The sequence below is a fragment of the Ascoidea rubescens genome (assembly GCF_001661345.1).
Source record: "Ascoidea rubescens DSM 1968 unplaced genomic scaffold ASCRUscaffold_9, whole genome shotgun sequence".
Classification (NCBI taxonomy): Eukaryota; Fungi; Ascomycota; class Saccharomycetes; order Ascoideales; family Ascoideaceae; genus Ascoidea; species Ascoidea rubescens.
In genome coordinates this window covers 1-281,662 of record NW_017962921.1, presented here as the reverse complement: position 1 = coordinate 281,662, position 281,662 = coordinate 1, and the positions used below count along the sequence as shown (strand labels likewise).

The 281,662-nt window shown below is 34.9% G+C and overlaps 75 protein-coding genes and 3 non-coding genes across 78 annotated transcripts; 44 read left to right on the top strand and 34 right to left on the bottom strand.

The window, feature by feature from the left end:
- Positions 1-3,148: 3,148 nt before the first annotated feature.
- Positions 3,149-3,467, top strand: ASCRUDRAFT_155995 (uncharacterized protein). The gene has a single exon (XM_020189354.1). It carries the CDS (start codon positions 3,187-3,189, stop codon positions 3,358-3,360), a length of 174 nt encoding a protein of 57 aa, XP_020046379.1. The 5' UTR covers positions 3,149-3,186; the 3' UTR covers positions 3,361-3,467.
- Positions 3,468-7,374: 3,907 nt separating this feature from the next.
- ASCRUDRAFT_8845 (uncharacterized protein) lies at positions 7,375-11,993 on the top strand (the record flags this gene model as incomplete). The annotated part of the gene is made up of 2 exons (XM_020195000.1): positions 7,375-7,557; positions 11,844-11,993. 2 exons carry the CDS (start codon positions 7,375-7,377, stop codon positions 11,991-11,993), a joined length of 333 nt encoding a protein of 110 aa, XP_020046378.1.
- Positions 11,994-31,673: 19,680 nt separating this feature from the next.
- ASCRUDRAFT_155934 (uncharacterized protein) lies at positions 31,674-32,033 on the top strand. Its single transcript, XM_020189353.1, has one exon. The coding sequence runs from the start codon at positions 31,805-31,807 to the stop codon at positions 31,988-31,990; it is 186 nt and encodes a 61-aa protein (XP_020046377.1). The 5' UTR covers positions 31,674-31,804; the 3' UTR covers positions 31,991-32,033.
- Positions 32,034-32,163: 130 nt separating this feature from the next.
- On the top strand, positions 32,164-32,487 carry ASCRUDRAFT_71120 (uncharacterized protein; the record flags this gene model as incomplete). The annotated part of the gene is made up of 1 exon (XM_020191888.1): positions 32,164-32,487. The coding sequence occupies one exon, from the start codon at positions 32,164-32,166 to the stop codon at positions 32,485-32,487; it is 324 nt and encodes a 107-aa protein (XP_020046376.1).
- Positions 32,488-33,737: 1,250 nt separating this feature from the next.
- ASCRUDRAFT_8842 (uncharacterized protein) lies at positions 33,738-34,100 on the top strand (the record flags this gene model as incomplete). Its single annotated transcript, XM_020194998.1, has 1 exon — positions 33,738-34,100. The coding sequence occupies one exon, from the start codon at positions 33,738-33,740 to the stop codon at positions 34,098-34,100; it is 363 nt and encodes a 120-aa protein (XP_020046375.1).
- A 1,355-nt stretch (positions 34,101-35,455) lies between these two features.
- ASCRUDRAFT_155923 (uncharacterized protein) lies at positions 35,456-36,000 on the top strand. Its single transcript, XM_020189352.1, has one exon. It carries the CDS (start codon positions 35,635-35,637, stop codon positions 35,929-35,931), a length of 297 nt encoding a protein of 98 aa, XP_020046374.1. The 5' UTR covers positions 35,456-35,634; the 3' UTR covers positions 35,932-36,000.
- Positions 36,001-39,293: 3,293 nt separating this feature from the next.
- ASCRUDRAFT_8841 (uncharacterized protein) lies at positions 39,294-68,864 on the bottom strand (the record flags this gene model as incomplete). Its single annotated transcript, XM_020194997.1, has 8 exons — positions 39,294-39,507; positions 47,681-47,836; positions 51,861-51,922; positions 52,504-52,754; positions 52,820-52,930; positions 54,328-54,490; positions 63,610-63,732; positions 68,706-68,864. The coding sequence occupies 8 exons, from the start codon at positions 68,862-68,864 to the stop codon at positions 39,294-39,296; spliced, it is 1,239 nt and encodes a 412-aa protein (XP_020046373.1).
- Positions 68,865-77,057: 8,193 nt separating this feature from the next.
- On the bottom strand, positions 77,058-86,436 carry ASCRUDRAFT_8840 (uncharacterized protein; the record flags this gene model as incomplete). The annotated part of the gene is made up of 2 exons (XM_020194996.1): positions 77,058-77,151; positions 86,285-86,436. 2 exons carry the CDS (start codon positions 86,434-86,436, stop codon positions 77,058-77,060), a joined length of 246 nt encoding a protein of 81 aa, XP_020046372.1.
- Positions 86,437-89,100: 2,664 nt separating this feature from the next.
- On the top strand, positions 89,101-89,400 carry ASCRUDRAFT_8839 (uncharacterized protein; the record flags this gene model as incomplete). Its single annotated transcript, XM_020194995.1, has 1 exon — positions 89,101-89,400. One exon carries the CDS (start codon positions 89,101-89,103, stop codon positions 89,398-89,400), a length of 300 nt encoding a protein of 99 aa, XP_020046371.1.
- Positions 89,401-98,093: 8,693 nt separating this feature from the next.
- ASCRUDRAFT_8838 (uncharacterized protein) lies at positions 98,094-103,812 on the top strand (the record flags this gene model as incomplete). The annotated part of the gene is made up of 4 exons (XM_020194993.1): positions 98,094-98,241; positions 98,925-99,149; positions 102,773-103,039; positions 103,571-103,812. 4 exons carry the CDS (start codon positions 98,094-98,096, stop codon positions 103,810-103,812), a joined length of 882 nt encoding a protein of 293 aa, XP_020046370.1.
- Positions 103,813-110,237: 6,425 nt separating this feature from the next.
- Positions 110,238-110,467, top strand: ASCRUDRAFT_76585 (uncharacterized protein; the record flags this gene model as incomplete). Its single annotated transcript, XM_020193531.1, has 1 exon — positions 110,238-110,467. A coding segment is annotated over one exon (178 nt), but the record flags the coding sequence as incomplete, so codon positions are not given.
- Positions 110,468-112,638: 2,171 nt separating this feature from the next.
- On the bottom strand, positions 112,639-113,952 carry ASCRUDRAFT_155848 (PLP-dependent transferase). The gene has a single exon (XM_020189351.1). It carries the CDS (start codon positions 113,874-113,876, stop codon positions 113,028-113,030), a length of 849 nt encoding a protein of 282 aa, XP_020046368.1. The 5' UTR covers positions 113,877-113,952; the 3' UTR covers positions 112,639-113,027.
- A 1,225-nt stretch (positions 113,953-115,177) lies between these two features.
- NEO1 (aminophospholipid-translocating P4-type ATPase NEO1) lies at positions 115,178-118,357 on the top strand (the record flags this gene model as incomplete). The annotated part of the gene is made up of 1 exon (XM_020190684.1): positions 115,178-118,357. The coding sequence occupies one exon, from the start codon at positions 115,178-115,180 to the stop codon at positions 118,355-118,357; it is 3,180 nt and encodes a 1,059-aa protein (XP_020046367.1).
- Positions 118,358-120,139: 1,782 nt separating this feature from the next.
- On the bottom strand, positions 120,140-122,245 carry ASCRUDRAFT_81530 (uncharacterized protein; the record flags this gene model as incomplete). The annotated part of the gene is made up of 1 exon (XM_020194630.1): positions 120,140-122,245. The coding sequence occupies one exon, from the start codon at positions 122,243-122,245 to the stop codon at positions 120,140-120,142; it is 2,106 nt and encodes a 701-aa protein (XP_020046366.1).
- A 13,073-nt stretch (positions 122,246-135,318) lies between these two features.
- Positions 135,319-136,640, top strand: CAB2 (phosphopantothenate--cysteine ligase CAB2; the record flags this gene model as incomplete). The annotated part of the gene is made up of 2 exons (XM_020191234.1): positions 135,319-136,266; positions 136,318-136,640. The coding sequence occupies 2 exons, from the start codon at positions 135,319-135,321 to the stop codon at positions 136,435-136,437; spliced, it is 1,068 nt and encodes a 355-aa protein (XP_020046365.1). The 3' UTR covers positions 136,438-136,640.
- A 432-nt stretch (positions 136,641-137,072) lies between these two features.
- On the bottom strand, positions 137,073-138,038 carry ASCRUDRAFT_21667 (ATP-NAD kinase; the record flags this gene model as incomplete). The annotated part of the gene is made up of 1 exon (XM_020189701.1): positions 137,073-138,038. A coding segment is annotated over one exon (966 nt), but the record flags the coding sequence as incomplete, so codon positions are not given.
- Positions 138,039-138,968: 930 nt separating this feature from the next.
- ICE2 (Ice2p) lies at positions 138,969-141,142 on the top strand (the record flags this gene model as incomplete). The annotated part of the gene is made up of 3 exons (XM_020191233.1): positions 138,969-140,076; positions 140,200-140,632; positions 140,756-141,142. The coding sequence occupies 3 exons, from the start codon at positions 138,969-138,971 to the stop codon at positions 140,910-140,912; spliced, it is 1,698 nt and encodes a 565-aa protein (XP_020046363.1). The 3' UTR covers positions 140,913-141,142.
- A 19-nt stretch (positions 141,143-141,161) lies between these two features.
- On the bottom strand, positions 141,162-141,719 carry ASCRUDRAFT_76580 (putative progesterone binding protein). The gene has a single exon (XM_020193530.1). The coding sequence runs from the start codon at positions 141,583-141,585 to the stop codon at positions 141,214-141,216; it is 372 nt and encodes a 123-aa protein (XP_020046362.1). The 5' UTR covers positions 141,586-141,719; the 3' UTR covers positions 141,162-141,213.
- Positions 141,720-142,434: 715 nt separating this feature from the next.
- On the top strand, positions 142,435-142,914 carry ASCRUDRAFT_76578 (uncharacterized protein). The gene has a single exon (XM_020193529.1). It carries the CDS (start codon positions 142,565-142,567, stop codon positions 142,811-142,813), a length of 249 nt encoding a protein of 82 aa, XP_020046361.1. The 5' UTR covers positions 142,435-142,564; the 3' UTR covers positions 142,814-142,914.
- Positions 142,915-143,986: 1,072 nt separating this feature from the next.
- ASCRUDRAFT_76577 (uncharacterized protein) lies at positions 143,987-144,235 on the bottom strand. The gene has a single exon (XM_020193528.1). It carries the CDS (start codon positions 144,177-144,179, stop codon positions 144,024-144,026), a length of 156 nt encoding a protein of 51 aa, XP_020046360.1. The 5' UTR covers positions 144,180-144,235; the 3' UTR covers positions 143,987-144,023.
- Positions 144,236-145,280: 1,045 nt separating this feature from the next.
- On the top strand, positions 145,281-145,620 carry ASCRUDRAFT_76576 (uncharacterized protein; the record flags this gene model as incomplete). The annotated part of the gene is made up of 1 exon (XM_020193527.1): positions 145,281-145,620. A coding segment is annotated over exon 1 (163 nt), but the record flags the coding sequence as incomplete, so codon positions are not given.
- Positions 145,621-147,925: 2,305 nt separating this feature from the next.
- Positions 147,926-148,026, top strand: ASCRUDRAFT_t118. Its single transcript has one exon. It is a non-coding gene; the product is annotated as a tRNA-Ser (tRNA).
- Positions 148,027-148,469: 443 nt separating this feature from the next.
- On the top strand, positions 148,470-149,870 carry AVT7 (Avt7p; the record flags this gene model as incomplete). The annotated part of the gene is made up of 2 exons (XM_020190687.1): positions 148,470-149,380; positions 149,519-149,870. The coding sequence occupies 2 exons, from the start codon at positions 148,470-148,472 to the stop codon at positions 149,868-149,870; spliced, it is 1,263 nt and encodes a 420-aa protein (XP_020046358.1).
- A 5,086-nt stretch (positions 149,871-154,956) lies between these two features.
- On the top strand, positions 154,957-156,621 carry ASCRUDRAFT_36274 (Pkinase-domain-containing protein; the record flags this gene model as incomplete). The annotated part of the gene is made up of 2 exons (XM_020190678.1): positions 154,957-156,040; positions 156,272-156,621. 2 exons carry the CDS (start codon positions 154,957-154,959, stop codon positions 156,619-156,621), a joined length of 1,434 nt encoding a protein of 477 aa, XP_020046357.1.
- A 3,058-nt stretch (positions 156,622-159,679) lies between these two features.
- Positions 159,680-161,785, top strand: KCS1 (inositol polyphosphate kinase KCS1; the record flags this gene model as incomplete). The annotated part of the gene is made up of 3 exons (XM_020189866.1): positions 159,680-159,868; positions 159,998-160,427; positions 160,923-161,785. Coding segments are annotated over 3 exons (1,482 nt in total), but the record flags the coding sequence as incomplete, so codon positions are not given.
- Positions 161,786-162,705: 920 nt separating this feature from the next.
- On the bottom strand, positions 162,706-163,284 carry ASCRUDRAFT_8825 (uncharacterized protein; the record flags this gene model as incomplete). The annotated part of the gene is made up of 2 exons (XM_020194990.1): positions 162,706-162,833; positions 163,137-163,284. 2 exons carry the CDS (start codon positions 163,282-163,284, stop codon positions 162,706-162,708), a joined length of 276 nt encoding a protein of 91 aa, XP_020046355.1.
- A 2,691-nt stretch (positions 163,285-165,975) lies between these two features.
- Positions 165,976-166,248, bottom strand: ASCRUDRAFT_76571 (uncharacterized protein). The gene has a single exon (XM_020193526.1). It carries the CDS (start codon positions 166,177-166,179, stop codon positions 166,024-166,026), a length of 156 nt encoding a protein of 51 aa, XP_020046354.1. The 5' UTR covers positions 166,180-166,248; the 3' UTR covers positions 165,976-166,023.
- Positions 166,249-166,331: 83 nt separating this feature from the next.
- Positions 166,332-167,421, bottom strand: RIP1 (ubiquinol--cytochrome-c reductase catalytic subunit RIP1). Its single transcript, XM_020193525.1, has one exon. The coding sequence runs from the start codon at positions 167,156-167,158 to the stop codon at positions 166,496-166,498; it is 663 nt and encodes a 220-aa protein (XP_020046353.1). The 5' UTR covers positions 167,159-167,421; the 3' UTR covers positions 166,332-166,495.
- A 385-nt stretch (positions 167,422-167,806) lies between these two features.
- On the top strand, positions 167,807-168,475 carry CDC8 (bifunctional thymidylate/uridylate kinase; the record flags this gene model as incomplete). Its single annotated transcript, XM_020194989.1, has 1 exon — positions 167,807-168,475. One exon carries the CDS (start codon positions 167,807-167,809, stop codon positions 168,473-168,475), a length of 669 nt encoding a protein of 222 aa, XP_020046352.1.
- A 46-nt stretch (positions 168,476-168,521) lies between these two features.
- On the bottom strand, positions 168,522-168,959 carry APS2 (Aps2p; the record flags this gene model as incomplete). Its single annotated transcript, XM_020190674.1, has 1 exon — positions 168,522-168,959. The coding sequence occupies one exon, from the start codon at positions 168,957-168,959 to the stop codon at positions 168,522-168,524; it is 438 nt and encodes a 145-aa protein (XP_020046351.1).
- A 293-nt stretch (positions 168,960-169,252) lies between these two features.
- PEX1 (AAA family ATPase peroxin 1) lies at positions 169,253-173,047 on the top strand (the record flags this gene model as incomplete). The annotated part of the gene is made up of 3 exons (XM_020190688.1): positions 169,253-170,185; positions 170,264-171,641; positions 171,870-173,047. 3 exons carry the CDS (start codon positions 169,253-169,255, stop codon positions 173,045-173,047), a joined length of 3,489 nt encoding a protein of 1,162 aa, XP_020046350.1.
- A 235-nt stretch (positions 173,048-173,282) lies between these two features.
- On the bottom strand, positions 173,283-174,701 carry SHY1 (cytochrome oxidase assembly protein SHY1; the record flags this gene model as incomplete). Its single annotated transcript, XM_020194629.1, has 2 exons — positions 173,283-174,294; positions 174,676-174,701. The coding sequence occupies 2 exons, from the start codon at positions 174,699-174,701 to the stop codon at positions 173,283-173,285; spliced, it is 1,038 nt and encodes a 345-aa protein (XP_020046349.1).
- Positions 174,702-176,162: 1,461 nt separating this feature from the next.
- On the top strand, positions 176,163-177,549 carry TSR3 (ribosome biogenesis protein TSR3). The gene has a single exon (XM_020189350.1). The coding sequence runs from the start codon at positions 176,627-176,629 to the stop codon at positions 177,467-177,469; it is 843 nt and encodes a 280-aa protein (XP_020046348.1). The 5' UTR covers positions 176,163-176,626; the 3' UTR covers positions 177,470-177,549.
- A 227-nt stretch (positions 177,550-177,776) lies between these two features.
- ZIM17 (Zim17p) lies at positions 177,777-178,175 on the top strand (the record flags this gene model as incomplete). The annotated part of the gene is made up of 1 exon (XM_020189766.1): positions 177,777-178,175. A coding segment is annotated over one exon (399 nt), but the record flags the coding sequence as incomplete, so codon positions are not given.
- Positions 178,176-178,356: 181 nt separating this feature from the next.
- RFA2 (Rfa2p) lies at positions 178,357-179,288 on the bottom strand (the record flags this gene model as incomplete). The annotated part of the gene is made up of 2 exons (XM_020194986.1): positions 178,357-179,171; positions 179,282-179,288. 2 exons carry the CDS (start codon positions 179,286-179,288, stop codon positions 178,357-178,359), a joined length of 822 nt encoding a protein of 273 aa, XP_020046346.1.
- Positions 179,289-180,442: 1,154 nt separating this feature from the next.
- ASCRUDRAFT_81515 (40S ribosomal protein uS14) lies at positions 180,443-180,613 on the top strand (the record flags this gene model as incomplete). The annotated part of the gene is made up of 1 exon (XM_020194628.1): positions 180,443-180,613. The coding sequence occupies one exon, from the start codon at positions 180,443-180,445 to the stop codon at positions 180,611-180,613; it is 171 nt and encodes a 56-aa protein (XP_020046345.1).
- Positions 180,614-181,493: 880 nt separating this feature from the next.
- Positions 181,494-182,136, top strand: ASCRUDRAFT_155623 (uncharacterized protein). The gene has a single exon (XM_020189349.1). It carries the CDS (start codon positions 181,525-181,527, stop codon positions 181,924-181,926), a length of 402 nt encoding a protein of 133 aa, XP_020046344.1. The 5' UTR covers positions 181,494-181,524; the 3' UTR covers positions 181,927-182,136.
- Positions 182,137-182,345: 209 nt separating this feature from the next.
- Positions 182,346-184,352, top strand: ASCRUDRAFT_8816 (acetyl-CoA synthetase isoform; the record flags this gene model as incomplete). The annotated part of the gene is made up of 1 exon (XM_020194985.1): positions 182,346-184,352. One exon carries the CDS (start codon positions 182,346-182,348, stop codon positions 184,350-184,352), a length of 2,007 nt encoding a protein of 668 aa, XP_020046343.1.
- Positions 184,353-185,517: 1,165 nt separating this feature from the next.
- Positions 185,518-187,975, top strand: DNL4 (DNA ligase (ATP) DNL4; the record flags this gene model as incomplete). The annotated part of the gene is made up of 2 exons (XM_020189623.1): positions 185,518-187,657; positions 187,755-187,975. Coding segments are annotated over 2 exons (2,361 nt in total), but the record flags the coding sequence as incomplete, so codon positions are not given.
- A 4,793-nt stretch (positions 187,976-192,768) lies between these two features.
- On the top strand, positions 192,769-194,130 carry ASCRUDRAFT_36568 (oleate delta-12 desaturase; the record flags this gene model as incomplete). Its single annotated transcript, XM_020190697.1, has 1 exon — positions 192,769-194,130. The coding sequence occupies one exon, from the start codon at positions 192,769-192,771 to the stop codon at positions 194,128-194,130; it is 1,362 nt and encodes a 453-aa protein (XP_020046341.1).
- Positions 194,131-194,661: 531 nt separating this feature from the next.
- Positions 194,662-197,205, top strand: ASCRUDRAFT_81511 (uncharacterized protein; the record flags this gene model as incomplete). Its single annotated transcript, XM_020194627.1, has 1 exon — positions 194,662-197,205. One exon carries the CDS (start codon positions 194,662-194,664, stop codon positions 197,203-197,205), a length of 2,544 nt encoding a protein of 847 aa, XP_020046340.1.
- Positions 196,962-198,271, bottom strand: PLP2 (Plp2p). Its single transcript, XM_020193524.1, has one exon. The coding sequence runs from the start codon at positions 198,199-198,201 to the stop codon at positions 197,404-197,406; it is 798 nt and encodes a 265-aa protein (XP_020046339.1). The 5' UTR covers positions 198,202-198,271; the 3' UTR covers positions 196,962-197,403.
- A 287-nt stretch (positions 198,272-198,558) lies between these two features.
- On the bottom strand, positions 198,559-199,764 carry SGT2 (Sgt2p; the record flags this gene model as incomplete). Its single annotated transcript, XM_020190696.1, has 2 exons — positions 198,559-198,701; positions 198,780-199,764. The coding sequence occupies 2 exons, from the start codon at positions 199,762-199,764 to the stop codon at positions 198,559-198,561; spliced, it is 1,128 nt and encodes a 375-aa protein (XP_020046338.1).
- Positions 199,765-200,099: 335 nt separating this feature from the next.
- Positions 200,100-205,008, top strand: ASCRUDRAFT_14201 (uncharacterized protein). Its single transcript, XM_020189182.1, has one exon. The coding sequence runs from the start codon at positions 200,177-200,179 to the stop codon at positions 204,929-204,931; it is 4,755 nt and encodes a 1,584-aa protein (XP_020046337.1). The 5' UTR covers positions 200,100-200,176; the 3' UTR covers positions 204,932-205,008.
- Positions 205,009-205,105: 97 nt separating this feature from the next.
- On the bottom strand, positions 205,106-205,202 carry ASCRUDRAFT_t108. The gene has a single exon. It is a non-coding gene; the product is annotated as a tRNA-Lys (tRNA).
- Positions 205,203-206,013: 811 nt separating this feature from the next.
- On the top strand, positions 206,014-206,085 carry ASCRUDRAFT_t119. Its single transcript has one exon. It is a non-coding gene; the product is annotated as a tRNA-Glu (tRNA).
- Positions 206,086-206,377: 292 nt separating this feature from the next.
- ASCRUDRAFT_71092 (amino acid permease) lies at positions 206,378-208,033 on the bottom strand (the record flags this gene model as incomplete). Its single annotated transcript, XM_020191886.1, has 1 exon — positions 206,378-208,033. One exon carries the CDS (start codon positions 208,031-208,033, stop codon positions 206,378-206,380), a length of 1,656 nt encoding a protein of 551 aa, XP_020046336.1.
- Positions 208,034-209,962: 1,929 nt separating this feature from the next.
- Positions 209,963-211,726, bottom strand: ASCRUDRAFT_8809 (inorganic phosphate transporter; the record flags this gene model as incomplete). Its single annotated transcript, XM_020194984.1, has 1 exon — positions 209,963-211,726. The coding sequence occupies one exon, from the start codon at positions 211,724-211,726 to the stop codon at positions 209,963-209,965; it is 1,764 nt and encodes a 587-aa protein (XP_020046335.1).
- A 769-nt stretch (positions 211,727-212,495) lies between these two features.
- Positions 212,496-212,778, top strand: ASCRUDRAFT_76557 (uncharacterized protein). The gene has a single exon (XM_020193522.1). It carries the CDS (start codon positions 212,552-212,554, stop codon positions 212,717-212,719), a length of 168 nt encoding a protein of 55 aa, XP_020046334.1. The 5' UTR covers positions 212,496-212,551; the 3' UTR covers positions 212,720-212,778.
- Positions 212,779-213,015: 237 nt separating this feature from the next.
- On the top strand, positions 213,016-214,400 carry ASCRUDRAFT_155519 (SGNH hydrolase). Its single transcript, XM_020189348.1, has one exon. The coding sequence runs from the start codon at positions 213,480-213,482 to the stop codon at positions 214,248-214,250; it is 771 nt and encodes a 256-aa protein (XP_020046333.1). The 5' UTR covers positions 213,016-213,479; the 3' UTR covers positions 214,251-214,400.
- Positions 214,401-214,804: 404 nt separating this feature from the next.
- Positions 214,805-215,664, bottom strand: ASCRUDRAFT_76555 (uncharacterized protein). The gene has a single exon (XM_020193521.1). It carries the CDS (start codon positions 215,439-215,441, stop codon positions 215,154-215,156), a length of 288 nt encoding a protein of 95 aa, XP_020046332.1. The 5' UTR covers positions 215,442-215,664; the 3' UTR covers positions 214,805-215,153.
- Positions 215,665-216,037: 373 nt separating this feature from the next.
- ASCRUDRAFT_23866 (SGNH hydrolase) lies at positions 216,038-216,781 on the top strand (the record flags this gene model as incomplete). Its single annotated transcript, XM_020189810.1, has 1 exon — positions 216,038-216,781. A coding segment is annotated over one exon (744 nt), but the record flags the coding sequence as incomplete, so codon positions are not given.
- A 51-nt stretch (positions 216,782-216,832) lies between these two features.
- INP54 (phosphoinositide 5-phosphatase INP54) lies at positions 216,833-218,612 on the bottom strand. The gene has a single exon (XM_020193520.1). The coding sequence runs from the start codon at positions 218,492-218,494 to the stop codon at positions 217,034-217,036; it is 1,461 nt and encodes a 486-aa protein (XP_020046330.1). The 5' UTR covers positions 218,495-218,612; the 3' UTR covers positions 216,833-217,033.
- A 220-nt stretch (positions 218,613-218,832) lies between these two features.
- On the bottom strand, positions 218,833-220,182 carry ASCRUDRAFT_76553 (uncharacterized protein). Its single transcript, XM_020193519.1, has one exon. It carries the CDS (start codon positions 219,729-219,731, stop codon positions 219,159-219,161), a length of 573 nt encoding a protein of 190 aa, XP_020046329.1. The 5' UTR covers positions 219,732-220,182; the 3' UTR covers positions 218,833-219,158.
- A 30-nt stretch (positions 220,183-220,212) lies between these two features.
- On the bottom strand, positions 220,213-221,262 carry TMA22 (Tma22p). The gene has a single exon (XM_020193518.1). The coding sequence runs from the start codon at positions 220,963-220,965 to the stop codon at positions 220,504-220,506; it is 462 nt and encodes a 153-aa protein (XP_020046328.1). The 5' UTR covers positions 220,966-221,262; the 3' UTR covers positions 220,213-220,503.
- Positions 221,263-221,362: 100 nt separating this feature from the next.
- PRP9 (SF3a splicing factor complex subunit PRP9) lies at positions 221,363-223,462 on the bottom strand. The gene has a single exon (XM_020193517.1). It carries the CDS (start codon positions 223,441-223,443, stop codon positions 221,665-221,667), a length of 1,779 nt encoding a protein of 592 aa, XP_020046327.1. The 5' UTR covers positions 223,444-223,462; the 3' UTR covers positions 221,363-221,664.
- Positions 223,463-223,594: 132 nt separating this feature from the next.
- On the top strand, positions 223,595-225,541 carry RIB2 (bifunctional DRAP deaminase/tRNA pseudouridine synthase RIB2). Its single transcript, XM_020193516.1, has one exon. The coding sequence runs from the start codon at positions 223,712-223,714 to the stop codon at positions 225,422-225,424; it is 1,713 nt and encodes a 570-aa protein (XP_020046326.1). The 5' UTR covers positions 223,595-223,711; the 3' UTR covers positions 225,425-225,541.
- Positions 225,542-226,561: 1,020 nt separating this feature from the next.
- CDC5 (polo kinase CDC5) lies at positions 226,562-228,616 on the top strand (the record flags this gene model as incomplete). The annotated part of the gene is made up of 1 exon (XM_020190691.1): positions 226,562-228,616. One exon carries the CDS (start codon positions 226,562-226,564, stop codon positions 228,614-228,616), a length of 2,055 nt encoding a protein of 684 aa, XP_020046325.1.
- Positions 228,617-230,604: 1,988 nt separating this feature from the next.
- Positions 230,605-230,943, bottom strand: ASCRUDRAFT_8801 (uncharacterized protein; the record flags this gene model as incomplete). Its single annotated transcript, XM_020194983.1, has 1 exon — positions 230,605-230,943. The coding sequence occupies one exon, from the start codon at positions 230,941-230,943 to the stop codon at positions 230,605-230,607; it is 339 nt and encodes a 112-aa protein (XP_020046324.1).
- Positions 230,944-232,961: 2,018 nt separating this feature from the next.
- REI1 (Rei1p) lies at positions 232,962-234,364 on the top strand. The gene has a single exon (XM_020193515.1). The coding sequence runs from the start codon at positions 232,966-232,968 to the stop codon at positions 234,328-234,330; it is 1,365 nt and encodes a 454-aa protein (XP_020046323.1). The 5' UTR covers positions 232,962-232,965; the 3' UTR covers positions 234,331-234,364.
- A 190-nt stretch (positions 234,365-234,554) lies between these two features.
- LAS21 (mannose-ethanolamine phosphotransferase LAS21) lies at positions 234,555-237,970 on the bottom strand (the record flags this gene model as incomplete). The annotated part of the gene is made up of 2 exons (XM_020194982.1): positions 234,555-237,589; positions 237,937-237,970. The coding sequence occupies 2 exons, from the start codon at positions 237,968-237,970 to the stop codon at positions 234,555-234,557; spliced, it is 3,069 nt and encodes a 1,022-aa protein (XP_020046322.1).
- A 7,293-nt stretch (positions 237,971-245,263) lies between these two features.
- ASCRUDRAFT_20991 (Phosphoadenosine phosphosulfate reductase) lies at positions 245,264-245,845 on the top strand (the record flags this gene model as incomplete). The annotated part of the gene is made up of 1 exon (XM_020189662.1): positions 245,264-245,845. A coding segment is annotated over one exon (582 nt), but the record flags the coding sequence as incomplete, so codon positions are not given.
- A 739-nt stretch (positions 245,846-246,584) lies between these two features.
- Positions 246,585-248,503, top strand: ERG13 (hydroxymethylglutaryl-CoA synthase). The gene has a single exon (XM_020193514.1). The coding sequence runs from the start codon at positions 246,848-246,850 to the stop codon at positions 248,225-248,227; it is 1,380 nt and encodes a 459-aa protein (XP_020046320.1). The 5' UTR covers positions 246,585-246,847; the 3' UTR covers positions 248,228-248,503.
- Positions 248,504-249,403: 900 nt separating this feature from the next.
- On the top strand, positions 249,404-251,041 carry ASCRUDRAFT_76546 (cytosine permease). Its single transcript, XM_020193513.1, has one exon. The coding sequence runs from the start codon at positions 249,500-249,502 to the stop codon at positions 251,015-251,017; it is 1,518 nt and encodes a 505-aa protein (XP_020046319.1). The 5' UTR covers positions 249,404-249,499; the 3' UTR covers positions 251,018-251,041.
- Positions 251,042-251,203: 162 nt separating this feature from the next.
- ASCRUDRAFT_76544 (uncharacterized protein) lies at positions 251,204-253,677 on the bottom strand. Its single transcript, XM_020193512.1, has one exon. It carries the CDS (start codon positions 253,586-253,588, stop codon positions 251,276-251,278), a length of 2,313 nt encoding a protein of 770 aa, XP_020046318.1. The 5' UTR covers positions 253,589-253,677; the 3' UTR covers positions 251,204-251,275.
- A 308-nt stretch (positions 253,678-253,985) lies between these two features.
- ASCRUDRAFT_155405 (Zn(II)2Cys6 transcription factor domain-containing protein) lies at positions 253,986-258,113 on the top strand. Its single transcript, XM_020189345.1, has one exon. It carries the CDS (start codon positions 254,173-254,175, stop codon positions 258,004-258,006), a length of 3,834 nt encoding a protein of 1,277 aa, XP_020046317.1. The 5' UTR covers positions 253,986-254,172; the 3' UTR covers positions 258,007-258,113.
- On the bottom strand, positions 257,828-259,847 carry CYS4 (cystathionine beta-synthase CYS4). The gene has a single exon (XM_020193511.1). The coding sequence runs from the start codon at positions 259,724-259,726 to the stop codon at positions 258,221-258,223; it is 1,506 nt and encodes a 501-aa protein (XP_020046316.1). The 5' UTR covers positions 259,727-259,847; the 3' UTR covers positions 257,828-258,220.
- Positions 259,848-261,586: 1,739 nt separating this feature from the next.
- Positions 261,587-263,566, top strand: ASCRUDRAFT_76541 (uncharacterized protein). Its single transcript, XM_020193510.1, has one exon. It carries the CDS (start codon positions 261,640-261,642, stop codon positions 263,407-263,409), a length of 1,770 nt encoding a protein of 589 aa, XP_020046315.1. The 5' UTR covers positions 261,587-261,639; the 3' UTR covers positions 263,410-263,566.
- Positions 263,567-264,015: 449 nt separating this feature from the next.
- ASCRUDRAFT_71071 (Zn(II)2Cys6 transcription factor domain-containing protein) lies at positions 264,016-266,970 on the bottom strand (the record flags this gene model as incomplete). Its single annotated transcript, XM_020191884.1, has 1 exon — positions 264,016-266,970. One exon carries the CDS (start codon positions 266,968-266,970, stop codon positions 264,016-264,018), a length of 2,955 nt encoding a protein of 984 aa, XP_020046314.1.
- Positions 266,971-267,218: 248 nt separating this feature from the next.
- BTS1 (farnesyltranstransferase) lies at positions 267,219-268,468 on the bottom strand. Its single transcript, XM_020189344.1, has one exon. The coding sequence runs from the start codon at positions 268,428-268,430 to the stop codon at positions 267,468-267,470; it is 963 nt and encodes a 320-aa protein (XP_020046313.1). The 5' UTR covers positions 268,431-268,468; the 3' UTR covers positions 267,219-267,467.
- A 152-nt stretch (positions 268,469-268,620) lies between these two features.
- Positions 268,621-269,259, top strand: DER1 (derlin; the record flags this gene model as incomplete). Its single annotated transcript, XM_020190679.1, has 1 exon — positions 268,621-269,259. The coding sequence occupies one exon, from the start codon at positions 268,621-268,623 to the stop codon at positions 269,257-269,259; it is 639 nt and encodes a 212-aa protein (XP_020046312.1).
- A 423-nt stretch (positions 269,260-269,682) lies between these two features.
- On the bottom strand, positions 269,683-271,584 carry SCT1 (bifunctional glycerol-3-phosphate/glycerone-phosphate O-acyltransferase SCT1; the record flags this gene model as incomplete). The annotated part of the gene is made up of 1 exon (XM_020189527.1): positions 269,683-271,584. A coding segment is annotated over one exon (1,902 nt), but the record flags the coding sequence as incomplete, so codon positions are not given.
- A 237-nt stretch (positions 271,585-271,821) lies between these two features.
- On the bottom strand, positions 271,822-273,798 carry ASCRUDRAFT_155380 (uncharacterized protein). Its single transcript, XM_020189343.1, has one exon. It carries the CDS (start codon positions 273,524-273,526, stop codon positions 271,919-271,921), a length of 1,608 nt encoding a protein of 535 aa, XP_020046310.1. The 5' UTR covers positions 273,527-273,798; the 3' UTR covers positions 271,822-271,918.
- Positions 273,759-275,009, bottom strand: CFD1 (iron-sulfur cluster assembly protein CFD1). The gene has a single exon (XM_020193509.1). It carries the CDS (start codon positions 274,980-274,982, stop codon positions 274,071-274,073), a length of 912 nt encoding a protein of 303 aa, XP_020046309.1. The 5' UTR covers positions 274,983-275,009; the 3' UTR covers positions 273,759-274,070.
- A 691-nt stretch (positions 275,010-275,700) lies between these two features.
- ASCRUDRAFT_76536 (L domain-like protein) lies at positions 275,701-277,548 on the top strand. The gene has a single exon (XM_020193508.1). It carries the CDS (start codon positions 276,048-276,050, stop codon positions 277,359-277,361), a length of 1,314 nt encoding a protein of 437 aa, XP_020046308.1. The 5' UTR covers positions 275,701-276,047; the 3' UTR covers positions 277,362-277,548.
- ASCRUDRAFT_76535 (uncharacterized protein) lies at positions 277,510-278,053 on the bottom strand. Its single transcript, XM_020193507.1, has one exon. It carries the CDS (start codon positions 277,878-277,880, stop codon positions 277,719-277,721), a length of 162 nt encoding a protein of 53 aa, XP_020046307.1. The 5' UTR covers positions 277,881-278,053; the 3' UTR covers positions 277,510-277,718.
- Positions 278,054-278,147: 94 nt separating this feature from the next.
- Positions 278,148-279,221, bottom strand: ASCRUDRAFT_36398 (phytanoyl-CoA dioxygenase family protein; the record flags this gene model as incomplete). Its single annotated transcript, XM_020190686.1, has 1 exon — positions 278,148-279,221. The coding sequence occupies one exon, from the start codon at positions 279,219-279,221 to the stop codon at positions 278,148-278,150; it is 1,074 nt and encodes a 357-aa protein (XP_020046306.1).
- An 836-nt stretch (positions 279,222-280,057) lies between these two features.
- Positions 280,058-281,578, top strand: ASCRUDRAFT_36264 (amino acid transporter; the record flags this gene model as incomplete). The annotated part of the gene is made up of 1 exon (XM_020190676.1): positions 280,058-281,578. One exon carries the CDS (start codon positions 280,058-280,060, stop codon positions 281,576-281,578), a length of 1,521 nt encoding a protein of 506 aa, XP_020046305.1.
- Between the last annotated feature and the right edge of the window lie 84 nt (positions 281,579-281,662).

Genomic DNA, 281,662 nt, shown 5'->3' with positions numbered 1-281,662 from the left:
CTACTTCATTTTTTCAATATATGTCTTTACCTTGATATAAATCACTGATTCGCCACAACGAATTATTAGCCGAATTGAGAATTCTCACTGCCAAGAATCAGTGACGCTAATTAGTGCTGCTAATTTAATTTTGTGTTTCGGTGTTGAATTTTGAAGACGCTCTGGTTAGTTTGTTGGTTGAACTCTTTATCAGAAAATTGTTATTCCTGGACTTCATGTGTGTTCAGTCAAAATTAAGATTGGATTGAATTCCATTTGGCATCCGCTTCTTGCTGGTGGATTGGTTCTGGTATTTTGGAAGAAGTCTATTGATTGAGTGGTATTTCAGTCATCGATTACGTTACCTCGAGAAGCATCATGATAGATTTAGTGTTAAAGCTGGTATCGTTATGACCAGCCCAATTATATCCAGTAAGTGGGGAAATAGATAATCCAATATGTGATATTATCAGAATGTCTTCAATAAATATATTGCAATCTAGTCAAGATTAACAATGCTGAACCAACGGCTGCCATTTCTTTTGCTGCGACAGTTTTGGATCTTGGCTATGCTCAACAGATTCTTAGTCATTTTACGGTGAGTGACTCAATTTCTTATCGTGTTGCAAAAGTTTTGGCCAATAGTGTTTGCAATGATGGATTTACTGGGTGCTCAAGTACAACTGCGTTAGTCTCTGTTAGTTGAAAGCCATTCAAGATGCCAGAACGAACCAAAGAACATGCTATCGTTGTGGCACAAAAAACCATTCTGCCAGTGAGTGGGTCGCAGGACGGCCAGACCCTGCAGGATTATTAGTTGCAGCCGATATCTTTGCTGCTGTCGCTCTTCTGGATGACTGCAAAGATGACAAAAAGCTGTTTGCTCAGTCTTTGAGATTAGCTAGTAACATTTTGTTGAACTCCAGATGGTTGTATTTCAACCGTGGTGCTTTCGAACATATCTGTCCGAACGCTGGTTGGTTTAGCCATTTATTCCTAATTCTTATTATTTTCTTGGAACTGGTGACACTATCGTTAATGCCAAGATTTTAAACGCGGCCATGCTTCTGAATTGTAAATCAACTCAAAGTCTCTTTTAAGTTCTCTAAGGTGCAAGCGTATTTCCAATCTCCTCTGCTAGAATCAACCAGTCCCCGTTCTCACTCGAACATCATTCAGGTGATTTGAATGGTGCTTTAACTAGTAACAGAGCAGCATCTTAATTATATGAATGTCTCGTTCCTCATCTGCTGTTGCGTTAATTACTCGAAATTGGCCTGAACAAATATGGTATCCAAGAGAAGAACTCGTAAGAGATTTATTCATGATTTAGGTCACTTCCGCTGCTGGTGGATAAAAATATCTGTCTTCACTGAAAGAACAAATGTGCCAAATTATGGTTAAGTCGTCTAGAAGACAGACCACGGCTGCTCGTGGGCTTTTCTTGTTAATCAATTGAGGCCCGTCACACTTGTTGCTGCTGATGTTAGCCGTTATTTTTATCTGATTGTTGATGATAACTGTAGATAGGCTGGTATTCCTCTGATTGTTACAGGAGGATTTGCTGTCGCCAGGTTGGTGTATTATATTCGATTTACTCAACGACTATTGTATAAAACCGCTCATGCTGTCCGATTTGACTCGTACTGTGAATCTAAGTGGATCAAAAAATTTTGTCAATCTCAGCAAATAAATCTAGATTTGTCAGTTTTCTATTACTCTTACCAATATCCCGTCGCTGGACGTTGGCAAAAATCATTTCTCACAAAGGCCAAGACAATGTTTATTAAAGGTAACGTTCGTGATTGCATGTGGAATGGTACTGTCATGGATTCAGAGGTTTTGCTGAACTTTACTCATTTCATGCATCGCACTCTGTTCACTACGCTATTAAACTAAATTTTGAATGAAAATCAACTTCATCTATGGTGAAGGTGTTTTGGAAGTGCTGCTTATTGCATGATTGGCAAACATATCAAACAAACCGAGTAAGGTGACAGAAATGTCATCTGGGCGTTTGTTGGGCACGATATGAGTAAGGAATGCAAACTAACTGTACAATCATCATGACAGCTGTGCTGATGTCCGTTCCTCTTGTTTCTTTGATAAAAATTAATTTCCGTTGAAAAATTATTGATAAGCTGCCATTGAACAATAAATTCCGTTTGAGATTGACGTTAGACCCACTGCTGCTGAAGTTATAGAACCGATTCTGTCCACTGGGGCTACTAAGAATGATATGGCAACCCCAACTGGTTCAGAGAATACATGAGAAAATAAATCCAGTGCGTTTGATGAATAAATTGATATCAGATCAAATGATCAACTGAACGAACGTCTCGATGACACTCAGTAGAATTGAGATTAATGGGATCAATCTGCGCTGCATGGTAGTCAACAATTCGATGCTAAGAGAGCCGCTGAATCTGAGTAGGAAAGGTTTGCTACTGAATGAAACGTCTGCCATGAGGATCTTCATGTCATTGAAAATGTAGCTAATTTTTCTAACGATGAATCAAGTGAGCCCACTAAAGGCAAGACTTCTCTGAAATGTTTGGCCGGTCTTTTTATTGCCGCTGCCAGTGTTAAACGAAATTCAGCAGACGCAATATGCAACACTGCTTGTCGATCAAAGCTGGAAGATATGACAGTATTACAGCCCTTCATGTTGTTGCAGCTTCAAAGTCATTCGAAGATCAGCAAATGAATGTCGAAACAAAATTTTTTCATGAAGATATCGACGCTCAATATTACAGCGCCCACCCTGGCTCACTTGAAAATCCTGTGGGTCTTTTGCAAATTTGGCAGCTACACAAATCAATTTATTTATGCAATCAGTTTATATTTGTAGCTACAAAACATTGTAAATGGTCTGCAGTCTCTTGGGCTTCAAGAAGTTTCTTTTGTGCTTGCAGTGTATTACCTTTCAAAACGTAACTGCCATTGCATTTTAGTGTTACATGTGGATGATCTTGCTACTTCCGCATCATCAGATTCAATGGAGAACGTACTCCTGTTATACGTCAGTCAGTTGTTGAAAGCAAAAGGGCTTGGAGAAATTCCGCGTATATGGCTTTTACTTCAAGTCACTCGAAGCAACAAAAGTATTTTGGAATCTACGGGGACCTGCGCGACACTGATGGTTCAATAAATCTGAATGGATGAGTTTCATTTGCATGCTACACTAATGTGAGCAACCCAAACAGGATGCTACTTAAAACAGATTACTTGGTGTTGCTTGTTCAAAAGTCATCACGTTCAGATCAATTGATGGATCGTCCTCTCTTGCTTCGAAATATTTACTGTACGATATGTATTTTCCTTCTATGGGATTTCTTCGATACCTTTGATGACCATAGAAGATCAATCAAAGTTGGATAAAGGAGTGTCGATATATTTGAACTCAAACTAATTTACTGTTCGATACAATGTTGCTACTACTGATGAACTAGCTGGATACCTAGACAATGGTTGAGCTGGAGACGTTGGTCATCAAACATCAGTTGGTGGGTGTATGATTTTCATCAGTCATAAAGCAGTTACTTGGATCTGAAGGCAGCAGGCTTCAGTGGCCATGCTGACTTGTGCAGCAGAATGCTTTTGACTCACCTAAACAGTCAAATAGTTGTGTTCTTGAAAGAAGTCCTTAACTACATTGGTAGAGATGTTGCAAATCCAATTACTTATTGTGCTATCATTTGTGCCATCGACTGGGCTGACCCCCTCTGCTACGACCGAAACACCAAGCACATTTCAATCAGGTATCAATTTATTCGAGGGTTGGGCACGATGAAATTTTCTCTAGCCAGAGTTGATACTAAGACGAAATTTTGCTGATATGTTGTTAAAACCGTTCAGTGCTCCACTGTTGACGTTCGCCAATTAATAGTCTCAATGAATCAATTGTGAATTGGTGCGCCTTTGTTGATTACCACGGTTTGGTATTCCATCATTATTATTATCGTTTGCTTTCTGGTTGAATATGCTGCAGAGTTGTTTTCTTCATTTGTTTGAGTCACTGTGGCAATTATACTTTTGCCACGGCCTGAGTTTGATTGTAGTATTGGGTGTTCCTTCTCATTTACAAAATGTTTATCTGCGTATTAAAAAGGACTTTCTTTTGAAGGTGATATGTATATTTTTTGCTTCTTTTTTATTATTTTAATTCTTTCGTTTTTTGATTTCATCTATAAGTCCATGAATGTAGCCCAAACACTTGTCCAGAACTATGAGTGTTGCCCATCAATTGATGAGGAACACTAATCAACCGGCTGGGAATCGCTCTTGAGACGGAAAGCAAACAAAGACCCCTGTGCTTATTGCTTGAATCGTTTAAACAGCTCTCGTTGTATATTGCACATCTCACAATTTGAAATCATAAATGTCTTTCAGCCCATGATGTTTTCTCTTAGAAGGGCGTCTATTTGATTCGAGCGTTATTACACTGCGCTCCTGAGCGGATTGCTGGAAACCATGTCTGGCACTCACACCTGGTAAGAGCTCAGCTAACGCGAGCGATCGCTTGCATGGTGTTAAATTGATTGAGATCATTGCCAGGATTGTCGGCTCTGAAGTTAATGTGGTTCTTGGGCTGTTGTGGGCCGCCCGACTGTTCACAATGGGTCCCTCGGTTTATGTGCCACGTCTTTTCCGAGGCGCTCAGTCATCGAATGCCGCTCATTATTGAAAGGCCCCGCCGTCCCTATCCTGCTATTTTTTTTTTAATCAAATTCTTTTCATTATAAAATATGGATTTGATAGAACTGGATAAGGATTGAATTGCGATTGTTTGCTGGCAAGAAACAGAGAAAGTAATTGATGCTGCTCACTTCACTATTTGCGTTTTGGTCTTGGATCACAAAGCTGTGGTGTTTGGTCCATTCGTTCCAGTCTTCATGAAGGAACGTCTTGCGATCGCTGGTCAAGTTGAATGAGACAATGTTAAGGATCCTTTGGATTTCATTTGCCGTACGTTTGTTACCGGCAGATTAGTTCATTCTTTTTTGCAAGAGGTGCGATTAAATAGGTGGAATGGCTGTCAAGTAATAGCCTGGTTGAAATGATTGTAGGGTTTGTTGGTGTAGAGGCTGCCATTATTCTGAACGGGGTCAATTTTCTGGCTAGTGGCAAAGTACGTTATTGATTTCCAAGGGAATACAATATGGATTTTAAGGAAATCAATTGCAATATTTTTGCAGTCCACAACGATGATCACGATGCCGCCTATCTCTGGGATGCTTCGGTTTCTGACACCAGCTATGCTGAAAAGGTTCATACTCAATTTACAGACCCTGACAATATTTCATTTTGTGATGCAACGAAATTGGCCACTCATCTGCAAATCAATTGATCTGCTGGTATCTCAAGCATAACTGCGTTAGTCTCTGTTGATAGTGAATCATGACATGAGTCAATACAGGAACTAATGACGTTCTATCGTTAGAACAAATATTTTCATTTGACTAATGGGTGATCGGCATCACGGCCAGTTCTTGCTGGATCATCAGATTTACCCGATGTTTCCGCTGCTGTCGTAGTTGGGACTCCTGCGAAATTGACCAGCCGCTGTTTGTTTGGTGGTTAAATACAAGTGGCAAGGTCATGATGAATTAGAAACAGCTCTATTTTGATTCTGGTATTTCGAAACAAATTTGAGCTTACGATGGCTGGTTGAACTACTTAGGTCTTCATTCGTGTCTAATTAGTAGCATTGGTGACGCTATCGTTGATGTCAATAGTATTGACACTGTGCCCCTTCTTAAAGGTGGATCAGTAGAATCGTTTCTTTAAGCTTGCGTGGTGCAACATTAATTTTAATCATGGCTGCTACTGGATAAAGTGCTTGCATTTCATTAACAAAAGGTTTTGAGTATTTGAATGGTGCATTACCTGTTGAGGGAAAACTTTTAAAAGTATTTTAATGTCTCGGTGACCCATCGGCTGCTGCTTTAATTACTGCAAATGGGCATCAACAATTAGGACATCCATGTGAGACAGCCGCAAATGATATATCCAACATTCTTTGAGTTTTGGCTGCTGCTGGTTCAAGATGTGACTTCTGTTTTAACGCATAATAGTGCAGAAATTATTGTCAAGTCTTGTATAAGTCATACCGCCGCTGCCCTTCGTCTGCTTGGTGATGCTATTGTTGGCCCAACGGCACTTGTTGCTGCTGATCTGACCGGCTATTTTCTCTCCTTTGTTGATAACTACTCGAAACATGATGCTGAAGTTGCAATTGCTGCATAATCATTTGCTGTTGCATAGTTGCAATATTAGGTGAAATTTATTCAACAATGATTGGATAACACAGTTGATACTGTCAGATCTGGTGTGTAGCTTGCACCTATGCTGCTCAACGGCTTTTGCAAAGCAGAAAAAATTAAACTTGGAATTTCGGAAAGTTATAGTTTCACCAAATTGGGGTGGTCGAATGTTGTCATAAACCAATTATTACGAACGCCACGTCAATGTCAATTAAAGCCAAAGCTCCTGAATATTTGTGGAATAAAGCTCTCATTTGTGCGGAGCTTTTGATCAGTTTGATTCCTACAAATTAAGGAGCCCTGGTGTCCACGTCCTTTCGGTTGATCTAAGTAAGAAATCTAGCTGCCGCTATGTTAAGTGTTGCTTGATGTGTGATTCTGGAATAATTCGCAAATACATCAGACACACCAAGATAGGTAATACAAGAGTCTTCTGGGGTTTCGTTCACGACAGCATGACTAGAATGCCCTACAAAGAATTCAATCCTCAAATCTTATTTGTTTTTACCGCTCATCTTGCCACGTTCATGAAACAAAGTTTCTCTTGTTTGATGCATCATTTGCTGCATTAAGCCAACAATTCCACTTGCTGTAAAAATTGCACTCTTTGCTGCTGGACTTATGAAACAAATCCGGCCGCCGCAGCCACTAAAAAAGAAAACACAATTGCAGTCGGACCAGATGATGTATCTAATATTTACTTCGATGACTATGATGAATATATTGACATCCGCACTGATGATCACAAAAGAGATGGTGTCGATGACAAAAATTGGATTGAAGGGAATCCGTTCAATGTACTGTTGATGCTGTTGAAGTTGCTAGAGCCACCACTGTTGCTCAATGTACCATGGACCAACAAGTGTAACCAACTAAGTTTGAGAAGTTGATCTTTATGACATTGAAGATGTATTTTAATGGTCTTCAAATGTATATGAGACACCTCCATTTAAACATATTTTTTGAAATATTTGGCCGCTGCTGTTATTGCCGCCGCTGCTGGTAAACGAAACACTTCTGAACCACTTTGAAACATTTTTTGTCAGTCAGTGCTTCAGATAATGGTTGATTTTCATTGATACCTGTTGGTTGAGCTCTCATCGAAGAAAAGCCCCTTTGGCTGTGGTACATGTTTACAACAACAACCCCATTAATTGGTGATTTTGCTAAGCCCAGAATAGATGCCAAAACGATTTCTGACCTCGAAGGTACTAATTTTTCTGCAAGGTCTACTCTACTAAACGGGTATGAAAATGTTAGTGTCCTCCTTGAAGTTGCAGCATCAAGGTCGTTTCGGATTCATCAAAAGGATGTGCGAACTGCATTTTTTTAAAGGCATATCGTCCGAAAAAGTTAATTAAAGCAGTTTGGGGCGTCTGTCAGTGCTTAATATTGCACGAAAGGCTGGACGTTACGCAACTGATTCTATCGACTCAAACAATCTGCTTTTCATATCTACTCAAGAAAGATAAGTGCTCCGCATTTGCTTGCATCATAAGGACCCTCAGCTGATCATGGAGTGCTTTAGCACTCCAGTTCAATAATCACTCCATGCTTCGCTGATTTGTGGATCTTTTTACTATTTGCGGATTATCAGTTCTAATGGTGAAGCTGCTAAAATCTTATCTCAGTTCACCCATCAAAATAAAAAGTCTTGGAAGTGTTCTGAGTCGTCTTTCGCCGTTTGAGATCGCTTTTAATATCGACTGCATATCGGTATCAATGGTGAGCTAGGTGAGAATTATTGTTCAACTGTTTAAAACGAGTGTGATTCATTCGCAGACAACACCAATGGTAATTAACCCCACAACGAGCTGCTTGAAACCGATGGTTCTGGGTCAGATGATGAAGATTTATCGGATTACGTATCAATTCTTGGAGCGCAGTTGTCAGCTGCAAATTGCTTACGCAAATAAATTGAATATGTGATTGAATCACTGCATCAATTTCACTGTTTGCCGAGGAAGATTTAACTCAATAGTGCTAATGGGTGTCAAGATTCTTGAACTCAAGTCCTTGATCGGTCAATTACAAAGTTGCAACTTCAATTGAACTAGCTCCATTCTCGAAAAGTGATTGGGCTGGTGATATTTGGGATGGAAGATCCGTTGGTCAATACGTGTTGCTCATCCAGTAAAAGCAAGTAAGATGGAGCTGCAGAGAGCAGGCGTGAATGGCCTCGCTGACATGTGACGCTAAATAAATTTTCATTTAATTAAGAGATGAAGAAAGCTCTGCTCCTAAAGCAGATCTTCATATATTCTGGTAGGAATTCTTGCTAAACCAATTATCAGCTGTGATAACAATTCGGCAGTCATCTTGGCTATCAATCTTATTCATAGTAGTAACTCCAACCATGTTTCAAACAACTATCAATCTACTCGGAGGTTGAGGAATGTTCCATTGGCATTGGAAGAGTTGACCCAATAGAAATTGATGCAGATATGTTGAATAAAGTACTCAGTGCTCCAGCTTCTACATATTATAATAAATTGCTTCAATGATTCAATTGTTGATGGTTGTTCATTTGTAGTTTATGTGGGATCGATTTTAACCAATTTGCAATTTTTGGCTCATCTCAAGCTAAATATCACTATGTATTGTCATAGCAATGTTTGACTGACGGTGATGACAGTTCCTGTTCGACGGTCAACGTATCCTTCTATTACTGGTCTGTATTGTTTCTTTACCAAGTGTTGATGTTGGTGTTATAGAACAATTTCAAGAACATTCGATGTGTTTAGTCGGCGCGTTTGAGCTTCTTCGTTGTTGTTCAAAGTTTGATTTTATTTCAGAGTCCTTGACTGTAGCCTGAAGCGCCGTTCTGCGATATTGGTGCTCAGCAGCAAACAAACAACCAAGCAAACTAACTAAGCGGGTAACTTGCTTGTCGCAGAATTCAAAAATTTCTCTTTGCCCCATTGCTAGAATGGATATAAAAGCGTTGGTAGACCAATGCTCATGGTTGTATTTCAAAAGCACCGAGTTCTCTCGGGGCATCTTGTTTCTTTTTAGACAGCTCTAATTAGAATACGAAGCCTCTCCACTGCGCCTGTTGGGCGGATTCCTGATGCTCATGTCTCACATTCATTCCTGTCAACAGCTCGGGGAAGGGGAACTGATTTTGTAGAGTCTCAAAGGTGTTAGTCATCATTAACTAAATTGTCGAAAGTGCTGTTTCTGGAATGGAGAGGCTGTTGTGAGTCTCCGGGTGATGAGAGGCGGTCCCTCAGTTCCTGTTGCCGGTCTGCTCCAGTTAGGCTTGGTGATATATTTCTTGCTTTATGCGAAAGGTCATTTTATCATAGCTGCTGTTTTTCGGATTTTGTTTTTCCTTAATGTGAGTTATGGACTTGATACAACACTACAGCGGGTTTAGAACCAAATAGCCACTGCTCGCTGAAAACATTGAGGAAAGTAATTGATGCAGCTCAGTTAATTATGAGGGGCTCGGTCTTGATGATGAAAACCGCTCCATTAGGATCGTTGATTCTACTCTTTTCAAACAATGAGTTATTATTGTTAATCATGTAGATTCGTGCAATCTTAAAGTTCCATTGAACTCCACTAGCCAAACAGTCGTAACAGGCTGATCAGTTTCTGCTCCATTGGAGGTCGTGGTATACAATGAGTGGTAAATCCCTCAAGTATTAGTTTGCTTGAAGAAGCTTTACGGAACTATTGGTGTTGAAACAGCTATTATTATGACCACGTCTCTCATTTCAGGAAAAGAGAAGATTCGCCTTTGAATATGAACAATGAAAAGCAACTTCTTAATTGATTTAGTTTGAATATTGTTCAAATTTATAATGCTGAGAAGTTGTTGGAATTCCTATGCTGCTTTCAAATGGGACACTACCAATGCTAGAACAGTTGTTACACATAGTACAGGCACTGACTAAAGAACATTTGCTGATTGAAAAGTCTTGTCTAATCAGCTTGAAAATGATGCATTTGCTGGTGGATGAGGTTTAGTTTTTTTAATTTTTTCGCTGAGGATTGACTGAAGAGCCCAAAAATTATAAATAATAACATCCGAACGTTGTCACAAATATTGTCATACGGCTAATGAATGTTAAGCAGCGCAGCCAGCTATTGTTGGATTATCAGATTCAGCTGATGCATCTGTGCTGTGGCTGCTCAGGATCCCCCCAATGTTAATCAGCGGCTTTTTCTTGTTTGTTGAAATTTGCTGGCAAGCCTATGCTGAATTCAAAGACATTCAATTTTGATTTTTGTGCTTCCAACATACTTGTGCGAGCCCTCATTCCATCCGCCACTTCACCTGTCATTCAAGTGAAGATACTGCAATCGCTGACACTTTGGACGATGTGGAACGTACTTTTATTGTAGTACTTCAAAATAGTGGATCATTCGAGACTGCTGTTTACGCTCCCATGGAGCTTATTCAGTTTAAATTCAACTACTACAAGATAAGATGATTGGTACTCCTTCAAAAATGAATGAGATTATGCCAATGATGTAGTAACTGGTAGGAGATCTCCTTCAGGATCATATGAATGTCTTGATCGGCCATTCTTTGCGGCGACGATTGCTACTTACTGCAATAAACGTATAGTTCATCTAGGTGCGTCTGGGCAGAGGATATTGGGAAAAGCAGCGGCATCTCTGCTGCTGCTGGTTGATAATGTGAGTCTTGTCACAATAGAGATGGGACTAAAATTGCTAATAAGATATCTACAATGCAGGCTACTGCGGCCGTTAGACGACACTATGATGATAGTGTTGGGTCAATGCCAGGATTCGCGAATGACGACAGTAGCTATGTTTCCACAATTGTTCATGATCAATGAAAATACGTCGTTGTCGTTTCAAATGCTATAGGATTACCAGCTGTTGCTAGGTTTGTATATCGGTATAAGTTCATTGAACATATATTGCAAATATCCATTGATACTATCGAATCAGTTATCCATTTTGCTTTCAGGCTGTTCAGATCTTTTTGTCAATCTGAAGGAACCAGAGATGAAATGTTTGTTGCTGATAAGTCTCATGAAAATGGGACCGCTGAACGTTGACAGCGAAGAACAGTGGCAGAGGCCGAGACAATGACTATCTATACCAATGATCTTCATTGCGTGTGCAATGAAGCTGTCATGAAGACAGTGTTGTTGATGAACTTGACTCTTACCGTAGACGGCGCTCCGCTGGCCGCTTCTTTTTACTTATTTTACGGAATAAAATATGATGCTGCCATCTGGAACGTGGTTGATCTGTTATTTCTCTCCTAATTTTTAATTAAATCAGGCACACCAAAAACGGTGAATCAAGTCTTCTCAATGAATTCTTACGTTAAAGAATCAGTAGAAGTGCCTGCAGAGTGTACATTGTTGGTGGGCGCTATCTGGTTGTCAGTTCTTCTCGCGGCTTTATGAAAAGAATTTTTTTTTTGCTGATGCTTCATATCATGGTTTTTCTCAACCATTCCGTCTGCCGTTTGAGTTAGAGCTGTGTTCTTAACCATATGGGGGGGGGGCGGAAATCACTTCGCTGCTGTCAACAACAATGAGCACGCCGCTGAAATGCTTTTGACAATGAATAAGAGATACCTTTAATGTATAACGTAATTGTATTGAGATAGGCTCTATTGATGGCGAAAAAGACATTGCGGATGACAATGATGTGCCTTCAAAGAATTCTATTCAAACTGCAGTTGATCCTGATCCAGATGCCGATGAAAACACCGGTGCTGAATCAGATGAAAACCAACTTGTTGAAAGCGGATGAATTTGTCAAAAAAATTTTGATGACGAAGGCAACGTAGTCAAATGGGTTGCAAATGATTCAAGTGACACCACTAGAGACAAGTTTCCACTGAGGATGTTGGCTGCAGCATTAATTGACACAACTAACGTTGGTGCAAATACTACGGTCCGCTTGTGTGCAGTTGTTTGTCAATTAGTCTATCAGACCACCGTTAATAACAATAATTACACTTTGGATCATGTTTCTTTTCGAAAGAGATTATTTCGTTGTCAATGAGTGTATACATTCTACTCTGCTCCAACTACTACTTTTCTAAAACCCTGAGTAGATTCTCAATTGTTTTGTCAGCTTGAAGGCAAAGGTGATACTGAAACATCCAATCCAGTAATTACGTAAGAAACTGTTTTCGTGGTGTTTGCTGTTCCAATATCAAACTCATTCAAACTTCGTTTCATGAATCGGCGAAGAGCGGTTTCTCATGGATATATGTTGTTAAATCTTTGATTGAACATTGTACAGAATTTGTTAATGATCAATAACTGGAAACGGTTGGAAGGTGGGCAAATCAATTTATTGACTCGAATAATCACTTCATTTTGGTGAATAACAAAGGAAAATGCTCTCCGATCATCAGGATTGCAACGACCGTGAGATGGGCTTGGTGTGCAATGTCTTTCACGAAACAGACAACGCTGGACAGTTTGAATTTATATGGATCGTTGTGCACTTGCCCGATCATCACATGCACTGGACAAGCTGCTCAAACTGTAATTTAGTACTGAGTTCCAAATAGAACAGCTCGCACTAATGTTTGGTGCATTTCTTGGAATTGATGTTGCTCATAGTAACGGAGGCACTGCAGTATCTGTGGAAACCTCCGTCTGACTGAAGGTTCAGAACCTTAGATTATATCGGCTTTATCTGCAGGCTAGTCAATGGCTATGTACTAGAAGAAGCTTCTAGCTGAATCAGATAGATCTGCGTTAAATGGTGAAGAGTCATCACTTTGGAGTTGAATTGTTAAATAGTTACTTTGCGGTGCAAACGATTTGCGATATTCCATTATTTTTTCTTTTAAGCTACTTAGTCCTTTTGATGGGACACGATGCAAAGACGTTCTAAGATCTGCTATCAAGGTGTTAACAATTTGACCTCAAATCTATTATCTGCCATTTGCAATGCTGCTTGCTCGGATGAACTAGCTATATTCCGCCACTGTGGTTGGTCTGGACACCTTCTTGATAGCAAATGAACTACGAGTGATGTGACTCTGACTAATCAAATCATGCTACTAGGACCTCAAAAAGGCAGACTTTAGTTCCACTGCTGACTGGTGAGGCTGAATACATTTCACTCACTGAAGCAGTGACAGTCGCTTTGTTTTTAAAGCCAGTCTCCAATTGGACTCAATCATACGTTGAATTTCACATTATTTCTTGTGACAATAATTTGGCATTCATCAATGCTAACCAACCGCCTAATCACCAGAACAACAGATATTTTTCAATGATGAATCAATTTAGAGGTGATTTGAGCAATGCTGGTTTCACTCCTAGACGAGTTGGTATTGAACCAATTTTGGTTACATGTTTTCTGAGGCTCGTCGCGCAATCGTGGTTTCATATCTCATTGAAAGTTTTTAACGGTTCTACTTTTGATGGTTGTCCTTTTGCTGCTTAAGGCTTGTTTAGCATTTATGATAATTATTCTTTGTATCGATTATTGATAATTATGCAACACTATTGATATACATTCGGTTGACTGACAGTGCCAGCATAATTTCAAGGAATAGTTCAACTTGATTGATTTACAGGTATTGGCTGTCATTTGCATGAAAATAGAATTGGGATATAAAAGCGGTTACATGTATAATCAATCTGGGTTTCCTTTGAGTGACTCTATTATTTATTGTTAAGTAGAGTTTAATGTTTTATACGCTTTGATGATTGTAGGAAAAGCAGTAGATAAGAAAACCTTGCTTTGGAAGACAACCAAATTAATAAAGTGGCCGGGAAAAGCTCTTGACACATATAGCAAATGATCTGGCCATGCCCCCTAACTTCAAAGTTTGGAGAAGCAATCCTGGTGCAACACCCAGGCCAGTATTTCCCAAACATCCACTGACATCACCTCAAGATCTTTCCTTTGAAAGCTGGGTTTGGAATCAAAACCCATTTCACTGCGCCGCCAGAAAAGCTTGGTAATCTATGTCTCACATTCGGACCAGGCAACTGCTCTGGTAACGCGAAAAGTCAATTGCATCTTCTCTGAAATAATCAACTGTATTTAGCTCATTGTTGGAAGGTTCATTATCGGGCTAAGGGGTGCTGTTGTCAGCCCTCTGGACGTCGAGATATCGGTTCTCGGCTCTCTCTCCATTCTGCTTCAGTGACGCACCTCAATCTATCTACACCATTATTAAAAGGCTGGCGATGTGTTCAAGGTACTTCATTAGGCAATCATCTGTTTGCATAATATTTTGTGCAAATTGGCTGCATCTTTTTATATAGATCAGTGTTAACTCACTGAGCGTCGCTGCAGGAGAACGAAGACATTCATTGGAACACCAAATTGTGACGTCCGGGAGGCTCAAAACATCACCCCCTTAACTGCCATCCGTAACTAAGAAGAACGGGTCATGGAGGATAAACTATTTAGAGGGTTTGAACCCAACTATCGAGATGGGTAAGCGGATACCAGAAGTCAGTGAGACACATGTTTTGGAGTGGTCTGCACACAGGAGCTTTGGACTGAGTTCGAATCCCTACTACGGCCTTCTAAGTAGAAACATTCTTTGGTTAAACAAGTGCATCCTCCTGGAATTCTGGCATCTCCTTCAAACCAGAAACCCTAATCTGGCCCCTCCATCGGTGGGCATAGGCAGTTGATTCCCTCGTGCGTCGAGTCAGTTTCCCGACCAGTTTATTTGCTCGCCTGGTCGGTTGCTCGCAAGCAGCCACTTTTGCAAACTGCTGTTCAGGCTACTTGCGCTGACTTCAAAATAAAATCAAATGCTGAACAGAATTCAACATCAAAAAATCCAAAACTATTCAAATCAGATTTATAGTGAACTACTTGTTATCCGAACATAATCATTTAGCAAATGGTAATGAAGACCAGTAGCACAAACAAATAGTATCAGAAAGAAAATTCTGTTAGGACACTCTTTTAAGCAGTTGCTCAACAACTCTCAAGCATCATCAACAAAGATGAACCACACAATGATAATCAGATAGAGCCAAGACGAAGTAAACAACAAACGCCGAGCTAAAAATAACTGCGTTTTTGGAGAAATTAACCGAGAAACCTAAACACAGGTTTCCTAAAGGCCATAGTGAACAAATCAGCAATATTACCTTTTGTGTCAACTCTGGTGAATTGAGGAGCAACGTTTCACAACCCTCTTATAATATGGCACCTCATTCAAATGTTCTTGGAGTTTTTTTGATTGGGAAGATGGATAGCAAAGAAGATTGCATAATTGTGATTTCAGTAGATGATTAATGTTTTTCTTTGGGGCCGAGATAATATAGGACTTTGATAAAGAACACTGTTTTGTTCGACTGCTTCTGTACGCAAATCTTATGCTGCTTCACATGGCAGCAAAGACCCTGGGTGCTTCATTTTTGGAAGACATGTCGCAGGTTTTGGACTACTGATAATCATATATCCCCCAGCACATTTCGATTGCGAAGGGCCCCAGCCGATTCATTGTCTAACTCTCCAACAATCCCCACTGAAGAGGAAGCTTTGTAAAGAACAGTCAATGGATTAGTGTCCAAATATGGTTGTTTCTTTTGGCACAACTCAGTCAATTCACGCAAGGTTGATCAAGGTGTCCACTGAGGGGCCGAACTGAAAGTGAACATCATTTGGTATCGAGTTTCCTGCGAAATGCAATCATGCATCAATTGATGTGCGAAGTGCTGACTCATCAAGATCCATCTCACAGTTATCTGTTTGATAAGTGATTTTGTAAAAGTTTATCAGCAATAGTGTAGCCAGCAGATTGGAGACATCTTTTATCAAACGATGATATATCAACCTGTCGTATGTTAAGAAGGACTAAACAATTTCTTCATAATTCGGAGCAACATCAAGCTCGAGTGATCAACCGCAATATGTTGAGAGTCATATGTTGTGAACAAAAAACAGAGGTATCAGATGTGCAACCTTACTATTGCATCAGATCATCCGGCAAAATTCAAATGGTTGTCATACGGTTCTAGCACTTAGTGCTGTTTGTTCGTTGAGAGATGTAGCACACATTGCTGAGCTGAGTTTAGTTGAAATCCAAAGGATGAATACCCATTCGGGCCTTCTTGTATGAGCCAACAAGAACCTGTTTGATTCCACAAATTGAATTGGTAACTTTTATTAAATTGGAGGATATTGAACATTAGCAAATCAATGGGAGTGTTTGATATGTTTTCTTGCCTCACTCACCGCACGACAAACTTCAGTTGTGAAAGCAATGTCACTTGCCGTGGTTGTGTGCCATCCTCAAACAGCAAGGGGGACTGTAACATTTTCGTATCTAATTACAGGAGAAAATTGCTTTGTATAGTTAATACCGGCAAACCCTGAAAGCTCTTGGGCAGCTTGTGTTGCTTCAGCAAACTCTCCAGTTAGTGCTGACTTCATGGCACATTCACACTGACAGCTAACAGGTCCTTTTCAAGTGGCAGTTTCACCCACAGATCAGCATTTATATCAAGCCTTGCCTAAAGCTGTGATTGACAAAGAATTCTCGACATTGAATCTGCGGAATTTGAGTTAGTAGTTGTAGCGGCAGCAAAACTAACGGCCAGGCATCTCAGCAAAGATCTCACTTCAGTGGCATCTCATGAATAATTTGATTAATATTGAACTGCATTTTCAATCTGATGAACAATTTGTTAACATGATTTTTTTGTTCGAGCAAGTTGGTCCACTTCAGCTTCAACACCAGTGTTACCATTCCCAACTTAATTAGCAGCTGCTTTGAATGAAAAAGATTTCTTCTAATTCAATTGGTTTTCTTTAACACAATTTGTCAGTTAATCATTTGAGCTGATGTCAACATATTTATCGTCATTATTGGAGTAACCCGGTGATGAAATTTCTGATACAAATTTAGTCGTGTTATTTTTGCCATTCCTGGCAAAAGACGGATTTCTCCAAGAATCCTACCGGTATTACATGACTGTCAAGAAGCAAATTGAGTTGTTGGAACACAGGCCGCAAATGGTGCATTCTCACTATTAAATTTTGATCCATCAAAACAATAAATGAAACTGAAATAAAGACACGTGTTATCACGCTAGTACTCCTGGTAGGCCTTGCTAGTCTTGCCGTACGCAACAAAATTAAAAAGCACACTTCAGTAACGTAACTTAGTTTGGCTGATATCTTTAAGAATCCTATAGTGGAATGCACATCCAAGGTATTTCAACACTTCAGCAATTGACTATCATGGATCATATAATTCCAAAACAGCAAACTGCAAGATGGCAGGCCAAGTAGGAGCAAAATTCATAAATGCACTGCACACTTGCAAACATGATTTCTCAACAATTGACGATTGTTGGGTTTATATAGCTTACGGTTGGCTGTTTTCTTTGTTGCATTTAGCCATTGTTCATTGAGCCAAATTTGATGGGTCTATATTGAAACGTACTCTTGATGTTTGACGTTTTCGGTTTGACAATAATTATTGAACAGCTTGGATGCACACTCATTATAAGATCCCAGAGTACAAACCATCTTTTCAAAGAATTGTTGTTGGGAAAGTTGAATATAAAATATCATCTTGGCAGCGTCCGATAATCCTAGAGAAATGGGAGCGGCAACGACAACGCTTCGGTAATCGTCATCAAGGGTGAAAAGACGACATCTGCTGGCAACACCTTCTTCAGGGATCCCCCCATGAGAATCAAAGAACCGTACAGCCAATGCAGCACTTGAGTGATTCGTAGACGACTTCTTAAATCATTAACTCGTTTTTCCTGGTTCAAATTGTTCCCATTTTGTTCCACCAGCAACGGAAATGCATCTGATAAGGGTTGAATCATGTTTGATTGGATGCCAAGGATGGCCCTTTGTAACAGCTAGGATGGAAATCGCATTTGCCCCATGGGGACCATGAAGACCATTTCAAAATGATCTATTGTGGAGAGGCTTCGCAGTGCCAACACCATTGACATCAAGGATAGAATCTCCAATAGCTGGAAGTTCTTGTGACTGAGAAGTTGCGTCGCCGAACCAATCAGCGTCAGCTGCCAAATGATGGGAAACACCGAATTCAAAATTAATCGTGTTGCAAATCAACATTAGGATGGGGGTTACTTGCAACGGCCATGGAAACAAAATGGTTCATATTTTGGGGGCATCCCCAACGGCTGCAGCAACAGCAGGATCGACTGGTGCTGGCAACCCAGCTGGAACTGGGCGTGCTACCAGACACTCACTAACCAAATGTCGGTTTCTGCCACAACGTTAGGATGCCCATTTTATCCCTTTTGGCTCTTTGAAGGGATCCATTGCAACAAAAACAGTCGCGGATGATTCTGAGGCACCATTCAGGCATCATCACCATAGATACTGGGAAAGACCGTTCCATTAGTAAAAGCACTTTGGTGAACGCTGCAATTTGATTAAGATGATTGAGAGCGTGAATGCTTTTGAACTGAGGAGCGGACTGAACCATTCCGGAATCGCAATCATCATTGTAGACAGTGAAGATGAAGCAATGAAATTCATCAAATTATTTTTTGTAATGGCGTTCGTTAAAATAAAGATTTACCACTTTAAAAGAAGATCGATAGCCGCTCATAATAGTAACTGCTTCATCACGAATAGTAGCGTAAAGCGTCTGCAACTTAGCTGACAGTTGGCGGCCGTACATCCTCCTTGCCAGCTGATTTCCTTATTCAATATGAACACATCTTCCATTAATTAACTAATGGCAAACGGGAGCTAAACCACCGAAAGCTTTGTGTGGCACATCATTATGAGCAAGAATGACTTCTGTATCCTTAAATGCATGAGCTAAAGAGCTAAATCATGCACCTATGAGATTTACTACTGAATCCCGCACAGCAGAAGTGGCAGTGTCCATAAGAATTTCTCATTCTTGCGAGCAATCATTTTCAATTTGGCTGACGACCTGTTTTAGCAAATCGTTAATGAAATATTATGGTAAAGAAGTGTAGAAATATGAAAACGAAGAAAGAGATCGGCCTCTCATTTAATGGGGACCCTGCTCAGATCAAGAAGGGTCACGAGGGCAGACGGGTGACAGACTTCCCATGACCAAAGCTAGATTTTTGGGAGCCTCTCAACCCAAAATATTCAGTAGAAAGTCAAGAGGAGATGCGCAGACGTCAATAATAGAGTAAATTAAGTAATTCATCCAGTTCTTCAAACTTTGAAAGACTAAGATTCATATTTTACATATCAGGAACGTGCATTTTCTTCTTTCTCTTTGAAATAAATTTGATCAAAGGATTACCTTCGTATAAATTGTAATCTGATTGAGATACGCAAACGGTTCGGTGATTAACAGGATCTTGAACAAAGTTGGTAATAGCATAGATTTCGCCGTAAGGACAGCTTTTTTAAACATTCTTATCAACCAATTTAAACACCGTCATTGAAAGCCAAATATGATTTAAATCCACTGTAAGGAAAGTAATCATCAGTTGGCAAATCTCTAATTTAACTGAGGCCGGCTATTTGCATTCCTTCTATCTGGTCTTACAACTGTTTGAAACATAAAGCGGTTTGATTTGATTTTCAATCTTTAACGTCTTCCAACACATTGCTGTCAGAATGCACCACAACTTCTGACATGGCTGCCATTTTATGAAAAAATTCTCTCTCGATATCACTCAAATATTTCATGAGGGAGTGGGAAACTTGCAATCATTGCCGATGAATCCGCCAGGTTATTTACTTCATAGCCAAGAAAAGACCGCAATATCACACCGTGATCATAATTCAACCAAAGACAGCCAATCCAACATTCATCCGCAAGTTAATCAGTCGCAGCATGTTTTTCTGAGAGATCGGTTTGACGATACAACATTTATGGGTTTATCAACATTGGTGTGCGCGGCTAATTGAACTCAATCGTTTTGAACTATTTATCCATCAACCTGATTTACATCTATCAGTACCCAGAAATACTATTGCAATTTGGTCAAAGATGATGACAGCTAAATTCATCCAAGTTGTGTCGAAGATGCTTCATTCTCGACAAAGAAAAAAAAAAATAAGTTAAACAAGCTGACCCCCGACGTTGAACAAGTGGCATTAATGGAATCCTAGACTGATATCATTAACATGCCGAGGTGCTTTAAGTTTGGTAAAAGTTGTTTGAGTTGCTTGGGAGTGCTCCAGTAAATCCGAAACAATTTGAGACCACCTTGCATCTATGAAATCCAAAACGAACATATTGTTGGAAAAATGAATTGATCACTTTATTTTTCAATCTTTTAGAGGATACTGAAAATTGGGAAGTTCACCAGCGTATTTGATTTCAATTTAATGACCAATGATACCATATGGAAAAGCCGATGTCACATTCATTTGAGGAACCCGGAGTGCATCTGAGGCAGCAAATGCAAGAAGATGTCTCACATATTCTTACAAATTTTCTGGACTCAGTTTGGTTCAGTAAGAAGAGTTGCATTAACCAAATTTCATTTTCTGCTGCTAGTGACGGATTTGAAATGTTAGTTGCTGCATGTTGTGCCACTCTGCATGGCACCCTCCGAACGCCGGCTCACTGGGCTTCCTACAGCAAGATCACCAACCAAATTCATAATGAGGTTCTAATCTATTGCCCTGTACTTCAAGTGCCAGGCAACGTTGAACACTTCGTAAGAACAGCTTGTTAAACGGAAGCAGTGGCAATATGGGTTGAACCAATATTCGTCCAAAGGAATCAGTTTTCAACGAACTCCATTGAACAATTTATCAACCATTCACGTAAGTGTCCAACGTCAGCAACATCATCCTCAGGAACTCTTTTGGGCCTAGATAGATGGATAATTGTTGAACATGCACCACCGCAAATATCTGCAATACCATCTAAATGAATTGTGCATGCACGATGTTCAGGATAATATATGTGTTTGTGATTGACAGCTTTTTGAACATCTTCATATGAACTGGTGTCATTAAGTCTGTTATTTTGATCGGCGATATCCAGTGATTTGAATTGTAGATCTTTTGCAGTATGAGTGCAGCATCTGAAGTGATGTTATTCCGGTCGCTGTAGGGGGATGAGATATATCTCCCTGAGATACTAGGAGCAGTCAGTGTATCTCAAGCCGCCTAATGAGGGTTTTGGATTAATCGAAGCAAGATGTGGATGCAGAAATAAAAGTTTAATGCGCTGAAAACGACATGAAAGCATGGCCGCCACACAACTGAGATGAAAATCGAACTCGTTGGAGGTCATACAACTGAAGTCGCCCGATGAGAACAATCATTTCGTTGGCGGCAAGAGATCAAAATACGGTTCTTTCAAGCCTCTCAGGAGTATGGTCACCAAATGCTAAATGATCTATGCGCAGATTGCTAGAATTCAAACAGGCATTCGGTTTCAGGGTACTTTCTTATGCAGTTCCTTCTCTCTTTTTCTAGCATGGAATCAGATGAGCAGGAGGAGATTCAATTCGCAAATGTTCGCTGAGATGAATCGAAAAAACAAATAGATTCTTCTGCCCTAACTCTTTTGGCTTCAGTCTATATTTTGAAGGCAGCCACGCTTGCTCCGTTGGATGAACTCTTTATCACCAAGAGGATATCAAAGCTGATGTTGTGGATTCACACAAACTAATGATTGATTGGAACACCCTTTGCCATTGGATAAGCACTGGCAGATAATTTCTTGTTGTATTCCACGACCTGTATTTGAAATGGATCGGAACCGCAGTCAACTGTCCATTTACTTGGCGCAGATTTCAGGAGCATTTGCCGTTCAAACTGGTTATATCAAGACCGGGTGACGATTGCAATTTCGAGCCCTATTTCGTCATCGAATGAAGCAGACTGTTTAAAACAATTAATTAATATTATGGCATTGTCTAAAAGTGCCACTCAGCTGGTGAAACGGCTGCTATTGACCAACTTGTGCTGCATTGCAATCAAGTAACGCAGAGAAGGTTGCCACTCAATCGAGTGACTCTCTAATTGGTCTTCTCACTTATAGAAAAGTGTTGCTTAACAATCGTTGGTGTGATGAACTTTTGAACGCCGCAGAACAACTGCATTCGCTTACGTTAGTAGAAAATCATTGAAAGATGCCGCAAACCAACGGAAGTCATGCAACGATTTTGACAACAAAAGGCATATGATGCTTCAGCGTTTGGCACGACAGCCAGCTTCTATGGGAGACTCAGTCTTAGCTGAAGTGTTTGATGCTGATCTTCAAGTGGATGACGCAGTAATAAATACAGAGATCAACGGTTCTTCTTTGAGAGAAGCTGATAACGACTTGGTGGCACCCCTTCCAAGTTGACTTGCCAAATAGAGTAATGTGCAACAATGTTGAGCATGTTGGATTTGATGCGCAGTCTATCATTGCGAATCAGATAGGGCGAAACACCGTAGGTGATGAGGACGTCCTATTTGTTTGAGTAGCAAATAAGTTTGACCACTAGAAGTTGATGCCATTGAGAACGTACTTCAGTTGTTTTGAACTGATCGCAGATTTACAATTAACAACCGAATTCTTTTTGCAAATTGGCCTGCGTCTCTTATAAGAGGAGTTGCAGATGGAATGGCTGCTCCAGAAGAATATGAAAAATCGAATTTAAATAAGATGTTCAAGAAAAAAGTGATAATCATAAAATCATTTTGAATCATGCTCGGCTTTGTAAAAGAGAGTACTGATAACTGTAGATGTCTTCCAAGAAATTGTTACATGTCGCGATCTTTGCACAGCGAAGGAGGTCGCTCGAGGATTTCAAAGTCGAGGAAATGGATGATAGTAACAAAACAGGTAAATCAGAAATCAAGTACGGATTTGCCACAACCCATTCTGATTCTGTCGCAATAGTGCAATTCGGGATTCATAAACTGAAATCGCACAGAATTATCTTTCATTGTGATACGGTCGCTGAAGTTTTCATGAAACGACGTCATTCAGTGTGCCATTGTGTAATACTCACTGAAAAGCTTGATATAGCACAAATCAATTGAGGCTCTCACACAACTTCCACTTCGGTGGTATAAGACACTCATCAATGCTCTTTAATTCTTTGCGCTTCGTTAATGCACCGCAGGGAGAAATCCGTTGTGGCTTTAGAACCCAAACACAGCGGCATGTCCTGAAGATATGTAAATCATCTTGGTATTTGCGAATTCTGACATGCAACGTTCAACGCTGGCATTCCATACCATTTATGATTGCACAAAATAATAGTCAAAAGCTAATCCTTGGTTAATTTCTTCCATTTCCTGCAGTTCTTAACGACAAAAGCTTCTTTCCGTTCATGGAGACTTTGATCAGCTGCTGCATTAAGGTTCTGAGATGAATTGGGCTGTTTGGCTGGCACATGAATTTTTTTGAATCTTTTCAACGTGCGACTTGAGACAGATGGATCTTCATTAGATCGTGATGATTGATCTGACTAGAAATGAATTTTTGGTACGTTGGATTTCATTCAAGCGGCTTTTGTGGAAATAAAGCGTTTGCTGTGAGGTTTCTCGGCTGACATCTCAGCGCACGGGGCTTGATCCTCCTGGCTGGTACTAAATAGATAGTGATGATTCTCACAATTCAAGCACTATTTTGCTTTAGGAATCTCCAACATCCGTTGAGTAGCTTTGAATCACTCGCGCTGTTTGGGGAGGTAGACTTGGCCGATCAAAGAATAGTAGGAGGATATATATCTCTAATAAGTTAAATGCCCGCATATTGGAACGCAAAAATGCAGGCATTAGTTGCTTTGCTGACTTGGACCGCAGAGATCACTTCATTAGAAAAGGTGCATTTTGAAGCTCCAATTCTCATTATAGCAGTCATATATTTTGGGACATAGTATGAACGTGGATTTTCAAATGTGTATCATTTCAGAGGTTAACTTCGAGAAGCATTCTATGATTTACAGAAACCGTTTTGATCATTCAATCGACAGTTATTTTCTATGGCAAATATATAACTTTTGCCTTTACTCTTGCCGCAGCGAATACAACATCTAGTGGTGACAAAAGATTGTCCAAGGCGCAAATTTCTGCTGTTCATGCATTTCAATTAATTGTTTAGATGATTCAATTTGTGTTTATTTTTTGGTTGTTGGCGCAGATATATTCATCTAATGTGATTATCGTTGTCGGTTTGTTTTGTTGTTGAACGTGCTGCCGTATTGTTTCACTGTCGTTAGAGGAGCTGTGAAGCTCATCACTCTTTTCGAGTTGTAATTTGATCGTAATATACGATCATGTTAAGCATGCTAAGTGCCATAAATGTTTTGACGCACTACTTGGTTTTAAAAACCATTTTCTTCGATTATTATTTTCTTTAATCAGCGACTAATGATTGGATTTCATTTCTTTTACGAACCGATGACCTCACCCTAAACTCGGCTTCAAAATATTAAGATGTTGCATTGATGAATTGGCGAGCTTACAAGCAAATATCTTGACGCATTTGAAACAGATTTTCTGAGGACATTTTGGTTGAATTGTTTGAGACTCTTTTCTAATCTAACGGAAAAACCAGTATTTGAAATTGCAAAATTCTTTCACCTTAAAGAGGTTTTCTTTGCAGAGCCGTCGTTTGATTACAATCCCTTTCCACTGCGCCCTTGGGCGGATCTCTGGCCTTTTTGGATGTGTCTCACAATTAGCCTCTGTTTTGCAAATATGAGCTGCCGTTCGCAGGAAGAGTTCAATGTTCCACCACATTCACTTGATGCATTGAGGTTTGATTACTGCAACCATGGGGCTATTAAAAACCGCCTACATCTCTACATTGCCTTTTCCGTTCCTGAGGAAGCTTCCTTGTCTCGGCCCGTGATTCGGGAGTGATGCCAATAGATCAAACGCCCAAATCATTCCATGTTCGTTTTTGATTTTTCTCTAATTATATGTGTGATATCCGATTTTGCTAGAACACTAAACGACACATGAATGAACATACTTGGGTTGCCTAGTACGTTTAGCAGTTATCGCATGATCTGCAAATGCAGGAAAGCACAACATAGCGACGGCAGGTGTTTTCCATAAAAAATTCGTAACTTGCAGTGAACAAAGATCCACGAATCGCAGAAAATCAATTACGATATGAATCGGGTAATCAGCGCAGCTATGCTTCGCACGTAGTGACCAATCATTTGCTCTTTTAAGGTTTTTCACACAGATGTTGCATTTCGATGTTCCAGGCGGGCAGCAGATTCGTTGTGATAAATTTGGCAAATAGCGGACATCCGATGCTTGATTCAATCTGCGTCGCTAAATCATTTAAACAACGCGAAGCAAACCAGTTGTAAGAACTCCCTGCGGGAGCTATGGTAGGCAACGAATGTTAAGAGATTTCGATTTGAAGATTCGTCCGGCCAGCTGCAAATGAACAGGAACAAATTGGGGCAAAATGAACCAATTGCGTCAGCAACAACAAGCGGTGAGCGTTCATCTTTTCAGGTATAAAAATTACCATTATCGTCAGGAGCATCAATTGTGCGCTGCCCATGAAGTACTTTGAGAAGCATATCAATGGCATCGGCGTTCTTCTTAGTGCATCACTACCTAATAATTGTGTTCCAGTTTTCTATTTGACCAAACTGGCATTTTAGACAGCTAGCAGCCAAAATGAGAGAATCGTGGCTACTGACGTATCATTAGTTTCTCCAAAATCGCCAATGCTGTTTCTTCATTTTCAAGTTATAGCGGCTGCAGAACGTATTGCAACAAGTCATTTATATGATAGTGAAGGTCTTTCGTCACTAGCACAAACGACTTTAGATAAAGACAATCATCTTGGAATGAATTCAATACCGGTTTCGCTGTACTGGAAAAAACGGATATGAGAATTTCAGTACAAGGAACTTGGAGAAAAATAAATAATCATCCACCAATTCGAAACATGTTACCAATTGTTGTAAGACAGCCTGAATCTGCATCGAGATCAATGATCGATCAGGTGGCAGCAATGCTCTGTTACGATCTATCTGAACAACATGAAAATATTTGGCGTTAGAAAAAGCTTGCCAGGAACCCTCAACGACAAGCGCAAAAGCTACTCGTCCAGGTTTTTATTATCTAGACAGGGGAGGACCGCGAATGCTTTTACTGGGACTCAGAAGCCTGGAAGTGCTGCCGGAGGTGGCAATCTCTCAGGTAGCTAATGATTTATCTGGTTACAACGACAACAAGATAATTGTTTCTCTTTCCGCTTTTTCGATGATTCCTCGGCGAAAGTCAGTAGCGCCAATGTTGCTATCCTGCCTAGAATAGCATTCTCACCTTGATACTTGGCCAAATCCGTTTCGTCAGCCAACGTAATTTTGTGAGACTCTCTAAATTGACTATGAGCTCCTTCAGTGTTGTTTGTGGTCGAAACTGAAGCAACATAGAAAAGGCGGGAACTCGTTTAGCATTCTAATTCTTCAGAATGAAGCAATATATCTGGTTAAGAAATTCATTAAAATCCTTTTTATTAGGTAATGCGGTTTGCCATTTAAGGAAGTAGGTGAGCTGGTCATAATAATAACAGTTGGAGCGCTAGAAGTACAATAATGGCTTTCCAAAATTGCTAATACTCATCGGCCATACTCTCCAATTCATAGCACATTTTTCAAGACAGCAGCAGCTAATCCGACGGAACCTACAGTAAGGCAAATCAAAGTTAATGCTGCATTATTGTTCTCGCAATTATCTTGTTCATCAAAACCACCAGTTCTTTTGCCAAACGCTTGAATCAACGAACCGAGCTGAGGGGGTTTCAAAATGAAGTCCAAACTCAAGATGAGAAAGTACCAGAAAATATTGGTTGCTTTGATTGTTGCGAGCAAAGATTTTCGATTTGGCTAGTAACCCGCTGTGGCTAATCCATGATAATAGATTAATGTCAAAATCAAAGATGCAAATTGAATGAGAAGGAAATCGCCAGCCGTATTCAATGGCAACTGTCTAGCAAGCAAGTCTCACCGGTAACGACCGGTTACAGATCCTAAGGCACCAAATGTGGATATCCGGGAGGCTCACTTGCTTTTAGAACATGACAGATCAAGCACAGTATTTTTGTTCATTTTCGTTTAATAATATATTTTGCCTTTTTCATTGGAACGAGGTCCAGTCGGAATTCTTCTAGATTTTCCCCCAGCCGGACCGTAGGCCTTGACCATCCTAAAAATTTATTTATGTCCATTGCATTTTTGCTTATCAACTCCTACGTTAAAGGAGAAAGGGTTCGTGTTTCGATGGAAACTGAGGGTAATACAGCCGCAAAAATCCGTATCACCGTGTAACTTAAGATCCACAGCAACAATAACAACTCCATTTTTAAAGTCTTGAGCCGTCACACTCAGTTATACCGGTTGGAAATTGAATCACCAAGCCCCATAGCTAATTGTAAAAGGATACATTAAAGCATGACATTCTTGCTGGTGAGCTATTGAAATGTTCCTCGTATGCTGTTCTATAAAATCCGTGTTAAAATAATTGGGTCAAAAACTACGAATGACGAAAAGACGTAGAACTGATCCGCAGGCTTCTTTATCATTAGCTGGGTCAAATCACGGACCGTCACGAAGCAGACCGGTGACATATTGCAAAGAACTGAATGATAACCTGAAGGAGGATCTCAACCTAACTTTATCAGAAATGGTAAATTTGACTTCATCAACTATTTATCGGATTTATAAACCTGTACGATGAAAAGTAGCTGACGATCATCATTTTCATTTTTTTGAATATTGAATAGATGAGGAAAATCAAAATGAAAATAAGAAAGAAGTCAGCACTTGGTACTTCTTGTGGAAAAATACTTCTGAGTTGCTAGTAGAGAGAAGAATTGAAGATCATCGGTCCAAAGTTAGGTCTGCCATTACTGTAGAAAGCGGATCTCGCATGGCAACGCGGCAAGTTGTGGGGAATTGCAAATTGGATCGTCACGTAATTGAACTGAGCTCGTTGCAGCCGTATACATTAATCCAATCATGAAAGATTAATGACCGTACAATTATTTAAACGATCGGATATGAGAGCAAGTCGATTGATTATAAGTTTGTTGATGCGCCATCACAATTTTGTGTCATCTCCCAGTAAAGTGCGGTGATCTTAACTTTGTAAAACAAGATGAAATAATATCAATGGTAAAGAAAAAGAACTGCGGTAGGTAGAATCCTGGTGACGATCTTGCCACTATCAGTGGTACGATTGGCCTCACTGGATGTTAGCTGTTTGACAGATATTACATTCAGTTAGATCTACGACGTAGGATATAGTTGAGTTACTTCAAACGCTTTTCAAACCTCTATTAAATGTAGAAATATCAAAATATACAAAATTACCAAATAGGAAACTAAGCGACACTATCGGAAATGAAGAAACAATTAAAATAGGAAAATAAAATAATGACCAACAAAATGATGAAAAAGAAGTTTGTTCTTGATAGGCAAATTGAACAAAATGTTTAAAACCAACATAATCAATCTTTTGTCCGATCAATAAAGAACATATTTTGCGGACTAGGTACGTTGAAGATTATAAATGTTTTGGCAAACATGAAAATAAAGAAAAAGAATGACGAAAGCGGCAATGCTATCGATCTTTTCAATTGGAACAGAAAAGAAAATTATATCAAGTCAGTGAATAAGCCTTTAACACATTTAATCAAACTTCTTGAAATCAGCTCCAGTGAAAGCGCAAGTTGTTTCGACTCCTGACAGCAAGTGCGCTAACTCCGTAATACAGCGTCATGTCAAAACAATTAAGGTTGGTAATCAACCATCAATTCAAGCGGCAAAGCTTCATTGACTCTCTTAGCAATACTGCTACAACTTGCGGGGATACAACCCCTATGGATAATATATACTCTATCTGCGTAATCTACCATTAAATTAGTTGTTGTTGCAGCAGTTTATTGAGTCACCACAGGCAAACCGGTGTGAGCCAGCACTTGCAATTGACGGAAATTGAGCGAGTTACTCAATCGCGGTCAATTCACCGCATTCGAGAGTTAAAACGACCTTCGAGGGCTATCGTTGTGAAGTTCTCATTATATTAAGCAACGTCCTTGAAATAAATTCTTTGTCCTCCGATTCAGGCAGCATAGATGTATCAATCAAATATATGAGAGAAAAATTGAAATCGCATTAGACTTTTGAATCTGAACGTACTTCATTAATTGTTATAAGTTGGTGTTTATAGATGCATTTGCAGTTTATTTCTAACTTATTGAAGTCGTTCTGTTCCCATATATGTTTTCTTATTATTTTTTATAACTAATAAGTTAATATATGGAAGTCAGTACATATAAAATTAAATAAATACATTATAAAGTCGAATGGGCACAAAATTGTGGGCGAAGAAAAAATATGGTCAGCCAAAGTTAGAATTCCATTTATGAATTGTGAAACATTTAAAGGAGGCGATATAGTCGCGTAAAAATTACATTGAGGTTGCGATATCAGCGGATTCATGAATCGTCCAAGACAATTTTGAAGGATTGTATTCTCTCGGAGATAATTGAAGTTCATGGCAGAGATGGGAATCCATTTGTTCATTTCACTACTTTTGTAAAGTGAGAAAATTATGTCGACTGTCAAACATCCCACTGGCCCTAATAGTGCCAATGGATATACTATTATCAGTCAAAATCTATCGTCAAAAACGTTATTGGTTGTATGGAGTGACGGATAATTTCGAGTTACATAATTAGAAAGTAAATTGATTGAAATGTTCCTGTCTCCATTTAGTTGCGGCACATCTTTGAACTGGCAAACAGCAGTTGAATCTAATTTGAAGGAACATCTGGAATTTTAGATGGATAGGCTGCTTGGTGATAATTTGCCTGCGATCTTCCCTTTGAAATTCATGCTGCTATGTCATATAATTTGGAACGACATTCGCGTTGCACTGAAATCATATTCAATAGTATTTTGCCTTACAGTTGAAATTTAAATCGGAATAATCTCAATTCTCTGAAACTCTAATGTACTTTCATTATCTGATATGGGATATACTTGTAATGTATTGGAATTAAACTAATTTTCGTTGTGGTTTTAATAGTTTTCTTCTATCAGGTCTTCTTTGGCTACCGGATAGAAACGATCCATCTTAATGATAACTGATCAGTGCTATTTATATCACATATTAGTAATAAAGTTGAGGGAAGAAAAGCCTGGAGAATATGTAACCAAAAATGGCTGGCAATAAAAACGCAATTTTCAATAAGGAGGAATTCAAGAAAAGAATCATATGAAATCTTCAGATCATAAAACTTTTCAATTGAATATCTGTAACCATAATATAACAAATCTCTAAGGTCAAGATCAAATCACTTTTACTAGAAATCTGTAAATTTTGAGTCAAGAATTTCAAATTCTTTAACAAAAAAAATAGAAAAATATTAATCATATATTAGTGAAAATAGTCAAGAAACTATTTATTTTTAAAGGCAGGACAGTGGAAATTTAGAAGATCAAAACTGCTTTGCACCTGTTAATTGAATAGGGAATATACAATAGTAAAAAATCGAAACTTGGAAGATAGTTAAATTTGATTTTTCTACTTGCAGCTAAATTGTAATTTAGATAATTTATTAACGAAATAAAATAAAATTAATTCTATGCTTTAAAATAAACTTGAAATGCTGCCGTATCAACTAACATGTTATAAATTGCAGCGACACAGGTTTTTGTCTCGATATAACTAATTTTCGTTTCCTTTCAGCAAATATAGTCTGAAATACACAGAACTAAAACTTCTTCATCATTAGATCGATTGTCAGTGGAAAGATAGAACAATAGTCTCAAACAGAATGGATTTCCGCAATATCGATTATCGAGTGCCACCGGTAGTTATACCACTTGTAATTAGTTATGAAAGATTATTTCCCTTATTATTACTTCAGTTAATGAAAGAATCTCAGCTGTCGTTGCTGGGAGCGCGCTCAACAGATTGATTTGCTAACAGCGATGAAAAATGGTTACCATTTAACATCGTGAAGGAGCCACTTTATCTACTATTGTGCAGTTGTCTCTTGCCTAATCACTTGCTTTAACAACCGTTAGGTGCAGAGGTATATTCAGAGAAGGATATATTTCATTTGCCTATTCTGATTGTCAAGAAGTCTGAAATCATTACGATTTGGTTAAATACCATTATAAGCAAATGGATAAGCAACTGGTCTCCTTTCCCAAACATATTCGAAGCCACAGAAAGCACCACTTTGATGATGCTTTGATGAATTCACCAGATATCTGATTAGGATGATGTGGCAAACCAAATACTATATGTTCCATTACTTGGCATCAATTAATATTTCTCAACAATTGAGTTGTATTTTCAATGATGAATAGCATCAGCCAGTGAGAGAGAGCAGCTTTACTAGCTAGAATGTTTTCCATTTACAATTACTGAACAAACCAATTCAACTTACCCAGAATACATCAGCTTGAGTTTTACAGGTAATAATTTCCAAGAATAATGACATAATTTTATTCGTCAGCGCTATAATTGTTGAAACTATCATTTGATAACTCCCTTCTGTTAAAGATACTCAATTTTTTGCTCGGTCAATTATCTAATCTTACTAAAAATTATTTAAGCTTCGAGCTCGAACGCTCTGCAGGAGTGTTAAAACAATGAAAGAATCATGTTATATGACGCTATAAATGAATATGTTCTGTTGGTTGAATGCCTGGAATTTCAAGAAAGCGTTTGTTAAATTTCATAATTTGCATTTTAAACGTTGGACACGTTATGCTTTTAGCATTGGTTCGTGTTTGTGCGCAGAAGTCCTAGAACATTCTTTGTTGATTCAAGTACTTTCTTCAACTATCGGAAGATTTTCAATATAAAAATGAGATTAAAGGGACCATGGATATACATTGTACCCACAATTGAATTAATGATTTCCATTTTTTAGTATTTCATTTCTTGCAATTTCAAATTTTATGAAATCCTGCAGTGTCTTCTTCAGAATGATAAAATAGCTTCCAAATTGATTATTGGGATCAGTAACTTTGCAAAAATGAATATGCGCAATCAATCAATGGTGATTCATAGCCTACCGATTGGTGATGCATGGGTGTTGTTTGAAAGATGGTTTGCCAAATCTATTATGTTCTTCAAGAAACCAGATCACAATAACTTGATGGGTTTCATTGCTGACACTGAAGTCATTCTTACTTCAAACGAATTGCCGGTATTATTGATCAACCAATCAAATGTGATTGTAAATCCAAATTTGTCTCAAATTTTGAAGGAGACAACGCTATTTGAGTACTCAATAAAGTTAATCGAAAATGTGGGATTTTCGGCAATTTTCAAAAGATTAACACCTTCAGAAGCATAATAAATCCGTAAATTATTGTATTAATAAAAAAAATATTAAAGCGTAGTTGCATGATATGGGTTTGGCTAGTCAGGATATTGAACTATTGCACCTTTTTCTGCTCTTCTTGAGTTGGAAGAAGATAACGCTGCAAAATATCTGACACACAATCGAATGTCTTGCAACGCATTTTTTGATAAAATGCAATGGAATTTTTATCAATCGAAGTCATATTCTGAGATATTAATTAACTAATAAAATGGAGCAGATGACGAATTTATGAATATTAACCAAACTGAGCATTGAGTTTGAAGGAACTAATATTGATCACTAAAGTGAAATCATTCATCAGCGACTGCTTTGGATATTACAGTTAAAGTTGCTGAAAGCTAAACGATTTCAGTGCTAATACATGATTCAAGTGAGTGTAGGATCTGAGTCCGTCAAAGCTGCTATTGGGCATGGGTTAACATCAAATTGAAAGTATTTAATGTAATTGAAGATCATTCTCTTTTTCGAAATGGTCTTGATGCAGGTAAAACAACTCATGCTGTAATCAGCGTTGATTTATAAACTGATCAAAAATTGGAAAAGTAATAGTGAAACGTGTCAGTGGTGGTGACATTTGTACCGCTGAAAAGACCGTTAGTGATTCTTGAATAAATTTTTGTAATGACTTGCCTATTGCATTTTGACCAATAATATTCATTAGTCTTGTCAAACTGACTGAAAATGGTTACAATGCTCTGATAAAACCAGCATATTCTCAATTTAAAATGACTGTGTGATTATTGCTGAGGGTGAGAAAAGACATCATTTATGATTGTTAACCGCAAAGGAATTGCCAAATGATTTGCGTCTCTACTCCGAATATAATTAGTCACAGATTCACATCAACCTAGGTTCAAGTTCGTTGATAAAAATGAATACCTTACCAAATATGGATACACTCGTAACAATATTAAATGAGCATTAAGCAAGTTTGAAAGTTGTTTATCGGTTCCAAGCGAATTACACATTTCAAATCCTCAGAAATGAAAGGAACTATTCATTCGGGAGTATATCTCTGCTGATTAAGCTAGCCTAATTGATAGTGCTATTCGTTAAAATGCCGCGGAACATGAATCTTTCTTACCTGTTGGACTGATTCTCTGGAGCAAACGATAGACAACTGACTCATTCATTCAATCAATATTTATACCGCAATCCGTATTAAGTATTACCAACAAATCGCTTTAATTATTATGAAATATATTAAATTCAATTCAAATATGTTTGAGCATCTCTTGAACGAAAAAGGTATGTTCCATGAATTCACTGCGCTCAATTCATCTTCTCAAAATAAAGATGCTGAAGAGTCTTTGAGACAAATCAGAACGAACATGAGACAACTATTAATTGAGTCTAGTATTCCAAGTCATTATGGGACATTAGCAATAATTCATTTGATCTATTTGCTCAGTTATTTGCCAAGCATAGATAAATCAGTAATTAAGTTATCTTCAATTGTTCTGTTTAACACTGGTCTTGAAATTGATTCCATTCACCAAAATTACAACAGAATCGCCACTTGGGACATGAGTTTACAGGAGCTGAACCAATTGTATGCTAATAGAAGCATCTGCTATTGTTAATTTTATGTTTTTCAATTGTTAAATTAAAGATATTTCACTGATACACTTAGTTTCTATCTTTGCTCGATTACAGTTAATCAATTTTTATATTTTAACTTTTTTTGGTTTTTCCCAATAGAAACTATATATTATCATATCATCAGTGGCTATTATTACTGTGAGTCCCCTGGGTATCTACAATCGGAAAGTCGGTATTTTTTGCTGGTGGGCTTCTTCAATGGCGTTTGATTTAACCCTAATCCATATGAAACGTCCTTGAAAGCTGTTCAACGAATTCAGATTTTATGAATTTCTTATCCCTCACTAATAATGATGCATTCGATACAGATCATTTAGCGCACAATAAGGAGTGCTTTCCTGCAAACGTCAGAAAAACAAAAAGAGTTTACTAACTTAAATATTTGGGCGTTGGTATTGATCTGCAAAATAGCTAGTTAAGTCCGTGGGTTCAAGTGTTCAACAAGGAGACTCGCTTTCAACAAGCAGCTGTCGATTTGCAGAACCTGAGAGTTGGATGAAACCGCATTTCAATACCTTGGATTCTGAGGTACTAATTCTTGCCCTATAGAAGAAGCTGCGAGACAATGGGTGGAGCAGCCGTCCAGCGCAAGTCAGCTTCGAAATTAATATTGAGTCCTTTGGTGTTCGACGAGCGGCTACTCCCACCAGGTCGGTTGTTTTTCATATCTCGTACAACGGATTGATTCAAAGCAAGACTCCAATGAATTTTTCATGAAATTTAACTTTGAATCTTTTCTATGTCCACAATGCGGATGAAGCTGGTGCGAATACTTGTGCAGATTCTGCCTTGGAATCTTCTTTGGCTCAGTTGCTTCTTCTTTAGTATAGCAACGTTGATTAAAATATTCCTTTTAGGGCAAAAATTGTGTTTAAGCATTTTGGTATTGATGCATAAGTTGGTGATTTAGGTTGATCAGCGTTAGTTTCACGTAATTATGAACAGTTGAGATTGCCAAAACGAAAAAGAAAGACATGATATCATTCTCCCAAAAGTGGGATTTGTGTTTCGAGTGATTGGCATCACATGCAATACCTGCTAGATCGTTCGGCGCACCCAGTCAGTTTGCTGATGGGGCTTTTGCGGATGCAGCCAGAGCGGATGAGTCATTGTATTTTAGGTGGCTTATAGTAACTCAGTAGCTGATTCTCAACTCTAAAAACCGTGTCTGCGATTGTAGTCCTTCTAAACGTATTGGTTATATAGCTGACCGGTTCCCCGACTTAACACTTCATTCACGTCAGGTTGCGGGAATTGGTAATATCTTCGTTGAGGTCAAATAATTTGTTATGTGAAGCTACCTACGGCAGGATAGTCGGAGTAAAATCTATATGCTCCCCATGTTGCAAATATTATTTCAACTTCTGCTGTTACAAAAATGTGGACCATGGATATATTCAAAAACAATTCTCTCGACGCAAGTCGTTCGATGCCGGACAACAGATGCATTCGCAGAATAGATGAAGATTTTGATTCCCCATCTGCCGTTGCGTTTTCTACAGCAATTTGGCATCAATGTGCCGGTCCTTTCAGTGGCTCTGTTGCAGGAAAAATTGCGAAACGGAACCCGTTTCTCCTTTTGGTGGAACAAAAAGTGAAGACTGTTTTAATGGAGAGACAACGAAATTTATTGTTAGCAGGTTCAAAAGCAGGATACGGCTGCTCCTAGTCATTTGTATGCCGATAGGGATGAGCCTGCTCCAGCTGCTGCCGTTTGTAGGATTCCTCATTCTATCATCATTGATGAACACAGGACAAGTCGTTGCTCGCACGATTGCTGCACGATCATCTGCTGCTGCCAGGTTGGAATAATATATGAAAGTCACCAACCGAATATTTGCTAAGACGGTTCATTCTGTCCGGGTTGATAACGAGTTTGCATCCAAAGTTTTCCATGATTTTGCTAATCAGGAAGAATCGCTGAAGAAATCTCAGTTGCAAATGTGAATATCAATGTTGTTTTACTGGCCGGTGGGCAAAAAATATCAATGCAACCTCCAAGAAGAGGAATTTGAAGCTAATGTTGCTGATCTCCTGCAAAATAATTGTTGAGCTGTCAAGAGGCTTTGCTGATTTTGAATTGCACCGAAGAAGCACCTATGATATGCTTCTCTTTGTAATACTATCATTGGAGCGAATCAACTATTGGTAAGTTGAGAAAGCTTGAATGCACTCTTTATGCCTTGAATTCCAGCAAATCGGCCGAACCAAGCATAGCGATGGAAATCCTTTTCGGGCTTTTGTTGGCTACAACATCTGTAGAAAGCCTGCCCTGCGTACCATTTTCATTAGACCTGTGCGCTGCTTAGTATATCTTGTTCTTTTGAGAAAACCAAACTTGCGTTTGAAGAGGAATGAATTGCTGCCATAATATCTCTAACTATATCTGTTGTTGAACTTACCAGTCTTACTGCGGTGCTATGGAAGGAAATCTGTCTGCGGCAATGTCAAGCCAAACGGAAAAGCAAACTCTTCTGATAATACATCAAAAGATGTCGTCAATCATGATAGTGAAGGTATGAACATCAATTCGCAAGCAGAAGATGTCAAAGTCCCAATGACAATAGAATCATAATAAAATATTCAGATGGTTCGGCACATCACTCCGATGAAGTTGCCGATTCGCACGCCAGTTTCGAATCGGATTTCGATGCGATTGTTGGACAAATGACTATTGGTCAAGCAGATCATGGAGTCAATTGCACAGCTGATTGACGGCTCAGAAATGATTGAATCGCTGTCATTGCGAGAGGATGCATTCGAAATATTTGTCTGCTGCCATTAAAACCGATATTTTTTCCGGACCACTTTCGCAGACCCAAAGTGTAATCTTCGTCATGAGTTGGAGCTCCAAGCGGTGCTGAATCCATTACGTCCGCTTTGGCTGATGATTGATATATGGCTTCCATGGTAGTGTAAAGAAGAGACAACGTATCTAGAAAGAAGATCGGGCCAATATAGTAAAACACATCGGTGAACCTGCGAACGACTGTTTTTGTTGGCCAAAACGATACCAAACGTATCTGGGAAAATTGGACTCAAGAATTTCCTCAATAGCGCAGTGAAGTGGCTTTCATTCCCATCCGCGGCCTTCTAGGTGAAAACATTTTCGGGTGAAGTTAATAGGAGATTTTGAAGACCTGCCAGGTGCGTTAAACAAGGAGAACCATTCTAACTTCGCAAGTGATCGGGCATGGGGAAATCTTCTTCCATGTGGGTCAAAAACGTCATGCGGCCCCCTGGCTACTACGTTGTTTTGGAACCGCCAGTTCTTCAAAACCGCTGGTGTGGCTGCAATGTTGTACTCCGAACTTTAATCAAAGACCCAATAAGCATCAACTAGTAACGACATCAAAAAATTTGCAATTCTTAAGCGAATCAACGAGCGTTATAACCGCAACTTCAAAATGTTGTGATGGAAAATGAAAAGGAGTAGTGCAATCAAGATCTAACCGATATAGAAATCATATAAAAACGGTCTCTTAAAAATGCATTCCAATACTTTAACACAAGAAGCGAAAATCAAACATACAATATTAATGTCATTAATTCAGAGGGAGGTAGACATCAAACAGATTTCTTGACATTTCAGTAATTGAGACAAGTTATAGAGATATAGCAGCTCTGGAGCTCTTAACGCTTTAGTGGACATATCGCCTACCTTAATCTCAGTATCATCTCTTGCATAGTTAAACGGAGCATTGCGCAGCCTTCCTATAACGGAAGATTTGATTGAGCTACGCTTGGTGATTATAAGACTAGCTGTATGGAAACGCAGGATTGAAGCTGAATTGCTATCGCATTGCATAGATGATTAATCAGGATTGCATCAATATATTTAAAAATCCTCATTCAAAATAAACCCTTGTTAAATGGTTTAGTGAATGAAATTTATTCAGGTACACAAATCAGCAACACAAATGAGCGGTGCTTTCCGGCTTTAAAATATCTGTCTGCCGATTGACGACAAACGCCTATCCACGCAATAATTTACGAACCCCATATCTTCGGTCCATACTCCCACCCAGTTTTGAAACAATTCAACTAATGAAACGCTTTTGTAATTAACAGATTTTGGATTGGCGTTTATATATGTTAACACAATTTGAGCAAAACTTAATTGAACTTCTTGTTGTTCAGCAAGATATCGTGTAACTAAACCCAGCAGCAAATCCTATATTAATCCCTGATTATCTTGCTGCAAAAGGCAACGACCAAACAATTGATTTCTAACGTGTTGATCCTTTGCCATGTAATTCTGAGCGATCTGTCTCAAGTACTACCTTCCAATGGCTTTTCTTCATTTGTGTAGGCTTCGAGTGAAACACTTCTAGTTTGATCTGTTGATCCATCAGTCTCTCCTAAGTCTTCTGACATACAGGATGAACTTCGTTACGTTTAGCAATATCTAGTCCCAGCAAACAAAGCCAAACTACTTCATGTTTTTGTGCTCTGAACAACGAACTGCGATATGAAGTGATCACCATGATTTGATCAGCATGTTCAGCTCATCTGAACATCCGGCAATAATATGAAAATCCACATCCAAATTTTGCATCTAGCCGTGTTTGATGTTTAAAAACCGAAACAAAATCTGTTCCGGTGAATGTCTTTGTAACCCGAGAATAGGAGATGATTGAGCTTCTTCTTGTACTGACATGGAACAACTTGTCTTGGTCCATAAATTCGTATGAGTACCCCTCAAATCAACAGAGGATCCTCAGCATAAGCAAATTGGTATTGCTGTTTGACGCAATCTATTGGCGTGGATTTCTCCATCAAGAACAGCAGTGGTGACTACAGCTTAATGATCCAAGAATGTCCTTGATGCAGCAACTGCGTGCAAAAGCCAAACGATTCTGTAGTTTATTACTGAACAAAAACATTTATCATATTAAACATCTTCAAGCTAAAAACCGATTCATGACCTAGATTTGATTTTTAAAATCAGCTTTTCCCGCCGACTTTATTGTAAACAGGCAGCGACGGCAAACAAGTTCTTGTCCACAGAAATGGTCATCCAACAGGCAATTATGGATATCAATCATCGCCTGCGACTTTCATTGGCAAACCAGATGGCTCATTCCGTCCGCCGGAATTGATTTAACATTGGTAGCAGCAAAATGGGAGGCAGCAAATTATGTCAAAAGAGACCTGCAACTACTGCCATTTTTTTAATCAATTGTGATCCATCTGGGCTCAGTTTCAATTTTATCAAGATCTCCTTGACGAATCATTTTAGCTCTTGCATGTTGGATCATATCAGATTCAACATCATTGATAGTTTTGGCAGCCTCATTATTGTCGTCAGTGGATAAGTCAGATTCCGTTGAATCCAAATGATTGATATCTACTACACGTTTCCCATTTATATCTGAGCAGATATCGCTGAGTCATCATTTTCGGTGGAGTTCTTCTTTGATGTATTGTCAGAAACACTTGCGGATGTAAAATATCCGTCATCGATATCCGTGATCACATTCCCCCTATGATGCCAGCAGCAACACATGTATTCTCAACGGCGGATGAAATTGCTAAACTAAAGAGCGGAAGTGTTGAATGGTTGAAAGAAGATGAAGTTTCTTAATACGAGAAGAAGAACGGACAACCACACCGCTGATAAAGTGGTTGTAATCTCTGAAAGGCTGTTTCTTCAACTCGAAGCCAACAAACACACTAAAGACAGATTCATCACTTATCATCGGCTTCTTGATTTATTTGCGAATTGTGGCATAAGCACCCTGTTTCAAGCACTTCAACATAGCAGCAGCTGATTGCTTTCCATCAAATATCTGAGAAGGATTGCTGAACGAAGTGCCATGCTTGGTGGAAATCAAATTCAAGTACACACTGCAATCATATTGGTTTCATTTCTCAGACAATCAGGAAGATTAGCATGAGGTTCAATTGTCCAGGCCTTTCAGTTGTTTGTACGTTAGCTGCGTTCAGGGACTCTGGAATGGCGACATGCCTAAAGAACTTTCGTTTTAAGATTGGCTGTTCGAGACTATTAAACATCTGTCAACAGCTTGTTATCATACCCGTTAACACATCTCATCTTATGAATTGCTTTATCAAATACTCCTTGATGAAATTTACCGTAGACTGGCAAGCTGCCAACAGCTAATGTTCAAGTTAAATCTGCTGCAAAAACGACATATATTAAGTAATCATGCTCTCCGGTATGATGATTACCATTCTCGTGAGCCGCATCAGCTCGTATTGGCCCAAAAATATTAACATGAAAAGGTCCAATAGTACTGGTGGCCTCTTTTGTAGAGCCGTAATTGATCACTTTGGTTCTTTTTTGTTTTGGGAACTCTCTCGTTCTAGATGACCAGCAGCGGAAATGACATCCATTGAGACTATTTCTTTGCAAGAGTCTCACCAAAGCGTCAATTGGGTTAAACCGAATATGTATTAATTAACGCCGCACCACGTTGCGCAACAAATTATTCATTTCATCCTGAGGCTGATTTCTATCCGTCAACGCACAATTGAAACTCGTGTAATCAATTTTGAATGACATCCGATTGCCTTCAACTGTTGTAGCACAAATTGAAATTTAATTTGGACTATGGGAATCATACAGAGCAAATTGTAATGATCCACCATTCAGAAGCATTACAGGAGATATTTCTTTCACATCAACGTTGGAGTCGCCAATATCTGCAATCCGAGCTCAAAGGACATTCAAGTCGCGGAACCAATATCCGTCTGTACAATAAAGTTGGACAGCAGCGGAATCAAAATATAGCTATTTGACATTGAACATCGGCTTGCCTGTTTCATTCGATGACGATGCTATCAGTGACTGATCAACTTTGGGGGCAGTTAAAGCAGAAAGTGCAGCAGGAGTATCCGCTGCAACAAAACACTCGCAGCAGCTGGCCTTTGTGCCAATCAATTATTATGGCGTTCTCCCTTTTTTGATATCGATGCAACGTCATTCTGATCTGTTTGTGTTTCTTCAATAGCTCCTAACCGGAAGAGAGTAACGGCCTTCAACCTGATTTTGCAGCAGATGCATCATCACCAAGATGATCAAAGAAAACTTTTGCATCCGTGACAATAATTTGGTTAAAGTTCTCAAATGGATGAAGACACTTTCCACGTAGGTGGTGTCCAGATCAGAAACACGATAAATGAAAGCGGAACCATGATCGGCATTGTAACTTGAAAATACCGCAATTAATCATTCGTTAAAAAACTTAATCAAATCCCTCTCAATCAATGATGTAGTTTGGCATTTTTTAGATGTACCAGACTTAGTCATACAGTCACCATCTTAAACGACAATAGTTCCACTGACTTCTTTCAAGGTTACTAATAGTTGACCGCGATACCACTCATGGCATACCCCCTCTTCCATTCAAGCAGCAATTGATAAGCCAGCAACCATCGAGTAAAAAATGCCATCTGAGAAAGTCTGAAAAGTGTCTCAATCACGAATTTCAGCAACTGATAACACCGTCATTCACCAGGCCTTGAACCAACGGACTAAACGGACGAGCGATAGAATTCGACACCAAAGCGACAATAGTGAAGTTGGCAGCGTCCATTGGTTTTTCCCATTCTAACCGGCAACCAAACGTCATTATTTGCATAAGCAGTTGCAACAGATCGACGACAATCTGGCATGACGCAGAAGTTGATAATCTGCAATCCGTTAAAAAACATCGGCAGGACCTTTGATAGGACACCAGGTTCAAATACAGTGGGTCTCGAGAGCAAGTCCAGTGACGGACACCGAAAGAGCAAATCGAGGCATGCGGCAGCCGCAGACAGTCTTCCTTCTGAAATGTGACATGATTTCACTCGATCTGAGTTCACAAAGACGTTTGAACGTTCTAGGGACTCTGCCCATTCCAAACTGGTTGGTCAAAGGTTTTTTTCAAATTGAATGTACTCGCTAAAGAGTAAAATATTTTCTATTTCATAACGATGAATGTAATAAACTCCGACTTGCTGCCGCAAAATCACTCTCACTTCTTGTTCATGACTTAATGTGACATTCGCTAGTTTTCAAGGTGATATTGATCCAGAGGGTCGATGAAACAAACCTCCGGATTCGTTATTGGTACTCATTATTTGAAGGCTTGGATGGTAGAGAAAACAAATTATGGTGAAATGCAGTATTTTCGTTGTTTGGGTAAGAGGATGCTTGCTGTTATCCACTTGTTTGCATTTCAAGCTGCTCTAGTTCAACAAGATGTGATTTATCACTGAATCAGCTGCACCAATGCAGGCCATGATTACAGGAGATAATCATACGATTGCGGCGTCATGAAATGGTCTGGTCAAGCCAGAAAAGTCAAACCTCCAATCTTAGTTCAAAACAGAAGCACTTTGAGTAACTCTGGGTCGTTTTTTTGGACATGTTATCGCTCAATGAAACGGCAGCTATTTGGTAATCACGCAGACCGGGGTCAACCAGATGGTGCAACTGTTTATAATTGATTAGTTTCATTTGTCCCTACACGATTGTTGAATAACACATACGCTGTCCAACTTGTCACTGAGAAATGTCAATAGGATGCTAATGACTTATCAGCTTGTAAATCATTTGCTGCATTCCCGTTATTTGCAGCAAATTGGTCAAACTATGATATTGGGTCTCCTTTTCGGTTACTCGTTCGATTGTTTTTGGGCACCATGCAAGATCCACCTATGTTGTGCAAAATGAAGTGTAACAAACTTGAGTTCAGATTCATTTACTGGTTTTTAGATCGTTGCTTCGTCAGTTGGAGTAATTGAATGTTCCTACTGTGAATGCGCTGGAGACATTGCTGATGGAAACTGAGTTTGTGGGTATATGCTCCTCTCTAAACAAAAGCCAATAGGTTTACTATTAAGGAACCACCACTCAGGGCCCATGCCGATTTGCAAAAACAAATTGATTCCACTTTCTGAAGGGGGGGAAAAGCACTCATCCTAATGCTGCTCTTCAAATATATCGCTACAAATGTGGAAACCCCAACTATCAATTCCGAACGGACTTTTGCTGTCAGCTGTGATATCGATCCTAAAAATCAAAAGATCTAGCAGCATATTTTATTCATGTATCACTTTACTAAAATCTCAGTTAATGTCGCTATCACTCTTGCAGCTATTGATACTGATAGTAACGTCTTCTGCTTGATACTACGGGGCCCAGTGCAGCACTGCTTAAGTTTCTTAATGTTTGCTTCAGTGATTCACTAATGATATTTGTGGTTCGATTGACTACTTCTCTTTACTTCTATTTGATCACAATTATTGGATTCATTTTATGATGATAATTGCTCGGAAATGCTATACTTGGGTTAGAAAGACCAGGGTGATACTACTTCCCCGAAACTTAAAATTTGACTTTTTCATTGAGATGATTCTCATTTACAAGATACTTACAATAATTATATATATATTGCCATATACTTTTGATTTCTTTATTCTTTGATTTTTGTTTTTAGTAAATTTTGTTCAGCGCTTGATTTGATGTACAATGACACGTTTGCAAACAGATCTCCGGTTCAGCGAAATGGGTGGCTGCTCAGGAACGGATAAGTGATGTGGCGCACCCGCCAGTTAGTCTTCTTGACGGAGTAGGTCAATTGGCTTGCAATCCCTCAGTCCTTTGCCAGTTAAAAGAGACTTACTAGTCAGCCCACTATTAGTATATCAAAAACACTTATGTTTGTTACCTCAAGATAGGTCTTTGTAAAATGCCGTTGTGGAAATTGGCACTCACACAAGTCAAAGCGTTAACAGATTACGCAATGTTTGTTTTGTACTCATAAATGGCAACAAATGGGCCGACCTGTCTGATCGGTTTTACAATCTCTAATATGTTCAACTGTATTTGGAGGATTGTCTGAGATGTGGTAACTGGGGGAGAAACAGCTGTTGCAAGCCCCTCTGGTGTGCTGATTGGCGCCGCCCCTATTGTACTTTACTACGTTTCCGTGACGCGATTCAATCCAACATAGTGTCGTATCAAAAACGAGGCCAACTCATTTCCATTCGTCTTTGCAATCACTTTTGTACTTTGATGTATTTTCATGGATTCGCACCAGCAGGTTGGCTCATGCCATTATCACTTTCATTTCAGATATAATTGTTGCATTAGCCGCACATTGCACTTACGATCGATGATTGGATATGTGCTGGAGTCATTAGCGAATGATCAGCAGTATATTAGTAGCTTCATTATTATGTCCTCGGTTTGAAGGACTAGATTTCGATGGATTAATTCGATTTGTTGCCCTAATTGAATTTGTAGTCATAGTCATTTATCAGTTCTTCTCTAAAATAGAACCAATTGCTTTTGATAAATGAAACGAAGAACGCTCCATTGGTGTTTTTTTAATAAATCGTATTCGTGTTATATTAATTTGAAGGCAACATTTGAACCCCAAATGCAGCATCCACTTCAGCATTCTTTATGTTGTTTGTCTAAGCATTCTTCAAGGTGATTTTTTGTAATAATTGATTGAAAATAATTGTGCAATACCACGTAACGTCTAAATGCAAAGCACCAATACTTATTTAGACCATTAGATTCAATGAGCTTCATTTTCATTTTCTTACTGATTTGGTTATTTAACAATTCAGCTCTTCCCATTTGAAAAGATCGGTGGTAAGACATGATTTGATTGATGTGACAGTGTTCTGGCCAAAACTTTAGAATTTTGTTGTATTGAGTTTAATCTTTGATTCGGCAAAGCTGGGCTATTTACTTGTGAATCTATGTGTGGTTTGAAAAAAAAGAATTACCCATTTAAACATTCAGTTAAGTATTAATAGAAACTAACATTGTGACCACGAATAATAGCATATTGATTTTCTTTTTCGATTTTCTTTGATGCGGAACATTCAGACCAACTGAATCACCTGAGATATATCCCCAACCATTACTTTTTTGAGCTGGGACATTTTGAATGATGGTTTTTGGTTTGCACAGAAGAATACCTTTGTAATTCTATTAACGAACATTTAATATCCATTTCAGTGTACACATTCTTAGTTTAGGGATGCATTGGACTGATGGATCAATATCAATTGCATTTCATCTAGCGAATCCATGATTGTATATTCCGCTAAATAGGACTATAAAAACTGAACAAGTAAGACGTATCGGCATTCTTTTTGATACAGAGCTGAGATATCTCACATCGGTCACCGATGCAGACGATGAAAATAAGTGGGGAAGATAATGCAGAGTCAGGGGCTCTTGAGAACCACCCTAAACCTAGTGACCGGTGATCTGACGATTGGCTTATTTTTGCCAAGCATTTTAGTAAAGCAGATTCAACGTTCATAGCTGGTCAATCTGTTACCAAGAATGAGCGCAAAACTTGGTTTCCGGAAGTTCGTTCACGGTCCCGTGAGATGATTTCAATCCCAGCCACAGGCGTTTAAATTAAAACAGTTTTGCCAGAAGTGGGTCTTTTTGAAATTATGAAGTGAGCGGAGCACTTGGAGGCCGCTGCGAACCCTCCAATCAATCATGATCAAACGAATCGGTGGCTCATTGGGTCGAAGATTTTTGCCATCCTTTTCCTTTGGTCGCTCGTCTGTTCGTTGGCGAACACCACATCACTGGGCCACTATCAAGGCCCGAATCTTGTAATCTTATCTAGATCTGAACACTGAATTTAAATAAGTCGATGAGCATATCATAATATAATCGAAAAAACCATTAACGGAATCTCATTAGAATTGGAACAGAAAGTTATTGTCGATGGTGAGATTCAATATTTCAATGAAACTGGTACTGATGAAACATCAATAGCTGAACAATTGGTCAAGCAATTGTTTGAAAATAAGGATGCAACCTTAACCAGGAGTCCAGAAAATCAATTGAAATCTAATAAAATAACTAAAACGAAAACATGACAGGATAAGCAAGCTTCAACTTATTCATTGAAGCAGTGTATTGAGATATTTTGATACTGCAGCCGTTATCACGTGAATCAACAATATCATCCACGTTAACATTGATATAAATTATTGCAAAAGCAAAAGAAATACAGCACAAGCGTTTTGCACGGCAATCCCAAATTGAAATACATTTTTAGTTTCCGTGATTGGTGGGATGAGAAGGAAAGATGAAGGCAGCTCTGTTACCACATATTTATTTTGAATTTGTTGATCAGTTCCAATATCTTTGGACTCCTGCATGAAGAATAGACGTTCTTCGACTGTTTCAGTGACTGCAGTGCTGCTCACCTTCCGAGGACTGCTTGGCCACTAAAGACTGCTTTTCTCAAGTTCAAGCAGCTGGCATTTCACTAGTATGAACTTAGAACAACCAAATGATAAGTGATCACTTCTGTGTTTAGCGCAATATCTGTTCAGCTACTCACATTACTCAACTAAACTATCAGCAACGCAATAATCAGATGAAAAGATTATGTTTAAATTGTTCAGCTCCTGCTGACACAACGACAATGGTTTTTGAATCGTCTTGCGTAAACCCGACTGAGTAGCGCAACATCAAATGCCATATCATACTTTCACTATTTTCCGGCCAAATGAAGCAATCCAACAATTGATCTCTGGAGTGGTGATATTTCAACATCTATCCCAATGCCATGTCTTTCAAGTTGCACCTCTCATTTCTTAATGATCGTTCGTGCCCTTCCGAGTGAAAGCCATTAATAATATACTTTTGAACTGACGATCCGGCATGATTCATCATAGGTTCTGAAATATTTTTGTTACAATGAACCCGATTAATTCCAATGAAAAGGCCTGAATTATATCCATGTTATTCATTTTATCCAATGATCAGAGATAAGATCCGACCATCTTCACTGTTTAATGCGATGGTGGAGTTGTATTAGGATTCTCGATATATAATCTGAGCATGGCTTGGTGTTAGCTTATAGTGAGATATAACGGACGAGCTTCCTCTAAAGTAGTTTTAAAGCCGAACAATTTGGAAGCGTCAATGAATTTGTTGTCCCAACATTGAAGAGGATATGTCAGCTCATAACGTGATTTGTGTGAGAACCAACCATTCTGAAAAGATATTAAATTAACAAATCCAGAGGCTTCATTCATCTAAAGGTTCTCATCGATATCACCAATGAAATTACCATTGTCACTTCCATTTGATGAACTTTGAAGGAATCTGATGCCGCAGATGCAAAATGGACACTAACCCTCTAATTGCAATTTGATGGAAAAAATATTGCAGTAGATTCTTTAACATTCAGTTCAGGGAACCCATCACTAACAAGTATGGGTTCGGCACAGTTACCAGTAGGCGGACACAATATTGTAAACACTCAACTACGGCCGACAACTCGTTCTGCAAGAGAAGATCAACCCGCAGGTACGTACTGATTCTGCACTGCCTGCGGCTTCGATTGGCAAGCAACTTTCAAAATTGTATCGGCAGAATGTGTTCTGCCGAAATACGCCAATGTTGCCCAAGCCAAACAATTAAAAAGAAGTTCCCAACGATGCCATCTTTTGAACGACCTATATACCATTATATTAGATTTTCAAATTGATGGAGTTCTGCTTGTCAATTCTATCTTGTTCAACAGGTGGGGCAAAATCAATTTGACACCCGGTGCTAGCGTCAGAAGCTTCATCAGTATCTTTTGCCGAAGCAACAGATGCCTCTATTTTTTGGTTGTTGTCATTGACTCCATTTGCATTTGCAACTTCTAAGTTGATGTTAAGGTACTCGTCATCTTCATTTAAGCAGGTTTGAATACAGTTTCTGAAGTAATTGGATCTATCTATTTCTAGTCATTGGTAGGAGACAAATTTCACCCTATATGACTTTATCGACGGGTCAAACGCCATCAGCAAAAAAATCTGGTTGTTTCTTGGCAAAAACCAATACATTTTTTGAAGATACTGGGCCTTATCAAAACGAAGGAAAAATCCTGATTTCAAGAAACCACTGATGATGGCTCTAGAATCCGCCGAAATTGGTACTCATTCTTTGGCTACAACGACACGTAAAAGACTAGTGGCACGCAATTTGATTTGCCAGACTTTTTTGGTTTCTTTGGAAACCAATACACTGAACCATCTTGAACTTAGCAGCAGTGGATTCTAATCTGTAAATTATTTCAAAGCCTGTAGGCAAAGAAGATCGATGATATCCTAAAATCCAATTCATCAAAATCACCGGTGACATCACCGGTTCAATCAATAAATGATTAGAAACTTTGTCCTCAGCCGCAATGGTGCGGGCTTTATCAACGATTCGGTTTTGCCAGCCATCAGCAACCGGTTCTTCAATTTTCTAGCAAAGAAAAGTCATTCCTAAATTTGATCCAATCAGAATGAGAGAGAACTTTGAACAGCTTGAATGCAATCGGTTTATCAATTCGCTCAGTATTAACGGCTTTATTCAATATCCGATGAGGAACCACTATATATGGTAGACCAACGACACAACACAAATCGTTGTGCAAAGAGTCAAGCAACAACAGGTCTTTGACCGCAATCATCATCACTGGTGAAGACACCCCCACATTCATGAATTTCAACACCTGCCGCAGACCTAGGAATTGCAACAACAAGAAGCGCAGCAGCGGCCCTGTGGGGTGCTCTTGAAAACCACTTACTAATATTTTTGGTCTTTCTTACTTTGGAGAGTTCCATCATTTGCAACCTCCAGCACGGGAGATCACATAGGTTTGTGTTATATTTCTTTTGACAGTTTGAGCTCGATGACCAGGACGATCATGCCAATTTGGTGAATTTTCGGCAAAAGCAGATTGGGTAGGGAAAAGATCATATACTTCTAAGCTTGCCTTCTCACAGGCCATTGCACCGTTGAAATACACACACTCACCTATGAAGAAAAAAGTGGTCTGTTGCATTGTAGCAACAGCGATTGATATGACCAATGCATCTTGGCGATAGTATTTAACATTTCATGATGATCCATTATTTAGAAGCATCAATGATGAAGTTCCGTGAAATCAACGATAGTTTCACAAATGGAGGGAGTTTGACCTGAAGCGTCGTTAAGTGGTTGAACCAATCTAGCTGAATCAGGTGATAGGATTCGATCGAGTCAGCCATAGCACTACTATGCTTGGAGGAATGCGAGTGAAATCAAATATTCATGCAGTTCAACATCATTTCGTTAGTTACTGTGATCGACCAAGCAAACAATGACGGATCAATTTTTGGGGCATTCATATCAGCCTTAGCAGAGGAAATATCGGCTGAAATTGTCTATCCAGCACGAGCAGGCCGTGTTGCCCGACCGTCCCAAACCAACTGTCGAGTATTACCTTAACAATGGGTTTTAACTCTTTCTTGATCTTTCCAGTTCAACGGTTCTTTCCTAACAAAGAAATGCCTTTAAAGCTAGGCTGGCTCAAAACGATCGACATCAAGCCCAATTGCAAAATTTTTTCCGAGAGTAACGATGATTCTTTCTTGGTCGGAAAATTCAGTACGAGTTGATGCTGCCCGTCAAGTATGTAAAGCGGAAGCGGCGTAGCGAATAGCGTCAGGATGATCTGCATTGGAGATTTCGAAAATATTGCACCAGTCATCAGCAACGAATTTTCTGCGTTCTTTGATGTTGAAATGTGTCCTTCACTACATAGCCAGATTTAGTGACCTGATCATAACGGCTGCAGCATGAGCAACAACGGCTTTATATATATATTTCAAGTTAGCTTATTCTTGACTGCTATACTATCTATTGTAAAACATCTTTTTCACTACAACAGAAGCACATCTCCCGGTGACCAAGTAAGAAAACTGCCATGGCATGGAAGCCTAATTTTGTGAAATTCACCATCATCCGCTAGCGTAGCACCTTCTTCTATGAATTCTTGAAATAGAACCGAAACTCAGCAGGTTTGACGTTCAACACCAGAGCCAACGTAGTAAAGCAACGCTAATGACTTATTTTCTTACCATCACCAATGATCAATCTCAAAGTGGATCAGAGCGTACTGCATCATATTCATGATAATTTTTGAAGTCAATAATGTACGTAAGAAAAAGAAATGTCGATGAGATCGGCTGCCCCATCTATAACCAACTGAGTTAGACCACCAAGCGTTGCTGAAGCTGACCGGTAATTAATACTGAGAGACCAATTGTTGAGATCTTGGATCTTCACCAACACCACCTGGGCAATGATTGCAAGTGTGATTCCGCATTGACAACTGAATCATTTGGTACATTATGTTCACACAACATCAATAATAGATTGAAGTTTCCCTATCTAGGAATTATCACTCAATCTATTCAATTGCTTGTCTGTTTCTTTCAAAGTGAGGAAGAAATCAATTTTCATCCAATTTGACACACTTGTGATACTTAATCTGGGGTTTCAAAAATCTCTTGGCTCGAGAAGATCTACAGTATCGAAGAATATCAGTCGCTTTTGTTGTCACATTTCGTCATCATTAGTGCCTCTGATCAAAATGATTGCACTTTGTTCTTCTGATAGTCGTTCACCATCGTTCAGAACATCAGCTGTTCCAACTTAGTCGCCACAGTTCTGAGCAGGAGATTCATTAAAACATAAATTAAGTTTCACACAATTTAATTCTGTTTGAATTTCGATGACACCTTTTAACTCACAGAACTCTCAACTTAGTATGCGGTCCTTGAAACAACAACTTTTTGTTATTTAAACGATTTATGCTGTAATGAGAACATTCTCCATAGGTGATACAATACCTTGGGATCGGATTATATTTTGTTCTTCAAACTCATTGATTATTTTAATTGAATTGGATGCGTGGCTGAACTATCATTTCTTTTCAGACTCTTCAGCGGTCATCAAAATGTCATTGATTGACAACAATGCGATTTATTGTGTAAGAACGGAAAAGTTGCCACCCACACCTTCATTGTAAAAGCGTTTTGCATCTGCTATATTGACCAACTTTAGAAATGCTACACAGGGAGTTACGATCGGATTCCTGCGTAAAGGACTGACACCACGTCAGTAATGTTTTGAGAATCGATGTGAAATACCCGAAGCTTTGATTAATTTACTATGTTTTAAGGAAAGCTACATTTTCAAACTTGCTTGGATACAAAATTGCTTGATTGCTTATAACAAAATCTCAATCTCATTGTTATGTTTGTATTGTCTAATTGCCTTGGATTGAAAATGGAATTTGGTTCCCTCTTCAACTTTACCAGTAAATCTTTTTGAAGTTCCAATGACTGATCAAGAGAAGTTAACCAAGAATAAAGTTTGATTTAGGTTCGGTAACAATTAATAACTAGGTTCTACGAGCTGCGCCAAACAAAATAGGGAAAAGAAACTCTTCAATAAATATCTTGAATCAATTGTCAAACGGTAAAGTGGTGTTGCGCTGAAATCCGAAACGCTAGTTTGCAATCTCTTCAATGAACTATGTATATCGCCTAGAGTGTAATCACCGATGGTTATGGTTTTCATTTAGGTTCAAGAACAATGACTGTGGTCCGTTGAAATTGAAGATGATTACCACGAGAGTTGCACACCCTTTCAATTTGTACCTGGTTTTCAATGTCCCACTATAGTTTACTCATTTTCACAGAGTTAGCAATAGCCACACAGCTTGTGTCGAAGAACGTTCCATCCTCATCGATAAAACCAATGATACGAATATCTGCCTATTTGGCAACGCTAACAATGTTTTTTTGGTGAGCTTGTAATACCATTGTCATCAGCTTATTCTTAAAAACCAAGATAACCAATTTTCTCTGATCTAAAGTTATCGTCTCCATTGACACTTTGGATTAATATCCATCTTTCTCACCCATCATTTAGTGGTTCTTCACTGAAATCAAAAAGAGTTGTTTCACTTGATGCAAGAACATTCTAGGGAAAGAAAAGATCATCGAAGGAGTTATCTTTCATCGAATCAGGTGTTGATCCATTTTGAATGACATCTTACAAGTCATCTCCACACTCCTCAGATTCAATGCTCTGAGATGCTTGACCTACTTGGGTGACTTGTGATTTCCAGAGAAAGCACGAGAACTGCCGCAGGTGATGCATTTACCTCCTGTTTAAAATGTATTTGTTTCTGAAAGCCATTCATTAAGTTAATTGACTCTAATGATTAAATTAACAATCCTACTGCCCTTGACTTATTAATGTCTCTGAATTGGTCATTATTTCATCAAAAAGGTGTTCGTTTGTTATCATCAATTGCGTTGCTAGCTTGACCATTGACTCAGAAATATTTTGCAACATCTTTGAATTCTAGCTGCGGAAGTGTAAATCAGAGAGCAATCAATCTACAGCCGGCATGATGAGCTGAAACACAGCTAGTTTGCCCTTTCAATATTTGTTGATTTAATGAAATAACTGATTCTTTTAACAAGATTGGATGAATCTACACTGCTTCTATTACACGAACATTGAAACATCTTTCACGCAATCTCAATGAGCATCACAGCTCCATTGTCTTCATCGGAATTCCTAATTTCTTTGAAATTCAAAGTAACTTTGATTAATTCTTTGGCATTGCCAGCAACTTGCTCTGCATTTCTATTGACATCCGCAGCGGAGATATATTCTAGTATTCTAGACTCGTCAGTATCAACACAATTGGTGAAGCTTTTGCTGAACCAGGTTTTAATGAACGGCTGTTTAGCAGCAGTTCCAAAAGTATGAGTCTTGATTGATGCAATTGAAGTGGTTATTTCTTTAAAGTCATTGGGTGGAGCGTCGAACGTTGAAGGAGATATAAAATCGTGGGAAGTGCGAAACCTAAATCCGTTAAAAATTGATGATTTGAATTGTGAGTCTTTTCAATAGGTTGCTGATCATGATAGTCAACAACTAACTTGCCTCGATCGTCGTTTTGATAATGCAATAATACTTTATAGTGTTAGCAGTTTATTAGAAGAGTTTTGAACAATTGAAAACTACCTTGTCAGTTTATTTCTTTAGTGGCGAGTAAGTTTGATGGATGAATTCAGCTTCAATCAGAGACGGAGTGTATCTTCAATTTGAAAGCAGTCCTTGAATATGATGTATTTGAACAAAAAGTGGTACTCTTTAACCAGTTCCTAATCGAACATCATTGCATAACTGTAGCCAATGTTGGATGAAGCTCAAGTCCAAAAATATAGTATGTTTTAGTAACCATGGGATGACGATTCGTAAAAACCTAGATAAACTGAATGAAATCCTAGAATACCTTCAAATATCAATGGATAACGAAAAGAACGCAATTTTGGTTAAAGATTTGATAAATATATCTATTGTTGACATCGTGCTTTGTGACAGATGTAGAAATTGATACCTTTGTCAGCTTGTAAATTTCGATGAATGTAAAAAATGATTGTATTGCGAAAGTATCCATTGCAGTTAAGTTTGTTTCTTTCAAACTTCACAAGTTGTATTTCAGGTTGTAATTTCTTCCTACAAAATGAAAACAATCTCATGATTCAACAAGATTATAGGAGGTAGTTGAATCTGCTAATTTGAAAAAATTTAACCGTAATCTTATGTTGAATCAGTATAGCGGAGTTCCAATTAATTATTGACATCCGGTGCTTCAAGGTAGTGATAGATAATATCGTCATGCCAGAATGGATTGCGAAAATGACGTTATGAGAAACGACAAAACAAGAATGATTTTCACCATATACGTTGATTAATGCCACTGTTGTCTTTATTTTGTCTATTAAGTTTTGAAAGGTTAATCCACCTTCGATAGGATCAGTCAATCAAACAAATTGAGTTTCAGCATTCAACAATGAAACACGTCATTGTTTCTTTGAGGGCGCTGAGAGCAAGATACTACTCAACATCGTGAAGAAGCCACTTTTATTTTTGGTTGTGAATTTATTATTTAGCCAATCCCCGTCATTAACAATAGATAGTTGAGGAATATTTCAAGAAAAATGGCGTTCACTGATGCATAGACTGATTCATCAGGAAGTGTAAATTCAGCAGGTTTCAACTCACTATTCCGATGATTGAAATGAATGGAAAGATGTGGTGTTTAACAATTGGATAGTATGACACTGAACGCACCTGATAGATAATGCTTCGATTCTCTACCTACTTGTCAAGCTAGAAGTGAAGTCGGATAAGAAAAGGCATATCAAACAGCATTAGCCGCAGATAGTAATGTATCATCAACTGATCTATATTTTCAATAATCATCAGCAGCACGAACTATTTATTGAAGATAACTTTCAAATTTCCTGGCTAAAGGAGCTTTTAATTCATGTAATATAACTTTTCTCCGCTCGAATTAACTTTACCCAATGTCATCTTCTGAAGAATTCTTGAATCAATGATTTGTCTGTTCATTAATAAACTGTTGGAATAAATTTGAATATCACTTGTATTGTATCGCAAGATTGCTCTTACGAATGCTATTTGTTCATCATTACGATGCTTTGTATTTTCAACAATTCTACTATCCTGAGCAAAAATGGTGATTTATCATCCGAAATTGTTCAAAAAGAAAGCATCCACCATATTATAAAACTTGATTTTGCTATCTTTAACCGTCTTTCAATATATTGTAGAAAATGAGTATGGCTTCCTTATCCATTCAATCCCTTGTTTGATCTCCAAACATTTCTTTTGATGATGATGTTCCAGCAGGAACATCTCGACAAGCTGGATAGTCAATTGGTCCGTGCAAGATTGCTCGCTACGCATCCATTTGGCTAATATTGCGGCTGCTAATGGCGGCCAATAAAAGCAATATTGATTGCGTTTCCTATTTTGTAAGTAGAGCGTAAATACCACCAATGCTATGGTCAAGCTCTTAATCAAAGCTATTTGCAACTAATTTTTATTTAATGTCTTCAGAACCGCTATTCTGTTTTGAACATCGAATTCACATTCTCGTTTGTTGTTGCAATTGCATGATAAGATATTCAGAACAAATCCAAAATAGATACAAATCACCGAAAAAGTGGTCTCCAGTCTTTTATATAAGAAGCTGCGTCAAATCTCAGTCGATCACTGTCTCAGACCGCGGACAGGCACTTGAAAATCGATTGTGGTGAATCGGTGGCTCTGAAGTCGGCCCAAAATACAATATCTACACTTCAGACGGTGGGAACAATGTAATCAAGCATTTGGCAAAACCTCGGAGCGACCGTTGGCCTTCAAGCAGCAGTTATCTGCTGCCAGTGCCCAACAAGGTGTCCGGTGATAGGGTTCAACGCCGCACTGGGGTGCGTTATCCGGCAGCCAATGTACTCTAATATAATAGCATTAAAATATATATAGGAAGGAAATACGCAGATAAGATCGGCGGCCCCTTTTATCCAAACTAGGGTAGCTGCAGAGCCTCACTGGAGAAGACCAGTGACAAGCAAACAGTAACCGAATGTGCCAACTCAAATTCTCACATGAGGATCAAATGACAGGCAGGAATTTCCAGAAAAAAACATTGACGGGTGACAGAAATCGATGTCTTTAAAACACTGACAAGTTTTCCAAAGTAGAAAACCCTTTCAAGTCCTGCATAAAAGCGCGCACTGGCAGTTCTTGTGCTTTAAACATCAGTACGTTTAGCCGGCCATCATGAATGGATGTTTGATCGCTAAAACTAATTCTGCTGTTTTACTGATTACTCTTACATCGATGTCCTTTAAGTAACAACACACGCAACTCCAGAGGAAATGGTAAGGAAATCAATGAATAGGCAAATCAAATGGCAAGTGAACTACGTTCTGATACAAAGTTATACATTTTGTAATTGAAGTAGAATACCATTGATACACAGAAGTCCAAACCGCGGTATAGATGAAATGATCACAGTCACTCAACCTTTTCAATGTCAACAGCTTTCTGCTGGGAACAAGATACTTGATTGACGAGAGATGTTAGACATTACCAAATCGGTCAAAAGAAAAAATGCAAAGTTATCAGCAATTCTATGAATGAAGCATGTTTGAGTTGAATGAACGCAGAATCACTAACCACATCAGACAAATTATCAGGACATAAATATCGGTGTGAACTCATGCAAGTGAAAAAGCAACATTGCGCATCGGTTATAGGATTTGATACATAATTGATATACGCCTAGAGTTTCAGCGTCTCGAGGGTTGGCTCTCAAAGCTGATAGCTCAATCCTATCAGAATATATAACTGGATTAAAATCATTTGCACTAATATATTTGAAATCCTGCGTTGAAAACACAGCTTCGTTGACTCCGTTGGTGAGTAAAACGACTTTTGTTTAACAAGTCAGCAAAGCCGTTGAAGCATAAATAATCTCGTTGGAGAAATCCGCCTTTCAAACAATGGAAACCATCATCTCTGCAACTGATTTGTTATCGCCAATGGATCCGGCCCCATGGTTTTCTGAGTGCGCAACTCACTCAAATGAGTTGCTGCATTGGAACAAACAAATGATCAGTGGAAGTATTGTTATCTTCTCGTTCTTTGAGGAGATCATAAATGGAATTTTCATCGTGCAGCAACATATGGCCTTTGTAGCCGGACAGCCAAAACAGAATTTGATCCATAACACGTTTTGACAAAAACGGCGGGACAATAATTAGTTTGAAGAATGATGATTCATTAGCATCATGCGCAGTGCCACCAGTTATAAGTAGCACATTGTATCAATTATCATGATTGATGTGGCCTGCAGATGAGACACAGCCATTTTCAAGTGTTGATCCTTTATTGGGAACCACGGCGCCATACGCTTGGAGATGCTTGTCAAGTTTTGAGGAGCTTCAAATTCAAGAGAACGACTCACATGAAATCAAGATTTGTTCATATTCAGCAATGACCTATGATATGGTTAGACCCGCTTGGAATCACCTATGATAATCGTACATTGATAAATCCATCCTCATATATGTCCAGTATGCAGAGCTGTTTGACCTTGCAAATGAACCCCAACTTGCTCAGCTCAAGCATCTTCAATCCGAACTGATTGGAAAGCATTGAGCCTCCTGTTTTAACAACAAAGCGAAGATCGCTAGAGGTTCTGAGATCATTTGAGTAGCTTCCACACCTTTAGACGATGCTCAGCATAAGCAACTGTAGGATGTTTCATCATGTACATTTTGGCGTCGAACATTCCATGAAGGATTGCAATTGTCACAGTAACTTGATAGCCTTGCATGACTTTGCTCGTGCAGCACCACTATGGTCTGTTACTATCTCATACCAAAAACCTTCACCAAATTTTTCAGGGGAATTTTTACCTTGATGCTCACGAACCGTCCAAATCACAACCTTCAAGTTAGCGATTTCTGCGGTTGGTGTGACTTCATTGTAATCAACCAACATCAGCCGACAGCACATCTTTCAGGGCGCCGAGTAACGGTCAGGTAAGTTGGGTTCTCAAGCATTGCCTGAGACGCTGATTGACTAGCAACTTTTCAGATTGTGTCTCCAGAATTCAGATTAACAGTAGCAGCGGCAATAGGAACAGTTGCTGAATATATTCTAGACCTGTTTATACTTGCACTTCTTGAATCATTTCATAACCAATTTGGAACGCTTTCACTGGCATCATATTACATTTCAGGAATACTATTTGTTGCAGGAAGTTGGTCTATAACCGACTTAGCACCATTGTTAACGTGAATCACTTAAAGTTCATCGGCGGTAGATGCAACAAATTCCTTTAAACCAAAATCACTGTCGCAGAAACCCTCGTTTGTTGATAATCTAAACTGATGACAATATACCTATCATTCGAATTGGAGTTACTATTTTATGTATCAACCGAAAAAATTGCAATTGAGTTATATCTGTCATGGGCTGCTGTGGACTGAATCTCCGCCCCCTAACTCCTGCAGTGATGAGTGACACTCCAACTGCAGAAGTAATGTTTGGAGTAGTAGCAGCAAATGGGCAATCTTTATAGAGAGTGGCTTTCATCAAAAAGTAAAAACAACCGCCATGGAAAGTCAGAAATTAAGATTTAGCAGTGTGGAGTTCTTTCTCCGCATGTCGAAGCATATATACGTACGGAGGATATTTTTATCGGCAGGCTTGGTTTGCCTGATTTTGTTTGCGGATCTTTGCATAAACATAATGCCCAAATTCTTTCAGCAACCCACCACATGATTTCATTCAATAAAGTGATTCAAAACGATTAGGGAACAAATCGCCTTGTTTAGATAGAAGAAAATTGATCACGAGGACTGGTTATCACAGCTGCATTTCACTGATATTGAGGAACTATTGCTTTAATCATCTGTGTTGCGGAGAGTCTCCACTATGTTCTCCGCGACTGTTCAGCCACCCAATCTTGATGAGACTCATGAAAAGCTGACAGTTCTTGTTTAGCTCGTTTTGATGCGTAACATATTGTGAGCAGCTGGGATGCTCACCTGTAATTACATCAGTGAGCCTAGACTGCTTTATTCATTATTCATCGACTAAATTCAATCTACATTGCCATTCTTGCAGCAGAAAATGTTTGAGTAGCAGATAGAGCACCGACCACTTATGCGTAGAGACCATAAAAAATAGCGGGAATATAACGATTCTAATCAAAAACAAAATTTGTCAATGGTCCATCATCTCTAACAAGAAATGGACCTACTGCGAGTGCAAATTTTTTGGTGAACGACTTGCTAATAAATTTGGTTGAATTATTTTTCTCACAAGATGAAAATCTTGAAGCAGCAGCGGCTGAAATGCCACAGCTATTGGCTGCCCATTAAGGTGACCAGGTCACTTACTTTTCGCAAGTGCCCAAATACATTATCAAATCTAAAGATTGATATGAAAGGCTTTAAGGAGTTGAACTACAATATTTCAAGGGATTCAATGAGTATCATTTAGCCGCCAATTTCAACGGAGATACTGACTCGAACACTACCTACGGCAAAGATGTTCTTACTTAATTTACAGACACCCAAATAATTACTTTTGCGAATGCAGCAGTATGGGCCAACCATTTTGGTGATCGAGAGTCTGCTGGCAAGTGTGTGTCGCTTCGTCCATTTCGTTTGGTAATTATCATTCATGAAGCAAAAACAGCACGAGACGACACGTGATTGATTTCATAAGAGAAAACCTTAGAAGAGTAAGTGCTTGCCACTACTGCAGGATCTACTGGATTGTTTTCTGCGGACGATGCTTTCGCAGGGGTGGTTGATCTGGATGCCCCCAATGTTGAGCAGCCGCTGTGTTTTGGTAGCCGAATGAAACTGCCAAGGTTGCGGAGTCATCCCAACTTTTGTATTATAGTCTGGTAATACTCATCTTATCCGTTCTCACGCTGATTGCTTCATAGACATATCTACTCCCGAAATGAGATTTCTGCGGCGCTGACTCATTCGTTGATGTCAATGCAGCAGCAACTCTGATCCTTCCGGGTAGTAGATAGTTAGAGCATGTTCCATTCGTCTTCCTGGTGCAAATGAATTTTCAATGTCAGCTGGCACAAATAAGGAGCCCGCATTTAATCCAAGGATGATTTACGTTATATGAATAGTGATTTAGCTGGGTTTGCAGCGGATTTGGGATTGAACGAAGTATCTTTGCCACATTTGCTGCGGTGCTTATTTCTGCAAAGTGGCACAATCATTCAAGTGATGGAGGTGGAAGTGCATCAATTGGTATGGCTAACTTGTTGGCATTAGTGCTGACGGTGGACAAAAGTGTGAGTCTTCTCACAGATGTAGAGCCACCAAAAATTTTGTTTGGTTGTCCAAATAGAGAGCCACGGTTGCTCTTAGACTTTTTCTTTTTCATATGGATGGGCACAGTACCGGTTGCTGTTGTCCATGGGAGTGCATGCGTTCTCTCCAGTGTTGATGAGCAATAGAATCATCTCCTTGTTGCTCAAAAAGCAAAAGATCAAAAGGCAGTTGCCAAGTAAGATTGTAATATGAATCATGCTCAACACCTTTAGAGTAGGACATTTTCTACAGTCAGGTTTGTCAACTTGTTTGGATGCAAGCCGTTGAAACATTTTAGCTATGTGGAAGCAATCACTCTTGAAATGTTGGGTCAATATGATACCCATCATACTTTTGAAGCTGCACGTTGGCAAAAGGGAACAAAGCAATTTGCCAGGGCATTACCAATTAAAGCAGATGGTGCTCATCATTTGTGGAGTGAAGCCCCATAATGGGCACAAGTTATGATGACTTTCCGTTCTACCAATCAAGGGGCTCGCATGACTTGTCCTATTTAAATTTACCAAAGCAGAAAATCATTTGCTCTCTTTTTGAACATATATTGATGAGCTGCTTTCGATAATGTTCAAATAAATGAAGGTGAGAAATAACGGTGATGGTGGAGTTTTCCGTGCCGCTGCTGAGATCAACATGAATTGATTGACCTGCACAGTGAACAATCATCAAAAAAGCAGTGGCTCTCTTCCGTCATTTTGTCTCGCTGATGCAACCATGCCCCTTTTTGAGTATTCATCGCTGGCCGCTTTTGAAAGAACAGTTCCATCTGCTGTTGGAGCTGTTCTTAATGATATTGAAGTCACAGGGCAATTCAGACCCAGCTACCAATAACGAGAATAGCACAACTGCAATTGCTTCAGTTGACTCCTTAAATCATGATCCAAAAGTCGATAATGAATAGATTGATATCGCCTCAGATGATGAAAACAAATAAGGTGTCGATGACAGTGAATAGGATTCAACTGAATGCGTTCTTACCCACGATCATGATGACTGAGATACTGATGCTAGATTGATGCTGAGTCTGAAATGGATCCACTTGCAGGACCCGAAGAAGCTGCTCAAGAGGATCATCGTAATAATGAGATTGTTCTTAAATGGTTCAAAAGTGATTCAACGTAACCTACTTTGGACTGGTCTCTTTCGAGATAGTTGTCTGCTTTACTGTCGCTGCTACTGTTGCACTGCTCCCTCTATACACAATCTGCTCAACCGCTTCTCAATCGGTGCGTCTGGCAGTGCTTCATAATAGCATCGTTTTCTTTGATGTTCTGTCAGCTGGTATGGACTAGATGGCTATCATTGGCTGATCACAATCGACACAGATCCGATTGGAAATTGTCCGAACGACAGACTTGTTGCTAAGGGTTACTCAGGATGAAAATATACAATATACCGCTACATTCAGTCCACTAATTTTGTATAGTGGTACGACAATCCTTTGCGCTGTGCCAGCTTCAAGGACATTGAAGGATCAGTAAATGGATTGGTCAACCGGATTCCCTCATAGTGGTCTCAACGGGGTGACTCACTAGTACCTCTTTCTTTCATATACTATTAGTTCATATTTACTGAAAGCTCTATGTTACTCGAAACATTTCATCAATTTACACTTTTTTCCATTTGTTGGTGGAAAACCATTGTTAATGTACTGCAAACCGTACACCTCTACCGACCTTCAACTGAACATGGCGTTTCTTACCTTTCCAGAAAGGTACACCACTGGATGCCTGAGTTAACTGTGAATGGGCTACTCATTGGCGAATCATCAGATGCAATAATCGTTGGTGGTCAAATGATATCTCAATTCATTCATCAATATTGGAGAATGTGCGGAAATTAATGATCGTTTTTCTGGACGTGATGCTGCTCAATGATAGCAGGCGATTGGGGATCTATGGCAAACCGCGTCACAACGATGAAATAACATATTAGAGTTGTTTGTTCTTTTCGTCAGGCTGTACCAATGATGATTAATTCCCAAAAGCTGCTGTTTGGAACAGATGGCACTGAGATTGATTCTGATGAATCTTCACTTTACAAATAATGAATGGCCCGCTACTTCGTGCAGCCAATTGGGTAAGCCTCGTTGTTGCTTTTTCTTTTAGGCTAGGCAGTCGGTATCTTACTGCACCACGAGAAATCCATTTAAGTTGTGCTCAAATTCTGTGAAGACATCTAAAGTCAAACTGATTAACTGATCCTCCCCAAAGTACTACTACAGATAAGATGGATCTATATTCTGACAGTGACTCGGCTGCAGATTTTTGTCACGAAAGATCAGTTGGTGAGTATATCCTCGCCAATAGTCAAAGAGCAGTTACTTTGAATTGGAAACAGCACTCCTCAATAGCCTTCTAACAGGTGAAGCCATATTTGATTCGTAATTTGAAGCTTTCAAAAATGCTCCGGTTCCAATGGAGGTTCTGAACACTTTTTGTAAAGCTTTGAAGAATCAATTTTATATTGATATTGCCAGACTCATATCAACTAGGCGAAATATTCCACCCATCACTGACAGTTGAAAGATATTTCACTCAGGAATTGCTCTCTTTCACCGTAGTGCAGTGTTGCTGTATCGGTTGAGAGGGGTGGTACACGCTCTATTGTTTTCTTACGTTGGCCAAAGCGCTCGGAGCTCCACTGTTTAGATCACTGAACAAATTTCTTCAAAAGTTGAATTTGTTGATAGATTCTGTTTCCTGAATTCCATGATTTCGATTCAACGGCCTACAAACATTTGTTTCAGGTTTTGTAGTCTATGATTAAACATTGATATACTTGTTTGACTGATGATGGTTCTGCTACTTCCACAATACCTTGAGATTTTTTCAATCAATGGGGATTTTATTTATTTATACAACGCTCAACTTTGCAGTATCAAGTACTTAATCTGTCAGCGATTCGTATTTTGCTTGATTTCATTTGTTATAATGCTATTTTTTGGTTTCGATTTATAAAACAGTACCTTATTCTAGCTCGAACAGCGGATGAGAGAAAAGGGGGTTGCCTGAGCTATCGAGTCATCAAAGTGGCTGGAGGACGTTCTTAAGGCTCCAATCACAACAATTATCCAAATGTCAATGCGTCAATGATTAGAAATGGCTTGCTAATACAACTCACATGCGGGTATTTCAACAACACTATGACTCATCAACCAAAAGTAGCTTTATTTGAAGGACCGTAGTTCGCATTGGAAGCCACTCCACAGCGTTCGCCAGCAGAACCCAAACGTCCATGATCCGTACTCTTTCTGGGTAGCGCTCGGCCATCGCGAACCGTCGTTTGCACATTCTTCAGAATATTATTAGTCATTTACCAAGTAGTGTGAAGTCTTGTTAAAGGGATGGAGGGCGCTCTTCTTACCTGCTGGGTTAATTAGATTCAGTCCATCAGTATGTGTCACCGGTCGGCTTGCGCCAATCACTGATATCAAAGACATTCCTCAACGGAAGGGCCCGCGAACAGGTCTACCTTCATCTTTCTTATAATGTTCTTTCTCACAATATATTAGCATTGATTTGCAATGATGGCTAATGCTTTCAAACCTGGCCGACCAGCAATTGCCTCATCAGCAACTTTGATTGCCGCACACTTTCGCATCTGTAATTGTGCATTTGCGGGACGTTGTGAAGTGAAGCAAGTCCTTCTTCCGCTAAGTGTTGACCAAAGCAGAAGAACTGTTGAAATGATTTGCAAGTGGACCAGCATCGTGGTGCTCACAAATGTTGCAATTCAACTATTTAAAGCATTTTTTGTAATTCCTCGTATTGTATATTGTATTTCCCACCAATCAATTCACCGTGACCTTGTGATAGCAAGTGCAGCATGAACAGCAAAAATACCACGATCCTTCTCCAAAGTAACTAATTGTTCTCGGCTTTCCCATTCATTTCGTAGCACCTCCTTCAATATAGCTAGAGCTATGCAGCCAGGAACTATCCCATTGCAAGAGGAAACCAAACCATTCGTAATTTGGGCTGAATCTTCTTCATCAGGAAGATCAATTATTTCGTTGATATGTGGCTAATTCAAGTGAGCAATCGGAGTTAATCTTTCAGTGAAGGCGGAATCTAGTATCGTAACGGCAGCACCATCCATCTGACTCAGTGATTCTTGGCCGCCACCATTTGCAGGTTGTCTCATGGCTGCTGTGGCTATTAAATGATAATTTACGGATTAGAAAACCCGTACATGAACAAGTGAAAACAAAGCAAAGAACCCCAGCTGCTTTTAGAAAGGGCCTGGGTTTCACCAATAAGCTACAGCGGCGCAGACCGCAACCGAAACCAAAGGACTTAATTTACAAATTCGGCGGCTGAAAGCATCCTTGCCTATGTTGATCCAACTGATCTCCGTTGCGCCAAAGAATAATCATTATTTTTTTGCAATCACTTGATTTCGCTCGCCGTAGCGGACAACAATTTAGTCAGGTGAACTTCTTTGAACATCTGTGAAACTATTTCGAAAGATATAACTTAGTTCCGACATGCTGGAACTAGCGTCCTCATCGAGCTAGCCGATCCACGGAGTGTTTCGAGGCATCATTATTAGTTATAGGTTCATCTTGTACGACTCGTTGGAGGAATATCATCTTTCTTCCCAACTTCTAACGATTTTGATTGTTGGCAGCTATCACTATCTTTGCAACTGCGCAGACATAGTCAGTTCAAGTGATATCTTTGGGATTATGAAATCAAGGATCCAAGGTGGTTTAGTAACCTTCATTGTCCGTACGATTATCAAGTTAAGTTTGTTTTCACTATCAAATAGATTGTCAGGTAGCAAAGTATTGTTGAATGATGATTCAACTTTCGGGGCAGTAACCAGGTTATTGTGAATTGCTTCAACAATGTGATCTGTCATCAAATCAGATGTTCATTTGATGATTTAAGGGAGAATAAGCTAATGCCATTTTTCAATCTTTCTCTCAGATCAATATCTCTGAAATTACTAATATTATGTTAGTCGAGTTCCACAGTAGACGATCAAAAGAAGATCGACTGGTCGTTAGACAAGTGGTTAATCTATTACTAGAACGGCTTGGGGTTTCGATGCTTCCAACTGCGATTCCGTCAGGTAATTTAAACTGGCGAATATCATCCCTCCTCGGTTTGACCTTGTTCAGAAAAGATTGCTTTGACTTCTTTTGTTATAGCTGCAATTTTACATCTTGAATTAAACAAAAATTGTACCAAGCCATTCCTAAATCTTTTGTGTCTGAAACTACGATTAAAGCAACCATTTAAGCAGCAACAAAAAATATATTAGTGCATTCCTAATGAATCGTCCAAGAATATGCATGGAGAGAGATAATTAATTTTGGTTTGAATATAGGTGTTCAAAACGGACAATTGTCAAAATGAAAAATCCCAGTTTTGATGTCAAATGCTAACACTAATCATATGTTGATTTATTTTTGCTCCGATTTGTTTGTTTTCGTCCTCAGGTTTTTCATCTTGAACCAATCGATTTCAAAACGACCAAATTGTATGACTTTCAATTTTGCTTCTTTAAAATAATTCTTACTCTCATTCTAATTAACAAGCTTAAAACAAAGTCTTGCGTTGCATCATTTACTCTCCAAGACTTGAACAATTGATATATTTGTCAAAATATAGCTAGTAGTATTTTGAAGACTCAATCTATTTTTTGACCAACTAAATCCCTTTCTACATTTTGACTTCATCTGTTTTACAAAAGATATTGCAAGTTAACATTTTCAATTTGCCTATTTTTGCTTACATTCGTCTTATTCTATCATTTGTTGCGTATCTAATCCTACCTAAGCATATTCTCATTTTAAACCAGTTCATACTTAGTTATACAAATGGAATGTATTTATCATTTCCTTATTTCGCATAGCAGCATACCTTTCTCCGTTTCGATCTGTTCTATTCAATGATTGGATTTTCTATTTGGAAATTTTGGTTTGTAGATTGCAGATAAATTATTTTTTGATCTTCACTTTACATATCTGTTATGAAAACCAACTGATATATCTATATTCTGCTGAGTAGGCTTTATATCCACCGAAGGACATAAAATATAGAAATGTCTGGGAATCTTGATACAAATAAATGATAGTTAAAACTATATTAATTCATTTCCTATTAAATTTATCTGCAATATATTTTCTCAACTATCAACAAATGCAGATGCTCGGTACCAATTCATCCCTAACAACGAATAATTGGACCAACTAAACAAACAGAGATATACTGTGAAAAACAGATTATTTTGAGGTGTCAAACGTTGAAATATGCGCTTTGTCTGGAACCAAAGACAAAGCTTTACTACTGTTCAAAGGACTTTTCACATCGGCCCCGCTGTAAGTATCTTTGGTTAAGGATCGAACTTGATTGAATGATCAATGGCCGTGGCTCCTTTCTGATTGTTGCATGTCTGACTCAGAATTTACAACAAAATCATCTTTCGCCAGTAATGCAGTTAACACCCGGAATTCATTGATTTATTCACACTCACCAATAGTGACACCATCATTGTCATTCGATAGTATGTATTCTCCATTGTAAGCAATGTAGCAATTATCAGCCGTTGTGACAAGACTATAGATGTTTCTTGGTGAATTTGCAAGATGAAATACATCAGATAATGTTAATCAGCAATCAATGGCAGATCCTTCGGTTGTGCAAATAGTGCCACCGTTTGCAGCTTTGCATGATGGGCTATCATATTTTTTATCAGTCAATTGATCAACTTTTGATTACATCGTGTTGGTTCAGGTCACTCAAAAGCATATTGAACCTGGGGACCGTCAAGCATCAGATTATTCTTATCAGACTCACAATTTGATTTAGCTTCAATAATATCTTTTAATTGATCCGAACACCGAAACACCTAAATCAACCTTCAGAATTTAGAGGATTATGCTTTTCTGAAATGTCTGTTGTAGTGACAAAACTCCCACAGCGGAAGCATTTACCCCTATGGAACTATCGCATTTTTTGTTTGACGTCGTTGTTTAGTTTGAATGATTTTGAAGAAGTTGGTAAGATTTATTTGTTCTTTAATTTGATATCGCCTGGAAAGAAGTCATTAATCGATAATGGCAGCGTTCGTTAGGTAACATCAAATGCATTGCCGACCAAACCATTCGACCAGTCCATTGTATCAAACATATTTCTCAACCTCTTCGTTTTCCTACCTGAGATAAGTGGGACAAAAAGGGATAGGTCTAAATTATGTACAATAATCCGATACTGTGTTAAGAAGCCTCAATGAGTTGCTCCTTACTCATTTCGCTAATTGATGGATTCAAATCATGTCCACCAAGTTAATCATTTGGACATTGTGTGATTCCCACAATCACAGAGATTTTTATAACTGCGCAGCCTTAGGTATTAACTGAGATTCACAAAACGGTTTACTCATTTTAATGAACATCTCAATATTATTGCGGTGATCGAAACGTGTTATTAGTTTAGTTTCAAAGGAACCCTCTTTTAACGGCTTGTCAATACCACCACATCATCTGAAAGTTCGATTGACTGCAAATGGGCGATCGATCCAAGTAGGTTAAACTTACTGATATCAAAGAGATTGACGCTTTTTTTGGTGAACCAAGTATTCAACAACACCCGTTCAGCACCAGTCTGGAGCATATCGCTGTTGATTGATCAGGTTGACTTATTGAATCCTTTAAATCATTCATTCCAAAATCGAGAGGAGAATGAACTTAGAATTCAGTAGAAGGAAACGATTGGACCAGACTGGAAATTTGATATTTGATATTGCAAATTAGTGTACTAAATAAATGACCTATATTTTAAAATATTATCTATTTCATTTTCTGTCTTCCAATGTATTTATATATTATATCAGTAGATAGTGATATAGACTATTTCTATTATTAAACAATCATTTGTGCCATTCATAACAGAAAGAACCAGTGAGTTCCAACGAAACAATTTAGAGGAAAAATATACAGATGAATATCTTGAATATGAATAACAATTTTAGAATATGAGAGATTTACACTGAGGAAGAAACCTTTTACTTACTTCATTAAAACTTACAATGGGTTAGCTTTAACTGAAATTTAATACGAACATGTGAAATAGTAGAATAACTATATGTAAACAATAATACAAGTAGGACAATATCTAGAGTGAATCGTCCAATAGATATAACAACTGTTAATTCCTGGCATCTATTAAATAAATATGATGGAATTCATTTAGAGTACTTTATTAAAATTGTTTTGAGAAATGATCAGAATGGAGTTGGTTTCATGGTAACAATGTCTCTTCTTTTCACCGGTTTTGTTTGACAAACATTTTGCAAAACTATAAAAACACCAAATAGATGAATTGCTGTCAGACGAACTAATTGTCTGCTTAGAGGTGATGCAGCAAAATAGCATTTCCGACCACAATCAGTATCAACCATGAATAACTTGTGTGCCAACAAATGATCCACATTTTGATTGATTACAATCATCAAGGATTGTTAATTGAATATCATTTTGTTACGTTTTTGATTAAAGTTGATTTGAACTCTTCTAATTTTTGCAGTTTCAAACTTTGTTCAATTGCCTGGATAATGTCCTTCAAAAGATTCTAACGTATGGATGATATGTCTGCTCAATCTGAGCGGCGAAAAACACTCTAGATATTTCATATCTATTATTCGAGACTTGCTCCTGAACAATCTCATTGCGTCACCAAATCAACGCTTTTGTTTTCCTTTAATTGAATCACCATGAACATAAGTCGAGAATTGATAACTTGAGTTGTCAAACAATCATACGTTTAACAAAAATTGAAAATAAATATTGTTGCATTATGAATATTTTGAATCGTGTGGAACTAAATTTGAGTGGTGGCTTCAAAGAATACAATCGCTTTCTCAATTTGCTCTTCAACTTCATTTGTTGTAAATGCTCACGCAGGTAAATGAAGATAGTCTTAACGGTGAATTGGTCAAATCAAAATGGCAACTTTGCCGTCTATTTAGCAAAGATTGTAGTTGCTAACGGCGGCAAGTGAAACTGCCGATGTCAATGTCTCATATTTCTCAGCAGGATAATAAACTTCGATACAGTTAATGCGAATTCTTGAAAGAAATCGTTCTAGCACTAGTTTTGCCTTAAACTGCTGAAATTCATTTTTGTTTGTTAGAAATTGAGTACTCATTGTTGATTGACTAACTCTGTTATATCTGATGTTGGTGAAACTAATAAATACTCGTCATTCAATTCCATTGAGTTTAGTTCATTTGCAATGACAGATACGAATTTGCATTTTTGGTCTTGATAAAAGATGTGTCACAAAGATCTTGAGATTAAATATTTTCATTTTGATACGAATAAATGCCGTTCTTCATAATGAATAACCTCTTTTTAGATTTGGGAAGCTCCTTGAGTAAATTTTCCTTCAACTGAATGGCATTCTGATGGATCACCTTCAACCTTCGGGGCCGTTGGTGATGATGTCAACACATCCAAGAAATGGTTATTTTCAAAATTAAGCAAAATCATTCCACGGATGCCATATCTTTTCTTGTATAGATGATACGGAATAAGTAATTAACTAATTGTCTTAGTTGGCCTGACTTTCATTATAAATGTGCTTCCAATATCAGAAAGGCTTTAAAGAAGCAAACAATTCAATAAAAGTGGGTCAACTATAGAAATGGATATCCGTTGGTTCGACTTACTATCATCACAAAGGACGCCGATGCAATTTCATTTTTCACATGATTCTGTAATTGAGGAAAAGCAAACGTATAGGGTCTAGCGGCTCAATCACCTGAAACTTTTTTTTCGTCATCAATACTTTCGTAAGTTAAACACTCCGAATGTGCTCAAAGAAAAAATGATCTGTTGATGGAGAAGTCGTTGAAATATTGGTAGAACGGTTTGGAGCCGCAAACTCTTAAACTGGTTTTGAATTATCTGATTCAAATAAACATGAATCAGACTCATCGGATGATATGAACAAGCGCTGAGAGTGATGGTTGAGTGATTTTGCAAGTAATTGCATCCTGTAGTGGTGAATTGAACAGAGAAATGTACCGTTGATGATATAGCTAAAAATTGTTTGTGTGACGCTACGATTCATAGGAGGCATTCCAACAATAAATGGAACATCACCAATAACAGTTTGTTATCGTTGTCAAAGGCTTTCCGAAAGACATTCGTAATTATTATTGAATGCAATACCAGTGGAGCGAAATGATCGAGGTTTGGAGTGCAAACAGGCAATGTAGGATCTAAAAATCAGAGTTCACAATTCCGTTTTCCATTTCAATTTTGATTTGTATCAAGCGACTATCAACTTTTGAAATTTCATAAATGAAAGACATGCAGTTGCTTGACGGTTGAAAACTATTTCCCTGCACAACTTTTCGACATATTTGTGCTTCATTATTATTTGTCATTTTGAATTCACGGTGATACGTTGGTTGAACGCAGTGATCTTTCAAATATTTCTAATTTCAAATCAATCACCCAGTTGGATATGATTTCCACCTCAAAAGTTGATCAACAGAATAACCGGATATTCAGTCTGTATGAGTTAATCCACAAACTCTATTCACTACTCCAAAGTGATTGCAAATAAAATAATTCCCATCTACTAAATTTTTGAGTCGTCAACATTTCAAACAAGTGCCGTGCTTGAACCGAAGAAGAGGTTTTACAATTCTGTTTTCCGCAGTGAATATCATTATGTGTTTTATCACTTCTGCTTAGAGTAATCATTCGATATAAGACGAATAACAGTTGCTTTTGCGAATTTGAAGGAATTGAAATTCAGCGTTGAAGTGCAGATGTTTTGGATCTACTGCTTCAATTAAAAACAATGACGTACTAGAACTCTGACACTCAGCAATCATCACACTATGCTCGTCAATTCGCATCATTTAGCTTTCAATGTGAGCATTCCAACCATTTATTCCAAAACAGGCATAACTGTCAATATATCTCTGGGAGGTTGAAATGTGCATGTCGTCAACTGTTTTTGATACAACGGACATTTGCCGGTCCCTTCACAGGCTCAAATACCGTTCCAATTGCCATTTTTGAGAAAGATGTTTGCAACCGATTGATCGGTGTATAACTCTGTATCTATTTATCTCAAAAATTATTGAAAAATAATAAATGGATAATGATCTTGGGATTGGTCATCAATCAAATTGATTTGCTTCATTCATGATTATAGTCCATTTCCAATAATATCTTTGAAGTGACAAATCGTTCAATTACGTGAGTCATATTATGAGTTTGAAACACTTTGGCTTTCAGCGATTACCGCGGTGATAGCCAAAAGAGCAACAATTTTTGCATATTTCATTGTGTAACGTAGGATTTTGCTCCTCAAAGACATGGCTCAGCTTATTTGATGCTGAGGGGTTGGTTTCTTTTTTTTTTTCTTAGTCCATTAATGCCTCCAAAGAAGTCATTGATAGGTCCAGATGTTTTTATGGGCCACATCACATGCGTTGCGTGCTTAACAAATGTTTCAATGATATTGGACAGATTGCTTTGTTTGGAAAGCTATGAAGAACAGAAAACGAACCAATGGATCAAGATCCAGCAAAATAGAGTTAAACCATGATAGGCCGCTTTTTAAAGCCTTCCTCTTCTAGTTCAATAAGTTACAGTTCGATTAATTTCAGAGAAGGTTAACTGCTTCAAGCTTCCCTACGTTTAGGAATTTTTGATTCCTCGTAATGATCCTCTCTATACCGTTATCTTCATTTCATGTTGTATTCACCTTGGATTCAAAAGATGGTTTGCTTATTGATTCAATAGTATCAGCAAAGCGACTTGCAGTTCAGTTGCCAACCGTAGAAGCGACGAAGAGTATGCCGTGAATGGCCTCAGGATCCACAGGGTTGGTGATTCTCTTAGTGAACCAGGACTCAAACAACTGTAGTTTAGCACCAGTACCAAATGTATCAATGTTGGTTAATTAAGGTGACTTAAAGAGTCATTCAAAATCGATGCGGCCACTCCGCAGATTTGGAAAAGTTTGAAACTGTGGGGAATCAACAGAATCAGATCAGTTAAAATCGAACAGTGTCCATCACAAGTAATGTCAACAAATAATTGAATAGATTAATTTAATATGAAATATAATGTTATCGCTGTTGTAATCGTTCGGTTACATAGTATCGCTTTCGATAATCATGAGAACTATGCAGAAAGTAGTTAACTAGGGTTCCTTTGTTCATCACAAATATAAGGTAAAGTTGAACAAATAAATGAACCCTGAATGCTAAACGTAAGATATCCTTCGAAAATGTAGCAATTTGAGAGAGTGAAAGATCGCAACGAAACCACCACGTTCTTCCATGAGACCGACCAAGATGCAAAAACAATAACTGTAAATGAAATTAAAGAAGAGAACGGAGTAAAGACAAGGAAAGATATAAAATATGTAGAACACGAGAAAATGATTAAATTGAATAACATACCTAAAAATGGCCAGAGTGTGTATGGAGTAATGAGGGAGCTTGAAGCGAGAATCGATAGCTTGGAAGTAATTACAGTTAAAGTTTTGACAAGAATAGCAAGTGTTCAAATCCTGAAATGTAAAAGATGTCGAAGGAGATATTCTTGTCAAACTCGTATTTGGAATGAATGTTTGAATTATTCAGAAAGCCAAATGTTTGAAATTGATTGATTTTGTTTGTCTTACACATCGTCAGAAATGGTGACATCGATCCAAACTAGATCGAACGACATACAACTAATCAAATATTTCAGCCCGAGTTAAACATGTAGTTGGAAATGAAGTTGTACCAAAGAAAATGGTCTGAATGACAGGGTCATTGTCCTTTTGATTATTATAGCTAAGATCTATCTCCTTATTGAAAGCAGTTGCGTAATGAGGTGATATTGAACAGCAATACGCGTGGATCAGCCTGGAGTACAGCTACGTAGAGAAAGAGTAAACGACTAACGATTATCACGATGTTTATTAACAGAAGCAACTACTGTCTTCAGCTCAGTCGGTAGTTTTTGAAACGTTAATGAACTGGTCAGTGGCTCACGCAATTATACAAGACATGCATCTGTGAATGACAACACAGCTAACAGGTGTTTCTTTGAGGAGCACGACACGATGTCACAGCATAATTTTGTCAAAGAACAACTTTGAGTTATCCGGCTTAGTTTGTCACTTTTCTATTCACTGTCATTCACAACAATTCGATTGATAGATCATTCTAGAGAATCCATTCCTTGTGGCATATTCGGATTTGTTAAAAAGTCCAATATCAATATGATTTAACTCAGTATTTTGAGAAGTGTATTGAATATACAAATGATTGTTAAATTTTGACGTTCTATATTAAACAATACTCTACCAACTAATTCATTACAATAACTTGATATCAAATCCATCTCTATCGCGTTGCTGATCAAATCATTATATTATTTAACTAACAACTATTTCCAAATCTGTGACGAACAATAATCAACGATTTGTGATTTCGGCAGGAGATCTAAAAAGAGAATTTTCTTGAGAAGATGTTGCAGGAATCCCAATGTAAACCTTCTATAATTCCCAAACGAATCCTCGAAATTGAGGAATTCAAACTCAGAAACATAGCTTTTTACGAGATCATGAATCATCTTAGTTTCATTCCTTGAGCTGTAGTTAGATTAAGGTCAGGTGGAAAATACAGTTACGTCAGGCTGAAACAAGTAATGTTTATCTGTAATAATAAATCAACTTTATGCAACAGCTGATAAAGCTATGAAAACATTAATACTTAAAGCTGTGATAAATAAATCAATTGCGTAAATCGTGTGATTCCATACACAGCACAGCCGGATGCTTTTGTGATCTAGGCAATTGCATTGAACTGAAGAAGTAACTCTAAAGGAAAAACTTTGAAGAAAAGTACATTTGTTTTTTTCGCACATTTTCACAATTTGACACTTTGGTTAGGGTTTGATGATGACAAATAGAATCTATTTTGGAGTTTGACAAGTCGTTGAGAAGTAGCTGTATCAATTAGGTCGCAGAAAATGAGTATGACTTTGTGGCTTATTCTATTATATCCGGCTTCTAATCGCTTACTAAAAATAAGGTTTTGCATATAATGCGGTTTACTATGAGTATCGTTGGAAGGACTTCCAACATTAGCATCTCCCGAATGTGAACAAGAAAAGTGACTGTCACCTTAATGGTTAATATCGGCCACTAGCAACCATAGGCCTTGGAATATATTTTAGAGAGATAAATCACTTTTTAATGTTTCACTTAATAGGACTGAAACTGCGTCAGTGGGTGACAATACAACAGGTAATTGGGTTGTTGAAGAGCATGAGAGCATGACACGATTTATAGATGCGACGCAGCCGTTTTGACTATTCTAACAGGGCTCCCCAGTTGCCCAATATTGTCACTAAGTAAGTGTTTGTTGGAGTAATGAGAGAGAAAATGGTCATTGTTTGTGGAAAAAATAGTTTGTCATGAAATGCGAAATCAGTATCACTTAATTTATTATTATTGTCACTGTAGTTCTTGTTCAAGTACTTTGGTTGAGAAAAGTATTGTCAAGCTCTGAACGAACTGAACAGATCATAGCTTCAAGGACCACCACAATGTCGGCTGAGAAATGATGTAGCAATTGATATACAATATCCAAAGTCAACCATAAATTGATATGTGACAAACATTCGATGAACATGATGATTTATGGTGAGGTACAGGGATTGCTGACTCTTGAACATCATCATTCTCTTTGAAGAAAGTAGTGCTACATCGTTTAACGGTTACACTTGGCAACGCAATTTACTTTCTCAATTGCGACGTTCGAAGAAATCTGGAACCCATTATGTGTCGCTCAAACATGATTCCCAGAAGAACCTTTGAATATGGGACATGTTTCAACGCAACGATGCAGATAAACAACCAAATGCCGCTGTCAATATCATCTACTGCTTCTGCGGCTTTTAAAATGTCATCTTCTTAAAAGGATATTATAGTCCTTCAATTAAAGATAAACGATCATTTTAACTATCGTTGAAAGTAGTAATTCCTGGCCTTCAAAAGATTTTGGCGGCCAATTATCCATACTGCCGTTGCTAACTGCAGGGACGCAAAATGCAAACATTTATGTGAATACTTGATTGTATAAAAGCGGAGCTGAACCATCAGTCTGATTACTGACAAAATATTGTAGAGAATGCTTTGCTACTCATCACTTTGAACTTCTCAGAACCATCAGTTCCTTCCTTACCGTTGACAACCAATTGCTTTAGGACCGCTATTTGTTTACTTGATGGTAGTGTTCCTAACGAATGGATATCATTTCTTTTATATGAGCTCCTCTAAAATGCTATAGCGGGAGCCAATAATGTTATTTGCGCAGTGCTAATATATCTGTTAAGAATGTTGGATTGGTATATTTTAACTTTGATTCGAAAGCAAACGGTTCTTCATGAGAAAAAATGACCACTGAATTTTTGGGAACATCTTTCATTGAATTTACTCTCAGCAGACTGGAACTCGGTTGGATGATCTTCACATTTTTGAGTACTTGGTAATGACATCAATTGATTGACGAAAATGTATTATTCTCCTTTAGAAGAAATTAGTTTCCTCAAGAGATGGCCATTCCTGTTGAAGGGATGTATCCCCGTAAAGTGGAAATTCTCTCCGTCCGCAGAGAGATTGTCTGCAAACACCTTTGTGATAAAGCTTCACTGAACAATTGTACTAAAACCAAATAAAATGGAAATATCTTTAGCAACAGAGACCGCAATAGGATTTGATTCTTTACTTGATGTTGACGTAGAGCAATTGCTGATATCACTGCTTGATAGATAGGTCTTTTCAATATCCTCTTTTCATGATGATTTTGTAGGTTAAGTTGGTTTGACAGATGGAAACAGAGTATGCTAAATTATCAGTAGCACCGCCGAGAAAGTCAATCATTTCATCAAGTATTGTCCTATTGGACTGATATGGATAAACTTGACTGGTTGCTCAGATTGCAGGTGCTCTGTGAATCTCTCTTCAGCTATGTTATAGAGGACATGCAGTTTCGTGCGTTCAATTCAAGCCAAGAAATGTACTAATGAGGTCAATCTTTACAATCCTTTGTGTGACATTTCTATCTAAAAGAAGCATATAAGGATCCAACGGACCATGAAGCTTATCCTTGTTTTCAGTTTGTGTCACAATTTGCAGGGACGCTTATAATTATCATTGACTGGAATATAATTGCCACGAAAATGGTATGTCTAAATATGAACGTCCAACGGTGATTTGGAGGACTCACATCAATCCTAGGTTTTATCATTTTTCTTTGAATTCGCTTTCTTTCAAATAATTGTTGCTTCATTTGGAGGCAATAAATGAGGTCCACTTAGTTAAAGGATGCATCCCTATTGCAAGTAAATATCTTGAATGATATTTCTATTAGATATATTCACTGTTTGGTGAGGCAAAGTGATTGCGTTGTTAACTTAGTACTATATAAAACACGAGTAACATTCATTTATTAAATCTGTTGCGCTTGATTTGAGCGTGAAAAGTTCACCAACAGTAGCATGCGATTTATCTTCTCTGACAATTAATCCTTTAAGCGCCAACAATCGGTCTACCTGAGTAAGCAGAAATTAACACTCCACGAACTATTTCTCTTTAGTGCTGAGACGTAAAAGATCAGCTTGGTTCTAATCCGCCGAAGATATTTCACTGTGTTCTAATTGACTTCTAGTATCGCTATGCTTCAGCTCATTTGTGGTGAAGGTACTCATTTGATTGAGAGAATAATACCAGTCCCTCATGTGAATTGAAGTCACATCACATTCCGTGTTGAGCACCAAAGCATTTTTTATTATCTTAGCACTCCCCAACCTTAATACATTGATTGACTTACACCACCCAATATTAATTCAACTTTGTCAATCAATATATAATTTCCCAGAATGTGATCATTGTAACCATTTCTTTCATTGTGTCGAAGCATATGATATCTCAGTCTGAGTTTGAAAGAAGTTAGTCATTTGAAAATTATGCACAACAGACATAAACAGCCCAATGCGATGTACAGATATCGTGGCCATTGACTCCTTTGAATATCAACGACGCATGGTTGTGATCTGATGATATTTCACCGCTGTGGCATGTTCACTAAAGCACCTCAATCAAGCACTTATTGAAAGTCGGGATAACCGTCGCCAAATCTATTGTTTCAAAATGAAAAATAGATTGATTTTCAATAAAACCTTATATGTTGTCAGAGCACTCAATTAATTGAATTTATTGATGCATTCGAATTATTTTTCTCTTTCCGCTGATACAGCTGTGAGGTACAAAACAACCACAGCTGAAGGACCTTACTTGAGGTAGCATAATAGTTCATTGTTCAACGTCATTGCTCTGATCAATTACGTCCCATGAATTTGAAGTGAATCCTTTTTGGTTCAGTTCATTAAAGTCTTGGAAGATTTCACTGACTGATAAAGAAGCCATTCGTTTGGTAACGATAAACGGGATGCCAGCGACATCTTTTTATGCTCCATATAGTGTATCATCTTTTCGTTCAAACTTAGAAAATGCGGCATGAAGAGGAATAAATCAAATTCATCGATAGTTAACCGAATCAATGACAACATCAGCCTTCAATTTTCAGTGCATTAATTCAATTACTGATGGAATTAGTAAGCTTCTAAGCCGATTACGTTTTCCAAATCACTTACGTTCGGAAATGTTTAATTTATGTGAGTCATCCTCTCAATATCATCCATTTGAATTTGATTTGGAAATCAGTTGGATATTTAGAACTATATGATTAACCATTCCGAAATACTAGCCAATCCCGAGGAGGTTCATTGCACATCAATAGCGGCGATGAGTCCCAATATGAAGCACACCATCAGCATCAACGCCATTGGTGATTCCATTGGTGGAGCAATGGATGATCAGCTGACAATAACCGGCAGACCCAATCATATCAATCTCCATGAATTAAGAAGCGCAAAGATTTTCTATAAAGAGATTGTGGACAATGTCGATATATGAAAGGATTCAAGCACCAAATAATTTTCACTAATCAACTTCAGAATTCAACACATTTCCAATTGAAACATTTACCAGTAAGCAATTCATTAATGTTATTATATATATCTTTCTTTCGTATCGGTTTTCTGGTCATATTTCTATAGACTATCGTGTTCGATAGTAATTAAAACAATTGAGATAGGTACAAAGATATCGAGGCTTTTCATATCACAAATAAATTGTAATGTTGAATACACCAATGTGTCCAAAATGTGATAAGTAGTAGTAGTTAAATAAGAAAACCAATCTCACAGTATGGGAGATTTAAACAGAGTATCATATTCAATTATGAATTCATCTATGATCGAAATGGCATCGCTCAAACTATATTTGAATCATTTTCAATTTTAGGAGGTTCATCAATTTTAAGTAAAAACAAAGAAAGAGAAAGTTATATTGTACAAACATGTCACGTGGAAATTGGTAAGGAGATCAAGAAATCAATAGAGAATCATTAAATATAATAAGACTATATTGATGAAAATATTGATGGCGAACCTGTTCATTGAGATATCAGTTGTTTATCTATGGAACATAGAAGTTGTAAAAATAACTGTTGTTGCACACTCGCCAATGGGATACAACGATGAAAATCATTCGAAAGGTCAATGCTGCAAGCAGTTCAAATTTAGGCCATTGATACCGTAAACTTGCTTCTACGCAAACAGTTGGATCCCGCTTAGTTATATATGCTCCACTCATGAGAAAGTGCTTGATATTTATAGTAAGTCATTGATGAATGTCAGACCAATTTTGAAGGCTACCAAGTTACCTAGGAACCATCATCAAGGCTAACCAACACATTTGTTTAAGCAAAAAAACTTTCTCTAATAGAGAAATGGTGATCACTTGAATCTATAATGTCAGCCACAAATTTTGAAGAAAATGAAGATGGACCAGCGGAATCGATCAATGGTAAAACTTAATTTGATGAAAGATGGCCCAAAAATCAATCCCTATCTTTGTCAGTGATGAAACGCATCGATTGGCATCGTAGTCCAAAAAGACTATTGCAACATTTTTCTCAGCCAGGAAACAAGCAACAGAAAAATCAAAATGCATTTCCGCCAAGGTTGATTCAATGAATAAATTAAGTCAAAAGATAATATTCAATTATTTCCACTATCACCAGGCCTAACAATTCCAGTCATTAGAAAAAAAGAATTTTATGTTTAACAAAATATTAGTAGCTTTGAAAAGCGTACTGTGAACCTAGTGGGCAAAGGACTCTTTCAGGAACCTCACCATAGCAAAATTGATTTTTGTTCGGTTAAGTTACATATATGATCCAGTAACGAAATCCTATTTATCGGAGGCCACTAACAACTTGCAACAACTGCCAAATAAATGCCAAGACAGCATTCATGAATGGGGAAACTAGCCATCCAGTTTATTTTGAACCTGCTGCTTCAACATCGGCATGGATGAATGCTTAGACATTGAAGATAGGGTTGTATTGTTTGACGCAAGCCGCACCGCTTTAATTGAGACGATCAAATGCGTTGTTAATAGTAGCATTGACAGCTCTAATGCTTTGCAAGATACATGCCTGATTTACATCTCCGCTCCTAAAATATCCACTGCTGTTCTTCAAAATTGATTTAGCCAAAAATAGGACGTAATACTGATCGCGAAAAAGCATTACTGGTAACCAGCGTTGCCTTGATAGTATTGCATCTGCAAAATTGCCTCATCGCGTTAATAATAAGCACACCAATCACTGATTCGGGACTTCATTAAATAACATTATTCAAAAGCTTCAAAAGCAATTTGAAATCCAACAATGAGATGCACTAAATACTCTGTTCACCAAAAATTTTTAAACTGATGTTCGGTCAGCAATCCTTGGTACGAATGATCTATTCAGTTTAGGGTTAATTGACGGAACATTACATAGTATTGATAAATCTGTTAGATAAGACTGTTCTTTTGCTGCATCACATACCTCCAGCGGAGTAGGTGAGCAATAGCATCATCATTTATCTGGGGCTTTCACACTATTAAAATCTGATTCCCAATCACATGACCGGCAAAATTCGAGAATGAACATCTCAGCTGACTTGAATATGTAGTTGATTAACATAAAGCAGCACAGCATAGAGTTGTGCGGTGTTTCCACACATATATTAGTTATGTACATCTTCAAAACATTATATTTCCTACTTAGAATAATGGCAAAGTAGTTGCCCTGTTTAAGTGGCAAATGAGAACTGAAGTTGAAAAAAGAATATTGCTAGAATGCACAAATAAAATATCAACACATCCACAGCAATCTTGGGAAATAAAGTACATAATCCCAAGGTCGTATTATTGCAGTCATTGCAATGAATCATAGTTTGATCGCTTTTAACAAATTTAAATGAAAACCAGAAATAAAAATAGAGTATCTATCAGTAGAATTGTTAAAGTCTATTTGTTATAGTTAGAAGTTTATTATATAATAAATGATGAAGTCATGATTATAATAATCGTTAACGTATCGATGAATCGATCAATTGCTTAAATCCTGTAATAATTGAGTTGAGAAAGTAGTTGCTTTTCAGCCGGTGTTCATTGCAATGAATGAGCGTAATATTTCGAATGAAAATAGTTCTGAGACGATTAAGGTTTGTCTTTTTACAGTCCATAGATTGAAAACTGTCTTGTAAACCACCGAAAAAGCAGATAGGTGCTGTGTTGACCGAATATCCAAATGGCTCACAGTAGATGCGATGTCGCAAACTAAATGCATATCTATTTTCAATATTCATAAACTGTAATGTGGCATCAAATGATCCATATTTTGAATGATCTATCGTATCTTGAAATGTTAATCCAAAATCATTTTAAAATCATTTGGTTGAAGCTGTTGCAATTCATTTAGTTCTTATGCTTGGAAATCTGAGTCAATTTTGGAATTAAGACATTTTTATACAACTTCTATTCATTGTATGACCCCCCATTTTCAATTCGAATGACCGGCTTGACGGATCCCACATTTGTCACTGCAACGCCGTATTAAACAAATGTTCTTTTCGATTCAGTCTCATCTTCAGTTCTTTAAGCAATGGCATTTTGAAGTACTGAATTGGATATAAAACAAGCTGAACTGTTAAACAACTTGTATGGGACAGAGTTTCTTAGTAGTTAGTGCTCGAATTAACACTATTCTTGTAATGCTCGACGAAATGAGTGAAGCTTGCGTTAAGCAGTACACTACCCTTATTCATCTGCGAACATTCTTCTTTGATGTCGATGTTTCAGCAGGAGGAACCAATAAATCTGCATGGAGGCTTCGTCAAATGAAGAAAGCCGTGCTAGCCAAGATGATGGCAGTTACTATGGATGATGTTTGCCGCCAATGAAAACATTATTCCTAGCATATCAAATGCCATAAGTGGAGCAGAACGATCAATATACTTAAAGCGAAGTTCTTCAGACAACCTTTTTGCAACTATTTTTGTCAGACGCTGCTCAACACCATTTCTCTCTTGTTCCACATTGAATAGCAATTTTCCTTTGACTATTACGTCCTTAAATGATGTTCAAGGAACTGATGAATTATCATTTTTTTTGATCACTGGATTCATTTCGTTTGAATTGGCCGATATCCATTTGATGGTTTGGCTTTCTTAAAAATTCTTTAAAGAACGGTGAAGTCATTTATTTTCCTTTTCAATCCAATAACAGTGCTTTCTCTTCATCGAATGGTCCACTGAATTTGCCGAAGTCGCTTCAAAAACTTATTATCACGGTGGTACGATTCCGTTGCTTGATCATCAACTTTATCAAAAATTGTTGATGCTTTTAATCAATTGAAGGAGTCGTCAATTACACTAACTGACACAATTAACCTGTTAAAGCTGCTTCTCACTTGTTGAATGGATGCTTCCCAGAACGGTTCGAATCATCGTAATTGGTTTCATTTTCATTATCAATTTGGTACTAATATCGGATAATTTGTCAGCAAGAACAGTATTGATAAATGCTCACTCAATGATTTAGTTAGTAAGCAGTTCTTTAGAGATGTCTTCAGCAATAGAGGCAATAATCGAATGTGGTTGTCCATTTGATGTTCATTTATGTAGGTTACTTACGTCAAACATTAATTGTTGACTCTGCTCAATACTGTTTTTGCTTTCAATGATTGGGTAGGTCGGACTCGCTGAGTTGACGTTCAATGAAAAATGATTAGCTGTTGAAGAACATGATGAACTACACATACGACGGGGTGGAGCATCAATTATCTTAACTGCATTGAACCATTGTGTTGATTTGGATCAATCTGATTCGCTGTACAAAAGGGACCTTTTCAATAATATTTCTTTTAATTCAAGTCTGAAGTAAATTCAATTTTGCTTGCTAAATTAATTGAATGCAGTGAACAAATCATGCAGTTGTGGATGTTTTTTTGTGTGCCGATATGTTTGACAGCAATCGTTTAAAGAGCAAATGTATATTGAGATTAACTTTTTTCGTGGTTCCCTTAGTGATTTCCATGACCAATAAAAATTATTATTGATTCAAATACAATTCTGCAAAAGGATCAAAAGTTAAATGGGACGATCCGAGTCTGATTTGCAGAATTAGCCTCAATCATTTGCTGTTGCAATGTAGGTTTGGGTTTTTGAGTAAATTGTTGCGTTGCCATTTTTCAAAAAATGAGTGGGCTCCAGTGACATAATGGATATGCCTTGTTCTATTCAGAAATCTTAAATATATTTGTATTCAAATGATTATCATTTTGAGCAAAGCAATGTGACTTCTTTGGTAAGAAGAGTAATATTTCAAATAACTGTATTGATGATTGAGTTGCTCTCCACGTGAGCCAGCAGTCTCATTAACAATGAAATTACATGTAGTTTTGGGTAACTAGTAATCCATAAACGCCAATTATCAGATCAGCTAGATCAGCAGAATTACATTCGCCAATCATTAATTTGTTCGAGTTGTCAGATTTTGAATCATCTGCTGTCCCATGAGCCGAAGAAACAGTTCCACACTTCATCGGCGCAGTGTTAATAAATTTCGGAATTTGCCTTCCGTTTGAAAACTAGGTGTGTCATCGACAGAGGGACCACCGAGGTTGGAGAGAATGTGACGCAAATCACATTCCATAATCAGAAACAAATGATTATCCATCGATTTCCAATTTACATCCATAGTTGATTGATTGTATGACAGTCACTAATGATGGCATGATGTTTGTCAGTTGGCTGTTTCTCTCACTTAGTGGAGCTACGTACCCATTAACTGCAATTTGACAAGACTTATGATAGTTCATTGACAGCTTGGAAAAAGGTTCACAAAACAGTCTTATACCATCGCCATTAGCAGCTCCATTTGCGGTTCTAATATCGACGGTGTTGACAGCTTTGACAAATATGTCCTCTTCATTTGCGCAGATAATATTTTAGAACAGCGTAGAACATGCGCTGTTTCACCGAAAAAAAAAGAAGTTTAGCTTGGGGGTGAACATCAACCAGCTTTACATTTTCTGAATCTGATTTTCATTCATTTTCAATAGCAACTCCAAAGTCATTTGTCAGTTAAATTGATTCTGATGAAAAAGCTAACGATCTTTTATTTTTTATTTCATTAGTGTCTCCCAAGGTCTCATTAAATATCCAAAATTGCAGCCGTTTGGTAACATCGGAGTGACTCCCAGCCAATCAATAGTTTTCATGAATTGTTCCAAGATTGTTGTTTTCAAACTTTACTAGTGCGGCAAATAAACAGAAAATCAGAATCCCTGACAATGAGTCGAAACTATCTTATTTTCCTTTTTGAATTCCGTGTCAAATAATTCAATAAATGAAGGATTTCTTACATTTCTAGCAGACTAAGGTTTTTCACGGCCGCATTAATTCAGAGTTATGTTATTCATCTTCATGAACATCTCAAATCCATTGTAGATGTCGTAGTTTTAACTCTTTTGCATTTTGATGAACGACTTGATAATACTTCAACATTACCAGATATTCCTCTTGATGTGTGGGGGTGACACTAGTAGCGGTGATGAACAATAAAAAGCAAAACTCATCTACATCAAGGTAATTTCTGATTGCTTTGGCGAACAAAGTTGTAAAGAACGGCCTTTCAGCACAGGTCCCGAATTTATCAATCATGGTTCACTGGGTTGTCATTGCGATTTCATTAATCTCGATATGTTTAATTATGAAGGATGCAGCAAATTCAAAAATTTTAGCAAATAAAGCTTGGAAATCCATTGAAGGTTGCAATTGTATAATGTATATGGTTTGGATATGCAATTGATAAATAAAGATCAATACACATTTCTTTCCTATCATGATTTTAGTAATAAAGATATATTATATATCATTTGATATTTATATAGAATATTTTTAGTAATAATGAATTACGGGTGCCCTGTTTATAACAAATAACTACTTAAGTTGAAAGAAAGATCTTACCAACGTTACAAGATGTCAAATATTTAAAACTCCAAGAGCTTTATTAGAATATCAGATATATATACAAAGAAAATTTTCATTTGTCAGCTCATAAGAAATGAGAACGGACAACCGTCCACAATAACTTCATAAGAGGCAAGTGCATCAATGGAGTAACCTGTAGTAGTAATACATATCCTGTAAATGTTAACATTGAGGGTCCTCATGTCTAAAAAGACACAATGCAAATGTGAAGATCAAATAATTACATGTATAATGTGATAAGCGCTAATGTAAAAACAAAATAACTTTAAGACATATAGAAAATGTTTTAAAACTAATTATACTTAAAATTTTGAAAAATACATCTACTGCTAAATCCAAGCATGAAGAAGTTGTAAAATTAAATGTTGATGAGAACTTGCAAGATTGCATAAACTGAAACGCAAATTCAAAGCAAATTAAACGTGTGTAATTAAATCTGTTCATTTCACAATGGCTGCCTTCTGGAATCGACCAATGATCTATTCAGTTTAACCAGATGCTTCTGCCAGAGCATCTTGATCTGAACAAGATATGTGCTATTCAAACAAAGCATTACGCGGTTTCGAGCATCTCCCCACACCTTTCCTTCAAACCTTTCAAACGAGTTCTGATTGCTAGCGACAGATGGTTAAAACTTAGTCTGATCCAAGTGAATTTCACAGTTTAGTTGTTAAGTATCCATTTCTGTAGAATATATTTTATTTGCCCGATGAACTTAAAGGAATACTGACAAAGGATAGGACAGACGCATCACCAACGTTGCAGTAAAAGTTATGGCAGATCCAATGAAAGTCTGTTTAAATAATTTTGAACAGAGGTTCAATTGATAAATGATATTTTTAAAGAAGAACCTCGAAAAAATTCAATCGCATTTCCAAGTACAAAAACTGGTTGAATTGAAAACACCATCAGCCAAATGAATTGAAATTGGGGTTGAATCAACAACTCGTGCTGTCGATGATCGCTTAAAATAGATATCGAATGTTTTTAAAGATAAAAATTCAATTACTTGCAAAGCTTTGATTTTACAATGTCGGCGATTCATCTCAATCACCCACTTCGCTGCATGTTCTTCATTAAAAACTTCAGCCTTCGAAAATTTAAACAACTGACATATTTATCAAATCATTAACTAGAGATATCTTAATATCTCTATCGATTTTCACTTAAAGCTAATCCATTTCCACTTCCAGTTATTCCATTTTCACGGAAACTTTTTAATGATCTTAAGTGAAAATTACTCTACTTCTACACGTGAATATTATCAAATCTTACTGTAAGTGAAACGTCTTCGATCATCTATGATCTCATGAATGAATCCGGTTGTTTGGTTGCATTCCTCATACTCTCAGATTTTTGGTTTTAGTTTAGATATTTTACTATTTACATTTCCAATATATTTTCTCTCTTTACTTTACTTTTGGTTTTTGATATAAAAGTGACGCATAAAGCTTTACAGTTTCCTGTTGAAAAATGTTATGTCGGTGGATTGGTATTTTTCATTGTTGATCTCAGTCTCATGACAGATCTGTTATTAATATCGTATAGTTTGTGACGGCGCAAACATTTCATTAATGTTGATTTGACTATTGGAGTAGTAACATGTTTATTGGACAGATTATCCACAATAAGAACGGCAATCAATTCTGGTTTATCATTCGAGAGTCTGATAAAGCAACTACTAATATGAAGGTGTACTCGCACTGTGATCTCGAAATCTTGTTCATCTTAAATACTCGGGTAGGTTGTGCTCCAGAGTTTCGTTTAAACGAAGAATCAAAAGTTGCTTCAAAAGTGAATCAATTAATAGCAAAACCGAATGAAGGTCCAATGAATTTAACATTAACGAATTGGCTGAATTATAAAGTAATTATTGATTGTGTTTTCGAAATGAATTTCATATGAGAATCTTGTTTGAGCTCGTGTTTAAAATCATGCAGCTTTTTATCATGAACTAAATAAAGCAATGCGCGTTGGAAGTCTTTCGTTAAAATTTTTTGTCAGTCATAAAAATGAAACCAAGCCATTAAACATCAAAAGGAGGATCGACTTTAAGATTGCTCTAAATTTGTTTGGGGAATTCTATACGAAATTCCCAATAATTTTTGATCCGAATCGATATCTCCAAACTGATCGAATTTCTTTAGAGAATGTTTTAAAATTGAACCGTAATAGGATGGTGGCTCAGAAGTTGGTTCATTTGCATTTTCATTTGCTTCTTCAATTATCCTTTTATGCATTTTGAAACGATCAATGAGATGCAGTTACATGATGGTTTCAACCCGTTTCCTTGCAGACGATTTCTAGCCTACTTTTATTGAATTCATTATATATGCTGATACAACGTAATGGCATTTTCGTTAAAAAGAGTAATTCTCACCTTATCAATAACCTATCAATTAATAATTTTACTTCTGATGAAATGAGCTTGAGAAACTCACCAATAATAAAAATACATTTGATTGCCGTTACAGATTGATTACGCGCAGCTCTAACTCAGCCAACAAAATGAGGAGCAATATACCATCCAATACTTAATTTTATTCAGCGGTGAAAGATTGAAAGCTGGTATTTCCCGAGAACCAGAAAACAAGTATGACATTTTTTTGATGCTGAATTAATATAGCTGGGATTGCATTCGATAATGCCATTGATTTCGATTAGTTTAATGGGAATGACAGTGCATAGTCTGTATTTGTAGCAAAACCCAGTCCTTCTCGAAAACCATATTACTTTCCACATCATTGGCGCATCAAAATCGGAATCTACTCGTCGTTTCAAACTCACAAAAGGTTACACCTTCGTTATCAAATTATCTCCTGATATGCTTAAAGTTAGCGATGTTACCACTTTCAGCAATTTGATAATACTGATGGATCCTCTTGGCTAGCATAGAATAGCCCAAAACTCCGATCGATTCAATAAGCCAACAGAAACAGCTCCTTCTGCGGCGCAGATACTCTCAGCATTGACACCATTGATTAATCAAAATTCTTCTTTTACATCAGTTAATCACTCTTCACAGTAATGATCATCAGTTGAATCATTCGAATCAAAACATTTTAAACATGGAGATGATCATTAGTCAGATTAATTTTCTTAGCATCTGATTTTGACTCATTTTCAAAAACAACCATCAAGTCATTAGGTCATCCGATGAAGTCAATCTACTCACACATCTGAGCTTTTACTGGTTTCCTCTATTTTGCCCTGAATTGACCAAAATTACCTTACGAGAAAAATATGGTTTTAGTTAACACGATATTTGCTTTCTGGAGGTCGTCTCTCAATTCACTTAATTCTGATGGGATTGTAAACAATCATTCATTTTCACGTTTATCAATGTTTCAGCAGGTATCGCTCATTAAACAAGGTGCCGTGTGTTTGGTAACATCAAATGCAGTGCCAGGTAATCCTTTGTTTCCAACGTATATAATATCATTTCCGTTTCTAACTTACGAGAAGCAGCGAAATGGGCTTTAAATCTAAATTCTGGATAAAGGGCTGCAACTATCTTGATCAGCTCTTTGAATCTGCTGCAACTATCTTGATCAGCTGATTAAGCTCTTGGTCATTTAATTTAGTAATTGCTGTAGTCAACTAGTTTTTATGAACTTTATTTTGTTAAAATCTTGTCAGATTTACTGATTTTGAGTCTTTTTAATGAACCTCAATCGCATTGTAATCATCGTTATTTGTATTTACTTAAAATTCAGTAGCAACTTTGAATAACCTTTCCACAATACCTCAATATCATGTTGCAGTTCAATTAAAATCAGTAGCAGCGACAAATCATTTTAAGCTAAGCTGATCAGTATTGACTCCGTCGGTGATTTTTTCGTGAAGCAAGTTTTAGGACACGGCCATTCAGCACCAGTCCGAAACGTATCAATCATGATTGATTGAAATGACACATTGATATATTGAAGTCATTTTGCCGAATGTCAAAATTTGGAGGAAATCGACATATGGAAGGAGGTAAGGATCTGACATCTTTGCGAATGTGACAGTTTATATTGCAAATTAGCTTTATCCACAACTGATTAATTCAATTGAATATATCATTTATTTCAATGTGCATTTTATTATTATATGAATCTTGTCCGGCATCGATAATTAAATAACCCATTTTTAACATGAAAGAGCTGTCTCTACCTTTCAGATCAACAAAAAGCAGTAAAGTGGACAGGACGAGTTTTCACCAACGAAAAGTGTAAAATGTACGAAGCAAGGAAAGCAGATCGAAATGATTAGGGATTTAAACAATTAAACATAGTCTATTATGAATTCATGAAGCTTCATAATTGTGTAACATTGACTAAGATAAGGAAATTCAAATGTGGAAATAGACTGCCTTTGACTCAATATAGACAAAGTGCAAGTGTAACAAAATGGTATCATTACGTTATGATGGATGAACTTTTAATAGAACTTGTTATAAAAAAAATTAAAAATTTGAATAACTTAAATAAAGTAATTGAAATATAAAAAGAAAACCAATAATATTTTCTACGAATGTACCATTGAGTGAAGTGGTGGAATGTTAAAGTTTAAAAAGTAGAATTCTTTGTACGTTTTGCAATTAGAATGAATAAGAAATAACACTGTAAAATAGAAAATTTAAATGTGATTAAAATTGATCGCTTCAAAGAAAATGATTACACTGTTCACCTTGAAGGAGATGATGTAACAATTGACAAAGATGTCGTGATTACTGCGCCGTGTTACAAAATCAATTAATTACTGGTGTTAAAACCAAAATAAGTAGAAAATGATTTGGTTCTCATCTCTGAATATGATTTGCTACCAATTCACAAAGGCATTGATCATTGTTCTTTCATTGAAAAGAATACCTTAACCACAAATGATTGGATTGGTAGTGATATTTAACTCTCATTATTTCAATGCGATACCACATATCCTGTTCAAACCAAGAGTCATGCTTCAAAAGTTCAGGACTCCAAACATTTAAATGTTGGAGAAATATCTATGCTTCTTTGAAAAAACCAATTAATGGAGCTTGTCCATTAAGACTTGCTAACCCTCAATCAAACTCTGTTGTTAGTGGAATTTTCAAGTTGAAATTGGAGGCAAGTGAATCAAGATATGATTCGTTAGCGAATTTTCAACGCTTAGTTGATATCACAAACCAAGGAAAATGCTTTATCAAGCCAGACAATAAATTGAATCAAATTAGATTTTAATATTTCTGCCAGGAAAAAAAGACAGCCATCCGGATGTAACACGTCATTTTTTCTTTTCAAATGGAGAAGCTGAAAAATCAAATAAAACATTCCAAAAAAAAAATCAAGGAACTAATCATTGACTATAATGTTCCTAATCAATCTTGAAATTTGCGTTTAGAAATTGAAGTTTTGGCACAATTATATTGCAGTCAATAAAAAATATAAAGCTTGATGGGTAATGCTTAAACAGCCCAAAAGCATGCTAACATCGCTGTTCCACTTGCTGCTCAAATGTTTATTTTAAATCATAATGTCTGCCAAGACATTTGAACGAAAGACATCAATGGTGCATCTATTTGTTTCATTCGTCAAACAGAATTGCATCTATTTCAGACAAGAACTCAAAAAAAGTTCCCAAAACAACTTCAGACGCCACAATCAATCAGATTAGTTCGTTTCAATCAAATCATTTAATTCCAGTTGAACACATCAAAGCTCCAAACCGTTTCACTGATAATTTGACGCCTACTCCAAGAATCTATTATTATGATTGATACTAACTGTTCAAGCCAAACTACAAAAGTATTAATAAAAACATTATTGAGGTGAGTGAACCGTTGTACAATTTTATAAATAATTTCTCTCGTACATCATCACTCCCCGAAAACATTCGAATGCTGTTCTCATTTTGCTGGCCATCTTCAAAGTGTTTGTTTCTTTCAAAATTGTTCAATCAATGTTATTAAACAATCACCATTCTTACAAACTACCTGATATTGATAGCAAATCTTTGATGGAACTCAGACCAAATATTAACATTACCAAACCACCTGGAAAAATTTATTGTTTCAAAAGCCGAAGCAAATTAAACAATGACATGGCATAGTAGTCAAAATGATGTTTACAGTAATCAATACTAATTATCACCAATTGATGAAAAAATTGAAGATCAACCAACTGAAGCAAATACCGGTGAACCTCAACTTGCTCACGGAGCTTTTCCAACCTAATCGGTTCCATTTGTTGTTGAAGAGGCGCAATCAATGGCATCGAAATCTTATTATATCATTCAAGCATTATTCTGACAATTTTTAACATGCGCACAAAAATCAAAAAGCAGATCTGCCACGGCAAACAAAATCAGTTGAATTGATGATCATGAGGGGTTTTCATCATTTTGAAGAGCATCGGAGACAGAAAAAATTGCCTTAAAAACAAGTGTATTCAATGTTGATCTTGTCACAAATGATTCTAAACAATTTGACAAAAATTTGGTGGTAAAAGATTTCTTTAAAAAATTGGCCTTAGTTAAATTCATGATTATGCACCACCGTTCAAATAAGATACGTGGAAATTAATGCTTTCGGTTACCACTACGGACAATTGCAGTTTCCGCTTCTTTGATGCCAAGGCAGCGTTCTTGATTGCACCAATTGACTATCCCGTTTTTGCTGATCCTTTTATTTGAACATCTCCATGAGAAGATAATGGATGCACATAGAAAAGCTAATTCAACGGTTTGATGCAAGCTGCCCAACGTTAGTTTAATTCATTCAAAACGGTTCCACAAGCTAGATATAGCTAATCTAAAACTTTGGGCAATCCATGCTTCTTTTATACTTCGAGAAGCATAATTTTTTCTGTGTTGATCATATTTAAATTGGAGGATAAAAAAACCAATAAATTGTGAAAACAATGACATTATTAATTAGCAACTTTCCAAAAAATGTTATAAGATTTACCAAATATTACCTTAAAATTAATAATGAGCAAACAACTATTGGATGCAAGATTTCTTCTAATAACTCTGTTGAGATGATTCAATCCGCTTTTTAAGTTCAAAGATTAAATCAATGAAATCTTCCTCCATCCAAAAACTTTGAAAATGATGGGCAGTCAAAGGTCCTAGGTGGAAAAGGTCATTCATGATATAGATCAATTGTTGGTACATCACATTTCAAGGCAAGTACTGCCAGATATGATATTTCTTTTGCTTCATCAACTTTGAGAAATTGGACAGTTAGTCCTACTAACAGCATTTATTTGGTGTTATCACAGTGTTACAATGTGTTGGAGATAGAAACGATTTGCCCTTTTGGGAGGATAAACTGAATATTCAAATAAATGAACGAGATTTCAATGCTTTTGACAAAAGAGATCATGCAACATTCAGAGGATATCCTGCGCTAAACGTTTTCGAGTAGCAGCTGTTAGTGAATGCGATTGACCAAGTCGTACACACACAAAAATTTCTCAAAATGGCCTCTTCCCAAAATTAATTAGTAACTTGCTTTTATTGTCTTTGAACAAACAATGACTTGTGTTTTTGTGATCCACAAATCCTGAATTTCTTTGGTGAGCTAAAACAATATAAAGTGGATTATTTTTTCAAAGCATATCTGATGGCCTAAAAGCACCAGTTGCTTTTATTAATCTATATAACTATGATAAATTGTCCTTCACACATTTTTTACATCTTTACACTAATACTCGTTTCAAGATATTTATTTGATAATTAATGCTATTAGAGGACTTATTTGCAGTAATAAAATCAATCAGAGTTCTCTGTACAAGAAGGGAATCTCGCTGATTTTCTTACCAAGTATGACGAAGCAACTACGTTTGAAACATTTTTAAAACCACTAATTTAAATTTATTTATTTTCATCAATACAATCTAAATTTGGATTTCGTTGGAAGTGCGAAAAATGTCTATTTATTGCCTTCAAGTCACTCATTTTCCAAATATCTTTTTCAATGAGTCCAAGTAGCGAGTTCACAACAGCTGTTAATTTTACATCTTCTACATTCCAGTGTTTGAGCAAATGATGTGATTGATTAAACTTTTCCAATAATCTGCATCTTAATTTGATTACTTTCAGTTAAAGTTATTCTATTTTTACATTTACTCTTGATTTATTTATGCGTGAAGTGATTCAATTCTTACTTCAAATTACACTATCTTTGCTCAAAAACCCATTTTTTATTTATTGAATGTTCTGTGGCTCTACTATTTAATTTTATGACATTCAATTAAAAGTAGCTAGTTACAACGGTTAACGATCTCATGAAGAATTACATATTCGCTTAAATTGCAGTTGCAGTTAGACTTATGGCGGCTGATCTTATGGGGGAAATTTTTCTACTACCGTCAATGACAAATATGACTGAAGTCATCGCTTTAAAAAATCCATCAACTAATAACTTGAATGAGGAAAAAGATTTTATTCAGATCAACTTTTATAATAACAGAGAAGCTTCGGTGGATGAGAATGAACCATGCTCAAGAAAAATCTGTCACATCACCTGATGGTAAGGATCAGGTTGATCATGCTGAAATGTGTGCAGAATCTAATAAATCCATTTTGCTAAAGCCAATGGGTTTAGTCAAAAGAATTGCGATAACAGTAAAAATGTAAATAAATGGCTTTCTTATATTCCAGGTCGTACTATTCAAGACAGGGCTCCTCTGAAGTTTCTTCTTACTGCCCTTGATACGGCTAGTTCTGTTAATCCAAATCTTTCAGACCCAAACTGCAAAGTTGTATGTGAATCGGAGCTTCTCGCAATGCTAGTTAGAAATCCTTAGTTGTTGCTGATGGCTTTTTGCGAAAGCAGACTCGCTTCCAATTGTTGGATCATTTCAATGACGCCAGCAGCAACTGGTGATTCGGCTAAAGCCAGACTTGCTGCTAAAGGGCTGTCTCAGCTTAACGTCATTCATTAACAAAACCCATTTAATTCAGTATTGACGTTTGCAATTGATAAGATCTATCATGCTTTTTCAGCATCAGAGATGATCAAGGTTCATCAATAATGTTGTCCTACTGATTTTCCTCATAGTGATATCGACGCAAATACTTACATTTAACAACCGCTTGAAATCGTTAATGGAAGGATGCTCTTCATGACCCCGAGTTACACCCATCAAATTACGGACGGAACCATTCAGCACATTTGAGACAAAAACATGTCAAGTCTGCTCAAAAGATCTGAGATCTGTAGATCCTCACAACAGCTTGGACTTTTTTATCTTTCAACGAACAAACACACCGCCCGCTTGTATTTCACCTGACTGAGTTTTTTAATCGCGCCTCATCACATGCCATGGTTAAGCTGATGAAGTGATATCTCACTTCGTTGTTCGAAATAAAAGATCTTGCAGTACATCCCAATCGGGTTTTGGGATGAAGACCGTCAAAATAACAAAGGAATTTCGGTATTTCTGCAGACGGACGTCTGAAGGGTGTTTCAACAATTCAAATTGATTAGTCTTGTTGAGAGACCACCCCAAACGACAATAACCAATTCAGGGTGCACTAGAAATAGACGGACTGGAGTGTGATGCGCAGGAATCATGACAACATAGCTCAATCGCCGGAGCGTTTTTTGTCGCCGCAATTTATTTCCGCGGCAATATTGCTTTGTTGATGTGTATCACAGACAATATTTCAGTCTATTTTTCTTTATCAATTTAAATGGTGCAATGAAAGTGGTAAGAGATTAGGCTATCATCCCATTAACAAATCAATTCAAAGCCATTTCAATCATTGAGTTTACTGGATACTCTCACTGTGATTGGACGGAATATATTGGTCATCAAAAGTCAGTTGGTGCATACAACATTCTCAATTGTCAAAAGCGAGTTACCTGTACCACCAAAAAGCAGACATCAGTGTCCTTGCTGACTTGTGAAGCTGAATTCAGTTCGCTCACCGATGCGGTCAAAGATCCTGTCTTCCAAACGAACGTTTTCAATTATATCGGTACAAATATCAATGCAACAGATATCTATTGTCTTACCAAGTCCGCTACAAGTTGAATAACTACCACACCAATCGCCGAAACAGTTATCATATTCCATTCAGGGATCGCAGTTAGACAGCGTTGTGCAGTGATGCTGTCAGTCACTCCAGTGTTGATACATAAAGTAATGCTGTTGAAACGCTCACTAAAGAGCTAAGGGCTCCAATGCCCAAATATCTCATCATATTGGGTGTATCATTCATTAGTTGATGTTCTGATCTTCATGATTCTCTTGTTTCAAATTTATTTCATTGTTATTGCTTGTTTGATTCTTTGTTGCTCATGCTACATCATCTCCTACATTTGTTTGACTGACTTGAGTTATATTTTATTTAGATCGGTTAGTAAATATTTCTACCACTGGGGGTATTTCTCATTTACAGAATGTTAAAGTTCAAATTGAAAAATACCTTCTTTTGTGCTTGTTTTCTCTATTCTTTAATGTTTTTAATCTATTTCTCTGGTTTATCGTTTGGTGATACTCAGCAGTCCATGAGTGAAACTTGAACAGTGGATTAGACCAATGGATGGACCCGAACAAACAAGTTAACGAACTTTTCCGGCATCGATTTTGACGCACAATCAATCGACCACTTCATGTCTCATTGGTTGAATCACAAAACAGCCTTTGTTGTAAAACGGAGATGGAAGTAGGTGAATCACGCCCGCTTTATTTCTTCCATTAACATTTCTTTATATGGCATTGATAGAGTTTGCATGTAAATTCATGCCGCCCGTGAGCGCATCCCTAAAGAAGATGATGTGCACTCGCAGTTGAAAGCCGCTTCGCCAGCGATAACTGTTATTTGCACTTTCTGTAACATGCTTGACAACATTGACCCGAATGACTCGGGATTGATTACTCAGCTTAAAGAGGCAGCGGCAAGTCTTTCGTATATGTACATTCGGTGCCTCGGACTCTGTCTCCGGTGTGCTGTGCTAAGGGTAGTGATCTAACCCAGTTCTTTATCAAAGGGGCTGGCAATGCATGTATGGATTTTGTTGCTATATTCTTTGTTGCTTTAACGTACAATTATGTATTTGCCACTACACGTTGCTTGGCAAAGCTATCACGTTGTGCTATCAAAAAAAAGAATAATTTGATGCCGATGTCTTTGAAACTTTTTGCGTTGAAATCCGCTACATCCAATAAGCCATTGCATCTCATACTTCGTTGAAAAAGCATCGGGTGAATATCAAAACATGTAAACGAATCAAAAGAAGAAACAGTAATTCATTTGTGGCACTCTTTTATATCAATGTTGGAATATGTCAATTGAACGCTCTATCTATCTGAAATAGTATATTCCAATGGATTATGATTATGAGTCATCATAACAAATGCCTTCACAAACAATAAAAGATCTTGAACTAATTAATCCATTTGGTGTTCAAATGATTGCTTTCAATCACAATATCTTACAAAATACTTTTCACAAAAAAAATCGACGGTACATAGCTTGGTTATAGTTCATTTATAGTATTTGCATTAATTATTGTGAAGAACTTTGAAAACATATTTCAAAACAAGGATTTTCAGAACGACGGGCCAAACATCTCCATTCAAATCAAATAACTCAAAAGCTTCTCATAATGTCGACGCTCAACACAGCTTTATTGATAGCCCAACTATTTGTTTAGCAACTCATAATGTTTTAGTTCAGTCTCAACTATCGGTGTCAACCAAAGAACAATCGATAGTGAAAAGGATATTGATTTGAGTGTACCATTCCACGATGTTATTTGTTATACCTCTATTCTATGATCAATCGAAAGATGACAATTAGTTGCAGGTCCGTTTGTTAAAGATGTTGAAAGCCCTGTTACGTATCAAATGGTGGAATCATCAAAAATCATTAACTGGCTTACTGAAATTCTATTTAATTTTGATAACAGCTCGTTGATAGAACTCAGACGGCTGATGAATGATAGCAGGCCAACTGAAAAAGATCATTTGAGCATGAAACGATATAACTGGAGCACAATAATTCCTTTTAATACTGGTAAAGATGGTAACTTAAATCCATTGATATCATTCCAGTTGTTGAAGAAGTTGAACTTCAACCAACCAAGGCGATCACAGGTGATGTTAAAGATATTCACGCAGAATCACATTCCTCAGTGGATCCTGTTACTCAAAAAAAGTTGGATCTTTCGGTCTCAATATATATATATATCACTCCCACTGTTTTCTCATACATTTGGACAACCTACAAAGATTTAAAAGCTTATTTCCTATGGCAAACCAAATGAATTTAAGCGAAGAAGAAGAATTCCATACATCGGCTCCCCAATCATCAGGTTAAAAGAAAGCAGTTAAGGATATTAGATATTCAATGTTAAAGGAAAACCTAACTGCTCTGCACGGCTCATGGAACAGTCAGTATGAAATGGACTGCTTTAAGATCTTGGGAATATCCGTTCAGACCCTCCACATTGCCTAGATTCGGCTCCTTGGTGTCTGTCACCGCTTTGCTCCTGTGAGTCATTGTGATCTACCAGTTTCCATGAAGAAAGCTGCCGTTTTCCTCTCCGTTCTGTTTTTATATTCCGTTTTACCTCATTATATTATGATGGATGTGCTACAGGAGAATATCAGCTAAATTCTTTTTTTTTTCTCCTAACAATCAGAGTAGTTCACAGATGTTGCTAACCTTTCTATTTTGTGATCGGTCTGCTCTTCTCAAACTGCTCTGTTTGGTGCGATTGCTCAAACCTTTAAGAAAAACAGTGTTCTACATGTTGATGATGTTGGCACAGAAAACGATAACTTTGGGTTGGGTCTCAATAGCCATATGTTGCATACAACAGAATTGATTTCCGCTGTATTGGAAAAGGAGCAATGCAATGGGTAATATACCAGTCTTGTATTACTTTAGTTGCAAATCAATTATGGTACTACTGCCGTTCAGGCTGCTGTTATCGTTACCAGAATCGGTATTTGGAATTTGGTAGAAATACATTAATCTAGCAAAAGGATAACCATCAGTGCTTCAGTGAAATTAGTTGAAATATTTTGAAGGTGTAGAAAGTTCATCCAGCCGGCGCTATTGTCTGCGCGGTTTCTGTTTCGCACACCACAGACATCAAACCAGTATTTGCTCAATTTTCCGACCCTTCCAAAATTGTGTATATTGATGGTAAGGCTTTGGCCGGTCAAAATGATATTGATACACTGCCTGTAGCATAGTCTGAAACAAATAATCTCAGTTAATAGCACACAATTGAAAAGCCAAAACATAATAAAATGACATGCAACCGTTGTAACAAGAGTATTCACTTGGCAACTGAGTGTTTGGAACCAGTGCCAGTTCCTGTTTCATCATCAAATCCACCTAACGCTACATCTGCTGTCGCAGTTGTTGATGCTTTCAATGAAATTCCACACTGTTCGCTTAATTGTTGCAACTAGCTGGCTAGGTGATGTTCAAATCCACACAGGTCTATTGAAATTATGCGCAAACCAACATGGTTAGGTTGACGAACGTCGGTTGAACTACTAAAGTTTTCATTTGGTGAAACTGATGCTATTGCTGACACCGCCGGTCATGTCAATAATATTGGAACTGTTATTCCTTTGAAAAGAAGATCAATAAACAGTGGTTTTCTACTCATAATGGTGAGAGTTCAATTTCATTCGGAGCTGCTGCAGATAAATGACCTGATTTTCATTCAAGCAACTTTGTGGATACATGAATGAGATATAACTGGTAGGAGAGCAGCTTCAACCAATATGTATCACACAATGCTCCATCAGCTGTTGTGTCCAGTGCTACACTTAGGCATCATTGTCAGGTCCTCCAGGTAAGACTGTTGCAAACAATAGATTTAATCAATGGCGTTTCTAGTGCTGCTGCTTTGGAATGCAAGTATTTTCTTCAAAGACAAACGACCAAAATCATTAATATGTCGTCCCCAAAACGGGCCACTGTTTCTTTGGGTGATTATCATGATCATAGACTTGGGCCAATTCCAGTTGCTGCTGGTAATGACAATTGCTATTTCCTCATCATTGCTGAAGATGACTCTAAATATAATGTTGTTGCACAAAATGGTACATTATCAAAAGCTCCTGGATAATAGGTCTATTGTATTAAACCTACTCAATTATTATTGGATAAATCCATTCATACTGTCAAATCTGTTACCATGTTGGCATTCAAGCCCTTCAATGATTCTCGTCAAACTGAAGGAATCAATCATGGATTGGCGGTGTCCTTCCAGTCTGTTTCAAATCAGGTCGCTCTTCGTTGGCGGAGATCAATCAAAACAAAGCCATGACAATGATAATTGAAGCAACTGTTCCTGATCATTCCTGGAATGAAGTAGTGATGTGTCCTAAATTTCCAATGAATTTGATTACACGAAAACATGGCACTCTGTGGATTTCACCTTTTGAACTAATTCATGAATGAAAGTCAATTTCTGCTGTGTTCAACCTGCATGGATGTGCTGCTTATTGCATGAAGTCCAAACATATCAGGAAACATGATACGTAATGCAAATGCCCTAAGTGTTTCTGTTGACTACGACGTTGGAAGAGAGCCCTACTGAACTTACAATTCACATAAGACTTGTCTTGTATTCAGGTTTCTTATCTTTTTGATGAAACAAAACTTCCTGGTGAAGAGCCATTATTGACTGTGATGAGGCTCACCATTGCCTCTGCCGATCTAGTGGCGCAATTTCTTCATGTTCTTCAAGGGGAATACTTACCACACAGAACTAATGATTAAGATAGGAAAACTGCATTTGCTTGGAAGGACTCGTATCAAAATTATTCCAAAGTGAATTATGTAAATATCGAGATCAGCGGAAATGATGATGCGAATCATTCACCGAATCACTTTGAATTGAACTCGATCAAGTCAGTTGAATCTAGAGGCGATGATAATCAAGTTGTTCCTGCAAACACCGGAGCTGAATCCGAAATTGACCAATTTACTGGATCGAAAAGACTTCGTCAAGCAGATCTTCAAGAAATCAAAATTGGATCTATATAACTAATAAAACACTCAAAATGCATTTTAGAGGCTGGGGTGCTCTGACATATTTGGCTGCTGCCATTAATGGCGACATTACACTTAAAGGAAATTATGCCCATCGATTCTGCCAAATCCTGTCAATCAAAGCTTAAGGTAGTGCATTAAATCAAACGATACTTGCTGGTCGATCATCCATCTTAAAATGACTTTCTGGTTGTCGATGGGTGATTACAAAGGAGTCAGCAACAACTGCTCATTTTCTATGAGGCCAACTAGCTGCTCAAATCCCATTTCAGGTTGATGGAATCGATTAAACACCATTATTTAATCATTTATTAAATATAATATTTGTGCAATCAATCCTTCTGTTCTAGCATCAATGACATTGAAAGATCATCCAATGAAATCGTCACGTTAGTCAAATCAAATTTCAGTTCGTGGCTCAAAATAAGAGGTTTTAAAATTATTTCATGCGGCTACTGTGAACTTGATGTTGCTCAAAAGGACGAAAGTACCTTGTTATCCAACGAAAGCTTTGCGGGAATGATGCATCATCGGTTTCAAATAGATAAGTCGTAATCGCAGGCTACGCGATTCATGGCTAACCGATAGAAGGAGCTGCTGAAAACAGATTGCTGTGAAAGAAGATCTTTGAGGCTATCAGTGTGCAGCTGAATTTCTGTATCGATAACTCTTGACGCCATCAGTTCACGGCATGACAATTCATTCATGGTTGGTTACACAGTGCATTTCTTGGTGCTCGCTGGTCGGTCTATTTATATGGAGCTGCGAGAGTGTTAAGCTACTTAAACTCAATCTCATTATTTGATTATTAGATACCTGTTTCATCAGTTGAGTTAGTTGGACTCTCTGACAGTGACTACGCCGGAGACTTTGCTGATCGGGACTCATTTGTCGGTTCCATGAGTAACAGAAATCAAATGACAGTTGCTTGCAACTGGATGAAGACAGCTTGTGAGGCCTTGCCGAGATGTGAAAATGAATAAATTTGACTCACTGAAGAAGCTCAAAAAGCATGCTTCCCAATGCAGGTACTCAGGTCAATTGATACAAATTTCGATTAACCTAATTCATTAATCATTCACCATTATTTTTTCAAGTTCGCCAATGATCACTTTAGTAACAGATGCTTCAACCATATTATCCGCAAGAATCAGTTTATATGAGAGTTGGGCAATGTTGGTTTTATTATTGCAAGTGCGGATACTAAAAAGGACTTTGCTGATATGTTCACTAATCGGTTGAGCACTTCGGCGTTTGCATTTCTTATTCAATTGTTTCTCTGCGTCCAGTGTAGTTCTTTGTTTTCGTAGTTTAGGTTCAATTTGCTATTATTTCATTTTCATTTTGGGTTTGAATTCTGGATGGATATGCTACGGCCATGCAACTCAGTTGTTCAACTGATTGCCCCTACATTATTTCAACAACAGCTACAAATTTGTTGCATCACTGGTTCTCTCCTTGATTCCCAGAGGGCTTACTGTTGTATTGAAAAGTTGTTGGTTCTGCATTTGATTGGATACCCAGTGAATATATCAATGCTTTTCTCTTCTTTAGTGCTTTATTCATCATAAGGTTTTTAGATCAGCCCAGAATGTTGGATCAGATAAACGGCAGTTCTCGAACAGTCATCCTCGCACATTGGCCAAATAACCATTCTGACGCACGAAGAAACCGTACTTCCCTTCTCTGGTTGCATTCAAAATTGATAGAACCGTCCTAGGGCAAACCAGTGGCAGGAGTTTCAAAATACACCTTCCTTCGTCATACGCGATCTTTCCGTTTACATGGCCGGAGTTGAGATTTGAAGCCACTAAACTTTGCCAGTGAGCAGATCTCTTGATCCCAAGCTTGCCGTTCAGAGCTGCTTTTTTCCGGCCAACGACATCACTTCTTCACAGGTTATCGGAAATGCTCCACCGCATTGCTCCGAACGGTTGAGCTCAGACCACTGCGTAAAGAGGGGCTGATTTCAGCTTGTCAGACCTCCACACTCGGTCCCTCAATGTCCATCATGTTGAGTGAGCCTTGCGCATGTGTACAATTGGTCCTTCGCTCACTGCTATCTGACCACTCCGGCGCCCCTCTGAGATTCATCTCAGGTTTCTATAAATTGGCCGTAAAACCTCTTTTCGTTTTTCTTTCCTATATGATATACTTCCATACCTTACAATATAACCATCGATTCACTACCGCAGGTTATGAACCGGATTGGGAATGTTCCTTTGCTAGAATCTGAGGAACTAATGAATGGTGTTATCCTTCTTATTTTGGATTCGGTCTTTTATCTTGCAGCTGCTTAGTTTGCTCAGCTGGCTCAAGCCTTTATGAAAAAATGTGCTACTTTGGCGGATGATGATAATGCACAAAGAATTAAAGCTACGTTACAGTCCATTTGCCATTCGTTGGTTACTAGCTGATTAATCCATGCCGAATTGGAAGGGATGCCATACAATGGGTGGTGCCCCTGCCCAGTATTGCATACCTTTGACCAACTTTAGGTACTATTGGTGAGAGAATGCTACTGTTATGACAAAATCACTTCCCTCTAGTAAATGGAGGAATACATTTGCCAATAATTGAGATTACAATAAATCTATTATTCAAAGCAATTGCAATATTTACAAAGTATACAAAGTTAATCAGGCTGCGGCTATTTTCAATGCTGCTTCTGTTTCCGAAACAACCTACGGAGATAAAGTTCTTACTGCGGATACACACCCCCAGGCAATCACATCCACTGACAAAAAGGAACTGGCCAAGCGTCTTTGCAGCAGAAGAAGCTGACCGTATGTCAAGCTCAACACCCTCAGTGATCATTGCCACGGATCCAGTTAAGAGAAACCTTGAGAAATGAATAACATATTAGCGCTCTGAGAGAACACGACATTTGTCTAACGAGTGTGTAGTACCAGGACCGCTTTCTGCAAAATCATCTGCTCCAGCCGATGATTCGGCTGCTGTGGCTGTGCTGAATGCTCCCAAAGTTGATCAGTCGCCGATGGCTTGGTCCATTAAGTTAACTATCTAGCTCACGATAAACCAAAACGGTTCCACTTTTACTTTGAAGCATCCCGACTATATTCTGCTAAAGATAGCAGCTCCAAGGACTTCACATTGCCATCAGGATGATTGCTAGTATTGGTGACACTCTCGACCATCCCAGAAATACAGGATCCGCGATAATTCTCAATGCTTGATTGTAGAAAATGATGTTCATGCTCTTTTACGTGAATTTTAATTACCATTTGGGGTGCTACAAAAATAGGGGTGTCGTTCTCATTCAAAGATGAATGTGTTAGCTCGAATGGTGCATGAGAAGCTATTAGAGCAGCTTCAGCTTAACATAAATGTGTTGATTCCAATATTCTATTCCGTTATTTAACTCAAAATAGCATCATGGTATACACGAACCAGGTGAAATTTTTGGGACTAATATAGCCAACATCTATGGCATTTTCGATGGTGCTGACTAAAAATATAAGTCTTGATAAGAGAAAAGCAACTAAAATTATTATGAAATCGTCTACAAGACACGCCATGCTGTTCATGATCTTCGACTTGTTCATACTGTTCAAGCCACTCCAGTTGTTGCTCCTGATGAAGCTGCATATTATCTCACCGTTGTTCATGATATCCTCGGATATTTGGTTCTTACACCAAATGCTACTCGATTATTAGCTGTTCCCATCTTAGTACACAATATCACATTCACTCAACGACTATCTCATAAAACTGCTCATACAGTCAGAACTAAAAACAAGTTTCCATCCAAACCGATCAAAGAGATTTTTTCATCTGAAGAAACCAAACAAGAAATGTCGAATCTTTGCGAGTCTCATTGCAGTAATGCTGCTGAACGGTGGCAACGAACAGTCGGGACAAATGAAAGGGCAACGATAATTAAGCCGCTTGTTGCAGATTACCTGGGGATTGCCGATGTGCTCGGGGCTGTGTGATTGATGATTTTGGTTTTCACCAAATAAGGAGCTCGCTTGACCACATCATTCGAAATATTTCAAAAATAAATATCAATTACTGCTATGTTGAAGGTGATTGAGTGCGCTGCCAATGCCATGATCCCGACAGAAATAAGTCAAACCAAGTTACTTGATAGAAGTGTCTTCGGTGCTGTTGGTGGCTACCACATTAGTGTAAATACCATATAAGTCTGCAATCATTTTAACAGCTGTAATGTTTGGAGGATGTGTTGTCACTTTGATGAAACTAAGTACGCTCTTCAAGAGCCATCAATTGCTGGCATTCCACCAACAACTCCTACTATTTTGGGTGTTCCGAATATTGGTGCTAGTGACATGGAAATAATGGGACTACTCTTCTCAATGACAGTGCAAACACAACTGTAATTGCGTTCAGACGATATATCGAAAGAGAAGAGCAAAATGGTTGACCAAAATATTGACATCGGATCAGATGATGAAGAGAAAGACTGTCTCCAAGATAATGAATTGGACTCGAAAATATTTGTAGCATCCACTAATGGTAGTAGCGAAGTAGCTGATGAGAACAGCAGTGGAAAATATGATAGGGACCAACTTTGCACAACCAATAGAGCTCATCAAGAGGATTCTCATCAAATAAGAATTGGGCCTAAGTGATTCACGAATAAATGAAAATATTCCATTAAAAACAGGTCTGGTCTGACATAAACGGCAGCTGCCCTTATTGCCGCTACTACTGATAACCCCAACTCGGCAGACACAATCAGCAGACTGGCTTGTGAATGAGAACTTCAGGCAATTCTTCAGAACCTTACAGACCAGTTGAGTGATTTCCTCGCTGAGAACCAAACTAGTTGCAGTTCCTTGACTGTCTACAAAAAAGTCGGCGGCACCAGCGCATTCCGCTAAGGCATCACCAGTCGCTCAGTAGTTTTTTGTGCTGCAAGTAGTTGATTACACTGAATCATGAAGTCCGCTAACTGAGAATGAGAGTGTTCTAATCCATCCTGCTGATGCAGCATCAAAGTAATTGATGGGCCATGAAATGAATATGACAGCCGCATTCATTGATCGTGATACCGATGATCCCATTAACATAAACCATCCAGCTGAATTTGCAAATTCGCAAGATTCACTGAAAATCAGAACGTTCCACAAATCATTTTAAAGACAGAACCAATCATCCCATTATCAGTACAACAAAGTGATTAATTCTTTGCAATCATTTCGCTTTCAAAGAACGTTGCCGCAGATAGTTAAAATTATCTTTCAAGGAACAAACATCACTGAGCTCTTGCATGATATATGGTTCATCATATCACTTCCGCATCATGAGAGGCAGCTGCCAAACTAGCTAAATGATGTTTCAGATGATTGATCAAAATCAAACATTTTGGAGAACATTCAGTTTCTATTGTTGGCCTTGAATTTGGGCAAATTTACGACCATGGATCAGTATCTCCAGAGACCCACGTCTGAATGCTGGAGCAACATTCTAAAAAGGCGGGTTCTCAATGTCAGGCTACACCAATCGTCATTATGTATGCAAAGTGCGACTTGAATCAGATGCCTCTGCGTTGGATGCTGATGAATCATGACTAAGCAGATCAATTGACTTAACGTCCCTTTTTGGAAAAATTAACGTAGGGTAGGAGATGGCATTCTTCTGTTGAGAAACGTAGTCAATAAGTTATTGCAACATGCAAAATCCATAATACATCTGCTGCAGAAGTGTTAAGATATAATGACTCAAACCCATTATCTGTTCAATACTAAGCTGCTTCATCAGTGGAATTAGTGGGAACCATCGACTCAAAATGTGGTGCAGACATTGGCGATAGAGATTCAGTTGGTTTTCATATGTTCATCATTAGTGAAAGATTCGTTGCTTCACATCCACCAACAAGGCTTGAGTGTCGTTGCTGACTAATGAAGCTGAATACCTTTCACTGATTGATCCAGTGAAAGGTGCTTAGATCCTAATCTAAGTTCTCAAATATACTGCACAAATGATGACAAACCAATTAATTATTGTGATAGCGATTCTGCTATCATCTTCAATAACCAACTGCCAAACACAGAGACTCTAGGCACATTTCAATAATCATGGCCTTATAAATGTGTTGATCAATGTTGATGATACGTTTGCAAAAATTGCTTCCTCAACTAATGTTGCTTTCGTAGTGAACAAAGCGCTAGGCGGTCTGCATTTGATATATCACAATAAATTCCTTCAACAATTTAATTGTGTTAGTCTTGTTTTTGTTGTTTACGTCGTCTTCGATTTATGAAAGTATTATTGAATGATGAACGTATGGTTGGTCATTATTCAGTGATGTGATACAATTTGTTGTTCTGACTGGAGTTCTATTAACTTTCAACCGCTAAAATTTGAGTGTATCACTGGTCATTACAATATTTAACCGATTGTCAATTTGTTACCCTAGAGTAGCTGCGTTTCCATTTGCTTCAAATATTATTCGATTGTCCTATATCACTTTTCCAATTTAGTGATGGATTAATTAGCAGTCGATAATTGTTGTTTGAACGGTAGGTCAAAAACTTGACTGCTCATCAACAGAGAACAGACAGAGTGGGCGGGTAGCAATTATGTCGCACGTAGCCAAAAAGCAATTCATGCCTCATTGCTAGCACCGTTAGAAGTGACGTCGTAATGTTGCCTCAATGGCTCTCATTATCAAAAACCCATTTTTTTCACCACAAGCTGTTTTCGGTTAAAAGGCGATGAGTGGCGTCCGAGCCCCCTCCTCTGCGCCCGAAAGCAGATCCATGCTGCTCATGTTTTAAACCGGCACATGGTAACGGATCGGCCAACGCAAACCGTCGTTTCAAGTTTCAATGAAATTACCTACCACATTGCTGAAGCGAATCGATAACAATACGTCAACATAGAAAAAATTTTAAAAAATGATCAAATAGATAATCCCAGGACATCTTATAAAGAATTTTGTTTGACCACACATCGTTCAACTAGCCCACCCGTGAACAGCACCGAAGAAGCAAATGTGCACTTCCGGGAGGCTCACAAGAGCCCCCCATTCCTCACTAACTAAATCTCATACGATCGAGTCAATGTTGGCAATCATTTAGAAATGGTGCAAGCCACCGATGGCGTTAGCCGAGCGCCTATCAAGTGTAAGTGTCATCCATGGCGCAGTGGACCTGATTTCAATCCGAAAATCGGCCTTCCAAAAAAAACATTGTGTAGTAAAAGAAGTGGGTGACTCGGAACTACTTAAATAGGCGCTGTACTAGAAAGGGTCGTCTAAAACAACGAGTAATGAAGAGAAGAAAGGTCGTTCTTGCAATCTCGTCAAAACCGTTTCCTAGCTAGCTGGGAAGGTCGATGGTCAGCGAGCACTGATTCTCTGATCCACTGCTCCAAAAATGGTCATCAACTTTTATAAACAGCCAATCGCTGAACAAAAATAAAGAGAATTAGAATTGAAGAAGTAACAAATGAAATGCAAAACGAAATGAATCATAATGCGAACATCAACATTCTGTCAAGCGGAAGCAAAACCAGTAATACAAATAGACTGTAGCAGTTGAGAAACTACTTTATCTAGAGTCAGTCAAAGAACTGTATGACGACCCTGAACGATAACCATCGAAGAATCCAACAAACAAATAAAAGAGTGAAAGCAAAGTCACGTAATCAACAAAACAACAATTACTAACAATTGTTTGATCAAACCAGTTTATCGTGATATGTTGTCACTGCAGCGTCTAGCTGCTCCATTCAGACACCGCAATAATTACTTTTAGTATCAACTCTTGAAAACAGAAAAGCAGTATTGGCCCACCGTCTTACAAAATGATACCCCATTGAGATAAACTCAAAGTATGTGCAAATGTGTAACGGATAGGCAAGTTGATAGCCGAGTTGCACTCATAGTAGATAATTGGTTTACCAACAATTGTGCAATATATTTCAAACCCATCCTTTGGATCAGACCGTTCTTCATTCCTTCAATAGGTAAAATGTATTCCGTTTCATCAGTCACCAACGCCACTCATCCCCAGCGCTTGCAACTTAATGTAACGGCATTGTGATTAATGACGAGTATATGACCACCAACAGATTGTCAATTGCCAATCTCTGCAACCCACTCAATGTCAAAGTATCCAACAAACTCAACTAATGATCCACCTATCTATTAAAGAGATAATGCTTTAGAGGTTAAATATTTTAGCAATATCTCACCACATCAATAATGATCCTTCCGTGCTGCACCGAAATATTGACTAAATAAATCAACAGCAAAAAGCAATACTATACTTTAATCTCCTAGCAGCTTAATACAGCAATCCAAGAATGAACAGATATAATGGGTATTCTTTATCATCAGCTCACTGCAAATTTCTTTAAGTGGCATCTTCTACGAGTTAATCATCATTGGTGTAACCTGCAAACAAGTGACATCGGTTGTACGATTGAATCGAAGCATGCTAATGTAGGTCTCCATAGATTCCTGATCTGACCCTCCAGATGTCAGCAATCAGTCCCTGCGTGTCAGTCACCGGTCATCCTCCATGACACGCCCAGTGGATACCCAGTATCTTTAAGAAAAGCTGCCGATCTCCTTTAGGCCGTTCTTTCTAATATAGTACATCTCCTTGATTTATTGACATAAATTCACTATGATAGGTCTTCAGTTGGAATGCGAATGATGGCTGGCACTAATAGGAAAAGCATATGGAAGCTCCACAACTTACCACTTTGGTGTCGGACTGAGCTCTTAAAGCCCTCAGCTTCGGTTGGATGGCTTAGGCCTTTATCATAAAAACTAATACGATTGCTGATCAGGTTGATGCGCAGATCGTTACTGATTCAATCGGTAACACTTTCATTGGGGTGTTTGATTGCATATCAGCACCTGCTGTATTGAAACAGCAGCCGCAAATTCGGTGCCATGGCCGTCCATGATTAGATAACATTGATAGTAGTTATGTTACTATTGATGTTCAGGCAGCTAAAACTATCAGCAGCGCACATGCTTTCTATTAGTGGCAAAATACTGTTTTAGACAGAGAGAACACAATGGATTCTTCGCTGATGTATGTTACAATCTATTTGACTGTTTCATTGCCGAACAAATTGACCCGATTCTCAAAGTTCTTTCGAAATCGGGCACAACGTGCACGGAAAATGATCTTATTTAATTTTCGCCCTGCCATAACTACATTCACTAATGAAAAAGTTTCAGCCAATAATCATGGTGGTGATCGACTTGCTGCAAACAAATATTCCACTGTCTTAGTCGCTGTTGGAAAGCAACCTTTCAAGGCCAGAACTAAACTCAGCGACCTGCTATCGTTGTCAGGGCGAAAAGCATTAATGTAGAGAAAAGCTTGCAACACGGCGGATGCATTCGCTCTTTTGTCTCTTCAGTAAGCACCAACAGTTTAAGAAAAGCATGCTGCGTAGCTATTCAAAGTATCAGGCAGCAGATGCCGAATTTCAAACAATTAAATTTCTTCTTTTGCGCATCCCAAAATAGTTCTGTGAGCAATGTTTAGTCTTGCAACTTAGCTTCTGATCCGGTAAACATTGCTGGTTCTGGACACACTGTTGATGATGTGAACGATTTGGGCACGGAGATGCTTTTGAGTGGCGGATAACACGAGAACCACTTCTCTGCTCCTCGTAGTGCAAATCGACTTTGGATCATACCTGTTACAACTCTAACGATTGGTTGCCATCTAATGATCACTGAGCCCAATTGAATGGTGAACTGCGGACCAACAGAGCAGAGTTTGCGGTGTCCGATACTCCTGTATCCACATCTTCATTCTCGTTAGTCTCTTCAAGATGGCAACATTGTTTAGGTCAACCATGTCAAACTGATTTAAAAAGCATAGTAAAAAATGAGTGGGTTTCCGCTGCTGGTTCTTTGAAATATGAGTTTTGAGGCGATGAGAACAAGACCACAGCTAATAGTAAGTCGTCTACAAGAGAAAGGGCCGCTGCCCCTAATGTTCTTTATCTCGATACTGTTTAGCAATGCAAATAGTTACCGATGAAAGAAGGAGCTATATTCCAACCATTGTCTTTAATTTTTCAAAATATGTGGTTGAAGATCCGATAGTTACAAAGGATTAGCCTTTGCCACCTTTTTGTATAAACTAACTCGCTTAACGCGACCATTAATTAAAACGAGTCATATCGACCGATCTGATATCGACTGCGTTAACTGACTTTTCAAGAAGTTACTCAATCTTAAACATTTCATTTCGATATGTCAGCTCCATTTTTCCCTTTACAATCTTACCACCCAAAGTTAGCAAAATCTAACCTTGACAAAAGCTACTAGAGGCAATAGTATGGCTGATATCCCGCAATATCTGTGAAATAAAACCCTAAAAGTAAACACATTTTGACAAAGCTGGATCCCGCCTAATATGCTGGTCCGTCGGCTTGTCCATATAAACTCCATTATGAAGCGATTTCAAGCGCTACAATTTTCAAAATGCCTGCTTCCGCCGGGTATACAGTGATCCTAAAACATATTTTGGATCCTAAGTAAAATGATTTATGTGTGCACTGGGATATAGGGTGCCAGCAACTTGAGTGAAAAGGCATACATGGCGGACCATGCTGACCTCAGCGGAATTCCTGGCAGTTCGCATTAAGGTTTTGACGAAGCCAACCACTAATACAAACCTTTTCATCTGCTTCTGTTAAGCAATCAACTGGATCACTTGTGAGAAAATTACTTCATCATGCTGCTGCTACGGGCAAGTCTGGCAACAGGTTTCAACGACAGAAGAATGGCAACTGCAATTAGTTGGGGCTATTCAATTAATGGAAAAACCAAAGAGAATGATAAATGGATTTCCAGCAGCTCAAATCTTCATACAGAAAAAGGTCTCCACATCAGCGACTCAACTTCATGGCACACTCCTTCATTCAATAAACATAATGTTGAAGTGGCCGATACAGGCACTGAAGAAGAGATTGATAACAGTTTTCTTGCTGCAGCCAACATAGTGTGTCAAGAACACCTGAGTGACATTAGAGGTGTGACTAAATGGCTTATATATGGTTCCAGTTATACAATGCAACAAAGCTCCACTCCTTCAAGCTTGCTAACGGCTCTAGATGACCATAACACAGATGGACCAGATCTTGCTGACCCTATCTGCAAAAATGTTTGTTGCTCGCAGCCTCAGCTACTGCATCAGAACAAGACATATCCGATAGCTCACTCACTCTCAGCAAGCAAGCACAGTTGACTGATCATTACTGCTGCAGTCAAGTCAGCACCAGCCACTGCTGCTGCTAATGGCAAGCCAACTGCGCGACGGCTTGAGTGGGTTCAAGTTGGTTATTATGCTGAAACATGTAGTACAGCAATGATGGCTCCAAATAGCCAAGCGCCTCCTGCTGCTGCCGCTCAGTGTATAACTTAATGGCATCAAGAAAAAGTTACATCTGCAAATATTCATGCCGAGGAGGACGGTCACGTTGAAAAAAATGAACCTTCTAAATTCGTTATTCGCTAGTATCATCTCAATCATTGGATGTCACAGATATCAAAGAAAAGAATTATTCATTATATCCATAATTATTAGATGAAATTCCTTAATGATGAACAGAAGTTTCGGCTGCTCCACGGCTCCCCGGAACATAAAGTAATGAGTTGCTGCGATTGCAGCCTCACCATATGTTTGACCTAATGAAAAACAAACACACAATTGCTCAATCAGGAAAGCATGTTTCAATTTGGCAGTTCCATATGCAATTTCGTGACTGACAATATAAAAATGGGGCAACCCTCTTCCTAAGCCATCGGAACGAGCTAAGCTCCAAATTAAAGCAACGACTTAAAACTTGTTGAGAAGACATTCAGAAATCAAGTCCAAGAAGCTATTCTGCCCATTCGCTTTTGCGGATCCCGCCAGTAACAAGTATTGATAATATGAGCTGCTTTAAATAATGACTCTAAAATGGATGGTGAACAAGTATTACATGAAAAATCCTGTGTGAGATATATCGTTTCTATTGCACATTAATTAGTGAGTGATAGTATTATCGCTGCTGGGATGCTTCATCAGCTTCTAGATACCCATGTTAAGATGCTAATGCTGTGATAAGACCGCGACATCATGATTGACCTAAGGCAATATTTTCATCAAACCAGACTGCATCAACTGCTGAGGAGGTAGATTGCGATTACAACAACAACTATTGATGCCACGCCAGCGCAATCTTAATTGGTGGCCACACTTTGGTCATCATTCAATAACATCTAGTCTGAAACCACAACAGCCACCGGCCAGCGGTCTGCACTTCACTTGACAATGGCTAGATCCGGTCAGCGGAATTCTTGAATGCACCTCAAACCAATTGGAATATTTGAAGTCTATTGCTATCAACATTGCTGAATCCACCGTCTATTGCGGTAGCAACTCGTTCTATTCTGCCTGATCTTCGAACCAACCGCAACTGTCTAGACATTTGCGAATCAACTTCTGTAGAGCATCATTTGGCTGCTGCGCCTTTCACTTAGTGAAATTTTAAAACTTTCCATAGTACGGAAAGCGCAATCCATAAAGGCCTAGCTGTGCAGTGCTATCATGTCACAATTGCTTGCGTCAATTACTGCAAAGCTGTGTCGAATGGAGCTGTGGCTTGCCTCGTTAGGGATCAATTCGAATCTGATTGTTTGGCTGATATCATAATTGTTGCGCTAAAGGATTGCTTGCTACGATTATGACTGACTGTCATTGTAATATTTGAACACCCGTTCTAAGCTAGATTTATCGCTAGATATATCTTGTTTTATTAATTATTTATGACAGAGATGCAGAACGTTTGGTTTTGAGTTTTTGTCAATAATTGTTTTATATTTGATCGCTCTACATTTAATTCGGGTTATATTTAAAATCAAAATACGTAACTGTTCACTGTACCGTGGTTCACATAAACGACAATTTTCAATCAAGTGCTTAAACGAAATTGGAAGGCAAAATTTTGTACTTGCAAAGCAATGGAACTCCCCATTTCTCATTGCTTGAAGATCTGAAAGGGCTCTCTTGGTGCAACTCACAATGGAGGATGTGACCATAACCAATGTTTCACAGCTGCTGATGATTTATGCTGGATAGCGCTGGTAGAGATTTGAACTCACTTCATTGGTCGTGTCAACGGATATCTGGAGACCATGATTTGCAATCGCATATGGTATCCGCTTGGCCAACGCAAACAGAGGTCTGTAGGCTTTTTAAAATGTTTGACTACATTAACCCAATTTTCTTCGGTCAGGATACTGCGTTAAGGGGGCCGTTGTGAACCTCGCAGATGTCTGCACTCGGTCCCTTGGTTTCTGTCACCGGTCTGCTCCCGCGACGCTTTGTGACCTAACCCACCTCCCTATAAAAGAAGCTGCCGATCTCTTCTTAGTTCTTCTTTCTCATATACTTCATTACATCAATATATTGCCATGGATTCGCTAAAACAGAAATGGCCACAACCATGGAATTTGCATTTACTTTTCATTATTCACAGTTTCAGGCAGAAAAGAATTCAAAACGGACTCCAAAATAGATAAGCCTTTCGAAACGTCGTTGAAGCTATTTCCAAAACCAATTCGAAAAAACCCAGGATAACCAAAAGTATCACCAGGAACAACAAGCACTTTGAAATCAGTCGCCAATGACTATACCAGTTTAAGTGTATCAATTTCCGGATGCAAAACCTGGATGAAACATGTTGTACCAGCACTAGGGGAAACACAACACACTAATTTGGAATTTCGATTCACAAATTGCTCTACAACTTCCAAATTTTTCATTATTAAATTTTTGTTTCTTTTTAAAATAACTGGTGCATTTTCTAAAACATACTAAGCAATTAAATCATCCACCAAAGAAATCGAAATCATATTATAATCCCGTTTAGCTAAGCAGTCAGTAATTAGCTGGGCGCTTTTTGTTATTATCCACCCTAGTCGAATTCCAGCAAATGAAAATACCTTTGAGGTTGAGCTGGTTGATATACCCTTGTTGTAAAGTGTAGCGATTGAACTAGGAGGGGTGTGAAAATCTTGTATTGAATAAAACAAAGGTCTGTAAACCTCATCAGATAAAATATAAATCCCATGTGTTTCGGCAATGTTAATAATTGAATTTAAAACGTCATTATCAAATACTGTACCGGTGGGATTATTTGGATTATTTATAATGATCAATTTGGTATTATCTTTAATGCTGCACTTAATGGCATGAAGAAGTTCTGTCTTAGAGTACCAAGCTTTAGTGGATGAGTTGAATGATAGCCTAATTTCGGACACTTCACCCTTAAATACCTTTGGAAGGGAATTCAACTGTTGGTAGATTGGGTTAAAAACAACTACATGATCATTTGTATCAATTAAGCTGTATAGTGTTAAAAAATTCGCTCCAATTGCCCCATTGGTAATCACAACATCATCTTTTGTGAATTTGTTGTTTGTGATGTCATCATTTTCGTTGTAGAAATCTGCAATAAGAGTCCTTAGCTTTTCTGACCCTCTAATCCATGTGTACTGCATTCTCTTGTCAAGCAATTCATTTGTCTCAAACTTTTTGTTTGAAAGCTGTTCCAACTCATTTAAAGACAACGAATAGCAGCAAGTTTCACCCAAATTATAGTCAATGACACCTTCGTATTTGTCCATGAACTGCTCAAGAGCAAAAGGTTCCTGGAAAACCATCTTCTGTATCGAGGAACTTGACCTGATGACAAAGACTAGTGTTGATAAAAAGGGTGTGAAATATGAGTTGGTTATTCAAAATGTGTATCACGTAATAATTTTTCCACCGCTTGGTCAGGAGATTGGGATATGCGGGACCATGCACTATTTGCGAATGCATACTATTGCGTTTATTATGTGGTAAGCGTTGTATGGCGGTGCTGTCACAAGTGCTCACGCGCCCTGCACCGCCGCACTCCGGAAAAGGAATCAACGCAAAGCCTTCAAAACACTTCCATCTTTTTGACCAACATCTTTTCGCTGGTCAGATATTGATTAGTTGGTGTTTTGTTCTTGTTACTACTTTTAGGGATATTGAGTTTTGTTTTCTTTTAATTATTTTCCATCAGGTTTGCGTCGTACATGTTTCTTTGCCCCTGAGATTTTTTCTAAATTGACCTTCTCCTTTGATACCCCAACTATTCCCAATTATTTCCAATCCACCTGAACAATCACCCAATTAAGCTTCTCGTTTGGTCTTAACTGATCATATATTCCATAGAAGCAGATTGCCATTGCAGCTTTAAAAACTCACATCCCTTTATTCTACTACTTAGCTGGGCTTACTTACCTAAATGAGTATTCCAAACAAAAGCACTTCTGATACAGCCCATTTTTTTCCTTCATCAACCTCCCCTAACTCTTTTTCAAAATCTTCAGTTTCATCCAAACTCAAAAATTCCAACCATATTTCTAAATCCAATCAAAAATCTAAATCTAAAGGAGATTCAAACTCATCTTCGTCAATTTCGAGTTCAGAATTGACTGAAACTCCATCCAATTCTAATATTCTTCGATTGGATTCATCAAATTTAGCGGATATTCAGCCAGATTTCAATCCATTTGAGGACATCAATCTAATCAATTACTCTTATAATAATAACAATACTAGTAACACTAGTACCAATAAAGATTATCATCAGAAATCTTCTAGTTTACTGAATCTAAAAAAAAATTTCTCCTCAATTCCTTTGGATAATATGGATTTCAACACTAATAATAATAATGCCAACTGGAAAAATGAAAACTTTTACTCTCGCTCAACATCTTTTACCCTAAACCGATATTCAAATAATCAACATGATAATCTTTACTTAGATGATGATGGTGATGATAATGATGAAGATGAACGCGGTCATTTCAATCATATTATTGACAATAATAATGATAAAAATAGTAATAATAACAGCAATTACAATGGCACTAATAATAGCGATAATAATATTAACAACACTAATGGTGTTTTAGAATCCTCTATGAATATGGATGATACCACTCCCATTCTCTCCACAAGCCAAGTCTCGAACTTTAATAAAAGTCAAAATCGGAGAAAAGCATTGCGATCGGTTTGGTTGAATTTAAAAACACTCTTCAGGTCCAAAAGTACTATATCTCTACCTTTAGCTTCTTCGCCTTCAAGAGACGATTCTTCCAACAATGTTAGTAACCCAATACCAGATTTATCAGAAAGAACTGTTTATCCTGGCGTTAATAACTCGGGTTTTCCTCTGAATGCAATCTCCAATGCAAAATATTCTCCGCTAACTTTTATTCCAGTGATCTTGTATGATCAATTCAAATTCTTTTTCAACCTATATTTCTTGGTGGTTGCTTTGACCCAAGCTATTCCCATCTTGCGAATTGGCTATCTTTCTTCCTATATTGTTCCACTCGCATTTGTACTTTCTGTAACAATGTTCAAAGAAGCTGTTGATGATATTCAAAGAAGACGGAGAGATTCTGAATCCAATAGCGAATTATACCAAGTTTTAACCACAGATCCTAATAATCAGATAATCAACGTCCAGAGTAAAAACTTGAAAATAGGGGATCTAGTCCAGATACATAAAGGCAAAAGAATCCCTGCAGATATGATTCTTCTTCAATCTTCTGAATCAACTGGGGAATCTTTCATCAAAACAGATCAGCTAGATGGTGAAACCGATTGGAAATTACGAATTGCAACTCCTCTCACACAAACTTTGTCTTATGAGCAACTAAGTACTATCAGCATCACTGCTAGTCCTCCAGCCAAATTTATTCATTCCTTTTTGGGAAACTTGGTCTATAATAATCAAACCATTCCCTTGAACATTGATAACACCCTTTGGGCAAACACTGTCTTGGCTTCAGGAAGTGCTGTTGGCTGTGTAGTCTACACTGGTTCTCATACCAGACAGTCCATGAATACAACCAAATCAACCGGTAAAATATGCTTGCTTGAATTGGAAATCAACTCCTTGTCAAAGATCTTGTGTTTTTCGGTTTTCATTCTTTCCGTTCTTCTCGTTTGCTTCAAACAAAATAAACAAGGCTGGTATATTGACATCATGAAATATCTCATTCTTTTTTCTACTATCATTCCCGTTTCATTAAGAGTTAATTTAGATTTGGGAAAATCGGTTTATGCTCACCAAATCGAAAACGATAAAGCAATACCGGATACTATTGTCAGAACAAGCACCATTCCCGAGGATTTGGGTCGAATTGAATATTTACTATCCGATAAAACTGGTACATTGACTCAAAATGATATGGAACTCAAAAAGCTTCATTTAGGAACCGTGTCCTATGCTGGTGATTCAATGGATATTGTCAGTGACTACATTTCTACTATGAGGTTTGAAAACTCATCCAATCATTTGGTGAATGAGGCCCCAAAAACAAGAAGAGATTTGTCTCAAAGAGTTAGAGATTTAATTACTACCCTAGCCATATGTCACAACGTCACTCCAACAATTGAGGATGGGATCTTGAACTACCAAGCTGCATCTCCTGATGAAATTGCTATCGTAAAATATACAGAATCGGTTGGGTTGTCATTGTACAAAAGAGACAGAAACTCTGTCACATTGGTTCATCATGTCTCCTCCAATTCTTTGCATTTCGACATATTACAAGTATTTCCATTTAATTCTGACACAAAAAGGATGGGTATTATTGTGAAGGATAAACAAAAGCAAGAATACTGGTTTTTAGAGAAAGGTGCCGATACGGTCATGAGTAAAATTGTTCAACATAATGACTGGTTGGATGAAGAAACTGGAAATATGGCTAGAGAAGGGCTTAGAACTTTAGTCATTGGAAGAAAGAAACTAAGCACTGATTTGTATCATACTTTCAAAAAACAATATGAAGAAGCATCTTTGTCTATGTACAACCGTGATTTGGAAATGGCAAGTGTTACTAGCAAATATCTCGAACACGATTTAGATTTGTTGGGTTTAACTGGAGTTGAGGATAAATTGCAAAAGGATGTGAAATCTTCAATTGAGCTATTAAGAAACGCAGGAGTGAAAATATGGATGTTAACTGGTGATAAAGTTGAAACCGCAAGATGCGTTTCTGTCAGTGCAAAGTTGATTTCTAGAGGTCAATATGTTCATGTTGTCACGAAATTAAACGAAAATCAGCATAACGTGTTGGACTCTATAGAATATTTAAAAACCAATAATGATGCTTGCTTGCTAATTGATGGGGAGTCTCTTGGTGTTTTCATGAAATATTATAAACAGGAATTTTTTGACATTGTGGTGAAATTGCCGGTTGTTGTGGCATGTCGATGTACTCCCCAGCAAAAGGCCGATGTTGCATTGATGATTCGAGAAATTACAAAGAAAAGAGTCTGCTGTATCGGTGATGGTGGTAATGATGTATCAATGATTCAGTGTGCCGATGTTGGAGTCGGAATTGTTGGGAAAGAAGGAAAACAGGCCTCTTTGGCCGCTGACTTTTCTATAACTCAGTTTTGTCATTTATCCAAACTATTATTATGGCATGGAAGAAACTCTTACAAAAGATCAGCAAAACTAGCCCAGTTTGTAATCCATAGGGGGTTGATCATTTCTGTTTGTCAGGCTGTTTACTCGGTTTCCTCATTATTTGAGCCGTTGGCTTTGTATCAAGGCTGGTTGATGGTTGGTTATGCTACTCTATATACAATGGCTCCTGTTTTTTCTATGGTGTTGGATTGTGATGTAAATGAAAGTTTGGCCAATATGTATCCTGAGTTGTACAAAGAGTTGACTGTTGGCAGATCTCTTTCTTATAAATCCTTTTTTGTTTGGTGCATACTATCGTTTTACCAGGGATGTGTTATACAGCTATTATCACAACAACTAACATCAATTGATCCTGTTTACTTTTCAACTATGGTTGCACTTAGCTTCACAGCCTTAATTTTTAATGAGTTGATAATGGTGGCAATCGAAATATATACATGGACCAAAATCATGATTGGTGCCGAAATCTTAACGGCATTAATATTTATCATTTCAATCCCATTTTTAGGTGACTATTTTGACTTGCAGTACGTTAGCTCATTCAAATTCCTCTGGCAAACCATACTTATTTTGGCTGTCTCTATTTTGCCGATATGGGGCTCTAAAGCATTGAACAGAAAACTCAGACCACCAAACTATGCAAAAGTTCAACAAGTCTAGGTTTTACTCTTGACTGAGTTAGTTGATTGGTGTTGTGTTAACAGTTGCTTTTTGAGTATACACATTTATTGTTTTGGGAAGCTTATATTTTACGGATCCTACTTTATATAATTAATGAATATCAGTTGGTTCACTTGAAAGTTCACACTACTGGATTTTATTTTTGAGCTAAGTAGAATTATGGTTCTTCATTTAGAGCAACATCGTCTTTGTGCAATTGAATCTAAAATGGTTTGCAAATTAGTTATTTCGCTAAAACAAAGACGTCTGAACAGTAAACAGTTCCATGTAGTTATTTATACTGCCCACTATGATGTGTCAAAGAATTTATTTGCTTCAGTCAAGTTGTGAAAACTTAGGAATGAGGTTTGCAGTTCTTTCAACTCTATCACTGTTCTAATGGAGGGTACTACGCTAAAAACAATATGTTTTGGTTTAGAAGCAATTGTACTTGGAAAGACTGAAGCTAATTCTCAGAGATCTAATTACAGCAGACTGGGCGATAAGTTATTCATTATTTGAGTTTCAAGGGTTGTTTAGGGTTGTTACGTTTTACAAAACTTTGTGGAGGAAATAATATGTCAATCAAAAAAGAAAAGTGAAGCTAATTAATTAAAACAAGTTTATGAAACAAAAATATCAAAGGATAAATAAAAGTAAATTTTCTAATCCAAAAATGATTATCAATGAATCATCACTATAGAAAATAAAATAATATGAAAGAACATAAAAAGAAAACAAAAAAAGAACAAAAACAAACAAAATTAGCTATATTTCCTAACAGAAAAATAATGCTATTTCAAAGCAACAACTAACAAAGCTGGGTGGTTGATAAAAATAATCTCGATGGAATTCAAGCTAATTGAATCAAAAACCTTTTTATTGAGGAAATGATCATCAACAATTTCAAATATTAAAGTCTGTTAAGCAGATCCAACCAGATCTTTCATTAGTGATAGTATATCCAAGGCTTTGTAATTTTAAAACCTCTCTGGTAGAATGTTCTTTTTAATATGAAAGGAAAACAAATAGAATTGAGTGAAAAAAGCAACAAAAAAACATAATAACCAGTTTTGAGAAGCAGAAAGAAAATGTGACTGTATATTATAGTGAAATGAAATGAACAACAATAAAGATAAGATTTTATAACAATGGAGCCGTGTATTTATTTGATTTTGGGTTATTTCGAATTTGAAGTGTTTGGTTATGAATTCATTAATGATTTCTGGTTTACTTTCATTTCTTTGACAGCTCTTGAATAAAAAATATGATAATGAATTTGATAAAAACAATAAAATCTGTTGGTGAATTATTTCAAAGTTAGATGAAAAGCGAATGGATTAATTTAAAAACAATAAAACAAATCAAAAGACCAAACGATGAAATAAATCAAAAGTGTGGTTAAAAGATATAAAAACCTGATGAATTAAATGCTAATTTTTTTTTTTGAAGTTATTAAATAAAACCAAAATATAAAGAAAACTTAATTTAATGGAACGAAATCTTCTTTGGAATCATTCCAGAATAAAAATAACAAATGAAAATACAAAAAATAAGTTAAGCAGAACAAAATTGAATCATTGTGTTTTGAAACGTTTTGACTTGAGAAGTTGTAAAATTATAATACAGATGCAAAATTGATGTAAACAAAAAAAAACAGTACTTTTATTATTGCAATACATTCAAATGATGCAGTTGAATTAAAACAAATAGGAATGTAGAAAGATCCCCATTAATTTGAAAATCTAAAATATTGAGTAAACAGATGAATCCAAAGTAAAATCACTGCTCAGTAGTATGGTTTCTCATGTTGATATTATTGCTCATAATGTTGCTGTTGCTGTTGATGTTATGAGGGTGACTGTGAGTGTGAGTAAGATTATGACTATGGGTATTGCTATTGTTCAAATTATTAATACTGCTAATACTGTGAATTCCATTGATACTGGGAAGACTAATCAGGTTCCTATTGTTATTGGCATTGCCACCAACGTTGTTGCTGGTGTTGTTTGTATTAGCATTAACGTTGTTATTGTTATTATTACTGTTATTATTATTTTTATTGTGATTATTGTTAGCATTATTGCTACTGTTAGTAACAGCGCTGCTATTAGTATTGGGGCTAATATTAGAATTACTGTTATTGTTAGCATTGCTAGTTGAAATGTTGCTGAGATTATTACCCCCACTAACATGACTAGTCGAAGTATTCACCTTATTTTTTGATTGAGAGTTTTCTTGTTGAGAGACGTAAAACTCCATAAACTGTTTAAAATACTGTGCTCTTTCCTCAAAACTTAAGTCATTGTTTAGCAACAACTCATTAATAACAGTGAAATCTTTTTTCAGTGAATAATTTCTCGAAAACATTATTTCATATTCCATTGAAATAAGATTTAATTGATGTAGTTGATAAATGACAGATGTGATCTTTTTGTACTTGTCTAATTTAATTTTTAAAAGGTTTTCAATCAATTTTCTTTCAAGTGTTTCCTTTACAGAAATCTGTTGTGGAGTCAATAAACTGGAATTTGTTGTTAATAGCTCAAGGTTTGAAATTGTGGATCCTTCTAATAGTGACAGAGACGAATGAAAACTTGGGGAATGTTCTGGCTTCACAATCCTGTTGGTAGATATCAAAGATGATGAACGACTTTTACTGCCCAACGTGGGAATGCTTGAAGATCCTAGATTGGATGACTCTGTTGCTGAAACCAAAGGAGTATATTGAGATGAAGTTGGCAATAACTGCATGATGTTAGTTCCACCATGCGAAGATTCTGGATTTGGAATTGTAGTTAAAGGGCGTAATGGGGAAGCATTTACTTGGTTGCTTGGAGATATCGATTGAATCGAATTTACTTGATTGTTAGGTTGGATTGAATTCATTGGATTGTGAATTATAGGGTTATTCATCGAATTGTGAAAAGTTTGATACTGAAATTGGTTAGTCAAATCACTGCTGATATCACTTGATATGGGCTGGCCTATTTGATTTACCATCTGACTTGATAATTGATATTGAGAAGCAGCAAGTTGATTTTCAAACTGGTTGCTAATTTGATTGCTCAACAGAGAATTCATTTGTGGGCTTAATTGAGAAGAAAGCTGGTTGTTCATTTGGTTAACTAGTTGAGAATTAAACTGATTGCTTGACAATCGAGATTGAATTTGATTAGACATGCCTCCACCAAATTGGTCTGGCATTATATTTGTTGAAGAAAGTTGGGGTTGGTGTTGTTGTTGGTGATGATGCTGCTGCTGTTGCTGCTGAAGAAATGTTTTGAGCTGGTGAGACTTTGAGTAAACTCTTGAGTTGTTATAACCAGATCTAATTAAATCTGGAATGGTCAAGTTTAAATTTTTAAAATCAATTTTACTCAAGTCATTTGTATCATCAAAACGAAAGAGATATTTATCGAACCAGGCAAGGTAAAAACAAAAATTGCTCATGAACATGAATTTCATTATGCTCAATTTCTTTTTATTTCTTTCAAACAACTCTTTATTTGCACCTTGGTTTGCAAAAAAGTTTTCCAATGTGTCGCTGTTGTTATCGATGACAAAACAGTTTTGAGTTTCTGACCAAACTATGCCAACGCCATGAAGTTTGATGTCTCTCCAAACCTGGTGGTCTTTGACCAAAACCTCTCTAAAATGAGCGAGTAATTTGCTTTTGTCAAACTTTTGTGTTTTGTCCGGAAACATTTCTGATAGTTGTTTTATAATTGTGGCCCAAGATTGCCTGGAAAAATCTCCAGTTTTGATATATGTTTCATCCACCTGTTCAATGGCAAATTTAACAAGAGCAGCATCCATCTCAATGCTCCATCGAGAAAAATTTAAAGCAGACTTGGGGGAGTTTCGCTGAGTTGGTTGGGAATGCATTATAGATAATATCATGAAAAAATTTGTTAACTTATAAGTAACGATGAGATAGGGGAATTCAGGAGAATTTGAGTTTGCTTAAAATTTAGCAGTGTGGATCTTGAAATTTTTTGAGATCTTATCTTATTGATTATTTAAATCTTTTTTTTGGGAGGAGTAGTTTTTATTAATAGAATTTATAGGATTTTAATTTTTTTTTGTGCTTTTTGGTTCAGGATTGTAATAAAGATTATGAGAGATTTAGTGCTAAGAAAAATGTGATAAAATGTAAAGAAAAAAACAGAAAAAAAAACAAAGTAATATGAAAATACAAAATAGTAAAGCTAATAAAAAAAATCTGAACTTTTTAGGTGATAGGTAAAATGTATAATGTTAGGATTTGAATTAATGATAAACTTTGATATTGGGTCGTAAATAAAAGGCTATTAAGGACTAATTCATTTTATGAATGAGTGAATGAGGGAAAGTGAGATTTAAGAGCTTTATTCTAAATTGATAAGACCTTGGGTAGCAGTGAATAAATATATCGAAATATGACTAGACTCAATGGAATTTTTCTAGTTTAATTGTAATAAAAGTGATAAAGGTTGTTAAAAGTTGTTAAAGAGTATTGATATCGTTGAAATTATTGAAATTTAAAATGAGATTGAAAAGAAATTCAAGAAAAGTAAAACCTAAATTAGAACTTCTATTGTATTTATTCAAATCTTATATTGTTGTAGTAATTTTAAATTGTATTCTGTTTTATGTTTCCTGTCTTCTTCAAAGGATAAATTGTTGCGATATCTATATATATCTGAACTTTCAGGTTTTTGAAAGTGGAAGAGAAGATCCCAAATGCTAGTTTATATTTGAAAGAAGAGAGAAGTAAGACCTTTAAAGAGCTGTTGAAGAAAACTAAGTGTCAAAACAAAGATAGAGAGAAATTTCTTTTATAATTTTAAAATAAAAATGAAGAAATTAAGAGCAAAATAAAAATAAGTTATGATCAAATTGAAAGTGAGTAAAAAATAAATTTATCAGGAATTAATAGGAAAACAGGTGAAAAAAAATCGAGATGGAATTTGTATTAATAAATAGAAAAGTAGAATAGAACAAATAGACAAATAGACAAATAGGTAAATAAATAAACAAATAAATAAATAAATTAATAAATAAATAAATAAATAGAGAAATAAATAGAAAAGTAGATAAATGATTTAGAAAGTAAATTAAATTCAAATTCAAATTCAAAAAATTATGTAAGACTTAAAAAGTAGGAATTGATTGTGGTTTTTATTTGAAATTTCCAGGTAGCTGATTCAAATAAAAATTAAAAGTTTAAAAAGGTTGATAATAGATTCAATATTATATATGAAGTTAATTAAAATAAATTTGTTCAATAACATGTATTAATATTCTAATATTTTCAGATATCTTTAGGTAAATTTTTTTTTCTTTCTCTTTTTTTTAGAAACCTAAATTGAAAAGAAAATGAAGAAGGAAAGCAGAAATAAAATAATAAAAGGCTCAATGTTAATGATAATTTTATTGGGTTTTTGTCATTTGTGCAAGATTAGCTTGGGAAGGTTCAAGTTGGTTCGTTCAACTTGAACAACTTCATGTCTCATACTTTTAGTTTGATCAACAGTGTATAAAAGTTACATAAATAGGAAATTCAAGTTGGAATTTTTGAATAGTGAAATAACAAAAATAAGTTCAGGTTAAACTTCTGAATAATCTGAAAAGCCAAAAAGGATAAAAAAGACAAAAAATCTAAAAAGATTCTAAAAAGACTAGAACGAAAGAATTGTCTGGGAAGAATAAAACCCATAGGTATATGATAGAACATGTAAATGAATATACATTTGGTATCAGAATTAAAGTGGTTTTACAATACAATATGTGATGATAGAGATGGAGGCACAAGTAGTCGTGGTGTTGGTTTGAACAGATAAGTTCTTGGGTAGGTAATTTGGTGTTGTTATATTCTGGTGTTTACTAGCTGAGTTATTGTGGAGGTTTTCCAATAAAATGCAATTTTATTGGTGAAACTTTAAGTCTTTTAGACAATTATTATTTAAGATTTAATTAATTTGGTATTTTTATGTGATGTTTTTTGATTTTTATGATTTTTTTGATATTTTTTGATTTTTTTCGTTTATTTTTATTTCCCTTGATTCTCTTTGATATTTTTTTTACTCTGGTTCATTAATTGAACAGCCTAGAATAAAACTTATTTAAGCAAATGAGAAATCTAAATTGCAGTAAGCAAATGGGAAAGAAGCCAAATAATTTGAAAGTAAAACTAAAACTAAAACTAAAACTAAAGTGTAGCATAAAAGCAGCAAAGCGAAATGAAGTTTTTGTAATAAGTGTAAATTCATGATTGTAAATTCATGATTGTAAATTCATGATTGCAATAAATATTTTTGGCCTGCATTTGCAAATTATTTCAATCAAGATTTTATATCATCACAAATGATATAAAATTGTATTTGATTGTTAAGTTAGTTTACCAGAAAAATTGATAATTGACAGAACCAAAGACAGTTAATTGACTGGGCAAGTTTAGTCAGATTATTGCAACGATGTTCTGAAAATCTGCTGGCTGTTGTTCAAATGATAATAACAAGACTTGGAGCAATGGCGATGGTATTAACGATTGTTCTGATGGAGGTGACTAATAAGTAGTCAAGTATAATCGGAAACAAAAAAGTCTGATGGTATTCGGAGTTGTCTCGATTCCAATCTGAATAGACGATAAAGTGGAAGAGAATTGAAATAAAAGTGAAATAAAGTGAAATAAAATTGAATGTTAACTGAATTTAGTCAGATTTAGCCAAATTTAAATTGGCAAAGTGTACCAAATTCTAGCACTGCACAGTGAGAATTCAATGGAGATTCTCTGACAAAATTCCAACACAGTGAGGCAACCTCAAAATCAGCAGCGTTACTACATGGGCTCTATCGAACTGTCTATCAAGAATCAAATTAAGGCCGTAGCGTTGACTCTCCTAGTCAGATTCGCTGACTGGACACAAACAATCTGCTCTTTACGTCCTGTGAAAATTGGGACATAATGTTTCACCGAACATCGCCCAGATAAGAAAACTGGCCCTGGACAACAAGCAAACGAGCAGATGAATCAGTGGCCCACCTGTGCTCAAATGAAACAAACCACCAGGAGCAGATTCCCAGACTTGCTTGCAACGTCACACAGAGCAATCTTTGCTGGGCTTCCAGCTGGAGGAAAGAGCTAGCCCAGCTCGACTGGTCAAATCGCAGTACCAGAAAGAGACCAACCACAGCCAGACCCACATTGCCATTAGTTGCAATGCCACGCAGCTCACCAGCGAGCAATCACTGCGCGTTTCTCCTGGCATCTTCCAGCCTGGTGACCACTGTCCAGCAGAGCCATTTCGCAGCGACTGTTCTCTGAAAAGTTGTCTCGAAAACCCACATCTTTGCTGCGTTTCCAGGGGCTTCTTCCACAGCTCTCTTATCGGGACCGCATGCATTCCGCACCCTGAATCCGTGCTTCCGCGCCTGTCCGCTCTTTCCTTCAGGGCCCTTCTTTCGGGCTCGTCTTTACGTCCGCGCTGTGCGTTGATCTGGGTCTGGTTGGCATTTGTATTGTTCGCTTTTCTGTTCTTTTTCCTGCTGAGACAGACTTCTAGTCTTTTCTTGCATTGGTGATTGGTGCACAATCTGCCTGGAAATACAAAAACAATATCCACCATATCCACCATACCTGATGTCTTTTTTGCTTCATCTCCACTGTTATGTTGGTAGACTGCGTTGCAACCCAAGCTGCTCGTCAATCTTGCCATTCCATGTTGTTTTATCCTCCATTCTACATTTCTCTCACTAAATATAACTTTATTATCTTTTTGCAACTTCTCTGGCCTTCTGCTTTCTTGATTCTTTTTACTTTATCAATGAAACAACTCTTACTTTTAATGATCATTAATTCTGTAATGTTCACTGAGAACTTTTAGAATCCTTCAGTTTAACAACTTGTAATTTTATTTATTTCAATCTAATTGAATCTAAAGCACTTTGGTGTCAAACTTTTATTTTCCAATTTTTCAAACAATCAAAATCTTATGTGTTTTCATATGATATCATCATCTTGTTGCATTACATTATTATTGTATTTTCCCTTTAACAAATTCAAATGTCATTTATCGTGCTTCCCAAAAATTACAACATCTTACGATCAATCAACAATAATTCTCAGGATTTTCATGATTTTCATGTTTCTCAAGTTTGTTATCATTGCTAATTTTTGTTTCTATTTCAATAGCGATTTCAACTTATCATTTCATCTTATTCTCAACTTACTCTTTCTTTCTATTTTAATAATGTTTTTTCTTTTCGGTTTGATTATCTATGTCACCGTTTTTCAAAGTTTATCCTGTACAGTATATACGTATCAAACACACACAAATTCTAATAAAACACTTCCTTCTCATACTTCTATTATTATTATTATCACCGCTAGTAATACCAATTGTACTGTTATTATTATTTACCAATTTTGACTTGAAAAACTGACCACATTCAATTCAACGCTTCATCAATCTACTATCACTCTCAATTCCACTCTTTCCTGTTTCTATTATTATCCATCATAACTACAACCATTCCTAATATTTGTTTTGTGGTTTCTGTTAGTTTTATCACTTTGCTTTTTCCAATTATTTAAATATCTACAAGCATAAAGTATCTCAAGAAACAGAGGCTATTAACCACCATTTATCTTCCATATTATCGAAACGTTTATTAATCAACTGTTACTGACTGTAATTTCAATTCAATTCAATTGCAATAAATAAACTATAAATATTATTATTAAATTCTGTTACCAAATTCATAAATCTAATTCACCATCTCAAGCATTTTTCATCTGAACAATTTAATCCCATTTTTTTCATTACATCATACGGTATTGTATCACTGTCAACTATCCCATATAAACTTGTCTAATATCTCACCAATTCCATTGGTTAATATCTTTCATTTGATTCCTGTTGATCTGACATTGAATTTTCTAAATATTCAAACATTTATTTTCTAAAATCGAATCCAGTTTATGTCCGTCTATATATTTACACAAATGTTAATCGCATCACAAGTTCAGCTTCCTTCAACTTCAACTTCAAATCAAAAAAAAAAATTATTATATTAAATTTAATTTACTGCATCACCATTTCTTTTTTAATAAAAACAACTAATCAAAAATAACTTGAATTGTTATTCTCATATCTTTGACTTTCTGGGTTTCTTAAAACTTCTGGTCTCATAAGTTAAATTGTTCTTAATATCAATCAAAATCCATCTACTACACATCCTCCTGAAAAGATTAACCTCGAAAAACTAACATTAACAGCGTTTCGTTTTATGAAAATCAAGAAACAAAACAATCTGCCTGAAATTTACTTGTTTCCATTCAAAATCATTTAGTTGTATCTAAAATCATTTGATCTTTCGTATCAATCTGCTATTCAATAGCTTGAACATGTACCACTAGCACAATTTTTAAGAAATAATCCAGTAATCGTATCAAAATTTGCAAAAAGAACCCAATTAGGCCAGCTGCGATTAATCTTAATGGCTCTGTCTTCCTCTTAAGGAGAATGAAAGTTATACCATCCGGATAATAAAAAACCGCATCACTACTCACAAATGGAATTTAAACTTTCTAGAGGCATAACTTTTAAAATAGCAACCGTTGAAAATTGAACACCAAAACCGCGCCTTACCAGGAATTTGAATCATTCGCATTTCCCACTTCAAAACAAAGATACAAAATACTAACAACTCCAAATGTGCGGTTTCGCTCTGCCGGTTTTGACTAAGCACCGCTTCTCTGTACAGAAGCTCCGCGCACTCTCAGCCACGACTGCTTACCTAACCCACACCGTGTTCACGTCCCTATTTACGTTCCTGTTTTATGTGTATTTGTGTGACCGAATGTTTTGATTCAAGGTGAGCACATCTCAGGATCCAGTCGAGATCATCTCAACAAAACACCAGCTTTCTGTTTTAAGTCAAAATATATAAAGACAATTCGGTCAGTTATGAATCATCTGCTATGCTAGCTCAACTCTGATCTGACAAAATTTTCCACAACATGTAGAATACCTGACTGGATCCGGGCTTTAACAGGGATATTGACAATATATTTTACTTTTAGTCTCCAGCTGATCCAAAATTGGTTTTTCCTAACATTTATCATTTATCATTTATACTGATATTTGTTCTTTGCCATGCCAGACTTGGTAAAGAGTCGTCGTCTATCTAATGGAGATAATATCAGCATGGGTTCTAAGTTATTCCAAACCATATTTTCACTTTTGTTCCAGATAAATTTTTAGTATCGACAATTTCTTGATCTGGCTTGTGAATCAGTAAATTTAACATGTTGCAACATAAATTTCCGTAGATGATAGAAATGACCTGGAAAGAATTGATTTTCTTTTCATTTTTTTGGCTCTTTGTTTCCATTTAACTTTCTTACCCAAGTTCTCATTATTTAGCAACTCAGGCTAATAAGGAATGGAATTCTATTGCTACAAATATTTGTATTATTATTATTATTATTACTACCTTAATTAAACTATTATCTGAAAATTCAGTTACTAATTTGTTGGCTGATGAAAAAATACAATAATATAATTGTAAATTATGAACTTAGTGAAAAGAATAATATCTAACTATCTTGATTGATTAGGTTTCTGTGAAAGAACGTAAAAACCTTTAAAGAATTTTAAAAATTGTAACTGAAAATTTTGTTTTAGTTGCTTGTTGTTAATTAAGTTTTGAGAGCCACTAATAACTAAACCTCTATTAATGTTGTTAAACATCATTTAGTTTAAATTTATTTTATTTATTCCTTTGTTGCATTTTTTTATGTTGTTTTTTTTCCCACTGTTTCCATTTTTTAAACTTTTTCTTCTGCTTCTTACTTATTTTCAACAATTCCTGCAGTTGTAAATGCCTGACTTTAAAAATCCTGGGTACTAATGAATGGTAATTGATAGTTGGAGATTTCAAATAGCCCGTTATATAAGACTTGTATTTAGTGCTTTTGATAATGTAAGAGTGGTTGAGCTAATTAAGAGAATGTTTTCTCTTAGCCTTGTTTATCAATCAAAAATCATACATTTTCGAATTTAATTATGATTATAATAAATTCATGCTAAAATTAGGTAAAAATAAGAGCACTAGCCACTGAAAAGAGTTAAAATATTTATTTTCTTTATTTTCTTTCAACCTATTAACTATCGCTAAAAAATATTTGGTAATAATTATTAATATTTTATTTAACTCCACTCAATGCCATATGATTGTGTTCAAACTGGTAAAAGAGTTATAAAAATAACAAAATTGAGTTTCATTCCAAAGTTGATAACAAGTCAGAAATTCTCCTATTCATATTCAATAATATCATTGCAGACTTTTTGTTCTTTTAAATAATTAGTGCTATATTATTTGAGTAGATAAGTATGTAAATAATGATCCGATATATAGAAACAACAAACAATAATAACCTTCTTCTCCAATGATGAATCTAGATTCTTGAATGTTGAATTTTAAAAATCAATTTTCCTCATTTAAATACTAAAGCAAATTTTCAATTTAACCAAATATCTTTTGATCGGGCTATATTTGATATTTAAAACAGCAATAGTAGAATCTTAATTTCGATTTATTATGATCTGTTGGTAATACTGACTTGGAACTAAATAAAAGCTGGATTACATACTTATCTTACGTTTGCCAGCCGATTAAAACTCTTGAAATCTAATTTGAAGTAGTGGTCTTTAATACTCCATTAGTCATTGTAATTCATCAATATTCTTAGCCATTCTAACATTTTTAGCATTTTTCGCATTCCTCAAAGTAGCAGAAAATGAGCAATATTGCCATCTTGTCAGAATGAGTTAGTTTGAGAGAACTGTGAGTGCAATCTGTCACCTAAGAATTGACAGTGTTTCAATGTTTTGAACTATTGACCTGGTTTCGACCCAGTATATCTAACGTCTCTTTTGTTGCCAACAACATGGTCAGTAAACGTCAGAAGGAACATAAATTTGTAAAGAAATCATGGGCATGTATTGTAGATCAACTGAAAAGCAACCGGAACTTCTGCCTAACCACACAAGCTGGCTGGTACAGCAGAATTCTCATCTTTTTGTCTCCTGCTACTGGTTAAAAAGATGTTTGGTTCCTGATTGAAAACGGTTTTCGATCAATGCGTGTCGACGCATCTATCACAAGCATGCGCGTGCTCGCTGAAAGCCAGAAAAACGGATTTAGTGCCGAACATGTGTGATGTCATGGTTATCGTAACACTACTGAAACAGCAATTTCTGTAAATCCAGCAATTTCTGCAATTCCAATAATTTCAGCATTTTCAGCATTTTCAGCATTTTCAGCATTTTTATTTATTCCAGTAGTGGAAATGGCCCCCAACATTTGGTAAAGAAAAAAATACTGTTGATTTGCCAGCCCTCGTTCCTATGCTTGTATACCAGGGTCTTGTGGATGTGCTTAGTGTAATTGTGTATTATGTGCGAATGGTTATTATAATATAAATGTTAAGCTCGAAAAATAAAACCACCTATTTCTCATAAAAAAGACATGAAAAATTGGGATCTAAATCCATTGAACACCGCTAGAAAACAAAAATTTAATAAAGAAGATACTATAGATATATTTTATAAAGTTAGAGCAGAATAAACAAAAAAACAAAAGACAAAAAACAATGGTATCAAAACATGTAAAAAGTCGTTAAAGGAGTGAAAATGCAATAAGTTTCTAGGTTTTTATATTTATTTTGTTTAATTTTTGACGTTATGATGTTGGTTAACTATCTTGTTGTATGTTGAATTGGTTTGTTGAAATGTCATATAAAACCCCAGGTCTTTGTTGTTAATTTAGAAAATAATTAATATTGGTACTATGATGGTTTTTAGACCACGATACTTTGAATGTGCCATCACTTGCTCTATAAAAATGTTTAATATACTCAACATGACCGCAAAATCCTTCTTGACAATGAGAACAATGGACATCTGTATTTATTAATGGATCTTGTAAGTATGAATGTTTGCAAATTGTGCAGACCCATCCTAATGATTGGCTTCTCAACTCTTCAAGATGACCTTGGCTATCTGAATTTGAATTAGACATTTGTGTAATGTAATTATTATTAACCCAATTAAAATTTAAAGAAAGCAGATTAAATTTTTCTGTTCGATTAATAATTCCAGTTGTAGTTTTATGAAGAATTTTGATAAAATATGATAAATGATAAATGATAAATATGATAAATTGAATGAACTTGAATAAAATTGGATAAAGTTAAATAAAGTTGGATAAGGTTGAGTAGAGTTGAATTAAATTGAAATAAAATAGAATAAAATAAAATAGAATAAAATAAAATAGAATAAAATAAAATAGAATAAAATAAAATAAAATTTAATACAACCTGATATGATATAATATAATATGTTATAATTATAATTATAAATCCTTAATTTTGACTTCTGATAACTTTTTTGGAACTGGAGAAAAAAAAATTAATAGGTAATGAGATTGCAACAATACTTGATGTAGACTGTTTTTCGTTTCTTCGTTTGGTTTCGTTTCTTGTATCAAAAGATATTTACTTTAACTTCACTTCTGTTTTGAGAACAACTAATTGAGTTTTGAATATTTTTCTTTTTAGATCAATAATAAAATTATAATCCTAAATATTACCGTAAAAGTTTTAGTTGTATTATTTTTAATTAACAAAACAAAAAGAGATTTTTTCCAAGCGAATGATGTCTGCCTTTTATTACTTTGTTTGGAGTAACAGATGATGATTCGTTTTAAAGAAAGAAAGAAAGAAAAAAGAAAAAAGAAAAGAGATTGAGATACTACTAAACAGATTAAGACGAGAAAATTAGTTTAATTTATATAATAATCATATCAAAAGCGTTTAAATGAAATCTTAATGCTTTAGGGACAAACAGTAGTACAAATTAGATCTTAATTTATGCTAAATATACTTGAAAGCTGAAAAACCTGATTCTAGAATATTGCTTTGATGATACGTTATTGTAAATTGGTTGATATGATTTGTTGATATCCCATGAATTTAAAATTAAAATTATAATTAAAGAAAAAATTAAAAGTAAGATTATTTACCCTTATATTATTAAAATATTAATTTAAGAATAAAAATAATATTCAATTAATATATTATCTATGATCTATTTTTTGTTTAAACTTTTCTTTGATTGTTGTTATTTTTTGTGATAAATAACTGTATTAGTTATCTAACTTAAAATTATTAACTGGAGATAAAATATTTTGAGCTGAATTTGGAATCAAGTAGTTGTTAAATTAATATTGCAAAATGTTTAAATTTAGTAATGGTATATAATGAAACTGGTATATTTAATGTATTATTAACAAATAAAACCTATTTTATATGTACTTTATTTTTTTTTTTAGTTAGTTTTATAAAATGGGAAGAGAAGAGAAGAGAAAAGAACAAAAGAGAAGAGTAGTATTGATATTACTAAAATGAATAGCGTAACGTATATTGAGTTATACAATAACCTTCTTCAACTCTAATGTTATTAGAGTATTAATAAATTATTGTGGGTGATATGATAATTTGATAGTGTGTTAATGATATAATGTGAGAGAGGTGTATCCTTAAGGGTAGAATAATAAATATTATAAATATTATAATAAAAATAATGGGAACAGTTGATAGAATTATTTTAAAATAAGAAAAGTAAATATTCAAAAAGATATTCAAAAAAAGAAGTCTCTTGTTCAAAAAAAAATTTTATATCTATAATTAGAATAAAAAAGATTTAAACTATTTATTTTAAAATTTAATCTGGTTGTATTTCTAATTATTGAAAGTAGTTTTATTGGTGTTTTTCAGTTTACAAGATGATAAAGGTTGGAGGATATATTCCAAGAATAGAAAAGATAAACTACTGATAGTAATAGGGGTCAAAAGAAGTTATGTTTATGAAATTTGGAATAAATGGGTGAATTGATAAAGATATAAATAAAAAAACAGTGGTTTTTCCTGAATTACATTTTTGTTTTTTTGTTTTTTTTTTGTTTTTTTTTCGTTTTTTTTGTTTTTATTATTTAATGTAGGTCAATTTTTTTGTTTGCACCCACCCAAGATTTTGATTTGAATTTCGCTAAAATGAGTGAGCTTAAAAGCAAAAAAAGAAATGGGAAAAAAGTATGGTGAAGGATACTGGATAGAATTGCTACAAAAATGGATAAGATTAAGTAAGTAAAACGATTATCAGCAAAGCTATCTCGTAATAGCGAAGGCGAAATGGCCAATGGGGATAGGAGAGGAAGAGGAATTAGATTGTGAGGTGTTTGCCCCAGGCAGTATGAGGTGTATAGAACTTTAGTTTGTGAACAAAAAGGAATTAATAATCAAATAACCAGAATCTGAGAAAGGGAGTTTAAAATGAAATGAAATGCACAACGAGAGATGGAGTTAAACAAAAACCAAAAATAAAACAATAATGCAAAAAAACGACCTAAATAAAACCGAAAAAGAGGAAAGCTGATGAATAAACTTGACAAAAGTGACCAAATTAAACGGATCAGTGAAAGGAACAGTGAATTTTAATACCTGGAGAGACCTTTAGGTACTTATCCATAGTCCAAGAGGATAGGCTTAAAATAATAATACGAGGCACTATTTTAGTTTATTGGCTAAAAGAGCTCATAGTGGAGGATAAACTCGCTACAGGATCGGGATTAGGTTTGGAGAAGCTGGGTGAGTAAAATTAGCTTTGATCACTATTGTCAGCAGAAAGCACGAAGCGAGAAGGAGAGGAAACACAATACAGCACAGTGCAATGCAATATCGAAACACAGCAGGCTTTGCCAGCTCCAGATCGCCAGCTATTGTTTGAAGCAGAGGGAGGGCTTCTAGAAGACAGTGCTCGATTCGGAAATAGACGATGAATCTAATTTGGACTGCACCAAGTGTGAAAGCAGCTGGAGTGCTGATTCTAAAAATACTTCCTTGGAGAAAAAAATGACAGTGAAAGTCGCAAGATTAGAGCAACATCAATATATCTTTCCTGGTGAGTCACAGAAATCGAGTGTTTTATTTGAATTTCTACAAAACGAAAAAAAACCAAACAGCTCGGATTTCTATATAAATGTGCAAATTTCAACTAGAACAATCAAAACCTACAGGAAAAGGGAAAGATTAATTTACTCTTTGCACTGTGACACATTGAGGACGATATATAGTCAAATAGTCAAAAAAAACAGTATTGAATCGACCCAACTTAAGTAAATGCATTTTGTTGAAGAAACAGAAGAAAGGAGAAAGGAAGAACAGCACAGAAAATTTTTCGTTTTGCTGCTTTTTGAAAAAAAAGCAGGGTAAACGCGCCAAGTTACGTTTTTGGGACCAAGTGGGCTTTAGCGAAACGAGCGCGGAATTGGGAGCGGAATTGGGAAAACGGTAGGAGCTTAAGCGAACAACCGAGGAATTGTCTGCGATAAAACCAGCCGTAAAAAAAACAAAACACAACACGTTCCGTGTGATACCGTCATGTTACGAATAATTGCCGTAGCCGGCAGTAACGGCCGGAAAGCAGGCCCCAAATTGCGTATCGCTCTCAAGAGGACCATGAGTCAGGACAGCGTTCTTTGTGTGCTCTCGCTGTGCACTGTTTTCAGCTCTCAGGCGCTGGGTCTCGAGCTCAGGCCACATCTGCTAAGGCTTTTAATGACCTTTCGATAATTTGCTGATGTTCAGAGGAAATGAAATCACATCTAGAGTCAGATCCTGATTCCACGAGGTTTCTGTAGGCGCTATGCCGTTTTTTTCTTCTGTTTGCCCCGTTTCTGCAAGCTCTTCTCCCGAATATGTTCTTTGCAACGATTTTTTTTCATTTCGTTTAAAGAAAACTGTTTTTTCAAGATGAAGAGAATATGCGATTGATGTGTGTAATGCTCCTACTTTTTTTTCTTTTGTTTTATTCATATTCTGTTTATGGTGACGACAAAGACCTTTCTCCAAGATGAATAGCGAAGATATTCATACCTCAGTTCCTGATCCCAACAAAGCTATTGACAGATCAATACCTGATTTTCCTGTCGCTAAGGAGGTCGATGATAATGACTACTTTACAAAAAATACTCCTCCCACGTATATCCACGAAGTTGTATCAAAGGTCAAGGACTTTTTGCAATACCACAAAGCAAACACTTTCAAGAAGATAGCTTTGATTACCAGCGGTGGCACAACTGTGCCTTTGGAAAACAATACTGTCAGATTCATCGATAATTTCAGTGCAGGAACCAGAGGCTCTACTTCTGCTGAGATATTATTGAAAAATGGTTATGCTGTGATCTTTCTATATAGAGAGTTTTCTCTTTTGCCTTACTCCAGACACTTTTCTCACAATCTACATTTCTTGGATTATATGAAAATCAACTCAATTGACAACAAAATCGAAATCAACGACGACCATAACGATAAAATGTATAAAATCTTACTAGATTACCAAAAGATTAAAGACTCAAACTCCCTCCTAATCATACCTTTCACCACTGTTAACCAGTATCTTTTTACACTAAAATCCATCTCAACCACTTTGAATACCTATGGCTCTAAATCATTGATTTATTTAGCAGCAGCAGTATCCGATTTCTTCATTCCTGTATCAAAGTTGCCTCAACATAAGATTCAATCTTCGGTGAACAATTTGTCCTCCAATGGTCAGCTCATTATAAACCTAGATCCTGTGCCAAAGTTCTTGAAAAGAATCGTTGATGATTGGAGTAACAACTCGTTAATTATCAGTTTTAAACTAGAAACAGATCAGAATATTTTAATCAATAAAGCCAAGTTGGCATTAAAAAGATACAATCACAACTTGGTCATTGGAAACTTATTGCAAACAAGGAAAAAAGAGGTGGTATTTGTATCAAAGTCATCCAATGAATCCAATCAAATTGATAAAAACGTCAGTGATAATAATAGCGACGAATCAATTGAATCAGTTGAATCATTCAAGGCTCAAGAAAAATGGTTTAGATTAACTGACGATCAAATCAAAAATAATTTTGAAATTGAAGAAATTTTCCTTCCCGAAGTTATCAAATTACATGATTTATGGATCAATAAGACTAATTAACATTATATATAGATACTTAATTATATTCCTATTCAAAATCATAACCGTATTCAAAACCATATTCACAACCATATTCACTTATAACAAATTAAAAAATTATTAAACTTATATATAGATCAATATACATTTTACTAAAAAAATTAGTCTATCATCTATTATCTATCATTTGATTTGTATTTTCCAGACTCTTATTTATTATTTGTAAAGCCGTGGTGATAATTAATGTTGTTGTTATTATTATTATTATTATTATTATTATTATTATTATTATTATTATTTAAAGATAAAGCCTTTAATTTCAAGTTAAATTCGCTATCTAATCTCGTTGGTTTAATCTCATACGAAGTTTCAATTGAGGGAGATTCACTTGACTGAGAAGTTTCGTTATCGCTAATGAGATTGGAATCAGTATGACTATATGAATCGGGGTGATTTACATCATTCATGTAATCGATAAGAATATCGTTTTTATTTTCATTTTGCAATTGTTTTTCTAATTGGTTTGCTAATTCATTTCTACTTTCAGTTTGAATTTGACTTCCCAACTGATTTTGAATTTGCTTTTCTAACTCGGTTTGAATTTGATTTTGCAATTCATTTTGAATATCGGTATCGATGTCATTTATAACGCTGGGAGATAGAGGTTTTTGTTTTTTTCTAACATTCCAATGTAAATTTTCACTAACGCTGTCAAAATATTCGTTATTCGAATGGATAACAGTTGGGAAATAGTAAGGAGAAGTCTTGATGATCACATAGCTTTTTTTATTCAACTCATATCTAGCCTTACCATCAAAGGCTAGATATGCATTGTTTCTGCTTTCTGGCGAGCTGTTGACTTTGATAGTCATATTATCAGGCAAGACTATTGGTCTGAAGGATAGAGTATGGGGGCAAATGGGGGTCACGCTAATGGCGTTAACTTCGGGGTGAACCAAAGAACCACCAGCAGATAAGGAATAAGCAGTCGAGCCAGTGGGAGTGGCAATACATAACCCATCAGCTTGAGCTATGGTTATTAGCGAGTTGTTACCATATAGTTCCAAGTTGCAAATATAGGGAGTAGGGCCTCTGTCAATGGTGATTTCGTTTAGAACGATCTTTTGCATAACTAAATGATGGTGCTGATCATAAACCGAGCATTCCAATCGTAATCGTAGATTTGTCTTGATGATTTTGTTTGTGGATAGGTATTGGAACAAGGTTGGATAGGTGTTGAATTGAAAGTTGGTTAAAAAGCCCAAGGAGCCCAAGGAGAAGCCGATGATTGGGGGAACGAAATTCTGGAACAAACTCGAGACAAACAAAATAGTACCATCGCCACCGAGAGTGATGACCAAATCGAATAGTTTGGGGTTGGTTAAAACCAATTGCTTATCCCAATACTTTAAGCGAGAGAAGTTGTTCAACTGGCAGGTCTTGGAGGTGGATAAGTTGGAGTCGATGTAGACAACAATGTTGGGGTAGTGTGTGAGCAAGTGAAGAGCCAATTCCTTGGTGAGCGAGATAAGGGAGTTGTCTCTAGCCTTGGTGACAATCAAGATGGTGTTCAACTCGATTCTGAAGGTGGATTTGGACAAGTTTTTGCAGAACTTCTTCAACATGGAGCCGTAGTTGGAGATGCTGTTCAACGTCAAGAGAGTGCTGGATTTGGAACACGAAGGATCGATGAGCTGGGTGTCGAGACGCTGGAGAACAGATGCCTTAGGGGCAAGCTCTAGAGGTCTTTCAAGTGTGCCTGTCATTGCTGTCTGGAGTCTGTGGTGGATTTCAAGTAGATTGCAAGCTGATTGCAAGCTGATTCACCTGAATCGGTGCAGAGAGAGGCACTTTCTTATATATAGGGAGGGCTTCCTCTGGAGAAGATCCAGTTTCATCTGCTTGTTCGCTGCGGAGTTCGGCGAAAGTCGCATAACTTACGTCGTCTACCGAAAACGAACCAGGGCTCGTGTGCGTTTTGCAGGCGAGACGCGCCAAACAGCGTTTGTTTTTTCGCTAAACGCCCAAATTCAGTCCGGTCAGCGACGAAAAACGAGCGAAACGCAGCCGGAACACGGATCGCACGAGCGACGAAGCAAAAATTTGAAGAGGAAGAAGAAACAACAAAAGAGAAGAGGAAGAAGAAGGAGAAGAAGAAGAAAAAGATACACAGGTACCAGAACCACAGCAAATCCAGGCCCCACAAGTAGCAAAGAAGTGCTGTCGACGAGCCACTGCCACTGCTGATCCACAAATCAAGAACTCCTCTGCTGCTTTCTCGCTCATCGTTGGACTTTTTAAAGGGATCAACATCAGAGATTCCAATCAAACAATCTTATTTCTGCTGCTTGTCGTCTTTCTCTGGCTCTATTGCAACACATTGAATCTACAATTGATCAGGAACCACTGCTATTCCTCTCATTTCCACAATGAACCACCCTGAGCCTCCAGCCAGCTCCAGTTCCAACTCCATAGGCTTCAACCAGTTCAACAGCCAGATATCCAATCACAGAACTATCCACCAACAACCAATTCACAAAGCAACACTTCAAATGGCTCGCTCTGAGACCTCACAGCTCAAGCATAATAACAGACTGAATATTCCTCAGAATGACACTCGTACTGCTTTCAATACCCCCATATCCACCACTCTTATCAACAAAACCCAGCCAATAAATCGCCCAAAAAACAAACTATCTCTAAATAATATTAAACGAATTATAAGAATAATACTAGCAACGTTTTATTTGATCTTAATCATTTTGACCATTCCCTTGGCCTTCGAAATTGGTGGGACAACTTGTGGTCTAACTTACAGCTTTATAACCTTTATATTATATTTCTTACTAACTCTGCTAAGATTGATATCAAAAAATTATAAAAGATTAAAAATCCTATCCTATTTGTACTATCTACAACACCTATTTTTACCAAGTTTATTAACCTTCTTATTAACCTTTTTTAATACTCAATCAACCAACATCAGCAATATCAGCAATATCAACAATATCAACAACATCACTAATACTACCAATAATAGCAATATAACAATCATTCATTATTATACAAACTCCTTCCAAATCAATTACAACCAAATATTAAACCTCACAACAACAATCATTGCCCCCTGGTTTTATTTCTTGAAAAATTCAACTCCTTTATTCACCATCTTGGAAGGTTTATGTTCACTCCTACTAATTCAATCAATAGGAAAATCCTTTAAATATCTAATCAAAAAAAAATCGGATTTCTGGGCCATTATCTCTCTATTATCCTCTGCCATTATCCTTACAATCTCCTTTTATTTTCTTTACAACATCTTTATCATTCCAAATCTAAAAATTGGCTTATTTTCCGCTACTCTATTAGGCTCAGTAATAACCTATTGTCTAGGTTTAGGTTTGTTTGGTATCATGACCAAAAATGGCTCGACTATTGAAAGTTGTCTAATCTTTGCCTATATTGTCAAATGCATCTACGAAACCTTCCCGGAATTAAGTCAAATTGCTTCTTCTGAATTCACAAATCTAATCAATTTAACCACCATCAACCTCAGAAATGAACTAGATTTATATTACTCAAGAAACAAGAAAAAAAACTTTAATAACTTGAATTTCAATAATTTAAATAACATTCTCACAAACATAAACATCAACACCAGTTTTAAAAATTTAAATGACAACTTTAACAATAATCTAAATCTAATCTCGAATAACAACTTTTTCAGAAAATTTATCCATTTCGTAAAATCTCTAAATTTGAAAAACTCATTCTCCTCAATAGTCAAATTCTTCATCAATGCAATAACGTATCTAACTCTACCAATACTATTCAACCTAGCATATAGAATAGCTGTTTTTTATGCTGCCACAAGAATTATTCCTGGAATTAAAAATGTCTATAATAATCACAATAATAATGAAAGTAGTGAAAAGAGTAATAATAATGATCAAAATAATAATAACATCGACAATAATAATAAAAGCATCGACAATAGTAATAACAAAATCAACAATAATAATAACAATAATAACAATAATAATAACAATAGCTCTAATGACGAAATACCGAAAAAAAAAAAAAATTCGAAAAAAGCCAGCAGAACTTTACAAATCCTATATTTGTTCTCACCATGTATAATCATTGCTGTTTATACTCATTTAATGCTAGTAAATAGAAACGAAATTGGAAACGAATTAATACTCTGGGGTTGGTGGTCAAATACAACCACTAGCACTAATACTGACACTCAGAATATCATAACTACTACGGTAACATCTATAATATCAATTTCCACACCCAATGCCGATAGTTTTAATAATAATATAATATGTACAAGTTTATCAAATAACAATTTAAATACAAATACTGAAGGTACAACAATAATAACAGATGGTAAAATAGTGGTGAATTCAATCCAATTTTGGAATTGGATAAACATGATAACAACTTTGGGTTTATACACATTTGAATTAATCGGGGAAAATATCGATTAAAATCAAATCTAAAATTAAAATCAAAAATAAAATTAAAAATAAAATTAATACTGAGAAAAAGAAAAAACAATTTGAATTAACTAATAATTAATTTAACCTGTTGGAATACAATTTGCTTATATTATTTTGGAAATTTTAGAAATGATTTATAAATTTATAGTTTGTTTTTTGTATTGATTGATTGAGTATTTTTTGTTTGTTTGTTTTATATTTATTTTATTTTATTTTATTTTATTTTATTTTATTTTATTTTATTGTCTTTTTTTTGTCTTTTTTGTTTTGTGTTTTCATTCTTTTTTATCTAATCAAGATCAATAACTTTTCCAACTATATTATACCTTTTTTCAAAATAAGTGTACCAATCATTTAAAACTTTTGTTTCCTTTTCATTTAAATCATCAAACTTATAACTAATTTTAGGATCATTATCTTCAGCAGATAATGAGGATTTACCTAAACCTCTTGAGGCATCCTTTCCAACAAAACAATGATATCCCTTTCCTGAGCCATAGGCCTTAGGGTTTTTAGAAACATCAAATACTACTCTTTTAATTGCAACATAGATCTTATCAGATTGAATTCCGTCGAATTTTAACAAGTCTTTGGAAGTAAAGGGATCATCTTTTGGTTTCTCTAACTTAACAGGAACTTTTGGAGTGAATTTTCCTGACATTATTGATGGTGGTTAGCTTGAATGGTTAATGGAGCAAAGAGAAACCTAAAAAAGAACACCTCAACACAAGAATATAAAGAACAAGTAAGCTGAAGAAAAAGAAATGCTGCTCATCAGGAGCTGTGGTGGATTTCAAGTTCAGTTGATAAGAATGTCATTATTGATAACAAATTATTCCTTTAAAATGTAATTAGAGTTTTTCACTGAGTAATAGATTACATAATACTCTTATATAATATACTAATAAGCACCGGGACTGGTTTTCAAAGCATACTGTGTACACTGCAATCATACGCATATCAAAACTTACCATCACTGTGGCTCTAACACGTGATAGTCCGAGTAGTTTGATGTGTGACGACAACAAGTGGTTGCAGTTAGTTTATATGTGCATGTGCATATGCAAGTGTATACATGAGCATGTACGTGCATATTTTGCAACACTTTTCCGAAACACTGTGTCCGAACTGCGGATGGAGCTATTTGAGATTTGATTTAAAGATCTGGTTGTCGCCAGTGGACCAGTGCCACTGTTGCTGAGTAGAAGTGATACCAATAAGCTTAAGCTTCTGGTTCTTGTGGTGCTTCTGGTGAAGGTACTGAGAGCGCTTTTGCTACCTAGTCTACTTCCTCAACGCTGATTGGTCTTCTGCTAAGATCTGCGGTGGTTCCTCTGTTTAATAGCTGTGCGGCACCCTTAAAAACAAGAAAACTACAATTTGGGTTGTTGCCGGCCCTGCTGCTTCTGGGAAAGTTCTGCTTAATACACGTGGACTCCCAGATTTCTGTCTTTCCTGCATTATCCCACTATCTTTTCAATTGAATGAGATACAGCCAGGTTTGTGAGGTGTAAGGGTGTGTATATAAGGTGGACGAAGAACTATTTCTGCTTGCTTTCGATCTGTGAGATAACTGAAGAAAGAAACTAAGAGACACAAAGTCCTTGTTTGGTACGTAAGCGATATAATAGGTCACTAATATGGTTCAAACCAGATTTATTTGCATTTTCGATCACTTTGCAGTGATTCTTTGTGTTCGTGTTATCGAATCATTGCTTTTGAACAACATGGTTATTGAAATTTGTGAATTCATAGCAACAGTTGCTATGAATTGTTTGGGTTGGGACATCTCTCGCAAGCAAAGCAACAACTTTGTTATAAGCAGGTATGGAGCATACACTTTCACTCATCAGGAGAAAAAACAGTTACAAAGTCCCGCTTTGGCTTGACTTACATGTGACCAGCTTTAAAGGTGCCGTCCCTGTGAATTCGCAACCTGCTGATTCTCGTAAATGAAACTATATGCCGTTGCCACTTGGAGCGAAATTTGAGTCCAGTAAAAATTAATTTATACGTGAATTAATTTGAACATGAATTAATTTGTGCCTAAATTAATTTACGTAAAAATTAATTCTTTTGAAGCGTCCCCAAAAAAAAATTTAACCTATTTTTTACCAAATACGAAAAAAAACTTTTCAGATTTTTTGTATAACTTAGAAATTTTTAATGACAAATTCTAAAACTCGACATTTTGGCGAAAGCTAAACAGTAGTCATATACTCTTGATATCAATAATTGGAATAATATTATTATTTGATTACTTTACTTTTGTTTTTAATATTGTTTCTTGTGTTATTTATCTGTTGCCCAATGTCCACTCTATTTTTTTCAAGAGCTTTAATTTTTTGAGTAATTTTTAGGTAGTTCTGGATAATTTTAAAGTACTAATTGATGGGAATTTCGTAAAGCATAATTACTCTCAATGTCTTTGAAAGTCCTTCCAACTTTTTTATAGTTTTCTTTTCTTTTGTTTTGTTTATTATCATATCATATCTGTACGTTGTTTTGAGGGTTATAACTCGAAACTTTTATTAGCAAATAAAAAAAATTAAGTGATTAAAAAATTAATTAAATGGTTATAGAAAAAAAAAATCATATTAAATCATGAAAAATACAATTAGTATTTCAATATAGTATAATAATTTTAGCAAATATATCTTTATAAAACAGCTTAAAGAAATGAAATAATAAATATCCATATTTTAATCAACTTTTTGTACACTTGATAAACAAAACTTAAAAAAAAAAAATGAAACGAAATAAAATAAATAGTTAAGAAACGCATATACTTTAACAATTCCTTATGCTGTCTTTTAAAAAAAATATGTATTTTTTGTTGTTGTTTTTTTTAGTGTTTCTCTCTTGGAATTAAACCAATTGATTGAACATTTGAAAATATGAAATGAATAACAATTGGAAAATTGCTCATTTTCAAAATGATAATTTTATGAAATTGAAAAAATTCAATTGATGAGACTTATCAACCACAATTAAGATTAACAGAATATAATATAGTATGATATGATATGATATGATATAGATAATTTTTTTTATTTTTCATTTGACCTTTCAATTGAAATCATCTTAAATCAACTTAAATCATGGTAAATCATTTGGTGTTTTGGTAATTACTTTACCATATTTAGCTTGCTCATATAACTGTTGTCTGTAAAATCTTGTAAGCACTGAGGGATCTAAATCAAAAACTGAAATCAAATTTCCATTGTCATCAAAAAATATCTGTTCTTTATTCATTGTTATTAGATTTTAAAGATTATAATGGTTATAATTATAATTATAATTAGAATTAGAATTAGAATTAGAATTAGAATTAGAATTAGAATTTGAATTGAATTGAATGTAGTCTTTATTGAAAATTGCCAATTCTTTTAATTAATTAATTGAAATGTATCAAGTATAATTAACTTTCATTTAATTTAATCATTGGAATAATCCAGCTATTTATATAGGAAAGCTCTATTAATTTTGGATCAAATTTTCATCTTGATACTTTATTCAATAGTATAGTCTTGGTGCAGATTAAGTTCAAGGAGAGGAAAGAAAAGAAAAGAAGAGAAAGGAAAAGAAAATAATAAAAAACTAATTTTTTGGTTTCATTTCTTGTTATTTTCAATAGAGTTATTTTTTTCTATAGCAAGAGATTTTTGCAAAAAAAAATTAAAAATATTGAAAGATTTTCCAAACTTACTAATTTATGTTTTCAATTTTTCACTGCTTCCACTATTTGTTGATTTGACACTTCATATCAACAAATATCTGTACAATAAGGTAGAGGTAGAAACCAAATCAAAACGAAATCCTAAATCAAAAGCAAAATTTTCATCTCAATTCTATTCTAGTATGCAATTAATGTTTCTGAATCCAATAAATATTTCTTTTTGAAATGAAAAATCGTGAAAAAAAAAGTGGTAAAAGATAGGCAACTCAAATAAAGGAAACTTTAAAACAAACTGGTAACGAAAAAGAAAACAATCTAATAAAAGGTATTTAAAAAAACTGTTTTAGAATAATTGCGTACGAAATCAAACTGGTTCAAACAAACCACTTATTCATGTAACAGTTAAAAATACTAAACCCACTAAGTGTAGGTGTTTAAGAAATTCAAGAGGTTGGATAGCCCAATCAAGGACATTTGTAGCTCATAACTCTAGCAAATATGATACTAAAATGAAATATGATTCGATCTGGAAAATACATCAAACAGCATGGAAATCGATCCCAAAGCTAATGTTGCCCAAGACATCTAAGTGATAATTCCTCCTACGTGACAATAGTCTATTATTGAGCTCAAACACACCCACTCCACACCAGACCCATCGCGAGCACCATTGCGAGCACTATTGTTGCCAGTTCTGTGTTGCAATCTAAGCAAGTTTTGAGCAAAACATCGAGTGAGTTCCAGCAGTTTCACGAAGGTATCAGCAAAACTTCCCCAGACTTTGTCCAGAAGAAGCAGATCCCTCGAAGGGACGTATTGGCATGGACGTTACCCGCTGCACTGATTTGCGTGTGGACACACTGTGGAGGGAGAGCAGGGTAACCGTTCTGGCTGTAGACGAATTGGGGCAAAAAGAGCTGTTTTGCAACAGGTTCTGGAGGAAGAAGTGGGTTTGGGGTCAAATTAGCGAGACTTGCGATATAACCTGAGTGATAACAAGTGTTTGAAATGGGGGGGGGGGAGGTGAGGAAGCAGCGGAGGAAGCAGCGGTATGGAAAGCAATTTCCACTGCTGGAAGAGAGCAATGTGTCTTGCTGGGAGAGAATCATCAAGTGATGAATGAAGACCATTGCGATCAAGTTGATTTGGTTTCTCTTCCAGCAACCACTTCAAGTCTCAGAATAAGTCTCAAACTATAATCGATTGCAAATGAAATTCTCACGACACCTGGGAGATTAAAAATAACCATTAAAATGAGGGCCATTTTTGCCAAAACTAAAAACTAAAAACCGTTCATATTAGATGATTGAGTTACTTTAAAATTTTGGCTAATATGAGTAAATAAATTCTAATTTTCAGGAAATTTCTTTTGGTTACTATAAAATCAAAATCAAAAATTCAGTTGAAATTGGTAATGAAACCACTCAAGTATCCGGTTTACTTTTCATGTCAAGTTATTATATGAGAATGATAAAATTTGAGTGAAAAACAGAACATAATACACCAGGAATAAGAGAAGATGAACAGATGAAAATAAAAAATATGAGACACTAACAGTTTTTTGTTTATTTCCAATTGATTTATCAATTTGAAATTGACTCTTTTTGTCTAAAAAATGTTGAGGATGTCAACGAGACCTAAAAAGGGGGATTATAGTGCTAACAAAAATTGGAATAACAATTAAAATAATAATTAAAATAATAATTGGAATAATAGTTGCAAAAGGTTTTGTCGTAAATATTTGTTGGCATTTAGATATAATCATTTTTTCTATGTTTTTCATATTGATATAGTTACCAAATATTAGTATTTTGAACGATGAATAATTTTAACTATTCCAACTAGAACGAATCAACAGTTGCAATTTTTAATCTCATTTGATCGATTTATTTACTTCAAGATTTTCATTTTAATTTTAATTTTAATGATATTATTATTATTATTATTATTATTATTATTATTATTATTATTATTATTATTGCTAATGAATACAGCAAAATTAATGTAAACCTATTATTGGGATTTTGGATATTAATAATATTCTTTTAAACAGTTTAAATCGCCAGAACTACGACTATACAGATTAAATATATTTAGATTTTATTCTCAAGTCTGAATTAAATTGACTTGACTTGAATTGAATTGTTCAATTCTATATTATAGTTTATCTTTATCTTTTTCTATTTATATATCATTTTATGTATATATTGTTTAGATTGTATGAATTTTTCTTTGGAAAGGTTCTTGATTAGTTTTCAACCAATTCTGAGAGTAAGAACTGAAGACATAGAAATAACAGCAGAATACAAATAAAGAACCATAAAGTATTTTGATATCCTGGGTTGTTTTCTTTTGATTTTCGTTGATTTTCATTAATTTTTTTTGTTTGGTTGTCTTTTTTATCAATTTCTTTTACAGTTTAAACATTTGTTAATAGGATGATCTTCGGTAGTTATTAAGATTTATTATTTATGCAAATCATATCCTAAGATACGAATTCTAATAAGATTGTTTCAATAGTTTCCAACTTAATTTCGATAATGAAAATTCAGTTTTGAAAAACTTGAAATAAAACCACTCATGATCATATAATCTCATAATGTAATAATATTATAATATTATAATATTGTAATGTTATAATCTCATAATTGAAATTGAAAACATATCACAAAGGTTTTGGGGGATATGGCAAAATAACGTACTATGAAAATAGACATCTACCATCAAGTATAACCCATAGTGTGCCATGAAACCACACACAAAGGAATTATTATTTTCGCTTATAATCTAAACCCAACTATCCATTAAATTTCACAATGGCGAACTAAAACATAAACTACAAATAAAAAAGAACCAAAACAGCAAATGAGAAGATAGTAACCAGAAATTATTATGTTATTTTATTGCATTTTTCAACTCACAAACTGCTAAAAAATGAATTTAACCAACAAAGGTTTGCAATCGTTTTAGCAGAAAAATGTGAAAACCCATATTGAGATTGGGTGGTGGTGCAAATCCAGGATTAACCATTTGAAAACAAAATTGAACTTTTAGATTCAATTATACCTAAATGAAAAATTGCGAGTGATTCAAAAAGCCCAGTAACACTCCAAAAATAGCGACGTTAGTACTTTGAAAGCAAAAATTGACAATAAATTGAATGAATTAGAGTAAATGCCATAGTATTAATAAATCAATTGGCCAATTATGCCATCATTTCAGTAAAAAAGTGTGTAATAAAAAGTGTAAAGCAGGTAGTAGTAAAGTGGAAAAAATCAGCACAGTGTTTTATTAAATATCTAAAACTAGAATTAATATATCAGTTACAGTGGCCGAGTGGTTAAGGCGATGCCCTGCTAGTACTTGTAGTCAGCAGCTAAGGCATTGGGATTTCCTGCGCAGGTTCGAATCCTGTCTGTAACGGTCACTTTTTGCTTTTCTGTTCTTTAATCTCATTTATACACGTGACCACTTTCCGCGCGTGAAACCCGCCGCGGTTTGCCGTGCCCGCCCGTTTGGGTTTTGCCGACGAGATTAGCTTCGATTGCAAATAAATGAGTGATATTCTGGGTACTATTGATCAGTCTTATTCGCTGATAAAGACATGGCACGAAATGCCTGCTTAGCTCTCCCTGGTTTTTTTAAATTTTGTAGATGAAGTTGTTTATTGTCTTCGCTCTTTTGCTCTCTTTTTGTTCCTTTATTTTTCTCTCATCATATAAAAGCCTGCTCGCTGTATTCTTTTTTCTTACAAGTCATCTATAACCAATTTGTATCAACTTTCTGTGTCAAACTCACTTTTCTTTTGGTGTTTATCAAACCGTTGGTTGTTTATTGCCTGTCAACTGTTCAGTATAAAATCAACAATGATACAAGCTAGCACCAAATCCTCCATAATAAGTTTGACCAAAACTGTTGTTGGTGCTGGGGCCTTGGCCATGCCATTTGCTTTCAGAGCTGATGGTCTTTTTTTTGGAATCCTAATTATACTATTGGCCTCGGTAACATCTGGTTTTGGTTTATATCTACAAGCAAGAACCTCAAAATATGTTCCTGATGGAAATGCTACTTTTTTTGCCATCTGTTCAATAACTTATCCAAAATTAAGCGTCATTTTTGATTTCGCTATAGCCATTCAATGCTTTGGTGTTGGCTTATCTTACCTCATAATAATTGGTGACTTGTTGCCTGATTTATCCTCAAATCACTTATCAAGAACCTCTGCAATCTTGGTATCTTCAATTTTAATTTGTCCTCTTTCATTTTTAAAAAATTTAGACTCTTTAAAATACACCTCAATCATTGGCTTAATATCCATATCCTACATTATCATCTTGGTTTTTCTTCATTTCTTATTCAACGATATTCCACAAGATTTGAAAGGCGAAATTAACTACTTCAAGCCATTAAATCTATCATCCATCTTATCAACTTTTTCGATCATTATTTTTGCTTATACTGGCCATCAAAACATGTACTCCTTAATCAACGAATCTTCAAATAAATCCATAAAAAATTTATCCTACATAGTCAAAGTCGTCATTCTAATTTCAACTGCGATTTTCTTTATAACTGGTATTTCAGGTTACCTAACATTTGGTAACAACGTCAAGGGCAATGTTCTTCTAATGTACCCTGATTCTCGCTCCACTAGACTTGCCAGATTCGCTTTATCATTAATGGTCATCTTATCATTTCCTTTGATGTTCCACCCATGCCGAATAAGTGCCAACAATATCTATCATTGGATCAAAATCAATTATTTCTCAACCAATAAGTCCAAAAACACAACAAAAGTTAATGAAACCTCTCCTTTATTGAATGCCAATTCTTCAGCAAATGATACTGACAACACTCTCACTTCGGCCAATGATAATAACATTAACACTATTAATGATGATAATGATGATGAAAGTGATCTAGATCCCCCAGTAGTTCCTTTTCCAAATTTGGTTTTCATAATTATAACTTCTTTGCTTCTTGTCGCTTCATATCTTTTAGCAATCTCAATCAATTCGTTTGCTTTAGTCCTATCCTTAGTCGGGGCAACCGGGTCAACGGCTATTTCTTTCATTTTACCTGGTTTATTTGGTTATAAATTACTAGGAAACAGTCATAATGAGCTACTATTACCAAATAATTTCTCTTTATCATCAGGTTATAATGGAAAATGGATAAAATATGCAAGTTTACTCTTATCAATTTGGGGTATAATTGTGATGTTTTTATGTGTTACTGCTACTTTGTTTATTGGCGATGATAGCTGAAAAAAAACAAAAAAACACAACCCACAAAACGCATTTAATTAATATCGTTCTCGATCTTCTCGACCTTCTCGACCTTCTCTAACTCTTATGACTCCATTCTTAATTTGTTTTCTTTCAATTCTTTCTCTGCTGACAATAAAATTTCGCCTATACAGTTGCTTACATCTTCCATACAGATGGTCTCTAAATCAAATCATTTAACTTGTTTTATTTATTATCTGTCGTATCAGGATATATTTACTTTAAAGTATTGTAGTCATTGCATAAATGTAAGAAACAAAAGCTTTATTCCACACAAAGTCCATTTACCAATTTAGGCATTATATAATCTTTACTGCTTTTGTCAATTGATGATAAATATAATTTTCTTGTATTTGTTTTCCTTAATAATAATAATAATATTGCCTAAAGCTTTAGTAGTTTTAATTTTTCGGCAATTATAAAATGATATGCCTTCACTTGTCTGTGTCTGTGTTTATAGATTTAGCATTTTTATTTTCAATAACCAAAAAAAAATGGATTTGAAGCAATCGCACAATGTAAGACCTCATTTCACTTATTTCGGTTAGTTATATCGAACACATCACTGTATTTTTAACTTTTGACTCTTTTCAATCATTAGAATAAATTGAGAAAAAAATGTTTATACTAACAATTACCAAATTAAGAAAAACCAAATGAGAAAAATGTCAATTCTTTGAGTTAAAATCAAAAAAATTTGTAAATAGCTAGCTGAAGTTGCCATCAACACATTATAAATTCCGGCTGATAAAATGTTTGAAGAGAATACTTTCAACCAATTTCCAATTGCTTTGACAAAACAACAACCCAAAAGCCTTTTTATTATATTGACAACTTCAAGAGTAGTTTTAAAAAATTGTTAAACTGTTAATTATTACAAAAATTAACTTATTTTGGTTTAATATGTTAATGCTATGTCTTGATTCCGTAGTAAATTTTTTTTTTATCCTTTACTGCTTTCAAATCAGGAATTTCCGAACTAGGAAAAATATATTTTGATTTTCTCAAGGATGAGTTTTGCAAATTAATGGAAAAAAAAGGTTTTGTTATATCTGTTTAAACTTTAATCAACGCAAATTTATTCAGGGATTGACATTGTTTTAAACCCACTGAGATAGATGCCTATCAATACATATGAATACATTTCCAAATTTATTCTATAATCAATCCTGTTAACCTCAAGTGATAACATCTCACTTTCCAACACTTGCTCAATTGATGCAAAATTTTTGAAGCAAATTTCAAGTTGGTGTTTTTTTAAGTTTTTTATAATTTGAATTCAATAAATTCAATAACTTTAGCTCAAAAATTTTTGCTGATGGGTGGGTTGCTTGTGAGACAGATTTTAGCTTTTGGGACTCAAAAGCAACAACAGGATAGTTTATTTCTGAAAATAAGTTTCAGTGAATTTGAAGGGCTTTGAGTCTGCTTGCAATTCTTCGAGACTGTGGATACAAGATTTCTGGTTTATAAAACAGTAAATTGGATGATGTTTGTTCTTAATTTGTCAGAAGGGAGAGTTAGACATGTCTAATGTATGGCCTTTAAGTAAAGAAATGTGTCTTTCCCACAAAGGTGCACCAATTAATTGAAAAAGAAAACTGACTTTTTGGGGCTCAATAATATACATCATAAAATATATTTTTGTTTTTGGTTCAACTAAAATACTTAAAATTAGTGAGGAAAGGGTCACCTTTTATGAAACTTCATTTACCATCTTCAGTATAATTAGAAGTTTTCCAGAAATATTGGAAATTTAAAAAAGTTTTTGTATTGGTCACCTCAAACCAATCTATTTTGGTTTGTTTTGTTCAAAGTATTCGAATTTTAGGTAAATTTGAATCCTAATTGTGATTGTTTTTTTTTTGCAACTTTATGAAAATGAGGTCAGTAAACTTAACCAAACTAAAAGGTTTACCTATTATTGAGACCATATATTTTAAATGATTTAAATAGTTGAGATTCAGCATTATAGGTAATAAATGAATGTTTTTGGTATGAACGAATCTTAGGTTTAATTTAATTAGTTTTGGAACAAACTCCTTTATTGGTTTTAATATTGATAAGCATTAGATCTAAATAGTTGTAATTAATTGGAAACAATTGAATATAAGCAGAATTATTATGTTTCAGGATTGAGTGAGTTAAGAAAAATCAAACCATAAGTAGTAAGAATAAGGGATTTGTTATTTCTAGTATATGAATAAAGTGAGGTTTTGAACTTTCAATGGTTTAATTGATAGTGAGAGTGATTAGAAAATTTGAATTTTTCAGCAAGAGAGGAACAAATCTAATGGTTTTTTCTGATAGATTGAATAAGTAGATTAATCTTTTCCCGATTTTTGTGCATAGTTATGAAAGGTTGATCCAATATTGTGAAGATTAGAATATAAATCATTTTTAATAAAATATTTTATTTATATTGCTAATTTTCAACAGAAAAAAAGTTTGTTATTTGAAAACTTTCAGCATTGTAGTACAAGTAATTTGTGACTCAGCAAATAAATTGTGATTAGGTAGATGAATGAAAAATACATCAAGAAATCTGAGGGAAACGATAACCATATCGAAATTAGAAAGGAAACCCACTATGCAAAGTTTGAAGATTAAAACACGTATGTCTATGTTTATTAGTTACCATTTGTTTCAACAGGTTTGTGAAGGGTGTTAAACTGGCTGCTAGTAAATGGAGGACTAAAAGATAAAGCGATAGCGATTTATTTTTGTAGGTGGAAATTGCAGGGACGCCTGAGGATGGAGTTGGTGGTTAGAGAATTTTTTGGCATAAACACTGCTTTATAATCTACCATCACTCTCAATCAAACAATAAAAGTTGCTCGTTCAGTGATATATATCATGTTGAATGAAAAATTTGATATAAAACAAGAACAAGACAGAACTTATATCTGCAGAAACCTGCGTTTATATGTGACATTCATGCTGACTGTGCTTTTGTGCGCATAAACAGCTTTTTTGAGAAACGAAAAACGGCTGTTTGAAAAAGAACACAATAGTCAAAAAGAAGAGGAGGAATGAGAAAGAGCAAATTGAGATGGATTGTTTGGCTGGAGTTAGGGGACTCTTAGGGACGAGTCATTCAAAGCTCGAGCTGCTTCTACTTGTTGGAAGCTTAGTTGATGGATTACAAATACGCTAAGCAAATTTTGAGTGCGCTAGATAAATCCATATTCAACCACATCTCCATGAACAAACTTTGTTTTTAGATAATATTCTATAAAAAGAAGACTTTTTAAAGAACTAAAGTAATTAGAATTTGTTCCAAGGTAGACATCGGTCATTCAGATCTATTTTTGCGCCAGCTGTTTATGGATTTATATTGTTTCCAAACTGGCAGCTGGCAGTTGGGAACCCATTGAATTTACTGGAAAAAAACCATCATTTGAATCAAATGAAAACTCGATCACAACTTTCCGTTCGGTAAACAGAAAGGTCATTTGCAAAAACAAATGAATGATAAACTGTCTTCAATTGAGTGAATCTTGTTATCAAACAAGAAAAAGATGAAAACCAGTCCTATAAATAGATCTCCAATGGTAGTGAGCATGCTAATCAATAACGAGATATGGTTCTCTACTAGCTGTGATAAAAACAGGCAGTCAATTACTGTAATTGATGTCAAATAGGCTTAGACCGAACAGCGGTTTACATATGGCAGACAGCAGAGATAGTGCATCTGGAGATCGAGGGCACCACCTGTGTGCATTGTTCAATCTGGGTCTGACCGTTGGAGACAAAGAGGATCATTCAAACTGCCAGCTCGATACAATGCTCTTCAATTAACGTTCTGTTGCGAAGAGCACATTGGGTAATAATAGCCTTCATTATATCGGCGTCCCAAAACGGCAACCGCGCCCCACGGGCGGTGTGGCTGCACGCAGTCCGCCGCAGCAAACATGCGCATACACGCGCAATGATCTGGTTGCGCATGTTGCATTTGTCACATGACAGCTTTGTACCGCCACGTCATGTGACAGATAGCAAGCAAGCTGTTTCCCGAAGTGGGTGTGGCTGGTGCATTTCACCACACCTGTGGTGCAAACTGCTCCCGATCTGGCGCGGCTGTGCTGTTTTAGGTTTGTAGGAACTAAGCTTAACAATATTATATCACCAATTTCTGAGCTGAATTGCTTTTTATTTGTCTTGATAGCTCTTTCTTCAGCTTTGAGAGTCTTTTTCGTTTCTTATAAATATTCCTCTTTCCAGCCAGTGCTTTAGCTATCTTGCTCTTTCTTTTTCCTTCCCAAACTTACTGGCCCATTTATTAAGCAATAATTCACTTTCAAAACAAGGAAAGACAAACAAACGCCATTTGTCTTACAGCAACCACTTCCACCTCACCAATAAATATATTAAGTACCCATCCGATAACTGCTGGGAAAAATTTTCACGATTCAATACCAAATCATCTACCATAAATGAAAATGTTTGAAGTAAGTCTATACAATTGCAATGCTTTTTGTTTTCTTTCACTTAAAATTATAATTACCGTATACTAACCATTGGATTTTTGACTGTACAGGATTTCAAAAGATTTATTCATCTTGGTAAACAAGCCAACACATTGAACAAATCTTCCAATAAGCCTCAAACCTCCAATAATAATAATAAGCTTGTCAGCACAAAATCACTAGAGATCAACTCGTTGTCAAAAAAACTATCTCTCAAGAAGAAAAAGTTCACCAGTGGCACCCAAATCACTGATCAAGACAATTCTCAGTATTGCTCTCAAAACTCTTCTCAAAACACTTTACAAAATAGTTTCGAATCTAATAACCAAAACACTACTAATACTCATAACAATATTCCTAAAAACACTCAAACTAATGCTCGAAGTAATACTCAAACTAATACTCATACTCATACTCATACTCATAATCATAATCATTCTCATAATAACAACCCACAAAATTTAGATCAAAACCAAAAAGACTCGAAAATTAATAAAAACAACCAGCATCAACAACATGCAAAAACTGCTAAAGCCAAAATCAACCAAAAAAATCAAACTGACATTTTGAATGAGATAATTGACGAGGAAAAAAAAATGTACAAGCTCTCGATATCAAATCTGACCCTTAATAAAAAATACCCAATTTTATTCCAAAATAACTATAATATAATCGAACAAATCGGCGATGGTGCTTTTTCAGTTGTATTCAAAGCTATAGACTTGGCCAGTCTTAATAGCAGCAACATTGAACCCAGCACCAATAATAACCCCAATGACTACAAGAACAAACTACACGATAACAATTTTGTTGCAATCAAAATCATAAACAAATCACAATTAAATTCAAATCAAAAATCTTTAATCCTCAAAGAAGTTTCAATCTTGAAGAAACTAAATCATAAAAACATTGTCAAATTTAGAAACTTCCTACAAGATGTCAACTACTTTTACATAATCCAAGAGCTTTGTCATGGCGGCGAAATTTTCAATCAAATTGTCAATTTGACTTATTTATCTGAAGATTTATCAAGACACGTCATCCTCCAAATTGCTGAAGCTCTTAACTATTTGCATAATGAAATTGGTATTGTTCATAGAGACATTAAACCGGAAAACCTATTGTTTAATCTAATCCCTTACACTAGAAGTGAATGTCAACATCTTCGAAAATCGGACGACCCAAAAGTCAAAAAAGATGAAGGCCTATTCAAATACGGTTATGGTGGAGGCACCATCGGTATAGTTAAATTAGCAGACTTTGGTTTATCGAAACAAATTTGGGAATTGAAAACTAAAACTCCTTGTGGTACTGTTGGATATGTTGCGCCTGAAATCGTCAAGGATGAAAAATATAGTAAAAAGGTGGATTTATGGGCATTAGGATGTGTGTTGTATACGCTATTATGTGGGTTTCCGCCATTTTATGATGATAAAATTGATGTGTTGACCGTTAAGATCAGTAAAGGAGAATTTGAATTTTTAAGTCCTTGGTGGGATGAGATTTCAAATGGAGCTAAAAACTGTGTTAAAAACCTATTGTCTGTCAACCCCAAACAACGATACGATATTAAGCAATTCTTTTCAGATCCTTGGATTGAAGAGTATTTGCTCAAGCTACCAAAAGACTCAAATGGAAACCTTATTTATGCTGTTGATCTCGATGGCGAGTATAGCACTAGTAGCTTCAATTACTCGATTCAAAAGGCAAAATTCACTTACAATGCATTGAGGAATGAAATCGAGGATATCAAGACCAGAGACTCTATCAATAAGAAGGGAAATGACAAACTTCATTTCAATATAATCAACACTAGCAATACAACTAACAATGGCAAGATCAATGAGACTATAGTGAATTACGATCCAAATTTCCGAGCACCAAACACAAAGGTGATTGGAAGCAATCCAGGATACTACTCGCCCTCAGCAATGTTACTAAGAGACGCGTTTGAAATATCGGCAGCGTTGAATAGAATGAATGAAGAAAAGGCCAATAACAGAGAAAGAGATCAAATTATTGAGGAGGACGAGGATGAAGAAGATGAGGACATTTACGGAAATGATAACGGCACTAATCATATTCATAACAAAAAAATCTCTTTTAATAATATTAATAAAAACAATGAGCCAACGTTTGATTTGAAAATCGAAACGTCTACACTCTTAGAAAGAAGAAGAAAGAAGAAAACCAATGAACCCATTATTAGACACGATGTTATAAACAATAGAAGAATTTTACAAGAAACAGAAGCATTTTAGATCAATCAAAGGATACTCATATCAATTTAATTTAATTTAATTTAATCTAATTAATTTTTTTTTCTTTTTTTTGGATTGTTTTTGATGATATAAGGAGTTGTCTTTTCAATTGATTTAATCAGCATAGGTAGAGAAAATTATGTATTTGCCTATTCACCTTTTATCTATTTATCTATCTACTTTTTTATTTCCTTATTTTCCTATTTCCCTGTTTCGTTGTTTCCTTATGTATTTTTGTATCTGTGTATCTGTGTATCTGTGTATTTAACATTTATTCATTTTGCGATAGCAGCATTGTAGATGCAGTTATCCCTTTTCATACTTCATTATTCATTATTTATCATTTATTACTTATTATTTATTTCACATCATTTACCTTTATTTATGACTATTTTACTTTTCTTCATGTTTTCTAGTTTTCTATTTTGTAATCATATGTCGTTTCTGGGTTTTGATTTGAGAGATACGGAAGACGTAAACGGAAGAAAGCTGTAGTATGGGTCGTGAGATATACGGAGACGTACCGCCGACAACAGCCAAACCACGGACTACTCCGCAATAACCGTAACAAAACCGTTCGTAGGATTATGCGCACACAAGCGTCGACATACAGTAAGCCGGTGAGTACGCACCCGCGCACGGGCTATTGTTTAGGTTGAGCAGCCCGCGCGTGCCCGCGCGTGGCCACAGGCACGTTTTGCTGGGCGGGCCGCTATTTGCCAGAAAATGGGTTGGCTGCAGCTGGAAAGTGATGCCAGCGCTTCGGAATTGTGCCCGGCCCTCGGATGTTGCGACTGTCATCTCTGTTTTGGGTCCAAGTTATAAAGAGCTGGAGGAATCGCAAGGGACGTTAAGATGAGGATTTATACCTCGTTCGAAGGAAGTTTTTCATTTTATGCTCACTTCCTGTTCATTTCATGTCCATTTTACCCTTTTTGCTTTATAATTCTCTACATTCGATAATAGTCTGCAATCCTCCAACTCGTTTCAATTTGTTTTTTCATTGGTTACTCCAGCCCATCAGTCATTTCCACAGTCATTTTATTTTGCTTCTCATCCACAACTAGGTAGTAAAATAAGTCTTTGCCATTTCAATTCTCAACATTCTGGTTTACAATCCATAAAGGAATTCTCTGGCTGTCTTGTTTTGTTCTACAACTTCAGAAGTTGGTACATATACTGATACAAATTGGATTATATTTCAACCTTTGCTCATTCTGATCTCGTTTCTCTCTTTTTGTTTAGATATTCTCTTTATTGTCTTCTTTTCTCGATTTCAAATAAAACCTAATATAAATCTAATTAAATGGATAAAATATCGTTTTAATTATTCTTATTCACTTTTCAACTGAGTATAATCCTAAAAATTTAAAATTTTAAAACTAAAAACTAGAATATGACACTAAGCAAATACAATCAGTTTAATCTATATAACCAATATAGTAATAGTAATATCGATAATTTTCAAAATCAGCTCGGGCTCGAGATACAAAATACTATCAACAATAACCTTAACAACATCAAGAACATCAATATTAATATAAACAATAACAATAGTGATAGCGATAACGATAACGATAACAATAGCCATAGTAATAACAATAACAATAACAATAACAATAACAATAACAATACCAGTTTAAACTCCTCATTTTCACCGGTCTCAAATGAATTGCCTTTAAATTATCCAAATATATCAAACAATTTAAATGATTCAAACAAAATATACAATTCCAATAGCTCAAATAATTCCAATACCTCCGAAATATCGAAAATATCAAACAAATCAAAGATAAGCAGCTCAAAAGGGAGTAAAGGTAATATTGTTGCAACCAGAAAGGCTGCAAAGACTTTTAGATTATTTGAAGAAAATGATGAGTTAACAGATAACAATGATAATAATAGTAGTAATGACAATAATAACAACAATAATAATATTATTATTATTAATAATGATATCGATAATAATAAAGACAATAATAAGAAGAATAAAAATAAAAATAAGAACAAGAATAAAGACAACGATAACGATAACGATAACGACAAAAGCAATAGGGATATTAATACAACTATTAACAATTACAATAACATCCCAAATGATAATAAGATCAAAACAGATCAAAACATTCCAAATGATAATAAATTGACTAATTCAGATAACTCGCAAAAGAAAAATTACTATATCATAAGGCATAACAACAACATCAACAATATAGACAAAAATAAACAAAAACATAAAAGAAGATCATTCAGACTATTCAATGAGATTAATAACGTTAATAAAATCAATAAAAATGACAACAATAACACTAAAATTACAAACAATAGATTAAACACTAAATTTACTCAAAGAAGCCATTCATTATCACTACATCCTTTATCTTCTGCAACTTATTTTCCCCATGAGGATTTCAAAAATCTATCTCTAACTAAAATGAAAGACTACAATTATTACAATTCCACTTTTAACCGTCATCAAAATAATAATAATAATGATACTAATATCAACGATAATAGAAAAAATAATGACAAGAAAATCAACAATTATCTTTGCGATAACCTTAAATCAAATTTAAACCAAAACCAAAATACACAATTAATAAGACATTTAACTGCAGAAACAGAATTTGATAACATAAAAAATATCATCAATAAAAGTGACAGTGATAACGACGATGAGGATAAGAATGACGACGATAAAGATAACAAAAGCTGTTATAGTGTCATCAGTGATACCAGTGATAAACAAGACGAAGAAATTATAGAAGATTTGGGTGATGTGAACTCATTGGAATTGATCGAAGCTGACGATTTGAGCAATGAAGATCTACCATTAAATTCAGACTCTCCTCTAATTATATCCTCGTCACTATCAGAACCAATTCTGTCAAACCTAATCAAGAACACTCAATTGAGTACCAAAGAAATTGAGCAAAAAAAACAATTTCAAAGCAGCCAAACTGAACACAACAATAAAAACAAAAACCGGAACCATAATAATTATCGCGAAAACAACACCCACAATAACCAAAATGATAACCATAACGATAAAGACCATATATATCCTTTGGCTGTCGAATTGAAACCCTTCAAAGACAAAGTTGGTGGGCACACTGCGATCTTCAGATTTTCACATCGAGCAATTTGCAAGGCCTTGGTTAATCGAGAAAACAAGTGGTACGAAGCTGTTGAAATGTTGCACCCTGAATTGCTTCACTTTATGCCCAAATATATTGGGGTTCTTAATGTTCGTTACCAATACTTAGAATGCTCTAATTATTTGCTAGATCATATGCAATCAAATGCTAATTCTACTTCTCAAACAAATCTAAAAAGAGCAAATAGTTTAGATTATAAACTACCCCCTTCTTTGGAGTCTTCGTTTTCAAAGATCAACGAATTGACAAAGAGAAATAGTGCCAGTTTGAAATTAAACGAAAATGAAAATATAGAGTTGCCTCCTCAGGTTGTTTTAGATGATAATAAGCACATCATCCCGGATTCCATTTGGAAAAAATTTTCTTTTCAATCTACATCATCTCCAGAAACTGACCCAAACAGCATTCACTCCAAAGACTCAACTCATTCAAGTTTGAATTCAGGCACCACAAATAAATTTCCTGGTTCCAATAGTTCAAGCAACCCCAAAGACTCGACCATTTTGCAATGTAACAACAAACTTCAAAATATGATACTGAATTCTTTGACAGGCTCAACCTCTGTTAATACCGAGTTGCAGGAGCTAGTGATACGTGAAGTGTTTGCTCCAATCAAGAAACATGCTGAAAATGTGAAGGAGCAAATGAGTTTCAAAAAACATCGATCGAAATTAAAAAATCCATATCAAAGTTATTACAATATTGCCGATACGAGAAACTATGAAAAAGATGCAACTAAGGTGAGCAATAAGCCATCGTTGATAAATCGTCGTAACCACAGTGATGAACAGAATTTAATCAAAAAGGCATTATCCAACGATAGTGTCAAAACGAGCTGTACAAATGATAATAATGAATTCAACAAGCCAAAGAATAAGAAAATAAAAAAATCAGATTCACATCACTCATTGATTGAATTATCTTCTTATAACAAAGATTCGTTAGATAAAGATTTTCCTTCAAGAGAACTTATAATCAACTCAGTTAGAAGAATTAGAGAAAATGAAACAAATGCAAGACCAATTTTTCAACTTGGTGATGATCAAGACGACGATCAAGATGATATTCAAAGTGATATTCAAAATGCTACTCAGGAGTATATTAGAGAAAAAAACCAAAGAATTTTCAACGAAAACGTTAAAGGTATAAATTTTGAAGAAAATAAACTTGAAAGTCATAATCTCAGAAATAATATACAAAAACACAGTTACCATTTAAAACAAATCACTAAATTTGAAAAGTTTATATTATTGGAAGATCTTACGATTGGAATGAAGAGACCATGTGTGCTTGATTTAAAAATGGGGACTCGACAATATGGCATTGAATCCAATGACAAAAAACAAAAATCACAACGAAAAAAGTGTTATTATACAACGAGTAGAAAATTAGGGGTTCGAATTTGTGGGATGCAAAACTGGGATAAAAAAAACCATAGGTTTATCAAAAGGGATAAATATTTCGGTAGAAGAATTAAGAAAGGAGAGGAGTTCTTAAGGATATTAATTCAGTTTTTATATGATGGAGAAAGTCAACGAAGCATTTTAAAGCATATTCCTAAGATTGTTAATAAATTGAATGAGTTGAAAAAGATATTCTCAAAACTAAAGGGGTATAGGATGTATGGATCATCTTTATTGTTAATGTATGATGGGAGTAACAATAATGAACCCGAATATCAAGATAAAGAGGGAGATGAAAAGGATGAAATTTTGGTCAAGATTATTGATTTTTCCAAGTGTTTAACAGAGAATGAAAATCTGATCGATACTCTAAAAAAATATAAATGTAAACCCAGATTTCCATTTGAAGTTGATAAAGGGTATATTCGTGGAATTAACTCGTTGATGTTTTATTTTAAGTTAATGTTCAAAAAGATTGTTGGGGAAGAGTATAGTGATTTGAGTAATGAGAAAATGAAAATGTTAATGAATCAAGAAAGGTTTAAGAAAAGCTTGGATTTTTTGGATTTTTTTGAAGAAGATACCTATGAAGATGAAAACGATGACAAGTATGGTAATGGGAAAGCATTTAAGAGTATCAGAGGGAAAATTTTGTTTGAAAACAGAGATGAAGCTATGTTTGAGGAAGAAGAGCATTATAGAGATTCTGAGACATCAGATTAACAAATTAATATTAATGATCTCAAAAATTAAAGCTTTTTTTTGGTCTTGTTTTGGTTGTTTTTTCACTATTTTTTTTTTCATTGAATTTTTTTATTTTCGTTTCTTTTTGCTTCTTTGAATTTGTTTTATAGTTAATTTTCTTTTTGTCATGTTCAGTCATGTTTTTCCTTTTTAATTCTTCATTTTTGTTTTTCATTTTTCATTTTTTCATTTTTTCATTTTTTCATTTTTTCATTTTTTCATTTTTAACTTTCTTGGTTTAAGATTTATTGCTCTTAAAATTATTTTTGTTTTATGTTCTATTTTCATATTCTCTTAAATTGTAATCAATATTCATTAAATAGATAATAAATATGTATAATAGTATTAAGATAGAAAGGATGATAGGATGTAAGATAAATAAGAGAGAAAATAATTGAGTAATATACAAAAGAGGTGATGATATTAAGACGATTTTAGAAGTGAGAGGTAAAACAAAATGGTAGATTTATATATAAATGTACATATACATATAAATATATATAGATATAAATATAGATATAGATAGATATAAATATATAAATCGGAAATCGAGATATTCAATCATTAGAGCATTAATTTTGTAGTAAAATATAAATCATGAATTGAACAAAAAGTAAAGGAAAACAAAAAGAATAAAAAGATAAAAAAACAACATAAGTATATAAAATAATTGATATTTTATTTAAATACAATAATTGAGTAAATTGACAAACAGATAATTTCTTTTCTTTTTTTTTTGCTTTTTTTTGAGACTATTTTCATTCTTATTTTATTTTATTTTATTTTATTTTATTTTTATTGTGATAATTTAATAGAATTTTCTTTTTTAAGGGTAAAATCAAACCATGAAACCTAAACCTAGTAGTAGTAGTAGTAGTAGTAGTAGTAGTAGTAGTAGTAATAAGAGCTAATAAAACAGATATATAGAGATAAAAAAAACAAGAGTACAATGCAAAAGAAAGAAAAGAAAAAGGGATAAACAAAAAAAAAAGGATTATAACAAATAAATAAAAAAAAAAGATTAGCGACGATGTAGAGAAAAGAAGATTTCTTTTTTTTGGAAAAAAATCAAAAGATAAAAAAAACAAAAAAAAGTAAGATGATAACAAAACAAGAGTAAGAATAAGAAGAAAATTTTGAATTAAATTTGTGTTTAAAGATATCTAGAGATAATTGGGAGGAGCTAATTATTTATGGGGGATATCAAAACGAATTGAAGGATTACCATTAGGATGATTGTAATTGATTGGAGCAGCAGAAGGAGCTTGGGCATTTTGTTGACGACGAACATTACAACGACGAAGATAATCAGTCTTTTCATCGAAAAAAGGAGGCAATTGTTGATTTTTGGAAAACATTTTGTTTAATTTCATAAACTGAGAGATATAAGTAGAGATATAAATATAAGTATAGATATAGGTATAGTAGCGGTGTAAGTGTGGAAGCAGATAAGGAGAAAGAAAGAAAAAAAGAAAGATAGATGTTATTGGGGTTCGTAATTGATTGAGATTTGGTTGTGTAAAATAGAGAAGAAGAGAAGCAGGATCAAAGAGTATGAGAGTATGAGAGTGAGAATGAAGTTGAAGTTGAAGTTGAAGTTGAAGTTGCAGAATTTGGAGAGTTGGTTAAAATACATTAAATTTATGAGGTATGGGAGAACTGGAATTGTTTGGTACAATCGGATGGAAATCGGGAGCAAAACAGTATAATTAAAATAAAATATATAATAAATTATTGATAAAATCAATAATAAATTATAATATAAATTATAATATATACTGGGATGAGACTGGTGAGAGGGAAAAAAAGTGGGAGAATAACAAGAGCAGGAGAGAAAGATGAGGAAAAGGATCAGGAAAGAAGGTTGATTTATAGTGAGAAGGGAACAGAAAAAAGGCAGAAAAGTTTTGCAAACCATTCCAAGACTGGGCTTTCAATTCAAACAATTCAAACAATTCAACAAAACCAACGCAGGTGAAGCCAACTGTGAACATGCACACTTTAAACCTTTTCCAGCCCACAACTACTGGAGAGAATTACGTAGTGAGTGCATCCAGGGCATCAACAGCGACTCCTTCCCTGCTCCATAGCTTGATATTGATCAGTGGTTAATGGAGGTTTGGAGATAGTGGTAGTGGATGATATTGAACGAGGATAGATAGTGGTATTAAAGAGTGGTATTAAAGAGTGGTATTAAAGAATCGCAGCAAACTGATGGGGTGATTGTGAGACTCAGATTCAGTTTCCTGGCCCAATTCCAGTTCCAACTTTGCTGCTGCTCCCTCTTCTTCCTCTTCTTCCTCTTCTTCTCCCTCCTCTCCCTCCTCTCCCTCGTCTTCTCTTCCCCATGTCCCTCTCTTTCTCTTCTTCTCCCTCTTCTCTTTCTTTTCTCTGAAACCAGGATTTTTCTTCCGGTTTTCGCTCTCCGCGCGCGATTTTCTGAATTTCTAAGAGAATTTAAAATTCAAAATCAAGCATTTCTCATTTCCATCTCAGACCTGACAATTTGCTCCAGTTCATAGCATTCAAACCCATCTTCAATCGCTTTTCAGTTCCCTGAACTTTGGCTGCTCACTCTATGTGCTCTAGCTTCGCTCGAATCGCTTTCAGACCTTGAATAGGCCCAATACCGAGCCTGAAAATGTTCATGTGCTCTGATTTGAAATCACCCTTTGATTTTGGTTTCTTTAACTGGATGCAGTTTTCAAGACTCTCTGACTTGCTCCAGTTAGCCAACTTTTTTAAACTTTGAGACCTTTTTAGTTAATACAATTCAGACATTCGTTTATGGATTTGCTGATCCAAAAATTCTAAAACTTTTCAATTTTTTGTCTGATTTGGTGCCAATCTTATAAAACTAAAACAAAAACAAAAACATCAATCGCTAAACATCAAATGTCTGTTTATTTTATTACATTTTATTATATTCCACTATGTTTCATTGTGTTTCTCCTTGCTTGTCTTTTCCTTTTTCTGCTCTTTCTCTCGTTCTCTCTATTTCGATATGTTTGGATATAAAATACAAAATACAAAATGCTAAATACTAAATGCTAAATGCTAAATACAAACAAAATAAAAACATAAAACAGAGTTAAACAGGTAAATTCTGTTAACAAGAAATCTGTTTACAATTCACAATTCACCTTCCTCTTTCCACACTATTTAGTTTCATTTAGTTGTTTTTTTAATTTTATTTTATTTTATTTTATTTTATTTTATTTCATTATACTTCACTACACTCCATTCCATTTCGCTATACTTTATTGTATTCTATCTCATTTCACTACGTCTCCTATTACTTTTGTTCTTTCTCCATTAATACTTGTGCCCTTCCCAACACCTGAGCTTGAATTCAAAAACCCCTCGACCCCGGGTAACCCCCAGCCACTCAAATCCTTCCGTTCGTTTTCTACACGAATAACAAACAAATCAAGAAATCGCTTTCCTTTCAGTAGAAAAAAATCTTATTTCTCCACACCAACTTGCTTTCCTTCAACTGTTCTGTTTTCCTCCAACAATTGTCCACGCTATTCCCAAACCAGTACACTTCAATACAACTATCAGATTGCTTGAAAACATTGCAGCGTGCTTAATTACTCAACACGTGAGCGCTATTGCTTCTTTGGACCTTTCGTTCGGAACAGACGTTACCCTGCAAGTCTCAGACAAGAAAAAGCAGTAAATTAATTGATGATTCAGAATTTAAGCAATTTCCATGTATTTTGTTGTTTCTAATTATTATTTATTATTATTACCGAATTCAATTACGAATTCAATACAGCAGCACAATCCAATTCACACATAAAGTGTTCCAATTGGGAGATCGCTATGTTGCAAATATCTCGCACCTAAATTTATTCCGAAACTAAACTGTATCACACCATTACCATGAAATTACACATTGTAATACAATTACACTACAATTGTATTACATATTTGTTTACAGCAACAAATTGGAAACTTGTCTATAAATACACACCTCTTTGCGACTGGAAACCGTAAATATAAAAATAATCCCATGACTATATATACAATCCCTTAAATGTTACCTCATTACAACTCTATCAATCGCTAGATTTGTCATGATTTCCTGTTCTTCAAGACCTATTACCACGATGACTTAATCGTGCAGCGAACAATAGCATCTCTCTTCTTAGCATGAATTGTCGTCTCTTGACGAACCAAAACCCGTTTCTGTCCTGTTCGCCATCCAATACCCATTCTTTATCCAGCGTTAATATTTCGTTCGGCATCGTCCGGCATCATCCGCACAATCCGCATTATCAAATCTCATCCGTATTAGCAAAGCATTTCAACCTTGGATATAATCTCTTTGTATCAATGATCCAAATTGAAATCAAAAATTAATTAATTGATAATTTAAACTAGCATACATTTTTACTATTTTTATTGTTTTTATTGTTTTTAGGAGTTTTTATTGTTTTTAAACATAATATATTCATAAAAATTATATATATACTGTATATTCAATTAATTATTTAATTATTCCATCAAGTAGTGTAATAACTTAACTTAACTTCACTATTCCACCACTTCATTGCAAACCAACTAACCAACAATTAATGTTTCTTCATCTGCAAATTCATACTGTGGAACTTCTAAATTAAGTGGTGCTGGTCCCTTTCTAATTCTACCTGAAATATCATAATGAGAACCATGGCATGGACAAAACCATCCTCCAAAATCTCCTGCTTCTCCAATTGGCACACATCCCAAATGAGTACAAATACCCAACATAACTAACCATTCCGGATTTTGCGCTCTATCACTATCAGCTTGTGGATCTCTTAACGATGAAATTTCAACTGTATTAGCTTCTGCAATTTCATCTGGTGTACGATGTCTAATGAAAACTGGCTTACCTTGCCATTTAACAACAACGTTTTTACCTTCAGGAATTGACGATAATTTAACTTCAACTTTAGCCATGGCTAAAATATCAGCTGAGGCTGATAAAGATTTTAAAAACGTTTCAACAGTAGATTTGGCTCCGGCAGTTGATAACAATCCCAAAGATCCAACCATGAAATATGTGAAAACTCTCGATTTGTCGCTGCTCTTACCTTGTTTAAGATAGTCACTGAAATCAGGTGTGTTATATGTGGATTTTAAATTTCTTGTAGTGGTAGATAACAACCTCAATTGAGAGTTCAAGCTTAATGGTTTATTAATTAACCCATTTTTAAATGATCTGAAAATCAAGGAAGACATTGTGATATTGTGATATTGTATTGTGTTGTACTATATTAGATTAGATTAAATTATTAAATTATTAAATTAAATTATATTATTATATTATGATATTATGTGATGTTGGTATGATACTGATCAGAGAAAGAAATACAGATAAGAATATGGATTTATGAATATGAAGTTTAGCAGATTAGTTGATTAATTTATTTAAAATTACTTGATTATTCTCGATATTTTAACTATTTTCACTACTCTGCTTTCTTTATCCAATATTAATCCACTAGATTTCTAACAAATTTCGCTCTTTTCAAGGGTCACATGTCGTTCTGCTCTTGAAAATAAATATAATAAGCATTTCCTGGCCGGTGATTGGCTGTTTAGAAGAAATCCTGCCGGGTAAGCCTCATCCTTGATTATTTTCCCAGTTTGAAAAGCTGAGTCTTTCACACTGATTGGTTTTTCGCACGTTTTTATTTGCTGGAGAGTGAGAACCGTTGCAGTGAAAATTCAATATGTATACATATGTATGATGTGCACATAGACATGCAACCCATACTATTGGCCTACACAGCAGTATTGTTTTTATTTGAATTGGCTGTTTTGATAATTTGGATCATATAATTCACCAAAAAGATATTGATAATATATCGATAATAGATTCAATAAATGACATCGCAAAGAGGATTGCTAATTGTTATTGAGGGATTGGATAGAACAGGTAAATCTACTCAGGTCCAGTTATTATATCAACATTTTTTAAATTTGAATAGAAAGGTTGAAATTCTCAAATTTCCTGACAGATCTACGAATATTGGGAAACTCATCAACTCTTATCTATCCAATAAAGAAACAAAACTAAATGATGAGTCAATCCATTTACTATTCTCTGCAAATAGATGGGAACTAAAGGACTACATGACCAGCCAATTGAATCATGGAGTTAATTTAATTCTAGATCGTTACATCTACTCTGGCATCTCTTATTCAATGGCAAAGGGTTTGGATTTTGATTGGTGTTTAAACTGCGATAAAAATTTGATTAAACCGGATTTCATTTTTTTTCTAAATTTTAACAATAAAAACTACTTTAATGAAATCCAAAAGAGAGACGATTACGGACTAGAGAAATACGAGTTACTAGAATTCCAACAAAAGGTTTACGATATATTCAATCAAGTTATATTCACCGATAGTGACAGCGGTCGTTTGGTGAAGAAACATGAATTTATTAAAATTGATATTGAGAACAAAAACATATCTCAAGTTGAAAACGAAATTAAATCAGCTATGGACCACTTGTTGGAAAATCCAATTGAAGAATTACATCATATTTAAATAAAATAAACACCCTTTGTTATTCTTTACCTATCCTGATCACGACTCAATCCAACTTTTCACAGTACTTTATCCGATTAATTATGATTTCCTTCGATGTTTCCTCAATCTCACCACCTAGAAACATCTCATCAAGTATACCATACACCTTATAAAAGTTGAACACCAAGTCTAGCTCGCAAACGTCCCCAAAAAACATATCCAACACCTCCACAAACAAGTGGATGCTCTCCAAGATGACCAACTCGTTGTCTGTCATCTCAACAACAAATATGAAGAAGAGCCCAGCATATCTCCGGTAGATGATCTTGTTGTTCTGAAATTCCACAAAATTCGACTGGTTCTTGAAGTCTCGACTGCTTATCAACTTGTGGATATCTGTCTTCATCTTGAACTTCTCGTCATCGCTGATCTTGTTGTCGTACCACTTGGCTATCCGGATCTTGCCCTGTCTGTTCATCACCAATATGTACTGTATCGCCATCTTCCTCTCTTCTGCCCAACTTCTTCTCTTCCCTTTCTTCCCTCTCTTCCTTCTCTTCTCTGTCTTCCTTCCATCGCTTTCCAGTAGTTAAGCCCGGACCACTCCCGTCCGCTTCCGCCCGCTCTTCTTTTCCCAATTTGCAGGCTCTTATAATCAAAAAAAATGCTGTTTCATCGACTCAAATCACCTCAGGTAATTCACCTCAGATAATTCAGCTATATATTGCCCCATTGCCATTTCACAAGACAGCCTCTGCTGCTGCAGCCACACTTAATATCTAAACCACTTTCAGAATGGAAAACGTCGATGTGCTGGTCCTGTTCACCTCCTTGAGAAATAACCTCATCAACTTGCCCTCAAATCTCGTTTCGTTGCTTTACAGTGCCAACATCAATGTCCAAAATGTCATTGTGGAACTAGCTTGGAAGAACAAATTGTCTAAAAGAATCCAGTACGCCTACACTGGCTGGACTGGTATCACCTCAAGCCCTCCAATCTCCTCTTCTTCAACAAATGGCCCTCCTACTAACTCCATCGAAATTGATCCATTTTTCGCAAACTCAATTGGCTTGCTCGAAAATTCAAAGATCAAATTATCAATCAAATTAAACTACAAAACCGTATTCAAAATCTTTCTAGAACCCTTATCGTCCTCAGATTGGGAATTAGTCGAATTGCATGCAACCTACTTGGAAAACCATTTACTAAACCAAACAAGAACAGTAAAATTAAACCAAATTCTCATAGTCTATCCTACTTCAACTACTTTTGCCAAATTAAAAATCATAAAAACTGATCCAGTCTTGAAAAGACCCTTGGACTACGCAAAAATCTCTCCAGACTGCGAAATTATAATATCTCCCAAAGTAAGGTCAAATTCAAATCCAAAAAAAAATCTAAAATCTACCAGATCAAATTCAAGCATAAAAAAAATCTATTATGAAAATATTCCCTCTATTGTATTAAGAAGCATATCCTTACCACACAATTTACCGTCGTTGAAACCCAATTCCACTAATGATTCCACTACCAACGATAACAAATTCAATGTTTATATCAATTTTAATGAAAATATAAATAACTTAAATACCCCAACTCATGTCTATGTCTCTGTAGTAACTGGTCCTCAGCCCATAAATCTATCAATAGTCTCTAATCATAATCAGACTAATCAAAATACCACTCGCTCCGAAAGAAGATCAAATAAAAATTCAAGATCTGCTTCTGTTTCTTCATTCAATACAAATACAAATTCCATCTCAAATTCTAATAATAATGACACTTCAAATATAAAACCTTCAAAGAAAATCGTTTGTCAATTGTTGCACAATCCAAATATCCCATCCAATCACATAGCATTATCCGAATTGCTATCAATATCATTAGGCATTTCAAACTCAGTGGGTCATTTGATACTAATCGAATCAATATCTTCAACAAATCAACTATTAGCGCCATTGAGCAAGAAACCAAAAGATTTAATAATTCATTCTTTCATTATCACAACTTCACCTTCTAATGCTTCCACTTCCACCTCTACTAACAATAATGATTTAGTTTTATCAAATAAACTCCAGAATAATGACCAGAGAAAAAATGAACTAAATCTCATTCTTTCCCATCTAAATAAAATCAAGTTTTTTGACTCAAACTGTTTAACTAATTACTCTAGAATTCCGGCCATTAGTCAATCAATACTCCCAAATGGTGGAATCATTGAATTTTCTTTAAATCAAAACTCCCTTAGTTACAATAGCTGGTTCATTTCTGAAAGTTTTAAAGATCTAAACATCAAACTATCCAATGACATCTTGATCCCAGTTTCTTCCATCCCAAAATTTAATCCAAATAATTTTGACCATAAATTCGTCTTTTCAACTAATTCAAACACTGTGGATTTTAACTCAAACTCAAATACTGATAACGAAAACGTGGATGATAAACTAATCGGAATGAAAGATTTATCCGAAAAATTAATAGACTTCTTGTACCATGATTTGAATATTCTTTTATTATCTGGTGCATCTGGTTCTGGAAAGACTCTACTAATCAACCACTTGAAAAAACAAATCTTTAATGAATCATTGTATAAAATCTTTTCGCTAAATTGCGAAGAATTATCAAATGATAACTTTGACACGATGAAAAAGAAATTTTCTCAAATATTCAAATACATCACTTGGTATTCACCTTCTGTGCTAATTCTTGAAAACATAAATTCAATTTTTACTAAAGAAATGGACAACATGGACAATTCACTATCAAGACAACTAACTGAATATTTCACTAACAATGTCTTGTTAATTCTTGAAAACCAATTAAAGGATTTAAACATTAACAACAAAATTAAAATTATTTTAACAAATAATTCAAAGGATAATCTTAATGGTTTATTAAATAATGTTATCGATGATATTGTTTCAATTTCGCCTCCAAATAAAGAACAACGAACTTTAATAATAGATTATTATCTAGAAAAGTTCAAGATTACCAAAAATGAAAAAGAATTCAATTTGAATGATTTAGTTAATGAAACTGAAGGTTACTTGCCTACAGATTTGAAAGTCTTGATCGATAGAGCATATCATGAAATTATTTACGAATCTTTGGAAAATGATTTAGGAATTGACTTGACTGATACTGATTCTGATGATGAATCAGATATTGACTCCGATTACAAAAGTGATTACAGTAATAACTATAACGATAAAGATGCTTTTGTCAACACTAAATCTAACAGCCTCACTAATAGTTTTACTAATGGGTTTACTAACGGCTATAGTAATAAACCAAATGAATATTCAGAAGGTTTTTCGTATAAAAATATTAATGGAAATCCAAGTGGGACTTTAAATGGCGATTTAAAAACTAATTCAAATAACAATCTAAAGAACAAATATACAATTACAGATAATCATTTTAAGAAAGCCTTGGAGGGGTTTACTCCCTCGGGATTAAGAGGAATCCAATTGCAAAAATCTTCAACAAGTTGGAATGATATTGGGGGGTTAAAGACAGTGAAATCAGTGTTGCTAGAAACCCTAGAATGGCCTACAAGATACGCGCCAATTTTTAAATCTTGCCCATTAAGATTGAGATCGGGTATTTTATTATATGGGTATCCTGGATGTGGGAAGACCTTGTTGGCGTCTGCTGTCGCAAGTCAATGTGGATTGAATTTTATTTCTATAAAAGGTCCAGAGATATTAAACAAGTACATCGGTGCATCAGAACAAACTGTTCGAGAGTTGTTTGAAAGAGCGTCAGCCGCAAAGCCCTGTATCTTGTTTTTTGATGAGTTTGATTCCATTGCTCCCAAGAGAGGACATGATTCTACTGGTGTAACGGATAGAGTGGTTAATCAGTTGCTAACTCAAATGGATGGTGCAGAGGGATTGGATGGTGTCTATGTTCTAGCAGCCACCAGCAGACCTGATTTAATTGATTCTGCGTTGCTAAGGCCTGGAAGATTGGACAAGAGTGTTCTTTGTAACATGCCAGACTTTGAAGATAGGTTGGATATTTTGAGATCCATCACAAACAAAATGGATCTTGAGGGTGGTGTTGAATTGGACCGTATATCTGAGAAAACAGAAGGATTTTCTGGTGCCGATTTGCAAGCTTTAGGTTATAATGCATATTTGAAAGCTGTGCACAGAAAATTGGAAAATGATGAAAAGGAGAAAGAAGAGGCGAGCAGCAGTGAGAATAAACGTTCTGATAGTAGAAGTACTGCATTTGATTTTTTTCAAATTAGTTTGAACAAGTTGAACAATAATGAAAATCCTCTCCAGACAAAAGAGAGAATTGAAATTTTAAGAAGCATTGAACCGCTATTTAATAATTTGAACAGAACCCAGGGAAAGCGACCAGCTTCTGATGATAATAAACACAAAAAAGGCAAATTATCAATTACAATTAAGATCAAAGATTTTGAATCAGCCTTGGAAGAAACCAAGCCCAGTGTTTTGCTGAGCGAAAGACAGAAACTTGAAGCTATTTACAAAGAATTCTTATCGGAAAGAGATGGGAACATGCCAGATGGATCAGCTAGTAATAGCATAGGAGGGAGAACAACGTTGATGTAAAAGTGCGATTGTTAGATTTATGATTTATTAATTATATTCTTAATTCATTTTATTCATTTTTTATTATATTTGGTCATTGTTTTTATATTATATAATATGTTATATATAAATTACATTGGGTATTAAATAAAGACATAAAAGATTATTTACATTATTTTGCTATTAACAATAAAAAAAGAAGGATATTTTTGTGCAATTTAAGTGATATCTTGGAAATATTAATGGAAGACAACGTTTATTGAAATCTTTTGGCATGCTTCAATTTGGCTTGAATTGGATTGAGGTTCTTATCATTTTTCAACACGACTATTAGCAATACTGAGGAAATCAAACTTAGACTGTACCAAGTTATGAGATATTGCAAATGGTTGTTTCTGACATTAACAGCTAGAGTTCTACCAATTGGAACACCAGCATCAATGAATTCTCGAGGAGCGAACTCATAGTCTGGTTCGAGCTGATGTTGTTGTTCGATTTTGCTTGGAGTGTTTTCTGGGGTATTCTTCTTTCCCCATAGAGCCCACGATGACTTGGATTCTTTGGCTTCAGGTTCTGGTTGCTTTGGGGGAAGTGGTTTATCTTTCATGTCAATAGCAGCTTGCAAGTAAACTGGTTTGCAGCCTGTTCTTCTGGCCATATCTTCGATCTCAGGATGATAGTATAGTCTGGAGCTGGGATCATGGTCGTAAACTAGAGAGCTCTTTTTCTCAATTTCTCTCACCAAAACAACGACAGTCACTTCACCCTCTGGCAATGATAGGTGTCGTAGTGATCTTGATCTTGGGTCGACTCTGTCTTTTGCAATCCAACCTCTTTCAATGAGCAATGGCTCGCCACCATCAGATCTTTCAAAGGGAGTGAAAACCATGAAACCACTCTCACCATTTCTGGTTCTGGGTCCAACAAAAAATTCGTTTTCATTCTTGAAATGGCCTTTAACGTAGAACTTTCTGAACTCGTTGTCCTTGGTGATGCTTTGGTCAATGTCCTTTGGCAAGGGTACTGGAGGATAGGTGAGTCTGTCTTCTCCCTTAGAAATCAAGTCTGTTTTCCAGGAGAGTCTCTTCAATTGCCATGTCCCCAAGTAAAAGGAAATGATTGGCATCAAAATCAATAGCGATAGCACCACTCTCTGGCCAAATTGGCCCTTTTGTTTCTGCTCGTGAGTGTCACCCTTCATTGCATCAATGTTTTTGGTCTTGATGGGCTTCCAATCGAAGTTGGAGGTGACATATGTTCGAACAAGCCTGTGGTTAAGGTTGTTGTGAAGACGAGCTGCTTCAGCAGAGTGAAGGGCTGTGAAACCTGAGCAGATGCCCCTGGAGACGAGGTTTGGAGAAACAGAAGAGTGTCTCAAGAGTAAAGTGCCTGCTGTGAGTGTGTTGCTGGGTCTGAACATCTTCTTGTTCTTTCTGAGTTGGTTCTTTGAAGAGTGCAAAGTTGAGAAGAAATCAGAGCTTTGAGTTTCAATCGCCGAAATCCGGTTTTGTTTGGGGATTCAGAAGATAAACAATTCTGTTGTATTAGCTATTGGTGTCTTTGAAGAGAGCTTCCCCCTACAAGAGCTAAACAACTAAAGCTGAACAACTATAGTTGGAGATGACAAAGAAGTTGACAACACCTCACACTCCTCACAGACTATCGCGAGGCTCATCGTTGAGTCCTCGATTGAGCAAGATCTACAACAAGATTGATCTTGATGCGATCAATGGAGGTGGCTACGAGAGCAATTACAATCTCAACAGAAACAGCAATGACATTGGCTTGAATGTGCCCAACAGCTCGAGTGCTGTGGACAAGACTGGCAGCAATGGCAACAGAGCATATTCCACTGAAGCAACTGAATTGGAGAAAGAATCGTTGCCCTTGATAACTGAATTGTCTGATTCATTAACCGATTTAGACTTGAACATGCAAAATTTGCAAAGAATTCATGAAAACATTGCGAATTTTAATGAGTCGTTTTCGAGTTTTCTCTATGGGCTCAAGTTGAATGCTTGGTGTGTGAATTTTCCTGAATCACCCATCTTGGATAACTTCAATCAGTTGAATAAAAGCATAGAGCTTGATTATAAAATCAATGATTTAAGATACAAAGTCGAGCTCTTGGAGAAAGAACTAGGCAAAGATTCAGGATTGTTTTTCAATGATAAGATAATGAGTAATTTGGAGATGAATAAGTTCAATATTGAACACGATAACGACAATGATTCAATAAATGAAAGCATTTTAAGTGGAAGCACTGAATCGTTCATTGAAAATCCATTGAATTATGCTGAGAATTTGGGAAACAAAAAAACAAATAATAATAATAATAACAGTAACAGTAACAGTAATAATAAAAGAAACAGTATTTTTAATACTGCTACTAAAAATGTTAATAATTTCAATGATAATAATAACAGGAGGAATATGTACAACAAAAATAATAAAAAAAACGATGACGATTTATTTAAAAAACCTATCAGACCAGCAAGACCAATTCCAATAAAAAACAATAAAACGACTGCTTTAGGTACCAATGCTAATGCTAATCCGATACCCAACACAAATTCTACCAATAAAATCAAAAACAGTAGATTATCAAGAATTCCAAGATTACAGAGAATTCATAAAACCATGCCAAATACTTTTAAAAATAAAAAAAGCTAGTTTAAAATATGTTGATAAAAGTAAAAAAAAATAAATAAAAAAAATAAGAAAAAATGAATTACGAATGTCACAAATGATAATATCTTCTGATTAATTGTGAAAAACAAAACAGGAAATAAAAAAATAACAAAAAAAACAGGTAAAAAAGATAATATAAAGTAAGGAAAGATAAAAGAATAAAAGAAATAATTTAAATGTATTGTAATATATTATAATAATTCAAACACAATTAATTAAACATAAGCCTTTTAAAAATAATAGACTAAAAATCATAAATAATAAATTTCAGTTATATATCATAGTTGTCAACTAAAATCATGAAATAAAATTATGAATTAATCTAATTTTTGTCCTCTTTATCCCGAGCCAAAAATGACTTCATCACCAACTAATAATATTTAAAACAGGTTGGGTAACATAATATTTATGGCAAATCCAATCACTACAGTTTAATAGAAGAATAATTTCTATAACATAATATAAGAAAACTACAAAACTGTGTTAACTTCTAATTTGGGATGGATTCTATGGATAATGATCATTATAGACTCAAAAACAAGATTTAAAAGTACATATTAATGGATTGGAAATCAACGTTAATTAAGCATTTTAGCAAAACTATCATGATGTGTACTGAGAGCTTTGAAAGAGCTCTGAAAGAAAATAATCATGCAATTTTGCTACCATTAATTAAATATTATTAAGTCTTTGGCCTTTCAGCTCTAATTTATTTGTGGTTTGTCTCTGAAAGTTTGTTTGAAAAAGAGCACAAACACACCAAACAGAATTTTTGGAAATTTTAATTACGGGGTTCGGTTTAAGTCACATGCACATGTTCGGATCTGAACCAGCTTTTTGGATGGAGGATAAAAGTGGAAAATTTGATAGTATTGATGAGATAACAGTGGTGTTGCTGAGGCAGTCGACATGGCAAAGGGGAAAAAAAAAAGCAAAGATGATTCAAGATCGGGCAGCAAGAATAAAGGAAACAACTTCAAGCTGAAGGGACACCACAACAACAGCTCACACAAGAGCCATACTCACAAAGCAGTCAATAGTGACATTCCTGTCAATATTGCAATGTGGGATTTCAACCAGTGTGATCCCAAAAGATGCTCTGGTAAGAAATTGGAAAGATTAGGGTTGATCAGAAGTCTCAAAATTGGACAAAGATTCTCTGGGTTGGCCATTTCCTCGAATGGAAAAAAATTGATTTCAAAAGAGGACACATTCATCATGCTTGAAAAGGGCATTGCAGTTATTGAGTGCTCATGGGCAAAGATTGATGAGATCCCCTTTAGCAGATTCACAAGTAATAAAAACGAAAGATTGCTACCATACCTAGTAGCTGCTAATACAGTTAATTATGGAAAACCGTGGAAACTAAATTGTGTGGAAGCATTGGCTGCAGCTTTTGCAATTTGCGATCAATTGCAGTATGCAGAAAAATTGTTGGAGAATTTCTCGTATGGTTTAAATTTCTTGAAAATAAATGAAGAGCTATTCGATATATACAAAAAGTGCAACAATAGCGAAGAAGTTGAGGCTGCTCAAAACGAGTGGCTATTGAAATTGCAGATCGAGTACGATGAAAGAAGAAACCTAGAAAAGGGCATGGACATTTGGGAACTAGGCAACACCAACCACCAAAATGACGCTCTCTTGCTGAACAGCAGCAGTGAAGAAGACTCAGAAGAAGACTCAGAAGAAGCAGCAAAAGACGATAAAGATGAATTGAAACCTTCTATAATAATTAATGGAACTTTATGACACTAGATACCTGTAGTAAACGGGATATCGGGATATTTTTCCAGAAACCGCGCACGGATCACCTGCTGGAATCGGGAGGTTCTCCTGTTTCTATATCGAATTTTTTTTCAGCCTGAATTTAAACTAAAACCATTCTTCAACCTCAATAAAGAAAGCAAAGATGTCAAAAGCCTTATCAAAGAATCTCAAACCTGTTTTCAACTACATATCTTCCAAATATTGCTTGCCAGGGGTGCTTCGAAGTTGTCCCAGGAGAATTTTCAACAATGTTCACTTATATCCATCACTGGCACTTGGCTACAAATTCTTTTCATCTTCCACTTTCAAATTAAATGATAACAATAATGCAAATAGCTCCAAGAAAGCTATTAGGAAATTTAAAGTGCCAAACCAAGAGTTAATGATTGCATTCACTTGCAAAAAATGCAACACAAGATCCTCGCATGTAATGTCGAAACAGGCTTATACTAAAGGAACAGTTTTAATTGAGTGCCCCGGTTGCAATAATAGACATCTTATCGCAGACCATTTAAAGATCTTTGGTGATGATCATATAACGATTGAAGATATTTTAAAGGCGAAAGGTGAATCAGTTGCATCAACGACAAATGATTTGGCATTTGAAGATATCCCAGAAAGATTAAAGGGTATTTTAGGCAAATATGCCAAAAACACTCCTGAAGACTTTCAAAATCAAAATCAAAATAATGACGATGATATAATTGGAGAAGACAAAAAATTACTTCCTAAGAAATAAAAATAAGATAACATTGGAATTTGCTTGTAAATAGGTATAATCTTTTATTCATTCGCCCCCCATATATATATTCATATATATTAATAATAATTAACATTATTTAGTATTTGCTAATTAATTATAGATTAATTCATGCCGCTAAATAACTATCGTCATCAGCGTTGAAAATTCTACCTTCATCACTTAATTTAGAGCATATCATTGAAATTTTTTCAAAGGGTTCGCCCAATTGTTGACTAATATATTGTACTGGAACACCTTCTTGCATTCTAGAAACATTTTGTAGAACTATATTATAAACTCTATCATCGAGAGACAGACTGTTATCGTTGATATTTTGGGAGTCTGATATGAATAAATTATCATTATTAAGATTTTTATTGTGATTATAGTCGTTTTCATTATGAACATTATTTTGAGCTGATAAATGAACTTTGCAACATTCTAAATAATGGTATAGGACTTGATTATAATCATCAATTTTTTTAATTATTGGGTGTTGTAAAGTTTTTTTTGAATTGAAATCTCTTAGTGTGCCATTTATATGAATGTATTCTCCAACTTGAAAATCGTCAGGTTTGTTTAAATCAGAATTTGGATTTGAGTCTGAATTATCGTTTTGCCATTTTTTGAATTCAAAGGAGCCTGTGCCATCTTCGATTTTAATGATTAGGTTTGAGGTGTTATCAGTTATGTTTCTGATTATACCAATGATTGAGATTACGGATAGTTCAATGTTATTTATGAGATATTCGCCATCAGGGACTTTTTGTTCTGATTCGTTTAGTTGTTTTAAAGTTATTGGAGTGATGGTTAGTTTTCCATAAGATTTTGACTGTGAGTTTGAGTGAGCTGATTGAGAGGCATTGAAACCACCACTACCGCCATCATGGTTAGAATAGTCGTTTTTGTTATTGCTAAAATTTGTTTGATAGGATGTATAAGCTTGAATTGATTGTGTTAGTAAGATGGAAGAGCTGGAAAATGGATACAAAAGAGAACGAGAAAGAGAACAAGATTGAAAAGAAAATTAGGAAAGAGAAGAAAACACATACAAGCCATGGTTGAATATGATTATAATTATGATTATAATTATGGTTATGATTATGGTTATGATTGTTTGCAAATACCAATTACCAAGTATCAAATGGCAAATATAAAAGTATTAATTTTTGTCATTGCGATAATTTCAAGAAGGATAAGATTCGAGACGCCAAAAATTTGGATCAAAAGAAAGAAGATAAAATAAAATAAACGATAAAACGCGTAAATAAATATACTTAATCTGGATATAAACGTAATTGGCAATACTACAATGAGTAGTGCTATATTGAGTAATGTAATTATTAGCCCTATTTTTTCTAAACGTGATTTAAAACAGGGCTCTAATTAAATGTAATGCAGTCACAAACTTAAAAAACACGCAAAACAATGGAGGAAATTCAGCCGGTGGATTGAATTTTGAGAAGCGGTGACGGGGATTGCAAAGGAAATTTTGGCTCGGTTGAAGATAATCAATATTGCAATAAGATTATATCAACATCAAGTGAATAATTATCATAGCAATCCTAAGAGTACTTATAAACTGGTATACTACTATTAATAAATAATATAATAGACATAACTGTAGGTATTTTGATTTTAAGAACCGAATTCATTCAAAAAGAGATAGGATAAGAGTGAGATTGCAAGATATATTGAATATTGAATAGTTATTGAGTAATGAATATCAAAGAACTATTAAAGAATTGAAGAGCAAATAAATTAATAAAAATAAAATAACACAGTAGGGATCATTGGAATAATAAAAGAATAGTTAAAAAAAGATTTTTGAGATTCAAAAATGAAAGATTTTATGAAAGATAAAGAATTGATTTAATGAAGACGCAGTTTCAGAAAAACAAACTAAAATGGAATAAATAGAGAGAAAATTGGAAAATATACAAGTAATTGAGAATCAATAAAGAATAGGGTGAAACCAGTAATTTTTTTTTAGTTAAAATTATTTATCCTTTATCTTATAAGAGATTACGATAAGACATAATCAAAAGATTTTGAAAATAGATAAATTTAAATGATATAATAGGAGAGAGAAGAAAAGCATAATATCAGTCTAATTGTCACTATTTTGAATCGATTTATTATAATATTACGTATTTGAGCCAATACTAACTGAATTATAATTGTTTGAATATTTTTTTTTTTTAAATAGGAAAATGGCTCATGAAAACGTTTGGTATTCTCACCCAAGAAACTATGGTAAGGGATCACGTCAATGTCGTGTCTGTGCTTCTCGTGGAGGTATAATCAGAAAATATGCTTTAAATATCTGTCGTCAATGTTTCCGTGAAAAAGCTAATGATATTGGATTCTACAAGTACCGTTAATTCATTCATCCAGATTATTAGGGTCGTTATGCTGAAGATAATGCAATTGACTGATATAATGTTAGTTAGATAATAAATATAACGCTGATTAACATGATTGAATGGTATATATACATATATTATTTGTATTTTAATTTCTGTTTTCGAATTCACGAATAACCGACCGGAGTCGAGAAATGTCGTAGCTACACTGTGTCGAGATGTCAATTTACAGGCGCTACAAGCATGAGTACGAACTAAATCAACCCGCTTTAATCAAATAGATGGATGGGCTTAATGTTTCCTTTCATCGACATTTGAATTCATCGCTCTAATCTAATAGAACACAACGAAGCACAAACTTCCTATCCAGGACTGTATTGATCTGGGAAGTGAGAAATAGTATCTTTTAGATATGGCAATGAAATAACTTGGAGATTACGTTATATCATCGTGGCAAATACTTCCATAATAAACTTTTTGATTAAGGAAGAAAAGAGGAAAACAACAAAACTAGTAGAAGGAGAAGCTCGCTGTGTTATTTATGCCGCCCCCCAGAAAAACTCAGCCCGGGTAACGCCTCTCCCGCTGGAAACAAGACGCGGGCTCTTTCCGTGCTGTTCTTCTCTTCCGCTTCGCCTGGCGACCAGCAAAAGGGGAGAGCTGCACGCGTGCGCGAACGGAGCGAGAGCGAGCTGAGTGTGAGGATGAGAGCGCGTGTTTTCCGAGCCGGCGGCGTGGAAGCACGCGCGGGCCTTTCCAACTCCTCCGCTGCCTCTGCTCCAGCTGCGGCCGCGTCTGCTGCTGCTGTTGCTGCTTCGTGGGCTGGTGCTGGAGCGCTCTTTGGGCGCGGCGCCTGTTCCCGCGGCCGAAGCCCCTTTCCGCAGTGTCGGGAGAGAAGGGAAAACAGAATAGAGGGGTACGATAGTGGGATGTGCACCCAGACCCGCAGCGCTGGCTCTTTGTTTCTTTATGTCTCACTGATCTCGCTTTTCGACCTCTTTCCTCTCTCTTCATCGCTCTGCGCCAGTTCCCTTGGGAAGAACGTAATTATACTGTTACTCTACTCTCCTCATTTTCCATATCTTCCAATCTACTGCATCTCCATCGTCTCGTATTTCACACTTCCACCTCTCTGCTTCTTTTCTCTTCTCTTCCAAATGCTTTCCATTCCAGAACTGGGAAATTTCACCTCACTTTCTTTTCCCTCATCCAACTTTCATCGCTTCAATTATGTTCTTACTCTCTACTTTCTTTTTCTGCACCACTTTATCGCTCCAGCTCTCTACAGCCCTCTAAAATTCGCTACTTCTCGCTCTGCAATTTCGCTATAGTGTCCAAACCTTATATTTCTGCTTTAAACTTTCTTTTGAATGACTTACCATTTTGTGGAGTAAACAGTAATTGACAGTTTGGAATTTTATTCAATTATCGTCTCAGTACTTGTGTCCAATTTGTCGATTAGACCCTTGATAACTATTTCACTCGATTTTCAATATATCAGCTTTCACTTATTCATTTCATTTCAATCTCCCATCTTTAATATAAATATACTCGACATTCTCTCTCTTTTCTTTCCATTTAATCTCATCACAAATATTTCTTTTTTATCACTCAATAAAAAGAACAATACTTAGCTTATTCAACATTATTTGTTAATTTATTTAATCACTTTCTCAATTCAATCTTCTTTTCTCTTTTCTTTTTTAAATCCTCAATTTCTATTCCTCCCTCAATCCTCAATTGCAACAAAATGTCCCACCACGACGAACACCTCTCTGAAAATGTCAGCATTGTTCAACCTCCTGTTAACTTCTTCAAAAAGCGTCCAGATGGTCTAGAACCCTACATCAAATCCTTCGAAGAATACCAAACTCTATACCAACAATCAATCAGAGAACCAAACAAATTCTACTCTGAACAAGCAAGAGAACACTTGACTTGGTTCAAAGACTTTGACATTGCTAAATGGCCTGAGCATGGTTTTGAAAACTCCTGGTTTGTTAATGGTGAACTCAATGCTTCCTACAACTGTGTTGATCGTCATGCCTTTAAGAACCCTGACAAACCTGCCATTATCTACGAAGGTGATGAACCAGGCACTGGCAGAACTGTCACCTACGGTGAACTATTGGAACTAACTTGTCGTGCTGCCCAAATCCTTATCAACATCGGTATCAAAAAGGGCGACACTGTCGCTGTCTACTTGCCAATGGTCCCTGAAACTATCGCTACTATCATGGCCATCAACAGAATCGGTGCAATCCACTCTGTCGTTTTTGCTGGTTTCTCTGCTACTGCCTTAAGAGACCGTATCAATGATGCCAAATCCACTGTTGTTTTCACTGCTGATCAATCTGTTAGAGGTGGAAGAGCCGTTGAAACAAAAAGAATTGTTGACCAAGCTATCAAAGAATGTCCCCAAGTCAAAAACGTTGTTGTCTTCAAAAGAACTGGCGACAAATCTGTTCCTTTCGATCCAAAAATCGATTTATGGTGGCACGAAGAAATCATCAAGTACAAGCCTTATGTCCCTCCAGTAGCTGTCAACTCTGAAGATCCTCTCTACTTGTTATACACTTCTGGTTCTACTGGTAAACCAAAGGGTCTTGTCCACACCACTGCTGGTTACTTGGTCAATGCTGTCATCAGTGCTAAATACGTTTTTGATATCCACCCAGAAGACACTGTCTTTACTGCTGCTGATATCGGTTGGGTTTTGGGTCACACATATGTCGCCTATGCTCCTCTAGCTATTGGTGCCACTACTGTTATGTACGAAGGTACTCCTGTTTACCCAACTCCAACAAGATTCTGGGATATTATCGATGACTACAAATGTACCCAATTCTATGTTGCTCCAACTGCTTTACGTTTGCTAAAAAGAGCCGGCGACCACCACATTGCTCCTTATGATTTATCTACATTGCGTGCCTTGGGTACTGTTGGTGAACCAATTGCTCCTGATGTCTGGGAATGGTACTACGAAACCATCTCAAGAAAGAAAGCCTCAATCTTAGATACCTTCTGGCAAACCGAAACCGGTGGTCCAGTTCTTGGTCCTCTTGCTGGTGTTACTCCTTTGAAACCTGGTTCTTGTTCCTTCCCATTCTTTGGTGTTGAATGTGCCATTTTAGATCCTCAAAGTGGTGAGGAATTAACAGGCAATGAAGTTGAAGGTATTCTCGCCTTCAAAACATCCTGGCCATCAATTGCTAGAACTGTCTGGAAAGATTATAACAGATACTTGGAAACTTACTTCAAACCTTTCCCAGGCTACTTCTTTACAGGTGATGGTGCCGCTAGAGACAAAGATGGCTTCTTCTGGATCTTGGGTAGAGTTGATGATGTCGTTAACGTCTCAGGCCATCGTCTTTCAACTGCTGAAATCGAAGCTGCTATCTTAGAAAACCCAGCTGTAGCTGAAAGTGCAGCTGTTGGTATTCCAAACGATTTAACTGGTCAAGCTGTTATCAGTTTTGTTTCATTAAAAGCCGGTGTCACTCCAGAACAAATTGAAAAGACTAAATTGGAAATGAGAATGACTGTTAGAAAAGAAATTGGTCCATTTGCTGCTCCAAAGGAAATCTTCATTGTTGATGATTTGCCAAAGACCAGATCTGGTAAAATCATGAGAAGAATCTTAAGAAAAATCTTGGTTGGCGAAGAAGATCAATTAGGTGATGTCAGTACTTTAAGCAACCCACAATGTGTTGATGATTTGATCAACCTTGTCAAAACCACTTACAGAAACAAATAAATTGATTTAAATGATAATAACGACCATTAAATTTAATGACTTTGTTTTCTTTTTTGTCCTTTTTCTTTTTTGTCCTTTTTCTTTTTGTTTCCACTTACAGTATAAAATGTTGAAATGTTGAAGTTTTTCTTTTTCTTTTTACTTTTATTTTTTTATCATCTCCTTTTTATATATATACATATTTTGTTATGATCAATAAACCAGTTTGAAAATATAATCCGATACCACTGGTCCCGCAAATGTTGATAACCACGAGTCGAATCTAAACATCAGCCAAGAACGTTTACTGTCAAACTTTATTCCATCTCCCAGTATAAAGTTACAGCCATATCAACACAAGTAGGGGAAATCTAATAAACAACAAACAAAAAATAAACCCAACCTTTAATTTGTAACTAAAACTAAATGTTCTGCACTTGAGCTAGGAAAATCCTTTAAAAGTAGCTGCAATCAATTATTGTATTCCACATTTCCAGATAATGTGCCCACAAACTTAAATTAAATGCCAAACGATCTACAATAAAAGACATTGAGAAGAACCAAATGTGACAGGTTTTCCTTATGAGAACAGAATACCCATTTCTCTATATTTTTCGGCATCAATTAATTGCAAAATACAAAACTCTGCAAATCAACATCAAAGAACCCTCCACGAACAGTCTAAAGTGCTCCTTTTGACTCTCAAGAAAGTTCAGATTTTGCAATTGGTAAAATGACAACCCATAGGGCTGGTAGCTACCATTTTTATGGTGCAATAGGGCTTGTTCGCAGTAGGGCTCTATTCATGCATCAGATCCACAGATTTGGTGCTATTTTCCAACCTTTTTTGTTCTCTTTCACATCTCAATATGGAAGTCGGTGAAATGAATCAAACGTTTTCTTTTTAATTTACCCTTTTGATCTTGTCTTATGTTGGAAACTGTTTGGACAAGGTTGGCCTCGATATACAATGTCTATCCCAGCAAAACAGGAGATTAAGCTTGAGGATGGCAGCTCTGTAATGCCCAAAGAAGAAAACAACTTAGATACTGATCATTCAACCATCCTACACAATCATGGCCCCTCTCCTAAATTTCAAATATTGGTCACTTTATTTGAGGCCTTATCGTCCATTAGGAGATCAAAAAATTCAACAAACAGCAGAAGCTTCACTGCTTACTCTACCAATTCTCACCGGTTGAATTTAACTGATCAAAAAAAAGCAATTATCTCGAAGTTTTACGAAAATTGGAGAAAGAATGTTGGCAATGATATTTATCCAGTCATAAGACTTGCTGTTCCCAAAAAAGAAACTGATCGTCTGTACAATATTCGCGAAACTGTTCTAATCAATTTGGTTTTGAAAGTCTTTAACTTGAATAAAAATTCTGATGAAAACAGGCTATTGAAAAACTGGAAAAACCAAAATGCCAATTTTAAATTTAATAAATACGAATCTCTAATCACTTTAATTACTACTGTTATTACTCAAAGACAGTCAACTGTAAATGGCAGCGAAATAACAATTGATCAATTGAATGACTATCTTGATAAACTCGCCTTTGCAAATTTATCCCAAGATGATAAAATCAAAATCTTTTCTGATTTATTCAACAAATTGAACTCTCTTGAGATCAAGTATTTTCTAAAAATTATTTTAAAGACCTCTGTTGTTCAAAATACTGATACACTATTCTTGTCCTGCTGGCATCCTGACGCTTTAGATTATTATTCTGTTGCATGTAACTTGGAAAAACTTTGCCATAAATTGCTCAGCCCATCAAAAAGATTGAATCAAAAGGAATTGCTAATTTCCATAAACCAACCTTTTTTCCCTGAATTGGCTTCAAAACCTATCAAATTTAATGAAATTACTAAAAAATTTGATAATCAATTTATAATTGAAACAAAATTAGATGGTGAAAGATCCGTAGTTCATATATCTCAGGACTCAAATGGAAATTTTAAATTCAAATTTTTCACTAGACATGCAAAAGACTATACTTATTTATTTGGCGATGACATTCAGTTTGGCACTTTCTCCAAATACTTTAAAGAAATTTTCAAAAAAGATATTAACAAAATCAAAAACCTAATATTAGACGGCGAAATGCTATCATATGACATTAATAGAAATGTTATTCTACCCTTGGGTTACCTCAAATCGAGTCTTCTTGAAGAAACCTTTAAACTTGAAAAACTTCAGACAAATCAAAGAGATCAAAATAATCCAAACAATTTAGTTTACACAAACTCAAGGCCGCTATACGTTATATTTGATATCTTACTACTTAATGATCAACCGATATACAAATATCGTCTCAAAGAAAGAAAAAAACTTTTAAATGAGCTAATCAACCCCAAACCTGGATATATTGAAATAATTGAGACTGAAAATGGTGCCACCGTTAAAGATATTGAAAATTCCTTGAAAAATGCAATCGAAAATAACTTAGAAGGCATTGTTGTTAAAGATATCAATTCCAGATATAAAGCCAATGAAAGAAGCCCGGATTGGATAAAAGTCAAACCAGAGTATTTAGAAGAATTTGGCGATAATGTGGATGTGTTAATAATTGGCAAAATCAACTCAAAGAAACCTTCTTTTATTTGCGGATTGAGAGTTGATGATTCTGAATCAAAAAAATTCATAAGCTTTTGCTCTGTATCAAATGGTATATCAGAGTCTGATTTGAAAGAGATTGAATCATTAACTTATGACAAATGGTATAATTACCGAGAAGACCTTCCTCCCACTGATATCATCGAATTTTCTAAAAAGATTCCAGATTTTTGGATTAAACCTGAAGATTCCATTGTTTTTGAAATTAAAGCTAGATCAATAGAAAATGGAATGGTTGCAAAAGATTATGTGACTGATTCAACGTTATATAACCTTTACATGAAGTCAATAAGAAGGGATAAAAGTTGCAAAGATTGCCTTAGTTATGAAGAATATCTTGAAATTAAACTGATTAAAGATAGTATTGCTGATAAAAGAAAAAATCGTCAAACCTTAGATAATAACAATGAGAATTTCAGTAACAATATTTTTTCACAGTTAATAGGTAAGAAAAAGGAAAGAAAAAGAAAAAGAAATGAATCAGATGATGAGGAAGATGAATTTTTCTATTTGTCTCTGGAATCAGATATATTTGCTGGTTATTGTTTTAACATTTTAAGTGATTATAAATTTAACAACCACAGTAGGAGAGTTTACAAATGTGATATCGAAAAAATTGTCCGAAGAAATGGTGGTGAGATAACAAAGAGCGAGAATGTAGGCTTTACAGAAAATAAAAACTTGGTGTCAATATCAAATATCAGTATGTCTTCATATTTGTTAATTTTTGGTCTTATAAATAAGATTTTATTAACTTTTGTGTTTTGATTTTTTTTCTTTTTATCAATTTGTTCAAACAGGCACAAGAAACACCAATTTGTTATTTGAAAAGGGCTATGATATTCTTTCTCCAAAATGGATTATGGATTGTGTGAAACATAAAAAAATATTGAGTCTCGAGCCTCAATATTGCTATAAAGTTCATGAAAATGTTTTGAAAGAAATCAATTCAAGGGTTGATGAATTTGGTGATAGTTATTTCCTTCAAACAGAGGTTGCTCAATTTCATAATATTTTAAAGAAGATGAAAGAAACATTTAAAATTGACGGCGTTTTAAATCAATTCACTGAAGCAGAGATTCATGGAACAGTTTTTGAATATTTTAAAGAAACCCCAAATATTAAAGTTCCATCAGTGATTTTGTTTCAAAACATAAAATTTTTCATATTTAACATCCGAGACCATTACAGGGAGTTGCTTGAGAAACAAAAAACATCTCTGTCTTTTGAGTTATCAATATTGAATCCATGGAAGTATGAGGAATTGGTCAGATTAGTGTCTTTTTATAATGGAGAAATCACAGGTGATTTCAAAGATGCAGCTTTTATTGTTGTACCAAGCTATTTAAAAGAACAATATCAGAAGAAAGAAGAGAAAAACCTGCGAGTCTTTCACTATTCGAACATGATGAATTCTGTTGTTGGAAATTTTAGAAAAGAGATTGCAAAAAACTTTGGAATAAAACAAGATGGAAACCTTTCCAAAATTCCCAGAATAATTAATGAATTTTTCATATATAAATGCATTGAGGAGGAATGTTTGGTTGCAGCAGAACGTATGTATATTTCATTTTGCAAAAGCTGTTTGATAATGGGTGATTAATAATTACTAACATTCGGTAACACATTTGAAATAGAATACCCATTTCCTGGGCTAGATTGAAAAGATGTGTTTCCTTTTGGTTAAAGAGTTTCTCATTTTATAACTTGTGATATTATGATGTAAAATAAAGGCGAAACAAAACAACTACATTTGCCTTAATAAACTGTGTATTGTAATTAAAACACAATATTTGTTATTTTTTTCCAACACCAAGAGATAGTATTTGATTTATTATAAAATAAAGCAATAATAGCTTCAGATAGACTAGACTTAACATTGCAGGTTGGTGCTTTATCTCCATCTGTTTATATGCTCTTGTTCTGTAGTTAAAATTGGGATATTTCACAGATTTTCGACAGAAAATGAGGTATCCATTGATTATTAAGATTAAGTGAATTGGTTAAATTTTTAGAAAATTAGAAATGATAAGAAGTTAAACAGTAAGGAAGGAGATGTCTAAGAGATGTTGATTGCTTTATTGTTTAATTTCGATAATAATACAGTTGAGAAAAATCGATTCGTAATAATATTAACTAGGCTAATCAAAATCATTTGGATAATTTTAGTTTGATTTGAAAATACAGTGTATCTGCGAAACCGGATTATCAAACAAAACTCAAAGACTATTTTTTTATTCGCAACTAATATTTATCAAGGAAGAGTAAATAATGTTAAATTATACAATTGATAATAAAGAACAAATAAATTATTGTTAATAGTTATTAATAATTATTACTCACTGAAACTAATGAATTTTAAAAGTTTTATAATTTGAAACCATTTTTTGCAAAAGAAACCATTTTTTGCAAAAGAAACCATTTTTTGCAAAAGAAACCATTTTTTGCAAGAGCAGTTAATTGCCTCTACATTTTTGAAACTAAAGATAAAATGGCCTAAATTCTAAATATTAACCGATCTTTGAACTCACCTCGAAAGGAAGTGATTCCTAAACTGATAAAACTGAATTTATCCATAAAAAAGAGTTGGAATAATAAGGGATTAGAATTGGAGAATTATAAAATAGAATTTCAAAGTTTTTAGGCAAAGAGAGAATTACAAAACCCTGGACAGAGGAAGTAAAATGATCTTGATGATTTGAAGTGGTTTTTAGACTTTGCAACAACAGGCTAAATATTAATTAAGTCACTTGTTTTTTTGTTATTTTTCTTTGAACTATTATTTTAGAATCATAAGACAAAGTGAAAATTTTAATTTAAACTCACTGGCTGTATATTCGGATAGAGTTCGTATGCGATACGAATCGAATTAAGCCGCTATTGTTTCAACACGAACAACTTTTCAGCCCTCCGTACGGTGCGGGTTTGCTTGTAATTACGAGTTTTGGAAGATGTTATTCCATTTTAAAGCACAGTTATGATATCCTTTTATTTGCTTTAGTTCTAAATTTAATGACTCTTTCCAATATTAAATGCAGAATATGAAATGATCATCAAGGTTGTAGAATACATATCATATAATTTTATTTCTTAGTAAACGATTAATTAGCATATGATTGGCGGAATTATAAAATTGAATAGTTTAGTCAAACTCATTGCGAGTTGTTTTTTTTTTGTTTTAGAAATATGAGAAGTTGTATTCATAACCGAGGACAGTGAGAAATAATATGTGAGGTCAGTAAACAAGTTAAAACCAAACTAGAACTCACATTTCTTGTCCAATGCTGTTCATCCAAAATAACACTAGATTTTGTTAGTCCTGGGATACAACCTTAAGATTTTCTGCTCTAATAGCGCACGTAGAATCGAACTTGAACAGCATTTTCAAAGAGGTGCTAGAATGAGTGAGCAGTTGGATTTTAATTGATTCGGCAGGAATAAAAAAAACCGGCAAGTCTGATAACCAAGGGAAATTTAGCAAAGATCAGATACCAGACTTAAATTAATGTTTGAAATTCATGTTTAGACTGTTTTGAAGAGTGAGGAAATTGGATCTTTATTAAAAGACCTTGCAGTTCGATAACCATGGCTAAGCTTGGTTTTAAAGCAGCACATTTCAAAATCCTTCTCCGAAAAATCATTTGATGTTTTATCGGGTTCTAAAAAAAAGGGACATTTGGAGGGAGAGTATAAGATATTATTATAATGGAGCACAGATTGGACGATTTCAAAACAATAGAGTTTTTGCTTGCTGCAAGTGTGTTTGGATCCTGCAATAAACTACTTACATCCACGTTAATATTGATGCATGCATTGTGGACGCATCATGCATGCATTCGTGCGTTTCTTGAGTGTTTTTGAGTTTTTTTCACTCAAAACAATCAAATCAAAACAGTCAAAATGATCAAAAGAATCAGAAATGGTGGATGTCGTGCAATTTTGCTATTTTATCTGGCTATTATCTAATTGGTGCTATAATCTCTGCGTGTGTTGTTTTGTGCACCAAAAGGAGCAAAATTGCCGGTTTTAGATTGCCAACTTTTATTATTTCGTCAGCACTTTGACTGATTTGTTTCTCGGTATTTAAGTGCAAGGAAGGAACTGCGGTTCTGGATGGATAATGGTCGATTAATAATCAAAGTTACAGCTAGATATTTGCAGTAAAATAGGCTAGATTAGTGATGTTGGAAAACATGTATTTGCAAAAAATGTGATCGGTTGATCATCCATTGGAACCATTTAGTTTGTATAATTTGTATTAAATTAAGAATATTCGCCCTACAAACAGACCAAAATAAATGAATTCTGAATAATCGTTAGGATTGTAAATAAATTTTAATGAAATTTTGCAGTGAACAGTTTTTCTTAAAAGCAAACAGAGTACAAGTTTTGAGTTGCCAGCAAAATCAGTAATTAAATTTAATTTGTAACTTTCGGGTCAATCTAATTTTTGTAGGCTTTTTTTAATTGTGTATACCATTTCAAATCATGTTTTAAACAAAAGCCTATTAGTACGAACTAAAAATTATAACATTTAGATTAGCAGCTATTTTTCTCTTTCCACTGGAACCTTTTAATAATAACAAATTCATATTCACGATTGTTTGACTGGTTTGCTTTTTTCTTTCAGGTATCAAAATTGATTTTTTTATTGTTGATTTTGTTGCCAAAGCACAGATTTGTTATTGTTGTTTATTGTTGAGTTTTCTTTTGCTCGGTACTGTTTTCACCACTACACAGTGCATATCTCCAACAATCTCGAATAGCAAAATACGAGGTTTTGATTTACCAGATAGATAGAAAGTCATCTCGCCTTCAGAGCTTTTTGTCCGCATAATCTTGAATTTCTTGTAACACAAACTGGATATTTAGAGCATCAATATTACTGCATTGTGTAGCAGGAAATATATTTTAGGAAAAAGCAGGATAAATCAAGCGAAAAGCTCTATTCGGCGACAATAAGCAGCTTATAACTGGAATATTCTGATATTTTGTACAGATTTCCATTGATTGTTGTTTTGCTTTCCAGATGGTTATTGCTTTTTGTTTATTTAATAAAAGCGCAATTTCGGAGTGTGGGTGGATTTAAGCTTTGTCTTTTGCATACTGTTATTTCAAAAACGATGTAGAATCAGAGGATTATTTATAAATTTATCTGAATTCATGTTCAGAGTCCTAAGCGAATCGGTAACCTCTGGTTTTTTTTACTCTCGAGAACTAGATAAAAATTTGCTGATATTAGTCAAGAGTGTTGTGTAAAGCTTAAAGTGCATGTTTTTAGAATAACATTTAAAATTATAATAATTATAATAATTATAATACTTGTAATAATTATCAATAGAATTAGTTGATTCCATTGGAGTTTAAGAGAACACCCACCGGAAACAACGTAATATCTGGTATTAATAAATTAAATGATAATCTGAAGCTGAATCTATTTTAGTTAGCTTTTAGAAAAGAAAAGCAAAAGAAAAAAAATTTTAATTTTTTAATTAATTTGACTATCATATGTTTTTTTTTCTTTTAAAAAAAATAAACCCCTTAGAGAGTTTGTTCTTGGTTTTTATTTGGTTTTTATTTGATTTTCAATTAACCATATCGATAAGATGCTTTTTATTATTCTCATTTAAGAACAAAAAAAAGATATAAAAAGATATAATTTCTGCTCCAAAATCAAATCATGAAGAAGATTTTACTAGAAAAGCTGCAGATCTTAAAAAAACAAGTTGCAGAATACTAAATAGCATATCCAAGACAGTATTTGTTTATTAAAAACCCCCCAAGTTGAAATAGTAAAACAAAAACAAAAGGATAATGGAAGCTTATTCATCATCAACGACAGTGTTAGAATCAATTGATGAAACAGTTGGTGTTGCTTTAAATGAGATCAAAATCACATCAAATAAAGCAGCTCAGCCTATCCAACCAATCAAAAAGAAACGTTCTCCATTGAAAGATCAAAAGCTCAGTGCAGTTGATACACTAGGAAATGTTTATACAACTCCTGAGTTCACTCTTAAGGACATTATATCTGCTGTTCCCAAACATTGTTTCAGAAAAAACAACTGGATTTCGTTTTCATATATTTTGCAGGATGCGAGTGCACTGATAGTGTTGGGGATTTTGACACATTACTATATTATGCCTATGGTAGACAATGTGTTTCTAAGATTTGTTTGCTGGTGTCTCTATTCATTTGGTCTTGGTGCTTTTATGACTGGGTTGTGGGTTGTGGGCCATGATTGCAGTCACAATGCCTTCAGCGAGACAATGATACTTAACGACATTGTTGGGTGGTTCTTGCACTCGTACACCTTGGAGCCCTTTTTTGCTTGGAAAGATGGGCACAATGCCCACCACAAGTCCAATGCCAACATCCAGAAGGACAATGCCTGGGTTCCAATCGAAAGAGAGAGGTATTTGAGACAGCATGGAGTGAAAACATTGAAGGAAATTGGAGAAGAGGCACCAGTTGTTACATTGCTTAACATCATAATCCGCCATTTAATCGGCTTTTTCTTACACATTGTGGTGAATGCTTCAGGGCAGTACTACAGCAGATTCTATCCTGGGGAACCAGACACTTTTGCCAACAGACTCAAGACCAGTCATTTCAATCCAAAATCTCCCATCTTCAGCGAGAGATTCAGAAACAATTTGTCGTTGCACATTGTGAGTGACATTGGGGTTTTGATCACCATAATATCACAGTACTACATCTACTCGGTGTTGGGATACGGCTGGTTTAATTTCATGGTCAACTATTTCATTCCCTATCTCTGGTTCAACCACTGGGTGGTTTTGATTACATTTTTGCAGCATTTCGATCCAATATTACCCAAGTACGATGATTCAGCATGGACCTATGTCAGAGGAGGATGCTGTACCATCGATAGAAGTCTTGGATTCCTTGGAAAGTACATCACCCATTTGGTGTCGGAGGCTCATGTTATCCACCATTTCTGTCCAACAATTCCCCACTACCATGCAATGGAAGCGACAGAAGCAATAAAGCCTGTGATGGGAGAACATTACAAGTCAACAGACGAGAGCTTGTTTGTCAGTGTGTACAAAGTCTCGCGCCTCTGCCAGTTTGTCGAGGGCAGCAATGGAATGCTCATGTTCAGAAACACCAACAATCTAGGTGTCCCACCCCAGGCAGACGACAAGCAGTGATGGTTTGCATCGAAAATTACTGAAAGAAGACGCTTTCAGTAATTCGAACACTGCTGGACAGGCGCATTTGGGTTTTTTTCAGGTTTTAGGAAACTTACTGTGTTATTTATATTTATGTTTTACTTTCTTTCTCTTTTTCTTTCTTTCTTTCTCTACATTCACTATTCTTTATTCTAGACTATATTCTGCTCACGAAATACAGCAAATGCATCGTATGCGCTATAATGCAAAAGAAACAGTAGACGCAGAAGACGCAGAAACACAGCACGTCTTGCATGTGCCAGCGCGGCGGGTCTCTAGATCAAAGCTTCCCAAAAGAGTAACCCCTCGAAAAGCGATTGAGGACTGAAATCACTCAGCTTCCAAACCTCCTCTGTTTTGTTCTTCTCGTCCTGCTTTTGCTGCTCAAAGTCGGCTTGATGGTCTTTACGCTGGCGACTCTACTCTAGCTGCTTCTACTGCTTTGATCTGTGTGCTCCCTGTGCTCTTGTCTCTGTATCAATTTGCGATTTTCCCTCTTGCTCCATCACAATGTCTAGCTTCGATCAGTCGAACAGAAACGTTATCCAGCACAACAAAACTGGAAACAACAATCTCAATAACACTGGATCCATGACGCTTAACAACAACCTAGAAGGCTTTACCTCGACTTTGGACTTTGAGAGAAACCAGGCCAATTTGATGGAAGGTCAGGTCAATCCGCTACTCTCAGGCTTTGAATCATTCCACCAGCAAAATGCTCTCCAAAACCATCCTCAGCTTCCTGTTTCTACTTCTGCTCAATCTTGCTTGCACTCTCAATTGAATTCTCAATTGAACTCTCAATTCCAACCATCACACCCACTTCAGCACAATCAACAATCTTCTCACAACCACATCTATACAAAACACACAAATCCAACCCCTGGTATGCATCCAAGTCCTATGTTAAACTCCAACCCATGTTCAAATGAAAATTTGAATCCAAATATATCAGAAAGTATAAATGAATCCATAAGTGAAGGCCTAAACGATAACATCAACGAAAACACAAACTGCAAACTTAATAACTTCTACAGCACCACCAATAAAAAACATAAAGACGAAATATTTACCAATATTTTTCAAACTCTAAACAATACGAATTTATCGATAACAGATTTATTAAATTGGTTGATACAAAATAATAAGCCCCAATTTTACCAACAAAAGAGAATCATTAGAAATTACATGTACAGTCATAATACTCCACTACAATTCTTTCTATTATCCAAAAAATTTAAGAAAAACGATGAAGAATTTAATTTCAATCCATTGATCGACATCTTATCCATCAAATTAGCAATAGAATTGGATAACTTGACTAATTTACAATATTTCAATAATTTTAATTTCAATGACTCCATAAAGGATAATTTTCAAATCAATATTTCTCAGGTTTTATCTACTTTGGAGACAAATTCCCCCTTACTTCTACGATTTTTAAACAACCTATTCAATTCAACAATTAGCTCAAAGATAAAAGATATTAATGCAATTGACTCATTTCACAACTCACCTTTTAACAAAAATAATAAAAACACTACAAATATTAATACCAATGAAAATGAAAATGAAAATGAAAACGAAAATGAAAATGAAAATGAAAATGAAAATGGAAATGGAAATGAAAATGAAAATGAAAATGAAAATGAAAATGAAAATGAAAATGAAAATGAAAATGAAAATGAAATTGAAATTGAAATTGAAAATGACAACGACAACGACAATGACAACGACAATGATAATGGCAATAACAATGATGAAGAAGATGGCAACGAAATTGCCAATAACCAAAGCTTAAGCGACTCTAATGATGAAACAAATTCATCAACTATATCCAACAACCTAAACTCAACCTCACTTAATACTCTCACTAAAAATTACAAACTTTACGGAATAATAAACATTTTGAATCACCATAGACATCCAAAACAATCAAACTATTTACAAAGATTCATGGGCTTGAAACTATATTCTTTAGGCGTCGACAAAAAATCTCTTCGCATAGTTTCTGACTTTGGTTTATGTGGTAAAAAGACTACCATTTACTATACAATAAATGAATACATCGACAAGCAATCTTTACCCTTGATAAATCACACCAACAAAAATAACCCAAGTAGAAATCCTAACAATAATAACAAAATCAAAACCAAAAGTTCTCAAGATGATAAACTTATCGAAGATATAAAATTAAATTTACTTTTCAAAATTAATAATAGACCAGTTTTCACAAATTCAAAATCTAATACTAAAGACGACGAAATGCCCAACAATTTTAGATACTTTTACTTTAATAATATTCTAAAAAATAGCATGTTATACAATAAACCGACAAAGATTAAAAGAATCAAAAAAATTCAAAATGATCCAAACTTGGGATTGAATTCTAATATAATTCCAAATACAGAAATCACTTCAACTTCTGATCCCAAGAGAAGAAAAATTTCAAATAACATCAATGATAAAGTAATTGCTGATTCAAGACATATAAAAATAAATTCATCAAACTCATTACAACATCAGAATCAAAATCAGAATCAAAATCAGAACTCAAATCCCAATTTTAATCTAAATTCTCATCAAAACACCAATTTCAATTTAAACATAAATCTTGACAACCAAAATCAAAACCAAAATCAAAATAAAGGTCTGAATCAAAATCAAAATCAGATACAAACCGAAAGTTATAATCAAAATTATTCTCAAAATATTAACCAAGATCGCTCATCAATGCAGCAAACAAATAACTTGAATTTTCAACCAATGGGTGGATATTTCAATAAATTAAATTATTTGAGCCAGATAAACAAAATTAAAAATATCAGTTCATTTGAGCAGACCTCAAATCAACAAAATAGTAATCATATTCATTTAAACCACTATCAGCCGACAATATTAAATCAGATGAGAGATGATAATCATAATATGAATGTTTCTTCTAGAAGCAGTTCCAATGACTTAAATAACGAGAATGGAAGAGAAGATAACAATGGAAACAATACTAATGGTTTCAATTTATCCCCAGAAACGAATAGCAATAATATAAATTGAAGATTTTTTTATTTGATATTTTTCCTTTTACCTTCTGCATTTATGATTCTGTATGACTAAACTAAATTATCTGTAATTATTTTATTTTTATTCATTGTTAGGTTGTTTTTTCGAATAATTTTTTCTTAAATGTCTTGTATTTTTTATATAAAATGAATATATAATTAAACTTAGTTAAATGATAAATAAAATGAAAGATTAATCATAGTCCGAAAAATCTGAATCTGAATTGTATTTCGATGATCTGATATTTCGATTAGATGAAATATTTGTTCTTCCCAGTCTTGTATTTCCATTATGGTTTCTATTATAAGCATCATTATCATCATCGTCGTTGTCATCGTCAATATCACTATTATTATTTATTGATAGTCTCTTATCGTTTTCTTTAACTAGCTTCAAGTTGACCAATACTTTTTCTAGATCTTGTAAATTTGTTGAATTCCCACCTAATTCGAATAAAGTTATGTATTGTTTCAAGACGTCGCCATTATAATATATTAGTAAAGTAGGACAATTTGAATCTGGATAATTTTCAATGGCTCTTTTACCTAGGATTTCAACAAATTTCAATTCAGCAAAAATTGGAGCAATTTTTTCAAATAAATTTGATAATATTCTTGACTGCAAATTTGATGAAAGAGACAAATGGACTAAAACACAGACGTTTTTCAATTCAGTTATTTCAGATTTGTATTCAGGTCTTGAGATGTGGTAGACTTGACCGAAATTTGATGAGACTAGTAGGGAGTTTAATTCATTGATTCTTTTTATTTTGTAGGAGTTTAAGAAGGCGTCATCTTCAATATCTTCCAATTCGTCTAGTTCGTCTAGAGTTTTATTTTCCAATCTGTTTTGATGTTGTTGTTTTATTGCTTGGTCGATTGCATCTTCGATGTCTTCAGTGGGAGACTTTGGTCTTTGGGGAATTATGCCCTTTTCTCTCAAGATATCATTCCATTCAGTGTCTTCATTTGGATCGACTTGAACTTGCATTTTTTAGTGTTTCTCAGTGAGTTACTTTGTTAGAGTATGAGATGGGAGATAAATGGGAGATAAATGGGAGATAAATGGGAGATAACAAATATGTCATAAATTTTCCATCCCTATTTTCTGAACCGAGATAGACAGATGCGAGATCTGGAGTTCGGGACGTGAGGTAAATTCAGGACACATACATTCGAGTGGAAAATGGAAAGAAAAACCACAAAAGTGATTAAAAGACAAATGATTTTTGAATAAATAACAAAATGACTTACAGAAATAATATATGTATATATATAGACACAAAAAACAAAAACAAAACAGAAACAGAAAGAGAAAGAGAAACAAAAACTATAAATTAATCAATGCTTATGGAAAACCAGAGTTTCCGTTGTTATTACCATTATTATTACCATTATTGTTACCGTTATCACGATTATTTAGAAAGCTGTTGGCAAGATTTTGTAACATTGGATTATTCATGAGATCAGCAAAGTTTGGAGTAGCAGAGCCTGCTCCAGTAGCATTGGAATCCGAATTTGAATTTGAGCTTGAATTTGGAGCAGGGCCTGAAGAAGGGTTTGCACCACCAAGACCACCAAGACCCATGTTTTGAGCCATTTGTTGAATGCTTGGGTTTGAGAGAAGGCCCTGTAAAGCATCGGGGTTTTGCATCATTTGTTGAGCAGCTTGCATTATTTGAGGGTTTTGCATCATACTAGCTAAGGATGGCATACCACCAGCACCAGCACCAGCACCAGCACCAGCACCAGCACCACCAGCACCGGCACCACCAAACATACCAGCGAGGTTTGCTAGATCCGGGAATCCTCTATTAGTAGAAGTGGTGTCATTTTCAGATTGAGGCTGAACTTGAGCTTGATCACTATCATTTGAACTAATTGAATTTTTCAATTGTTCCTCGTATCTTAATTTAGCAGTGTTATAACCTTTGATAGAAGAGGGTGATTGTTTGTCGCCTTCAACATCTAAACATTTTTTATAGGCGTCCATTGAGGCCTTTGGATCACCCAAGGCATATTTAGCTAAACCTAACCTTGAGTATGCTTTGGCGTATGTTGGATCCAAAGATATAGCCCTTTCAGCATCAGCAACAGCCAACTCATGTTTTGAAGCCGACGAGTAGGCAGCGGCTCTGTTAGATAAATACACAGCGTTAGTTGGCACCAATTGGATAGCCTGGGTATATTTATCAATGGCCTGTTGGAAATCTCTGCGAGACATTGCACGGTTTCCTTCTAATTTAAGGGCATCAGCTTGTTTTCTCAACTCAGTATCTTCGACTGGAGGGGCGATAGGAGCCTCTGTGGTAGGAGAATTGGAGGAGTTTGTGGAAATAGCCTGGGTCAACAACTCAACAAGAGGCTTGCCTTTGAATTTGGAAGCAACAGCAGCAGGAGTATCGTCGACACTGACCTCGTAGGCATCAGCAATACAGTCAATCACCACATCTTGCAATGACTCAGCATAGTCCTCACTGATTTGGTTTTTCTTGATGGAGTCCTGAAGGAAACTTATGATCAAGTGGGCGACGTCCTTGTTGGTAACAGACATTTTGAAGTAGTAGTATTGGAATTGTTGGAGTTGGAGAAGAAGAAGCAGTTGATTCAGCAGTTTTCTGTTGGAGGCAACGCGCTGCTTTCTAGAATGTTCTGGCCCGATCGGGAATGTGGTTTCCACCTGCTTATACAGGAAATACCTGTTTAAGGAATACACGTGAGCGTTATGTGCACACACGCACACACACATTCATATACCGCATCCAGCGCGGTGGATTCCAGCTCACGACCAGGGCTGTGGGAGAAGAGGTTGAGGAAGATCGACACTGAGAAGCATCAGAGGGCTAATTCAGTGCTTTGCTCTTTGCCTGCTCTTTAATTGCCATCAACCTCGTCTGCTGCTGCCTCTGCTGCTCTAACACTCTGCTATTCTGCTACTCTGTTGCTTTTTCTACTGCTCTGCTACAATGCTGCCAACACAGCTGTTCCACTTGCCCACTTTGCTTAATCCATTGCTCAATGCTCTCTTCAACAACCCTTCACCCTCCAGCTCTGCCTTGAATGAAATCTACCAGACCATCAACAAGTACCCTTCGAACTTCATTCTATTGGTGCCCTCAACCCATTTCTTGCTCAACTATCTTAACAAGGATTCCAATGTGTCCTACAGAGACCTCTCATACAACTTGGACTTCATAAAGTCCCATATCATCAGAATCTTTCATGACAACGTCAACGACAGGCTGACCAACAAATATGCCCCAAACAATACCAATGCTTTGGCAAACGACTTTTCTAACAGAAAATTGACCTCCAAAGTATACATCAATTTGAATAATAAACAAATTTACATAAAAAAGGATTGCATTAGTACTTTGGATCCCAAAAATTACGAGTCCATAAAGAAATTCAAAATTATTAAAATTGACTTGTTTCCAAATTTTAATAATTTCCTAAATTGTAAAAATGTTAAAATCATATATATAGAAAAATCCATAATCGGTACTCCAATTAAAATAATAGATCCCAAATTTGATAATATTTCTCCAAATTCTCTTGATTCTAATACAGATATAAATACAAATACAAATACGAACAATACCAATAATAATATGAAGAATACTAATAATAATGATAATAATGATAATAATAATAATAATAATAATAATAATAATAATAACAATAATGATAATGATAACAATAATACCAATAATAATGAAAGTGATGATGATAATTGCTCTGTCAACACGCTGAATGACTCCAATAATGATCCCAATGGCAATAATAACTCCAATACTAATAACAACTGCGACAATGACGATGACATTGATTCAGAATCAAAACTATTTGATAACTCTTCAAACACAATATTATCAATCAAAAACTATAACTCAAATACATCCTTTGAGCAAATAATGAGAAGATTTCCTCTAATTTCAGAAATCTTGGGCAACAGATTCAACAACATATTCAATTCTTTCGACCTAAAAAAACTAAACTCAATTGATGATCTAATATCAAAATTTAATCAATTGATATCAAATTTAAAATTGCTATTCAATACTTTACCACCCTACTTAGTAAACGATATCCTAAAATTCTCTCCTTCAATTGATCTAAATCAATGCATCTACGATTACGCTGAACTAAACCTATACCATAAAATTTACAATAAACTAATCCTACTATCAAATAATAACTCAGTTTCATTCAATTCACTCTTCTATAACGATTTGCAATATCTCTCAAGCAATCAACTAAACTTGTCCGAAAAATTCCTCCTATTTGAAAACAATCACCAATTGCTATTTCTTGAAAGGAAACTAATCAAAGCAATCCAAACCTTTAAAACATTATCTCTATCAAATAACTACAACTCAAAACTAAAAATTCTTTTAAATACCATTAAAATTTTAACAAACCAAGAGCAAATCCTACACTACAATTACGCTCAAAATAAATTTCAAAAAGTCAAAAGTTTCATTATTGATGCTGACAATCTTATCGGTCTACTAATCCTAGTAGTAATCAATTCAAAGATTATTAATCTAAATACCCATTTCAATTATATCAAAAATTTCTCCTATATCGATATCGAAAAGGGTAATTTAGGCTATATTTTTTCCACATTTGAAGCTGTAATATACTATCTACAGAATCAAGAAAACAAAATCAATCTATCTAGGAATTCTTTTAAAAATAAAAAATTTTGGAACTTGATCAAAAATAATGATCTAACTCAATTAAACAATCTATTAAACAATGAACTTGAATCATCTGATTCAAAAATATCCCCTGATTCCTTTCTTAAAAGCAGAACAATTAATGGTGAATCCTGTTTAATGTTAGCAGTTCAAAGTTCCAATTATCAAATTTTTAAAACTTTGCTTAATTATGAAAACATTTTCACTCTAGAAGATATTTTATACGATAAAACAATCTTTAATACAACTCTATTGAACCAAGCTTTAAAATTAGAAAATATCCCAATCATTAACGAAATCGTTGATATAATTTCTTCATCTTGTACTATTCCCGAACAAATTTTTTACTATAATATTCCCGATAACTTTAATAGAACTATAGGCCACTATTTAATTCATTATGATGAATTAATCGATAAAATCGGCTTATTTATAAACTGGATTTTTAAAGATATAAACCATCAAACTCCTTTATTTACCATATGCAGAAAATATGACGATACAAACTACGATAACTTGATTGAAAGAACCTTTAAACTAGTTAAATACTGGTATAAACTCAAAGGCCAGGCTTTTGATTATAAAAACCATATTGATAATAAAGGAAATACTTTACTCCATATCTTGAAATCAAATTTAAATGTATTATTATCAGATAAAGATTTATTAATTAATTTAAATGAAGAAAATCATAAAAGAGTCACACCATTATTAAACTCAATCAAATTGAATAGAATAAATAATGTGAAAGATTTAATTCATGACAAAAGAATAAATCCAATAAAAGTTGACAAGGTAACTTTTTTTACTCCTTTAGATTACATCAAAATGTCTTCCAACTCAAAATCAACAACAAAACTAAATACAAGTTTAAACAGTAACAATAATAATGAAAATGATAATATCAATGACAATAATAAAAAATATATTGATAGTGATAACGGGAATATAGATAATAATAATAGTTTTGTAAGTGAAAATTCTAGTCAAGAATCCAATAATCCATTGATAATACAAACCGATAACTATCAAACTACCGAAAACAATGAGAATAATGATAAGAAAAACAGAACAGTTTTTGAGACTATATTTGATTCATTTTTTCTTGATAATTATGTTTCCTTTTTCAATGACAAAAAAATTGGAATCATCCGACCAAGGTATGATGGCCATTATAAATTTGTAATAAAAGGACAGATGAAGTACCCAGTTTCAAAAGATTCCTACAGGCTATTTACATATTCAATTATGCATGATTTGAATGATTTTAAAATACTATTAAAATATATTAAAATTGAGTTTCCAAACATTTTTTTGCCGGTTGATAAATTAATTGAAAATATTACAAATTTTGAAAATATATCTGAAAAAAATTTATTGCATTTCAACAAGCTATTATTGAATGAGTTGATATTTGAGCTAAATATAAATTTATTTAATTATTTATTAAGCGCTAAATCTCTAAACAATTATGAATTAATTTGGGAGTTTTTAGTTTTACCAGTATTCAATAATGAGAAAAATAATCTAGAAGAGCGATGTTTAAATCGGGTAAATAATTTAAAAGAAAAAATATTGATGTCGAATGATATGAATAATAAAGTGAGAAAAAAGGCACCATTATCAGTATCATCCTCATCTTCAATGTCATTACCATCATCAATAAAAGAGTTTCCGAAAAATATAAATGAGATATCAATTTTTTTGAAATATTCATATAACGATATAAAGGAATATAGTTTTTTGATAAGCAAATTGAATAAATTGGGATTGTTTATCGATTTGAAGACCAAGGATTATCAATATGTGACTAAGAATGTGATGTTTGAAAAAGTTTTAAATTATAAAGACAAGTTGATATATGAAGAAGAAAAAAATAAAAAAAGAAACAGAAATATGAAAAATATGAAAAATATGAATATGAATATGAATAATAGAATTGAAACAGATAAATTTGTCGAATTGCCTAAAATTATAAGCTTTTTAAAAGATTTTAGTAGCAATTATAAGATATTTGATGAGAGTGAACCCAGTGCATATTCAAAATTGTGTATGATGATTAAAACCTTTGAGATGATAAGTAAAAACTTGGTCAAGAATATTGAAGTGATAATTAATGAATTAGTACCTGAATGGTGGAGAATGTATAATGAAATGGATGATATTAAGAAGTTGTTAAGCAAAATGAATAATAAAAATCGTGATAGTAACAAGAATGAAAGTGATGCAAATCGTAAGAGTTTAATAAATAAAAAAAATAAAATAAAAAAAAAGGCATCAAATAATAGTTTGTCAAAGGTATTTGGTTCTGTGAATGTTATTAATGAACCTATCAGGTTATTCAAAAAAATATCCAAGAAAAATTTAAATGAGCCGAGTAAAAACATTAACAATATTGAAAATGGAAGTACTCTTGGTGATATAAGCGAAAGTGAGCGTCTATTTGGAAATTATAATGAAAACAATGACTTTGAAAATATAGAAGACAACAGATTAAATAATGATGATATTAATAATGGTATTAATAATGATCTTGATAATGATTTTGATAATGATTTTGATAATGATCTAAATAATAATCTAAATAATGATATTAATATTAATAGTGAAAATGGGGGAAGCAATGAGTTAATTATAGAAAGTATAGATGAATCTGGGAAGATTATAATACTTGAGAAAGAAAAAGATGATGAAATGAAATACAATGAGATAATTAAATCATCATCGGGCAAAAAAATTTCATTTTTCACAAATATAATTGAAAGTAAAAGAATCAATTTCAAAAAACAATTGATTGAGCGATTCAAGAAATTGGAAGTGGAAATCATTGATTTAGAGCAAAAAATTAAATTCAATCACGAATCTTTAGCAGTTGAAATTGGAAACTTTAATGATGTTAAAAAGGTTTTTTGGGAAAATACAATAAGAATTTTCATTGAGGAGCATTTGAAAGATATAAGATTTTGCAAATTAGCTCATGAAAAAGCGCTTTCTGACATCAAAAGAATGAAAATTTGAGACAAGTAAGTAATTATCTCTTAAATAGAAGCAAATAAAACAAAGCTACAGACAGTTTTGTAACAAGAAATCATGTTAAGTGGTTTTCTGATTTGATGTAGAAAATAAATCTGAATAACTTGTTAGTTAAATACATTCAGAAAACTACAGATTATAGTAATAAGAAAAGAAGCACTCCCTATCAGGGGCTCGAACCCTGGACATTTCGGTCTCTTGCGAGACAAGAAAAATCCCTAAAAGCCGAACGCTCTACCGACTGAGCTAATAAGGATGAGTGCTTAAACTTGAGAATCATAAAAATAATAATACCCAAACAAAATTATTAATAATAATATTAATAGTAATATTCTGTGACAAATGGAATAAAATATTTCACAAATATTTCACAAATAAAACCATAGTTCTCACTACAAAAAGGTAATCGCCAATTCCAACATCCCTCTATCAATCAAAGGACTACCCACATTTAAAATCCTATCACACAGGACCAAGGAGGAGGTGAGCGCGGTGATTCAACTTCGCACAGGACACCTCTTTGGTGAAGATACCCCGTGGAGAGCTGGGTATATGAGCAGCAACCAATGCAAATGTTCCCTCTCAGAACCGACGATAATTCATTATATCTTCCAACGTCCAATCAACTCACAGGCTAGAATCCGATCAGAGATTCAAACAATTTTCTCTGACGAAGTGGACCCAAATATTATTCACACATACCTAGGCACTAAATGGGGCATATGCAAACTCATTATATTCATCTCCCATGCATGGCAATTCATAAGGTAATTTGACACCAGCATACATCTTCTTAGATTTCACACTCCTGTCTTTGATATGAGTTTTCTTCCTATTTATTAGGTTTCCTCACATCTACAGTAGAATTACAAAGATAGCATTCACTCTTTTATATATAGATATAATAAATAACACCGCGCAAGAACCCCGATAAAGTGGGCTCTTAGCAACTATTTTTTAAAAAAAATAGTGACTATAAATTAAACTACCCAAAAACAAACAAATACGGTAACTGCCGCATTACTTCAAGCTTAAATATTTTTAAGAAAAGTTAAGCTTAGTTAGTTTCCGATATAGTGTAACGGCTATCATGGCACGCTTTCACCGTGCAGACCCGGGTTCGACTCCCGGTATCGGAATAAATTTGTTGTTTTTACATGTAATGTTTTTATCTTTTTTTTGATTTTTTAGGGTATATCTTTGAGCATTTTTTTTTATCGCTGAATTCAATCACAAATTGCCTTTTGATTCTACATTTATTTGTATACATTTACTGCAATTCATTATTATTAGCACCATTAGATATGATTAATAGCTATCATTAAAAAGAAATTATAAATTTGTAAAAACATAAAAACACAAGATTAGAAAAATCAAAAAATCACAAAAAAAGACGTCAGACAAAACCTTATTGTTTAGCTAGATGTTCCTTTATTTCTTTTTTTCATTGCTGCCTATTTCTGAACCTTTATCTGAAGTTCCCACTTCTGCTTCAGGTTCTTGCTTTTCTTCTTTAGGTTTGTTATGGATAACACCTTTCACTTCTTTGGCATAACTATCGTCGATGTTAGAAATTGGTCCAACGTACCAATTTTTGGCTCCAAGTAGCCACCAACCTCCTGCACCAAGAAATACTGCACCTAAAATAACAATTGTGTAGTTCATGTTTTCTTTATCAACTGGCATAAAATTGGGGAAAACAAAGACAATTGAAAGGAAAACTGTCCAAATACATGAATATGCCATAACTGGTTTGTAGAATTTCCCCAAACTAAATGGCCCAAATTTAATTCCCATTTTTTCGGCATTGAGTAAAAATGCTCCAATAACAACAACATACGACCAATCCGTTGCAATTGCACATGCTGAAAATATTGCATTCATTGCAACTGTTGAGCCTAAATTGATCAATGATAATAAACACATAATCAAGACCAATATCCATAGTGAGTTTAATGGGACACCGGTTCTTTTATTAACTTTTCCCAAGAATTTATGGTATGGCAATCCTCTGTCTCTAGCAAATGACCAAATACCCCTTGAGGTTGAGCAACATGCAACTGCACCAGTAAACCAAATAATGATAAAAGCAAGAGTCAAATATGCTGTCGCTGCTTGCTTTCCCATGGCATGAGTATAAACTGCAACAATTGGTTGTCCAGTTTGAGAGTTTAAAATTGCATCGATATCTGTTCCCATTGATAAGGTGAAAACAATGACTAAAACCCATCCCAATATAGCTGTGACAGTCAATGCTAATGCAATGGCCAATGGTGTATAGTATGCTGCATTGTGAACTTCTTCTGAGATTCTTGATGCTGAATCGTAACATGTCATAACCCACGACACATTCAAGAATCCAAATAAAAAGGCCCAACCATCTGAACTCCACCCTGTGTTATTGACAACATGGTTAAATGTGAAATCTGCTGTGTTAATCTTAGGACATTTAACCAATAAATGAATTATTAATGCAATCGTGGATCCGATATTAATGATACAGTAATATTGAGTAATTGAAGCCAATATATCGTTGGGTAAGGAATTAATCAATCCATGACTTATCATAATCAAAATTGAAACTGCAGTAACATGGCCTTTTTCAGGAACATATTCATAGTCACTATACATGGAAATAATAGCCAACAATAAAGTTGCTGCACCAAAATCAGTACTTGTTACACCAGTTATGACACCAGTTAAATACAACCACCCATCGATCCAACACGACAATGCAACCCATTCTTTAGGAACAACTTGACTTAATGTATAATACATTCCACCTGATGTTGGGAAACAGGAAGTGATATGTGCCACTGACCATGCAATACATAAACAACCAAGAGCACCAACAAACCAGCACCAAACAGCACAAGCTGGGCCTCCAGACCATAATGGGTACAAATAAGTGATGGAAATGGTACCCATAAGACCTGAGATTGAAAACGCAAAAGAAAATGTAGAAAGGAAATTATATCCTCTGTTGAATTCTTGTTTGTATCCTAAATTTGCTAATTCTGCAGCATCAGAATCTAACTGGACCCCAGTAGAAGATAGGACTGGCGTGATCTTTTCAATATCTGCCATCTTGGATAATTATTGTTGTTGTATTTGTTGAAAAAAAAATAAAAACAAAAATAGTCTAGAACACAAAAAGAAAAAAAAGTGAATTATTTTAAGAGATTTTGATTCTTTTTATAATGTTTTTAAATCACTTTTATTTAGCCATTTTTGAGTATTTTTTTTCCAATAACCAAAGTCATAATAAGAAGTTTAAAAAGTAAAGTTACAAAAGAAAAGGATATTCAATGAAAATATTGTGTTACTTCAAAGGAAAAGTGCCACTGGAAAAAAAATTCAAATGCATAAAATAACTATAAATTATTGTCAAGCAAAGGAAATAAGTCAGGTTTTTGGGGTTTCTTACGATTTCGTGGATCGTAACAGAAAGCATCTATCCATTCTGTTTTGTTGATTTGCAACATTTCTTTCAAAAAAAATAGGAGCAGTTTGAACAACAAGTAGATGTATGTTTTATGTCAGATTCAAGAGCTAAAATAGTATTGTAATTTAGTTAATTACCATTTTCTTCAACCGAATTAAAATATATTTTCGTCTTCAAGATCATTTTCAAATCAAATCCGCTGCAGTTTTCGCTCGTCTGAATTTTTGGAATTCTAAAACAATACATCTCTGTTGGGCCTCTTGAAAGAAGCTTTAATAAAATATAAATGCGATTGTCAAATAATATCAATTTCAGATTGCAATGTTATTGGCCAGTTTGGGATAAACTTCAAGTTTATTCTCTTATATTCAAAAAAAACTTTATAGATCGGATAGAAAAAGACCAAAATTATATTCTGAAAGAATTTCATATGATTGATAATTAACAAATCAGACATGACCGTTGCAATTTTCAAACCTAAAATAATTCTAATTAAAATCTCTCAAACATTAAAATCTATTTACAAATTTCAAACAATTGATTTCTTTCTTAGTACGTTTATCGTACAGCTACTCGTTTGTTGCTTTTGGGATGAAATGCAGTAAAATACTTTTACAAGAGCTGAATTCTTGTCATTTCAACTATTGAACTATTAAGGGAGCGGAACCAAGAAAAACGAAATGCCTAAGACCAAAAAATAGCACTAACTCTCACTGCTTTGGGTCAGATCTAAGCTTTATTTTCCGGCTTTTGAGACAACAATAAAGCAACTCAAAATCACTAAAGTGTGTTTGTTTTTTATTTAGGTTCCTAGATCCAAGACCATTAAGACTATTTTATCTGAACAAAACAATCACAGATTTCGTTTCCAATCTTGTTTGTGGTTCTTCCAAACAACAAAAAACACAATTTTTATGTCCAGCTTTATGGAATAGGGTTTTGTCCTCCAAAGTGAATTCTCTTGGCTTGCGTCTTAGTTTCCACCAATTTGGTGCAGTTTCTCAGAAAGGAAATCTCTGATCTGTCCCAATTGGGAAGAATCTGGAAAGTAACTGTTTGGATCTTTGAGAAGACGTTTTATCAAGACAAATTGGTTGGTTGAGAGCTATTTTGCATTGCTCAAAGACATCAATAATGGTCTGCAACCAACACAATATCCATCACTGCAGACTAAAATTTTGACATATTATTAAAAAGCCAGTCGAAAAGACCCGAAACTTAGAAAATTCTGTTCTGTGTGTGTATTTTAACTTCCTAACACGGAAGGAAATTACACACCTCACTATTTTAGTTTATACTCTACATGAGATGACTAGTAATTGATTGTTGAATATACATTCATATGGTCTTCACATTGAACATGAGAGCAGAAGGCTGAATTTTAAATTAGTCAAGGGTGCAATTAGAGTGAAAAGAAAATTTTATTTTATTGTGTGGTATTCACAATTCAAAAATTTATACAGAAAGTGGCAAATATAGAAATATAAAAAAAACTAAAATGGCTGATGTGCTAACAAAAATACTCTATAGGCAAATGCGATTTCGTAGTGAAATTAATCTGGTTTTGCTATCTAATTGGAGAGACCGTAGACACCACTCCATCTTGGAGCATTGATAATGATACCCATAATGATACCAGCGACTAATCCAGCAGAAGGTAATGTAATAATCCATCCCAAATAAATCCACAAGACCATTCTCCAATTAACAGATTTCAAACTTTTGTTACACAACCCAACACTTACTGTGGCACCTACTGCTGACTGAGTTGTAGAGACTGGAATGGCTAATTGAGAAGCTAAGACAACTGTAATAGCAGTGCCCAATTCTAGCGAAAAACCCCTGGATGGTGATTGTAAGATTAATTTATTACCTAAATTACCCATAATATGATAACCGTAAATCCATAAACCAATAACTAATGCTGAAGCAGTAAAACATAAAACCCAAATTGGAACATCGGATTTGGATGCAACAGCATTGGATTTCCAGACTAAATAAACAGTTGACAATGGACCAGCAGCATTAGAGATATCATTTGAACCATGAGCAAAGGACATTGCAGTAGCAGTGACAGCTTGTAAAATTGAAAAAAGATATTCGACTTTATTATCATAAATCTTAGAGGCAACATGAACATTTTTCAAATTACCAGCTAATACACCTTTATCATGAACTTGATTAGAGATAATATCCTGAGTGATACCATGAATGAAAACTAACCAAATCAACTTGGGCCATTTTAATGGGTTCTTTAATAACTTAAACCAAAGCTGTTTAGTAGTTAAGGTTTCTTCCAATTTAGATTCATGGTTGACGTCATGATCAGTAACCTCAATATCATCAAAATTCTTATTCAAAGCATTTTCTTCTTTATTATATAATGAGGATTGTTTAAATTCAGTGGATGAATTATGAGCAACTACTTCGGGATCATTATTATTTTCAGGAACTGCACCATCATCATAACGTCTACCCTTGTAGTAATCAATGGTCAAATGATGACCAGCAGGCATTGGTGGGATATCATCAGTTGACTTGAAATAATAATATGGCCCTTTGATTATTTCCCATTTTCTTAATCTCCAATCCTCATAAACTAATTTTCTTTTGAAAAATGGAAAAAGAATTATCATGTAAATAGCAGCAGCAACAGCACCAACACCAAAGATGGCAGCAATAATCGTTCCTGTGGATAATTTATCTAGTTTTAATTGTGGAGCACCTTTCCAAACAATCAACATGGTCAAAATTGAAAAAGTAAAATAAACTAAACATGGAACATAAAACAAAGCATTTCTCAATGCATGTTTTCTTTCAAGAACAGCATATTTAGAAATCAAGAAAATGATTGCAGCAAAACCACCTGCAATTAATGGTGCAATAAACCAAGAAGCGACAATTTGTGAAAAACCTTCCCATCCCCAATGGATATCAGAACCAGCAGCAATACCGGCACCGATGATACCACCAACAATAGAATGAGTGGTTGAGACTGGCATACCAATTTTGGTTGCAATTGTTAACCAGGTAGATGAACCAATTAATGCACAAGTCATTGTCAAAAGCAACACAGCAGGTGTTTTATCATAATAAGAAACGTCTAAAATTTTGGTTCTGATGGTATCGGCAACTCTTGAACCAGCTAAAACTGCACCCAAAAACTCTGCTATTGCTGCTAGAATCATTGCCTGGGGATATGTTAACGATCTGGAGGAAACAGAAGAAGCAAAAGAGTTTGCAACATCATTTGCACCAATGTTCCATGCATCCAAGAATGCAAAAACTATGGTAAGTCCAAATAGATAATCAAAATCATGAAGTGCATAAACCATTTTGAAATAGCTATTGAATTAATTACTAAATAGAATAATGGATTGTAATTAAATTGTTGAATTACTAGATTGATCTCAATGAAATATAACCATATAAAAATAAAACAGTAATAATTCTTTCAAATAGACAACAGAAAACATCGAGCTTATATACAAAACCGATCGATATAGAATATTAATTATAAAGACCTATAGAAATCATAAAATGTGAGCGAAATAAAAACAACATCATTACCAATTCAATTGTTAGTAGCGAGAATAAATTCGAATAAGTTGAATAAAGTGGTGATAAAGAAAAAAAGCTAGAAGAAAAAAAAAATAATAGTTAATTTGGCCAAAATCAAAAACCTAATTTCGGATTAAGAGTTTTAACGGAGCCAGAACGGTGAGAATATGTACCTAGATGTTTCTGGTATGTTTTTAGTGGGAAATTTTTCAATAAAAAAAAAAAATGCTTTTTAAAGCTTAGATACATGCAATAAACTTCAAGCACGTTTATAATAAGAACTCCACTAATTGGTATAATGAAGTTCACCAGGCTCTTATGATCCTCATGATATAACAAGCCCAGCCAACTTAGAATAACGGATTCGTTTTGCAAGGAAAAGTAGTATGAAAGTGAGTCAAAATGAATTTGCCAGTTGAAAACGTGCTACAAGAGCAGTTGCCTGATTTGGTAAGTGGGATTCACCTGCTGAAAGTAGAAAATAATTATTATTATCTTCAGTTCTTGCTTTTTTGGTCGATTTCTTGTTTTTTCTGTGGAAGAAGGATATTTACTGGAAATATATATCAAAGAGGAAGGTGTTCTTGTGTTGGTTTCTGATGGAAGCTATTTTTGATACTCATTTGAAGTCACTTTTTTTCTATGAAAACTGTTTGATGGATTGTTATTCATTGACCCAGGCATATATTCAATACAGCCGTTATTTAGCAGACAAGCTACCCAAGTCAGAGAGAAAAATGGCAAATCGGAATTATGATCATTCCTAATGTTTAGTTGAAATTAGCAAAACTACAATTAGGGGAGCATCGGTTGTTAGACAATTGGCAGCAAGTCTTCCTTTTTTGGATCTCAAAATGGAAGAATAAACATGTTTTTGTTGACACTTGGAAATGAAATTTGTGCCATCTTCGTTTTGAGAGGGGTTTTAGAAGCGTTTTGGTAGGGCTCTAAAGCGCACCTTTGAAATACTAATTGAGAAAACAGGAAGTGAATAAAAGGGACTTTTTTATCGAGCCGTGCCTAAATTTACCGCGTGCTCATTTTTGGGGTTTGCAGGCCATCAACTTTTGTGGGTATCTTAAAAGTACCATTTACACCTTGAGTTGGAATATGTGGATGACAATTGCTTCAAAATAATTAATGTCTTTCTGAAGGCTTGAATGAAAACTTTTAGTGGAAGAAGGAAGTTGAAAGGTAGAACGGGTTTCAAGAGTCATAAAAATTATATCGATTATACTTTATTCAAAAACAAACAAAAAACAATTTAAAAGTTCAGCTGTAAAATTTTGACCAATAAGAAATCGCTTTTAAGATCTCCTTAAACTGCCTAATTCATTGACAAGTTTATCTCGGAAAGTACCCAAATAAGACAAGTGATTTCTTATCTACTGATTATTACTAATGATGATACTGATATGATTAGCTAACATAAGCTGCAGTAGATATATATATATGAATTCGCAACTTGTATATGCTAGAAGATAATTTTTTTTCTTTCCCCTGTTATTTTGCCAATTGCAAACCAAAATGACTGTTACAGATAATATATTAGACTATGATAAAATTTTATTGTTTGGTGATTCCTTAATGGAGTTTTGCTTTAGACAGTTGCCCATATCTCATGAATACGCAATTTTAGATAACGAAAATGATGTTACAAAAAAAAATAATCAATTTACCTTGGGCTCTGGTTTAGTTGATGTTTACTCAAGAAAATTGGACATCATTCATCGAGCATTTGCAGGATACAATTCGTTACACTTGAAAATAATACTAAAGAAATTGTTTGAGAAGAATAATCTCACCGAGAATTTGAAATTAATGATCTTAACAGTTGGCACTAATGATTCTTCCACCTGTAAAAATGTTCAATGTGCGTTGCCTGATTATATTAAAAACATCAAGGAAATTATCAGAATGGTCAAAGCAAGGGGAATCAAGCTAGTTGTGTTTGGATTGCCCAAATACTATCCCGAGATCTTCAAGAAATACTGTCTAGCTGATGTGGAAAATGGCTATTTTTTGGACAACAGCATAATCGAGAGTTATAACAGTAATTTAGGACGCATTTGCAAAATCCATGGAATTCCTTTCTTGGATTTGAATGCACTCATGTCAAGCTATGATGAAAACTTGACTAGCGATGGAATTCATTTGTCTGGTTATTGTCAATATCTCGTTTTCAAGGAATTATTGAGCATAATCAAGAACGAGCTTCCAGATTTGCATCCAGAAAATTTTGCCAAAAAGCTACCCGAATCGTACTTTGTAACTATCGATGAGCTTGAGGATATATAATTAAGAGATGTGATTTAGAGACATAAATCAAAGACATAAAGATAAGCGTTGAAACCACGCCCACGGGCCGCAAAACACAATCCGAACTCGGACGGTTGTGAGGTCATTGTGGTCCGTTGCCTCAAACGAAATATATAAGACTTAACCAATTCTGAAACGAGAACTGTGTTTAAGCAAAAACATTCAACACATAAATGTCTTGGTGAATATTAGAAATCAGATTATATAAATATGACCACTAACTAGCTATATAGAAAGCAAATAAAACAACGAAACAGTAGAAGAGAGAAGTCTAATAGTCATGAGCACTAGAAGAAATCTCTACCCATCATTCGACGACTGTCAAACTGACAGCATTCACGTCAAAAGCACAGGCAGTGATACCGAAGAGACACTTGATATTCCACCAAACGCATCTCACATCAATGATTTAAATCAAAGAATTGAGTTAATTGATTCGAACGTTGCATCCGGATTTGAACGGTTAGAACGAATTCTCGGAAACTTATTAACTCGTAACTAACCGCCGGAAATCGGTTATCAAAGGTCACAACGGATTATTACTAGGTCAATTTTCCGTCTTACGGAGACAGTGCGGATATGAAGATCCTGTTTTTAGAAATTTACTGCTGGATAACCTATTTTAGGAGTGCCTGTCCGTTTATGATAACAAAATACTAATGTAAAAACAGTCTGTACATGTCACTAGAATTTTGTCAATTTCAACTGACAGGCACTGTTAATGGAGAGCATTTAAAATCGCACTCAATGGCATTGTAATTAGTAAATTATTCAGCCACTCGAGTGGAATAAAAATAACTTCAATTTGAAATTACAAATTGGTACTTGTTCTTCCCACTTGTAGAAACCGCACCGTTTCCGTGAGATAGAAAAGTGGTCGTTTTATTGCCCTAGCAAATGTTGTATTCTGATGGATAGTCCAAGTTCATATAAACTAGTGATTATGGGCCATTTGTTGCCTCTGAATAGTAATGATGATGCTGCAAACGTAATCACATTGCTGTTGGATAAGCTGAATAGCCACAATATGTCCATTGGCAATTGATTGAATATTGCCTTGACCAACTCAAAAGGAAGCTTGTCAATGGGATATTTCTGGGATGGTATCACTTGAACTTTATTTGCATCATTGTTGTGATACTGTCTCCAAAACAGTTGATTGATATCCATTGTGTAAGTGAGTCAAAGCAGTTATTATTTTGTGAATGCAGATTCAGATGAATGGATAGGATAGAAGACAGTTGTTGATGTGTTTATATCACTGAAAACCAAACAAGAGCATACTGGAAGACATATCGATGGATGTAATTTGGTATTCAATTGAGCATTGTTTCGACTAAGGAACGAGTCAAAACCAACCAATAACTGGGGTATCTTGGGTGTTGTCAAGTTTGCAAGAAGCATCAAGTCCAATAGGTATATTATAACATCATTTTTTATTGTTTTCTGTTGCACGATGTGGCCGGCCTCGGCAACGCCCGGCAAATATCCGCGGCCGTCACAACCGGGAGGGCCGGAAAAACCGCATCGGGCGTGGAATCATGGACTTTGAGAAAGTCGAAAGGAAGAGCTGTGGAGACGCTTATCGGCGAGCAGCTGGAGCCTGTTGGAAAAGCACATGAAAAAACCGGCTTCTACAGCTGCTGTGTGCTTGCAATATTTAAACACAATGCGTTGGGCACTTTCCTCGAGTGGATCGCACAAATTAGTAATTAGCAAATCTCCAGTCCAACATGACACTCTCCAGCCCCAGCAAGGTCGATTTGATCAACTACGATAAGCTCCTACTACTCGGCGACTCATTGATGGAATTTTGCTACAACCAGTTGCCATATTCTCACGAATCTCCAACTGATAGCACCCCCAATGACAAAAATCACATCAACCAAAATGAAGCCGAGTATTTCAATCAACAGATCCATTTCACCTTTGGCTCAGCTTTGGCTCATGTTTACACAAGAAAATTAGATATTGTTCAAAGAGGTTTTGGTGGGTACAACACATCCCATATATCGTTGCTTTTGGAGAGCTTATTAAACAACGATGAGTTTGTTAAGAATTTGAAATTGATCATCATTAGTGGAGGAACTAACGATGCTTCAACACAAGACAATGCTTACTTATCCTTGAAAGACGTCAGGAGCAACTTTGTCAAAATGATTAAGCTCATAAAAGAAAAAAACATAAATTTAATCATCATTGGCTCTCCTGTTTATTTTCCTGAAATCTTTAGCAAGATGTGCTATGAAGACGTTCAAAAGGGTTACAATTTAGACAACGACTTGGTTCTTCAATATCATAACCAGGCAAGAGAACTTTGTGAACAAAATGACATTCCTTTCTTAGATTTGAGAAGTATCATGATAGACAACTACAATAGTACCTTGACAAGTGACGGTTTACATTTATCTGGTTATGGGCAGTATCTCTTGTATAAGGAAATGATGCGTTTGATTAAACAGCACTTTCCTCAATTATATCCCGATAATATCATAAAAAAACTACCAACATGTTATGAGGTTACTGATGATCATATCAAAAAGCTAATAAACTAAACGAAATTCTTGGTTTATTATACGGTATGAGATTGAGCTATATAATGTATACTATATACTATATAGGTTGGAAGACATAAACTATGCTAGTAATAATATTCATATTCATATTCATATTCATATTCATATCTATATCCATATTCATTTTATTTCATTTATTTCATTTTATTTCATTTTAGTTTTAATAAATATTCTTAATCTCAATGCTTATAAGAAAAAAGATCTGAAATATGATATAAGTAAAATAGTTAAAAGAAAAACACCAAAGAAAAATCTACCTTTAGTTGTTTCTATTGCATATAATGCATATCCAATAATCGAATCTGTAGTAAAGTTCAAAATAGAAGCAGTTTGAATATATCCGTTGTTGTATGGGGTTAATGGTCTTGAAAGCGATCTAGTTGTACCAGCTGTGCCAGTTGTAGCAATTGAAGCAATAGACCTAGTTGAACTAGTAGAAGCAATTGTGCTACTTAATGATAATGGTACAGTAATCAATGGAGGTGTGTTTGGAATGGTTATATCCAAATAAACTGGTTTATGGTCAGATAAATGAACATTTGGAACTGAATCATAGCTCGAAATTACTTCTCTATTATCGTTATTCTGATACGATAAATATAATATTCGATCACACCATGATGGGATTCTTTTTTTTGTATACTCATTGGAATTGATAATGAATTTGTATGTTGGTTTAAAATTTATCGGTGGCTCATCAAAATTTGATAATATTTTATTGTTATTCTTAGAAATAGTCAATTCATCCTTTCTATTGAAAAATGACTGGTCATAATTATCTAGCAAGTTATTATTATACTGATTTTTCAAATTTAAAATTGTATTCAAGGGTAGATTGGGGATATCCAAATCATTGAAATTAATATTAGCAATATCATTGATATTAAAAATATTAGCAGTGGCTCTGTAATTTAAATCCCCCATTATAAAACAGTGCGAATCGTCGATTAATGAGGTGAAACTATCGTCGAATTTAAGATAATTGAAGATGTACTGAAGATCTTTATTTCTTTTTTCCCAATTAAGTGACCCCTCATTTGCAGTTAAATGACAGGCTAAAAATGTTAAAATCGTCTTTTCATTTTTGGTGGTATTAAGATTGAATGATAGCCTAATGCCACAAGATCCTTTTAAACTTGAAAATAAATAACCGGTTGAAAATTTCCCATAATTTAATGTTAGATTCTTAAAATTGTCTTTAAATGGAGATAAAACAATCAAGCCGATTGCACCAATGAAATTTGAAGCAATTTTATCAAAACTCAAGTTGTAATGTTCACTTAAAAATTCAATCAAGATATCAGTGACATTTTTCAAATAGGAATTAACTTGTTCGTAATCCACCAAACTTTCTAAAACTGAACAAATTTCTTGAAAGCTGAAAACGAAAAAAGACGAGGGAGAAGCTGGTAATTTTTTGGCCAACTCATTTAATAGAGTGTTGTTCTTCTGAAATAAATTTGGATTTTTCCCGCAATTAAATGTTAATAAAAACAAATGAATACTGCTTGAGGAAATTGTTGATTTTAAAGTAGAAGATAAATTTGAGGACTCGTTGTGAGAAAGATTTATTGAAGTTGTGGCAGAGCTTGAAGATGGGTTTGAGGAAATCAAAGGAACCGACTCGTAGCTTTTTTCTTGATCCATTTTGAAATCTGTAAATATGGAATACGATCAAATTGTTTGAGTTCTAGGAAAATAAAATGAAAAAGCTGAAACACAGGAAGCTCCCCCTTTTAAATACAAACTCTGTGAGGCTGCTGTTGCTGATTATTGCTGATTATATGTTCATGAAGATATAATGCTGTGAACAACACCAGCAACATGGGACCCTGAAATGGCTGAGATGCGCCTGGTCAAAAAACCTCCCACTACGTGCTCAGAGTCACGAGGTATTAGAGTGTGATCACGCACACACATACCAAAAATGTCCCGCTGACAAAATTGTTCAGCAGCTTGGTGCCATTTGTTGGGTAAAAAAATGAGGTCAAAAAGCAACAAAGTAAACCACAGATGCGGGTCGTGCACGATGACGCAACATTTGTGATTTCAAAGCTTGATAATGATTTATTAGAGAATCACAATCTTGCGATAGGTATATAAAGCATATAAGATATAAGGAGTAAAGAAACATAAATGTAGCTGTTGGTGATGCAATGTCATTCACTCGGGCAGCAATATACAAACTATTATCAAACTAATAAAATATCATCTAACAAAAACATATCATTGCAATAAATATTGAATTCGTAATTGCACAATTTGTAGTGCATGAATAATAATTTAGGATTTCATCAATTAGTGGTATATATCAAAGACCACTATTTGCATCAGTTGGTGTTGACAGTTTCAATTTACGTTTTGCAGCAGCAATGTCGTTTAATAAATCCTTTTTTATTATTGGGATATTAAAATGATGTCGAATTAGATTGTACAAAGTAGCAGTGTCATACTTGCCAGCATTAACCATTTGCTGAATCATTCTCTTCACTTCTGGTGAACGTTTTCGTAGCATAGTCTGGTCTTCTTTGTACAATAGATACAGATGTCCATTGTGTGTGTTGTGGCCTTCTACCACTTGCCACAGTTGAAGCAGCTTGACAAATTTCACTTTGATTTCAAACTTGCATCCAAGTTTTTTAGAATTTCTTTGGCGTTTTGAACTCTCTGGTGTAATTACTTTTGTGCCATGGAATTGGCATTTGAATACCATTCTGTATTTGTCGTTGTATTTAATACACAACCCGACTCCATTTTTTTGCGACCATTCATTTTTAATCTTTTGCATCACATCTGCTTTGGAAATAAAGGTATCACCAGGGTTTGGAATGTTTGGTTGTTTGTATTCAGCAAATTGGCACAGTTGCAGATTCAAATTTGTCATTTGAGTTGGTTTGAAAATTCGATTCAATCTGACAGCAGTTATTCAGCACCAAAAACTGGACCTATTGGTTGTTAATAAATAACACCCGTCCTACTTATATTCGAAGATAGCTTTTCTCAAAAAAAAAATCAAATTGTTTATTTATTTAAAACTCCCCTAAATAGGGGTTGACTTCTACTGAAGATAATTGGTTTAAAATCGATGCAATGAGCACTGAACTGTATTGTCATTTTAAAACAATAACAGAACCTATCAATTTATCAATATTGAAACTTAAATGTTTTTTGAATAGCTCATTTATCAAATAAACTAGAGCTATATTTATTATTGTAACAAATCAAGCGGCCACTTGTTTCATTGCTTAAAATTCCCATAAATTCAATTAGGAATCAAATCACTTCACTATTCGTAATATCTTGTATCCCATTATTCTTATTGATTTGCCAAAACCGTCTATGAAGGGTTTTAGAAAGAATTAAGATAATGGGCATTTTCCAAGAGCTATAAATAAAATTTGTATTTATTCCAGAAACCGAGCATTGGCGCAACCGGATTTCTAGCTCGGAACTCAGTGAGACATTTGATGTATTATAACGCGATTCACTACAACTACCAGCACGTATGCGCATATAGCTGCAAAAAGTCATTGGTGCCGCTTAGACTTTGTTGTTCCACAAACATGGTTCTTGTTATGTTCATTCATATCTATTTACCGGTTTAATGTCTTGAGTGCTGTGGAATACAAAACCATTCACTGGTGATCATTCACAGCTTATTTGAGTGGTTGCTGTTGTTTCTTCTTCTTCTTTTCTTCAATCTGCTCCACTTGGATGTCTGTTAGCCCCTTTTCCTTCAATAGCTTCAAGATATACTCTTCACACTCATCTCCCAAGTCTCCTTGAATAACAATATCGTCTTTTTTCTCTGCATTTTTAACGACGCTGCATCCGGTTGCGAACTTACTTGAAAACGTTTTGGACAACTTCTTGATATCGATTTCAAACACTTCCAACCCTGAAATTGAGACAACTTTCTTTCTCTTAGTTCGTTCAATTTTTTTAATTATGATTTTCGAGGATAGTTTTTTCTCCAAGATTCTTTGAGCCTTCTTCGCCTCTTTGATCTCTAATTTTTGTAAATCTTTCTCCAAAGCTTGTTGTTTTTCAACCGATAGAGACGATTGGTTATTCACATAGTATTTTTCATATAAATCTGAATGGTTATTGTTCACCATCCAGTTCTTGCACTGCGGAAATGATCCACCAAACTCACAGTAGTCGCAAGGCAATGAACAAATACCACAATACACGACTTTCTTAGGTTGTATCTATCCACTATTAGTTAGCAAAGGGCCCACTCCTTTTCTTCTATTTCTCTATATCACAATAAATATGTACATACAACTTCAGTCATCTCAATTGCCAGCTAATTCTTCTAGATTTCTAGATATTCTGAATCTGTCTGAATTGTTCCCACTGTTGATAAACCCTCGTCCGGTTTCTTTTTGCAGCGAAAATTTGACTCGACACCACTCCGATGGGTCAACGTTTTATTTTTCAACCCCCCCTACAAACCACAGAAGATGCATAGTACAGTTGATTAGACAATCTTTAAATAATTTATTGATCCATATTTTCTACTCAACTATATATCAGCGAAATAACAAACATTTCCTGATGACATGGTACACCACAGCAGTTTTGTCCTAATTAAAGAGACCTCCGAAGAAAAAACAACCAGATTTTCTAAAGTTTTTAACCATTGTAGAAAAGTTTGTAGTAATAATCACATCCATATAAATCTACCATATTAAATCCTGTTTTGCATCACATTTATTGAAAACGTTCTAATGAATAAAACCAAAAACAATCAACCAACGCTAATAGTCGCTTGATTGTTTCATTCACTTGTAGAGTTTTTGAATTTTAATTAACTAAATAAGCCCCTGTTTTTTCAAATCATTGTACACCTTCTCTGTCATAACGTTGCCTTCTTCATCTTCAACTTCAACAGTATTTTCTTTAAGTGAGTCCTTAATACGATTTTCGTATTTTATTTTACTCCATAACTTACTCACTTCATCGATGCTTGTAATACCCTTAAACACCGACGATGGTTTTTGGATACCAAGACACTTCAACCCATGGGTATGTCTGGCTTCCATAAAATGTTTTTCAAATGCTTTTCTGCCTTTGTATTTCAAATTCCCACAAATCTCGCAGTTGAATTCTCTGTCAAGTCCCTGCAATTTCCATAACCAATATGGTATTGGTTTCCCGTCAAATCCCAACGGCAAGTTAAGTGGATTGGGCACATTCTCTTCATCAGATTCACTATCCTCATTTGTTTTGTCCAACAGCTCTTCGTTTAAATAATCAGAATCAAACAATTTTAGTTCATTATCACCGACAGTATCTTCTTTTAGTAAATCTTCTATTTCTTCAAACCTTTCTTTATTGGTTAATGCCTGTTTTCTTTCAACATTCAATTTTGTGTCTTGACGCTGTCTTTCTAACAATTGAGTGATTTCGTTTATCAAAAACTCTTCAAGACACAATTCTTTTTCAATTTCGTTCAACTGAGCATTGTTTGAGCCTTTGAGCTTTTGAACATTTTTCTTATGTTTTTTCCCATTCAAATGCCCATTGAAAACTGTTTCCTTGCTAAATAGTTTATTACAAGGTTTACAAAATAATTTGTTATCGCTTTCGTTATTATTATTATTATTATTATCACCATTATCATTACTACTGGAATTGTACGAATTCTGGTTTATTTGCTTTACCCATTTTTCTTCAAATTGACTTTTTAAATTTTTAATTATCCTGTCTGGATTTGACAATGGTTTTATTTTGAATATAAACTTGACCAAATAATCTGATAACTGGTTAATATAATCAATATACTCATGGGAATGTCTATTAATGGCTTTGTAATAGTCGTTATAGGTATTTTTATCAACTTTATAGTAGAATTCCAAATATTTTAGATATGTTATACTAAATCTTTCGTCGTCATTGAAATGATTTGATAGGCCCGGTAGATTTAAAAAAATTTCATGAAATTGAATTAAATCAAGATATTTGCCATAGTTTTCTTCCAAAGAAAAAATGGAATCAAGAGATAAATCTGAACTAAAAGCACTTAATATACTTTTTTTTTTAATTTCTGATTTTGCAATATTTTTTTTGAAAATGTCTTTTGTTATGTTTGTATTTTGAAGATCTTTTTTGGATAAATTTGATGAACCCATTGAAAATAGCAATGACAAGTTGTGATTGCCATCTTGAGAATGAGTGTTGAATAGATAATTTTTCTGAATGTTTCTGTAAAGGAGATCAAAATTTTCAAAGCTGTAATTTGGATCAGATATAAAGGAAATTTGATGATTTAATTTATCAATTTCATATTCTGAATCAATGTGATGGGGAAAATCATTTGAGTTTTTGAGATAAAAATTGCTTAAATATAATGAATTTTTTTTGTATCTTTTAATGAATGAATTAATTTCGTGTTGTTGGAGTAGGACTTCTTTTACAGGCCTTTTATTATTTTGATTTAAAACACCATGATCTATATTTTGAGTTGAGCCAACGTAAACAGCTGGATTTCTTTGGATTCTGTTAGATATTTCTAGTTGGATTCTATCCAATTCTTCGAGAGCATTTCTTTGTTCTTCAAGATAGTTTTTATTTATAAGATTAATTTCCATTTTATATATTAATTATTAGTTATCAACTGTTAATTATAGATAGTTTGATTAAAAATCTGTTCAGTATTTATTAGGATTCAATGAGAGGCCGTTTTAACTTTTTTTTTTTCCGTTATTTTTTTTCAAGCACCAATTGTTTTCTTTTATTATGTGTTGGGTAGAATCGATTATTTATCTATATATTTAGCTAGACGTCTATTTAATTGAATATTTATTTGGTAGATTGGCTACTGGGTAAATGAACAGGATTTCATTAGCATTCAAAAGAATGGTTTCAAAAGCTGGAGAGAAATTGAGCAAAGATAGAGTTGTTATAATTGAAGATGAGAAGTTGGGTATTAATACGAGCTATAGGATTGGGAAAGAACTAAGAAAAGTCGACCCATACTATTATACGTATAATACGTATTGCAAGTTACGATGGAGAGGGAAGAATGTTGTTGACGTATTTCAAAGAGAATTTCGAGACAAGAGTGGAGAGCATTATCGGAGGAAGATCGAAGAGGGAAAGGTTACAATCAATAAGCAAGTAGCGAAATTGGATACGATTTTGAAAGATGGAGATTTGATTACACATAAGATCCATCGACATGAGCCAGCGGTTTCAGCAAAGGAAATTCAGATTATATATGAGAATAAGGATATGGTTGTTATTAATAAACCCGCGGGCATACCAGTTCATCCAGTTGGTAGGTATCGATACAATTCAATATCTGAGATATTTCAGTTTGAAAAGAAAATGAATATATTGGTTTCGCATAGATTGGACCGATTGACATCGGGGATAATGCTCTTGAGCAAGAATGGGGAATATTCAGAGCAGTTGAGAAATAAGTTTATTAACCGAGATTTGGTGAAGGAATACATTGCTAAAGTGAAGGGGAATTTCAAAAAGATGGACGAAAATGGGAAGGAGATTAACGAGGTGTTGATTGACAAACCGTTGTATAAATACGATGCAAGGTTGACATTGAACAAAGTGGATGAAGAAAAGGGAAAGACAGCAAAGACATATATTCGAAAGGTTTCGTACGATAAAGAGAGCGATACTAGTATTGTGATTTGCAGGCCATTGACAGGAAGAACCCACCAAATTCGGGTTCATTTACAGTATTTGGGGTTTCCAATTGCCAATGATCCTATTTACTCAAATGTTAAAGTCTGGGGAGAGGCGTTGGGAAAGGAAAACAAGATTGACTACAGATTGGTGCAAAAGAGATTGGACAAGTTTGGGAAAAGCGAGCCAGAGAACAGTTGGTATTACCAAAGAGAGATTGAAGATGGGAAATGCAACAAAAATGGAGAGGTGTTGAATGGAAAGCACTGCAAAGAGTGTGAAGACGAGTTATATTCTGATCCAGATGTGAGAAACTTGGAGATTTGGTTGCATTCGTTCAGATACAAAACGAAGGACTCCACGGAGGGCGAACAGTGGGAGTTCCAGACGGAAATACCGGAGTGGGCGATGGAAAAGCACCGGAAGCATATGGAGACGGCAATGGAGGAGGCCCGGAAGTGCGAATACACGGACCGGGCCTTTTCGGTGGGAGCGGTGCTTGTGTTGGACGACGAGGTTCTTGCGACGGGATACTCACGAGAGTTACCAGGAAACACACACGCCGAGGAGTGCGCCATCAAAAAGTACTTTGCGCAGGTGAGCTCTGAGCAGGACGAGCAAAAGCTTCCCGTCGGGACTGTGCTCTACACCACGATGGAGCCCTGTTCGCACCGACTCAGCGGGAAAACGCCTTGTGTCGAGCGAATTCTCCGCTACGGCATCCGCACGTGCTTTGTCGGTGTTCTCGAGCCGGACACTTTCGTCGCAAACAACACTGGCCGGAAAACGCTTGCGGCCAACGGCGTGCTCTACGCACAAGTTCCGGACGTCGAGGCCCGGTGTTTGGCGTTGGCCACGGGCCGTAACCCGGATGCGGATGCGGATGCGGACCAACAGAGAAAGAAGCCCAAATTGGCACTATAAGAGGATCAAAAGATGCTGTCAAAATAGCTGGTATGAGTATTTCAACAATCGATGGTTCTTCACTACGCAGTACCACCGCTGTGGATGTAAAGCAGCCCCAGGCACATGCATGTGCAGGCTGTTGCCTGGCGCACACTCAGACGTTCTGCCATGCACAATGCCTGATTGGGGAATTTGTTTGTGTAGTGTTTGCTTCTTTGTGTACTTCTTTCCCCATTGGGCGCTGCTGCAGGTGCTCTTCCCGATTCGGCAAAATGTAAACACACATTTCATTTTCTGTGCAGTTCGCTTTTTGGCTGGGCCTTTTGAATATAAATAAATAAACTTCTTTGCTTTTGTTTTTATATTTAATATCCCTTTTTCATCTCTTCTTCTTGCAACCATCTCTGTTCCTCTTCTTTTCCTGATATATCTTCTTGTTTCTTCCCATCCCTAGCCCTTAATTCTCCATCTGTTCCTTCGACTCAACTCACCTCGCTTGGTTCCGGTTTTTTTTATTTCTTTTTGTCATCTGTTTTCTTCTCTGGTTCTCTCTCTTATATCCAATCTTTCGATATCCACTTTGCAATATACTACTTTGATATTTGCCCTCTAATACCTGATTTATACTTGATATATACCTCACTTATACCCTTTTGTGGTTTTCAGTATTTTTCCATATCCTTATCCCCATCACTACCAATACTACTCCTCTATATTACTTATCCCTCTTTATAACACTTATCTTATCTCATACCTCACTTCTTAAAAGTATTCTTAAAAGTATTCTCAAACGTCTTCTTACAAAGTGATATCGACAACAATCCTTAAATTGTCTCCAATATTAACATTAATACCTCCAACATTATTAGTCTCAACCTCAATAACAACAACAATAGCCCCCCTAAAATATCCTTCTTTAATTCCCTTATAAATCTATTCAATCACAGAAATCCTTACTATCTCAATCATTTCCAATTTTTTAACAACTTTACTCACAACGATTTTAAAACCAAACAATCCATTTCAATCAGGAATTCATCTGAATACCCACCTCTCATTTTCAACATCCCCCGTAATCTATTTTCATTCCTATTCAACTCTCTAAACTTAAATCTAAATCTAATTCTAAATCTAAATTCCTCCTACTTCTCCAAAATGCGTGGCCAACCTCTACAAGTCATTGCTTCTCAAGACCTCAACTCAAGAAACGTTAGAAATAGTTTAAATGCTAACCTCAACACTAACCATTACCAAACTCAACTCCCTTCTCAGCAACAAGCAAAACAAATCCTACAAAAGGAACAACAACAACAGCAACAACAACAACAACAAAAGAAAAAAAGGGAAAAATTATCCTCTCTTTGCAAAACTCCTCCCTCAGTCATTAGAACAAGAACAGGTAAAGATTACCAAAGAGGTTTATTCTTAGGTGAAGGTGGTTTTGCTAGATGCTTCCAAATCAAAGATGATGGTGGAAAACTATACGCTGCTAAAACTGTTGCAAAGGCCTCAATTAAAAATGAAAAAACTAAAACAAAACTACTATCTGAAATCAAAATCCACAAATCAATGTCTCATCCAAACATCGTCCAGTTTATCGACTGTTTCGAAGACGATGTCAACGTTTACATTCTTCTAGAAATCTGTTCCCATGGCTCCCTTATGGACTTGTTGAAGAAAAGAAAAAACTTATCTGAACCTGAAGTCAGATTCATGATTGTGCAAATCATAGCTGCTATCAAGTATATGCACAATAGAAGAGTCATCCACAGAGACATTAAACTTGGTAATATCTTCTTTGATGCTGATATGAACCTCAAAATTGGTGATTTCGGTCTTGCTGCTGTCTTGCCTGTTGGAAAAGATAGAAAATACACAATCTGTGGTACTCCCAACTACATTGCTCCTGAAGTTCTTACTGGCAAAATTAAAGGTCACTCCTTCGAAGTAGATACTTGGTCAATCGGTATAATGATGTACGCTTTATTATTCGGTAAACCCCCTTTTCAATCAAAGGACGTCAAACTAATTTACGAAAGAATTAAATCAACTGATTATCAATTTCCCCAAGACAAAAACGTCTCAGATGAAGCAAAAATTCTTATAAAGGATATCCTCTCTCTTGACCCTTTAAAAAGACCTTCTCTCTCTGATATTCTTCACTATAAATGGTTTAAAGGCTCCTTTCCAAGACAACTTAGCACCGATATACTACTAAATGAACCTTCCTATTACTATAACATCGACAAAAGAGAAGCAGAAGCAAACTTTTACAATGCTCAAATGAATGGCGGTTTAATGAGCGGTGGCCCTAAAAACCCAATAGAAATCTTAAAATCAGATCTTGAATCAGAACAACCAAAAGCACTTTTGCCCCAATCCCTATCTCCAGGTGGCACTTCAAATAAATATAAAGAAATGGTCATGGTCGGTACTGCTTCAAAGAGAATAACCGAAGAAGCTCTTATAAACAAAATGTTAAAACCTTCAAAAAAATTCAACTTTTCCTCTAAATTCGAAAAAAAATCAGACCAACTATTAGCAAATGAATGCATGGAAACTTTAAGCAACATTAACATAGCTGAAAGGCAAGTCAGATTAAGATCTTCAATCGACGACAACTACGTGATCAACAAGAGACCAATACTAATAAGCAAATGGGTTGACTACTCAAATAAACATGGTTTCTCCTATCAATTATCCTCAAACGATATCGGTGTATTGTTTAATAATGGCAACTCAATCTTAAAATTAACCAACTCTGAAGACTTTTGGTATATAGTCGAGGACAAACTTAAAGGTTGGCTGGCAAAAAGTTTTCAGTTAAGTTCAATGCCCTTTGAATTGAGAAAAGAAATGGGAATAGTTGAGTTTTTTGCTAAATATATGAAGACCAACTTGTGCAACGTCTCAAATGAACACAGTGCTAGAGAAGAAGACATATGGTTAAGAAGATATAGCAGATATGATCCCTATGTGATGTTTGAATTAAGTAACGGTTCATTCCAATTTAATTTCAGAGATCATCACAAAATATGCATTTCAGAAAAGGGTAGAGCTTTAACGTATATTTCTCCTGATAGAACTGCTAATTCATACTCATTAGTCGAAGTATTAAGATATGGTGGTATACCAGGTAATAAAGAAATTAACTTTGAAGAAAAATATCTTTTAATGAAACAAGCATTAAAACAAAAAGCTGACATATAAAAACAATGTATCAAAATAAGTTGAATTAAAAATTATATTACAAAACATTTTTTTTCATTTTTTTATTTTGTTGATTTTATAAAAGAAATTCGTTATTATTTTTTAATCAAGGTTTTGGTTATTAGTTTAGGGATTTTTTTATTAGAAAATCCTTTTATTTTCAATTCATAATCAGCTTTTGGTCTATTAATTTCTTCAAGTGAAGTTTTATATTGAGATTTTTTTATTATTTTTTTACTTTGTTTTACTTTACCTTATTTTATTTTATTTTATTTTTTTTTTTTTTTTTTCAAACTCACTCATCATAATATTCTAAAACAGAAGTTTCTTAATGACATTTAATGTGGATGCCTTTGTTTATAAATATGTCTGCTATCCACAGATAAAACATGTTTTTGTGATCCAATTCATCTTCCAAATCATTTTTAATACCAACTTTCTTTCAATCATTGATGCAATAAATTTTTTTTTACAAAAAAAGATCTTTTTAGAAAGACACACCAAATTTATAGAATTTTTGTTTCTTTATATATATATATTTAATGCATTTTTAATAAAAATATTACAAATTTTAGCTACTAGTGCATTCTAGCAAAACTCCAAATAATTTTCACTTTACAAACACGGTTTTTTTGAAGATATTTGTGGAAATAATCGATTCAACTCACAATTTATTATCTGGAATGAGCACCAAAAAAGTCTATCAGCACCAAAGGGTTGCTTAAGCATAGCAGCTTATAGAGAATTTGAATGATGGTATTTGCAGCTAATGTGTAAGTTGTGGAGTTAGTTAGCCACCATATTAGACTGCCTAGTTCATATACAATAATAACGTAGATAACACACTATCAAGACCTGTAGGAATATATTGAAAAGAAAGGTTTTAATATGGAGTTTCAGGAATAAGTTCATTTAGTAATAGAATTGATAGTTTGAATAGTGAACTAATAAGGATAGTTAGCGACTAATAATAGTAAATTGTAATAGATAGATTAAAATAAGTGATAATAGTATGTATAATTAATTGATTAGTAGCTTGATGATTTCTTTTTAATTTATTGAAAAGAAATCTTTAGACTTTGTATATGAGAATTAGTATATAGAGAAGTTATATAATTTGAAATATGAAGTAAATTAAAATAAAATTGAAATAAAAGGAAACAAATTGTAAACAAAATAAAAAAAATTCAGAGACATAGATGATTCAAACAAAAGTAGCCTTTTTAAAGTTGATAATATGAAAATTAAGTTTGAAATATATTGTAGTTTTATTTATTAATTCTCTGTTTCGCATGAAACAGATCCTATACCAGAAGTGGCGTCCTTATTTGTGACCGCTTTCATGCGGTCTGACGCAGTGATCGTGTGCATTTAGCGTCTGTAATTTTCCCCTGTTTAAGCTTCTTTGAAGAGCTTCTATTGTGGAGAGGATTCGGGAGTATTTAAAAGGGTCTTCACGATTGCAGGTTATATGCATTGGTAGCTTTATGATTAAAATAGTCATTGAGCACAAATCACTATTTACTACTATTAGTTCAAGTTTCTTTACGTATATTAATCCATATTTATTAAAAACTATTTACCATCATATACCATCATATACCATCAACTGAGCTAGTAATTATCAACTGCTTTAATGGTTATTGATAAAAAATAAATACCATATAAATATTTTATACATTATACTCGATTTAAAAATTTTTTAATTCCATTCAATCCAGTCTCATCAAAATATACGGAGTGTTGATACGATTTAGCTAGATGCATAACTTTTTTATATTCTTTGGTGTTAATCCTTCTATTTTTGTTATGAAATTTACTTTGAAAACTTTTTATGGTTTTATATTTTTGTCTATCTGTATTGCAGTCTGTAACTTTAAACATAATTATTTTGCCTCTAACAATAGAAACATGATTAAAATAAAAATTGAGATGGCTAGTTTTTTTGCACCTGGGATAACTCTGAGAAAAACTTTTTAATAATTCTTTCAAACATAATGATCAGATAAATTCCCTTTTGAATTAGTGAAGCTTTGAATTTTTTTAATATTAAAATGGTGATTTGCGTCTCTAACATCCTCATCATTGGAATCGGCTTCATCAAATATATTAGCACCACCATAGATAACAACATTGTCATTGCATTTAGCGCTTTGCAAATGATTTTTGAACAGTTTCATTTTCTTCAACAAATTTAATTCTGCACCTTTTTTGACTTTTATATAGTGAGAAAACTCTTTATCACTTGAACTGGAATGTTCAGCTTGATGAAGAATATAAATCGACTTATAAAAAATGTCTTGCATGCTATTTTTGTAGAGGGCCATTTTACAGAAAAATTAATTTTAGAATAATAAATCAAAATTAATAAATAGTTGTCAACCACAATAAAGTTTTATCCAATTAATCCAAATTCTGTTGCATTTAGCTGATTGAAAGTAGTTATATTTAATTAACCAAATGCTCATAAATAATATTATATAATTTATATAGAAAAAGTGAAATTCATAATAAAAACAGACAATTTATTTGCTATAATTAATGTAATTTAATATATATTTGATTGTAAGAGAAAATACATAAACATTTCATAACAGATTCTCAATTTAAAAGAACAAACAATTTATAGTAGATCTTTAATTTAAATAAATAAAATTTTTACAGGAAAATATAAAATCGTTACATCAGTTGATGTTTGCTCAAGGTTTGATCATCAATAATTCTTTTTTAAAAGTTGGCGATATATTGGGATTTCCTTTTTCATATTTTTGAAAAGTTTCGTATTTTTAACGATATTAATAACTTTTAATTCACGATTATCCACAATAACCAGTAACAATTCATAATCACATATTATTTATTGCAATGGATATAATCAAAATAAATTTTCAAGCAATAAAATTATTTAGAGAAAATTTGAAATCATATTCTGGTAAATTTTTGGAAGTTGCAGCTGATAATTCTCTTTGTCAAATTTGTCCAATATAAAAATAACTAAAGATTTGAAAATTAACCGATAATCTCACTATTGATATTCTAAGTATTTTGAGTAGAGCAAATAAAAAATATACAGAAAATTTCAAACTAGTAACAAATTCAATATTTTCTTATAAAACCAACCTATCCAATATGAACATTCTTCATCACAATATCATTAAAAAAATCAGTTTTATTGAATTATTTATCATGATGCTTTTACTACTAAATTTTAACATTAAAGTGATGGAAGTTAATAACACCACAAGAAACTTCTGTGTAACATCCAGTTGCTGTTCCATTATTATCAAAACTAATCTGAATATAATTGCCTTATTTCAAAATAAGGATGGTACAAAAAATAATTATATCTGTATTTCCTATAACAATAATCAGTCAATGCTATGTAATTTATTTAAATTATCCCAATATTTTGAAGATATAAGCTTGAAGTATATAATAACAAAATTAAACATAGAGTTGACATCAACAAAACAGAACCAATTCTTTTTGTCTTTTTGGCAATAAATTCTATTTTACTATATGAATCTGCTGTCATCGATGCAATTTCAAAAATTCAAGGAGAAAATAATAATTGTTTTTATGAAAAGGTCAGTAAAGATTTTAATGAATTATCATTTTCCAAATACTTGATCTCACCGTGGGTAGAAGTTTTGGATCGAAAACATCTCTGTAACATATTTAATATTTTGCGAAGAATAAAAGATAGAGATGGTTAAAAAATCTACAATTATATAAGAAACCAAAAAATGGAACTTTAATAACTTTATAAATGATGTTTTGAATATAAAAAATTTAATAAATTATGAACTATTTTTCTTGTTAATATTTTAGACATATTACTTAATGCGATCTAATAAAACTGGATTTCTTTTAACTCTGGAGGACAAAATGTAATTGTTTAATTTCAATAATATTTGTTAATGGAAGTTCAATTTGTAATAGCATTTTAGTATCTGGAACTGTTAGCAAGTCATTGACATGTACTTGTTCTCGTTACTTCAAACAAAAAAGCTCTAAAAAAAACTAGTGATAAACTCGGAATTTTTCTCAAATCTGCAAGTTTCTCTCAAAAGTCTGATAGTTGCATGAAAAGAAATCAAGACGAAATGTTCGGGATTCACCTTTAAACCCTTCACATCGGGAATCACGGTTTATTTGTGGCAGTGCTCTGAAAGCAAAAAACATGTACAGTACGTGATAACCCTCTACTTTTACAATATTGAAAATTTGAGTTTATTGCAAAGATTTATTCATCACGTGTTTTACAGTTTTTGTTGAAAAATCAAATAATTTTTCTTCTTTCAATCTATGATCGTTGTATTTATAATATAAGTATATTTCCAAAGAAAATGTCATCAAATTACACCTGCAATAATTGTGGTATAGCTTTCAACAATTCAAACGACCAGAGATCTCATATGAAATCAGAATGGCACCGTTATAATTTGAAAAGAAGAATTGCCCAATTGCCCCCAATAACTGAATCAGCTTTTAATGAAAAATCGATTAATAATGAACTAAATTCAAATAATAACTCTGATGAGCAGAAAACTAAAGAAAATAAAAACAAGAACAGAACAGTAACTAAAAAGGAACTAAAAATACAGAAGAAGAAACTTGAGTTAGCTGAAAAGAAGAAAAAATTGTTGGAATTAGCTAGATTACAAATCAATAATGCTACTAGTAATAACGATAAAAAAAATAGTAATAATAATGATAGTGAGTCTCGAAGTGGTGATTTAGAGGTCACAAATAGAAAGATTGAAGAAAAAGGATCTCAACTAAAGGAGATATCTACTTTACAAACAAAACAAAAAGATATTGAAGATGAATTAAATAAATTATCAATAGAAGATCAAGAAGAGTATTTGATCAATAAGAAATTGGAGCAAAATTTGAAATATAAGATTTCTCCAAATACGTGTTTATTTTGTACAAAAAACAAAAAACAAGATTTTGCGTCTTTAGATGATAATATTAACCATATGTTTAAAAATCATGGTCTATATGTACCTGAGCAGAAATTTTTAATCGATAAATTTGGGTTGATTAAATATTTATCAGAAAAAATTTCAATCGGTAATGTTTGTATTGTATGCAACTATCAATCAAAAGATTTGAACTCTATCAGATCACATATGATAGATAAACAGCATTGTTACATCCCATACGAAACATTAGATCAAAAATTAGAACTTGGTTCATTTTATGATTTCACTTCAACTTACAATGAAGTTGATGCTAGAAGTAAGTTTGAATCCAAAATTGAGGAAAGTAGTAATGACATGGATCAAAATGAAGATGATTGGGAAGATGTTTCAGATGAAGACTTCAGTGATGACGAAAATAATGTCACTCCTCAATCCGAGAAAGAAAATGATGAAGACGAAGATGAAGCTCCAATTGATTATTTGTATACTGATGGTGTAGAACTTCATTTACCATCCGGTTTGAAAGTTGGCCATAGAAGCTTGGTGAGATATTATAAACAGGATATTAAACCCGAGAAGACATATAGTGAGGGCCAAAAAACTGTCATGACTGTTGAATCAAGAAGTAAATACATGTTGGCACCCACCACTATCGACAAAAAAACTTATATCCAAAACAAACAAATATGGAAAACAAAACAGAAGTTTGATGATCTTAACTTTAAAAGATCTCAAAAATTCATCAATAATCAACCACATTATAGAGATCAATTATTACAATAAACGATTGTATTTATTTTTTTCACTTATTCATTTGGTTTCCTTTGGTCTGATTTTATTTGATTATTGATTTTTTTAACTTCTTTTTTCTTGTTCTTGTTATTTTTGTGTTTGAAACTTTGTATTTCGTATAATCAAAAAGTTAACAGATAAAAAATGCTTTATATGACTGTATATTCAAGCTCTATATAAATAAAATGGAAAAACAAAAAAAAAGTTCTTAAAAATTATGAAATGGAAATTAAGACTAGATTGATAAGTTCTACTGCCCCATTCATTAGAAAATTCCAAACGAAAAAGTATAGCAATTTAGGACTAAAAACTGTCCAGATAAATAGATGAAACTTTAATAAATAACAACTTATTATCAAAAACATTCCAAAAATAGAATAAAATGTTAATTTGATGGAAAAATTTCTTAGAAATAATTCAAATTTGAATTTTCTAAAAATATTTTTATTTTCATCTTTATTTTTATTTAGTTGTTGATTTTGATATCTATCCATTAATTTAATATGCAACATTAGCGAATTTTCAAAAATTAACTTTAAATTTATGAAATTCCAATAAATTGGGCTTGCAAAATTGGAGGTAAAAGTTAAAACTCCAGTTATAAACAAGTTGTAATTTGTCAACCCATTATACGAATTTGTCAAATCAACTGTTGATAGAGAATTAGTTGAGCCACTTGAAAAAAATGACAAGTGTTGTAAAATTAAAGTGAAGATAGTAGTGAATGTGGTGATTTTTAATTGTAGATTTATCATTTTATAGAATATGAATTTACTATTTTTGATATCTTTGTTTATGTTATTGTTATTGTTATTTTCATTTCCGTTCAATTCATTTAGTTCATTTTCAAAAGATTTTAGTTTATTATCAATATATTCATCAAGAGTTGCGGCAATAAAATATTGAATTATCGAATAAAGTAGAAACATGGGAATATTTAACTTTAAAGACTGAAATAATAAAAAGGAGTTGAGAATTCCAGATATATCATTAAAAAATCTATAATCACTTTCAAAATGACCTTTGAAGATTCCGGTTTTAAATTCGATTGGGTCGAATATCAAGACTTGATTAAAGAATCTAAACAAAATTCTTATTACAAAAACTGAGATAAATATCATGTAAAATAAGTTAGCCAAGTCATGTAAAGTATCATTTGCATTTTCCACACGTAAAGTGATTATAATGTGGTCAACCAAAAATTTGAAAATTTGGGGTAAGGTATTGTTTGAATAATCTGAAGCTAATTTGAATGAAAAGGATACTGAATATAGTAGAAAAGTGAAAAGAAAATTTATGAAAAAGTTGATTAAATTGAAGCCACCAGTTAAAAGAATGAGCCAATTTGAGATAAAAGTTACAAGAATCAAGAACCAAGTTAAATAAGTATGGTCATTTAACCAAAATGAAAAATGATTAAAATAGATGAAATTAAATTTTTGGCCTGAATTATTCCAAGATCTAATGAATCTAATTAAGAAGGGAGTGAGAAAGCAGATGATTTTGAAATTTTTAGGAAGAATTGAGAAATCCTGAAAATTTTGAATGAATATTAAAGAGATAAAGGTAATGATTGAAAGCCACCAAATTTGGTATTCTTCTTCTATCATTGAGGAGCCAAAAGTTGTGAGACCTATTATTAGAGAGAAAACAAAGAAGGATACGGAGGAGAAGGAGAAGTTTGATGAAGATGAAGATGAAGATGAAGGTATAAGAGAAGGATTAAAAAATTTGAAGTAACAAAAGGATATTAAGATGGTTGAACAAATGACCAATGCAAGACCAATGATTAGTTCATTATAGTTGTAGTTTGTAGAAGAGTTTACTAAGATTGATTGCGATTGTTTTAAAAAAAGATATACATCATCGACTAAAGAGTTGTAGTCATTTTCAGATAAGTTGAATAGTTGATTTAAATTGAATAGATTATTTAGTTTTAAGATTGAGTTATTCCACAAGAAGTTTAAGTGATTAAAATCATCATTATCATCATTATCATTATCATCAATGCTATTAATGTTTTTAGTATTGTTATTGATAATTTCAGTGAAATTTTTATTATATTTTGATTGAATCAAGTTTTTAAATTGAAAAGAGTTTTGTAAAAGATGTAATAGGAAATTTTTTTTATTGAATAAAGGAGAAAAGTTTTGGATAAAGATACCTAGGTTATTCTTTGGAATTGGGATATTTAATAGAGTGGATAAAGTTGAGACTAAATCGATTTGGTTTATTTTAGTATGATAAGAGTAATCTGAGCTGTAGGGCAATGGAGATTTTGGAGAATTATTTGGGATTGAATTTAAATTAAAGGATTTAAATAATGGGGAAATAAAAACTAAACCGGGAGAGGTTTCAGATAACGAAGAACCGCCATGGTTACCCAAGTTGTTCATGCCATGGTCACCAAGGACTATGAATAGAGTATTGTTATCTAGATTATTGTATAATTTTTCGATTATTGAGTCCATTTCCAATTGTTTTTGAGCCATTCTAGGGTTAAAGGGACCGTAGTTATGACCTATATGATCCAAGCCTAGGTAGTGCAATATCAATAAGTCTGAGTGGGTGACTTTTTGATCAATGCCAATAAATTGATTAGTAGTAGGATGGTAATTGAATAAGTGTCTTGTTACGTTATTGTCGACTTGAGTGTAATCCTTGACAAAGAAAGAGGAAGTTCCATCAAAGTCGTTAAAAAATTTTGGAAATAATTTCAACCAAGTATCGTCGCCAAACATAGATAGATTTAAATTTTTTTTCTGGTCTCTTTTGGTGGATAGAAATTGGTATAGCCAGGTATCATGATTGATTAAAGAAGAAGAGTTTTCATTTTCATCGATGTTTAAAATTGCATCTAAAAAATTTGAAGAAGAACCAGTCGATAAGGATTTCAATCTTGGTAGAGTTACAGTGGGAGGTGACGAGAAAGCAGTAAATGGAATAGCCAAGTTATTTTTGATTAAATAATGAATAAAATTCATCGAAGAAGTATTTGAGAAGATGAAATCAGATCTTAAAGCGTCGATAACCATGAAAATCAATTTATCAAATTTCACATCATTTTTTGCATTATTTTCGTTTTTGGTAGATTCTTTGTCAATTGCATTGAAAGTGTCATCCTGATCATATATTTGCTTTTCAAAATTAAAAACTGAATTTGAATCAGTTAGCTGACCTATTATAGGTATCTTGTGTATTTCTTCAAACGACGAGTGACCTGATAAAGAGATCTTTGTGGGAAAGAAGCCTTTGGCAAAAAAAAGAAAGCCGGTAAATTGCCAAACAACCAACACGAACACCAATAGACACCGAGACGTGAGATTCATAGCTGTGAGATAACTGTGAGATGATTCTCGAGTGTTTGTTGGAGTAGAATCGATGTCTGCAATTGTCTCAGCTGCCTGTTTGGTGTTTGGTTATATGTTGACATATCTCAGCAGCACAGAGCCAGCGGTGCGGGCGCTCTCTCAAGCACGCGCGCTGAGCTAATCAGCAACAGGTACCCCATGACTGGGGTTGTTTTTGGAATGACAGCACGCATCTTGTTCTGGGCAAGCTTTTGTGTGCGTAGACGCGCGTTGTCAAGCGTGTCACTGCTGTGGAAATCTCTGGGACTCTTGTTGTCCATGTGAGGCGATCTTTGGAGCTGCATTCGAAACTGCGGAAGGTGAAAATGCGTTTCTGTGTGATGCGCGGCGTGTGATTAGCAATTCCAGAGGGAGGTCTGGTGCCATCAAGCATTATTTTTAGAAACACCCAGACGTCTTCTCGAACAGGCAATTCTGAACTGCCGTTTTCGGTGAGTACAGAGGGCCCACCGCGCTCAACCAACCTAGGCTGGGCTAGAACCAGGAAAAACACTCGCAGAACTAGGTCCGGCCGGTGTATTGTTCCTGGGCAGCGACTCGCGGACGACGTGAAAAGTGGAAGTGTAGTTCTTCCTCTGGTGCTCGTTCCTCCTCTGCTGCCTCTGCTGCCTCTGCTGCCTTTGCTGCCTCTGCGCTGTAGCTAAGCTTCTATTTGACCGCGTGCTGCCGCCGTGCTGCTCTCTGCTCTGCAGCTTATGCAGCAGTTCCGGCTTATCTGGCTGTCCCAGCGCCGTCGGTTCTTCCCACGCTCAGTTACTGCCCGCTGTTTTGGTGGTTTTGGAGCAAAACTCAAATTTCTCTCGCAACCTCACAATCTTCAGCTCTCATCGTCACTCTTTTATCTAACCTTGATATCTAATAACAATACCTATATTAATCATCTGTCTCTCGCTGAATCAGTTTAAATTCATTCTTAGCTATTGAACTCAACTTTCACACACTTTTATATTAAACCAACTTTTATTCATTCCTTTAATTTATCCACTATCTATAATTATCCTACTCATTTTAGTCATTTCGATCTTTCAAAAAGAAAAAAAAAAAATTAATCAATCTCTGCTTTTTATCTTTTATATTTCAATTAGTTTTCTATTATCTAGCCTATTCATCTATTTCACTCGCTTATTTCAATTCCCCCAATATCCAAATCTAGTTAATTGATTAATTATCTAATTCTTCTTTGATACTAGTGGCTATTTCAATTATCTATCAACTAGCTGCCAATTGTATCCTCTTGATATTTATATCTAGTTTTATTATAATCTTTTTTTTTCATTATCACTTTATATTTTCTAACTAGAGAATACCAAAAAACACTAAGATCTCAAAAAATAAAAGTTATTAAAATCATCAAATCATCAAATTATCAAATTGAAATAACTTGATGTTTATTGGATTGATTGTCCTGTTTTAATCTTTATATTATATTATAAATTATTAAAGGTATAATCATAATTATAATCACAATCATAATCACCAGAAAAAATTATTAAATTTATTACTTCTATTAAAAAAATGCTAAACAAAAATTCAATCAACTATGCGTTATACTTATTGTTATTAAATTTGTTTCTTTCAAGCTATTCAAATGCTTTAAATTTGGATTTCCTAAATCATCTCCAAGTTGATAACAATAACAACAATATTATTGATCACAACGATCAAAATGATCAAATCAATGGCTTACAAAATAACGAACAAGACTACTTGAACCAATTATTCAAAAGAGCTGCTTTTAAAAGTCATGATTTTGTATTCAAAAGAGATGATACCAACTACGCAAATGATTCCTCAATCAATATAATATCTTCAAATCAAAATGATGGCTCCATTGAATTATCCTCTGCAATAACTGTCCAACCATCTGATTTTTCCTCTCAATCTCAATTCCAAGATCAACCGGTTACCACTTCTCAAACATTGGTCGTAACCCCTTCTTCAATGGTTTTAGATGATTCTGAACAACCTCAATCCTTTACCATCATCGATCCAACTTCTGTCCTTTATGAAGTTACTTCTTCTGATGGCGATTATCCTTCTATCATTCTAACTTCTTTTTCAACTCCACAGCCCCAATCTATTGAATCCGACACCAACACTGCTGCATCAGATCTTGTCTCTGCAGACGTCATTTCTACAGACACTATTCCCAATAACACTCCAACTGACACTGCTCCAACTGACACTGCTCCAACTGACACTGCTCCAACTGACACTGACACTGATACTGAAACACTCGCCATTGGAACCTCCATTGATTCTGATACTGAATATATTGGAATCTTTACAAATGGTCAGACCTACAACCATCCTGACTCCGCTCAATCTGCTGATTCTACCATCTCTCAACCATTATCTGCTGAAACATCCACCGTAATTCAAGACCCAACTCCATCAACCGTTATATCTGATGTTGGTACAAATGCTGAAACACAAACAGTAGGCTCTCCCGTTTCCAACACTGCTAAGCCAGATACCGACACAACTGCTCCAAATACTGAAACTAACACTAACACTGTTATAAGCGCCGAAACAAGTGCTAACACTGACACCCAAATTAGCGCTGATACTGTTACTGATAGCGCTATTAACACTAACACTGATACTGCTGTTTCTGTCGATATTGCTAATACTGAAATAAGCGCTGACACCAACACCATTTCTAATTCTCAACTCCCAACAATATCCTCCAACTTTCTTATAATTCCAGCTATATCTTCAAATACTGACACTGCAACTGCCACTGCCACTGCCACTGAAATTACTCAAGATACCATTGAAACGATCCCAACCATTGAATCAACTCCAACTGAATCAGCTTTAACTGAACAAACTCCAACCAATACCGTTGATTCTCAAATATCTCACACAACTCTTTCACTTTCTGACACCAATACCATTGACACCAACACCAACACCATTGACACTGCTAATACTATCCCAACTTCTGATACCTCTGCAATCAGTACTGAAATTAATACCAATACCATTTCTATTACTGATTCAAACACAGAATTACCATCAACCGTAATCTTTTCTTCTCCAACAAACACTGCAGAAACTGAAATTGTTGATGAATCTTCAGTAGAAACTGCAACCTCTGACACTACTGCAACTGACACTAATATTGACACTGAATTACCAAAATCTATTGTTATTTCTTCACCAGTTGATCCAAGCACCATTATTCCAACAGATACCACTCAATCTGTTTCTGAATCCCAAATTGCAACAGAAAACACTGACACTTCTAGCTTATCCAATACTAATACAGAAACTTCAGTTCCATCTGATGCTTCTACTCCAATTGGCACTACTGACAGTTCAATTCCAACTGATACCATTAATACCGAAACGGCCACTTCTGTTGATAGTATCAATACTTCTGATTTAACTGATGCTTCAAGTGTTACTGATTCAATTGCTACTTCTGATCCAATTACTATTTCTGGTTCAACAGACACTATCGGCACTTTGACTACTATTGATACTATTGATAGTTCAGCTGATTCAACAGTCACTGATACTAATACTAATACTGATACCGCTTCTCTTGACACCTCCTCAGCTGATCAAACTGCTACAGATTTTACAGATTCTACAGATTCTACAGAATCACAAAGCGGTATTTTCTCTGGATCTGAATCTCTATCAACTGATACTTTAAGTCAAGTTGAAACTGCTTCATCTGTTGATGAAATTGCAACTGACTCTATATCAGGATCCTTGACTGATTCTTCAGTTCCAACTGAATCTGCAAGTGCATCTGTATCTGAATCGGTTAGTGATATTGATACTGATACCGAATTGGATAGTGAAATACCTGTAACTCCTTCAAGTATCGCTATTATTCCAACCGGTTCTTTGAGTTCTACTATCTCAGAATCGGTATCCAGCTTAGTATCTGAGTCTGCAACTCAATCCGTACCCACTATTTCGTCAGAATCGCCATATTATCCTACTGTTTCTTCTGATCTTTTATCATCTAGCGTGGTTGTTTCAGATTCGACTGAAATTTCAACAGTTATTCCTACATCTTCTGTTTCTGAATCTTCTACTGTCTCTGAATCGACTTCTGTTTCTGATCTTAGTTCTTCATTAGTTGCTTCTTTATCTTCTACTTCCGGGTCTTCGGATTTTAAATCAACTGTTTCGGAATCTCTGGTTTCTTCATCCCTAGTTTCTGAACCAGTTTCTTCTGATTCAGTTTGGATTACATCATCTGCTTCTAGTTCTTTTTTCCCATCTTCATTAGTTTCTTCTGTTCCTTCTTCATTAGTTTCTGAATCTTCTTCAATTGAAATCCCTACTTCTAGCGGATTATCTTCTCAAATATCTTCACCTGTTTCATCGCCATTCAGATACAGTTTGATTGGTTCATCCTCATCTCAATATGCATCTCATTCTATTGTTTCTGGTTCAACAAGCTCTAGATCAGCTATCTCTGGAGAGTCTTCATTATCAACCGCATCTTCTATTCCTCAACAAGAAATTTCATCACAAGTTGCTTCATCGTCCTTAGAAGGCTCCACCACAATAATTGAGCCAACTAGTTCATCATTAACCCCATCAAGTGATTATCTTATTGCAGTCACACAATCGGATGGCAGTTACACTCTCAGTTCAGTTAAAACCATTCCACCACAAACGACTGATGAAACTTCTGGAGCTATTACCTCTTCTTCATCATCATCGGAAAATTGGTTACCAACTACAATTGTTTTAGACCAGTCAGAGTCAGCGTCCTCTAAGATCGCCGTTGAAACATCATTATTACCAGAAGTTATTGTTCCAGAAGAAGATGTTGTCAAACCAGATAATTATTCATTGGTTTCAATTGGATTCCAAGAAGCATTGAATTATGCTTTTGTTGTTGAAAGCTCAATCACCTCTGCTCAAATTTTCCAATATTTACCAGGTGTTTTGGGATATTCATTTTCGGAATATACTAATTCGAATTTTGCTGTCAAAGAATTAGTTCCATTTACAGCTAAGGATGTTGATTACATTATCACAGTTGCATCATGTTATATTCCTGAAGAATTAGTTAGTATTTTGCAAGAATTAATAATTCAATCTAATTCTCAATTTTATTTCAATGATGACTCGACGGAAAACACACTTGCACATTTGATTGATCCAAGTGTTCCACTTACTGGAGTGTTATCAGATGGTATTGATAATAGCGGGTCATCAGGATCATCAGATTCTGGAAATGGATCAGGTTCAAATGTTAATTCTGGATCTATGGATGAAGATAGCACTGCAGAAGTTTCATCCGATAAGACCAAAATCCTTGGAATTGCAATTGGATCTGTGTTGGGATGTGCAGCATATATTTCGATTGTTGTTTTAGTATTCAGAGCATATAAAGCCAAAAACGAAGGAAAATTAAATGACTTGATTGTTAAAAAAGGTGGAATAACAGGATCGCATGGAGTTGGTGGTAATATAATTTTACCAATTACAAATGATGAACCATTACATTTAGCTGCATCATCATCAGAACAATCAAATGGAAGAAATGATGACAATATTTTGACAGCAACCCAATCATACCAATCATATAATTCTTATCAATCATTTATTCCAAATTCTCCCACATACAGTTATACTAATGTATCTCAACAAGGATCACAATATCTTGGATCTGTATCTAGTGATAATTCAAAATCAAATGGTAATATGAATACAGCTTACGACATTATGAACAATAACAATAATAACAATAATTACAACAACAATAATAATTCAAGAATAAACTCAAGATTGGAGTCAGTTCCTGAAATGGGACAAGTTAACGGGGCAATTATTCCCAAAATATCCAAACCTTTTAACACACAAAACTCATTAGGATGGTCATAATTTTAACACTTGAAAGGAATTCAAATTTGTAAATTAAATCTAAGAACAATTTTGTTATTTATGAATAAATAAATGTTTGCTTTTTGAATATTTTTAAATTTATTTTGAAACTAATTTTTTATGTTTTGATTTCAAAAACAATAAAGATTTAGTTACTGGGTGCTTTTTTTTTGTTTTGTTTACTTGTTTTATTTTTTTCATTTTTCATTTTTCATTTTTAATTTTTTAATTTTTTAATTTTTATTTTTATTGTTTTATTGTTTTACTGTTTATCATTATTAATTTACTTCAAAAAAAAATTAAAAAATATCAGAAAATATCAGAAAAATAAAAAAAATATGAAATATCTTTTTATGTGTATATTAGAATCAGTTGAGTTTTTTTGCCTTTTGGTAAAATTTATTTTAGTTTTTTTTAATTTTTTTGGTATTGCTGAATTGAGAAACTGAATATTTCTCTATTGTTATTTATTTTATTGTTATTTTTTTACTATGTTTTTGTTAATTTTTTAAATTTTAATTTCTATTTTGATTTTTTTTGTTTATGTTTTAAATTTCAATTTCTCAAAACTCTTATTTTGTTTTAGAATTCAGTTATTCTTTTTTATCTATTCGGAACAAAATTGTTTCTTATGGAAATTTCCATGCTAGTTAATTTTTAGCAGTTTTTTTTTTTCAGATCAAATTCAAATTTCAATGCGAGTTGAAATTTCAATGCAGTTTCAATTTCATTTTCAAATCCTATACTATTATAAATTTGATAATTATGAAAATCTATAAATATGTTTAAAAGTTTGAGGAAGTTAGTTAAATAGATCAATTCATTTCGTTAGTTATTCGGTGAATCGCAGCACAAAAAACATAAAGTAACGGAGCGCGTTTGCAAGCAAATTGAGGAGCAGAAGTAGTGCCCGAAAGTGAGAACGAAGTGTGCAGAAGTCAAGCTGATCACGAGGAGCTCAGGCGATCGATAAAAGAGGCGAAAGCGTCGCGAAAAAGCAGGCATCGGAATTTTGGTGCTGACGAGAGAAATGGGTTCTGGAGTGGTGTGTGTTTGGGCAGGAGGTCAGGGACGGCGAAGGCGGCGGGAGCCAGAATTGGGTCCAGGTCAGCTGAAATAGGCGAAAGCGGAAAAAAACGATGGAAGGAGCTGCGTGCCACGGGAATCGAGCCTGTGAGTGGAAGACACACATTTCTGAAAACCGAGAAATAGGAAAATCCAGACCGGGAAAACTGAAGGTATTGTTAAAAAGGATTAATTTAGCAATTTTTAGTTTTTCAAATATAGTCCTGCGAAACCAAAATAGCAGACCGGAAGGTTACCAGTTGGTAATGAAGTGCATCGCTTTTAGAAGAGGGAGCTTGCTCACCATTGTAGTATTGTCCATAGCAGTGTACTATTTGCATTACCTCTATTCTAGCGGCGACCACAAGACCTACCAGAGTGACAAGGACTATTGTTATGAGACCTACAATGCTCATCACTATGATTACAACGGCAAGTATAAAGAAATATCAGATGATTTGAAACAGTTTATAACTTCAAGAGATTTAAATCCAATCGACGATAACGATATGATTGAAAGCTGCAGTATCAGTAATATCAGTGTTATCAACGAATTTCGAAGCCAAACGATAAGTAAAATCAAAGAAAGCTATAGGGTGATAGAGGAGTTGATAGTTGATTACAATAATCGCACAATTACAAACATATCGATCTCTTTCAATGGGGGCAAGGATTGTTTAGTGCTACTAATACTATACTTGGCTGTTATTTATGACACGATCATCAGCGTCAATAAGAGGGGTTATAATAGCAATAATAATAATCACTTAGAGGCAATTGATTCTGTTTACATCAACTATGAAGAAACCTTTCCAGAATTAGAGAGCTTTATCAAGGAGACAGAGACTAAATACAATTTGCAAAGCGAGAAATTTGACAAAATACAGTTGAAAGAGGGATTTGAAAACTATTTGAAGTTGAAACCTAACAAAAACTACATATTAATTGGCATTCGACGGTCAGATTTCAGAGCAGAAACATCGCAAAATTTGGAGTTCATCCAAAGAACTGACAACAATTGGCCTGAATTCAACAAGGTGAGCCCGCTATTGAACTGGAATAATACAGACATCTGGATGTTTTTGTTGAGTCTCGACATCAAGTACTGCGAGCTATACAACAATGGGTTCACCTCGCTCGGCGGCACAAACTCAACAGTTCCAAATCCAGTGTTGGAGAAAAGCAGCTTCGAGAGCTGGCCCCCTGAACGGGACCTCGTCCGCTACTTCAACGGCCTCGCCCGCGGCAGCCGCGGCAGCCGTGGAACCGGCACCGGTCGCCACTTCGCAGCATACTACCTCCAGCACGACGAGCTTGAGCGAGCGGGCCGCAAAAAACCAACCTAAATCTAATTACAGCGGTCATGTGTCATAATATCTGACCGAGCGAGGGTATTACCTAAGTGTTCCATGTGACCGCGGAATGGCTGCTCCTTTAGGTGCTGGACACGGCTGTGGATAAAACAGTGCGGTTATCCAATAGAATCGCACCTGCTTCCAGGGATTAAGATTTGACAGCTGCTGCACAAGCAAACGCTATCTCCTCCATCCGCACCAGGACCAAGGGAGCGCTGTGTGGCCAATCAGCAAGCGGGATATAGATCAGCTGCCTGAGCACGTGATCTTTGCACGCTAGCAGAAGATGTAACGGTGAATACCCCGCTGCTCCTCGAGCGCTCGGTGAGTTTTGTGGTCGTGGTGTTTTCGCTGCAACAAAGCACTGGCCGTTGTTGAATCCAATAGGATCCAGCAAATATGCAATCTCCCTTTGGGTTTGCAATGCCGCACGCGTTCCTTCCTTTTCTTTTGCAGTGCAGAGCATCGCCAGATCCCTGCTTCTTTGCAACTGCCCATCTTTTCTCTGTTCTCTCGTTTAAATTCTAAATAATTTTCCATAATCTCGTCGTATTCATCTCTATTTTCATTGCTTTTCTCACTGATATACTATATCCTGTTTCTTTTCCGAGATTCTGCGGTGGGTGTATATATACCTGGTTCTTTTGCCAGTTGTTTGCCTCTTTTTTTGCCTCTTTTTTCTTTTTTCCTTTTTCCTCTTTCCTTTTTCCTTTTTCCTTTTTTCTCCCTCTCTATCTCATTGCAACTTTCTCAATTATAACTTGACTTATAATTTATCGATTCAAGAATATTTATATCCTTTAATCTGCTCAATTTACCTTCTTCTCATTCATACTTTTTCAATTATTCAAAATGACTTTAACTTCTCGTCCTCAAGACATCGGTATCCTTGGTTTGGAACTCTACTTTCCATCTGAATACGTTAACCAATCTGATTTGGAAAAATACGATGGTGTCTCCTCAGGAAAATACACAATTGGTTTAGGCCAAACTAACATGTCCTACGTTAACGATCGTGAAGATATTTACTCAATGTCATTGACTGTCTTATCAAATTTAATCAAAAACTACAACATCGACGTCAACTCAATTGGTAGATTAGAAGTTGGTACCGAAACTTTATTAGATAAATCAAAATCAATCAAATCCGTTTTGATGCAACTATTCGGTGATAATGGCGACATTGAAGGCATTGATACTATCAACGCTTGTTATGGTGGTACCAATGCTCTATTCAATTCCGTCAATTGGATAGAATCTTCCTCCTGGGATGGCAGATTAGCTATTGTAGTCTGTGGTGATATAGCAGTCTACTCAAAAGGCGCTGCAAGACCAACCGGTGGTGCAGGTACTGTTGCAATGTTGATCGGTCCAAATGCTCCAATTGTTTTAGATAGCGTCCACGGTTCATATATGGAAAACGTTTATGATTTCTACAAACCAGATTTCAACTCTGAATACCCTTATGTTCAAGGTCACTTTTCAATGTCTTGCTACATCAAATCTGTTGACAACTGCTACAAAAACTACTCTAGAAAATTAATCAAAACTTATGACCACAACAACAATTTATCAACGGATATCGTTGGTACTGATTACTTTGATTATAACATCTTTCATGCTCCAACTTGTAAATTGGTCCTAAAATCATATGCAAGATTACTATACAACGACTATAAAGCCAATCCCAAACTCTTCAAGGAAAAATACCCATCAGTCAATACTTATGATTTAGAATCTTTGGATACAATCAGCTATGAAGATTCTTTATTAAGCAAACCAATTGAGAAAATCTTCTTAACTTTATCAAAGGAATTAATTAACAAAAAAGTTAAACCCTCACTAAACATCCCAACCAACACCGGTAACATGTATACAGGATCTGTTTATTCTGCTTTATGTTCTGCTTTATTTTACATCGGCAATGATGCTTTGCAAAACAAGAGAATTGGTGTCTTCTCCTACGGTTCAGGCTTGGCCTCAACTTTATACTCAATTAAAATTAAAGGTGATTTGAAAAAAATTATAAAAACCTTAAATCTCCAAGAAAGATTGGACAATAGAGTGAAAAAATCTCCAGAACAATACACCAGCGCAATTGATTTAAGAGAAAAGGCCTATAAGCAAAAGAACTTTCAACCAAAGGGCTCAATTGATAACTTGGTTAAAGGGACTTATTATTTGACCAATATCGATGACATGTTCATTAGAACCTATGCTATCAAAGATTGAATCAATACGCCCAACTTACCAGTAACTAATTATCGCTAGCCAATTATTTATTTTGCTTTTTTATTTTTTATTTCTTTATCTTTTTTTCTTTCAAAATTCAAAAATTTTAGTCAACATTCTTCTCATTCATTACCTTGTTATATGTTATACTTTCTGTCTCCATTCTACTCAATTTTTTCAATAATATTCTAGCAACTACTTATCTATATAAGCTTGCACACTCACAACTCATATATATATTCATAATCCATAAATATATTCCTTTTTATAAATGTATTCAGCTTCTTTCCATTTCCTCCTCCGATTTTGTTCATTTAACCAGCTGTCTTGAAAAATGTTAGACATACATAACCACGAAACACCTGACACTATCAGATAAGCTCAGCCGGTCCCAGTGCCACGGGGCGCACGACGTAATCCTTCATCGAGTGTTCGGTCTCCACCATAACTGCCTTATCAGCCATCTCCCTGCTTGGCCTGGAAGATCAAATCGGTGACCACTACCACCAGCGTGGAAACAACTTGCTTTTCTCACGACCTTCCTCACAGAATCCATGGGCTACCCTGCCAAAACAAAACCACACCGACAGGTGTCTGCAAATGCTCTGCACTAGTGCGCACTCCATGTGCCGGCGCTGTGGATATTTCCACGGAGAAGCCTAGGGCCATCGGTCTGTTATCAGCTCTGTGCGCGCCGTAATTGGCCGGAATCACCGGACCCTCTTCGGCCGCTAAAAGCTTCTATATCTTGGCAGGCTTCGATCGAAGCCTGTCTATCTCGGCTTAGGCCCGGTACCGTGGATGAACTAAACGGTCGAGCAAGGCACAAAATGCATTGGCTTATCAAAATAGCACTTATCAAAGACACAACAAGAAATGGTGGTAGAGTTAGAAGTAAAATTTTCACTGCTGCACCCAAAAAGAAATGCTTCACTTTTTAATCTTCTGCTTTTCAAGTCGTTTTTTCTCCATCTGTTGTATGAAATAGTACACTACATTGATCTTGCTATCATCTTGTCTCTCACTATTCTCACTAGCTCTCTTTTAATCTTATATTGCTGCTTTTTTGTCTGTCTTTAACTTTTTCATTATGCTCAAATTTTATTATAAATTTATCCATTATTTCCCAATTTTTTTTTCAAACAATTCTTTTCATTAAACAATAAGACATCAAAGTATAATTTATCAAATTGTTGTTTCCCAAATAAAAAGTAAACTCTAATTGCCTATTTATCGTTTATATTCCTCAATTTTCAACAATTATAGTTTATCATGTCCCAAATCGACCTTGAAAAAAACCAAAAAGAAGTAGTCTCTTCTCACTCTGTTGACAATGGCTCAGTAACTTCTCCAAAGAAAAGCTCTTCAATCTTAGGCAAATTAGCCTCTCTTCTTTTAAAAGCTGAGGCCAGAGGCGTTGAAAGAATCCCCGAAGAAGAGAAAACTGATAATTCCTTATGGTCAGCTGCATCAATGTGGTTAGCAGCAAATTTAGTTATTGGTACCTTTGCTCTTGGTGCTTTAGGCATCACTGTCTTTGGCTTGGGTTTTTATCAATGTCTTTGTTGCATCATTTTCTTCAATTTTATGGGCACTACTGCTGTATCCTTTTTCTCAGTTTTTGGTGCTAAATTCGGTTTAAGACAAATGGTTTTGACAATTTTCTTGGTTGGTAATTATGGTATGAGAATCTTTTCTTTCATCAACTGCATTGCCTGTGTTGGTTGGGGTTCAGTCAATATTATGGCTTCCACTCAATTGTTACATATTGTCAATGATAGTGCCTTGCCTCCATGGGCTGGCTGTTTAATCTTAGTTATTTGCACTGTTGTTGTCTCATTTTTCGGTTATAAAGTTATTCATACTTATGAAAAATTCTCTTGGATTCCAAATTTATTTGTCTTTATTGTCATCATTGCAAGAATGTCCATGTCTGGTAATTTCACTCCTGGTGAATGGGCCACTGGTAGAACTGGTGCAGGTAATGTTCTTTCCTTTGGTGGTACTATCTTTGGTTATGCAGCTGGTTGGACAACTTTTGCTGCTGATTACACCACCTATATGCCTTCCAACACCAATCCTTACAAGATCTTCTTCTCTGTTCTTGCAGGTTTAACAACTCCTTTAATCTTCACCATGACCTTGGGTGCTGCTTGTGCTACAGGTACTTTATCAGATCCTGCTTGGGCTGATTTATACAACGAGTTCTCTGTTGGTGGTTTGGTCTATGCTATTCTAGTCAGAAAATCTTTGCATGGCTTTGGTGAGTTTTGCTGTGTTGTATTAGCTTTATCCACTGTTGCTAATAACTTACCAAACATGTACTCCATTGCAATGTCTGCTCAAGCCCTTTGGTCAAAATTCAAAGTCATTCCAAGAGCCTTTTGGACTTTGTTTGGTAATTTTATCACTCTAGCTATTTGTATCCCTGCTTATTATGAATTTTCAAGTGTTATGCACAATTTTATGAACATGATTGGCTATTACTTATCCATCTATATCGGCATGAGTATCTCTGAACATGTCATCTATAGAAGGGGTTTCAAAGGCTATAATGTCGATGATTATTTGGACAAATCAAAATTACCAATTGGTATTGCTGGTACTATTGGTTTCTTCTGTGGTCTTGCTGGTGTTATCTTAGGTATGAACCAAACCTGGTATCAAGGTGTTTTGGCTGGAAAAATTGGTGATTTTGGTGGTGATATCGGTTTTGAATTGGGTATGAGTTTTTCTTTTGTCGGTTTCAACATTGTTCGTCCTTTTGAACTTAAATATTTTGGTCGTTAGTATTTATCTTTCATCTGAACTGACTTTTTTTTCTTTTTCTTTCTTTCTTAGATTATCTCTTGTTTTCACTATTTTTTGTTTTTTTTCTTATATATATATATTCTCAACTCAAATATAACATTACTTTAAATCTTATAACCACTACAATACGTAATGAATAAATTCATATCAATGTAAAATTAATAAAAAAAATTAAAAAAAAATATTAAACAAAAACAACAATTATCCAAATAAACTATTAAACAAATTAAGCTTAGTTCATTTTATATGATAAATTTCTTCCAAAATATTACTACAAATTTCATCAACTCGTTTTTTCTTATAATCTCTAATCACCATTCTTGCTCTTTCATAGCAATATTTGAAATCAGATCCAGTCCAGTAACTCTTTGGGTGTAATGATGCTAAAGCATCCCAGTCAATTTGGTTATCAGATGTGAAACCTAATTCCTTTAATCGAGTTAATAACCAAACTTTATCATTATCTCCAATAAGTTTTGATCTTTCAACGCTTTCTCTTTTCAACAATTTATTATATTTATAACGGCATTGAATTCTCGACCTTCTACCACCCATTCTTTCAGATATGACAGTCCAATTTATACCAGAATTTACTTCATCAGCGTTAAAGATGTCATCGATGATTTGTTTTAGTTGATCTTCTTCTTCCTTTGACCATTTATTTTGAGCTCTATTTGCTCCACATTTAACATAATTTCTCCAACGATCTCTGCAATCTTCGGGCATTCTTTTCATGATTTGACCGATAACTTTCCATTGACCATCTTTTTCAGCAGCTAATGTGGCTAGCTGTTTATCTTGTTCTGGAGTCCATTTACCTCTTGCTTCGAAAATGTGGTATTGTCTTCTAACATGTTTATAGATAGAAGCTCTAGTTCTTTGAGGCAAAACTTTATGTAGGGAGTCCCAGAATTTATCCTTTTTCCTATCATTTGACCAGATTCTTTGGCAAATATCCTCTTTAGTTATGTTGTTATAAGAGCAGTAGGCAAAGATAAATCTATCAATGGCGAAACATTCTTCTGGTGTGAACATTCTTGAATGTCTTGTTGAAGAGTTATTTAAAACAGCTTGAGCAAAAAAAGTTTCTTGTTCGTGTGAAGTAACTGAGGATTCGGCAGCGGCAGCGGCAGCAGATAATAGAAGCTGATCAGTGATTTCTGGATCAAGAGTGTGGTCATTTGAGTTTTGAATTTGGTTTTGGATTTGGGATTGGATTTGATTTTGGATGTTTGACTTATCGACTGATTGATGATTATTGTAGTTATTATCATTGGGATTGAAGTTATTGTTATTATCGTTGTTATTATAATTATTGTCGTGATCATTGAATTGATGGTTTAATTGAGAGGCTAGTTCTCTTGCATCGTTAATTGCTTGAACTAATTCGGTTTGGTTAAGAACTGTTTGGTTGTTTGAAGTATGAACGAGTGATTTTGAATCTATGAGATTGGTATCCAGTTGTGTGTTGGCATTATCCAGTTGGGGGTTAGTATTATCCAGTTGATTATTGTTAGTAGTGTTGGTATTATTGTTATTATTAAGTTCATTACCGTTGTTACTATTAATATTTTTATTTTCATTGTTTGCTGGTTTTGTAACGGTGGCCAAACTAGTTAAATTTGCTAGTTCTGGGTCGAAATTTTGATTTGGATCATTATGAGATAATATTTTAGAGTCAATATTATTGTCAATATTATTGTCATTATTATTGTCATTATTATTGTCATTATTATTGTCATTATTATTATCATTATTATTATCATTATTAATGTTAATGTCAACGTTGTTAGAGTTATTAATGGTATCATTGGAGTTATTGTTGTTATTGTCAGTATTATCATTATTAAGATTATCAGTATTATTAGTATTACTATTATTATTAGTATTACTATTATTATTATCATTATTATTATTATTATTATTGATGTTGTTGTTGCTTTTATTAATCGTAGGATTATTCTGGATGTTTTTATTGTTTAACCTGACTCTCTTTGATGGATTATTCAAGTTTATTAAAGAGGAAGCCCAATCATTGAACTCTTCGAGTTTTCTTTTGTCATTGTATTGGTTATTACTTGTTGCAGTATTATTCAATTGATGATTTGGATCAATGGATTCGTTTTGATATGTTTGTTGGAAATTGATATTGTCATTGATGTTGTTATTAATACTTTCATTGACGGTGGTTGAGTGAGAAAAATTTACATTCAAGTTGTCAGCCCCAACATTCGTTTCGCCATCAAGATCAACATCGGGGTTGTGGTTAGAATCGAGATTACTACCATTGATAACTTTATTGTTGTTGAGATTACAGCTGTCATTTAGTGAATTGAAATGGTCGATAACTTTGGAGCCGTCAGTAGACTTTGACCCAAGCTGGGCGCTTAAGCTGAGGTTGTGCTTTTCGGAATCCTGAAGCTTGATCTTTATTGGGCTCTCCAAGTCGATTTTGGAGTGGTTGGAACTGGCAATGGGGTTGTTGGAGCTAGTGTCCAAAGTGCCACCAACAAGCCTGAAAACAGCATCCTCGAGGTCCTTCTCAGTCATGGAGGAAGAGGTATCAGTGGAAGAAACATTGGAAACAACGCCTTTGGCAGCTGGCGGAGAGGAGTGGACGTCTGAAACAGCAACAGCAGCAGCAGCCAGAGAAGAAGTGGCGGCAGAAGCAGCGTGCAAACGAGCAGCAGCAGCAGCAGAAGCGTCTTCAAGAGCGTTGGCACTGAGATGCGATTCTTTGTGGTGGGCCATGGCGAGTTACCCTTAACTGTTGTGACGACTAAAGCAGGGTATTCTTTGCTTGTTGTTCCTCAACAGCAGCAGGAGAGGTGGTGATGTTCTCTTGGTGGTGCTGCACACGGTCAGGTGAGAGTGGCGTGTGATTAGGTAAGACATAGAGCACGTGTGATTTTATAAATCAGAGCACCCGCAGGCGTGGAAAGCCCCGCTTTGTTGGTGAGTCCCTCTTTAGTGGTTCCATATGTTGTATTGCGTATATCGCGTCATCCTGCATAAACGCTGCCTGGTGTTTATTCTTTCTTTTTTGCTGAAAATGCTTCCTCACCTCAAAATCTGCTTCTTCAACCACTCCTATCGATGCGTCCACACTCTCTGAAAACAACTATGGTTAGAGCATGAGCAGTACCAACAACAACAGAGAAGATTACTTTGGAAATGTTGTTTCAGCCACAACCTCTCCCACTGGCTCCTCATCAACAGTGACTCCTTCCACTGCTGCTTCTTCAGTCACTTCTTCAGTCACTTCTTCAGTCGTCTCTTCGGTTCCTTCTTCAGTTGCTTCCTCCTCCTCCTCCTCTTCACATCCTCCAAATTTCACATCTTCGTCTGGTAAGCATCAACATGATGCTGTAACGAAACACCTAGAACCACTGCTCTCAGAAACGCTATCTCCGGTTCCTGCTGTTTTTTCAAAACCATTTTCCTCTTCTTTGACAAAAGCTGTTCCACTTTCTGCTTCGGGTTTAACTGCAGTTGCTTCTATTTCAAAACCAAAATCAAAATCAAAAAAACCAAGATCAAGATTGAACCTGATTCTGGATCTGAGCCAGAAACTGAATTCAATTCTGAAATCAAACTCAAGAACAAGACAACCACCAAATACATCTAATTTATCCAGGCTACTTACAACGTATCCAAGGAAGAGAGCACTAACTGCCTGCGAATCCTGCAGAATCAAAAAAATAAAATGCGATAACGTTAGACCAACTTGTGGCTCTTGCCAAAAATTACAATCAAAATATATCCTAAGTGGCGTGAAAGTCGACTGTATATATAGAGATGCTTCGATTAAAAAAATAAATAATTCCAATAATCCTAATAGCCGTATTAATTCTGATAACCCTGATAATCCTAATGATTTCGACCAAGAAAATAACTTGTTTAAAACTTTTGATCCTGCAAGTCAAACAATTTTGAATAAATTAAATGATCTATCAAATTTAATTATTTCCAACAATAATAAATTCAACTCAGCTTCGACATCAACATCAACATCAACTTTAACTTCAACTTTAACTTTAACTTCAACTTCAACTTCAACTTCAATTTCAACTTCAAACTCATATCCAGATTTAAATTTCAATCTAAATGGTCCAAATAATAAAATCTCGTCAAACCAGAAATCCTCAAATCCTCTTAGTATCCATAACTTCTTGAATCCCATTTCTCAAAACATCAACTCAAACAACCAAGACATGATTAAACAAAAATTCAACAACATTATAAACTCTTTAGAACTAATAAACTTTGATAAAATCCTCTTAAAATTACAACATTTCAATAAATATAACCTACAAAATTCAAAATTCTCAATTTCAAGTAACAATAATAATACCAACAACAACAACAACAACAATAACAACAACAACAACATTAACAGTAACAGTAACAATATTATTAACAACAATATCATTAAAAATACCTATAAAAGCTTATACAAAAATTCCAGTGACAACAACGATAACGACATTATTTATGACTCTGATATAGATATCGATACAGACATTGAATCTGATATTGACAACGATAATGAAACAAACGACGAATATGATGACGAATACGAAGACTACCAACTAAATCAACAGATTCAAAAACCTGGCTACTGGAACACTTCTGTTGAATCAATTCTCTCCACTTGGCCAATTTTTAACAATTATTTCCAAAACTTACCCAACATTAACCTAATATTAAATAGACTAAATAACATATCAATCAACTATACAATCAATAACAAAAATTCTTACATATATAACGAAAAAAAAAACAATTACGATATAATTTATCCTCACTATAAATACTTATCTAACAACCTCAACTACCAAAATAACCCAAATATCATTTCTTTAGAAAATGATCAAAGATACCATTTAATTCAAAATATAGTTTCACTACTTCACTTGGATGACTTTAATAAATCTATTTTCACTCCAAATACTTCGATTAATATCCCATACAAAAATCAGCTTATAAACAATTATAATTCTTCTCTTTTTAGTTCTTTTGAGAATTCAATTCAAAATCCTCCACTGATTAACTCATCATTACCTTTTTCTTCTTCTTTTTCTTCCTCTTCAGTTATTTTTAATTCAAATTTTCCTTCATCTTCATTTGAATCAAACAATATCACTCAAAACAATATAAATCCAAATTCAATTAAAATCGATTCAAAATTTAGTAATGAATTTAAAAAGGAAAAAATTTACTTATCTGATTTATCCTACTTAAATCAAGAAAATTTATCTAGTCTAATACACTTGGAACCAATTATTTTCAAATTTTTAGACTTGTGGATTAAAAAATTTTTAAACGACGTTTATCCTAAAAACCCTTTTTTAAATTCATCAAAATTGCTTAATACTGCCTTTTATTTAAAGCAAAAGTATATAAATTTTTTATCTGAAAATAAAATCGATTTTAATCACATAAAATTTTTTGATAAATTAATTAATACTAACTTTGATTCAATCAACTATAGTGAAGTCTTTTTAAACTCAGATTATTTAACTATTATAAATAAAACCTCAAAATTTAAAAAAAGTTTTTTACTAACAAACTGTAATTATAATTCAGAGCTAACACCCCTACCAGTAATTTTAATTTGTTGTTCTTTAACACTTTTAGCTGTTGATTACAATAATAGAAAACCAAATAATTATACCAGTTTCAATGGAAATTCCTTATTACAAAAAAATGATGGAATCAAATCGGATCTCAGTTTTAAAATATTCACTCTATCAAAACAGTTTCATTTTATTTTGAAAAACAATTTTATTACTTCGGTTGGAGATCATTGTTCAATTGATGATAGCAATAATGAAAACCAAATGAAATTGTTTTTCACAAATAACAGCAATCATTATGGAGATAATTCATTATGGAGTGTACAGTTTAATGTTCTAAGAGCAATGTACAACATGTATTTGATGAAACCACTAAAAGCTTGGAAATATTTCAAAAGAGCATCAAATTCATTAATCTTATTTCTTGAAATTGAGAAAAATTATAACAATAATAGCTACAAAAATATTTATGAATATAATCCAGAGAATGAAATAAATAGCAACAGCAAAAAGACAATTGAGGACAAAAGGTTGATTGAATGTTTATATTGGACTTGTCTTAAAAATGAGTGTGAAATAAAAGTTCAAATTTCTCCCTTTTACTCCTGCTCCTATATAATCAGCTATAAACCGCCTAAAAATTTTCCTACTCCTCCTTTAATAATAAATGACAATGGGAGCAATTTTGATATCGCTGAAGCGAGCTGGTTCTCGTATTTAGCGGATGTTTCCTTTAGAAGAATTGAGAATAGAATATTAAATTATTACTTTTTAAAAGATAAGTTGAAGTTATGGAAATCTTTCAATGTCGAAAATAGCTCTGATGGTTTAATTTTAATTGATAAAATACTGTTATTTTTAGAAGAAATCGATCTTGTTACTAAAAACTCCAAATATGAAGCCATGTATAAAACATCAGCAAGCAAAGAGTATAGTTCTCTCAATCTTCCCGAACCAGTCACTTTTATATTTGCAAGAATTATGTCAATAAAGTCGATTTTATATCAACCTCTACTATACTATGTTTCAAATCTAGACAAAGAAAAAATCAAGGAAACCATAGAGGAAAATTCCGTTATGATGGAGATGTTGAAAGATCTTTCAAATGAATTATTCAAGTATTCAGACCTAAGTTTAATGACCCATAGACATCATGGTTCTTGGTATAGAATTAGAGAAATATATTCAAGTTGCATCCAACTATTAATTTTATTTGTTAAGTTTAAGGAATTTTTTTTTACAGAAAAGGAGCTAAATGAACATATTTCCGTTGCATTGAAAGTTTTTGAATATTGGAAATATGAATGTTTAGAGGTCATATTGTATGATAAAATCGTTAGAAAAATAAACTGGGAAGTAGCTCAAAGAGTTCATAACAATAGTATATAAATAAAAAACAGATAAAAACCAGTTGTAGTGAATTCTATTAAAATTTATCAGTAATTTTTTTTAAAAAGTTATATGTTCTATATATATTTGAAAACCAAAATAATTAAAATTGGAAAAAAACAATCAACTAAAAAACAAAAAAAAATGAATAACCTTTTGGTTATTGTTTTTGTTTCTATTTATTTCCATTTATTTTCATGTACTTTGATAGAAATTAAAATAATCCTTCTTCAACATAGTAGGAGAGCAAATCAACTTTTGTGACTATGTGAACAGGTTTTAAAGACTCATCAGTTACGATAGCACAAGAATTGTGTTCGAAAAACTTGTCTAAATCAGTTAATTTGGTATTTTCACTGAATACTTGGAAACTTCTTTTCTTTTTCTTTAAAATGTCGTGTTCATTTGTAAAATAGCCAGTCAAATTTCTGAAATCAAACATAACTTTTTCAACTAAATCATTAAGTTGGATCTTTTTGGAAGATAATTTACTTAATATGTTACCTAAAGTAATTAAACCAACTAATTTATTATCTTGTAAAACCGGAATTTGATCAAAACTGTTTTCCTTCAAGATCTTGATAGCATCGACTATGTTAGCGCCACTTTTAATTGATATAACAGACTTTAAATTCAAATCTTTAATAGTCGCTTCACCTTTGCTTTTATGGCCATCGGATTTCTTTGAAGTGTGATTAAGTACATCGTATTCATCAAGGTTATTGAAACCATTGATTTTCAACCAGTCATCATCAACAAATTTGTTCAAATAGGATCTGATGCTATCAGGTAACACAACAACGATTATATCGTCTTCAGTCAAGGAAGGAGTGTCAACAATATATCTGATTGCAGCAGCTAGAGCGCTACCAGAGGAACCACCAACTAGCAAACCTTCTTCTTTGATCAATCTTCTGGCTAAGTAAAATGACTCAGTATCTTCAGTTTTATACCATGTATCAATCACAGATCTGTCTAAAACATCGGGGACAAAATCATAACCGATACCTTCAACTTGATAGACAGCAGAATCGTTGGTATTGTTTAGGGATTCAGGTAAGGCTAAAATTGAACCTTTTGGATCAGCGCCTACAACTTGGATATCTGGATTCTTTGATTTCAAGTATTTAGCGATACCAGTAATAGTACCACCAGTTCCAGCACCAGCCACTAACGCAGTCAATTTACCATCGGTTTGCTTGTAAATCTCATAACCTGTAGATTCATAATGAGCTAATGGGTTATTTGGGTTGGTGTATTGATTTAAAATAACGGAATTTTTGATTTCATTATTCAATTTTTTGGCAACACCAATATGCGATTCAGGTGAATCCCAGGCAGCTTCAGTTGGGGTTCTAACAATTTCAGCTCCCAAAGCTTTCAAAACCGAAACTTTTTCTTTCGACATTTTTTCAGGCAAGGTGATAATTGTTCTGTAACCTTTAATGGCGCCCAATAAGGCTAAACCAATACCAGTGTTACCGGAGGTTGGTTCGATAAGAGTGTAGCCTGGTTTGATTAAACCGCTGGCTTCAGCTTCTTCGACCATTTTTTTGGCAATTCTGTCCTTGACAGACCCACCGGCATTGAAATATTCGCATTTGGCATAGACTTGAGGTTTCAAACCTAAGCTCTGGGGAATTTTGTTTAATTTGACAATTGGAGTGTTTCCAATTAAATCGAGAGCATTTTCAGATAAATGAGGTAAAGCTTGAGACATGTTGAAAGCAGTTGAACAGTATAGCTCCAGAAAAAGGCCCTGTATTTCAGATTTCTCACAGACATGCAAGTTATATATGGAGCTCCCCACAGAACACAAAATTTGTCTTCACACTTTCTCGTTATCACGTGAAATGATGTTCCACATTGATGCAATAGCATGTGTTTGAAGCGTACTCATATGCAGTAGCCAGCTTCACGGATACAAACCATTGGAGTGGGCCTGGGTTCTGTTATTTTGCTGGGACCTGATTGGCTGCTCTGGTTTGGAAGAAAGAGCAGCATTTTTTTCTGTTGTCGAAGCTGTTTTTTCTGTTTTTTTGTTCTGACAAAGAACTTGACAACCTTGAAAAACCTGAAACTGACAGATCTCAGCTAGCTGACATTAGCAGCAGCTTCAGTTTATTTTTAGAATTCGGTATCCTTAAGAAAGTATCACAAATGTTGCCCAGTTGATTGATTATTCAAGTGGAGATGCAGATGTTTCTCACCAAATCGTTTTTGGATTAGTTTGGGCTCGTTGGTTTTAGCATCAAACAAATCGAGTGTTTAAAACATGTGGAAAAAGTTTAAAAAGCGTTTAAAAGCAGTCATGGACAGAGTTTCGAATTTTTGCAATCTCAAACTGAAAATTTGCTATGATGGGATCCTGTATTTGCCGTTTTCAGACAAAGTATGGTGTTTTCCTGATAATGTCAACACATTTGCTCTATTAAATTGACTCTCCTAATCAGATGAATAGGAAATTATCAAACACAATAGCATATTCAATCTAACACAATAGCATATCCAATTTAACACACTAGCACTTGATAATATTTATTTTTTGTTCAGATTGTTCGCCAATCAATTCGTATAAATAAAAGAAGATTAATTAATATTTGCAAGAAATTTGGATGCTTTTCTTTTCAATTTTGCTCAAAACTAACTTGCAAAAATCAAAAAGCAAAAAAAAAACAAAAAAGGAGTAAACGAATGGAATGAAAAGAAAAAATCTTCCAAAAGAAATAACTATAGGCGTGATAAAATGAATATATAACAGTAATTGAAAAAAGAAAATGAATAGCACGTTTGCTTAAAAAAAGTAAATTGCTTTTCAGTATATCCAGGAAAAAGACCAAAAAAACTGAAACTAATAAAAAAAAGAAAAGCACAAAAACAAATCAAATAGCTATTTAAATTCAAAACCTTATCACTTATTTAACCACTAATATCACTTACTTATTTTCAATGTACATGTCTTTAATCGAGAGCTATGAAGATTTGCCCAAGTTTCGATATTGATTTTTTCAATTTGAAAAATACAGCTGGATTACTCAGTATTCATTTTGGTTAAAATAGAATTCCCAATTTACTGGTTTGGTTGATGTATTCTTGTAATTTCTATAAATGTTGACTTTTGTTAATCAAGTTTCGAATTTTGTGATTTTAAAACAAATTTTTTGCTTCAGCTCACTTTTAGTATGTTTTCTTTACACTTTTGAAACTTACCAGTGCATGAATTTATGATTTTTCCTTTGGTTTTCTTTTTTGTTAATCTCATCTGTTAAACATTATAAAACCCTATTTTAACTCTACCCTCAAGTTCTTTCTTTTTAGTGAATGTGTTTTAATTTTCTGATACATTATTTCTTTTTTGCTATGAATTGATACAGCTTTCATGTTTCAACTTTGAAAGATTTTTCTTATCTTTTTAAATTTGTTTTTCCTTTATACTATGTAGATATTTTTATTTTCCTTATTCATAAGTAGTAGATTTTTTATATAAATTTATCATTTTCTTCACAGCTAAAAGAAAATATTATTTTATTTCAAAAATTTTGATATATATTTTATTTCAACACCTTTTACTTTTCTTGAACAAAAAACCCCAAGCTTATTATTTATAGTAACTAATAATTCATAATGAACATAATGAATGAAAATTTCCTAAATGATAATAAACTAGATAATAATTATCTGATTGAGGATTTGCTAATAAATGATGAAGCAGCATTATTACACTTGCAAAATTTTAACAATTCACAACAAAGCTTGGGTTTTAATGAAAATAATCTCGATATCACAAACTATCCCCAGCCAAACTATTTGAACCCAAATTTCTCAAATAACCTTATTCTGTCTTTCACATCAAACTGGATTTCACCAGCTTCATTCATAGACTCTCCTGCATCGTCTAGCAATGCATCCACTCCATTAAGTTATGGCATAAGCAGTAATATCTTTTCTCCTGTTTCTGGTCAAGAAGATCTAAGAAACAACACTTTCTCCCCAATAACTCCTTTAGATAATTTGAGAACAAATGCAATTTTGAATCCAAATCTATCTAATAATGTTTATCAGTATTTGTCTAAAAGTCAACCCAATTTCAATTCGTTTTCTGATAATATCTTTCATGATAATTTCATAATGAATAACTTAAACAGTAATATCAACATTGCACAGATGGATAACATGAAAACTCTTAACAATTACCAACTAAATTTCAATAATTCTATTCCTCAAATTCCTCAAACAAACAGTATCAACCCAATCAATGATCCTGAAGCAGCAGTCAATGATCCTGAAGCAGCAATTAATGATCCTGAATCAACAATTAATGATCCTGAATCAGCAATCAATGATCCTGAATCAGTAATCAATAATAACTCATTTCAAATGGCTTATTCTCCTACCCAAGTGATGAGAACATATCAAAACACCGAAGATATTATTGCAAACTCAAACGATCTTAATACGTCTCTGAACCCAACCCCAAACACTTTCAACAATACACCTTTCAACTCAACTCCAAACACTTTCAATAATGCATCTTTTAATTCAAACTCAAACACTTTCTATAATACACCTTTTGATTCAACTTCTCCTTCAATTTCCAATAACAATATGAATTATCGATCATCAAATCTGACTGGAAGCTTTACAATGTGTCAAGCACCAATACCATCGAATAGCATATACACAGCTGATCAATTCTATCCAATGTCATTTCAATATCGAAAAAATATTCTTCCAAATGCTTCTAAATTACACATCACTGACGAAAATCAAAAACCCCCAACAAAAAAGAAAACCATCGTCCAACTAATGAGAGAACATCCAAAAATCTGGGATTTAGCCAACAAGTTCAAAATCAAAAAAGGTGCTTATAAGTGTACTCATTGTGATCTTTCTTTTTTGACACAGGCTGATTTTGCTAAACACCTTGATGAGTTTGGCATTGAAAGACCACATAAATGTCCAGAGGCAACTTGTCCATATCGATTTATTGGATTACCAAGAAGAGCAGACCTCAGAAGACATGCAGAGAGCCATGGTTATAAACTTCCAAATGCAAACAATACCGAAAGCCTTCAAGAATTGGAGCAAAAGGATATACAAATTGCCTTGAGTCATGCTACTATCAAAAAGACAAAAGTAAATATTTGTCCAATTTGTAAAAACACATTAGGAAGAAAAGATTCATTAACTAGACACATCAATCTCTGTCACAAAAATCAAAATAGCAGATACAATAAGAAAATTAGAAAAGAGTTGGAAAAAAAAAAAGAGGAAGAAAAAAAAATTGAGCTCTTAAAAAAGTATTCAAAATGCAATGTTATGAGCATTCCCAGTTCTTTTACCAGAAGTTCAATCAGTGACCAATCAACAAGTACTGATTTTTCTGATAATAACGCCAAATAGTTCTTCTAATATTTTACCAAATCAGATTAATTCAAAAATATAAGATATTATCTCAATAGCTCAATATTTTTAATTACTAATTTTTTTTGTTTTCCAGTTATCTCATTGCATTTCATTCGCTTTTATTATAACCAAAATTCATTTGCTTCAAAACATCCAGGTATTATCATACTGAAAATTATTATTAATTCAATTTTTTTAAATTTTTGATGGTATTCATTATTGATGATTATCTGACTTTAATAATTTGTTATTTCATTTCCCTTGTCTGCTTTCACGTTCTTTCTTTCCTTTTTTCTAAAAAAAATTAATAAAAAGCTTTAAAATATTCTAATGTTATTTGTTTTTTTTATTATCCTTTGTTAAAAACCTACTTTAGTTAGCACACTTTCTACTTATAATCATATCTTGAAAGAAAATGATATACTAATAAATAATTACCTAATAGTACCTAGTAGTTCCAAACTATTTCCAAACTATTTCCTTTTGCTTTAAAATTCTTAGCAGTCATTTTGAAAGTGAGCTTTAACCCACATTCACTTTAATATATTGCTTTTATTGTGTTGGAATAACAATCAATTGATTTGATATATTAATATAAAATTTTTAGATTTTATTGGAAAATTCCAGCTCAAATTTAGTAAAAATGCCTTCCACTAAATCATGATAACTTTCAAACTCCTGGCACTCATCTTTCCAGTAGTTGAAAATTTTAATACAATTGACAATAAATTCAACAAGTTTTTGTTTTTGGAAAAAAAATTCCCCAAACATTTTAAAAATAATAAGTATTTCGATTGATGATAAAAATAAATATCTATTCATATACCAGGATTCTTGATGTCTTGATGTATTTATCTTCAAATCATAAATGTTGAAAATGGAGTCGACTAGATCTTTTATGAAAACAAAAATATCTTCTTTAAATGGGATATCTTCAAAACTCTTAAAGTCATTTCTTTGCAAAAATTTCTCATTGGCAGCTAAATGATACAAGATAGGTTGGTAGAGATAAAGGTTAATCAAATGACGCCTGAATTCGATCTTTTTATTTGATTGCAATTGAAAAGTATGCTTAAACTTGATCTTTAGTTTTGTAGAACTCAATTCTAATCGATAATTTTTGATTTTGAAAATGAATTGTTCTAGAGTAAACTTGTCGCTATTATTAAACTCCTCTAAAATCTTATTTTCAATATTTCTATAGTGAATATCAATTACATATGTGATCCAATCATTTTCTTCATTGTAATTCAAGTCTAAACTTATACTTTTTTCGCTTTTTTGAATTAAATTGTAATAATCTGTTGAAAATTGAAAATTCACAATACCAGATGTTGCGACAAAGGGTGATAATGCTGTTCTAAATTCGCATTCATTCATTATGCAAGACCAATATAATCTTTCTTTTAAAATTTGATTTTGCTGATTATCCATTTGAATTTTTTGAGTTATTTTGTTGAAAGTTTCGTTATCAATAAAGTTGCCTTGAAATAATTCCAACAAAACTTTTTTCTTGAATTTTTCATTATTTTTTTCAAATTCCAAGATTTCAATTAATGTTTCACTTGCTCTCAGAAAAAACTTCCAGGCATCTAATGGTTTCATTATATATAATTTATGCATTCCAGATAGTATATTGAACTCAATGTTGGAATATAGGTTATAGTCATAGCCTGCACCTAAACTTTCAATGAAACTTTCGGTTTTTTGTGTTGAATTTTGAAACTGATTTGAATTTAAATTGTTGTTCAGTAATGTTTGAAACTGTTGAGCTAATTGGAATAGTTGATAGCTCAACTCCAACCTTCCATGATAATCTCTTTCGATTAAAGAAGATACAAATCTTGTGTAGTTATAAACATCAGAATCCACACCTATTGATAATAAAGCTAGAGAGCAGCACATCATCAAAACCGGCAATGAGTAATAGTTTCTCTTGTTATAGTCAGAATTAGATTTTGCAATGTGGTTTATGTAGATGGGATTTGAACTTGAATTACCATAACAGTAATTATGATTGACAAGAAGAAAACTTGTGGAACATCTATATTTTTCTGCCAATATGGGAAGTTCAGTTTTGTAGTTGATGTTAAAAATCTTGCTTTCATTTTTTGATCTCGGTATTTCATCTAAAAAATGATCATAAGTTTTAGGATTATATTTGTTTATAAAGTCCAAATAATTTTTTAACAAATAGTTACAGCTGTTGATTAGTTTTGAACTATTCAAGAAGGGATTCTTTGAGTGGACATTTTTTAAAAACTGCATTACCCAAAATTTAAGATATTTGAAGAAAATGGGTTCTAAATTTAGTATTTTGTTGAAATTATGAAAGATTAGATTTGGCAAATTTTCTTTTAAAATAAAGAGGTCATTTGAATTTTCAGTTTTCTTGAAATTTTCAGTTGTAGAAGTTTCTTCAATAGAGTTATTTTGATTAGGTATGAAGGAAAAATCTCTATTAAAATTTATAATATATTCTGGTTTTTTTTCTTTTGACTCTTTTAATAAAAAATTTAATAAATTAAAATTGTAAATGTTAAAATTGTTATAAATAATTGGCCAGTTTAGTAATTTTTCTGGGCTTGAGTCCCAATTAAAGGACATGAAAGAATTTTTGGTTAAAATTTCATTTCCAATTTCAATTTCGTTGCGAGATTCAATAATTGTTTTGTTGCTATTATTTCTATTGTTGTTATTCAGAAGATTTGTTTTTAGTTGATCTTCAGCCTGTGGTAAGTCTAGATTTTGCAAATCATTTAAGAATTTCAATAATTTCTCTAGAGCGTTTAGATTTTTCAAACCACCAAAGGTGTCTAAAATTAATTCATTACTTTGAAGGATATTTTTGTTTATTTTTTCATTTTCTTTATAGATGTCGACTATTTTTTGAATTTTAGTTAAAATATTCAAAGTTGCATGGTCGAAAGTAGAGTAGTTTTTAGTCATGTCACTATCATTATATATACAGGTAATTTTGAACCCTTTATCAGCTAATTTTTTGCAAGAGCCACATTGAGGTTTTTCATTATCACATTTGATTTTTTTTAATCTGCAAGTTTGGCAAGCAGTGGATGATCTTTTTCTGATTATTTTTTTTTTTTTTTTGATTGAATTTGAGGGAGAAGAAATTGTTTGGGGGGTTTTCGGATTGTCTTTATTGAGATTGTCTTTATTAGGGTTATTTTTAATTTGAAAATTTTTAGTAAAATTTGAGTGTTGCGGAGGAGATATTATTATTGAATCGTTTGAATGAGATGGTGGTTTATGAGCAATTAAATTTTGAGGGGAGGATAGATTATTATTGGGATTCAAATGGTTGTGGAGTTGTTGGTATTCTGAGGAGGATTGGTTAAAATCTGAAGATATTTGTTGAAAGTCAGAGGGAGTTTGGTTGTCAAAGAAGTATTGGTTTTGGTAGAAGAGATTATTGTAGGTTTGGAACTGGTTTTGCTGGACGTTTGAAAAGTAGTTGTTGTAGTAGGAAGTGTTTTGATCAGAATTAATTTCATTTTGACTTTGGTCTTGAGTTTGATCTTGATTTTTATTATTGGACATCTTTTGGGATGTGCTGAATAAAAGTGAACTAGCGGATTAGTGAGAAAATGGACAAATACGCAATGACTATAATATACAATAAGTGGTAGATAAAGAAGGAGAAGAAGAGGAATGAATGGAAAAGAAGTTGGGATGGAACATGAGTAAAAAAATAAAATTTGAAAGAGTTGGGATGGAGTATATATGTTCTAAGAAAGTTTAAAGAGAAAGGAGTGAGATGGGATATGTTAATCTTACAATGCAGTATTACATGGTATTATTTATTGCGATTAAGTTAGAGGTAGATTAAGGTGAATAAAAGTAGAAGTAGAAATAAATAGTGGGTAATGAGCAATGAGCAAAGAGCTGTGAGAGAATAAAATACAAAACCAATAATTAGCACCCAAATGTAAAATAGAGTGAAAAGAAAAGAAAAGAAAAGAAAAGAAAAAAAACATATATATGGTATACAGAGTAAGAAAAAAAGGGTCGAGTAAAAGAATTAGCTGGGAGGCAGATCAAATTGAAGCTAGTTTTTTCAAGATTAGATATAAATCTGAGGTGATTGATCTATCGGTGATTTGAAATTCGATTTCGATTTGGTTAATTAGAGACTCGGCCTTTTTGGTGAGGATGGATAAGGTTTGTTCACAGTATTTGAAAGAATTTGACACATTTTGCATATAGTTTAGCATGTAGATCTTAAGGGATTTATCCTTTGTTTTCTGTTTGAGAATGCTGATGACTTCTTTATTGTTTAAATTGAATCTAATGGCGTGGATGATGATGAAGGAGAATTTGCCTTCGGAGATGTCTTCACAAAAGCCCTTGTTGTTTTCGTAGTTATCGCTTTGCAAGTTGAGGTAGTCGTCCTTGATCTGGTATATTATTCCAAAGAGATTGATTAATTTGATGAGCAGAGAGGAGGCAATGGGATATGCTTTTGCAATTGAAGAATTCGAGAGCATTAGTCTGATGGCCAATCTGAACAAGCCGCCAGTTTTGTTCATTACCATTTCACAGTACTCAGGTTCAGTGGGACAGGTTAGGGTCTCTCGCCAGTAGAGGTCCAAGCCCTGGCCTCTGTGGAGATTCAACATTTCCTCGTTGAAAACAGTAAAGGACTCGAGGTTGGCAAGGGTTTTCAAGATCTCAAAGGCCTTGAAGTACATGTAGTTGGAGGAGTTAATGGTGATGGGAACACCGTAAACAGTGTGGGCAGCAGGAATGCCTCTTCGTAGCAAGGCGTCGTCCTCGACGTCGTCAATCAAGAGCGAGGAGCAGTGCAAAATGTCGATGACCTGCTCGATCTTGTGCAAGTCGTTGGTGGAGACCTTGAGGATCTTGTTGAAGGACTCGACCATGAACTTCCTGAAGTCCTTGCCGGGGTGGTGGTAGAGGTAGTTGAAGGGCCCAGTGAGGATCTCCTCATTGGCGTCAGTCCAATTGGGGCAGTGGAGGTGTGTTTCTTCGATGTCCATGGCAGAATGAGAGACAGATGGAGAAGATGCTGATGGCGAAGATGCTGATGGTGTTGGTGAAGCTGATAAAGATCAAAATTAGCCACCAACAGAGCTTATCGCCGTGTTGGCCTCTGAGATCACGTGTCTCGATGCTCACACTTCTTTTTTTCTGCTGCCTGTGCCTCTTCTGCTTCTTCTGCTGCCCACCATGGAACGTATTCCCTTCGAACTTATCACTGAGGTGCCCCCCATCACCAGATACTGGTCCATTGGCGTCGTTGCTCTTGCAGCATTGGAGAAGTATGGTTTTCTCTCCAGCTTGGACTTGCTCTACTCCTTCGACTCAGTCTTCAGAAACAGCCAGTACTGGCGTCTTATCACCACCTTCTTCTACTTTGGCAGCTTGAACTTTGACTTGTTCTTTGTTCTCTTCTTCATGGTCAGATACTCCAGGTCGCTAGAGGAAAACATCTCCCGGTCCAGAGACTATTTGTGGATACTCTTCATAAACTCAGTGCTACTCATCATCTACTCGTCCTTCATCTATCCCTTGTCGAAGCTAGGCCCCAAATTGCAGGAAGCCATCATCTATATCTGGTCAAGAAGAAACCCCAATGTCAGATTACAGCTTTTCGGGATCATTGAGTTCAGTGCTGCCTACTTGCCCTTTTTTTACGCCATTTTTAACCATCTTCTAAGACAGTTGCCCTTGAGAGGCACCCTTGTCGATATTATCATTGGCCATATATACTTTTATTTTCAAGATATCTTTCCCAAAATTCATGGTTATTATCCTTTTAATCCTCCTTGGAAATGGGTGTGGGTTCAAAATAGACTAAATCACTAAATAAGCAATGAAATGAAATGAAGTCAAATCAAATCAAATCAAATCAAATGAAAAATCATAATCATAATATTATACTAAACTATTTTATTAAAAAAAAAAATTCATATCAAATATATACCTACACAAACCATTTATCGATTACTATCTTGCTCACTAAAATGGACTACTGTTAGCAAATTAATATGCCTCATCATAGTAGTCCTTTTCATTTTTGCTATTATTTTCATACATCTTATTGCTTATCTTCGAAAAGAGATTCTTTTTATCCATATCTTTTTCGCTATTATTATTCTCATTACCATTACCGACTCTTTCAAAACCGCTGTTTTCTATCGATATGGCCAACTCAGATAACGAACTTTCAGAATTTAACCTTGATAATCCCTCGGTCGATGATTCCTCAGTCATACTAAATCCTCCTTCAATATCTGTGCTCGATGAAACAGATCCTGACCTCTCTTTTCCTACTTCTCTTCTTTTTTTAGCAACTCTTCTTCTTCGCAACGCCATTGTCTTCAATTCTTCCTCTTCATCATCTGAATCCATTACCTTATTCTTATCACCCCCTTTCTTGGTCTTATTCCCCTTGTTTAAATACTTATCTCTTTGTTCCAATAAATTAAAATCAGGATACAACTCAGGCCCAAACTCATTAATAAAATCAGTAATCTCAATTGACAATTCCTTTCGATACAACTTCAAATTGTTCAACTCAATTGGATCAATCACTGACAAATATAACGGCCTTAAACTCTTGAACAAATCCATTCCCTGATCCCCAACATACAACGCTGCATATGTAACCAAACACGATAACAAATAAATACCGATAAACACCAACGTTAATCCCCATTTTCGAAAATAATCTAAATGGTATTTATAACAATACCACGCTGAAATCGTTGCGTAAAATGTATACAACAATGGCGCGAAAACCATAGAAATCAATATTTTCCATGTGGCTATAACGTCATTGGCCTTGATCTTAACTGTCGAATTAGCCAATGCTTCTGCTGCTTTTTTCTTTGATATCTTTTTAGTAGCAATGAAAATTGGTGAGAATAAAATGGTTCCAGGCAATGCCAATATAGCCAATAACAGTAACTTAATCGACCTGTATATCAATAAACACATGTTTCTTGGAATGTCGATTTTAGCGTCTTCAACCAAATGATCTGGAATGTGTAAATGGTTCAATTGCTTGTTGTATTCCAAGATCTTTTCTTTCAATATCTCAACTTGTTTTAATTTCTTGAAATGATCGTATCCCTTAACCAATCTCCGATTCAATTCAATAATCAATGGCAAGGGCAATTTGTTTGCAAAATTATTCGAGTACAATCTTCGAACTGTTTGGACAACCATCAATGTCTCAAAATCCGGACATTCAACTGTAACAGATTTCAAACCATCAGATACAATCTTTAATAATTCAGTGACGGAATCGTTATGGGTTTCGGAATTTGAATATTTTTCAACCAACTCCCTTGGTATATCAATTGGATGGCCAAATTCGATAACTGCTCTTGATCTGTATTTATGTGGATGGAAATAGTTCATTCCACATGGAATGATTTTAACATTGCAATTGGCATCATTTGCCATCGCACCCAATGCCATAATTGCCACTCCAGCTTTTAATGGCAATAACGTTGTTCTATCATGAGATCCACCTTCAGGAAAGATTCCAATGCAATGATTATGAGATAGATGATTGAATACTTTTTTATAAACAACATTCTGATCAACCTTTTTAGCGATTTTAAAAGTTGTGCCGGTTGTCAATAGATTTCTAATTTTGTTTGAGTTTTTTCGTAAATCAAATGGCTTTTTAATTATTAACTCGGTATCCGATACAATCTCTTGAATAACTGCAGTGCCTAAAGAACTCGGTAGTGCTATTAATCCCTTGATAGTGCAATCTTTTGTAAAAGCTGTGTCAACTCCAGTGATTATTGTAGGATTATTATCTAAATCTTTCACGAAAATTTTGCCATTAACAAATTTCAAGTTATCTTGGGGCCTATTCACACCAATCGATAGGGCAGATTTAGCTAAAAACCCAATGACGAGTCTTTTCAAGGAGTTTGCAGCAATCAAAAAACTAATTCTTCGACCACATTGTTGTTTGACCTGGTTCATCAAGATGACTGGATCAATAAACTGGTTAGCATGAGGAGCAGCAACAAAAATTAATGGACCAGTCTTGGGAACTCTAAAAGCACCTCTTGGACGAATCTCTCTGAAAAAACAATCAAAGATACGTGATAATAACCACAAAATAAAATCGTACCAAAGAAGCTGAAAAAAAGTCGATTCTTTGTAAATTACTTGTTTTTTATTTTTTTTGGTATCCCCATTAGCAGTTTTATTTGTATTGATATTTGCATTTTGTGGGTTTAAATTTGAATTTGAACCAGATTCAGGTAAATTAGAATCTGGAGTTGTGTGGGATTCAGACGACATTGACCAACACTGGATAGAAATGAGCTTATAAACTGTACAATCGAAAGACAAAAAAAGGGGAAAAAGAAATGAAATGAAGAGATAAATCTATGAAACACAAGATGAGAAAGAAATCTAAAGTGCTGAATGCTGAAATGGGTTTGTCTTATTTGCACAATCACATGAACAAATCACCAAAGCTTATTTAGCAAAGCTAAAATTTTGTTGAGCCTCGATTGAAATGGCTTGTTCGAGAAAGCAATCCGCAGCCATGGAGTAGACCCACATAGCTGGTGTGCATACCATGCACATGTTCCTGCTCTGACAGAAATCGCTGCTCAACCAGCATTGTGGGTGCTTCTTTTGTTGTTTCTACTTCTTCTGCTATCTCTGCTTCTTCTCCTTGATGTGTTTTTGCTGCTGGTGGTGTTTCTGCTGCTTCTGTGTCCAGATCACCCCAGAGGCCACACACTGCACCATAGTTCATGTTTTTGCTGCTTTCCCACTCGCTGCTCTCGTCGTCGCTGGCGCCAGTGAACATGTATCCTCGCTCATCAAACTCAGCAATGGCCTCCTCGTTCACCATTTCCAAGTCTGGATAGTCGTGGTAAATGTCCAACTCGTCTGCTAATTCCAACTGGTTGTCCTTTTTTGCCTTGACGTTGAACAAAAAACTGTAATCGATATTGTACACTTTGCAGACTGCCAATTTTTCCTCGTTTTTGTTTAATTTAAGTGCCTTGTTATTGTAAATGAGTTCCAAGTTTATGTCAATGTTACTGCTCTTTCGCTGTTCTTTTTTAATTGAATTTTCAAGTAACGTTACATTCAAATTTTCAATTGATTGTTTGAATCGGTTCAACAATTCCAAAAATTTATTGTTTTCTGATATCATTTTCATATTATCTGCTATTCTCTGATGCATTGAATTTTCAATCTCACATATGTTATTATTATTATTATTATTATTATTATTGTTATTATTATTATTGCTATTAATCTCGTTTTTATATTCGTTCTCACAATTGGATAAGTTGAATGATTTATTTGCCTTTCTCTTTGATGATGACAGTTTTTGCTCTTGTAGTGCAAAGTACAATTCTAAATTTGACTTGAAAATAATCACATTCTTATTCTTGGTTTTTTCAATTAACAAATCTAAACTTTTCAAATAGAAATCAATTCTTGCCTGATTATTCATCTTCATTTGAAAAACTTTTGATCTCTTTTTATGGATCTTATATTTGGGTTTGATTTTTTGAAATGTTTCTTCAATTTCTCTATTTTTTTTACACGTTGTTTGAAATCGGATTAAACTTTCATCATAGATTGAATAATTGCAAATATTCGATTTCTTATTATTTTTATTAATAAATCGATTATCAATCACTTTGCTGTTATTATTATTATTATTATTATCATTATCACAATCATTATTGTCACTATTATTATTATCATTATTTGTACCGCCGTTTTCCATATATTTATGCATATAGTTATCAATTACTTTTCCATTAAATCTGATTTTTTCTGTTGATATTGTCTGAAAACTCGATAATGATGTGGATGGTATAGGCAATGGATTCAATGTAGTTATTTTGAATAGCAGATCTCGAGTCTTTTCAAATTTCTCTCTTGTAATGTTTATCTTATAATCATTCGTTATATTTTCGTCATTTAATAGACTCTTGATGTTAATTTTCCCACCTGTTAATTTTCTTATATTTATGATGTTTTCCTCAATTTTATTACTATTCCCATCAAATAGTTTCAATACATTTTCGTTCATAGTTGCTGATTTCTTTTCATGCTTAATCCTCATTTCAATCCAATTCAATTCAATTCATAATTTTTCTTTTCTCAATTCAGTCGCTTCTCATAATTTTTGTTTTTAAATTTGGGTTTGATGAAAATTAAAAAAAAAATTTTATGTGCATTGAAAAATTAAACTTTGAAATCCATAACTGTGGTCTCAACGCATTAAATCACTAGAACTAATATTAAAAAATAAATTCGATGAAAGAAAAAAAAATAAATAATAATAAAACCAATATCCAGCCTCTAATTTCAATTATAAATATCAGTCAATATTTTAATCAAAAGAAAACTAACCAAATTTCACTGAGTATTATTGTCAATTAAATAATTCAAAATGCCTTTTGATGTTAATAAATGAACTAGTATGCATTTTATACATGTATATGCATTCTGATACATATGAATATCTTTAATTTCAATTTTTCAATAAAGTGGTGGATTGAAAACAATTAAAAACTACAAATTCAATTAGATATATTAAGACTGAATCAAATTTAGTTGATGTGAGTTGTTAAATAAATTTTCATTTATTTACCCAACTCTTACTATCATAGTGTTCGAGGTGGTATATTGTGTTTCAATAAATTATCAACAATTGTGGAAAAATGAGGATATAATGAATTATTTACATATTTGTCAATTAATGATACTTGTTTATTTCTCAAATCTAAATTGTTAATTTTCTCAATGATTTTATTTTTATCACTATTACTATCAACTTGATTTCGGTTTTCACTTTTGTTATTTGTTTCAATCAATTCAATGAATGAAGGATCAATTGGTAATGATCCCAAAAAGTTGATCTTGTATTGTTCAGCTAAAGATTTACCACCGCCAGAACTAAAAATATTAGTACATTCAGAGCAATGTGGACAAACATATCCACTCATATTTTCAACTACTCCTAGCACTTTAAATCCAACTTTTTCGCAAAAATTAAATTCCTTTTTCACATCATTTATAGAAATCTGCTGGGGAGTTGTCACCAAAATCGCACCATCGGGTTTAGCCAGTTTTAGCTCTTCAGCAATCGATATATGCTCATCCGAAGTTCCAGGAGGCGTGTCAATAATCAAATAATCTAATTCCCCCCAAACAACGTTCGACAAAAACTGTCTGATCATCGATGTCTTTTTGGGCCCTCGCCACACAATACTGTTTCCTCTGTCTTTGATTAAAAAGCCTATCGACATAACCAGGAGCCTGTTCCCAGTATTTGGAATATACGCAGGCACCCATCCATTGACAGACTGGTGTACTTGGTTATTTTCGATGCCAAACATTCTGGGAATAGAGGGACCAGTCAAATCAATATCTAAAACACCCACTTTAAGCCCTTTATGTGCTAGTGACAAGGCAAGCTGTGTGGTGACAGACGACTTGCCAACACCACCTTTTCCAGATAGTACTAGAATAACATGTTTCACTTTATTTAGCGATCTAGGAGGTTCTTTGTTCATATTTTCCAATTGCAAATACTTAGATGATTGGAAAGGATAACAGCGAAGGCGAGAACTGTGAAAGAAATCTCATTTCATTACTAATAATCGATCAAAAGACTTATCGCCAGTGGAACGGGACGATTCTCTTCAGAGAAGACTTTCAATTCTTCCAATTGGTGGGATAATTTCCACGTCAAAATACAGGCTTGATTGATATCAATTGTTCAAAATAATCATAAAGATTACAAAAAAGATTTTCAACAGGATGCAAGGAATTCTAACTGGGAAATTAGGAGATTGTCTTATTTTTATACTCTATTTTTCATGATAAAAGTAATGACAAAAGCATTAAGAGCAACATTGATAATCAGTTGATTCCATTGACATTCGTTGGAATAATCACACCTATTACTTTGCTGATATTATCTTATTTATTATTTCATTACAAAAAGAAACTCACAGTTGGGCTTTTGAAAAATTTCTGAGAGCATGTAAAATGCAATCTCTCTGCAGAATTGGTTTATGTTGATCCTTTTTTTTTGATCAAGTGTCTGTATCACAGTATGCTAGTAATTGGAAAAGCTGCTGAATTAGCATTCTCAGGATGGCAACTGTTATAAAGTGGTAGTTGCAATAAATAACAAAAAAGAATTAAGCGCTAGTCTATTGAAATGATGGTGCTTGAGCTGAATCAGCACTAACATTCAATTGGTGTAATGCTGTAAGATATATGATAATAATGGAATCATATCAGATAACCCAGCCTATTGTTAAAGATCTTTGACTATTATCTTATAGCATGATAATGACAGAAAATCACCCATTTCATATTTATGGATGATTTATTGAACAAAGTGAAATCAGGACCATATTGCCCTATCGATTTCATTGAATGTGCAATATCTGCATGGGATATCACCCAGAATATTGTTTTACTGAGAAACTATCCATCAATATGTCTTCCAGTATGCTTTTATTTGGTTTTAGAAGATATATAAATACGTCAAGAACCTGTCTTCTATCCTATCCATTCATCTGAATCTGCATTCACAAAATAATAACTGCTTTGACTCACTTTACACAATGAATATCAATCAACTGTTTTGCAGACAATATCACAACAATGATTCAAATAAAGCTAAAGTAATACAATCACGGAAATATCCTATTAACAAGCTTTCTATTGAGTTGGTCAAGGCAATATTCAATCAATTGCCAATGAATATATTGTGGCTATTCAGCTTATCAAACAGCAATGTGATTACGTTTGCAGCATCATCATTACTATTCAGGGATGTATTGCTAACCGATCTGCCTATTATCAATGAACAACAATTTTTAAAGATTCGCTTCAATCATTTGCATCTATTTGAGCTGAATATATTGAATTTTTGTACAGTTTGGAGAATGTATTTTGAATATCTAGACAAAACGAGAAGCTTTGATATTCTCAACCAACTAGCAAGGAATCCAAACAAAATAGAACATTTTCGGTTTTTTGTTAATGTTTTCGAGTTGCTTGAAGACGCAAATTTGACTCGTATTAGAAACATTGCACAGCTGATATCAAGTAACTCAAAATATTTAAAGAATACCACCATATACTTTGGATGTCCAGACTGGTCTCGTTTGTCAGGAGTCTTGAAAACACCTCATACCAAATTTCATGATTCACATACAATCAACTATCATCATTTTAATGATTCAATTGATTGTTTTTATCAAAGCTTCATTGAAATAAATTTGAATAATGATTTTCATTTTATTACATTTGCTAATAGCATCATCCAAAAATTTACTTTAGAAACTATGGTATTTTCTTTTATAAATATACTCAAACTTATTCAGCGCTACCTGGATGAAATTGTAACTGCTGATAAATTATTTAATTTAAAGAGATTAACAATATCTCATAAAGAGACTAGAATAGTTAGAAGATTAGACAGATTGATCAATCTAAAATACTTGAACTTATCAAATGGGGTAATTCAGAGAATTGAAAACTTAGATACACAAAAAAATTTAAAAAAATTGATACTAAGACGTAACACAATCCCAAAAATAGAGAATCTAGACCATTTGGTCAATCTAGAGTATTTGGATTTATCACGTAATTGGTTAATTAAGAAAATTGAAAATTTAGATGGGTTGATAAATTTAAAAAACTTAGAACTATCACATACAAAAATTGTGAAGATTGAAAATTTAGATGCTTTGGTTAATCTTACAGAGCTTGACTTGTCTAGCAATTGCATCAACAAAGTTGAAGGATTGTCGAAATTAACCAAATTGAATAAATTAAATCTCAGTCAGAATTATATTAATGAGTTTCCTTATTTTTCAAATTTGATTTATTTAACTAGATTAAACTTGGTGGATCAGATTTCCAAAATTTAAACTTAAAAATATAGAAAAATTAAAATATTTAAAAGTTCTCAAATTGAATGATAATATAATTGATCAAATAGAAATTGACAGGGCACGAGGATTAATTGATGATAATTTGAATTTTTCTAACAATTAACCAGTTTCAGTATTGTAAGCAGTTTATTGAAAACGGTTGTCGAGTTTTTTTAAAACTTGGGACATTTTTCTCAAACATTTTTGGCAATTTGAGGTTATGTTTCCAACAACACAAACATCGCTAATAGCTTAGGAGAAGTCTTCTATCTGTTTGTGCTTTACAATTTACATAACACATAGATTCTATTGACAATAATCAAAACATTTCAAACAATAAAAGCAAAATGATGATTAAATAAAAACACAAAACGGAATTTTTTTATCAACATCGTGATTACTTTGAGGAACGAGACCTTGGAGATTCGCAGACATATCCAGTTCTGGTGTATTATTTTTATTCAAACGAAACAAACGGAGGATAATTGTTAGTTTATATGAATTTGGATTGTTCATGAGAATACAACTTTTATATTTGAGTGGAATCGAGAACCAAAACCATAGAGATGGGTTGCATACTTTTTAGATACACATGTCTGTAGGCATATGCATGCAGCATCTGCGCAGTACAACTCAACATGCAGAGACCCTTCCAAAAATTGTTATTACGAGCATTTGCTGAACTGGAAATGTATATGAATATATATATAAATATGTATTTTTGTAAAGTTTACAGAATATTGGCTATCAAAATATTAGAATCCCAAGCCGATTCTACTACACTCAAGCAACAGTAAAGCTGTTCGAATAAAAATCATCTGGTTCTTGGATGTTCTTAATATAATCCAAATCTAGCATATGATAGGGCTGTTTTAAATCAGACCATCCTAAAAATGGATTACTAGCAATAAACCCCAACGTTTTCAATGTTTCAAATTTCAATGATCGATAATAATCAAGATCCGTTCCAACTTGAATGTTTTCTTCTTGTCTGTTGACTCCCAATGTCATGAACAAAATAGTTAGAATTCGATACTCATCTTTTGTCACATTAGCCGAACCGCCGTGGTAGCATGAAGCCAACATAAAAAAACAATCGCCCTTTTCCATCTCAGCATGAACACAGTCTTCGTCTCTTGGTCTTGCAAAATGTCCCCATTTGTGAGACCCTGGAATAAATCTGGTGGTGCCGTTTTTCTTGGTGGCTTTATCTGATAGACATAAAACTGTACCAAGAGCTGAGTCTGATCCATATTCATATTTGTCCATTGATTTTTTGATTTGGTGATGAATCATGTCATCTCTGTGTAGAACTTGGTTTTTCGCTCCCGGTCCAATACTGAATGTAATACACGAGTTGTGTTGAGGGCTTGAATATCCAGTCACAATCTTGTCGCCAATCCAGAATGCATTTTCTCTACCCAAAAATTTATTCGACACATCAACATTCAACGGATGATTCATAAACGACTCAGCGCATGTTTTGGATTTAATACACATCCCAGTAACTCTTTTGGTTTCTGGTGGAAAAAAATGTCCATCCCAATCTTTATCTTCTTTGATTCTGGGTGCAATGTCTTTCAAAATTTGATCGCAAGTGTCTTTTGAAAGATAATTTTTCACAACACAACCACCGTACATCTCTAACTTTTCAGCAATTTTCTCAGATGTGACTGGCTCAGAGACCGTCAAATCTTCTAAAGTACATTTGATAGCAACATCCCTCTCATCGACCTCAGGTGGTTCAACCAAAATTTCATTTCCATTTTTGTAAAATTTGAGCTTTTTAACACTATTCGAAGGCACTGAAAAAAGTTTGGATGGTGAAATATATTCCCTTTCAGCAACAGCAGCCATATCTGCTCAACAATTCAGAACTATTCAATGATTCTTGATAATTCAATAATCAGTTTGATTAAATAATTTCATGGATTTCATGGATTTCATAGCTCAGTAGGCCAGTTTGGTTGTCATTTATATAGTATTTTGAGGCTCATTCAACTGGTTTATTATCTGATCAATTAATAAGAACTCGGTTGATGTTTCTGCACCACCAAGTTCAGCGAAATAAACGAGTGACTTTGGTTGTTTTAGCGATTTTTTCTGTGAATTTGCATTTTTTTTTATCTCGCAAACACTTCTCCAACAGTTTTGACCAATAAAATCTCAACAATTATTCATTTAATAGTATAATAACTGCGGATTTGCTTTTTGGAGTGGTGATAGAAAACCAATCAAAATGCGGCTATGTACACTGCTTTAAGTTATTTTAGCCGCGATAAGGATTTTGGATTTTCCATTGATAACAACTCCAAAACTCATTTCTTTAGTCTGACTTTATTTGATAGGTTTATCTGATATTATCTGATATTATCTGGTTTTATCTGGTTTTATTTAGTTTTATCTGGTTTTATTTAGTTTTATTGGTATTATACCTGTCTTCAAGTTATATCATAGTCTCATTTGTTTATCAGTATGCTGCTTCAATTGGGCACTCAATAATTATATATAAGTCTATCAACTTTATCATTTCCGAAACTTTAATCGATTTTTAATTTCTGCACAACTTTCAAAGATAACAAGCCCAATATGAAATAAAATGGTATTAATACTGCAAAAATTATCTGTTTTGGTCTCACACTGAATAAAATAAAACAAAAGACAAAACTGATAATTCGATACAATACATCAAAATGGAAAAGGTCGATGTTGTCATCTCGCAAAAAGAAGTCACCCAAGAGGGTTATGTTTCTGATTTGAAAAAAAACTTCTCCAGATTGTCCTTGTTGGGTGTGAGCTTTGGTCTAGCAAACTCATGGTTTGGTGTTTCTGCTTCATTGTCCATTGGCATTGCCTCTGGAGGTCCTCTATTGATTGTGTATGGATTGATAATTGTTTTTTTCTTCAGTCTCTGTGTTGCTGCCACATTGAGTGAATTGATCTCTGCCTATCCAAACTCTGGTGGCCAATACTACTGGACATTTAAACTAGCCCCAGCCAAATACAAAAGGTTTCTTTCGTTTGCTTGTGGAACAGTGGGCTGGATTGGCTCGATCTTTACAAGTGCTTCTATCACACTAACTGTCTCAACAGCAATTGTTGCAACGTACAGTTTAAACAACCCGAATTACGAAATAGAAACCTGGCACATTTTTCTAACTTTTGAATTGTTCAATGTGTTTGTTACATTGTTTAATTTATGGAGCAAGCCGCTACCAACCTTCACCACAATTGCACTATGTGGATCGTTGACAGCCTTTACTGTATCTTTGATAACATGTCTTTCGTGTTCCTCTGGCAGTTTTGAATCTGCTTCTTTTGTGTTCAAAGACTTCACCAACGGCACAGGCTGGTCGACTGCAGGTATAGCTTTCATTGTTGGTCTAGTTAACCCTACATGGTGTTTTGCCGGAATTGATGCTTCCACTCATTTGAGTGAGGAGGTGCATCAGCCAGAAAGAAAAATCCCCTTTACTCTTATGACTACTGTTTGCCTAGGATTTTCAACAGCATTTGTTTACTGCGTGAGCATGTTTTTTTGCATCACTGATAGAGAATCAGTGGTCAACTCAGCATTGCCTATTCTTGAAATCTTTTATCAAGCCACTGGGAGCAAAGCCGGTGCTATTGTGTTGGAGTCATTGCTAATCTTCAATGGTTTGTTTTGCAACATTTCGAGCAACACATGGCAAAGTCGATTGTGCTGGTCTTTTTCTCGTGACAGAGGTATTCCAGGCTCAAGATGGTGGTCTCGAGTCCATCCCAATTTGAAATCTCCAATCAATGCTCACATCATGTCTAACTGCTGGGTTGCTGTTATTGGCTGTATTTATATGGGCTCCACAACTGCCTATAATGCCATTATAACCGCTTGCATTTTGCTTCTTTACATATCCTATTCAATTCCCACTGTCTGTTTATTAATTTATGGAAGAAACAACATTCCTCGTGGCCCATTTTTTCTTGGTAAGCTTGGGCTAGTGTGCAACGTATTGACACTTATCTGGACCTTGTTCTGTTTTATTTTCTATGCATTTCCTTCCACAATGCCCGTAGAAGCTTCATCCATGAACTACGTTGCTTGTGTATATGTTGGTGTTTTCATTTACATCGTCACATATTGGTTTCTTAGAGGAAAGAGAACTTTTGTTTTTCCAGAAGAAAGGGAAACCAGAATTTACATAACACAGTCACCCAAAGAACAGTTTGTTTGAATCGGCTTTTGCAGCTTCTTCGGTTCAACAAGCTTGTTTCTTAATTTTTGACTTTTCAATTATTCTTTTCTTCTCTCTTCCCCC

Coding starts and splice junctions, on each gene's coding strand:
- ASCRUDRAFT_76555 (XM_020193521.1), bottom strand. CDS start 215,441: ATGGATATCAATCAACTGTTTTGGAGACAGTATCACAACAATGATGCA.
- ASCRUDRAFT_14201 (XM_020189182.1), top strand. CDS start 200,177: ATGCTGCCAACACAGCTGTTCCACTTGCCCACTTTGCTTAATCCATTG.
- ASCRUDRAFT_76578 (XM_020193529.1), top strand. CDS start 142,565: ATGGTTCAAACCAGATTTATTTGCATTTTCGATCACTTTGCAGTGATT.
- ASCRUDRAFT_155923 (XM_020189352.1), top strand. CDS start 35,635: ATGTGCCGGTCCTTTCAGTGGCTCTGTTGCAGGAAAAATTGCGAAACG.
- ERG13 (XM_020193514.1), top strand. CDS start 246,848: ATGACTTTAACTTCTCGTCCTCAAGACATCGGTATCCTTGGTTTGGAA.
- PLP2 (XM_020193524.1), bottom strand. CDS start 198,201: ATGCAAGTTCAAGTCGATCCAAATGAAGACACTGAATGGAATGATATC.
- ASCRUDRAFT_76536 (XM_020193508.1), top strand. CDS start 276,048: ATGAATATCAATCAACTGTTTTGCAGACAATATCACAACAATGATTCA.
- ASCRUDRAFT_76544 (XM_020193512.1), bottom strand. CDS start 253,588: ATGACTGAGAAGGACCTCGAGGATGCTGTTTTCAGGCTTGTTGGTGGC.
- BTS1 (XM_020189344.1), bottom strand. CDS start 268,430: ATGGACATCGAAGAAACACACCTCCACTGCCCCAATTGGACTGACGCC.
- ASCRUDRAFT_155519 (XM_020189348.1), top strand. CDS start 213,480: ATGACTGTTACAGATAATATATTAGACTATGATAAAATTTTATTGTTT.
- ASCRUDRAFT_155848 (XM_020189351.1), bottom strand. CDS start 113,876: ATGGTTTTCCAGGAACCTTTTGCTCTTGAGCAGTTCATGGACAAATAC.
- CYS4 (XM_020193511.1), bottom strand. CDS start 259,726: ATGTCTCAAGCTTTACCTCATTTATCTGAAAATGCTCTCGATTTAATT.
- ASCRUDRAFT_155405 (XM_020189345.1), top strand. CDS start 254,173: ATGAGCAGTACCAACAACAACAGAGAAGATTACTTTGGAAATGTTGTT.
- RIP1 (XM_020193525.1), bottom strand. CDS start 167,158: ATGTCTTCCTTGATTTTCAGATCATTTAAAAATGGGTTAATTAATAAA.
- TMA22 (XM_020193518.1), bottom strand. CDS start 220,965: ATGGTGAACAATAACCATTCAGATTTATATGAAAAATACTATGTGAAT.
- ASCRUDRAFT_76535 (XM_020193507.1), bottom strand. CDS start 277,880: ATGAACAATCCAAATTCATATAAACTAACAATTATCCTCCGTTTGTTT.
- CFD1 (XM_020193509.1), bottom strand. CDS start 274,982: ATGAACAAAGAACCTCCTAGATCGCTAAATAAAGTGAAACATGTTATT.
- ASCRUDRAFT_76571 (XM_020193526.1), bottom strand. CDS start 166,179: ATGCCGAACGAAATATTAACGCTGGATAAAGAATGGGTATTGGATGGC.
- ASCRUDRAFT_76577 (XM_020193528.1), bottom strand. CDS start 144,179: ATGAATAAAGAACAGATATTTTTTGATGACAATGGAAATTTGATTTCA.
- TSR3 (XM_020189350.1), top strand. CDS start 176,627: ATGGCAAAGGGGAAAAAAAAAAGCAAAGATGATTCAAGATCGGGCAGC.
- ASCRUDRAFT_76546 (XM_020193513.1), top strand. CDS start 249,500: ATGTCCCAAATCGACCTTGAAAAAAACCAAAAAGAAGTAGTCTCTTCT.
- RIB2 (XM_020193516.1), top strand. CDS start 223,712: ATGGTTTCAAAAGCTGGAGAGAAATTGAGCAAAGATAGAGTTGTTATA.
- ASCRUDRAFT_76553 (XM_020193519.1), bottom strand. CDS start 219,731: ATGACAAATTTGAATCTGCAACTGTGCCAATTTGCTGAATACAAACAA.
- ASCRUDRAFT_155995 (XM_020189354.1), top strand. CDS start 3,187: ATGCTACTTAAAACAGATTACTTGGTGTTGCTTGTTCAAAAGTCATCA.
- INP54 (XM_020193520.1), bottom strand. CDS start 218,494: ATGGATCAAGAAAAAAGCTACGAGTCGGTTCCTTTGATTTCCTCAAAC.
- REI1 (XM_020193515.1), top strand. CDS start 232,966: ATGTCATCAAATTACACCTGCAATAATTGTGGTATAGCTTTCAACAAT.
- ASCRUDRAFT_155380 (XM_020189343.1), bottom strand. CDS start 273,526: ATGAGGATTAAGCATGAAAAGAAATCAGCAACTATGAACGAAAATGTA.
- ASCRUDRAFT_76557 (XM_020193522.1), top strand. CDS start 212,552: ATGGAAGCTATTTTTGATACTCATTTGAAGTCACTTTTTTTCTATGAA.
- ASCRUDRAFT_76580 (XM_020193530.1), bottom strand. CDS start 141,585: ATGTCAGGAAAATTCACTCCAAAAGTTCCTGTTAAGTTAGAGAAACCA.
- PRP9 (XM_020193517.1), bottom strand. CDS start 223,443: ATGGAAATTAATCTTATAAATAAAAACTATCTTGAAGAACAAAGAAAT.
- ASCRUDRAFT_155623 (XM_020189349.1), top strand. CDS start 181,525: ATGTGCACCCAGACCCGCAGCGCTGGCTCTTTGTTTCTTTATGTCTCA.
- ASCRUDRAFT_76541 (XM_020193510.1), top strand. CDS start 261,640: ATGAATGAAAATTTCCTAAATGATAATAAACTAGATAATAATTATCTG.
- ASCRUDRAFT_155934 (XM_020189353.1), top strand. CDS start 31,805: ATGAATATGTTCTGTTGGTTGAATGCCTGGAATTTCAAGAAAGCGTTT.